A 256,930-nucleotide genomic window follows, 5' to 3' on the forward strand; every position below is an offset into this window, starting at 1 on the left:
ATCAAAAGTTCATCGAAGACTGGGGGAAATTTGTGGATTATCTGAAAAATATATGTGATGTGAACACAACGCTAGCGGGATTTAAAGAGGCACTGTAAAAAAAGAAAATAAGTATTGTTTATGAGAAATAATAGGAGTAAGGAGGAAAAATGGCAATACGAAAGAAGGGAATGTGTACTAAAGGTGTAACTACGGATGATTGTCAGAGACGTTGAAGGAAGTCAAAAAATAATTATGATTTGTTGTATGCGGGATTGAACGAAGAATTGGAGGGAACTTTATAAATGTATAATAATAAAAATTATTATATAAAAAAAAAAAAATTATATTGTCAAATCTGTGACATCTGTCACGAGAAGAGGCACAGGCCAAGATAAGACAAAGGCCAAGCTGTGTCCTTTGCCTGTAATCTCTACACCATTCCAGAGACTGGGTCTTGATCTGATAGGACCATTACCTAGAGCCACTAAACGAGGACACAAATATATCCTCACAATTGTGGATTTTGCAACCAGGTATTCCGAAGCCATCCCGTTGCGAAATATAGACACAGAAGACCAGTTAATTGTATGAGTCGGTTAGGTTTTGCTAGTGAGATCGTCACTGATTTGGGAACCTCTTTTACCTCACGACTAATGAAAATGTTGTGGGAGTTGTGTGGCATCAAGCACACAACTTCAACACCATACCATCCTGAAACAAATGGTTTGGTGGAAAGGTTTAATGGGACTTTGATCCGCATGATCAAAGCCTATGTAGCAGAGAACCCCAATGACTGGGATTGCAAATTACAACATCTTCTTTACGTGTATCGTGATATACCCCAAGAAAGTACAGAGTTTAGTCCTTTTGAGTTGTTACTAGGACGTAAAGTAAAAGGACCGTTAGACTTCCTCCACATGAATTGGGAGGAGTATCAAGACAGAGATCCCGAGTCAGTAATAGACTACGTATACAACCTGCAAAATACACTGAAAAGATCCTTAGAGATAGCAGGGGAAAATTCAAAAGCAGCCCAAACAAAGCAGAAAACCGGGTACGACAAAAAGGCCAGAGTAAGAACTTTTGAACCCGATAGTGAAGCAACCAAAGGAAATAAAATGCATCTAGCATAGGAGGGACCGTACAAAATCGTGTCCAAAATGAGTGATGTAAATTACGTAATCCAACAAGGGGAAGAAGGGCATAAGGTGGTTCATGTGAACATGTTAAAGCCTTATCTTAGACCAGAAGGCTGTATGCAATACGTGAAGATCCAGACGAAGCTGATATAACATGCTGGGAAGGGAGAGGGGAGCAACTGTGCAATCTACAAGAAATATAGCTCCTACAGGGATCAACAGACCGTTAAACGTCCGGAGACCCTGTGTTATCGCCACAGTGTGAGAATTTGTTAAGAGTCAAACAGTTGACAGTCAGAAGGTATTAGGAAGGTATAGGCCAGTAAAGATACTGACACGAATATTATCTGAGAAACCATAAACTTGTTAATGTTTGTAAAATAAACTTGGTTTTTTGGTTCACTTTTCTCTGGACTCAGTGTTTTACCAGAGAGTAAGTGGTTGGTGGCAGCGGGGAAGCGAGCACAGTGGTGACACAGGGATCAATAGACCGTTAATCGTCTGGGGACCCTGTGTGATCGCCACATCCTGATTTCACAGAACTTTTGACCTGTCCTGTGCCAAATTCTACTCCACTACGGTGGGGACTTATTATGTGCTCATTCACCTGGAGGACAGAAGAGGCATACATTGTTTCAGCTCTGAAGAGTAAGCGTTTTGCCGGGATGCCAGAAGTCACTGCAGCCATCTTCCTGGAGGTGAGGGGTGTGGGATTCCTTTTTCTTAAAACTGTTAATACCCAGGGTGCATTGCTTGAAGAGGTGCAGTTGCGACTTCTTCGAGGAGCAACTCATAGCACGCGGTGTGGTAGCCTTCTTTGAGGTTTTTGAAGACTTTGGTGATTTTTGAAGCTTTTCCAAAACTTCTTTTGCAGCCATTTGGTAAGTTAAACTTTTAAAACTTTTTTGGCGGGGTTTTGGATTTTGGGTTGGGGTGTTTGGAATTCAAGGACTTGGTGTTGGGGAGGGGTTTGCAAGAATCTGGAAGCTTGTGTGTTTTTTCCTGCATTTTTATGATTTTTTGTGACCATTGGGGCACTCTGCTGTTGTTAAAAAAAAAATTTCTGGGTTTGGATTTCTGTATGGTGGGTGGCTGGGGGAATAATTGAGAAGGGGTTTGCAAGAATCTGGAAGCTTGTGTGTTTTCTAGGAGGTTTGGTGCTTTTGAATTTTTTGGATGTGAAGCACTGATTTTTTTTGTTTGGGTTTGCGAAGGTAGGAGCTGTGCTGCCATGGGGCCCAAGAAGACTGCTGCTGCAGAGGCCTGCGAGAGGAAGGAGGTTACGCTGGAAATGAAGAAGGAGATCATCCGGAAGCACAACGGTGGAATGCGTGAGACAGACCTTGCCAGGGAGTACGGGAGGAATCCATCGACCATCGGGACCATCCTGAAGATGAGGGAGAAGATCCTTGCGACTGATGTAGCCAAGGGAGTCACCAGGATCGTGAAGAACCGCCCAGCTGTTCTGGAGGAGGTCGAGAAGTTGCTGCTCATCTTGTTAGAAGAGAAGCAGTGTGCAGGGGACACAGTGACTGAGGCCGTCATTTGTGAGAAGGCCAAGGCCTTGCACGCAGACCTCGTCCGGCAACAGCCAGGAACCTCAGGCGAGCAAGAAGTCTTCAAGGCAAGCAGAGGCTGGTTTGACCGGTTCAAGACGAGATCTGGAATCCACAGCGTGGTCAGGCATGGAGAGGCTGCCAGTTCTGATGTTCCTGCGGCTGAAGACTTTGCAGCAGAGTTCCTGGAGGTTGTGACGATGGAGGGCTACGTTCCACAGCAGGTCTTCAACTGCGACGAGACCGGGCTGTTTTGGAAGAGGATGCCCAAAAGGACTTTCATCACTCAGGAGGAGGCCAAGTTGCCTGGCCACAAGCCCATGAAGGACCGTCTGACCCTGCTCTTCTGTGCCAACACAAGCGGCGACCTGAAGATCAAGCCCCTGCTGGTGTACCACTTGGAGAACCCACAGGCCTTCAAGATACACAAGGTCGACAAGGAGCAGCTGAGTGTCATGTGGCGATCCACATGTGGCTTGGGTCACACGTGTGCTGTTTGTGGACTGGGTCAATCTTGCTTTTCGCCCTGCTGTCAAACAGTACCTGCTGGACAACGACCTGCCGCTGAAGGCTTTGCTTCTGATGGACAATGCTCCTGCTCATCCTAAAGGCCTTGAGGACTTGTTGGAGGAGTTCAACTTCATCAACATCATGTTCCTGCCACCTAACACCACGCCACTGCTCCAGCCGATGGATCAGCAGCTCATCGCCAATTTCAAAAAACTCTACACCAAGGAGCTTTTCAGACGATGCTTCGAGGTGACTGATTGCACCAACATCACCCTGCGGGAATTCTGGAAGGACCACTTCGACATCTGCTCACTCATCCAACCCCAAACTACCTCCATATGTATTATGTAGTGGCCATCACAACGGGCTACTGCTCAGCTCCGTATGGCAGCAGGTGGCAGAGTCAACTGATTTCGGTCACTGACCAGAGTGTGTAGGTGGCTGCCAGGATGCAGTGCCCAGCATAGACCCTAGGGTCCTCAGCAGCTGCTATGAGCGGCTGAACTTGCCGAGCCAAGACATAGCCCCCACATTCCTTGATTTCATTCAGAAAATGGGCAGAAAAAGAATCTCCTGGGTGTTTCAGGGCATCGTCTTTACAAATCAATTGAAATGGCAAGGTTTCTTCCAAGGAACTGCAGGAATTTAACATTTTTCACCTTTGGAAGTGAGAAGGGACAATTTGTGGTCATGGTTCCTCTTTCCCCCCTTTCAGGACAAAGCCCTGGTTCAGGCAGCAGCAATTTGACACCACGCAGGGCTGGGCAGCATTGGCACCCCAGTGTGCCGGAGGAAGGCATTGCAGAAGTGGTGAATGTGGTCATTCACCTGGAGAACACAGAAGAGGTGGCAGAGGTGAGAGCCTGCAAGGGCGCCTGATGCAACTGGAGGGATTGTTCTCCAGAGCCTCATGGACATGCCTGCTTTTGAGGCCGACTAACCCCACCCTCCGGCTTCCTCTCCTGTAGACCTTTTCTTGACCCACTCCCTCTCCCTGATTCCTCAGGCCTTCCTTCTTTATATTTTTATCCATGTACACAGTCTGTTCATTCGAGCTTGTATGTTAGGGTTGGCTTCCCCTCTTTCTTTCCAGTTCCTGTAAAATGCCCATTTATTTGTGATTCTTTGGCATTTATTTTCCCATCTATCCTCTGCCACTATCTGTGTGAATATTTCTGATTGTACGTATTCAAAAACATAATCATTCCATTTTTCCATATTCCATTTGGCCTTTTCTTTCCATCCAAAAGCAATAACTGCCATTCCAGCTAGAATCATAATCTTGTACAACTCTTGCTTATTACTCTTTACTTTGTTATTTCCCAGTATTCCCAAAAATAACAAATCCCTATTAACTTCTATGTTTATTTGAAATAATCCAGAAATTACCTTTATAATCTTTTGCCAGTATTCCTTAACCAGATTAGATTCCCACCACATGTGTGAATATAGTCCTTTTTTCCTGACCACAATGCCAGCATTTGGGACTAAACCCTTTCACTATATACACCATTTGTGCCGGAGTTCTATACCATTTTAACGTTGAAACATATGGTTTATTCACCTATTTACACCTTCAGTCCGCATGGGGAGAGTCCAGATCTTAAAGCATGGCCCAAAGCATTGCTGACAACCTTTCCTTCTTCCCTTTCTTTCTTCCTTCTGTCCAGAAGCCCCTGTCTCAGAGCTCCCCTTTCCTGTCCCCCAAAACACAGTTACCCCAGCAACCTTTGTGACATCTGACTCCCCAGGTCAAAGGATCCTTCTATGGCCCTTCAAACACCTTGTCTGCTCTTCCCCCAGCCAGCCAGGCTGGTTTGCATAAGCCAGCACAGAAATTCCTTTGCAGCTTGTATTCTCCCTTCATACCACAAATAACCAAAATCCTAGCATTTATTAATTTCTAAGTTTATCCTGCCTATAACAATTCTTTATTAAGCTGCTTTGAGGTTGTTGTTTGGTATGAAGCAATTAACAAATGCAATAAAATCAGCATATGAAAAGAAATTTACACCCTTGTACCACAACTTCCAGCTATCAAACTCCAATAGCCCAAATTGTAAAAGAGCAACAACTCCTCCCACCCCTTGATTGTACTTGCCAATCCCAGAGGGATAAATGTTTTCTCAGGAATCCTGCCATTTTGATAGGTTTCTGGAGATGTAAGTGCCACCTGAACAGGTTTAATTTGAGGGAGGGGTGCAAATGCTAAGAATTGTCCTGTGAAACGTTTTCTTTCCTTCTTTGACCGCAATGGGGACAGACATATTTTCTCTCATGTATGTATGTCTGGGAACAATGCAGCATATTATTACATTCTGTCTGACACAGGCCTTCTACCTCAGGAACTTGCCCAGGCTGTTCAGAGACCAGAGACAGTTTTAGGGTAGTGTGACGGCACTGGGTCCCATGCCACAGGGCACACAATGACAATGCTATAGAACACAGCACGAGAAATGCTCGCTTGCTTTTTTTCCCCAGAGAGGGTGCTTTTGCCCTCTCTCAAAACCTACCTACAGCAAGCTTTATCACACAAACTTACTTAGCAATCTAAATTGGCCACAGGGGAAACAAAGGGCAGGTTCTGTCAGGTATAATGGAGTTTCTGAGGTACAGAAGCCATAGAGCTTACAGAAGCCAACGGAAGTATTCTAGCGTATTCTAGTGTGTTTGGAGGGTTCTCAAGGGAACAGAAATGCATCTGGGATAAGTTTAGTGAGTTATCTCTCAAGGCCAAACTGCCCCAGGACTGTCTACAACTGCAGTTCAATGGGGGTTCATTCTTTTCCTCTCCCAATTCTTTTCCTCTCTCATTATGGACTGATTTTTACTTGCTCAGTGTAAGTTTTATTCTACTGTTATATATTTTTGCTGCAAGTGAATTATTAAGAGATTGCTATTCCAGGGATCTGGTATTGAACTGTTAAGCTTATTTTTATCTTAGTAAACTTTTACTAATGAAATTAATGTGTCCCGAGTCCTTTTTGGAGCAACATGTCCCTTTGGAGCTGATACTCTGCCATCAATTGAGTAGGCATGCCCCCAGTCTTTGGGTATGAATCTTGACAGGTTCTGTGAAAATGTTCCTTTTTCTTTCTAAACCCACTTCTAAACCGGCATTCCTTTTGTGGATATTCACATTACGGACAGGCTTCTTTGTTTAGTTTTATGCCTGCTTTGTTTATATAGAATATGTCAGTTTCTGTGTTCCTTTGGTTTTATTGTACTGTTTCTGAACTTAAGTATTTATTGGGGAGGAACAACCACCCACGGAAATCTTTGGGCTGGGTGCTTTGGCTCAGCATTAGGGTTATCAAAGATAGTTCCCCCCCCCCACTATGAATTCTTCAGCCACAGCCATGTTTCCAGTTTTGTCTTTCCCAAAAAACTACATTATTTGCCCCACAGTCCACTGTGGTAAAATTACATAACGTACATAACTAAATACCAAATTATGTAAACATAATTGGCATGTTATTCTACCTCAAACATTTCAGTATAAAGGAAACTAAATGCAAACATAATTATTTACATGTTGCTTTCAGTCTGCAAACAGTAACAGTGGTGAATACCGATAGTATTCACTGAATTGATTTTTGTTCTGGGCAAGGGACAAATAAATGAAAATTAGCACTTGCCGTTCTTTTATTTCCACCAGTATTTTCTGACATCTCTACTCAGCACTTAATGCAGTGTTCCCCAAACCCTGGGCCGCGGACCGATGCCAGTCCGTGGATCAATCGGCACCAGGCCGCCCGAGGAACTTCAAATCATTTCACTGTGGTGGGCGGCCGAGGCGCAGAGCATTGCGCCCTCCCATTGTGTGACAATAGCGAATGAAAATTTGCTATTGTTACACTGATACTCCTCCTGGCCAATCAGGGTGCGGGTCCTCCCGTTTCCTGATTGGCCGAAAGGCAAACCTCATGCCATTGGCCGAGGAGGAGGCGCCACGGGAGGACTGACTCGAGGTCAGAGACGCGGGGACCGAAGAGAAGCTGCCGTGAGGTAAGTGCACGGAGGGGGGGACTCAGCACTATCAAACGGAAAGAGGAGCAGCAGTGGTTTTATTAGAATGCCCTCTTGAGGCATCTAATCATAGCCTGCATTTTTATCAAGGCTTATATTTTGATCAGGGCCTGTATTTTAAAATGAGCTTAAAGATTTTCAAATGTTTCATGCCAGGCAGAAGACCAGCTGCCTAAGTACTTTGGCAAGATGTTTATCCTCCTGGACAAGGGGGCTCCCTGATTTATAGCAGAAAACAATTCTCAAAGTCGTAAAAAGGGAATTACAGGCTGAGAGCCAAGGTTACACTGACCCTACATATTACAGAATATAAAAAAGCTGAGAAAAACATAATTAAGACTTGGTAAATAGTAAAATAAAACCATGTACCTCCCATTAAATTTGAGCCATATTTTCCTAAGGTTAAAAGGTCAAGAGCAAATTGAAAAAGCAGCTGGCTTGGCTGGAGAAGGGAGGTGTAAACAGAAGAAGAGGTTTTCTTCCTATTTTATTTTGAGGCTGTAAAATGTTCCTTCCTTTTTTACTTTGAGAAGGTTTATTCTTCTAAAAAGCTATCTATGATAATGTATGAAATATATTGGCTTAAATGTAATTATGCAAAGGATTTAGAAACTAAGAAATGTTAAATCCTTATGCTAGATTCTTATTTCATATAGTTGGAAGAGACCACAGGGGCCATCAGCCCAGCCCCCCTGCCAAGCAGGAAACATCATTAGAGCACACATATGGTTGTCAGGCCTTTGTTTAAAGACCTCCAAAAGAAGGAGATCTTTCAATGTTGATGTGAACTCAAGATCCTTGACATCTGTTTAAGATAAAAATTTTAAACTATTAACCATCTGTTTCGGAGGGCAATAGGGCAAGGAGGGCAAGAGGTGAGCTGGTAATTAAGGTTCCTTGTTGAGGCAAATGTAAGATATATGACTACTTATTTGTCATTTATAGATAGAAGAATATATAGCTTTTTGTTTCCCATAAAAGGCAAAAAGGAAATGGGTGTATCTTTTGTGATTGGTTCTAGCAAACAGCCAATAGGAATTTCAACCAGGCTGATTGGACAGAGGCAGCCACAGGAGGAGCAAGGGGGCTGGATTAAGGAAATATAAGTGCTGGCCATAATGGCAGGAGGGCAGGCCAGAGCTTGGTAACCATATACCACTGTGCCTCTCATTTATTTGTCTGACAAATAAATTATTATTTTAATTTCTCTATTGCTGCGTTGAATATTTCATTCCAGCTAAGCGTTAACCACAAGCAGGGTGCTACACTCTCATTCACCCAGGCCTATTGCACTTATTTAGGTCAACAACTCCTGGGTCGAATGTGTTTGTGCGGGTTCAGGCATAAGTGCACAGAGCGGGGGACGGGGGTTCTCTGCTATTGAGGAGACTCAGCACTATGGCGCGATGATCTCTGTATTCAAAGGGGGAATGCTGAGGCATCTCTGTATTGAAAGGGGCATGCTGGCATCTGTGTTGAAAGGGGCACACTGGCATCTCTGTATTAAAAGGGGCACGCTAGCATCTCTGTATTGAAAGGGGGCACAGTCATCTTTTGTGATTTATATATATATTTCACAATTTTGATACACTGGTCATATACTTAAAACACTGATCACATTTTTGTGTTGTGTATTGAGTCAAAGGATTTTATATCTATTATTATTGTCTGTATTTGCATTAGGGTAAAGTAACTGCCTTTTGGTTCCAGAGGGTACAGCTACTATTGGTTCATTTAAGCTGCTGCATTTGGATCCTCTGTCTTATTGGTTTCCTCCAAAAGGCAGGACTGTGATTGCCTGATATTGTTCCCTCCAAAATGTATCCTTTCTAGCTAGTTCTCTGTCCCTATAAATGTAGCTCTCCCCTCCTCAGGTCTTAGTCTTAGTTGCTTTAATAAAGAAGTGTTACTAGAGAACTGTCTCCAGCATATTATGTCAAGAGAGCTGAAATCACAAACCCCATGTCACAACATTTTGCGTTGATAGTTTTTTGATTTACATTCGGATTTAGGTGACATCTGGAGCTGAGCGGTTGCAAGCAGCAGTGGAGTGAAGAGAAAGAGAAGGTATCGCTCTTCTAGCTCTTCTATCTGTTCACCGGTACTCGTGTGTACTGACGTGTTACTGTGTCTGCTTTAACCCACAAATTAGCAAAAATGAGTATGAAACAGACATCGTTAGAAAGTTTCCTTGGGAAGAAAAAAAGGCCCAGTGAACAGACAGAAGAGCCTTCAACATCAAAGAAACATGCAACTTTTAACAGACAATACCATAAGTCCTATTTGAAATATGGATTTATCGGGACAGGTGATTCCCACGCACCAAAACCGTTCTGCATAGTTTGCGGCAAGAAGCTCTCTAATAAGGCAATGAAACCTTCAAAACTGCTTCGCCACTTGACCGCCAAGCACCCTGGCATAAAAGACAAGCCCCTGGAGTATTTTGAAAGAAAAAAACGGGAGCACGAAGCACAGAAGATATTTATGAGGGCCACCACATCAATAAAGGAGAATGCACTGAAAGCATCATATTTGGTGGCTAACCACATTGCTAAGGCTAAAAAGCCATTTACTATTGGTGAAGAATTGATCTTGCCCTCCACTAAAGACATTTGCTGTGAACTTCTAGGAGAGGCTACTGTGGAGAAGATAGCACATGTGCCTTTGTCAGCTAGCACTGTGACTAGGCGCATTGAGGAAATAGCCGAAGACATTGAAGCACAATTGTTGGAGAGGATTAATACATCACCGTGGTATGCACTCCAGGTTGACGAATCTACAGATATCGACAAGGCACTACTACTTGTTTATGTGCGATATCTATATCAGGAGGATGTGCATGAGGATTTGTTATGTGCACTGTCTTTGCCAACCAACACCACAGGAGCAGAACTGTTCAAGTCACTGGATGGTTATATATCAGAAAAACTGAAATGGTCCTTTTGTGTCAGCATATGCACAGACGGAGCTGCTGCCATGACCGGACGACTGTCTGGTTTAACTGCTCGGATTAAGGAGGTTGCACCTGAGAGAATCTACGCATTGTCTCATTCACAGGGAAATGCTGGCAAGCCGAAAAATGTCACCGAAATTTAACAGCGTATTGATGGATGTCGTTAAAGTTATTAACCACATCAAAGCACATGCACTTAACTCGCGCCTGTTTGAGCAGCTTTGTGAGGAGATGGACGCAGAGTACAGATGCCTTCTCTTATACACAGAAATAAGATGGTTATCAGAGGAAAATCGCTAACCAGAGTATTTGAATTACGAGAGCCATTGCAAAGATTTCTCTCAGAAAAGAAGTCACCGCTGGCAGCACATTTTAGTGACAAGGTATGGGTCGCAAAACTGGCTTACCTGTGTGACATATTCAGCCCGCTCAATGAACTCAATCTGGGCCTTCAGGGGAAAATGACAACTGTTTTCAAGTTGTCAGACAAAGTAGCTGCATTTAAAGCCAAACTGGAGTTGTGGGGACGGCGCGTGAACAGAGGCATTTTGGACATGTTTCAGACATTAGCAGGGATTGTAGGCGAGACTGAGCTTGAACATTCATTCTGCCAGATGGTGCACAATCACCTGTCTTTGCTTTTAAAGGAGTTTGAGCGCTACTTCCCAACCACAAAAGACCCACGAACTGGTAAGGAATGGATCCGCGACCCATTTGCCAACAAATCAGGTGAATCTAGCATATCTATGCAAGAAGAAGAACAACTGCTGGAGATTGCAAATGACGGTGGCCTTAAAACTACATTCAAGACGACAACTCTGCCGGTGTTCTGGATTAAAGTCTACCCCGAGATTGCCACCACAGCACTTAAATCCCTATTGCCATTTCTGACAACCTATCTGTGTGAAGCGGCGTTTTCTGCAGTGACAGCAACCAAAACAAAACAACGGAATAAACTGGACATAAGCAACACACTTCGGGTGTCATTGTCTCCTATTACCCCCAGATGGAACCGTCTCGTTGCAAAGAAACAAGCTCAGGGTTCTCATTGATTTGGCATTCTAGTGAGTTAAATAAAATAAATCACTTTATATTCATTTTTTGGTGTAGCTGTATTTTATTTTGAAAGCATGTTTAAATACAATTAAATCAAAATTATTAAATCAAAACAAGCGGGCCACGGAAAAATTATCATTTACCGGTCCACGGCGATAAAAAGGTTGGGGAGCACTGACTTAATGAACCCATTATCCAGCACTGAAGGGGCCTGATTTTACTAAAAAGTTTGTTGTGCAAACAGATGCATTTGATGCAGGGCTAAGGAACCCTTTTCCTTTCCCAGATGGTAGTTTTCAATACCCAGTTCTTATTCATGATGTAATTTTTGAAGGGAACAAAGAACAGTGGGCTGTTTTAATTTTATGTTGTTTTCAGCTGAAGTAGCCCCTATTGCCTCATTACGGGTAATCTATAGTAGCACCAGAACACTCAAAGTTAACACATCAAGTTCCATTATTGATGGGGTTTTTCCTTTGGACTGGTCATCATAAAAGGAACAAACAAGCTGCCAGATTAGAACAAGAGACAAGTGGCAAAACTGCTGACTGCACTGGAGTGCAAGTTCCCCCAGGAAGCTGTTGAATAGTTTGTTTAAATGTTTCACAGGATGTGTACCACTTTAAAATCCAGGGTGCATATCCTGACCTAGTTTTTACAGCTGTGTAGCAGGTGCCGATAAGTCACTGTAATTAGCTGTGTCAGCAATTGTGAACGATATATAATGCACAGTATGTACCTTACTCTGCCCTGGTGGATGGATGGGCGATGATTATAGACACTATGTAAGATGTAATGTTAAGAGTTTTGTTATTAAACCATGCAATGTTATTTTTGTGTCTTTTCAGCGTTTCCATCTGTGTGGTCTACTCTGCATACACACTGTGGCATATTTTAAATGCCTAATACCAAACTCAATCTAATGGAAAGAGGGGAAGAAAATCATGATTTATCAGCTGGAATCTGGGATGCCTACCAAAAACTGAAGCTTGGTCAGGATCAGGGGCTGACCAACATGACGATAGAACAGGTTCATTTGTATGCTACCCCTGAATCTAATATATTCCTTTACTGTTGTAACAGAACATGTCAGCTTTAACAGGTAAGACACGGACCCTCTCCGTCTATATGTTTTTGACCAACCCACTGTCATATGCACTAAAGCCTGCACAAAAAGAAGTCCCTAAATAGCAAGAAGTGCTGTTAGCAATCAGCTTTTGACTGAATCACTAATTAACTCATCCTTAAATCTCCCAGTTAGGGCTGCTTAAACTACTACTTCTGAAAGGTAAAATGAGAGATGAGGATATATTTCAGGCTTTTTTCTTTTTTAAAAAATATATTTTTATTAAATATTTCTTAGTTTACAAAAATATGCGAATTGTCTTTTTTTCAAGTTGTGTTTTCTATAGATCAATTTCATTTGTTATGAGACATGAGTGTTGCATACAGTGTTGAGAACTATGCTACAAAAAGCATGCCTGCCTCTGGTGAATCATTGAGATAGAAACCTGTGTGGGGTTTCCCAAGGCATTCGAGCAGGGGTTAAGCATTGCTGCTGGAACCATTCAGCACAAAATGGCTTCTGAAATAACCGAGGGATTTATTTATTTATACATTTCTATCGCACCCTACATGTGTAAAACCATTTGGAGCACCACAGTTCCAAAAAATATAAATTTATTCTATGTTGTCAGACATGAGCGTTGCATTCAGTGTTGAGAACTATGCTGCAAGCATGCCTGCCTGCCTCTTCACCAATTCTCATCTGTTACCATTGATGGGGGACCAGCAATGATTGGCTGTCAGTGGGTTCATTGCTCACTGCCTAAAAGATTATTGCCCTTAGTTTGTGTTATTACCCATCAAGAAGCTTATTTTTAATAAAAGAGTTTTCATGGTGACTGTGGTCTCCCCCCTTACTTCCTTTATTTTTTCTTACGCAGAGGAGTCCTGACCATCAGTACGATCACTGTTCCTAATTCCTAAGGTGAATGAAACGTTCAAGCCAAGTCTTTATGATTACAGTCACAGAACAGCCATGGGAGGATTAGTGTATGCAGCTTTTGTGTTCACTGCACTATGTCAGAGGACCAGCGAGAAAACCTCACTTTTGGTGAGATAGAAAAGTTGAGAAGCATTACTTTGGGGTTACCAGTTAACACAGCATTGTTGCCATAGTTGCTCATTAAGATATCTGTTAACAGCTTCTGCTCAGTAGAGTATAGCTGAGAACTAGTGCATTAGTGGATAGATTGATGAGCTACAGATGGAGACTATTAAAATCCCTGCTCGGCCTTAAAAAAGTTTTCATTTATTTCTCCAGTTGTGTTAAGAACAATGAATCTGCTCAGCCTTTAGGGTTATTTTTGACCGTCACTAGCTCTCAGCCTAACCTAGGAACTATAGGAAGGTGAGCTCAATATAGGAAGCTCAATAGTGACAGGCAATGGGTCTCCAGTTTTGGAAAGGGAAGGCCCCACTTGGGAGATGCCAGGCATTGAACTTGGGACCTTCTGCATGCAAAGTGGATGATCTACCAAGGAGCCACAGCCCTTTTCCACAATGTGCCTCACAGGGCTGCTGCGAGGATAAACTGGGTGGTAGAGAACAATCTGTGATGCCTTATGCTCCCTGGAGAAAGAGTTGAACATAAAAGAAACAGGTAACTTTAATCTGCATGATTCCTAAACAAAACAAAATGAATGGTGATCTAACTGAAGCCCCTGGTTTCTCCATTATGTGGGAGTATGCTGTGGAATTACCATATATGGAAGAAAAGGAGGGAATCTCTCTTGAGGGATTGCTGAAGCCTAACCATTTTAAGTTTTTAATTTTCACTTGTTTTGTTTAGTTTCACTTCAGAGTCCTGTTTAATTTTAAGCAATATATAAATTGTTCAAATAAAATAAACAAATACAAAAACATCCAATGGGAAGTTTGTACACATTTGGAAGTATTGTCATGGCTCCCCCTCCTCAGGGTTGAGAACATGAACTTTTAAGCAGCAGCAACAAGTTTTATTTATTTTAATCATGGCACAGATGGGACAAAGCACACTTCTGTGTGGATGAGCAATGTGCCACAGCCAATTGCTGAGGAAAAACAATTTCAAATTAATACTCCCATTCTAATTATTATCTTCTCTGAAGAAAAGCCCTGTTGTTTTAATGAATATAATGAAGCAAATTACAACTTTTGGGGTGGTGAGTATTGAAAAAAGTGTCAAGAATGCTGCATTTCCTACAAATATTTCCTTGATGGCATAAATTAGGCTGAAATTACACTGGTGCAACCCTTTTGAAATATAATTGCTTTTAAAGAGTGCAGACAAAACAAGGAAGAACACAGGCTTCCAGTGGAAGGAAAATGAAAGGAAAGCAACCTTAAGCTCCTCTCCCCAAGCCATAATGGCTATCTAAGCTAAGAGAAGTCTGGTTGATGTGACTGAAATAAAAGAAATGGCACTAGCTCTTGGCCTACGGCAACACGTACACGCCAGCCAGTTTGCAAACCTCCAGGACTTACCCCCCCCCCCTTGCAAAGCCCTTTTCAATCTGAGTCCGCAAAGAGAAGGGCTGGAGATCGTGAAGCAGTGGGCCAAACCAACTCATGGCAAACATTGGGGGGGGGTGAGAGTGTTCAGTTTCTTTTTTTCCTTTGAAACCCAAGCATTACTATTTTTGTTTGCCCCTACTCTACCTTGGCACCATAAAAGCGGCATGCACTTCACATATTCTTCAAGATGGCATACTGGATGTAGTGCTTTCCATAGCTGGAGGCTCAAAGTTTTGTCCCCCTTCATGTAGCAGAGTTGGTTTCTCCCCCTGTGAGTTATCATCAAGAAGGGGAGTGAAACCTATGTGGGGTTTCCCAAGGCATTTCAGCAGGGGTTAAGGAACCATTCATTTGACACAAAATGGCTTCTGAAATACCCACTGAGGGTTTTATTTATTTATTTAGACATTTCTATCGCACTCTGCATGTGTAAAGCCATTTGGGTCACTACAATTCCATAACATATAAATATAAAATTAAGGCCTATATATTTAAATCAATACAGTATTATACAACTTTAAACAATCCCCAAATAATTCTGGGAACTGTAGTTTGCTAAGGGCACTAAGAGTTGTTGGAAGACCCCTGTTCCCCTTACAGAGCTACAATTCTCAGAGGAGCTTGGCAATCCCTATTGCCAGGAAATTCTGGGAATTGTAGCTCTGTGAGGGGAACAGGGGTCTACTAACAACTGTCAGCACCCTTAACTAAGTGCAATTCCCAGTATTATTTGGAGGAAGTTGTGACTGTTCAAAGTTGTATAATACTGCTTTAAATTTCTAGTGCAGATGGGACCAGTAAGAATCCGGTTAACTGCATTTGTGCATATGTTCTCAACCAACACAGATGGCTGTGGCTCTTGGCTCAAGAACAGAGTAAATTAGCAATGAAATCAGCAAGCCAAGCTTAGACTGAAAGAATATGCCATTTATTACAAAATATGATTGGTATCATGATACAGAACAGAAAAGTTAGTTTTCATAGGCAGGTTGGAGTGACAGCTCTTTGGTTAAATCCAAGAAGGAGCAGAGATGGAAGAATCCTGAGGACAATAAGGAGAACAGCGTAACACCAGAGAAATAGGTGCAAATCCTACTTGGGTTATTTAACAAGACACAAGGCAGGGGAATCTGCAACTTCCATATGTGGTTGGTGTGGGATAACCAGCTTCGTATAACCAACATGTATTTTAATGAATGAATGAAGATAATACCATAGAGTAAGCTATCCTGCCACGTTTAGCTACATGTCCACTTCCCCTCACCTTGGTAGGAACCAATATTTCCCTTTGTTCTCCCCTAGTCTTCAGTGTGTGAAGAGGTTTGAGCTGGTTGCTCCATCTCAATCGCATGGCTCTCACAAGCCACTTTTGAATTCCTATACCAGTAAGTAAGTAACATTAAACACTTTGCATCTAAGCCGAGTTTTACTGCCTGTGCAACCTTTTCTGAAGCACATGAATCTGACATTTGGAGAATTTATAAGTAAACCTTTAAAAAAAAAAGTTTTACCAACCTTGTGGTCTTTTCCCTATGCTGGGGGGGGGGGAAGGGAAACTTTGGAAAGAAACTTTGAGGGAACATTCTGGAACTCACTCAACTCCTCACAGGTAGTTGTGATGAACCTGGGGACAGAACCGCATTCTTCAGGGAATGAGGCTGGGGACCAGTGTGCACATAAAGTCTCCATTTTAGTAAGGAGTAGTGTAGCACCCTGCTTGTGGTTAACGCTTAGCTGGAATGAAATATTCAACGCAGCAATAGAGAAATTAAAATAGTAATTTATTTGTTAGACAAATAAATATGAGGCACAGTGGTATATGGTTACCAAGCTCTGGCCTGGCCTCTTGCCATTCTGGCCAGCACTTATATTTCCTTAATCCAGCCCCCTTGCTCCTCCTGTGGCTGCCTCTGTCCAATCAGCCTGGTTGAAATTCCTATTGGCTGTTTGCTAGAGCCAATCACAAAAGATACACCCATTTCCTTCTTGCCCTTTTATGGAAATCAAAAAGCTATATATTCTTCTATCTATAAATGACAAATAAGTAGTAATATATCTTACATGTGTCTCAACAAGGAATCTTAATTACCAGCTCACCTCTTGCCCTCCTTGCCCTATTGCCTTCCAAAACAGATAATTAATCTTGAATTTTTATCTTATGCATATGTCAAGGATTGAGTTCACATCAACATTGAGAGATCTCCTTCATTTGAAGGTTTCTAAACAAAAGGCCTGACAACCATATATCAGGAGTGCTCGATGGCGTCTCCTGTCTGGCAAGGGGGGGCTGGTGCCTGATGGCCCCTGTGATCTCTTCCAACTATATGAAATAAGAATCTAGCATTTCTTAAATCCTTTGCATAATTATATTTAAACTAATATATTTAATACATAAATAACCTTTTAAAAGGAAAAGAAATCTTAAAAGGATCTTAGTTTAAGAAAGAAACAGCTTTAGAAAAGGCTTCCCAGAAAATGTTCTCTTTCTGCCAGCTAGATGCTTTTTCACTGCTCTTGACCTTCTTAACCTTAGGAAGAAGATATGGCTCATTTTACTATTTATCCACCCTTAATTTGTAGGGTCAGTGTAACCTTGGCTGTCAGCCTGTAATTCCCTTTTTACGACTTTGAGAATTGTTTTCTGCTATAAATCAGGGGGGCCCCTTGTCTAGGAGTAAAAATATCTTGCCAAGGTTTTTAGGCAACTGGTCTTCTGCCTGGCATAAAATATTTGAAAATCATTAAGTTTTTCTTAAAATACAAGCCCTGATTAAACATATAAGCTTTAATAAAAATGCAGGCTTATGATTAGATGCCTCAGTAGGGCACATGCATACCATTGCACAAAGGTGGGTTGGAAGATGCAGTTCAAAAACACGTCAAAGTGCAAGTAGATAAATAGGTACCGCTCCGGCAGGAAGGTAAACAGCGTTTCCATGCGCTGCTCTGGTTTCGCCAGAAGTGGCTTAGTCATGCTGGCCACATGTCCCGGAAAAACTGTCTGCGGACAAACGTCGGCTCCTTCAGCCAGTAAAGCATGCTGAGCGCTGCAAACCCAGAGTCATTCACAACTGGACCTAACTGTCAGGGGTCCTTTACCATTTTTGTGTGTATATTGTTATACAACTGAACTACATTTTTAAAAAACTGTCAACTCACATCAAAATGTAATTTTCTTTGCTGAAACCTTTTATTAAGAAATAATAAATTAAATACTGGATTTCTGTGAAAGAATTCATTACAAGGTGAAGTGTGTGAGGAATTGAATGGATGGATGTCCGTGGCTAGGGGACGTAATCTGGACTGGGCGCAAGATCACCTAGCTATAGCTCTGTGTTCAAATGCCCTCTTGAAATTCCCCTTAGTCTCACACTTCTTATTTTATTATTATAAAGATTTTTATTGGTTTTACATATAATAACATTACGTACCATCGTACCCTCTTATTTTATCTCTTTGGCTCAACTGAACCTATTGACTTCCCTCCCTCCTATCTGATGTTTTACAAAATTAAACTTTACATCTTTACAATTTGCTTCGTTTCCTATCCTTGTTATATATCATTGCCTAAAATATTATATTACTCAACCTGAATAGGTAGCAATTTCATCTTACAAATCTTCAGATGTTAATTGCTTACAGTTGTCTTTCAGATATAATATAAATTTATTCCAGTCTTTTTGGAATGCTTGGTCTTGCTGGTTCCAGATTCTTCCCATCAGTTTCGCCAGTTCTACAAAGTCCATCAGCCATGCACCCCACTTCTCTGCTAATATATAGGTGCTTTTATCAGGGTCATCTTTGACTAAACCATTCCCTGCATAGTAGCAGTAAACAATAGTATTAAGCAGTAAAGGGTGGCTATCATTATATCTATTTAGACAGTTTATTGTTAATAAGAACATTGGTTGAGTTGTGTTTAGCCTTCATCCTATGTTGGGCAAGAGATTCCTGTATTGCAGGGGGTGACATCTTATACCACTGAAGTCGCTGCACTGTAGAATTTTTCTTCGTGCCTAACTGTGTGTTGTCGCTCTGAACAATATGATGCAAAAAGGGAATGTTGGACTTACCATGAAAATTCATTCTCTCCAGTGGAGTGGGTTGCAATTCCCACTTGCTTTCTAAGTAGGGATATTATAATGAGCTTCTGCTAAAGACCCCTGCCCTCTCCCCGTCCAAAAAACACCCATACCCAACCCTATAATTTTCTGTTTCCACTGAGAAGTTTCAGTCTGTAAGTGATTTCCCTATACAGTGGTACCTCAGGTTAAGTACTTAATTCATTCCGGAGGTCCGTACTTAACCTGAAACTGTTCTTAACCTGAAGCACCACTTTAGCTAATGGGGCCTCCTGCTGGTGCTGTGCCACCGGAGCCTGATTTCTGTTCTCATCCTGCAGCAAAGTTCTTAACCTGAAGCACTATTTCTGGGTTAGCAGAGTCTGTAACCTGAAGCGTATGTAACCTGAGGTACCACTGTATTCTGTTGGGAGCCGCCCAGAGTGGCTGGGGAGACCCGGCCAGATGGGTGGGGTATAAGTAATAAATGATGATGATTTTCAGAGCAATGTGCCTGCTGTACAGGTACCACTGTACGATATAGCTGCATTAAGAAGTAACGAACAGCTCCACCATGAGGTCAGCCAAGGCAAGCACACCCCATTGTGAATTCTGGTATCATTAATACTGGCAGGCAGATAGTTCTGATCCTGTAGAGTTCTCTGTTCAAGCCACATTAAAATGCAGCGCCCTAAGCAGGGATATGGGACGCAGGTGGCGCTGTGGGTTAAAGCCTCAGCGCCTAGGGCTTGCCGATCGAAAGGTCGGCGGTTCGAATCCCTGCGGCGGGGTGCGCTCCCGCTGCTCGGTCCCAGCGCCTGCCAACCTAGCAGTTCGAAAGCACCTCCGGGTGCAAGTAGATAAATAGGGACCGCTTACCAGCGGGAAGGTAAATGGCGTTTCCGTGTGCGGCTCTGGCTCGCCAGAGCAGCGATGTCACGCTGGCCACGTGACCCGGAAGTGTCTCCGGACAGCGCTGGCCCCTGGCCTCTTAAGTGAGATGGGCGCACAACCCCAGTCTGTCAAGACTGGCCCGTACGGGCAGGGGTACCTTTACCTTTACCTTTAAGCAGGGATGGCCTAAGACATTTTGGTACTTGAGGCAAACCACAAAATGGCACGTCCTCCTGCCAAGGAAGAAGAGGTGAATGAAGATCTTCACCAGGAACAAGAGGTGGAAGGAAGAGACAAATCAACCTTACCCAATGGCTGAAGTGGAAATCAAAGGCTATGGGGGGAGGGGGATTTCACCAGGCGGGTGCAGAACCTAGGAGACCCCAGAGGACAGAGCCCCGCCATTTCCACAAAGGGAAGCCAGTATAAGTTGCAATTTCAGCTGAATTTGGGGGAACCACTTGAAGCATCTGTTGCATTGAGCTGTGTGAATACCGTATTTTTCGTCCCATAGGACGCTCCGTCCCATAGGATGCACCTAGTTTTTTTGGGGGGGGGGGAATAAAGGAAAAAAATTTTCCCTTTATTTCCCCCCCAAAACCAGGTCGGGGAAACCGAACCAGGTCAAGGAACAACGGGATGGCGGCACTGCGCCTCCTTGCTGTCCCCCGAGCTTGTGGGGCTGGCCGATGTCTGTCCGGCGCGCTGGGCGGCAGGCTGCTATCCGTAGCGTGGGGAGCCCTGCGGGGAACTCCCGCAGGGCTCCAACACGCTGCGGATGTCTGTCCGACGTGTGGGGCGCTCTGCTTTCAGTGCGCCCGGCGCTCCGGGAAGCAGGCTGCTATGCGCAGCCGAGACAGCCCTGCGGGAACTCCCGCAGGGCTGCCTAGGCTGCGGATGTGTTCCTGAAGCCTGGAGGGCGAGAGGGGTCAGTGCGCACCGACCCCTCTCACTCGCCAAGCTTCAGGGAAAGCCTGCATTCGCCCCATAGGACGCACCCAGATTTCCCCTTCATTTTTGGAGGGGAAAAAGTGCGTCCTATAGGGCGAAAAATACGGTAGCTTTGATTTGACTTGCTCATTGCAAACAGCTAAAGGACTGTAAGTTTTGACAATAAACCTGATTTGCAATGGTGGTTGAATAATTTTGATTGCAACTGTAAGCCATCAAGCCTAGGTAGAATCCGGAGGGAGGTGGGTTAACCTCCTATTTCGGCCACAAACATCTCTGTAGGGGTGGCCCAAGCCTGTGGCAGAAAACTCCCAGATGGCAATACATCAAAACTGAATTTGCTACCCATAATAGCACCCAAAATATATTCTTAGGGTCATCCCCAACTGCATATGTGAATTTAAAGGTAAAGGGACCCCTGACCGGTAGGTCCAGTTGCGGATGATTCTGGGGTTGTGGTGCTCATCCCGCTTTACTGGCCGAGGGAGCTGGCGTACAGCTTCCAGGTCATGTGGCCAGCATGACCAAGCCACTTCTGGCGAACCAGAGCAGTGCACAAAAATACTGTTTACCTTCCCGCTGGAGCAGTACCTATTTATCTACTTGCACGTTGACATGTTTTCGAACTGCTAGGTTGGCAGGAGCAGGAACCGAGCAACAGGAGCTCACCCCGTTGCGGGGATTCGAACCGCCAACCTTCCGATCGACAATTCCTAGGCTCAGTGGTTTAGACCACAGTGCCACCCACATCCCATATGTGAATTTAGGCATCTTCAAATTGAAAGGGCCCCTGTAGGAAGCCAAGACTGTCTCTGCTTTACAGTTAACTGAGACAAGTCCCTACTGAATTGCCATATAAACATTCAAAGAGGCAAGGTGTACAGGAAGGCATTTAGACATTATGCATTCATGACCAGCTCACCAGTTCCTCATTTAATAATGAAAACCATGCAATTATGCAGGAGTGAAGACAGATATGTAATGTGATTGCACCTGGCTCCATTCATTTTTACCCCACTGATGTAGCAGAGGTTAAAAAGATAGCAAATATTTCACAAATCTTAATAGCTTACTGGTTTTGATTAGTAAATGCAGCCTGAAGGGAAGGGAGGTCTACAAACTTGTGCGCCAAATGTCAGAGCGCCAGGCATAAAAAAATAGGATCTTCCCCAAAATAGAGCGCTCTCTTGAGAACAGTTTGTACCTAGCGAAGCAACCGTTTCAGGATCAGTATGCACGATTTCTTACAGATATCCCTAAGAGAGGGATCTTTCTACTGAAAGCAAGCCAGCATATCAGCCAGCCTTGTCTTCATCCTTGGGTGCACACGTGTAGCCAACTGGTCTAGGTACAAACTGTCCTCTTAGCAGATGTCTTCATTTTGCAAACTCTTTGGAATCAGGCTATTCTGAGCTTTCTATTTCTACAAGAAAACCAGGAGCACTGCAGGGATACGCTGTCAAACACAGGATGATGCATCATTCCCTTGCTGATCCTGCCAGTACTATTGCTTGCCCAGTTACCCACACTATAGAAACGTAATTGTGAAGGGCCTAGATAAGGATTTGTAATTTTTCTAGGATACTGGAAACAGAAGGCATGAGTTTTTCTACTAGGACTGCAACAAACATTCCCTGAGAAAATATCCATGCATCCATGCACACACAGAGATTTATGGGACTATAGGGTGGGACCCTTTACCAGGTCAGATTATTTGTTCCTAAACCAGCAATTTACTCTGACTGGTAGCAGTGTTCCAAGATTTCAGACAGGTGTGCTTTCAATTACCGTATTTTTTGCTCTATAAGACTCACTTTTTCCCTCCTAAAAAGTAAGGGGAAATGTGTGCGTGTCTTATGGAGCGAATGCAGGCTGCGCAGCTATCCCAGAAGCCAGAACAGCAAGAGGGATTTCTGCTTTCACTGCGCAGCGATTGCTCTTACTGTTCTGGCTTCTGAGATTCAGAGTATTTTTTTTTTCTTGTTTTCCTCCTCCAAAAACTAGGTGCGTCTTGTGGTCTGGTGCGTCTTATAGAGCGAAAAATATGGTACCTGGTACCTCTTCCTTTAGGATCAGGGACAGGGCTGCATTTCCTTGTGGACAACCTTCTAGAGACTGCATGGGAGAACTCAGAGGAAAAAGTGGGCAGGGCTGCAGGTAAGACTCTGACTTTTATACGTCTACACCCTTCCCCCTCTAGGCAAGTAAGAGGAATGGTCAGAGTTCAAGGGCACATTCCAGCCAGGCAAATGCACTCAAGGACGGCACAGAGTAGAGATAGGGGCTTTGGCCTCTGGAGAATCTCATAAAGGCCTGGAGAGCTACATGTGGCCCCCAAAGGCTTGAAACTCCCCATCCCTGCTTTAAGTAGATGGGACTCAAGCCCTTGTGCCTGCAAAGAATTTGCTATAGTCTCCCCCAAGTATAGATATGGCAGCTACCACCCCTCTTGACAGGAGGCATAAAGCAGACCACCATATACTGGGCCAAACAGCTACCATTCGAGTTTCTCCTAAACTAGCAATTCCTAAACCTTTCCCCTCATGGACCCACTGGAAAAATGCAGAGATTCTTGGAGGATCATCTAATGGTTTTTCCACTGATTTTTTATTTAAGAAGTTGGCAAAGTCTCTCTCCCTGCATATGAAATGTAGCCACCATTGAATTCTGCGTTTTTATGCAAAACTGCTGCTTTGCAAGTTATGCAACTGGGGAGAGTAAAAATCTTGCCTCTGAGCAGGAAGATCAGGTGTTCGTTAGCATACATACCAACCATGCAAATCTTTGCAGCAAACTAGTGGCACAAGGTCAGAACTGTCTCAAGAACAGAATGAGGACACCAAAAGAAAACTAGAACAAAAATGCTTTTAATAGCTTAACCCCTTCCTTCCAGGGATCAGAGAAACAGAAACACCCCATTACCTCTCCACCTTCCAAAAAAACTAAGGCAGTTGTTCTGCAAGGACATATACTTTGGGGGGAAATCTCATTTCAGATTCCTGAAAAGTTATATGGCAACTGTTTTCCCAGCAGCCAAAATGAAGCTTTTTCTATGCATTCATCATATTTATACACCAGAAGAGATCCCTGTGCTTGATTACAAAAATAGTATTTCTTGGGGCATCTCTCTATTAGAAAGAGTTAACCAAGAGGAAAACAATATGAGTATATCCTGTCCTTGCACACAAGCTAAGGCAGGGGGACAAGATAAATTTAAAAGCGCCTCTTCCTCCATCACTGTTTTCTTCTCTCCATCCACACAGATGCCCCTCATTCACAAGTATAGTCTACAAGCCCAGAATCAAGTATGGGGCAACCATTAGCCCACTATTAAAACATGAATATTATTTTCAGTTAAGCAGCAATTAACTAAAAATCTATCCATGGCAGAGGAAAGGATACTTCAGTTGTCATGGCATGGAAAGCAGGGAAGGAAAACACAGTGCTCAACAGCAAAATAATATTAAATAAAATTAGCTGCCACAGTGAAAGCTCTGCAGAGAGGAATTCCGAATCTATTTCCTACAGTGTTTCTAATCTCAGCATTACTTTTTTTGTACAAGTTTTGGATGTGAAGGTTTGAAAAGGAAGTTGAACTGGCATGCCTTTTGACTGCTGCAAGGATGAAGAAACTGAACATGAGTGAGAAGTTACAGACTGTATTGGGGTTATTCCACCAAAGGCTTGTGCACCTCTCCCACCTGTGACCTGCCCTCCACACACTGAAGTGGCTTCATCTCCAGAACAGAGAAAGGCAAATTACTTTCGGGGTCTCCTCGCTGGACTCCTTATCCAATGGAACACCTAATACATCATCATCATTGATTTGTATGCTGCTTTTCCATAGTCAACCATGTGCAAGGCAGTTTTATTCCTTTTGCTCCATTTATAATAAACAAGAGGCTGCTGATGGTTCTAACGCTGTGGCCAATTGAATCCAATGAACAGGATGCTTGAAGTTCCAAGGAGAATCCAAAGGACTACAACGGGGTAAAACAATATGGTTCTCTTCAGATGTTCTGGACCACAATTTCAGCTGGCATGGTCAATGGTCAGGAACAATGGGAGTTGTAGTCTACAGCATCTGGAGGACAGACACTATGTTGCCTATCCCTAGACTGCAATGTTTTTGAAGCAGTGGTCACCCTGCTCTGTCTCTCTTGTCTGCCTGTCTCTCTCTATACACATATACATGTATATAGGTAAAGGTAAAGGTACCCCTGCCCCGTACGGGCCAGTCTTGACAGACTCTGGGGTTGTGCGCCCATCTCACTCAAGAGGCCGGGGGCCAGCGCTGTCCGGAGACACTTCCGGGTCACGTGGCCAGCGTGACAAAGCTGCATCTGGTGAGCCAGCGCAGCACACGGAAACGCCGTTTACCTTCCCACCAGTAAGTGGTCCCTATTTATCTACTTGCACCCAGGGGTGCTTTCGAACTGCTAGGTTGGCAGGCGCTGGGACCGAGCAGCGGGAGCGCACCCCGCCACAGGGATTCGAACCGCCGACCTTTCGATCGGCAAGCCCTAGGCGCTGAGGCTTTTACCCACAGCGCCACCCGCGTCCCTTACATGTATATATGTTCATATATATATATATATATATATATATATATATATATATATATATATACATGTATATGTATATGTATATATGTTCTTCTAGAGCAGAGTGGAGGCAGACCCAAGCTTGCACCTTATTTCCTACAGACTGGAGAAAGTGCATTGCCAATGAAATGAAAAAGGCGGCAGGGTGAGCCAGCAAAAACAAGTGGGTGGGACAGGAGAAAAAATATATTTCCTTCCCTCAGAGACCTAAATACTAGGCAATCAACTCAGGGTTTTTTTGGTTTTTTTTGGGGGGGGGTACTTTTAAGCAACTGGAAAGTTCCTGAAATAAGAAAACTGCAAGGGAAAACTCTTACCTACAACTCAGAGAAGATATTCTGTTTTTAAGATCCTTGAAAACACAGCAATGCTCTTGATTTTTAAAGAGAGTGTGGCGTGCAGTGAATATAAAAAAGTGATAGATTGGAAGTGGCTGTCCAGCCAAGACAACAGAATACGATTTGATTAAATGGGGAGGGGAGCAATCTACAGTTGGCATAGTCTGGCCCAAGTTTCCTAAGAGGTATGCTGACTGCAAGGGTGTACAATCACCATTTGCTTAGTGGCAAGAAATTATTTGAAACCAAGGTCTTTGCTTCTGTAAAATATGCATACATCTTGGCCTTGGCAGGGGTTGAGCCAAAAGACAACATAGTGTTTTTTTCTGGTTAACATATTGGGGACCATGAAAGGAACAGGATTTCTCAAACCTGGTGCCCCACCAGACATTGCTGGACTAAAACAACCACCATCTCTGGCCTCTGGCCATTCTTGCTGGGACAGCTATGTATTTGAGTTCAACATCACCTTGAGCAGCTTTTCTCAACCTTGGATCCCCAGATGTTGTTGGACTACAACTCCCATCATTCCAAGCTAGCATGACCAGTTGTCGGGGGGTTGGGAGTTGTAGTCCAACAACACCTGGTGCCCCAACTGATCTAGAGAGAACCAAGTTGGAGAATGCTACATGATGCAAGACTACAGTATGTCATTCTACTCAGAAAGACCATGGGATGCTATTGAAGGTCTTATTTCAGGGCACACATTTTCAAGGGGAGGCAAAGCAAAGATGTTTAATGGAGACAGCAATGTTACAGTCATATTTCTCCTCAACACCCACCCACAAATGGCTGCCTGCCTTGCTTCCAATTCCAAGCGTAAATCCCAGAGAAGAGTTACCTGGAAGAGAAGGTCTGAGTTGGTTCAAGACAATGGCGCATTATCAACACCATCACACCCGGAAGTTGTATTGACAGCAGATTTTATGCCATCATTATTTCTGCCACCACTTGCTCCAGAGATGTGACACAAAAGACGTGAAGGTGTGTGCCATGTCCAGAGATCACTTTCCCAAACATGTGATCCTTCACAAAACACAGGAATTCTGTGTTCCTAAAAGCCAACCTTAAAGTAGCATTTGTCCTGGTCATGCATACCTTTCTCTCTCCGCCCTCCATTCTTACCTCAAGGAACAATGCTAGCAATTTAACATAAATGAGGAGAGAACAAATGTTACGTGTATTGCCCAGGGACTCTTGGGCTTAGGTCACAATCATATTTTTAAAAAAGCCACGTTACATCAACTGTGTGGTATCCATTTGATGGCTGGAAGCAAACAGGTAAAATGGAGTCATTTAACAAAAAAGAGGAGTCAACATCCTGTGCCACTTTAAAGACTCCTGCCCACCAGAAACAAGGTTTGAGAAAGGATAGGCGGCTCCACTAAGAAGTTCACAAACCCCATGGAGATTCCTCTATGCATGGCAGAGGTGGGAGGTCACACAAATGTCAACGAAATGGGGAAGGACAACCTCGTGGAGAGCCAACGAATCAGTTCACTTTCAGCATTCAGTCCCAAGCAGTGATGAGGCATGTCCCACATACGCCACATGCCTAACCATAGACACACAAGAAAGAAAACATTCTGGGAGAAGTTGCCGGGGGTGGGGTGGGGGAATCAGGAGTTTTCCAAAGAGCAGCAACATCAGGTCTTTTTACTAGCTCAAGTCACATAAGTCACAGACCCCGTGTCATGGCCTCTCTCTATTACAGCCATTTCTCTCTCTGCACATGGAAGAAATAAAGTATTGAATACCAGGAAGTCCGTTTCTCTGCCTGGTGTCATGTATTTTGCACCTCCAGAGTCACATGAATTAAGCTCTCTCTAGCCACTTGGTTGTGACCATGGCTTTAGATGCAGAGGCTGGGCTCATCAGCTGTCCTGTGGGCTGAAAGAGACACCAGAGAGGCCACAACTATGGGCCAATAGCTAGCAGCAGAGCAGGCAAGCCAAGCTTCAGAGACACAGATCACCGCATTAAACTTAATTCCATAATCCCTGCCCTAGTTTTACATTTTATTGAGTTTTTAAACATTCTCTCTGTAAAATGCATTCATGTAGGCAATGCCTCCCGCCATCCAGGCCATGCAGCAGCGCTGGAGGAGGGGATGGCTACCAGTTTTACACTGCTCACAGACAACGTGGAAAAGGAACCCCTGTACAGACTAGATTCTGCTGGGAGGCAAAACTCAACAGGCCGTGTTACCATGCTGCTCAATAGTGGAACGGGGCAAAAGGGGGGAAGAAATAGTAGCAGCAGTTTAACAAAGCCACTCTTGCCCCTGCTGACATGTCCTACTCTGTGCATAGTGTGAAACAGTGCAGTCGTTCATCAGAGTTCAAACTGAGCAAACTAGATTTCCCTTCAAACAAAGAAACAAAAACAAAAAAACCCCAAAATCATGGGAAGGAGAGGCAGTTCAGCTTTAGCTGGTCCGGCAGTGGACTTGCCCCTCGGAGCTGTCTTCATCATCTGAGCCTCCAGTCCCACCACTAGTCAGTCCTGTGATCCGGTAGCCCATGTTAAACAGCATCACCTCCAGTGGGTCAGCGTTCATCCGCCTCTGGTTGGCTTGGGAAGCGCCTTCCATGTCTTCCACCACTCGCCCATTCAGTGCCTCGCTCTGCAAAACAAGAGGAAGGGCAACAGGCAACGTTAGCTGCTCGTGCTGGGCAAACCAAAGTGGGTGGGGAGGTGCTTTTGGTTTTCCAAGCTTAGCCCATGGGAGACACATTGCTCTGAACATCATCATCATCATCATCATCATCATTTATTACTTATACCCCACCCATCTGGCCAGGTCTCCCCAGCCACTCTGGGCGGCTCCCAACAGAATATTAAAAAAAAGATAAAACATCAAACATTAAAAACCTCCCTAAACAAGGCTGCCATCAGATGTCTTCTAAAAGTCATATAGTTGTTGATTTCCTTGACATCTGATGGGAGGGCGTTCCACAAGGCGGGCGCCACTACCGAGAAGGCCCTCTGCCTGGTTCCCTGTAACCTCGCTTCTCACAGTGAGGGAGCCACCAGAAGGCCCTTGGTGCTGGACCTCAGTGTCCGGGCTGAACAATGGGGGTGGAGACGCTCCTTCATGTATACTGGGCTGAGGCCTTTTAGGGCTTTAAAGGTCAGCACATGCAAGTAGCATTCAGCAACCAGGGCTAGAGGTTGCCTGTAGAAAGCAGATCCATGCATTTGTCTAATCCTTTGTCTGATCATACCTCTGGTCTGGGATTCCACAGCCGTACGACTGGATCGATGCCACTGGTGGCCAGGAAGCAGTAACTCGGGTGGGGCTGGAGACAGTTGACAATGGACTCGTCGCCTTGCAACACCCGCACCAGGTTTGTTGTTTCTTTTTCCCAGATGAAGAAGGAGCCGTCGTCAGAGCCGCTGACAATGTACTGTGCATTGCTGGGAGGGGGGCAGGGATTGTTGGAGAGAGTGAGTAGAAGAATTGAAGCAAGAGTTAGGTTTGATCATTGTAAAATGTGGACCAAACAAAATTTCCCTCAATCCCTAATTCAGCAGGCAGTACAGATGGAAGGGCAACACATAAACAGCAGAAACTCCACTCCTGACCTTGAGAGAAGTTGACATACCTGCCAAAAAAGTTGGCCTCTTTGATGTCTGTGGTGGTGTTGCAGTGGCCGCAGTATCTGAACTTGTAGTCATAGCTGCGCTCCCTCAGCACCATCTCATCGTCCGAAATGGAATCTTTTCGGCCCGTTGCTCGCAGCCAGATAGGGCCGCTCCCTTTCTTGTCTTCCGCTAAAGAAAGTCAAACACCATGTTACTTGTTTCTAGCACTTGGGAGAGCACAAGAAAGCCTTGCTGCTTCTCAGTCTACCCTACTTCACAGCGATAAATAACATCCTCTACCTAGGAAGAGTTGGACACGACTAAATGACTAAACAACAACAACCACCTAGGAATTTTAAAGCTGGAAGGGACCTCAGAAATTATTGGGTCCTGGGGGTGGGGAACCTCAGGCCCGAGGTTTGATAATTTAAGAAAAGGAATCTAAGCCTTCACCAATGCTCAGGGCAGGATGGCAATACGCTGGCACAACAGTTCTCACCATTATCACTTTTTGAGAAAAGGGCTGCATTGATGTCCCGGTCCAGTGCATCACAAGCACTGCTATGTGCTTGCTCAGGGAACTTTCCTTTGAAATCATCCAGACACTCCAGTGCTTCTGCCACATACTTCAGCTCAAAGAGACAGCGAGCTAGGCGGAAGTGAGCCTTCAAGTGGCATGGATTTAGGGAGATGGCCTTTAAGCAGTCTCTCAATGCATCGTAGTGATCCCCATCCCTGTAAAGGTGACAAAAATCCTAATTATTCAGTGGGAAAGTATTTCCCCTCTTGCTTCCAAAACTCTTTTACCCCCATCTAGTTCAGTATTCGGGATGCGGGTGGCGCTGTGGGTTAAACCACAGAGCCTAGGACTTGCTGATCGAAAGTTCGGCGGTTCGAATCCCCGCGGTGGGGTGAGCTCCCATCGTTCGGTCCCAGCTCCTGCCCACCTAGCAGTTCGAAAGCACCCCTAAGTGCAAGTAGATAAATAGGGACCGCTTTCTAGCGGGAAGGTAAACGGCGTTTCCGTGTACGGCGCTGGTGCTGGCTCACTAGATGCAGCTTCGTCATGCTGGCCACGTGACCCGGAAGTGTCTTCGGACAGCACCGGCTCCCAGCCTCTTGAGCGAGATGAGCGCACAACCCCAGAGTCGGTCACGACTGGCCCTGATGGGCAGGGGTACCTTTACCTTTACCTAGTTCAGTATTCTCTGAAATGTCTGATAGCATCTCTCCAGGGTTTCAGACCTGGTCTTTCCTAGTCCTACCTGGAATGCCTGGGATTGGACCTGGAACTTTTTACATCCAAACCATGCACTCTACCACGGAGCTATGAATGAGCCCACATTTCCCTCAAAACAGAAGCACCTCTGCTTTCCTTCCACAACAGCAAAAGCCAGACTATACTTGGTCCTGATTTACGGGCATTATTGCTTGCAGAATTTTCCCAGGAGGGAAAGACAAGATAGATTCTTTCTGTTAGGAGAGAAGAAGCAGAGGAAGGCATAAACTATCTGAGAGGGGGCTCATGTGTCTCCTCTGGCAAGAGCATTCTCCCCTCACCTTGTGCCCTCAAAATGATGTTGGACTACAGTTCCCTGGGTCATGCTGGCTGGTGCTGATGGGAGCTTGAGTCCAACAATGTCTGGGCATCACCAGGTTGAGGAAGGCTAGTCTAAAAAAGAGACAGCCCATGAGAGAGTCTGCAGGCCAGTGGCTTTAGCAGTTGGACTGTCAGCCACCTATGGAGGAAGTAATATCCACATACTCTTAAGATCAATGAAAGGGCAGAGGAACTCCCACAATGCTATCCTAAGATGGCAAGACAGACTTGCCATCATTAAGGAAAGTGGCCTCATTTGCTTACCATTTGCGCTTCATGTAGGCAGCAGCTCTGTTTCCGTACAGCATGGCATTGCTGGAGGCTTTCTGGACAGCTTTGCTATAAAGCTGGATGGCTTGAGTCCATTGCTGACAAGCAAAAGCCTCGTTGGCTTGCAGCTTTATTTTCTCTAGATAGGGAGGCAGCTCCACCTGTGGACTTCAGAAGGGAGGGGAGGAGAGGAGAGCTGGAATATGTCAAAATAGATCCTGGCCATGGAACCCCTCCTCTCCCTCAACCTCCCTTTGATTTATTAAATTTATATTCTGCTTTTATAAAACTAAATACACTTTTATTTCAATCAGTTCTCCCAGCTGGATAAACAAGTTTCTGCCACGGAAGTCTATTCTGTATTTTTTTAAAAAAAATTACATTCTGCTGATTCTCGTGCAGTTGTTAAGTGGTTTTTGTTGGCTTTATTATGCTTTGTGCATCACCTTGAGATATACGTGGAAGATAATAGCATTAATGGCAACAACAGCAACAACTCCCAGCAGCCCCAACCAGTACAGCTGTGTTGGATAAGGCTGTAGTCTAAAACATCTGGAGGGCACCAGGTTGGTGAAGACTTGGCACAGTTTCCAGTCAAGTTGACTCTCACTCTCAGTCTCTTCAAGTAAATTCCCAGAACTTTTTGGACACAGTTTAGATCAAAAATACAAAACCATTTAAGACAAGGATGTCACCTTACCTTATGTGTGCTCGCCCCTCAGACAGCCTGAAGCCGTTGCTGTGGAGATGGATGCCATTTGACACGCCATTGGTTGATGTTTTCCCATTCTGCACCTCTTGGGTGTTGGAAAGACAAGCAAGGTGTAAGTTGCAGATAATGTACAGGCATCTTGCCATTCAGTTTCATGGACTCATCGATCCTCAAGGAGGCCAAGGGTAAAACAAAGCACATATGTTGAAAGCACCACCACCCCCTGCATCCCAGAAATAAACAATCGTAACTCGCATAGAACTTGTAGCCATTCATCAAGGAGCAAGATTTCAATCTGCTCTTCCCTGGCTCACTGCTCATTGTCTAAGCCTGGCGCCCCCACCTCCAAAGACTGCCCATACCAATTACACAAGGCACGTAGCTTGGGTCAAATAAGGCCACAACTTTTATTGATTACAGATGAAGGGTTTGGCAAGGCATTAGGAAGCCATTTTGACCTGCTTGCTGAGGTATACCGTTTGGGGTCAACTCAAGGCAAGGGGGCCTAATGACACACATCAAGTAGGCACTCCCTCCTGGCGTGGGGTTGCCAGCTTGAGAAGTGCTATGGTGTTTGCCCCTGCCTGGACTTCTGGACAGAAGCAGCTCCTCCTGGATCTCTGAAAACTCTTGGTCACTAGCCTGTGCCAGGCGTCTCAAAAGTCAACATCAACCAGGAATGCAGATATGGGCAGACAGCGCCCTCCAGAGGCACATTTACTTAAACTTAACAAAAAAACAACTAAATGACAAAGTTTTGTTCATATTTAACTATCACGGCTTTTCCCAAGCAACCCTGGGAATCGTAAGTCAGAGAGAGCACAACAATTTTGTTAAGATCCCTATCCCTCACCCCCTGGTGTGCACACACACAAAACTACAGTTCCTGGGAAAGGGAGATTGGCCATTGAACCTGCTTATGTTTGTAGTGTCCTGACATGCTAGCATTGCACTACCAACTCCATGCTGTACTATTCCAAATGGGAGAGAAACCCTGAACACACAGAGAACTGCACTATGAGTGGTAAGTGAAGTCAGCGATGTTGCTTCCATTTGCAGTGGTACAAGGAAAGAGGAAGCCTGGTGGTGCTGTTTCTTTAGTTTTGTTGATTGTTCAAAGCCACTAAGTCCTGCCTCATACACTTCCCTCAGCCCTATTCCCTTTAAGCAAATAAGTGTCTATCCATTATAAACATCTGGTTTTATTGCTCTGCAAAGAGGGATGCACTGGGGAGTTACAACTCAATATAAAAAGTCCCATTTTCTGCTTTGCAACATGCTCTGACATTCCAGTATGTTTATTTCTTAAACAAAGCCACAGCATGTCATAAGTTACCTACCTTGGCAACTTGTTTGGTAAAGATCACCACTTCCAATGTGACAGCTATAAAGCAGCAGCGAGTTTTGCATATTTTACTTGCATGTTATTAGCAAAACCCACATACCAATGGCATGAATGTGACCAAAGTCAAAATGGGAATCTAATACTTATTCACCAAAAAACAATGGGACAGAATAGCAAGGAGAGGGTCACCGCATTATCTATGGAATACTGCAAAGCCCATTAAGTAATTAAAGACTGGAATCTCCCCGGTTTGTTCAAAGACACTTAAATTACACTAATTGGGAATAAAAAGCTGTAAAATTTGCTGTAACTGGGTTGCAAGTCCTCCACACAACCACCATTCCAAGGACAACACCGGTTTTGAAATCTATGTCAACCTCCAAGAGTGCTAGAAACAGGCAAAAAGCTGGAGTGGCCACAAAGAAATGCCTTAGGAGCTGAATACAAATACAGGCGCTTTCTTCAATTCAAGATAAGTGTAGTTCGCTCACCTCCTGAAGAGTGGCATTTCTTTGGCAGGAGAAAAGTGTATGGCCGCTGCTTGTAAGTCAGATCAAATAAGTAAACCTAGAAATCAAGTGGAGGACAGTAAGTTTGCAGGCTATACAAGCCAAGTTATGTTGAAGAAATGAAAGTATTTGTTTTCTGCCAGTTAACATGAACATGCACGTGTCTAGTAGAGAGCAACTATGTCCTCTACTGGGTAATGTAAAACATGACTTCAGAACCCAAAAGGCGCCTCCCCACCCTCAAAAGATGGTCACTGGGAACTGAATGCCTAGTGATGTCTTAAGAAAGAATCGTGGATTTCAGAGTTATATAAAGGTAAAGGTACCCCTGCCCGTACGGGCCAGTCTTGACAGACTCTGGGGTTGTGCGCCCATCTCACTTAAGAGGCCAGGGGCCAGCGCTGTCCGGAGACACTTCCGGGTCATTTGGCCAGCGTGACATCGCTGCTCTGGCGAGCCAGAGCCGCACACGGAAACGCCGTTTACCTTCCCGCTGGTAAGCGGTCCCTATTTATCTACTTGCACCCGGAGGTGCTTTCGAACTGCTAGGTTGGCAGGCGCTGGGACCGAGCAGCGGGAGCGCACCCCGCCGCAGGGATTCGAACCGCCGACCTTTCGATCGGCAAGTCCTAGGCGCTGAGGCTTTAACCCACAGCACCACCTGCGTCCCCAGAGTTATATACATACACATAAAACAACAAAACTATATCAGTTTATGGAAATTTTAAATCAAGCCACCTCTTTGACTTAGGAAACTGATTTGTCAGGTGAGAACAAAAGCAACCACGGAAAAACTTCCTGCATTTGGAAAAGGATTTCTTCATATGTTCCTAGGACTACATGCAGAAGCCTAGGAATGGTCCCAGAATTATCAGAATTACCAAAATGTGTCCCATGTCTTGGAGTGTGCACACAAACAGCATGAAGGAGTTTATTAATTTAGAGTAGGGAAGGATATCATGGAGAATTTTATGTGGTTTCATACACAACAGCAAAATTCCTATTTTGAAAACCATGAGTATGATTTTTTTAAATATAATAATACACACTGAAAAGTCAGCTTAAGTCTACAGGGTGCAGTGAAACTACCAAAAGGAAGCACCTATGGACAGAGACCATGTCACTTTCATGTTCTGTACACCAAGTCACACTTTCCTAGTACCAAAGAAAGTGTTCCTTTGCTTCCCAAACCAGATAGTGCTGGGAAGGATAAGGTGTTTGTTCATTGCCAGCGTTTCCAGGGCACCTATGATTTTCAGAGACAATTAAGGCAGGGATAGGGAACTCTGTGCCCTTCAGATGTTGCTGGACTCCAACCCCAGCTAACATAGCCAATAGTCAGGATTGGTGAGACTTCTAGCCCAGCAACATCTGGAGGGCAACCCAAGGGATTCATGACCTTCATGGAAAGTCCCCACAGCCGTTATCTTCAGGAAACTCAGCCCAAAGAGATTGGAGGGATGAGAAACTACTATCAAACATATGCAGTACTAGCTGCCCATAACGAGCACTGTGCAAATCATTTAATGACTGCCAAGCGATCGTCCACATGTATGAAACCACTACCATTGAAGAGCTACCTGGCCCCGCAGTGAATGCAATGCTTTTCAGTGAAAGCAATTCATATATTTAGCTTCAAGTCTATAATTAAATAGGCCCTTCCAGAGATTTATGTGGCAGCAAACCTAGATTTGGAGAAAGGAGAAGGGATGACACTTCCAGGTGCAGGGAAGTATGGTTTGATCCCAACATGTTTCACGTCTTCTTCATGGGAGCTCTTAGGCATAACCAGCACCAGTAATTCCACATAAGAGAACTATGTTTCACATTTGGTTTGATTAGACTCTTTGCTTTCTCTATTTTGCAATATTTTCTGCACTATGGATGGGCCAAAGGCCACTCACTCCTTGTGGTGCTGTCCTTGACCCCTTTGAGTTTTATCTAGGAAATCTTTTGAATGACTTTCCAGCCCTGTGAGGGTTGCTCAAAGAAATAAAATTGGGAAATGGTAACAACAACCCCCCAAACAACCCAGTACCAAAACACCTGCCCATCAATTTCTAATGGGTAAGTCATCTGTGATCCTTCTTACCTGCTCCCCTCCCATGTTGACCAAGAGTTCTGTACCATCAGGACTGAAGGTGACATATGTAGCTACCAAAACTCTCAGCCGGTTATTGTAGTCTGGCAATTTCACTGGAAGATGCCCTGAAGAACGAGAAGAAACTCAAGCATAGCTCACCTCTACAACTTCACAGAATGGAAATGACCTCAGCCCACTATTACAAACTTTCAAAAGATGCTTTACCGTAAAAGCATCTCATATTTGTGCTGGCCTTTGTAGCACCCGTCAGTTGTGATATGAAGGAGTTCTCAACTCATACTAAGCTATCTAACAGTCAAGGAAATCCATGTTTGAGCCATCCACTCCCAGTCCAAGTAACTTAAAAGCACCTGCACCTCCTTAATGAGACAGTAAAACCACCATCTTTTGGAACACAAGCAGACCCCAGATTAGTCACAATACACAAAACTGTCTTACCTGCTACATAGTACTGTGCTGCACCATCTGGAAGGGGTTTCTGCCGGTCACAAAATGTATGGACTCCAGCTGTGGGATTCTGTTTCATTGTTTTTCTAGCCAGAAGGGAGGAAGAGTTTAATTTTGATGGTGCTGGTTTTGAGGGCAAGAAAAGTACCAAAGCTGTTAAATTAAAAAGGCGAAACACAAAGAAACTACCAGGGAGTAGAGTGGGGGAGGATACTGGGACAGTTTTTGAGTTCTATATGCTTAAAGGGATGGCAGAAGAGGACTGATGGAACAGGAGGCTGCTGAATTTGGGAGGCATTATCACTTGGTGTAAATTAGGAAGTCAGATTGCATCTTACCACAAGGAATAATCCTTCATGTGTAGTGCAACAGACAATGTTAAAGTTTGACTATTTTAAAAAAGTTTTATTTACAGATTCCTGCTGTTATAAACATGGCAATTTACCAAGTTAACATCAGCAAAACAAAGAAAAATCATTGTCCCAAAGAGTTCACAATTTAGATTTCAACTATGGGAACAATTCAAAAGAGTGGAGGGAAGAAGAAGAAGGAAAAAAAGGCAAGCAAATGTAGCTAACACAAAATAAAATGCCATAGATTTACTTCAATCAGGAACGGGACTTAATAGCTTCCACTACATACAAGCCAGTGCTCTCCTGCAATTTTTTGGTATGATGTCATACTACTGATAGCTTTGGCATTCAGGCGTAGAATTTTCAATTACAGCAAAAGTAAAGATCAAGATGTACCCCTTTATCTCACTCTATAAAGCTGGTCTCCGCCCCCTCCCCCCAGTTTTTCTATTCATGTACATACGTGAATATATTCATCACTTTTACTGTCCACATCATACTGTACAAGAATCAAGCTCTCTGAAACGAAACTGTGTGCTACGTCATTCCACCTTTTAAAAGCTGCTACGGGTCCCTCTCTTTTGTTGCAATAAACTAACCTGAAAACTTTTTGAGAGTCTACTTCTCTGCAACAGCCACATATATCCGCTCGCAGCTGAACAATTTCCAAGGTTTGGCCAACAGAAATGGCTCATGTGACCCCGGATGCACCATCATGTTCAAAGTGCATCATGTCCACCTTTATGGTGAGGCAGTCAAGCACTCCATCTCATGGCAGAGTACACTCTATGGCTAAGCTTAAAATAAATGTTGGCCTGTAGTCCACAGCAATATGACTGATGGTCTGGTGCTACAAAATCAGCACAGCTAACGCTAAGGAACCTGTAGTGTATTCTGAGTTTGCAGCCCCCTCTACAGTTCATGTGAATTGGTGCAAGTCTCTCTTCTTGTTTTTACATTACTTTCCCTTCTGCCTGAAGACTTAAACCCCACCAAGCTCCAAGAATTAGTTACCGTTACCTGTGATTGTGGATCATGCGTATATCATAGATCCGTACGAAAGGCCCGCTGGCTCCCACTGCCAGGTAGTTATTGTCCTGGGGGTTGACAGTGAGACACTTTGCCTCCACAAGCTGTCCACAGTATTCCGTCAGGTCAATCAGGACCTCTGAGTGTTTGCTGTTCTCTCTCAGGTCATACTGTCTAAAAAATGAACAAATTAAAGAGTGTTAACAGGTACATGCAGAACAGAAGAAGCTACTGATAGGCATCACACACTGAGCCACCAAGGAAAGTGGGGAATTAAGGCGCCAATGCTTTGTTGGTCTACTTCTTCCTACTTAGGTTTTGCTTAGGTGGGTTCTCTTTGATGAAGACTAATTGGCAGAACACACATTTTGCATGCAAAAAGTTCACAGGTGCAATTTCTGGCATTTCCAGTAAAGGTTTAGAGTAGCAGGGCAATGTGAAGTCTCTGCCAAAAACTATGTAGAGCTGCTGCCAGACGTAGCAGAGAGTACAGGGCTGAATGGGCCAATGATCAATACAGTATAAGGCAGAATTGCACCTAATACTGAATTTGGCTTCAAACAGTTCTGGCTTTCACACCACACCACACCACACCAGCCTGGGAACTGCAGTACTGTAATATCCAACAGAGTTCTTAGCATCCTCACAAAATTCACTGCCCTTAGTAGAAAGAGCTGTTGCTCTTCGGATAAGAAAGCACTTGTACCTAATCAGCCCATCCTCAGCTGCACTCCAGAAGGTGTTGGGCCACATGGGAGCTGTGGCAATACGCTTGACTCTGTTTTTGTGATCCCCAAACATATGGATGGTTTCTTTAACCGTCAAGTCGTGGACATGCACCTTGGAATCGGCAGCCCCAGTGATAAGTATCCGATCCTCTGCATGTGGTAAGAACTGTGGAGAAACAAAGCAAGATTTTCAAAGCATGGATCTTCCAACACAACCAAAACACTTTCCCCTCACAACAAACAGGCATCCTATTGCCTGCTTAGGATAGTGCTGCTGAGCAGCCCCATTTGATTGGCTTTGGGTTGTATCCAATGTAGCACTAAACGAAAATCACTTAGTGGTCTGCTTGTTCCGCTGGCAAAGTGTTTTGCACCAGGGGAATGTTGTTGCACAAGATAATGCACAAGCAGGTTGCTGGTAACCTTGTGCAGTTTATTGTACAACAATCTGTTGTGCAATGAATTTCTGCTGCCAGCGCAAAAGAACTTACACTTATAGACAAAGAACACTGGATACATCCCATAACTGATAAGTGCCCATCTCCAGTGAAATTTCTAGTATTTCCTAAGAGTGCTTTTAGGACAAATACAAGAGGAAAAAACCCAAGCCCTGCATGCAAATGTTTACAGGGCACATAAAGTACATACCGTACATGTACACTCATGTGTGTAGCTGGGAGGGGGTGCAGGGAGAAATAAGCACATTAGGCTGTGTGTGTGTGTGTGTGTGTGTGTGTGTTGGTGCATATGCTCACGTCAAGTTCAATGTGCAAATGGCCAGGAAGGCAGGTACACCATGGTGATAGGACTGGTATAATCTCAAATCTCAACCCCTCACAATTCAGGGCCAATTGGGGAGGCAGGGAAAGCAGGAGGGCCATTTGGCCCCAGGCCTCAAGCTAAAGGTGGATAAGTCTGTCAATGGTTGCTAGAAGAGATGGAGGCTACACTCTGCCTCCACAGTCTGAGGCAGCAATGCTTCTGAATAGCAGCTGCTGGAATTTGGGGGGGGGGGTGCTCTTGTGCTCAGATCCCACAGGCATCTGGGTGAAAGCTCTGAGAATCAGATGCTGGATAAGATGAGCCATTGGCCTGATCCAGCAAGCTTTTCTTATGTTCTTAACATCCAGAGGACCACAGCTTCCCCAGTCCAGCCTTAGAGATACACCCTGATCCAGCAAGGAAGAACCACATATCTGTATGTATTGAGCTGCTACAATGCTAATTTGGCACCCACTATATATTTGAGAAATGCGTATGAGTAAGTACATCACTATGCAGGACCCACTAGTTGCATACAATAAGGAGTGCCTTGATGTGGACTGGAACCACCACATATATTTTCCTCTTTTTGCAAATTGTTTTCAGGGGTCTTGTGGTGGTGTTTGTTTTTTTTCAAAAAACAATCAAGCAGTATATAAATTTTATGAAATAAATAAATGATTGTTACTTTTGGTCAAACTGTGGGTTATTTTGTCTGCCCTACTGAGTGATAATTTTATAATAATTTTATAAGTGGCCTTATGCTCAAATATAAAAGAACAGAAATGGAAGACTGAGAGATAAAAATGGTGACAAAGGAAATCCACCTATTCAGACAGCACAGTGCATGACATCCTGCTTTATGCTGAACTGGAGCATCCCAGAGATGTGTGATAAGTATGCACAATACATTACCCAATTCACTCATTCACCCAGAGATTTGTAGCTACCACACATCATTCAGCATAAACAGGAACACATCACAACTTGGGGCTTGTGCTTGCCTCTACCATTATCTGTGTGGAGCTGGTGTCTGTACATTCATTCTGATGTCAGCAAGGGAGTCACACAACTGCAAGCTTCACTTTTCAATCTGTGCAGCCGCCTTTTCCCTCTTTAGCCTCAGCTGAATGTGGACTGGATGAACCAGTCACATGAGTCTGTCACCATAAACACAGCAGCTAGTGCGCATGCAATGAGCTACGAGAGAAAACCCATGCAGGCCATAATAGGCATGCCAGAGGTTTGTGCTGATGACAGCTATTTCACACCACTGGTATATTGACTGGGGAATGAGAAAATAACAACACTGACCATTCAAAAACAGTCCCAAGTCCGGGCCATGTAAAAATAGTTGAAGCAGAGACAGCCCTACCATGAGGATTTGGGGTGCCATTAATGGCAGGAGAGTGGAATACAGATTATTTGACCCACAGGGCACAACCAACTGGGAGGTTCTCTTGGACAAGTGCTATTGAAATGGGCAACAGTTGTGGAACAGCACCATCAGTCAGGCATCATTTGAATTATTCGCCTCAAAATGCCTGGGGCTGTCCCTGGGTCTGAGACACTGCACAATAGATTTGTCACAGCAGTGTCCAGTCTGCTTCCTAATGCTGAAGATTTAAAAGTTCTCCTCTGTTTCAAATATTCAGACTGGGAGTGCTGTTGCTTGTGTAGCTAGACAAGTACATGAGGTTTTGAGCCTTGCTTGCTGGGGCTGATGGGAGCTGCAGTTTAGCAACATCTGGATGGCTGAAGACTCCCCATTGAAGGCTTAGAGGAGTCACAAGGTTTGCAGAAGAGCAAAAACTAAAAACAACAACAACAAAACCCTTAAAGGGAGGCAGGGCAACCCTAAAATTGGCCTACTGAGGAATAAATGTAGGCAGGAAACGTTGCATAAATGTTGAGTGCAGGGGACAATAGAATGGAATGGCTGGAATCCTGAACAGCAACACTCCTCACTGTGACATGTTGTTGCATGACCCATTCATAAATGCATACTGCTTAAAGAGACCATTTCCCCTCTGCTCACCCTTTCACCGCTTTGCCCAAAACCCACTCACCTTGACTGAGAATATGTTTGCTGTATGCCCTGTATGCATGGAGAGGAGCTTCTTATGGTGCAGCGGGTCCCACACTATCGTGTGCTGGTCATCAGAGCCAGAGGCCAGCAAACTGAGAAGTCAAAGGAGACAAAGCGTTATGAGCTTTGCTGCCCATGAAAACAACTCTGATCTTCCATATTGTTCCACATTCATTTGCAGGAAGACCTCAGGTGCAAGTGCAACCTGGGACACTCTAGAATCTATGTAGGTTTGTGGAGTACAGCAAGGAATTAGAAGGAGAAGCAAATGACTCCACTATCAGCATGATAATTGACAGAAACAGGAGAAGATAATGGCAAATCATCAGCTGACAATTTGTGGAAAGTGCCCCATACCTCCAACTAATGCCTTTTGATTTAAACTGTTCCCTTGGCCTGATAAGCTTTCCATAGACATTTAATGGAGTTGTCTATTCTTCCCTACTGTACTTTCCCCACAATACAAGGACTTGACTTACAGGTAAGAAAGTACTTCCAGCATCTTATGTCAAACATGGTCCACAGGTTCTATTCCAGCAAGTCTCCAGGTTGTACTGTGCAGCCTGCCTTTATATGGCTTACAGTATGTTATGGTTAACATAACTCCCATCTCCCAGAATTTAATCCAGGCATGAAGATGTTGTTGGACTGCCATTCCCACCCTCCTCAACCTTTGGCCATCCTGACTGGGGCTGATAGGAGTTGGGAATGTATGTTGCTTATTTCATCTTATTTTTTTATATCATAAATTTTATACACAGCTTGATTGTAAAAAAAAATTCTGAAAGTAGTTCTGGAGATCTACAGATTCCCCACTCCCAATTTAATCCTTTCTGAAAGTCACGACATTGTATTGCATGAAATAAAATAGTAAAATTTGTCTTGCTGGATTAAGCCAAGGTCTCATCCAGTTCAGCATTTAATTTCAAATAGCAGCCAACCAGATGTCTTCAGAAGCTCACAAGCAGGGCACAAAGGAAATGGCTTCTCAATTTGACAGCTGCTAGCCACAGCATGAATGTGCTTGATCTGCACTTTAAAAACGAATGAAAAATTGCTGCTGGAAGTGGGAAGACAATAGCAAAGGCACCATTTGGCTAAGCAAGAGAGCAAAATGGAAAGCAGCCCCATTGTAAACTCAGTTGCTCGTCACATTTTACAGAGTTCCCTTCACTGGATACATGCTACAGTCATCCTTTAAATGTTAAGACATACTTACTTTCCCTTTTCATTCCATTCAAGGCAGTTGACACAGCCAGTATGACCCTGGAAGAGTTATACAAGGTGATCCAAAGAGTTATAAAAAATTGAGATTTTACAGGATTCCAAGACGGGGATAAAATAAAATATCACATTATTCAGACATGTCCAATTCCACTTGTAGTTTTAAGTTCTCAGACCCTCTTTTGGATGTATAGTGTGAGTTGTCCCTTGTCACTCCCTTTACTACTCATAATGTGCTTGCTTGAACATACTTCATGAAAACAATCTTCCCACACCACGACTAACAAGAGTAAGTTTCAGGAAATGCAAAGCAGCCCCCACTAACTCCAGAAGATCTTTCTCAGAACCTCTGGCACCCTCCAGATCTTGTTGGACTATAACTCCCAAGAGAGGAGAGAGAAAGGAATCCTCAAGCCCCATTTCACTAACCCTTTATCGTTGGCCATGCTAGCTGGGGCTGGTGGTGAGTTAGAGTCCAACAATAACTGGAGGTTGGAGAAGACTGCTCTAGTCTAGAGCAACTGAGACTCAATGCTAGAGGTGACAACAGACAGCCCATGTGTCAGCACAACCACTGCTGAATCCTTATAAAATGAAGGAGAATGTAAAGAACATTTGGCCAGCTGTCATGGATGCTTTAGCTGAGATTCCTGCATTGCAGGGGGTTGGACTAAATGACCCTTGGAGTCCCTTCCAACTCTACAGTTCTATGATTCTATGATTTCCGATAGAAATGAAATGGTGCCAAACTCCCCTTGTCCTATGAAAGGCCTTCTTCCCAACGGAGCCCCACCAGAAGAAAGGCAGCTAGGAAGGAGGTTTCAGACAGGGAAGTGTACTGGGCAGAGGGTAGGCTCAACAACACCCTCTGACTTGTCTCAATGCCCTTTAAAAATCATATCTGTCAGGGGCTCAGGAGCAGAGGCACAGGGAAGAGAGGAGATGGAGAGCGAAGGGGAAGAATCCGAGGGGAGCGTAGGAGAAGAGGACAGTGGACCGAGGGATTCCATGAGCCTCTCCAGCGAATCGGAAGATTCACAGAAGGGGGCGCCAGTGGCCAGGGGTAGGGGGTTCCCAAGGGGAACGCCCCAGGAGCAAGGGGGCAGCAGGGATTCCCAGAGCAGTAGTTGGAAATCAGGACCAGTTTCCCCACCAGAGCAGAGCAGAGTGGGGGGGGAAGAGTCCCAAGTATCGGGGCCAGTGCATTCCCCACCAGGGAGAGAAGATGAGGCAGGGCTGACCACGCCTCCATCAGAAAGTCGGACAACGGAGAGGAGGTCAGATCCGGCCAGTATCCCGGAAGAGGGAAGCAGTGACCGAAGTAGTGTAACGGTTAGGAGAAAGGTCACTGGGTTGGCGCGAGAGGCAAGTTCAAATGTACAGGAGCGCGGGACAGCAGAGAATGAGGATTGGGAACCGGGTCCTAAAGCCCGCAGGAGGCAGGGGGAGGAGCTAAGCGACTCAGCGTCGGAAGAGTCCAGAAAGGGCAATGCCCCAGCGGGCAGGAGGACCCAGAAGAGGAGAGAGCAGCGGAAAAGGTGGAGCAGGGCTAGGATCTTAAACTGGTGTCAGAGGGGAGGAGACTCAGACAGGACTTCGCCGATCTAGGGTTTAAGATGTAGGGCTGCGCGCTGCGGCTTTGAAATGGAAATTGAACTTCAATAAAGACTTTTGTACATTACGACAGCCTAGCGTTGGTCCTCTGTGAGCTGGGATCTAGAGGCAGCTCTGACAATATCCACCTCTGATATTTTAGGGATTCAACATGACTGAAATTGGGTTGTGATGCAGATACATCAAGTTCCGACAAGTTATCTGGCACCAACCAATGTGGGGCAGCTACTGAATTGCCACCTCCTGCCAAGGAACTTGCTGTCTGCAAAGGCCCGTGCTCCTGTTTAAAAAGCCTTAGTTCAGTAAAATAAGGAGGATAAGAGACAAGGTGGCCATGTGGTCTTTTTACCTTAAAAAAATAGCCATGAATCATGGACATTTGAGGTAAGTAGGTTCATGTTGTCACTTTCTAATGAACTGAGCCTTACAGCTAGGTAACCTCACATAGGATTAGACTGCTTGGCTGATACTCACAGGATACTGACGCTTTAGATCTAGCTGAGATTTGCATATCACAAACACATAAGTAGGTGCTCAATTCTTTTAGGCAAAGACCTAGCTCTTGGAAGGGGGAAATCCAAGTAGACCAAGGATGGAGGAGGACCAAGGTTAGGAGAAAGGTCACTGGGTTGGCGCGAGAGGCAAGTTCAAATGTACAGGAGCGCGGGACAGCAGAGAAGAGTGCTCTCCAAGCACTCTTGGGCTCCAGCTCCCATCATCCCAACCAGCAAGAGCAACGGTCAGGGATGGCAGCAGCTGGAGTCCAACAAAACCTGGAGGACAACAGATTCCCCATCCCTGAAAGAGATTAAAAACGGTGGCACTTGAAGGTGGTTCTTTGCCAACACAAATCCATGTGGTTCTTTGCCAACACAAAATGTTAAATAAATGCAAAACGTGTCAGAAGAGGCACACCAATCCTTGAGGGTGAAACTGGATTTTCGTTAGCATTCAGCAGCTGTCATTGTAAGGGGAGGAGCTGTACTTCAGTTCCTCCAGCACGTGCAACTTACCTGCAGCTCTGCCTCCAAGCCCAGGCGCTGGATGAAGGGGTCAGTGACATGATAGTGTCGTTCAAAGCTGAGGGCACCCTTCTCCTATAAAGAGCAAATGGATATCATGCCTTACTATGTCAGGAATCAATATGTGAGCTCTTAAATCTAACTCTATACCGTTCCAAGACAAGGCACAGCATTACAATAATCCATGGAGGCCCTTTTCCAAGTGCCCCCACAATCCAGGGTATGGAGGGTAGCTGTGAAGGAGAGGAGTTTTTCAAATGCAGCAGCTAAGCTGCGGAATGATGGAAAGCCCCTTGCTTCTTCTACTTGCTGTTGCTTTGAGATCTTCTGAGGAGGTTCTTCTCCTTGTTTCACAACTGGGGGAAGCTCCATATTTAACAATGTGAGATGCATGGGTGGCCATGACACTGATGGGATTCTGGCACATAGTGAAGACTTCTTTGTTCTCCGCAAGCTTTCAGAGTCCATGTTTAGTTTAATTTCAAGTGTCTTCCCCACCCAGCAGCTTCTAGTCTGTTTGCATTTAATATTGCTTGTTATCATTTTTAATTGCACTTTGACTGCTTTCGTAAGTCCTACAGATATAAGAGGTTTGAGTTTGTCTGTCTTGCAACCAATCAGTATATAAATTTTAATAAATAAATATTTGTTTTGATGTAAGCCACCTTGCGCATATTTGACAAAAAGCAACATACAATAATGCAAAATAAATTAGATAAATGAGCCTTCTGTGGTGGTGCCCTAATTGCAGAATGCCCTCTTCTCACAAGTACAGCTGTCATCATTCTGATGTCAAGTTATTTTCCCAAGACATTTTAAGTGAATGGTTGTTTTTGGTTGCCTTTGTCTGTTTCAAATTGTGTTTTATTGTTGTGCATCTGGTTGTTTTATTTATGTTTTGTATTCCACCTGCTTATCTGTGCAGATGACAGTTGGGCTATGAAGTAGAATACATATATACCTGTTCATTGCCTTCTCCAAGTGGGCTAGCAGAAATGAGAGTGATAAGACAGAGCACAAAGACACACTCTCTCTGGGCAGTTGTGCCAACTGTGTCCAGAGGGTGAGGGCAAGTGACTGGGCAGTGGCAGCGCAGAGGTGCTACAGCCACTCAGCAAGGAAAGCCTTCAGAGGGAATTTTGCCCATCTTCTACCCTCCTCAAAAGAACCTAGAGCCAGCATCACTGACAGCCAAACCATGGTTTGGCCATGACATCTGATCTGAGCTTAAAACATTAAAAGTATGTTTTCTGAGACCACACCAAACTACCCCAACTGCCTTTCAAGTTCATTATCTTCCTCCCTCCCTTTAGCACAAGAGGTACCTTGAGCTGCCTGTGGATGAGGTCTCTAGTAATGTTTGCTTTTGCCATCTTCTCACAATAGGGCTGACGAAAGCAAGCTAGTGGAGGTGTTGCTGTGCATCCGAGCATTCCAGTAGAGTTCGTGTCCATACAGAAGGCATTGAAATTACCTGTGGTCAAATAAGGGGGGTGGGGAAGAGAAGATTTTTTATTATTTATACAGAAAGTCATGATATGATGGCTACGGTCCTCTCCTGCTTTGACTCACCACCCTCAGCAGATGGCATTTGGAAGACGACCCTGAACCTGAAAATTCCATTTAGCTATTAGGGCTAGTAGTCATTGATAACATGACCTCCATATTGCTGCCTTTCCTAACCCCATTTTAAAGCCATCTAAACACACGGCTATCACAACACCTTGTGGCTCAGGTCCTACACCACCTTCTCCCATTCAAGCAAGGTCATTAGTTCCCACCATCTCTCCCCTTAGCCTTACCACTATGATCTCCCCTCTCCCCCATCAGCCGCCTGAATCCATCACTCACATTTGGAGATAAGAAGAGCCCTGCTGGATCCAACCAAAGGCCATCTAGTTCAAGCAACCTGCTCCCCCACAGTGACCAACCAGGTGCCTCAGGAAGCTAGTGAAGCAGGGCAGGAAGGCAACATCCCCTTTCTGCTCTTGCTCCCCAGCAACCTGCATCCACTGGCATGCCACCTATGAACCTTGAGGTTTACGATAGTTGTGACAGCTGAGGTAGTCCAGGCAATTGAAACTTCAAGACTGGATTACTGCAATGAACTCTATGTGAGGCTTCCCTTGTGGTTGGTCCACCAAGTGGGATCCTGTTAGCATTTTACACCTCTGCTCAAAGATCTGCACCGGCTACCAATTTGCTACTGCACCCAGTTCAAGGTTTTACTATTAGTATATAAGGCCCATAACAGCTTGAGACCAGTTGACTTGAGGGATTGCCCTGCCCCATATGTGTCACTTCTATCTGTATAAATTTCACAAGTGCTATATAACATTTGCTCCACATCCATGAGTCGATCTTTCAGCATGACAGCACCTACGCTTTGGAACACCCTGACTATTAATAATATACAGGCACCTTAATCATGCTGTTCTAGATACCGACCAATTTTTTTTTTGTGTGTGTGTTTTTAAGTACAGAAAACCTATCTGGACATAGGTCAGGTGCATAAAATGGTTTTTGAAATCCTGCTGGTTTTATCTGTATATTACTGATAATTACTTTAGTATTTTGTGTGGAAGGCTTGGAGATTTTTGAATTAACCATCTCAGGCCCTATGATTGGCAGGGGAGGCCCTGTTGGTGGTGTCACTACTGCATGCTACCTGCGTGGCATAAAACCATTTATGGGAGGTCTGGTGAGGTCTGCCTCCCTCACTGCTTAGTTTCAGGAGGAAATTTAAAAGCATTCCTGTTTATTCAGGCATTTGATAGTTCAAAGAAACCCTTCCTGGCAACCTTGAAATTATTAGCCTAGAGGATAAGGATTGTTTTAAACTGTTTCTAGATGTTTACATTGGTACCTCGGGTTAAGAACTTAATTAGTTCTGGAGGTCTGTTCTTAACCTGAAACTGTTCTTAACCTGAAGCACCACTTTAGCTAATGGGGCCTCCCGCTGCCGCCACGATTTCTGTTCTCATCCCGAAGCAAAGATCTTAACCCGAGGTACTATTTCTGGGTTAGCAGAGTCTGTAACCTGAAGCATCTGTAACCTGAAGTGTCTGTAACCTGAGGTACCACTATAATTGTTTATAAATGTTTGATTGATTTTAGATCTTTTTACATGTTTAAATGTTCATTTTTAATTGTATTGCTTTATCACTGATGTGTTTGCTGTCCTGGGTTCCTTTGGGAAGAGCTGGATATAAATTTAATAAAGATAAAATTTCTAATTTCTAAATAAATTTTGTTCCCCCTCCCCACTAACTTTATATATATCCCTGCATATTAGTCATCACTTATCTTGACCAGCTAGCTACATACTTGCTGTGAATTGTGATCCTCACTCAATTCCACTACCTAATCTGTTAGCGTGAGGCAAAACTGTAGGAAGGAATGTGAGCAATGCAACCGACCACTGAAGCAAGGAAAAACAGCCTATATCAAGATAGACTTTTCCTCATTTTTAAAAAAGTGCACTTGAGCTTTGGCTGTGCCATGCATCATGCATGCAAACAAACAAACAAGCTGCAGTGCTCACAGTGGCGTAGCGTGGGGGGTGCAGGGGGGGCCCGGCCGCACCGGGCACAACATCTGGGGGTTAGGGAAATCCACGGGTTAGGGGGCGCAAATCCATGGGTTAGGGGGCGCAAATTACTTGCCTTGCCCCGGGTGCTGATAACCCACGCTACGCCACTGAGTGCTCACTCAAGATAACTGATCATGCACAGAAACCCCAAGGGGCTTGTTTAATGGTAGAAAGGGATGAAGAAGCTAGGACACCATCTCTCCACAGAGGAACAGTTGAAGACTTGGATGCCTCTTCAGGATGGGATTCAGCCAGCATTGCAATCCGTGCTCAATGGAGTCCAGCCTCAGAGAAACACATGGCAGGCTTGGTGACAGGGGACAGAACTTGACAGCCATTCTGTCCCATACTGATATAATTATGTCTGGCTGTCAGCCTCTGCAGCAAGAAACTATGCTAACCACTCAAAAGAAGCCTAATAGCCCAAAGGAGCTCTCACTTTTGAAAGGGAGAAGAAAGATAGTTGGCCAAGACACAGTGCTCCAATTACATGAGAAGGGGAAGTAAAGGGTCAACTCACCCACCCACTTTTGGAGGCTTTCTTCTCAATCCATGCAGATGTGTTTCCTGAAACAGACTGAGCATGTGGCATGGGAAACTGGGAAACTGGGAAACTGGATGCCTGACTAGGACTGCTACACTGCCACATTAAAATGCTGCCTGTCCCTTTAAAAGGCTACAATCCTACACATACTGACTTGGGAGCACATCTCACTGAACAGAGCAGAATTTACCGGTACGCCTGAATAGCCTGCATGGAATCAAGCTGCAAGTAGGACAGAATGCAATTGCTGTGTCTACAGTCCTGTTCCTCCACTTATACTGTCACTAATCCTCCTCAATTGTCTGCAGTGTGGTGATAACTGCTTATAGGCCCACTCTTCACATCAATTTGGTTGGTTGTCACAAGATACAGAGACTTTTCAGTAGTGGCCCTGTAACTGGGGAATTCCTTCCAATGGATGTATGATTGGCTTCTTCTCTGGCTGTTTTTAAATTACTCTTAAGGCCTTGTGAATTGGCAGCCTTGTTTAGTTAAAAATAGATAGAAATTATCAATTTAACTGGCACTATTTTCTTTATGTAACATGTTAGATGGCTACCCTTTATGTTTTAAATCACTGTTATGCTTCTAGACATGAACTACCTTTGAAGAGTTTTTGACCCCAAAAGATGGAATAAACATACTCCAAATAGTAAAATAAATCTGTCAATCATACCACCAAGCCACCTACGATTGGCAACTATACTTGTGCTGTAGTGAGCTCTATGGATCTTCTAATGTAACTTATCACAGCCATGCTGAAGATCTGCATTCACAGCAAAATGATGCCTATAAGCACTTTTCCATCTTCATATTCAGTCATGCGATTCATCCACCAGTAGTTGAACACATTCCCATATAGGCTGTCAGCCAGTATTAAGCCAAATGATGTTTCAAAACTTCCTTTAGCACAGGTTGGCCATTAAGCCTCACACTTGCTAGATATACTCATTTAACACATAAAACATTTAATCTAGATTGGCTTTACAGGTTAATGTTTGCGCTTGTTCTACCTCTTTTCTGATGCTGTCAGAGGCACATGTGTGACATGATTTCATACCTTTTGCCATTACAATAAAAAGCAAGCACAGGTTTAATTCCCCCCATGAGGTCTACATGGAAGCATGTCAATAAAAAGAAATACTGCACTCTGCTTTGTACAAATGCCCACACTCACAGCAGAAAGCAGGGCACAGAGATTTTCAAAAGCCCAGAATTACATGAGCGAAATAAACCTACTTTGGATACCAATTGACAACAAAAACCAACCTAGTTTAAAATTGTGCACTAAAATGGTAGTTAAGGAGCATGCTTTAGGAAGGGGATGTAGGGTGCAAGATATCATTGGCTAGGCAGCAGGGAAATGGGCATCAAGGAAAGGTATTTGGGAAGTCAGAAGTTAGCAGTTAGCACACATTTCCTCCACGGCTAAGAAAATGCAAGGAGGCCCTCAGTACAACAGTCACTTCTACCTCACTTCCCCATGCATAAAAAACTGGGATGGGAACAACCAAGGGTTCACAACTGTTGGGGTTACAACTATGAATAATATTAAAACTACTGTAGAATTTAAGAAATTACTTATCAAATTTAGGAAGGACAATTTTCTGACAGAAGAGGCAAGACAGGAAAGAAACAGTAGCAAGGCAGTAAACATAAGATACAAAGACAGGCAATACTAGCAATGAGAGGACGGCTGGTGTTTGTGTGTCTGTGTCCACATAGAGCACACCGATTGCTCTTTTTCCAAACCTCCTTCCTGCTCACAATCACAATGCTGAACACATACAAATATTGCCAGACCTTTATCACTTTTACAGCTGGCACAGTATTAAAATAATGTGTTCCAAGGACAGCAAGAGAAATAACTATTCTATGGTCAAGGTAGGGACAGTTGTTCTATGCTAACCGATCTGAGATGTTTGCCTCAACACATTACCTATTAAAGTCTTGCAATACCTCATAGTGTGGCAGAAGCTTTAATGGACTTATTAATTCTGCTAACAAACTGGGCCTTACTCTATTAAAATTTGGGTGATAGCTCCCTGGCAGAGCGCACCCTTTCCTGCAGAACCCCCAGCATCTCCAGGTAGGCTTGGAAGAAAGCCCTAACTGAAATCCTGGCAAGCTTCTGCTGATAAGGGGTAGACACTGAGACAGATAGATCATTAGACTGATTCAGTATAATGCAGCTTCCTATGTTCCTTGAAGGTCCTCAGCTCACAATATGCAGCATCTCCACAGAGGGCCAGGAAAGACCCATTCGAAACCCTGGAGAGCCACTGCCAGTCAGCATAGATAATACTGAGCTAGACGGACTCTGCATGAAGGCAACTTCCTACCTTCCTTAAAAGCTTCCGCCACAGTGAATCTGCTGGGGCCACAAAGCACACCATCTCTTTACGAAGGGGAAGAGGGAGTTCGTTGCTGTGTGAAAGACTAACCCTGGAATTTGCTAGGAAGAGAGAGACAGAGAGAAACCTCAAGGAGGTGGGGGGAAAGAAACCTGGAATGAGCTGTGCACCAACTTCTCTTGAACACAGTGGGAGGTTGCAAAAGCAGCCAGAGGAGCTACATGCTTATTCGAAACCCAAAATGCTGCGGTCCATTTTGTGCCCCTGTAAATTCACGTGGGGAGGGGGGAGGAAACGTGGGGGGGGGGTTGTTGAAACAGACTATGGGGCAATAGGTTATTACGGAATCAAGGAAGTGCAGGGGGGCGGATCGTGTGTCACTTGGAGGGGGAAATCTACCTTTGGAGGGAAAAAAGTGGGGAGGGGGGAGCCGATATCTCTCACGGGGAGGGAAGGAAGGAGGGTCACGGGAGTTACCTGTCAGGCCTCCTCAGGGCAGGCTCAGCAGCCGCAGCAGCCAGTGGACGAAGCCCCTGAACTTCCATGCAGGGGGGCGGCCCGAAGCCCGAGCCAGGGCAGGGGCCCCTCCGGGAGGTGAGTGGCTGGGTGGCAGCCTGAGCCGCTCGCCAGACTTCGCAGCCCCGGCCTGGCTGGGACCCGAGCCCTCCGCGGCCCCCTCCTCTGTTTATCCCCTCCAGCTGTCTGGGGCTCCAGCTAACGCCACCTCCTTCTCCCACCGCCCCCCTCCCCTTTCTCCGACTCGGACCGCACAGCGCCTGCGCGACGCTAACTGCGCCACCAACCCCTATCCCCGCGCCGGCCCCTCCGCGGCGCGAGCGGCGTAAGGGCGCTTCGGGAATAGCGCGTCCTCCCTTGACGTTAAACGTCCAATTGGCCGTGCTGAGAGTGACGGCCGGAATGGCCAAAGGGGAGGCCGCTGACTGGTTGGAGGCTCGGGCCAATCTGCGCACTTAGAGTAACGTAAAGGGGAGGGGGAGGGGCCGGCGTACCAGGGGCAGAGGGGATGCTGGGAGTTGAAGTTTGCGAAAGAGGGAAATGAGCTCTCCTTCCCTCCGCGGCGCGAGCGGCGTAAGAGCACTTCGGGAATAGCGCGTTCTCCCTTGACGTTAAACGTCCAATTGGCCGTGCTGGGAGTGACGGCCGGAATGGCCAAAGGGGAGGCCGCTGACTGGTTGGAGGCTCGGGCCAATCTGCGCACTTAGAGTAACGTAAAGGGGAGGGGGAGGGGCCGGCGTACCAGGGGCAGAGGGGATGCTGGGAGTTGAAGTTTGCGAAAGAGGGAAATGAGCTCTCCTTCCTAGGCCAGCGGAAAGCGGGAGGAGGAGGAATTTTTCAGGGCAGAAACCCGCCTTCTCTATGAAAGCCGCCTGGGGGAGCTTCGCGACTAATCTTTTCTCTTTTGCTTGTAGTGCTATGCATGGTTACCTAGGAGTAAGTTCTGTTGAACTCTGTTGTGTTTACTTTTTAATTTTTTAAAATTTCCTTTTATAAGAGAGAGAACAATAGTAGCAAGAGATGAAAATTTAAAAGGTTAAAAGCAAAATGATAAAATAGGCACATAGAATAAGTACAGTTACATAAAGTCCATGTCATGCAAGAAAAAAGTGACAATAAAAGTTGAAAGAATATTAGTGTTATTTTATTGCCAAGTTTAGTTCCAGATTTGCCTGGCTCGTGGCAAGGCTTGTCTTGAAAATGATGCTTCTGCTGTATATGTAATGAAGGAATGCCAAATCATAAAAAAGTATCTGGAGATTCTAATCCCTGTCAAAATAGCAAATAATGCATAAATTTCTCCACTGTAGCTATATTGTAGAATGAGTGTTACTAATTATCCAATATAACATTTGAAGCTTGAATTACTATTCAAGCTGCCAAAATAATATCCAGAACTAGTTATTTTGACAATCTATCTATCTACATTTGCCTCATAAAAAATCAGTAACATTAATCTTGGACAGCAAACAATAGTTTCTTCAGTAATATGTATCATTTCTATCAAAATTTAATCCCAAAAATCTTGTATCATCATACATTCCCAACATAAATTATGTGTACCTTTTAAAGATGGATAATTTTTAAAAGAGTTGATGCAATTGCATTACAGCTCTTCCAGAGGGGGTTCTGTGTTAAGCTGCAGTCCTTTTGCAACAAACTCTGAGGAATTCCCACATATTCAACTTATTTCTAAGTATACGTAGGCTTCATATGATACCATCAGACTTGAAGAGAGTCCAAAGGATGACTATAGAAAACAGTAACAGAGTTGGGTTACCAGTGTGGCACCTGGCACCCTTGAAGACTTCGCCTGATCATATATTTGTAGAGTTGAAAAGTATCCCAAGGGTCATCTAGTCCAACCCTGCGATGCAGGAATGCAGAGCTCACTCAGATAACTCTCTTTTTTTAAAAAAAAAAAAAAAAATGTGGATCTTGAATTAAAGTTGTGCCCTGCAAAGTAACACTTACATCTTGCATTGCTAGGCTTTCCAGCCTGAGTTTGTAATAGCATCCCTTACTTTGCTTTTTCTCATATCTGCCTCTCATCTCATAACAGCTTGCCATGCAACTGATGAAATGGTTCATGAAAGCCATAGTCACGACTCTATTTGGCCCCCAATATCTAAGATGGGGTGGGAACCTTTGGATCTCCAGATGTTGCTAAACAATTCCCATCAGCCTCAGCAAGCATGGACGATGGTCAGGGATGATGGAAGGGCCAAAGGTTTCCCATTCCAGATCTAAGACCGTGATTTCACACCTATCAACTTGCATGTACCCTAAGGTCAGTGAATGAGGCCTGACTGGTGGTCACTGTGCAGGATGAGATGCAAACCACTGGGACCCATGAAAGGGTCTTCTCAGTGGTGGCTCCACATCTGCGGAAAGCTTTCTCTCCCAGAGATATGTCTAGCCACACCATTGCTTTCCTCCTGAGAAACAGGTGGAAAAGCGCCTCTTCCAGCCAGCTTTTCAATGATGGTATCAGTGACTTAAAACAATTATGAACAATTTGATGGTATTTGTACTAATTCAGCTCTTTTTATCTTTTCCATTTTATGCATATTATGTTCCGTATGTATGTCATGTTGTTGTTTGCTATGCTGCATGCAGAGAAAAAAACCTTGTGGCCTTTGCGCAAAGTATGGTATAGAAATGTATCAAAAAATAAATCAAATACTAACTTTTATGGTGCTAATAGGACACTTTGTTGTTTTTGCATAGAATTGGACTGCACAGCTGTAATCCTGTTACAGATAGGTAGCCGTGTTGGTCTGCCATAGTCAAAACAAAATAAAAAAATTCCTTCCAGTAGCACCTTAAAGACCAACTAAGTTAGTTCTTGGTATGAGCTTTCGTGTGCATGCACACTTCTTCAGATACCAGCTGTAATCCTGTGTATTTTGAAGTAAGGCCCATTGAACCTGATGGTATTTACTTCTGAATGCACTTGCATAGGACTGCTCTGCATGCATCTTATAACAAACACTAAACAGTTATGTAGTACTTCAATGGCAACCAGTGCATGTATAGATTTGCTTCTCTAAATTTGTTTCTGTCTTTTATGTTTTGCTGCTATCATGATTTTTGTTTTAATTTCTTTTTGTATAAGTAGTTCTTAACTTTTTTGTTTCTCACATTGAGGAGCTTGTTTTGAAGCTGAAAAGCAGGTTATAAAACATTTCAAAAGAAGAAAAACATCAGGTGTGAAACTACCCAAGGTTGACACTGACAGTATCTGGCTTTTAAATTGATCTAGCAGAGAAGATGAAAGATTTGCCTCTCCCTCCAGCTCAAGAACTAGAAGAAAGCAAACAAGAGAGCTCGAGATGTTTACTTTGAGCCTCACAAGACATTTTTAGCCTTTGAACCCTTACTGCTTTCTGCTGTAGATTTAGGCCTCATTCTCATGACATGGTAAACCAAACTATGGCTTACCAGGACCTTATAAAACTATGGTCTCCCAGAAAGAAGTGTGCAGCCACTTGGCTTCTACCCAGTGCTTTTCGAAGTATCATGCTTGCACTAGGGCAAAGGTTTGACTTATCTTACTGTCCTCGCAGCAAAGCCCCTTGACTTCAATAGAGCTTACTTCTGAGTAAACATGCTTAGGATTGATGTGTAAGACTGCAGCACACCAAATGAGTCAGAAATAGAATCAAAGCATCTGAAAGATTAAGAAATGTATTGCAGCATAAGTTTATGCGGGCAATCCACTGCATCACATGCATCTAAATACAGTAAGTGGACTCTCTAGTCCGTGATTGCTTATGCCATATATTTGTTAGCATTTAAGTTTTCTCGAGAATCCCTATTTAAGCTGCAACAGGCCATCACAATTACCCCTCTGATGTTTTGTACGTCAGAAAGGGCAGGTCCACACCATACATTGAGAGCAGAGCCGTAGCTAGGTGATATTGCGCCCCTGGCAGAACCGTCCAGATTGCGCTCCCAGCCACTGACAAATTAGCTCTTCTTTCTGCCTCTCCTCCAACCTGCCCCCCATTCAATTCACTCTCTAATAATAACCTTTTCTTACGAGGCAATAATCAATATTTTTATTTATAGACATATTTATGGACATATTATTAGCCGATTTTGTTCCCCCCTCACCTGCGCCCCTGGTGGGGCCCCACCTCACCACCCCCTAGCTATAGCCCTGATTCAAAACACATTCAACAAACATTTAAAATAAGTGACTTTGACAAAGAAGCCTGGGAACTGTAATTTCTTTTTTTTTTTAAATAATATTTATTACTTTTAAACCTTACAAACAAGAAGAAAAAGAAAAGGAGAAAAAAGAAGAAAAAAAACAAAAGAAAGAAAAAACAATACAATACAATACATAAACAATACACCACACAACATTAACGCATTAACCTAAACAAAACAAAACAAAAACAATTTAAAAACATACATCATACCATTTCAATGCCTTATCTTTCATTCCCTTGTTTCATCGACTTCCTCTCACCTCCCTTTTTGTATTCCACTTCTATTAATTGTTACAGCAAATCCTTTCCATCTTTCACTATTTTCTGTCATATAAATATCTTAACTTATTTTAACCTTATTTCCATTAATACTATAATACTTATTTATGCTTAACTCCTTATAACACTTCTACTAAGGCCATATAATTTCATTCCAACATTTTTCTAACACTCATTAATTTTACCCTATTTCTATAAATAAACTTTAAACTTTTTCCAATCTTCTTCTACCGTCTCTTCTCCCTGGTCTCGGATTCTGCCAGTCATTTCTGTCAATTCCATATAGTCCATCAACCTGGTGATCTTCTGTCCGAGGCTCTTAATTCTTTTCCAGGTCCCTTCTGCAAATCTTCTTCATATTTATACATACACTTTACTTTATCTTCTGCTGATCTTGTTCTTAATTTCCTTTCTTTGATGCTGAAGAGTAGGTTTCGGGGGAGCTCCAACCTAACAATGTTTTTATTCCTTCTCGACATGTCATCCACATCTCCGTGATTAAAACTAAAATCCAAAAGATATTTCAGGACGTGTTTCAAAGTCCCTCCAAATCTGCAGGTCCCCACAACTCCAATTTCCTCCTGACCCAGGTCCAGATCCCAAAGGTCAGTAAATCCCTGCATGAGGTGATCTATCCAACTTTCCTTCTCCACTCCAAGCAGGGTTCCAATCTGACTTTCTCTGAATTCAATCATAGAGGGCAACAACTTGTAATCATCAAATTGCCTCTGTAAGGCTGGGGCTCTCTCCCTCTCCACTTGTATTACTTTAGGTTCAACAACCACAACTTTCTCCCTCGCTTTCTCCACCATTTGGCATGTCAAAGTAGATTCCTGTATCGGTTCCTGAATAGTTTCTGTGTAGATGTTCACTTTTTGTCCCAAATTAGTCACTTTTTGTCCCAAAATATCAATTTTAATATTCATCACATCCGTCTTCTTGTGGAGCTGTTGCAATGACTCACTTATATTGCATAGTGCAATCACTAAGGCTTCTTCTGTCGACATTCTCAAGCAATCAAAGGTCAATCTCACGGTTTTCTCTTGCAGCTGGAGATTCCACCAGCCCAACTCTTGTAACAGTTTCAAAGGCTCCCTCTAGAGGGAAACAATTTCTGTTTGTATCAATCCTTTTAAACACAGTTCAAGCAGTAAAATTAGTTTCAATTTTCAGCTACTTTTACTCCTTTTTAAATGCAGAAGGGGACAATGAAAGCAATGTATTTCTCTTATTTAACTAACTGTCACAGTCAATGAACTTTCCCAAAAACGTCAGTCTTATTAGCAGTCCATTTCCAGGTTCAGAGCGGTGGTGATCCAACTTTTTTCACTCTCTCCTGCAGGTTTACGCGATCCAAAATTTCCCCCCTCTTCTCCTGCCTCCAAGGGGGGTTTAATGATTTTAGCCGATGGAAGTTTAATCTTTTACATAGGACTTTCCAAGACTTTAGCTTGCAAATTCTTTGCTTCAATCTATTTGCAAAAGGGGAAGGCGGACTTCCTGTTTGAAACCTCCCCGTTTCGGTGCCAAATTAAGACGTTTAAAAATCCAATTTTCCGTTCTACTCACGGGTAGTTGTTTAGAATCAAATTGTCCACAGGAAAAAGTCAGCGCTCTCCGGCAACAGCAATGCGGCTCACTCCGTGAAAGAAGCAGTCAATTCGAAGCACCGCGCCGCTCACCCCACATTGCTCCGGATCCCCGAAACCGGGTCTCCCCGTGAGTAGGGGAGGCGCAAAAGGTGCCAGCCGAATCCCACGTTCACAGGCTTCTCCCGCCTGTGATTTTTAGTGGGTCTCCGCCTTCGCCGTGGCAGCCAGACCCTGAATTCCACGGAGCAAATTCCTCCCAATCAGAAGAATTCCTCCATTGCCGGAGGCGCTAACCCGGAAGTCTGGGAACTGTAATTTCATCCTTACAGAGCTCCAGTTGCCAGCACCCTTAAATTACACCTCCTAGAATTCTTTGGGGGGAAAGCCATGTGCTTTAAATGTATGATGTGGATCTACCCGTAATCTGACCATATAGACACTAGTCAGGTCTAGAATGAGGTGGACTCAAGTCCATAAAACTAGGATATGTTTGGTTTAATAATAGTGTTTTATCCTCCATTAACATACATATTCGAGTGAGACCCCACTCCCACAAAACACTCTTCTAGCCTGGGTCTGAATGAATTTATTTAAATTCCAGCCCCACTAGATTTAGTGGAATATACTTCTGTGCAAAGAGGGATGTGGGTGGCGCTGTAGTCTAAACCACTGAGCCTAGGGCTTGCTGATCGGAAGGTTGGCGGTTCGAATCTTAGTCTGGCGGGAAGGTAAACGGCGTTTCTGTGTCCTGCTGTGGTTTTGCCAGAAGCAGCTTAGTCATGCTGGCCACATGACCCAGAAAAATTCTGCAGAGTCGTTTGCGACTGGACTTAACTGTCAGGGGTCCTTTACCTTTACCTTTTTTACTTCTGTGCAAGTGGGTTCAAGAGGCTTGTAACCTTACTGTATGGTTGCTTTTTCAGAAGGTAGCCCAATCAAATTCAGTGCCATTTATGTACATGGAAATGCTTCTAGGATTGCAATCTTAACATTGCTGGTGAAAACCCCTTTTCTTCCTGTACATCCAATTCTGTGACACTTCTAGATTGAATGACAGTTTCTGTGTTGGGAAATTATTTTTTTCTCCAGAGGGTGGCAGCATTTGAAAATGGTTCCTTCGCAGCCTCCTAGCTCTGTTAGTTCTTACCTTGCAAACCAGGAATGAAAATTTTCACAATGTTGTCAAAAACAAAAAGCCATTCTGCGAGTACCATGGGCATCACCTGGCTAGCCGCTGTGACATCACAATGTGCTTTATGTTTGCCTTCCATTGCACTTGATTTGCAGGCCTCAGTGCAGAATGTTGCAGCACAATTACTGACAGGAGTGAGACGCCTTAAGGCTGTAACAAGTTTGCTCAGAGATTTGCACACGTTGCTCAGTTGCTACTGGGTCATGTTCAAGTTGTTACTATTTGTATATGCACCCTCAACTGTTTTGATCTGCGGAACTGGCACCGTTACAAATGCCACATACCGCAATACTTGCAATTGTAACAAATCAATCTTTTAGTGTGGCAGCAGCTAGACATTGGAACTCCCTGCCTATTGACATTCAGATAGGCACCTTCACCACATTATTTACAGTGCCTGCATAAGACATATTTGTTTAGGCAAGCCTATCCAGACATACAGAAGTGTGTGTGTGTGTGTGTGTGTGTGTGTGTGTGTGTTAGCAATGATTTTATTCATCTTTTGAATGTTTTAAAACACCTGCTTTTAATTTGTTTTTTTTAAAAAAAAAATCAATAATGTTAATGTTTTATTTTATATTTTTGTAACCCACCTGGAGGTTTTCTTACAATCAAGCAGTGTGTAAATTTTGTTAAATGAAATAAATAAGATCTGTTTTCGGGTCAAACTAGATGTGACATCAAATTCATCACTGCAAACCACTGCAGTGCCTTTTGAAAAATTAAAACCAGAGGTAAGAGGAGAGAGGACTGTAGTGTGCAGGGTGTTCCTGTGACCTCCTTTACAGGAGACCTCCTCTGCAAAGGGCTGTCTAGTTCGCCTGGTATATATATATATATATTCATAAGCAGGGCTCTGGGATAGCTCATTCAGTAGAGCATGAGACTCTTAATCTCAGGGCCAATGGGTCTGAGCCCCACATTGGGCAAATGACTCCTGTATTATAGGAATTTGGTCTAGATTATCCTGGTGGTCTCTTCGAACTCTACAGTTCTATGATAAGGAGGGCGAGCAAGTGCCTTGGAATTGCCCATGATCAGCTCCTGGACAACAAAACTCAGCAGGCACACAGATGACCTGCCTTCTCCATTACGATGAGATACATTTCTATTGAAATAATTTATAATTTTGCATCTGTCCATATAAATTAGAGTATGCAAATGTTATGCAAAGTTGTGTCCTCCTTTGGTGATACAGTACCTCTTCTGGGAGTGGGGAGCCACTGTAGAAGAAGAAGAAGAAGGGTTTGGATTTGATATCCTGCTTTATCACTACCCGAAGGAGTCTCAAAGCGGCTAACAATTTCCTTTCCCTTCCTCCCTCACAACAAACACTCTGTGAGGTGAGTGGGGCTGAGAGACTTCAGAGAAGTGTGACTGGCCCAAGCAGCTGCATGTGGAGGAGCGGAGACACAAACCCGGTTCACCAGATTACGAGTCTACTGCTCTTAATCACTACACCACACTGGCTCTAGCAGTGTACGGGAGTGGTTTAACACACACACACACACACACACACACACACACACACACCTGTGGTCTCAACAACCCCATCTCACAGGCCCCAGTGGGATGGGGTGGGGCAGGGGGTGGGGCGCTCCTGCTGCCTGGGGGTGTTGCAATTTTTATCCGGACTACAGCAATGGAGAATAGTGTTAAAAAACCTCATTTGCTATGTTCTCTGTGAAAATCCATCACCTTCCCCACAAATCCGATATTAATTTAAGTAGTTTGTATAAAAATAAAATAAAAAGCTAGACATGAGGTTAGAAATGTCCATTACATACCTGGTCAATGCCAATGCTCTAAGGCATATGCACAATCAGCCTCACACACCAAGCTAGAATGGATAGTGCACTTAGATTTTTTGATTCTGGATTTAATGGTTTTATGACACACCCCACCCCTTAGATAATAATGTGTAGTACTTCCCTTACTTCCAAGTGCCTTGCCATGTTGGGGGCCCCTCCTGCTCATTCTGCTGAGTGTGGCCCTGGATTTAGGAACATCATAATCTGCCTGCATAGAAAGTCAAACCCTTAGTCCATCTAGCTCAGCGCTGTTGTCACTAACTGGAAGCAGCTCTCCAGGTTTTTGGGAGAGGAATTCATTTCCCAGCCCTATCTGGAGATGCCAGGGACTGAACCTGGGACCTTCTGCATGCAAAGCATGCTCTCTGCCACTGAGCTACAGCCCAACCCCCTTGAAGTCCTTCCTCCTGACAGCACCACTGTATTGGATTTCCAGTTTAAAAATCTTTGTTCACACGGAAATAGGTAAAGGGTAAAGGGACCCTGACCATTAGGTCCAGTCGTGACCAACTCTGGGGTTGCGGCGCTCATCTCGCTTTATTGGCTAAGGGAGCCGGCGTACAGCTTCCAGGTCATGTGGCCAGCATGACTAAGCCGCTTCAGGTGAACCAGAGCAGCACACGGAAACGCTGTTTACCTTTCCGCCGGAGCGGTACCTATTTATTTACTTGCACTTTGACGTGCTTTCGAACTGCTAGGTTGGCAGAAGCAGGGACTGAGCAACGGGAGCTCACCCCGTTGCGGGGATTCAAACTGCCAACCTTCTGATCGACAAGTCCTAGGCTCTGTGGTTTAACCCACAGCGCCACCCGCGTCCCTTTCACCCGGAAATACTATGCCCTAAATGCCACACAGAATTCCTTTTTCATGCAAAGTGGATCAAAGCAGTAATTTCTTGTGGTAAGTTCCATGACAATGCCAGCATTTAATAGAGACTTAGCCTAACACCCTGGGGAAAGTTCTGACTGACCGCAGGCAACCAACCACACGCTGAGATGTGTGTGTGTGCATACATCTGTATGTGTGCAAATTAATGCACTGCAGATTTATCGAGAGCCTGAAGCACAGAACTATTGCAAAGTACTTTGCCCAGTGCTATAAAGCGTTATTATTATTAATGCCCGTTTAAAGAGGGACAAAGCTGTTGAAAACTCCAAAGGTTGCATGCTATTGTACAATTCGTTGGGCTCGGTGAATGATTCAAGGTGGTTGTAATCCTACACATGCTTAGAGTAAAGGCAGGCATAAGCAACAAATTATTCAGTGCTATATGAGCCCAGCTTCACAACAAAATTTACCCTGATATGCTAGTCTCTCCTGGCTATGTCTAGGGTTTTGGAGGCCCTCAGTGGGCCCCCTTAACTAAGAAGACATGGGGTGTGCAAGCTGAGAATCTTCTTAGGCCCTGTTCAATTTCCTTGGAACAGAGTATGGAGTGGGAATGCTAAGCATGGATGAATGCCCATCCTTGTGACCTTACCAGAGCTGACTTCACATGGAGTGAATGCTGCCTTATTCCTATTGGTTAGGCTGTTTGTCCATCTAGCTCAGTGCTGTTTACTTTGACTGGCAGCAGCTTTCCAGGATCTTTCTCACCACTTGTTATTAGATATATTTAACTGGAGGTAGTGTGGCTTGAAGTGGGACGCGGGTGGCGCTGTGGGTAAAAGCCTCAGCGCCTAGGGTTTGCCGATCGAAAGGTCGGCGGTTTGAATCCCCGCGGCGGGGTGCGCTCCCGTTGCTTGGTCCCAGCGCCTGCCAACCTAGCAGTTCGAAAGCACCCTGGGTGCAAGTAGATAAATAGGGACCGCTTACCAGCGGGAAGGTAAATGGCGTTTCCGTGTGCGGCTCTGGCTCGCCAGAGCAGCAATGTCACGCTGGCCACGTGACCCGGAAGTGTCTCCGGACAGCGCTGGCCCTCGGCCTCTTGAGTGAGATGGGCGCACAACCCTAGAGTCTGTCAAGACTGGCCCGTACGGGCAGGGGTACCTTTACCTTTACCTAGTGGGGCTTGAACTTCCTTCTGCATGGAAAAAACATGGTGCCATGACTTGCTGCATGTCCTCTCAAGCCAGAGACAAAAGTGTGCATTCATCACTACCAGTCAGGCTGGTTTAGTTGATCAGCAGCAAAGCATTGCCATGGAGGAACATTGATAAATAAGTGGGGGGCACGGCCTCCTGCTTGTTCCACCTCTCAAAATGGCCTGCTTCCAGGTTTCATCGCTTGAAGATGCTGCTCATCCACATTCCTCTCTAGCTTCAGTGATGGGCCAAATTCCATATCTGAGATGGGCAAATCTGACCCGGGGCTACTAGTTGCTGACCTCAGTTTGAACCAAACTAGCTGTTATGCTACCGAAGTCCACTTAAATCAGGATATTTGAATCCAAGATGCTACTTGGGCTGAAGTGAGTCCACAAACACAATCTTTTTTAGTAAGTCAGTGGGCTGGTAGGGAAACTGGCATCCACATAACTAAACTAACTTAATGTGGTTTCATATACTGTTTTACACTGGTGTAAGTTGAAGCTACAGATAACAGTGCTCACCCATAGAGGTTTGGTGATGTACTTACAATGTACAAATTACCTCCCAAATATTTACATTTCACATCTCCTCCTCCTGCATTCCTATGAGGTTGTTAGATGGGGAATCAAAGACACAAGGATGGTTCTGCCATTGTATTAATTGAAAGGAAGGGGACAGCAATTTGCCCTCTGCTGTCTGAGAAGGCAGGACTAAGTTCTAGGGGACTTACATTACCAGGATTGAGCATTAAAAGAAAGCTCTTAAACTGCATGAACAGTTTTGACAATTACAGGCTGTGTTCATGCTACGCTGCTAAAGCACATGTTGAACATCTTCTTTCCCTCAAAGAATTCTGGGCATTGTAGTTTACCCCTCTCAGAAACACAGTGCATAGAAACCCTTAACAAATCACAGCACCTAGAATTCTATGAGGGAAAGAATGTGCTTTAAAGGACAGCTAATTCTCAAACAGGAATGGGGAAATCTGTCAATTTTGGTTTATCTCAGTTTTAATTTTTCCCAATCTTAAATTCAGTTCTCCACATTGGTTTTACCACTTTTTTTTAAAGTCCTCAAAATTAATTGGCATTTTAGTGTGAATTTTTCCAAATACACACATGTGTTTAAACAGTTCTATCTAATATGCAATTTGTTGCAAATCCATTTCCCCTAATACAATGCATTTTTGTACGTTATTTCCATTAATATGCATTTGTACAGGGTGGGTGCCCCGGGCATGGACTTGTGCATGACATCAGCCTAAGATTATTTAGGAGGAAAGGTGGTATAGAGATTTTGTGAATGTAGACAAAATAAAGCAAAGCTTTTATTTTTAAGATATTAAAAAATGGGGTAAGGATCTGGAACCCAGGACAACAGACCCAGATCTTGGAGTTCCTGGGCCATTCCCTAACAATGGCCCTGGGAGTAGTACAGTGGTACCTTGGTTTGCAAACGTAATACATTCTGGAAGTCCATTCTTAAACCAAAGCATTCTTAAACCAAGGCGTGCTTTCCCATAGCAGTGGGGGGACTCAATTTACAAATAGAATACACTCAACAGGAAGCAAAACACGTTCCTATTTCAAGGCAAAGTTCACAAACCAAAACACCTACTTCTGGGTTTGCAGTGTTCTTAATTCAAGTTGTTCATAAACTAAGCTGTTCTTAAACCAAGGTACCACTGTACAAATGAAATGTAGCTGCCAAGATGCTGGGAGGAACAAGATGGTCAAGCACATATTGAACCAATCCCACGTCAATTTCATTGATTGCCAATTTGTTTCGTGGCTCAAACTAAGGTCCCATTGTACTATACATTTAAAGCAATATCCTACCACATGCTTCATGAGGGCTGCAGAGATTAACTACTAAACCACTCTGTTAATTGTTTAATGTCCTATGTGGCTTTAAAAGCATAGTGCAGATGGGATCTTAAAGCTCTAAATAGCCTGAAGCCAGGTAATCTGAGGCATGCCCTCACAAACCTATCAGCCCTAAGATAAGCATCAGAAAACCTTTATTCTGACTTTCCACGAGTTAAGATCAGAACCAATGAGTACCAGGAACAGGACCCTCTTGGTGTCACATTGCTAATGTGGAACTATTTCCTGGTAGATATCTATCAATCCTCTCCCCTGCCATTTTTGGGCTGGCTTTGAAAAACCAGCTTATACTACCTGGCTTTTTATGATTGGTTTTACTCTGGCTGCCTTGCAGTTTTTCATATATCCGTTTGCTGCTGATGGTATTTTAAAAACGCAGTGTGCACCTATGCTATTTTAACGATATCGTAGCAAGGTCTCCTCCTTGGGATATTCTGTATATCCTTATCCCTGAACCATTTTTGCCATCTAACGGGTTTTATTTACTATGCTCTTGATGCAACTGTAGCCACTCTTAAGAAAAATGCCCTCAGCCACTTTCTGTTGGATCTCTTTTCCTGGAGAGACGCCGGGAGCGGAACGCCACCACGCGTTGTTATTCGTACGACGCCCTTGCGCATGAGGAGACCGGGAGACGGGTCTCTGCCCGCGAGGAGCTTCCTATCGACCGGCCAGCTCTTCCTCTTCGAGGGAAGGCGGGAAGGGAGGCAGGAGAGGAGGAGGAGGAGCTCGCCCGAGGCCGCGCGAAGCCTCTCCTGGGCTGAGGCGCCCTGCCCTGGCCCGCCTCTCCTTCCGCCCCTGGAGGTGGGCTCCTCGCCGTGTAGTGCTGCTCCCGCCCGGAGGAGGCTGCCGTGGGTGCCGAGGCCCCGCCTCCTCGCCCTCTTCCTCCTCCTTCCCCGTGTCCTTGTCTCGGCGCTGGCTTGGCTGGAAGAGACGGCGGGAGAGCAGCAGAGCGCGAGCTCAGCGCGCGCCGGGGAAGGAGGAGCCGGGCCGGGCGGAGCTGCCGCGCTGCAGTACACGAGGAGCCGGAACACGCACCGCTTCCTCCTCCTTCCCAGCTTCCACCGGCGGGTCCTCTGCCCCGCCGCAGCCGCCCGGCCTGCCTGCCCGCCCGCCGGCCGGCTTCCCCACGCCAGAGGTTCCTCCTCGCCCTCCGCCGGCGGCTGCACTCCCTCTCACGCTCCCGGCTGCCTCCTTGTCCAGGTCCCTGCTTGCAGCTGCCGCCGCCGCCGCCGCCGCCCTCTTCCTTCTCCTGCCTCTCGCCTGGGCATCTGGTCCCGTTTTCCCCTCGGGCGGGGGGCTCTTGCTGTCGGCCGCTGCCTGCTCCCTCCTCGCTCTCAGACCTTGCCTCTCTTTCCTAGAGGGCACCCCAGGCGCAGGAGCAAGATTTTTGGGACTCTTCCCCTCCGCCCCGAAAAGCCGCAGGCTCTTTCTCTACCCCACCCTCGTCCATCCGAAGGCAGCCGAAAGAAAGCGCCCCCTGACCTTATTATGAGAGCTTTACTACATCAGTCTCCGTTTAGGTTTTCCACCTGGACACGGGATCCTTCGGGGGCCTCGTTTTATTTCTCGGGCTCCCGCTTCCTCCTCTTCCTCCTCCAATGAAGCATCTCCCTGGAAGCTGTGTCCTCTGACATTTCCCCCCTTCCTTCAAAGAAGCCACGGCGGCCGCCTGCTAAGGCCCGCAGCTCCTCCTGGGTGCGTTTCGTTTTATCTTTTTCGTTTGGAGTGGGAGACATCCGGAGGCCCAATGGGGGCGAGGTTCCCGGGGGCTCCTTGCTCTTGCCGGGCTTTGCCCTTCCTGTTCTGCGCAGCGGCCCTCCTGGGGCTGCTGCCGGGCAGCACCAGCAGCGCGAACCCCGGGGTCACTCAGCAAGTTTACTCCCCGGAGCTGAAAGCTGCGGTCGAGAGCATCACCACTGCTCCGCCGGTGTCCCTAGACAGCCACCCTGAGTCCAAGCACCCCAAGAACACTTCAGCTCCCGGAAAACACACGCACCAGAAGGCCTTTCCTGTCCTGGGCATCGACTACAAGCATGTAAGGATCCCCTTCGAGATTGCGCTATGGATCCTGCTGGCCTGCCTCATGAAACTGGGTATGTAATGTGTCTGGCTGGTTGGTGTGTGTTTGTGTGTGATGATGGGTCTGCATTTTGTATTTTTTGCAGAACCGGTACTGCCAGGTGCAGTGGTGGACCTACATTTTGGAGGCCTTGAAGCTTCAACTGTTATGAGGCCCCCAGCGACAGGGTCTGTTTACTTTCTTCAGTGCGGTTGTTTACAACATCTGTTCTGCTGACTCTCAAACTTTGGGATTGTTGAAATATATACAACAACAACAAATTAATCAATTCGAGTCATGCTTTTAATGCAATGTGGGAATCAGGGGCCCTGAAGCTTAAGCTTCATTAGTTTCATAGTAGATCTGCCCTGGCCAGGTGATTTTAGATTTTCAATTTAAGATCTTACTGGGTGGGTGGGTGTGGACTTCTCTTCCTAGGTGGCAACGTGTCTTGCTTCATTCACTGCAGAAGGTGGTAGGTCAGTCTTGCTGGGCTTGGGGATCCTCCTGCTCATTCTTCTGAGTGGGACCCATGACTTCTTCCCCCAAGGCTTGCCCTGATGGATACCACTGATCTGAAGCATTGCAGGGCTGCATTTCCCTGAAATTGCTACTCCCTTGATACTGTTGAGGCCATCCTGAGACACTTATGTGACTTAACCAGAGGCCAGGCAGAATGCTTAGTTGTTTGTGGAGTGGTGTACTTCTCTTGTAATGCTCTTTATGTACATGACACATGATCACATGTGGTGCTTGCTTAGGAGCAAAGCGTCTGATACTCTGCAGGGTCACGTCTGCATACTAAAGAAGGGAAGTTCCCATGTTCTCCTTCAGGATAGAACTCCCTTGTGGTATGTGCTATGTATTATCTGGCCCATTGTAGTCACATGCAATATAAGCAGTGTTAGAAACTCATATATATAAGCTGGGCGCCAAATGGCTCCTTAAACCGGGGTTATAATCACCAAAACGGAATGGCTTGTTGCCATTTTGGGGCCAGACAGCTCAAATGTCACATTTTTCCATTTGACTTTTTGGTTCCTGAAATTTGTTCTGACTGTGCAGATAAAATATCACAGAATTCTACAGAATGTGTTTTTAAATGTGTAAAAGCAGGGAAGATCCAAGGATCCCCCAGGCATGCACCTCCAGATGGTGGAGATGTCAGGTGTCTGGGCTTATTCACTTAGTCTCTAGTGCAAAATGTACCTGGTACCTGGCAAATTTCAAATGCCAGGTACTGGGGTTTCAGGGAACAGCCATTCCAAAGGGTTTGAATGGTTAACTTTACTGTGGAAGGTCCGTAGCTCAGTGTTGGAACCTTCTGCATTCAAAGCTCTAAGAGATCCCTTGGCATCTCCAGGTAGGGCTGGGAGGAATTCCCTGTCTGAAACTCTGTGGAGCTGCTGCCGGTCAGTGTAGATGTTTTTCGGCTAGATGGACCAATGATCTTATTTTGCATACGGTAGCTTTCTTGTATTCCTATGTTGCATTGAAGCCAGTAACAATGATTGTGTTCGTGGTAGATCCAAGTCCCTGAAGACAATCTGTGGACAAAGGTGAAGTTGCTCAAATATTGGAAGTGGATTTGTAGGCCATCTGGTCCATCCCCTCTGCTTGATGCTCGACAGTGCTCTTGGAAACTCCAGGCGAAAGAGATCATACGCAAAGACAGCTTTCCGTTACGCCTTCCTTCTTTTTTCTTCTGAAGCCAAGGCTGACCTTCCTAGAGTCAGGGACTAACTTAGCATCCTAAATGGATGCAGCAAAGGATTTTTTCCACAATTGTGCAGCCCTGCCCCCATTTATAGAAGCAGTAGGGAGTATTTTTCTGCCTGAGGGCTACATTCTCTTCTGGGCAACTTTCTGGGGGCCTCATGCCAGTGACCATAAGGGCCAAACAGAGAGGTGTGGATCTTTGCATTTTGCCCCCTGTCCCAAGCCTCCCCATCCCACACGTGTGGCCCAATTTACATGTAACACTTTGCTGCAGTTAATAGCTTTTCAGGGTCAAGAGGTTTGCTAGTGCACGATGCCTGATCGCTCCTGCTTAGCTTGTTCCCTGGCATAAGCAGCAAGCCTCAAAGCCTCGTCTCATTATATGCAAACCAGGATCACGGTTTGTGTCTCCTGGCTGAACTGATCAGCAGGCCAAGGACAAATTATTGTGGTTTGTTCCCAGGTTCAGACCTAATGAGAAGCTAACACTCCATGGCTTGTTGCTCATGCTCACACCTTGGGAGGAGTGAAGTGGGAGTGATCATGCTGCTTGATCCCAATAAGCCATTAACTATGACTTATCTCTGCATGTGAAAGAGGCGTGTATCACAGGCTCTAAAGCTGCCTTCTGAATAGAGGTCACACCTCTATGCTTCATCCCAGACTGTAGCAGAGATTACCTCTGTTTCACTGAGGAAGTGAAAGGAAAAGGGATGGAGAGATGTGCTTGCTTTCATGATCTGTTCCTTTGTGCTATTATCTGCCCCCTTGTTAATGTTAAAAACTTGCATGAAGAACTAGGGTCATGGAGTTGCATGTTTGCCTCTTGGGAAATTGGGTACCAGTGACAGGACTGGCTCTCTTAACATAGCCTGGGATCTCATACAGCCGAATGCCTTGATTTAGGTTAGGTTGTTCGATGATAAAATGTAAGTACTGAAAAGGAGACAGGTGCTTTTGGCTGAGAGGTATGCAGTGCACAAAGTACCTGCAGGTGAAAAGTTGAGTAGTGATGATTGTGTTGCTTCCCCTGACCTAGCACATGAGAAGAGCCCTGCTGGATCAGGCCAGAGGCTCATCTGGTCCAGCATTCTGTTCTCATCCTGACCAGCTAGATGCATATAGGAAGCCTGCAAAGCAGTGCCCTTTCCTTTATGTAAAGAAGCCAAGCTTTATGCCAGCAGACAAGACAGTGCAAACCCTGCAACAAGATAAGAGGAGGACTTGGTCCAGACACTCTTAGGCCCCAGAGATGTGGCAAGGATCAAACCAACTTAGGAGAAGGGCTGCAAGGCTCCTTAAATGCAGCTCAGGGACAAGGCCAGGGATCTGAGTTCCAGGATCAGGACCTGCAAATGGAGACTGCATAGGGAAGCTGTCTACAGTTGGCCCTGCCTACCCATCAGTTTTAAACAGAAGCAGGGAAAGTCCAGCTAACGTGTGCACATTGCCTGCCCCACTGTGAACTCCTGGCCTGATGTGGGGAACTCCTGTCTCTTGGAAGGACCTGGGTCTGCTCCTGTCCCTTCCTCTTTCCTCCTCCCCTGAGAGCTCCATCTGTGATGTGCAGCTCTCTCCCCACTCATCTGGTGGAGAAGTGGCCTCTCCGGCATTGGATGGCCCTGTCTTCTCATCTTGAGCCAAGGAAGGAGGAGCCCTGTGTGGCTTTCAGAGGGAGAGTCTCAAAGTCGGGGGCTTGAGCAGGAGGGCTCTGATCCATGGCCTCTTCTTCCTTCCTCCTCCTCCTCTTCAGAGTCCTCTGGATGGGCCAGGACATCTCCCTACTTGTGCTCCCCAACAAGTAGGTGGCTTCCTTTGGGTATGCTGTTTCCTGCACATGACTTATAGAACATTTCCCCTGCAGTTTTTTCATTAATGCATATTGTCAGGCAGGTAATGCACAAGGAAATGGAAGCACAATGCAGAAGCTTGTGGAGGACGGAAGGACGAGGTGGGAATGCTGGTCAAGCAAGTACCCATGTGCAAGCCTATGTGGATGTGGCTGGCCACTTCCTGTGTTTTGTGGATGGTGTAATACTCAAGTTCTAAATGACTGGACTTTATGCTTACAGGAAGCAAAGACAGTGCAAGGAGAAAGCTGCCAGGAAGTCTGAATCTGCATGAAGATACATATGCTAGATGAGGAATGAGGAACCTGCTGACCTCCAGATGTTGCTGGACTTCAATTCCCATCATCCTCAGACAGCATGCTCCATGCTCCAGGATGACGGGAGTTTTCATCTCGCAACATCTGGAAACCATCAGGTTTCCCATCTTTGCTCTTTAAGAATTGTTTGTTACTTTTGAACTATTTGCTACACTTTCATACACTATTTTAATGGAAATAGGTTCTACTTAAGAATCTGTCTTCACTCTTCAGCCATAAAATTATTATTATTATTATTATTATTATTATTAAATTTCTATACCACTCTTCATCTGAGGATCACAGGACGGTTTAGAATATATAAACAAAAAATACATAAACATAAATACATAACATAGTAACAAACAAAACAATTTCCCCCTACACAGTTTAAAAGGCCATATATTGTTTAATTAGTCAAAGGTCTGGGAGAAGAAGGATGTTTCTTCCTGGTGCTTAAATGCAAGTATTCCATGGAAATTCATATTAAATTGGAATGCCACAAATGTGAAAAATGTGTCAGCAGAAGTTACATCATTGGGTGGAAATCCCAGCCTCATTTCCTACAAGTATTGAACACTCCCTTCTCACTGCGATATGGTATGTTGTTAGCAGCTTAGAGTCCTGTAATATAATGAATGCACAAATCTCAAGGCATTAGAGAGGGCAGTACAACCCGTAGCCCTATAGATGTTGTTGAACTCCAACTCCCAACAGCTTTAGCCAGGGTGGCCAAGGGTTGGGGGTGATAGGAGTTGTAGTTCAGAAGCATCTGGAGGGCCACAGGCTCCTTTAAATGCTTCAGGATCACAATACCTCAAGGACTACCTCTTCTTTTTTTGAACTGACCCGGATCTTGCAATTGTTACCTGAGGCCCTTCTTCGTGTGCCTCCTCTGCAAGAGGTCCGGAGGGTGGCAACATGAGAATGGGCCTTTTCTGTGGTGGCTCCCAGTTTGTGAAAAGCTGTCCCAAGGGAAGCTCACCTGGCACCTTCCTTACATATCTTTAGGTGTCAGGCAAAACCTTTTCTTTTTCACCAGACTTTGGGCTGATTAACATTCTATGTTCTTTTAAATGTGTTTGTGGGAGGGCAGTTATTGGTTTGTTTTGTTTTGTATTTTGTGTTCTCATTTTGTATTGTTATGTTGTGAACTGCCCTGTGACTTGGATGAAGGGCAGCATACAAATTTAATTAATGATAATGTTAATACTACAAATAACTGACAGTTTTCATCTTTATTTGCAAGCAGTTAAAAGCTAAAAGCGCCCTTCTCTACTAAACAGCTAGCTTTGCAGAAAACCATCCTGCGTACATGTTTCTACAGAGGGATTACAGATCAGTATGACAAATGAGGATCCTTACTAAGGGAGACAGCCAAGTATGCCTTCAGCAGGCCAGTGGTCAGGGCCGATGGGAATTTATTTATTTATTACATTGATATCTATGTCAACCCACAACTTAACATTGCCCTTCCTGCCAAAGGAGACCAGGAGCACCCAATACTTGTAGTGTAGAACATGTGCAGAGCACTAGGTAGGGCAGGGCTGGCAGAGTAGATCTAGCCAGTGGACCAGTTCCTGCCCCACCCAGTCCCCACAGGACATCATCTTTCTTTTGCAATAGTATATTGTCCCCGGAATGTGTGGTTTTTTTCATCCAGAGGCTTTTCCATGACTTTGGAAGCATCACTTCTGACTTCATGCAACCTTCTCTAATTCATGGAGTTGTTTTGATTCACGGTATCTCATCCATTGCCTTCCCTACCCCCTTTTCCTTACATGCATGTTTCAGAGAGTGAACCTTCAGGCAAGTCTCTGTTCCTTTCTGTTACTCTATGTTTCATATCAGCCTTCCCCAAGCTGGTGCCCTCCAGGTGCTGTTGGACTCTCTCAACTCACATCGGGCCCCAGCCAGCTCGGTCAGTAGTCAGGGCTGATGAGAATTGTACTCCTTAACATTTTCTAGAGGGCACCAGGTTGGGGAAGGCTGTTTTATACTGTAGGTGCTGAAAAAGAATAAAACAGCTGCCTTAAATTTTACAAAAAGTGCTTAAAGGGCCATACTTATTCATTTCATTTATATCTGGCTGTTCCTCTAAGGAGATCAAGGCTATGTACGTGGCTCTTTCTCCCCTTTCCATTTCATCCTCACAGCAACCCTGAGAGGTAGGCCAGTCTCCCTCAACCAAACTTAACATCATTCAGTGAGAGCTCCATGACTGACCAGGGGCCTGAACTTGGTTCTCTCCAGTTAGCCTGACATGCTTTCCACTGTACCATAGTGGCTCTACGTGGCAGGTGCAGAACGTGGTCAGAAATATCTTGTAATACGTTGCCTTTGTTCATACTGACGCAACTTAAGATACTTTAGGAGGGCACATCTGTACCTGACACCAGGCCTCTTTCCTTGGGGGAGTCCCTGCGCTGTTGAAGCCTGCCCTAGAGCAAGGATGGGGAATTTGTGGCCTTCCTAATTTTGGTTGAAAAAGCGCAAAGTTTGAATTCTCCCATCAGTCTGGGTGGTTGGTTCATTTTAAAATATGGACTGGACCAAGTTCTTCTCCTTCCCTAATGCAGACACCTCTCTAATAGCTGCTTCTGTTCCAGCCAGTTTCCAGACATCTAATGTAAGGTCAGACCAACATGGGCAGGATAATTACCCAGGAGTGTTTTGCAACCTTAGCCCATAACACTCGATTGCAGTGTTGAGCCTAACAATTTAGTTCTGAAATCTGTGTGTCTCCCAGATAAGTGTGGCTTGCTTAAATTGGTTGCTGGACTGATGCACCTCCACTTTTAATGATGTGGGAGAAGAAAGGGGGCTTGAGCTACATTTTCCAGCACATCCACCTCTTTGTCTAATGATCTGGGTGTTTAATTGGCACCACTCCTGCATCTCATTGTAGTACCGAGACAGACAATTGCAGATGAGATGGAAATAACAGGATACTTGTCTGCCTCTGTGGTTCTGTCTTGTGCTGCTTGCCATGCACTTTTATCTGATTGTCTGCCCCACCTGTTGCTCTTGTAGGGGGCTCGTGTGTTAATGTACCAAGCAAACTTGTTTGCTTACATGATGGGGCATTGGTAAGGCAAGAATTATGCTCACTAAGCTTTCTTCTTTTTAAAAGCATGCTGCTGTTCCAAATCCTGAGGGTGTGTAATGATTCTTAAAATGAAAACCTGACGGTATGTGGGCATGCTTTAGAAAGCATGGCAGGGTAGCCAACACACTGTCCCTGGATGTTATTGGGCTACAACCCCCATCAGCCTCAGCCAGCCTAAACAAAATGCTCAGTGCTGTTGGGAGTTGTAGGCTGCCCCTGAAGTATGACAGCACTCTGTGTCCAAACTAGATGTGTTGTTCCAAAATGCATTCATTCCAATTGCTTTGCTCTGTAGCGACCTAAACGGTCTTCTAGGCTGCAGCTTTTCCTGCAGCCTCCTGCCAAAAGTGTTATAATAAAGGGGTACAGTCTGTTCTGTACAATGACTTTTTTTTGTTACCCTTCGTTCCTATTTAGCACTCTGATTATGTATTATCCCCAGGTGAAAAATGGATGTATCGTTAAATCATGGAAAAATTTGTACCTCTTTATTGGGGGAAAGTAATACACCGTCCCTGTTTCCAGCCATCGCTTGGCCCCTCATTAATTTATTTGGCTGACTGTCCTCTCTTTAAGACTAAAATTGCACCTGTGTTGCCATTAATGTAGAGAACTATTAACTATATGTTCTAAAACCAGTTACCTAGTGATCCTGGAACCTGGCTATATCCTGATCCAGACTAAAACTCCTCCCCCCCCCCTCTTTTCAGTCTGCTCTCTGGCAACATTTGTGCAAATTCTGCATTACCTAGTCTTTTTTATTTTAAACATAAAAAAATGAATGGAAAACCCCATTAGAAATACATGCTAAATACATGCCAGTTTGGTGCTTGCGGATGTTGGTGCAACAGGGTCAAAGGGGCACAGCCCCACCTTCCTGCCATCTTACTTAAAACCAGTTAGCTTCCTCTTCCTTAGCCTCAGTGTAGAACTCTGCAGGGAAGAGGATCAGAACAAAATTATAATTGGTTCTGATTCTGTCTGTCATTGGCTTTGACCCCACCTGCTGTTAGTCTCCCTGCCTTCCATCCCACCAGCCTCAGTGGGCACCAGCAGCCACTGCCTGGTGCCCTCCCATATGTTTTGGACTACAAATCCCATCACCCCTAGCACAACCTGTGACATCTGGCACAGTACAAGTTCTTCATCCCTGGTTGTGGGTTCCAGCTAAAATTGTGGTTGATCTTTTGTGAGCTAGGCCAAGCATCCTTCTTCTGGAGACAGATTTAATTATCACCGGGTTCTGGATCTGTGATGACAGTCGCAAGGCACAAGCCATCTGTTCCTTGACATTTTGTCAAAAGTCCAAGTATCAGGCACAAAGGATCTTGGGTGATGAATGTTCATGACTGGTGTTGGATCTTCTGTCAAGCGTCTTTATATACTTCTGGCTGAGTGGGATACCCTCACCATCACCTTGTCAAAATATTTTGTTCCCTTTTAGTTGTGCTTTGCCTGCTCCCTATGTAAACCCTGGATCGTGCCCCAGAGATCTTTAGCAGTGCAGAAGGATTCCTGAGGAAAAAAATCCAATGTGGAAATAATTCTTTGGAGATGGCAAGCTGGAGAAGTGTGACTTTTTAAGGCTGGGGTGGCAACCCATTTCCAACCTGAGGGCCGCTTTTTCTTCTAGGGGCCACATGCCAGTGCTGTGGGTGCAGCAATAAGTCAAAGGGGGCAGAGCAATGAATGTAAATGTATGGAGAATGTAGTTTGTTGATGGTGCTGAGTGCTTTCCCCCTCACAGACCTACAGTTCCAGAGCAGTTTAGCAGTCAATCCTCCTTTGCAGGGAACACTGGAAATTGTAGATCTGTGAAACAAACAGCCATCTCCTAACAACTCTCAGCACCCTTAACGGACTACAGTTCCCATAATTCTTTGCAGGGGAAAGCCATGGCTGTTAAAAGTGGTGTGACACTGCTTTAAATATATACTGGAGGTGGAGGCCTTGGCCTCGCACTCCCATCCCCAACCTTTGAAGTGAAGCTAGACTTTGGCTTGGCCAGGTTAGGGCTGCCAGGACCCTTCAAACCCAAATTCCTAGTCAATAGACTTTTTAAAAGGAAAGAAAGGCCCTGTCTACTAACAAGGATACTTTATACTTTTAGGTACTTAAGACCTGACTTGTCTCAAAGGCCTTTGTCTGAGTGCATTTTCTTTTTCACCGTGCATGTGTGTGTTATGTTAATGTGCAATCTATTAAATGGCTGCTTTTGGTATTTACCTGAGTTTCATGGCTTGCTCTGCCATGACTGCACCTTAGGGGCATAGCCATGCTGGCTGGGGCTGATGGGAGTTGTAGTCCAAAACTTCTGGAAGGCCCCTGGCCGGTGAAGGCTGGCGTAGATGCCCTTAACATTTTATTACTGTAAACTGTGAGGTGTCTTTAACATAATGCAGCCTCTGGGTACACTTTCTTCCACTCCTGACTTTCTCTTCCTCCGCCCCCCTCTGCTAAGCTGTGTGTGATGTAAGATCAGCAGCTGATGCAGCTCTTCTTCTTAGCTGGGACTGCTGTAATAACTGAGTCATTGCAGAGGGTGCCCCCCCCCGCCGGTTTTCTGTTTGCAACCCTTGGGTTTTGCAATCTGTCTAGGTCAGGACTGGCTGATTGGGTTGGTGTGCAGCCACCGGCTTCATTGACCTGGCTCTTAATTGCCACCTAACTCCAACCAGTGCTTTGGGGACAGGGCGGGGGAGAAAGTACCTCTATAATTTAGGCAAGCAAGGTTGGCTGCCAAACGATCTTGGCTTTAAGCCTTTTCATATTAATTATGATGATTGAAAAAGCGAACTGCTTGCAGATTGTGTGCACTTGGACAGTCTAACCGCTGTGTGATGGGTTGAGCCATGTGCTATCAAGGAGCTTATTAGATATACCTCATCCACGACAAGCCTCACATGGGTCCGTTTACACAATGTGCTATTTTTGTAACGTGGGATGGTTGCGTTGCAGAAATGTCATCTGCTCTGTTGGGCGGCTTCCTGCAATGACATCCTGGCTTTTCTACTGCAACGTTTGCTCTCTTGAGATATACTCTCAACAGAATTGAACCCCTGAGTAACGTTCACCCTGGAAGTAAACCTTCATCTTTTACCTCCCCAAATACTCTTGGTCATCTTATGATTCTTAACCAATGAACACCATTGATTTTTGTTTCCAGCCCTCTTAGTGTTCTCTGCTGCTGCTTCTCCTGAATTTTCTTAACAACCGTAGCTCAGTATAACATATATTTCCACTAGGCATGTAAATTACCCCTCGCCTCTGGGGAGCTAGAATTTCCTTCCAAGTGACCAGGGAGGGGGAGTTCCTATAATCTGGAAGAGTAGTTCAGCTTTTCATTGCTTCCTCCCTCCCACTTTCAGACCTCTGGTGTATAAAAAATGGCTAACGTAGGTGTGTGTTGGGAGGCAGGATAGTGTAAATGCATGTGGGCTAGTAACACATTTGTGTGTGGGAACTACTGTAATATGCAAAGGTAACCAGATAATGTCTTTCGTGGACTGGATCCAGTGGGTGCTCTGCTGCACATGGAATGTCTGTTTTACACCTCACAGCAGAGCATTGTGCAAGAAAATGGAAGTAAATTCAAAGATGAGAATCTGCCTTTACAACCTCTGGCACAGTTAAAAGCTGGAGAACTGCTGGACTAGAACACCCCTGCCTTTTACAGCCCTTTGTTGAACTCCTAAGCATTTGCAGAATAGCACTAGTGGTTATTTCCCTTCCCATCATAATTCTTTGCATCCAGTCCTGTACTGCAATTTAATGTTGTTAACTGCTATTTTATGATGATGAAAATAATAATACTATAAAAATAACTCATATGCACAACTTCAGGTCCTTCAGTTTTCCAGTTTTATACAAAGGAGAGTAAGCCTGCAACTTGCACACATTTAACTTGTGCACATTCAGCTTTGCTGAAATAAAAAAGGGGCCAGAGTTCTTGTGAAAATGACTTGGGCAAGGTCCACCTGCCATTGAACCCAACGTGTTTTGACTGTACGTGTTTTTAGCTTTAGGTGTGATCCCTGGAACAAAACCGCTGCTTAAGTCATGGGTTTACTGTATAGCAAAGGCATAGACGAGTGGGACAGAGTCCATTACGTCACCTCATATAATGGAAGGATCCCTCCATTTTTGTTGATGCTTAAAAATTGTTGTCAGTGGTTTCTCCCCCTAGAGTCGCAAGACTTTGAATCCAAAGCACTGAGAGCTAATTTTTTTAAGAGTTAACCGCAGCATACAACTGATACACTCCTTTCCCAGCAATTTCTAAACTAAAATTTTCTTAAATACCCTCTAAAATCTCTGAAATGAGGTTTGTTTGTTTGTTTTTAATCTTGTGAACTGCCCTGAGATCTTTGAATGAAGGACGGTAAACAAATTTAATATAAATAAATAAATAATAAAGATATTTGGCCCAAAATATGTTAGTTGCTCAGGCAGAACTATGTATTAAATGGCGTTCTGTGCAAGTTCCCCCTGACTTAAATAAATAAAAAACCAAAAACAACAACTTGAGACTGCATTGGAAACAGAGGAAAAGTGACTGGGGAAGGGAGTTTTAGTTGTGCCCTTGTGGAATTTTCCTTTCAAAATTGCCCCGACCTTAAGGTGGCTCCAAGTATGTCCCTACTCTCAGGAGTAGAGGAAAGGAAAAGCTTTCTGGAGGTGATTTTGAGAGGAAAAATGACCAGGTGCTAAGTGCCCCCCCCTTCAACTCTCCTCCCCCTGCTTCTGATTTTACACCCACAAGTAACTGCTTTCTGCTTTAAAAACAAAACACTGAACTTTCCATGGTATTCTTTTTTTAAAAACAACAACAACAATATTTACCTGCCCATAACATGTAGTTTGGCTCTTAATGCCCAGATTAAGCATTTCTGCATTCCATATGAGCATGAGATGAAGGCTAACTTTCGGTTTAAGGACGTACAGCACTGACAAAATAGTAGGTGTCATACTAAGTCATTTGTTCTGACAGTGCAATGCTTCAGGCTTTTCCAACAGGACTCCTCCCTCTTTCCCCTGTGCCCTCCCTAAAACTGTTCTGGGGTTCCCCCGCCAGCCCTCCAGAGCAGATGTGGAGAGGCCATGTTCAAGGGAAGGAGCAGGGAGTTGCCTTGCGCAATATAAATCCTTGCGCTGATGGAACATGTTAGTTGGGTGATGCCCCAGTACTATCAAAGTAACCAGAGGCACTCTTTCCTTGGCATACACATGCAAAATAAACGATAGCATCAGAGTCTTGGGGGCATGCAGTGATTCCCACACTGCTCTGGGTGTTGGCATTGTGTGTATGAATAGCACGGCTGCTGGAATGACTGATCATGGCGCTCTTTCCCACCAAATCACTGTGCTTCTTTCTGGACGGTGCTGATTGGGTTGGCAAACTGCTGGATCCATGTGCACCTCTCCCATGTGGTGAACTACTCAAGCCTGTATGGTGACCATATCGGTGACAGCCTTCTCAGTGAAGTACCTTCAGCCCCTGGGCTGACTCCGGCTACCCAGACTGGTACCCAGACTGGCCATCGGCTCCTTCTCTGCAGGATGGAGAATAAAGGGGCTTGTGCCTTGCTTGAGCAACAAGGCCTTCCTTGGTTAATCTGTGGTCCAGCTCTCTCTGGGGTGCCACCAGACAAAAAGCTCCATCTGCTCCAGCACCTGCTTTCAAACAGGCCAGTCACATACCCTTGGGGGAACCCACAAGCTTGGTGTGAAGACGATAACTGTTTCTAGCCAGGACAAGTGCTGTAGAGTTGCATGCTAGATATATAGCCATGACTGGCTGTCAAAGATAAATTTGTTTAATTCCCCTTTCAAGCCATCTGAGTAAGGAGCCATCTTGTGGCAGCGAGTTCTGTAAGTTAATTATGCTTGAGGTGGGTAGGGCTGGAGCACTGAATTAAATTTATATTTATAATAAAACGTCCTTTCTTAGTGTGAAATCACATGTATTGATAGCATTTCAGTGTCTTAAAATGCAGGCATGTTTCCTTTTCTCTCTGGAATAGAGAGAAGCTCACCCTAATAAAATACTGAGTGAGGGAGCCGGAACCCATTTTTAGATCATAATTACCGTCTCAAGTGTGGTAATATCTCATGGAGTGGCTTAATAATAATACTTTGTATATGAGACTTAAGCAGCCTAACTGCACATGATTACACCCTTATGAGATTTTGAAGGCTCTCAATATGCTGTGCTTCATGAATACCACAGACTGATTCAAAGTTGGGTATGCTTTAATAATTAGTATAACGGCTTGCTCAGATGTTCCTCTTGAGGTTAGACAGTGCCGGAGTGAGAGAGAGTTTTGCCACACTGGAGGTTTATGTCAGTGATGTCACTTGTTCAAAGGCATTAATTTTTTTGAAGCCAAATTTAAGTCAGAAAACCAAGAGGAGATAATTAAGCTGCTTCATCCCTGTTTACACTAACCGTGGTTAGCTTTGCCTCAGAATCTTAACAGTTAATGTGAGGGTCAAAAGGTGGTTTGCAAACCTTGCTCTTTTTGGGGGGCAGGCAAATTTTTAATTATTATTGAACTTTTACAGATGCACAAAATACTGCTGTGGAATAGATGCTTCATAATACGAATGCACCCTCCTTACTGAACTATGAAAAAGACATACTCGATCAGCCAGATTCCCCCTAAATCAGTATGAGAGCCAGGCAGATGTCCCTGTGGGCAATGCAGACCCTGGCTAGAGTTAACCATGGTTAAAGTGACCAGTTGTAGAGATGTAAAGCCATAACCATGGCTGGCTATGAAGAGGGAATGGAGTGTGTAAGCCACCCTCTGGTGAAACTGCCGCTCTAACCATGGTTGGGAGGTCAGGAATGCTACATCCACAATCATAATTTAAAAAGCAATATGTTGTTGTTTAGTCATTTAGTTGTGTCCAACTCTTCGTGACCCCATGGACCAGAGCACGCCAGGCACTCCTGTTTTCCACTGCCTCCCGCAGTTTGGACAAACTCATGCTGGTAGCTTCGAGAACACTGTCCAACCATCTCGTCCTTTGTCGTCCACTTCTCCTTGTGCCCTCCATCTTTCCCAACATCAGGGACTTTTCCAGGGAGTCTTCTCTTCTCATGAGGTGGCCAAAGTATTGGAGCCTCAGCTTCAGGATCTGTCCTTCCAGTGAGCACTCAGGGCTGATTTCCTTAAGAATGGATAGGTTTGATCTTCTTGCAGTCCATGGGACTGCAATATATTCCCCAACAAATCAAACTGTGCCTACTTTGAGTCTCCGCCTCAACCCACCCACCCCAAACGTCTCTGTTCCTCCAGCCATCAGCAATGCTTGTCTCCTTACCTGGCTGTATTCCAAACGAAACATTATCATTCCAGCCCCACCTAGTTATGTGGGATGGTTTGAAGGTAGTAGCTACCAACGGTGATGCTGAGTTTAACAAAAATAACAACAAGAAAACTTCTCCTTCCAGCTATTGCACAAGCATCCTTGATAGCTTCAGGTGTTCATTGGCAGTAAGCAGGTTATATAACAGACACTCATGTCTTCACTTGATTCAGGAGTGTCCCCATTGCAATATAATATGAGAATCCAGCATCGTCATATATTTTAGAGGCATCAACAGTTATTAAAAGAAAGCAAATTGAATGTCTCAATGGGAAACCTTAAATTTATGGGCTGTGTCAAGACCTTGACACTAATGAATGAAGAATTGGAAAGAACAGAGAACATTATGTTGTTCAGTAAAAAACAACAGGTATTTGAAGGATTTGAACTGGAGAGATCAAGATGGATTGGTTTGCCCTGGATCCTGATTAATTTTTAGGAATATTATGTGAGAAGGTTTAGAAAATTATCTAGATAACCTCTGTTGACTTTTCCCAATGTATTTAGAGATATGAAAGCGAGAGCAGGAAGGGCCTTGAAACCACCCATCAACAGTTAGCGCAGGGGATCAGTTCCTGGGTATCATTCACTTGATCATAGTCTTTCCTACTATGATGAGATGGATTATATTTCTATTTAAATGACAGCAATTGTTTCTATATTTTGCATCTACAAATTGACATATACAATTTTAATGCAAGGGAAGCTCCCCCCCCCCCCTTTTGAGGGTGTGTAAGGGGGACGGGGGCATTCATAGCTATCCTACTGTTATGAAAAGAAAATGATGCCAGGGCAAGGCCAAAGAGATAAAACCAAAGAGAATGTATGCCTCAATTCTTTCACTTTCTGGAACCTGATTTATTGGCAACCAGCTGGTTAAAGTTTACCACCGCGGAAAAAGTTTTGTGCATGTTTTCCTCATCTGACTTCTTCATGAATGGCTTGAATGCGCCAAGGGAAGAAACTTCTTTAAAAAAGAAATGTAAATAGGAATGAATTGCAGGAGCCAGCCTTGTAAACACTTTTTATTCTTTTGATCCCCAAGGCTTAATTTGCCCAAATCAAAACTGACAATTCCCATCAGAACCAAGCAGTGAGCAGATACATACTTAGCAAGGTGCCAGACCTTTGCATTGTAAATACTGTAGCTGGGAAAGAGATTTCTTCCCTCTCTTGTTTATTGTAGACAGAAGGCCGTTATAACATTGGCTCTAAATCCAAAAACAAAATGCAAAAGTGCAGCAAGATAATCTCATATGTTTGCTATTGAACAAATAATAACGTTGAATAAGGTAATGGGAATGGTTCCCTATAGTTAAAAAGGTAAAGGGACCCCTGACCATTAGGTCCAGTCGTGGCTGACTCTGGGGTTGCGGCGCTCATCTCGCTTTATTGGCTGAGGGAGCTGGCATACAGCTTCTGGGTCATGTGGCCAGCATGACTAAGCCGCTTCTGGCAAACCAGGGCAGCACACGGAAATGCTGTTTACCTTCCCGTCGGAGCAGTACCTATTTATCTACTTGCACTTTGACGTGCTTTTGAACTGCTAGGTTGGTAGGAGCAGGGACCGAGCAACGGGAGCACATCCCGTTGCGGGGATTCGAACCGCCGACCTTCTAATTGGCAAGCCCTAGGCTCTGTGGTTTAACCCACAGCGCCACCCGCATCCCTTCCCTATAGTTGGTGGCTTTAAAAAATCAAATTCTATGCAACAAGTTAAATTTTCCAGGGTAAATTTGCAAAATAATGTATTTTGCATAAGTATCCTGCAAAGGGGAAGGACTAAAAAGGTAAAGGACTCTGGGGTTGTGGCGCTCATCTCGCTTTACTGTCTTAGGGAGCCTACGTTTGTCTGCAGATAGTTTTTCTGAGTCACGTGGCCAGCATGACTAAGCCCCTTCTGGCGAAATCAGAGCAGTGCACAGAAACACCGTTTACCTTCCCACCAGAGCGGTACCTGTCTATCAATTTGCACTTTTTTTGGCGTACTTTCGAACTGCTAGGTTGGCAGAAGCTGGGACTGAGCAACAGGAGGTCACCCCGTCACGTTGATTTGAACCACTGACCTTCCGATCAGCAAGTCCTAGGCTCAGTGGTTCAGACCACAGCGCCACCCGTGTCCCATGGGAAGGACTAGACCATGTGAAAAATGAACATAATATTTTCAGCTTTGTATTCTGGTTATAAAAAAGCGCACCTAGGCATTCTGTCGTTGCACCCATAACCTAGGTTTAAGGTGCTATTTAGCTCCTAGGTTTCATATCTCAGTTTCTAACACTGCATACACATGTGTCCAAGCAGTGAGCATCTGAATTGTGTGGAAACTGCCTGGCAGAAGGGCTGTTTGTGAAACCTGAACTCGCTATCTAAACCTTACTATGGATAAAAGAGAGGTTGCAGGTTTAGTATATCAGTTATATTTATCAGATTTTATACCACCTTTCAATATATGATTATGGGTAGCCTAAAAAAAGTTTAAAAAATAGAGTAAAAATGCAATAAGCGAGAAGCAAAATGATAAAAACATGATAAAAATGATTATAACAAAAGATGCCACACTGAATAATTCTACATCCTTTCTTGGGGGCTAAGCTAAGTGCTCTTTTATATCAGAGTCATCATTCAATTTATCAGCAATATTTAAATAATGTCAAGATGATTGATTTGCCCTTCAGTGAAATAGGAAGGCTTTATCTACTCAGTGGCTTGGATGTACAGTAATAGATAGCGAAGCCTTCCCCCCACCCGACTGCTCTGCTATAAGCTGTTTATCTTGTGCTACCTTGTCAAATCTCTGCTTCTTCATAATATAACACACGTGTACCAGCATCTTTGCAGAGATGTTTAGCCGAAGAGAGACACCAAATGAAGTTCTCCAACAAGCATTTTGTGAGCCTTTTTGTCTAAGCAACTGAATGACTGCTGGGTTGGCCCACAGACGCTTGGTACCAAACCATATCATTGCGCCAAGCCAATAAGGACTACAAACTTCTTAATAGTTTCCATGTGCAAACAGGGAACCAGCTTCAGTAGCATCAGTCTCCCTTTCGGAGTGAATTTCTCCATTTTACTTCCTGGTATTTAGATAAAGGTTTTGGATTTGATGCTCTGGTAACACGCAAACATGCTTCTCAGACTCTGGCTTCAAGCCCTGTATTTATTTATTTAGTGACATTTAATATTTGGGTCAACTCCCAGGTTGGCTCAGAAATTAAGAATAAAACAAGATGCAACCATGGACAACACAGTAACTGAAAGCAGCAAGCCTCAGCCAGCATGGCCAGTGGTGGAAATGAAATGGCCATTTATCCTTAGCTGAAACCCCTAGGTCAGGGTTGGCTAACCTATGGTCCTCCAGATGTTGGACCAATTCCCATCACCCTTGGCCATTGGCCATGCTTGCTGGGGCTGATGGGAGTTGCAGTTCAACAACAGCTCAAGGGTCAGAGGCTCCCTGCCCCTGCCTTACTCCTTTAGCTGTTATGTGTTGCCAATAAGAAAATATTGGATTGGAGCCTATGACCCGTATGTTGCTGGCTGTAATTTCAGAGCTACCTTAAATCTTGAGTGAATCAGCCTTTACATGTTAAAACGATACACCATAGTTCAGGGTGGTTTACAAAAACGAATTAGAATAAAAATCAGGTTTCCAACTGTGTTGGAAGTCATGAGAAGTAATAATGTAATCTTGGTTTCCAGGTTAGTTATGGTCCTGTTTTTCAAGATGCAATTTTTCCTCTCCTTGTGGCTTTAATGGCTATTCATATTTAATGGTTTATAAAGCTTTAGTAATCCCCAGTGGGAAGAGCCGTTCCATGCCATTATAGCTGGTGTTACGTGGCGGGTGGTGACAGGTTGGCCGATGTGAGAAGAGCATCTGCTGCTACGGTTTCCTCTCCGATGCAGATATCAAAGTAAATGCAATGCATGTGAGCTACGTAAGTTGTGAATACATGTGTGCATGTGCACAGACATGAACATGCTTTGCCTGCAGAACATCCAGGAAGAGCACAGGGACCTCTGGCAGCAACTTCGTACAGGGCAGATTCTTTTGTCACATTCTTTAAAGCATCTTTTAACTCATGAGCCAGCTGCAAAAGGCTCCCAGGATGGCTTACAACAAGACAGCCCTGCCTTCAGGCTTACAGGCTAAATGGCATGTTACAGAAGGAAAAGTGAGTGGGAGGGAGGAGGGAAAAAGCAAACTCAGCTGCTAATTTATATAAAGTTCTTCAAAGTTGTCTTCTAGCAGGGAAGAGCAAAGCAAGTCCCCTGCATCTGCCAGTGGATGGGGCCAGATTATTCTCCACCCATACCATACCCTGGGGTGCAGATAGAGCTTCCTCCCCATGGCCCTTGATCCCAGAGCTGATGGCGGAGGCCCTTCAGGTATGCAGTCCTAGGGCAACTCTAGCCCAGAATTCTCTGCTTCAACTGGCAGCATCTCTCCACGGTTTCTCTTTTCTCTCACAACACTAGAAGTCTACCTTCCCTGCGTTCTGAGCAGCAGAAGAAAAGGTGCTAACAGCTTCTTTCTGTGTGTAAGCATGATGGTGGCCAATGCAGGTTCCTTTTCCCCAGTTGATTGGGGTGGAGGGTGTGTGAGGGATGCCCATACCCTTTTGTGGTCTTGCCCTCTATTCTGGTCTTCTTGATGTGGCTGCCATGGTGTGCCGTGCCACACACTGCGCACAACAGTGTGCATTTTGTGACTGGTGCCCCACATCAGAATCCCAAATGCACCCACTGGCCCAGAAAGGTTGGCAAGAAGGTGCTGTACTGGAGCATGCTGGGACAAGATGGAGTTGGTTGCGTTCCATACAAGTTCGTTCTTCCATAAATCCTTTCTACAGAAAAGGTGAAGGAGGAGGGAGAAACGACCCTCATTGTGCCAGTAATTTATATGCTATTCTCTGGCAACCCACAAGGAGCAGCTCAGGAAATGACTTTGCCAGTTCTTCCCATGTCACCCAGTAGGCTGAGCTGGTGGAATAACCTCTGGCTTGAAGCTTGATGGGGCTGGCTGAAGCCTTCCTTTGGAAGCAGCAGTCCTCTGGTCTCGATGCTTACCGGCCTCTCCGAAGCATGATTTATTGATTATCAGAGCAACTTATCATCCTGCGGTTGAGAACACTTCTAGTACAGTATTTGGCCAGGCTGACAGGAACATGGCTTGTAAAGACATAACCTTTTATTGTTTATTATTACCTTTTTTTCCTGCCCAGGCTTTCCCTAGCCCATGAGGTCAGACTGTTTTCATCTGTATAAATCCCCCAAATTCCTATTTTTAAAATAAAATTATATGCTTTTATACTACTGCTTTCCTGGCTTTTACAGACACGTTTTTGTTTTAGTGGTATTATTTGTTGCATTTATGTTGTACAGTGCTTGAGGTATTCCACCCCACCCCACCCCCAAATTAAAATGGTGCATAAAAGTGGTAAATAAATAATTGAAATAAATAAATGTGGTCAGGAAAGGCGAGAGCCTATCTAAGTGAGCATTTGCTTCCTTGTCTGGTAGAAATGGAGCCCTGATCCAGGGGCATGGTGTGGCCATATTGCCTTGTCATTGGTGGGGCAAACAGCTAGGGTGGGTATAATGGGAGTTTGCCCTTCCTTGCACCAGTGCTCCATCTTCTTTCTGGTACTGCTGATTATTCTAGCAACAGGAAACTATTGTTGGAAACAGAGCATCTTAACTCTGGGCTCTGGAGATTCTTTGGCTGCCCTGCTTGTCTTTCAGAAAGGCCTAGTTCTTCTCCAGTATGAGGAGCCTAGGCGACATAAGTGCTGGTTGTCTCCCTGGAATACATATTTCTCTCATCAAGTCATGTGGCCAGTGCCGCATGTTCATCTTTGTGTGTGTGTTTGTGTGTGTGTGTGTGTGTGTTGGCTATCCTTATCTTTCCCCTCCATCCGCCTTTATCGGTCTGCTCCAGAGTGGTGTGTATAAAAATAAGGTCCCCAGGAGAGCAAAAGGAGGAGATAGTTGGGGAATGTTTTCACGTGGTGGTTTCATTTTCTCCAAGGTACATGAAAGTTTTAACTGTTGGCTGTTTTTCTCTGTATCTGAATACGTATCTTTCATATCTGAATTTGGAAGCAGTGGACTCTTGAAAACAATGGTGTTTCGTATCAATCTGCCTGTATTGTTACGATGACAGAACAGCCATTTAAGTTACAGTCAAATCAAATTTGAAATTTGCTGGTCAGCAGAAGACCATTAAGAATTCACAGCACCATCGGAACTTGCAGTCTAATTAAGCTGTGGTCCAGAGATGGGGATGGGTCTCGAGGGCACCAGTCTATTCACCTGTGGCTCTCCAAATGTTTTTGGACTCCAAATCCCAACATCTCTGACCTCTCGCCATGCCACCTGGGGCTGGTGGGAGCAGGAGTGCAGCAACATCTGGGGGTCCAAATGCTTTCCCAGGCATTCTGTAGTAGGCTTTCTTTAACCGGAGTGAATTTTCCCGCTTTACGCTTTTGGTTCATTTTCCCCAATGAATAGAGAGAGAGGAGCATTTTATAATTTTCTGCTGCTCCAGAGAAGCGGACATGGAGCAATGGATCCAAACTACAAGAAAGAAGAACTTCCTGACAGTAAGAGCTGTTCGTCAGTGGAATTTGCTGCCAAGGAGTGTGGTGGAGTCTCCTTCTTTGGAGGTCTTTAAGCAGAGGCTTGACAACCATATGTCAGGAGTGCTCTGATGGTGTTTCCTGCTTGGCAGGGGGTTGGACTCGATGGCCCTTGTGGTCTCTTCCAACTCTATGATTCTATGATAAACTGCAGAAACTGTGTGGGAGGAAAATAGATTGGTGACAATACATGCCTTTAGAATACAGTGCTCTAGAAGAAGTGGGCCTCTTTGGCTTTTATGAGAGAGATCCAGTTTTAATGCAGGCAGTTTTATCTTCAGTTTTCCTGCAAGGCTTGGACGTCTTCCTCTGCAGCACACCTTTGCACCTGCAGTACTCTGTCGCCAGTTTCTTTTCTCTGCCGCCGTCCCCACTGAGTTGCATCTCTTGCTGCTGACTAAATGGAAACCGCATGTCTCTGTGATGAGCCCAGATGATGACCGGCTGAGCTGTTTTCAAACCAGTAGATGGCCTATGTGGCTGCAGAACATCCTCTCTGCAATTTTGTAACCTGTGGGGAATATGCACTTTTTAAATACATATGGAAGCCCTGTTTAATTTGCTCTATACTTTCCTTTTGGGGAGGGTACAGTGGTACCTTGGGTTAAGAACTTAATTCGTTCTGGAGGACCGTTCTTAACCTGAAACTGTTCTTAACCTGAGGTACCACTTTAGCTAATGGGGCCTCCCGCTGCTACCGTGCAATTTCTGTTCTCATCCTGAAGCAAAGTTCTTAACCCGAGGTACTATTTCTGGGTTAGCAGAGTCTGTAACCTGAAATGTCTGTATCCCGAGGTACCACTGTACTTGTATCTAGCAGGCTAAGAATACCTGGTTCTCTTAGACTAGTGTTTTAAGCTCATCCTTTGAAAACTACCTTCAAAGTGAATCAGTCTCTTTGTTGGTTCTGGTAAGGTGGAGATCGGCTGTTTTAGTGCACCCACCAAGGCTCATGATAGTCTCTTCCATAGGTGTAAACCCTGTCCTGAAGGGGGCCTCTTTTCTTCTCCCCCTCCTCCTCAAAGCAAAATGTTAAGTTGTGGGTAGACATAGCAGATGATGCAGTGATTTCTCCAAAGCACCTCTTTATTTGTAAGCTGGAACACAACTGAACAGCAAACAGCTCAGCCGGCCTGCTTTTCCAGCAGGATGAAAATGTCTCTCCCTTAGGTGCTCATTTTACAGTGGTGCCTCGCAAGACGAAATTAATCCGTTCCGTGAGGCTCTTCGTCTAGCGGTTTTTTCGTCTTGCGAAGCAAGCCCATTGACAGCTTAGCGGATTAGCGCTATTAGCGGTCTAGCGGCTTTTAGCGATCAGCTGAGAAGCGGCTTATCAGCGGATCAGCTGATAAGCAGCTTAGCGGCTTAGGAAAAGGGCGAAAAAAGCGAAAAAAACCCGCGGGAACTCGCAAGATTTTTTCGTCTTGCGAAGCAACCCCATAGGGAAATTCGTTTAGCGAAGCGCCTCCAAAACGGAAAACCCTTTCGTCTAGCGGGTTTTCCGTCTTGCGAGGCGTTCGTCTTGCGGGGCACCACTGTATCTTGTTTAAAATGTTAGCTTCAGCTGGGGTTTTTTTTTGTATTATTTCAAAAACTATTTTTACCTCTTTTATGGTATGTTTGTAAATGGCCTTCAGGTGCATGTAAAAGGCAATTCACAAACAAACACTTTTTGAAGGGGAAAACCTACACCCACTGCAGTCTGAAGTTCAACCTGTTTGCCCCCTTTGTAAGGTCCCTAGGAGCACTCTTAAATCATTAGATTTCCATCATCTCTTTCCCCCTCAACCCTAATTATGTTGGGGATTTGCTAACCTTTATTTCTACCTTCTTAAGCTACGAGGGTGCTTCATTCTCCTCCTCATAACTCCTCAAAAAGCTGTTTCTTTGCTAGCTATTAATCACTGGGAAGTCCATGTTATCGTGTTAATTGCACACATCTTGAGCAGAATTTGGTCCTGTACAAAGGGAAGGTGCTCTTTCATTTCCTCTCTTCTATCCTATGTTATTTGTCCTCCTATCGAGATTACTTCTTGTCTTTCGCTTGCAGGGGGAAACAGTTGTTTAAAGACTCAAATCTACTCTCGCGCGGTTATTGTCAATTCCACGGCCATTTCTCATCTTCATTGTGGTAGCTCCAGCTCATTATAGGCTGCGAGCAGAATTTTAAGGAGCAGATAAGATAATGGAGAAACAGTGTGGAGTTTCATTTGTGCACAAAAGTACAAGCAGTTCCATCCTAACTGCTCCAAAGCATTTGCCTGTATGGGAAAGTTTCACTGTTGGTCCTAATTCGTACCTACTAACACCAAAGCAATACGATTAGATTAGGAGCATAGGAAACTGCCTTATATGAGTCAAACCACTGGTCCATCGAGCTCAGCATTGTATACTCAGGCTGGCAGTCAAGGGACATTCCTAGCCCCACCTGGAGATGCTGGTAAATGAACCTGGGCCAGTTGCCAAACCTGCTTTACTAGAGGTAAAGCTAGTAATTCTTGAACCCACATTCCAAATAAATCACAAAAAGCCAGAAAGTCTGGCTTACAGTTAACTGTGAATGTGGCCAGGATGTAAAGAGCAATCAATGCTGCAAAGAAGGCATTATGTAAATGCTAAGCATTACTTTAACTAGGAGGCTGTAGTGATAATCAAGTAATGGCACTGGTTGCCAGGCTGCTGCTTTTTTGTAAAATATTTGCTTTGCCCTGTAGGCAGGGAAGTGGTGGTCACAAAGTTGGTTATACTTGCAAGTTGCACCAGGTACCTGAAGAACACACAATAGCAGGCCTTTGCCTTCTTGATCTCTTATCTACAGGTGTGGCTTGAAATTCAAAAGGGAACCTTCTGTTGACACAGGGCATGGACCTCTGTGGGGAATGTATATTTGCTTTTCTTAAAACTGTAGGTGCTTAGGGAAATAGCCAAAGAGGGCAGTTTTAGACTGTGTAAACAGGTGTAAAAGCAGGAGCTGACCTGTTTTCTCACTCCTGGCTTTGCCCCAACTTCACACTGCGCGACAGACATTCTTGTTTCCAAACCGAATGCTCAGTTTTGCCTTCCGCAGTTTTTAAAGTGGGGCTGCCCATTAACTTGAATGGCTCTGAAAGAGGTTAAGACAAATTCATGGAGGATAAGGCTCCCAGAGGTTGCTAGCATTGATGACTGTGTTCTCTCTCCACCATCAAATGAAGTGCACCTCTGTCTTTTTATCTTCCCAAAGGGAAGGAAGGCACCTACAAATGCCATTGAAAAGCAGCTCTCTTCCGCTCTGCTTTTTAAGGAACACAGTGTCTTTCTTTTTGGTTGGTTTTAGAAACGCCTCTTCTTGCATGCATGGTTGGGAATGGAGAAACACATGCAAAAAATGACCATCTGGATATGTTAACAGAAATTTGCAAATCACTGTCAGGGGTGTCCTTCATCCAAACAGGACAGTGCTTATTGCATATTCATTTTTTTAAAAAATGCCTTTTTTTTTTTTAGAGTCTCGGACCAGGGTGCTTGGTGTGTGATCTCTTGGTTAATCTCCCCACTTCTTTATCTGCCTACTGAAGCATCAGAACGACTACCTCCCCCCCCCTGCTTTTAGCTCTTAGAATTGTAGAGTTGGAAGGGACCCCAAGGGTCATCTAGTCAAACCCCTGGGGCAATGCAGGAATCTCAATTAAAACATCCATGACAGATGATCATCCAGGATTCTTTGGGGGAAGACATGTTCTTTAAATGAGTGGTGTGAATGTGACCTAAGTCTTAGAGAAGAGTCATGTTGTTGGCATTTGCAAAGCAGGGTGGATTTGGAGCGAGCTTATCCTGAAATAAAGAATTTGTGACTGGCAGGTCGTGATGAAATTGGTTGAACTTGTTTGCCATTAATTTAATTCTAAGTCTCTAAGAAGGACAATTTGTCTTCCATTTTAGATATGAATTATTAAGGGTGTGTGTGTGTGTTTGGGCTCTGATGGGATTTCAGAAGCTTTGAGCACTCAGAGGCGGAAAATCTCATTTTCAGTTCTCTTCCAACTTCATTAACTTAAACCCTTCTGCCATATTTGTGCTTTTGGCTTCTCAATTTTAAATTGTTTTAATATGTATTTTACTTTTGTAAAGATTAATTTCAATGTAAGTGGTATATAGAGATAGTATCAAATCAAATCATATGATGCCCAGTTGTTACTGGCCTTCTGGGATGTGCAAAAATGATGTCTGTCCTATTTCTTTTGAGCTTCCCATAAAACCTTCCCCCTTAAATATTAGGTACAGGAGAAAATGCCCTGTGCCATCCCTTCTAGAGATGCAGGTTTGACATCACTGTTAACCACTGGGTTGTATCCAATGCTAGTTCTATTCAAAACAGACACGTTTAAATTACTGAACATGAATAAGTTTGGTCCATTAATTTCGATAGGTGAACTCTGAGTGAAACCTAGTTGGATACAACCTACTATTATTTTTAGATTTGAAACTAGCAGGTTGTCTATACACAGATGAGTCTGTAGGAGTCTCCCCTTCTGTGTTTTTGATCCCTTCAGAGCAGACTGTGTATTTACCTGTGTATGCCTGCTATTCACCTGTACTGTTAAGGGATCATGGAAAAGCAATTCCAGTGAAGGACATCTGCATGGTCTTTTTAATACCGCATCCCATTGTTAATCCAGCACAGAACTGGGTGCCTTAGAAGCCCCTGAGCCCCAAAATGGGAGCTGCCCTGAAAGAGCCATGGTAGCACAATACAGTGGTACCTCGGGTTAAGAACTTAATTTGTTCTGGAGGTCCGTTCTTAACCTGAAACTGTTCTTAACCTGAGGTACCACTTTAGCTAATGGGGCCTCCTGCTGCCACTGCGCCGCCAGAGCACAATTTCTGTTCTCATCCTGAAGCAAAGTTCTTAACCGGAGGCACTATTTCTGGGTTAATGGAGTCTGTAACCTGAAATGTCTGTAACCCAAGGTACCACTGTACTTACAAGTAGTTAAGAATGAGCCAGAGAGCCTCCCAATTCAAATCTGACCTCAGCTATTGAACTCATTATGTAGTGTTAAGCAAGCCACTCCATCTCTGCTTCATCCCCTGCATCTGCAGTATGAGGATAATAAAACTGAGCCACCTTACAGGGTTGTGGGAGAACAAAGAGGATTTATTGTGATTTACTTCCACCTGTAGGGACGCAGGTGGCGCTGTGGGTTAAAGCCTCAGCGCCTAGGGCTTGCCGATCGAAAGGTCGGCGGTTCGAATCCCTGCGGCGGGGTGCGCTCCCGCTGCTCGGTCCCAGCGCCTGCCAACCTAGCAGTTCGAAAGCACCTCCGGGTGCAAGTAGATAAATAGGGACCGCTTACCAGCGGGAAGGTAAACGGCGTTTCCGTGTGCGGCTCTGGCTCGCCAGAGCAGCGATGTCACGCTGGCCACGTGACCCGGAAGTGTCTCCGGACAGCGCTGGCCCCTGGCCTCTTAAGTGAGATGGGCGCACAGAGTCTGTCAAGACTGGCCCGTACGGGCAGGGGTACCTTTACCTTTACCTTTTTTACTTCCACCTGTTGGAAGCAGGTCGTAATCAGTGTGACACCTGAGGAGATGCTAGTTCCTTCTGTTGTCACTCTTGGCTCCAAAATGAATGAGAGAGGCAGATGGTTACAAGTACAATCTCCATGGACCAGGGAGGCATAAGTTAGTTCCTAGTTCCTTATGACTGTGTGGGATAGTTGTTAAGAGTTTCAAAGTAGGAGTAGGGAGACACGATTTCAAACCCTAACTTTGCCATGAATCTCACTGGGTAACCTTGTGGTATGTAAATGGCTCTTGGAGCCATTTTGGCTGAAAAGCAGGATGCAAAAACTCTACTTAGAGCCATACCATACATTTAAAGTGTATTCAATGCACACTTCCCCCAAAGAATTCTGGGGACTGTAGTTTGTTAAGGGTTCTGGGCAGTGCTCCCCCCGCCTTAGAAAAGTAGGTGCTGTTAACTCGCCATAAAGTTGTTATGGTAAGTGTCACACTTTTAAACAAAAATAACTAAAAGATGTGTTGGTACTGTGTACCCTTGTGTACCCCTGGGGAAGCACTGGCGCTGGGAATTGTAGGTCTTTGAGGGGGAAATTACAACTCTTGGATTCTTTGGGAAAAGTCATGTCCTTTAAATTGTGCTTTGAATGCACTTAAAAAATATGGTGAGGATCTGCCCTCAAAAGGATGGCAATTGATGCATAAAAAGTAAGGAAGATGCATGTTTAGTGGGAGTTAAATGCCATGCCCTATATGACAGGATGCTTTTGCTGGGGTGGCAAAGACTAGACTTGGAATATCCTCTTGGCCTTAAGTGCATGACCTTACCATTTTGATTCTTGAGAAGTTATGCTTGCCTTAAGTTGGGGACGTTTTCCTGCTGTCTGAAGAGGTGTGTGCCTGTGGACACAGAGACACACACACTCTGGTTGGAGCAATCTAGCTGCAGTGTCCTTCAGAAGGGCAGGCCCCACTGTGTTCTCTTTTCTTCCCTTTATATATAAAATCCAATTTCCTACATATTAGCAACTCATCCTCACTCTGCACTCAGTATCTGGGGCAAGGGCATGAACCTATTTCTTCGTCACACAGCCTAGCGAAGAAGGAGCCACAGGCGTGCGTGGCTGACTTAGCTGTGCTTGCATTTTCGGAAAGCCACTCTGGAGCCTGCAAATATGCTGCTGATTTCTAAAGGTTTTTCACTTCTTTTTTTGGTTCTCTGCATCAGTTTCTTCTCACCAAAGGACACAGAAGGCTCCCCCCTTCCCAGACTGTTTCTCCTTGTCTAGTCCCCTTTTATAGGTATTTTAAAAACAAAAAACTCATTAACATCCCATCGGAAGGATGATCGCCCAAGGCCTGGAGAAGTGTATAATTAAAGTGTCTATGAGGGGAATATATGAGCGACGTTATAGCAGGCTGTTCCTCTCTGGAGCCTCGTATACTAGAATAGGCAGTTCATGCGTGCAGCGGAAAAAGCAGCTTGAGAGCATCATTAGATCTGTTACATCCTGCAAAAGTAATAAACCAAAAGAGGGTGGTTTTAATTTTTGATAGATGCCAGCCTCTTTCAAAAGGAGATTTACGCCTAAAGCAAGTTTAGGCCATGTTGATGGGACTCCCATCTTCCCTTGCCCCAGCCAGCATGGCTGATAGTCAGGGATGATGGGGAACGTAGTGCAGCAACATCTGGAGGGGGTAACAGGTCCTCCAGCCCTGCTGTAATAAGGGAGGCACTGCCCTGTGCCCCTTTTTTGAAGATGGGAGGGCTGTGCAGGCACAGAGCCATGCACCCTTTGTGGAACCCTGAGCCATTTGTACTATGGCGGGCTGTTGCATCTGGCTTTCCTTCATCTACTCCAGCCTTTGCCAACCTGGTGCCTTCCAGATGTTTGGGACATGCTGGCTGGAGCTGATGGGAGTTGGAGTCCTAAGCACCCTAATGAGAACTACGGTAGGTAGGCAAAGACTGATGTAGTTAAAACATTGCTCTTCCAGGATGCTTTCTGGGGCTACTCTTAACATTGTTTGAATCCTGTTTCTTTTGCTGTCTTGGTGCTGGAATCCTCCTGATCACTGGCCATGGCAAAAGCTGTGAGCCAGACTATAAGGTACCAAGCTTCTGGTGGGCCGATGAGGTGCAACAAACCACCCCGGCCTGCTCTTAAAGCAAAGCTCACATATTCCACTGGGCCATAGTCTACTCATTCTCAGGAGCTGCCTATTTGGTTTTCTCAAGTCGGATGGGTTGCAGTAGCTTCACCCTTCTGTAAGCAAGTTTTGGCTGACATATGTCCTGACACAAAGGAGAGGAATTGCGCCTCCTCCCCTTCATCCCCAAGTTTAGATTTGAATGGACAATTCAGACCTACTGGAGCAGTGAATATGCTAGGCTTTCTGATGCTCCAGGCTATTCCAATGCTTCCTGCCTTGGTTTTATTCAAGGATTCAAAATAACAATCAAATAGGAAATGCATACTTGAAATATTTTTCCTTACATCTGCCTCATCGACAAGAGAAAAGGAAAGTTAATCCTGGCCCTAGTTCTCATAAATGCCTTCTTCCTGTCCCTGCAAATTCCAGAATGGCGTTGATGGGACCCATCATTCTTGGCCTCCGAAATGTAAACAGGCATCTCATCAGCCGTTCAAACCAAGTGGAGCATCGTGTTTCATTTGGCAGCCAGTGCTGGATGCTTTGCAGGGAATGGCACTAAAAATGGAACACCGAGGCAATGTCTTTTCTGGGAACAGTACTTAGTTCAGATATTAAAGCCACTGGATGTCCCTGCATTGAGCAAGTTTAGGAGCCACTGACCTGAGCAGGTCTCTGGTCCTGGCTCATTAATACATGGGTACAGCTTCTGGGCTCATAGCTCAGGAAAGGAGCTGGCCAGAATGAGGTAACTGGAGAAGAAGATGGGTTGCAAAGTGCTCCTCAGAGCCAGCTTCTCCACCAGACAGGGAGAAGCCAGCATGCCTTTTACACCAGGAAGGTTTAGAATATGAAGCTCTAAGGGAGCTGGAAGTCTTGCTACTTCCTGGATCTCACTCAGGCATGCTCATATGTGTTTTCCCTGCACTTCTGAGTTACCTCATTTGCATCTATTTGAATTCTTCTGCTTGGTTTGCCATCTCCTCTTCCCCTGCGGTCCTTTGTGTGATAAGAGGAAGATGTCCGAGAGTTGGCCAGGGACCTGGGCAACTGAGATTAAGACCTCTGGTTCTGGAGTAGCAATATCTGGATCCAATGCCTCCTCAGCATTACTGGCAGTGCACTGGTCTTCCAGGGAGTGCTTCTCCTTCTCCATGGAGACCACCAGGTTCCAGGTCTAGACAGGCTGACCCTTGACATCACAGTAGGAGCCATATACATTTATCAATACAACTATAACCCACCTTTCATCGGAGGAGCTCAAAGTGGTGTACATGTCACACACCCACTGTACATGTTATCCACTTGACCACCTTGTGAGTTAGGTTAGGCTGAGAGATGGCGACTGGGCCAAGGCCACCAATTGAGCGTCAAGGTCTCCCAAGTCTTAGTTCAGCCCCTTAGCTCACCAAACCTCAACTGCAGCTTCTGCCTCATGCTAGCCAGGCTGGACGTGGGCAATGTGGCACTCGCTAAAAAAATCAAGAAGGTTCATCCAGAATGCTCTGGGGCATTGCAAAGGCTCCTGGGTCGTATACCGAGTGCTCCCTCGGGGCACACTGGGTCTGGTTCAGTACCAGGCCAGGAGAATACTACTCTCAGCTTTGTTTTGACCTTGCACATGCACCCACATTCCACTCCACAATAGGAGTAATGTTGGTGTGGAAACTAACATCTTGGGGGATGTGTTCTGTGGCCGTGTGGCGTAGTAGTTGGCAGCAGTGGCCATTGTTAAAACAGCTGTGGCACACGCAGGAAGGTTTTTGCTGTCACCACAAAGTGAAAGAGTAGCATTCGTTCTTTGGCTCCCGGCTCCTTGACTACTGGTGTGTAGTCCTGGCATACAGCTCAGAGGAAGAAAAACTCCAAGGGGCTTTAGAATTCTTCCCAACAATGCTCTTACTTTTCTTTCAAAACTCTTTTTTCTTAGAAAAAGGGAACAAACAACTCATATAAATCACAATAGAGACAAGACAGAATGAAACAAAATGCATCGTGCTCCTATATGGCAGGTGCCTAATACCTTGGGATCTAGGACACGTGGTGAAATTGACAAATAGAATCAGTGTCAGACAGCAGACAACCATGTAATATAAATTTATTGAGAAGTGGAGTTGGTTTATTTTATATTGGAATGATAAAATGCAGGATACAGTAAATCTTTGTGCAGTATTAGGTGAGATAAAGGCTGAAGTATAGGATGTCAGATGAGAGGGAGGACAATAAATGTTCTCTCTCGTGTGTGTGTGTGTGTGTGTGTGTGTGTGTGTATGTTTGGGGGTTAGAAACAGTGCTTATGGTGGGAAATTTGAAAGTGATTTGATTGGCATGATGACTAACAATTACTTGTGGAAAAGGGAAAAAAGATGTAGGAATTGACTTAATACCGATCTCAAACCTTTAAAATTGTATTATTATTTTTTTTGTAATTTAAGAAGAATCAGTTTGAAGCTAGAACAGTATTGAAATGTACAGGATCAAATTTGTGTGTGTGTTCCTTTTTTAGTAATAACAGGTGCAGATGCAGAGATTCCTTTAGTGAAAATAACATACAAAAATCCAACTTATTAGCACTCCCTCTTATTATTTTTCTGGCACTTAACTGAAGACATTCCTTTTTTCAACAAGCCTTTTAATTGGAACCTCCCCCCCCCAACTGTATCTGTGTTGGATTTGAAATTGTTTTTATATATGGCAATGGTTTGCATATGTTTTGATTGTTGGTGTTTTTATTATTAAATCCCTTCAAGATGTTTTGTAGGCAGCTATTCATAAATAAAACAAGTGCTTACTAATTCTCGTGTGGACTTTTTTTTAAAAAAAATGCAAACAGATTGGAAATGGGCTTAAGACTAGTTAAGATAAGAAACAGCAATTGACCAATTAGTCCATTGCTACCCAAAATTACTTACTGGATCCTTCCTGGTTTTAAACTGCCTCTCCAGGGAGAGCCAAGCATTGCACAGGGAGGTGGGTGTTGATACTGCTATGTATGCCTAGGGCTGGGCGAGGGGACCTGAACAGAGTTTGAAGGGCTTCTTGCTGAGGCTAATTGGCAACTTGACTTAAGATTTCCCACAAGAAATGTGTGGGTTCCAATACACTTGCAGAGAGGAGTTCCTTCCCAGTTCAGCATAATTGAAATCCAAGGCTATTACATTATGCAAAAATGGGGGGTGTGTGTGTTAATTGCCACTTCTGTGTTTTATTATTCCTCAGTTCTAAAGAGCTTTTTGGCATGCAAAGAACTCTGGAACTTGGACGTCTTCACTTGGAGCTCAGTGAGACTTACTCTGAAGGAAAGTGCACATGAAATTTCTGCTTTAGTTGTGTTTGCTTTAATAAGCCTGTCATGTCTTGCTCTATCTATCTATGACACAGAACTGAGACGTGATGGCTTGCCCAACACATGACCACTCACCTATTTTGAGGAAACTCAACTCAGTTTTACCATGCTTTTAGCTGGGTGCAAAAGTCAAACCAGGAAAAGGTCAGGATTTAAGGTGGCCTTAAAGCAGGGAAAGGGACGCAGGTGGCGCTGTGGGTTAAAGCCTCAGCGCCTAGGGCTTGCCGATCGAAAGGTCGGCGGTTCGAATCCCTGCGGCGGGGTGCGCTCCCGCTGCTCGGTCCCAGCGCCTGCCAACCTAGCAGTTCGAAAGCACCTCCGGGTGCAAGTAGATAAATAGGGACCGCTTACCAGCGGGAAGGTAAACGGCGTTTCCGTGTGCGGCTCTGGCTCGCCAGAGCAGCGATGTCACGCTGGCCACGTGACCCGGAAGTGTCTCCGGACAGCGCTGGCCCCTGGCCTCTTAAGTGAGATGGGCGCACAACCCCAGAGTCTGTCAAGACTGGCCCGTACGGGCAGGGGTACCTTTACCTTTACCTAAAGCAGGGAAAGGGAACAGGCACCAGAGATGGGTTCTGCATACAGGGAACCAAGCTTTGAGGGTAGGACTTCATAGGACCTAGTATACAGGGAGTTGCTCCTGGGGTCAGCTGCCAAAATGCTCTGTTGGGTTGGGCTTACAGTGAAAGGTGGTGTCCTCGAAGAACAGAGCACATTCTGTCAGAACAGTAGGATTTTGATTACCATTTGCGGGAAACTGCCTGGGTTCTACCACACAACACTCTCTCTCTCTCTCTCTCTCTCTCACACACACACACACACACACACACTCATATGCCCTTACTCCTAACAACTTTCAAATTGTGGCTGAGTTTGGCAGAATTCTACTGCTTAAATTCCTCTTTATTTGCATTGCAAAGTCACATCGTTCCCTCGAATGTTGTGGCGATTAATAATTTCAATGGAGTTCTGCATGCCAGGTCGTTAAGAGCAAGAGCAGCCAGCCGCAGGCTCCGTGCCTGGCATAGCATTTGGCTATGTTCTGACAGTTGTTATAAAGTACGGGTTCTGAGCATGCCGGGTTGGTGTCTGAATTCGTGTCTGTTAGTGCTGAAGGTTATTTATGGGTCTCATGCATCGAGAGTGAGTCATCCTGTAACTGTGCTTTTCCAGATGGAATTTCAGCTGGGATTTTTCCTCTCAAAAGTCAGGGGATCCTTCACTTTACATTCTTGAAAAATGCAGCCATTGAGCCAAATCCTAAACCCTAAAAAATGAAAGCCATTTAACCGAGCATATGTTTAAATATATTATATATTATTACACATTCCTCACTTGCTACAGTTCTGCTATATGTGAGTATAGTGCTATGCATTTTTTCTCAGATGTAAGTCCCTTTGTGCTCTTTAAATCCACAGTTTCCTGGTTCAGAAGTTACAGGAAACTGTGGCTTAACCACAGTCTCTCCCTTGAAGTCATGTAAATGAAGGGAAGAGAAGTGAGTGTGAAAGCACAAGGCTTGTACTGAATCCAAAAAGGCCAAGGTTTGTTGCATCTGAACCAGGCCCACTTTCCGAACACTCACTATGCACACCACAGATTGAGATACAGTGGTACCTCTTGTTAAGAACTTAATTCGTTCTGGAGGTCCGTTCTTAACCTGAAACTGTTCTTAACCCGAGGTACCACTTTAGTTGATGGGGCCTCCTGCTGCCGCTGCGCTGCCATCACACAATTTCTGTTCTCATCTTGAAGCAAAGTTCTTAACCTGAAGTACTATTTCTGGGTTAGTGGAGTCTGTAACCTGAAGCGTCTGTAACCTGAAGCGTCTGTAACCCGAGGTACCACTGTATCTGAATGGAGAGCATTTTTTTGCTTCCTTGTTTGCCTTTTGCTGGTTGGCTGAGGAGCTGTATTTAGTAAGATTTCAGAGGGTTTTCCTAGGGGCTTTTGACTTTTGGTGGGGGGTGTCAAAATTCTGTGGTTGGGAATGCATTAGAAATTTGCCCCACAGGAATCAGTGGAAATCATTGACTTGTTATGCAAATGCTTGCCTAATGAATGATTTCTAGGGAACGCATTGTGTTTGAAAAGCAAGATCTGTGTGCACTTGCTTTAACTGCAGATGTACAAGTGGGGCATATGTGGAGGCGAACAGCCAGTCCTACAAGGCTGAGAATCTCCCAGAGAGGGACTTGGGGCAACCATCCAAGGCTGCACTCTCAGTTTCAGAAAACTACAGCTAGAAATTCTAGCAAAGAGAGAAATAGGAGAGAGAATGTAGCAGTTTTTTTGGGAGGGGGGATGCATCATGGCCCTCTCACTTCCTTAAGAGCTGATGGTGATCATTTCCAGTGTTTAATTGCACCTTAAAAACTAGCTGATTTATTGTGGCATGAATTTGACTCTAGTCCATTAAAGAAAGGGGGCTACCTTGGCATCCTGGTACAAGAAGGTATGGCAAATAGACTTACTTGGAAAATGTAAACAAAAGCTACATATAGCACGAGAGAAAACACAAAGCCACATTATTGGCTACACTGTGGAGATTTATTACTTTTTTAAATCACTCTGACAAATAACAGAAAGATTCCTAAAGTGCTTTCTGATTTATGGTTTTCATAAACCTTTATTTGTCTGTTACATTAACTGTAACTCTTAACCTGATGACTGTATATGGAATCGCATGTGTGGGTGCCACTTCCACAACTTTGCGACGTGTCATATTTTTACTTTGCATTTCTTTGTATTATCTTCCTCCTTGTTCTACTTTGGGAGGGGGAAGGTGCAAGAAAAAATACAAGAAAACCTTTCTCAGCCATCCTGAAGATGCAGAGGAACACAAAATGACCCCTAGCTAGATTGATCAATTTTTTGCAACCCACCTTTCCAAATGCACAAGGGTAGCTAATAATAAAAGCATAAGACTGCAGATTGACCATCTTAGAAAGGAGAAACAATGTCCTTGCAAGGTCCTACTAGAGGACAAAAGAGGAGCTTACTTGGAGAGGCTTTCTCTGAGGTATGTTGCTCCTAGGTTATGAAAGGCTTTACAAGCCAAACACCATTGCACAAAATCAGCCCACCTTACAAATCTTTTATTCCACATGAAGCTGCTCCCTGCCTCTTTGATCTCCCTGGATGTGCTTTATTGGCCTATCCTTTTATAGAGTCTGCCACGAGATGTATTCCTAGGGAGGCTAAAGTGAAGTTGATGCCCAGTGTTGCTGAAGGATTTTAATAGCCAGGAAAGAAAGAAAGAAGGGAGCAAAGTAATGAAGCTCAGTAATGGCAGATTAACCTGGGAGCATTGGAGCAGGGAGAGGGAATTGAGTTGTAAGGACTTTTCAGGAGTGGCAGCAGTAAAACCCTCAGCAGGAAGAGAAACCCGAAGAACGGAATATGGTGCAAGGGAAAAGAAGTTGAGAAAAGGGGGTTGAGGCTTAAACAACAGGCCTGAGTCAGGGTGCAACCATTTTTTTCATAAATCTTACCAAGTTTCATTGCGGTAATTTTTCAGACATTCTTGTGCTAGGTCATTTTTGTTTCCTGTAAAACCTGAATCAAGCAAATGACCTGTTTGTGTTGGTGCTGACCTTTAAAGGCCTAAACGGCCTCGGTCCTGTATACCTGAAGGAGTGTCTCCACTACCATCATTCAGCCCGGACACTGAGGTCCAGCGCTGAGGGCCTTCTGGCGGTTCCCTCACTGCGAGAAGTGAGGTTACAAGGAACCAGGCAGAGGGCCTTCTCGGTAGTGGCACCCGCCCTGTGGAACGCCCTCCCAGGAGATGTCAAGGCAATAAACAACTATTTTACTTTTAAAAGACAACAGAAGACGGCCCTGTTTAGGGAAGTTTTTAATGTCTGACACTGTATTGTTTTTAATATTCGGTTGGAAGCCGCCCAGGGTGGCTGGGGAAGCCCGGCCAGATAGGCGGGGTATAAATAATAAATAATAAATAATAAATAATAAATAATAAATAATAAATAATAAATAATAAATAATAAATAATAAATAATAAATAATAAATAATTGTTGTTGTTGTTGTTGTTGTTGTTGTTGTAGCCGTTCCTTATACAGTAGGGTAGAGATGAGAAGCCTTTGTCCTGGGGGCTTAGTGTGGCCTTTAGGGCCTCTTTGCCTGGCCCACATCTCGCACTGGCCCTGCTTCATGTCTGAAGGTGTTCTTGAACTCTGATAGTGCCTCTGACTTTTCTGGATGAAGCACAGGAAGGGGGGAGTGAGAGTGTGTGCAGAAACTAGCCAGTGTACAGTAACTGGCCTTTACAAAGGTAAAGATTTACGCTCAGTTCTCTGTCCGTTTTTGCTTCTGGCCCCGCCCACCACAGGCAGCTTGGAAAGTTACCCAGAAGGAAATGCAGCGCTTGGGTGAAAAAGGTTCCCCACGCTTGTAAGTAGAGGAATGTTACAGGTGTGTTGCTCATATCCGGTAGTCCTGTTTTTAATCTCTGTTAGCAACCTTATAGATTCCCAATATCAGTTCCAGAGGTGGTTTATGGAGCTGCTGCAGAGCAATGAGACCTTGAAGGTTCTTAGACTACAGTTCCCATCAGCCCCAGCCAGCATGGCCCGCGGTCGGATATGGACGATGGGATATGTAGTCCCAACAATGTCTGAAGGGGGGGTATCAGGTTAGGGAAGGTTGGCGTAAGCCAGAGGTCAGCAAACTTATTCAACAGGGGGCCGATCCACTGTCCCTCAGACCTTGTGGGGAGCCGGACTATATTTTGAAAAAAAAAATATGAACGAATTCCTATGCCCCACAAATAACCCAGAGATGCATTTTAAATAAAAGCACACATTCTACTCATGTAAAAACACTAGGCAGGCCCCACAAATATCCCAGAGATGCATTATAAATAAAAGGACACATTCTACTCATGTAAAAACACTGATTCCTGGACTGTCTGCGAGCCGGATTTAGAAGGCGATTGGGCCAGATCCGGCCCCTGGCCCTTAGTTTGCCTACCCATGGCGTAAGCTATTTTGGATTTGGAGGTAGAAGAGATTTTTCTGTCTTCTGGGTGCCTTTTTGGAGCTATGATGTCACACATTGCCCAGGAAACAAAGAAGGGTGTTTTCAGCTGCATGAGACCCTCTCTGATAGATCTGGGAGATGCTTGGTGTTATCACCTCCTTTGCCAGTGTGCAGCACTAAGAGAAAGTTTTGGAAGAGCAAGGGAGATTCAGCCTGTAGGAGAGGGTTTCCTTGGTTACAGAGATGAGCAAATGACGTGAAGTAGTCCTGGGGAGTGCTGGCTTCAGTATTTAATCTCTGTTTTCCCAGTTGGGGAAGAGATGCAAATAAAGTCCCCTGACTGCACCAGGAACTCATTATTATAATACTAAACGCTGGAAGGGACTTTTGAACAGCCTCATTTTGACAGGGGCATTCTATGGAAGTTGCTTCTCAAGCAGGGATTCACATTTTGAACCTGCCCCATGCCCCAACTTCAAGTACTCACTCCTCCTTTGATTCTTACCAGCTCTCTTCTTGGATTGGTGTGGGAGCGAGATACTCCTGGGAAGGATTTTCCATTTGCTCCTCTACCACCACTGCTGAAATGGCAATGCCAAAAGATTTACGCCTTTTGTCATGGCACTTCAGGAGGGAGGGCGTGAAGTTGCTTTGTTTCTTAGATTGGAATAACTTTCCTGCTTGCTCACCTGGAGTTGATTTTTGCTCTCTGCAGGCGACCAGCAATTCATGTGCTTGATTCTAGTTACGTGTCTTGATTTCTGTTTAAGACTGTGATAATTTTCCTGCCTGCTCACCTGGGGTTGATTTCTGCTCTCCGCAGGCGACCAAGCGAGTGACAGAGTTAACATGCTTGGTTTTAGTCACAGTGCCCAGCTTGCAAGCTTCTGCTGTTCTTCTGTCTCGTCGGTATCTGGCTTTTGTATTGTTCGGGAACACTCACAGCAGCAATCTGCTAGAACCAAAAACAAAAAAACCCCCGGCTCTTTAGTTATAAAAAGAGGGGAGGTGCAGAGTGACTGGGTGTTCTGAATTTCAACCAAGATCAGAGATTTAATGAAAGCACACTCAGTGTGGGTGTTATTTTTAGAGCATTGCAAAAAAGATTCTGAATCCTTCATTCTCATTAACTCAGGAGTGCTCCATCCTAATGGAATCCTGACAGCCCAGGGGGACAAAGTGAGAGACAGTTATAATTTCTAGATTTGAGTCTTTAATTTGTACTTAACTCTGCTGTTTTTGTAAAGTGGGGGGTTGGGGGAGTGACTTTGCTGCAGCCTTCAGCGACTCGAGCAGCTCACGAGTCTGCAGGTGGGTGATGAGTTCAATGGATATTGGCTTCCAACTTTAATTTGGCTTTTTTTGGATTAATTAGGCAAGGACAGAGAAAGCTAATGGGCATCATGGTCAAAGCATTGTTACTTTGGACAGGGGTGGAACTGAGGAAGGGGCTGGGCTGGGGTGGAGACGGGGTTGGCTTACCTAGTTATTACTATCTTGGAGTCTCAGTACTTAACATTTTGCTTGTGGGTTTTTAAAATTATAATATTTATTGAGTTTTCATATGCTCAGCAACACAAACTACATTGCCACAGTCAAAACTTCCAAGTGGTCATTCCCCCTACATGTCACACCTGCTGCAGAGAGCCATAAAACACAAACATGTCCAAAGCATGCATTTACATATCATTACGACGAGAAAACCCACCAAGGAAAGCTAGAAAGTCCGTTATTACAGATTGCAAAATCCAAAGAGGTAAGCAAGAAGTACCCTGCTGAACACTTAAGAGAGAGCAACTAATATCTAAAATAACCAACCTGACACATTGGGTTGGAATAGTTCTATTATTGTTCCTGTAACCAAGTGAATTCGATAAATGAGTACCTAAGCCCAACAAATAGCTTGCATTTTCTTTGACCTCCTGATCATCTTGCACACAAGCTTCTCAAATAGAGCTACTCTCCAAACCCACTAGTACCAATAATCAAGATGCGAGAATTTGAAGTCCTTCCAAGATTCCCTAGTCATAGTTTAAGCAGCTAGAAGAAGACGGGAGATCGATTCTCAGTTCTTCGGGTCTTTATCTAGCTCTTCAAATAAACTCAGTAGCGTAAGTCTAAGAGATGCTATTCGGTTTTGCTTCTCTATTTTAGAAATCTCTCATTCAACACTAACATTTTACTAGTGGCAGGTGATTATTTTTTTAAAAAATATATTTTATCTAAAGATTTGCACGCACATCCCTCCAATGTTTGTATGCACACCATTAAACAGGCTGCTTTCTAAAAGGGAGGACTGATGGGAGCTAGGGGATAATGGCATCTAGCGGGATACCTTTGCTTTAGAACAGAGCAGCCATCAAAAAGCTCTGTACAGCTTTGTTGTCTCTGCCATCACTAATGATGCCTGCCTTCAGACTGGTTTGAATGCCAGGCAGCACCAGGGGGCACGGTGTCTGCTTGGCATTCGGTTTGTGGATTTTAACTGATACTCTGCAGGCAGCACCATGAAAGCCTCTCTACTTCGTGCACCGAGGAGAGAAAGAGGGAAATAGTGGCGTTGGTGTCCATATTTTGGTGGTCCATTCTCTCTTCATGCCACCATTGGTGCGTTTTTTCATCTGGCACTGGCGGCAAACTGCTGACTCATTGTTCTGTCCTTGGATGACTGCTAAATTCTGGTCTGTTGCATATGAGAGAGGGGTGGTGTGAGGGGGAAACCAGGGTGCGATCCCGGAGGAGCCAGGTGCAGAGCTGTTGGTTCTGAGCAGTGTGTTCTGAGCTGGGGCTAGGCACTTGCCATTCCAGGAAGGCTGCCTGGTGTTTCTCTGCAGTGTGCAAAAGGATTGCCTTTCACCAGCTGGGCTCAGCAAGCTGTACTCCCTTGCTAAAAACAATTGCAGTTCCGCACCCAGACAATCCAAATTCTGGAAGCTGTTTTAAGTTATGCCAATCAAACAATCTTCATTCTGGGTTTTCTAGTGATACATGAGTGAATGGAATTCCACACCCCACCCCAGAAATTTAATATGGAGCCTGAGGAGGAGGATAATGTCCACCCCACAAATCATCCACCCCCAGGTCTTAAGGCAGCACTCCACACAATACCTATCCCCTATCAGCCCAACTTTCATTTAAAAAGAAAGGCAGATAGTGAAATGGAGAGGGTGGGTCTGTGTTCTCGGTGCCAAGATGTCTGCATTATCTTAAGTGCTAAAGCCAGACAGCTAGAGAGCAAACTCAGATAATTACAGAGTTGGAAGGATTTTGGAGGCCATGTAGACCAGGAATGGGGAACCTTTGGCCCTCCAGATGTGGCTGTACTCCATCTCCCATCCTTCTTGGCCATTGAGCATGCTTGCTTGGCCTGATGGGAGTTGGAGTTCAGCAGCATCCAGAGGGCCATAGGTTCCCCACTCCTGATCCAGATCAACGCTCTGATTAATGCAGGAAATCCATGGCCAGAGTGCCCCACCAACAGGTGCCAGTTCTGCTGTCCTGCTTTGTGGTGCTGCAAGGCTCAACCAGGTTCAGGCTGGACGCAAGGCAAGGTGGCTCAGGCAGGGCACAGACTGGTTCCAAGCCTGTGCTTGGGGGACTATAAAGCTCTGAAGTTGCTCAAACTGAACAGCAGCACCAGATGTAGCCTAATAGTTACCAGTACCTTTGCTGCAGGATGCTCCTCTACTTGAAGAGGCCCAGCCTTCTCTCGCGATCTTCTGCAATGGAGCCTTGGGAGGCTTAGGGCTTCCAGGATCTTCTACAGTGGAGTCACGAGGACGGCGGTGCCACATCTTCAGACGTGGGGGTGAAAGCCACTGGCCTCACAGGTTCAATGGGTTGCAGCACTTTTGGGGCTCCCCCTGCATGCCGTTCAGATTCAGAGTCCTCACCTCCGGAACAGGAACTTTACTCCTTCCCTCTTCCCTGTGCACACATCTCATGCCTTCAGGCCACAAACCTGCTCTTGGCCCTTTATGCTCGTGGGGGGGCATATTTGAATGAAGGCACGGAGTATCTTAGGTTGAAGAAGAAGAGAAGAAGAGTTTGGATTTGATATCCCGCCTTTCACTCCCCTTCAGGAGTCTCAAAGCGGCTAACAATCTCCTTTCCCTTCCTCCCCCACAACAAACACTCTGTGAGGTGAGTGGGGCTGAGAGACTTCAAAGAAGTGTGACTGGCCCAAGGTCATCCAGCAGCTGCATGTGGAGGAGCGGAGACGCGAACCCGGTTCGACAGATTACGTGACTACCGCTCTTAACCACTACACCACACTGGCTGGCCTCTGTTATACCCTCTTGCGTGCTCCTCACCCCTAGTGTCAGAGGGATGCATTTTACAGCTCAACAGGTTGCGCCCTGAGCCAGATGGTTGGACTTGCCCAGCAATTCAGCATGGAAGAACAAAGCAACGGAGGTGTTGATCAAGAATGGCTGCCTCTCATGAAAATACTGTAGGTCCCTTTGCCAGGGAGTCAGAGGACAGAACACGCCGTGCTTACCAGTTGTCTTCCCACCCCTAAACAGCAGGGCTGAATTTAGAGGAATTAACAAAACCCATAACAGCTCTGGGAGGAAGGCAGCACGATCTGAAGGTCTCTATCTATAATGGCGATTTGCAACATATCGTTGCAGCGCGGAGCACTTCCTGTTCAGGATTCAAGGCATTTCATTCTTGCTTTTGCCCCCTCTCCAGTGGAGGCAATAGTAGATGGGGTACTGGTGCAGGAAAGGGCCCTCTCCATTATTTCTGCTTTAAGGTGCATTGAGCACTGATTAAAGACATACCTCTTTGCTCAGGCTTTTGGAGAGCACTAGGTTTTATAGCCAGTTGCTGTCAAGGTACAGAATACAGTGTTGCTTGTGTAATTAAAAAATACAGGTATTTTATTTATATATATATATATATATATATATATATATATATATATATATATATATAAAGGTAAAGGTACCCCTGCCCATACGGGCCAGTCTTGACAGACTCTGGGGTTGTGCGCCCATCTCACTTAAGAGGCCAGGGGCCAGCGCTGTCCGGAGACACTTCCGGGTCACGTGGCCAGCGTGACATCGCTGCTCTGGCGAGCCAGAGCCGCACACGGAAATGCCGTTTACCTTCCCGCTGGTAAGCGGTCCCTATTTATCTACTTGCACCCGGAGGTGCTTTCGAACTGCTAGGTTGGCAGGCGCTGGGACCTAGCAGCGGGAGCGCACCCCGCCGCAGGGATTCGAACCGCCGACCTTTCGATCGGCAAGTCCTAGGCGCTGAGGCTTTAACCCACAGCGCCACCTGCGTCCATATATATATATATATATATATATATATAAAATAAATGTTCATAAATGTACCAACCAAGCACCTACATAGATATGTGGACCACATGTCTGGAGCAGCAAGGAAGACCGTCCTGAAACCATTTTGACTCCCAAACTGACCAAATGTTTTCTCTGCAAGGACGGAGGGGGTGATGGAACCTTCCCATTGTCTCAGGAATTGGGAAATCACCATTTCAAAGGAATGGCCAGACTACCAGGAAAGGCAATCAAATAAGGCATTATCAGATAACCTGACAGACAGGAAAAACAACAACATTCAAATTTCTGTTGTAGACCACGTCTTCTGTGATGTAGGTATGATGTTTGTGGGGGGTGGTCTTGGGTTACACCCCTTCTGTGATGTATGTATGATGTATGGAGGGGTGGTCTTGAGCTCCAGGGCAGGGAATTTAAAATGGCAGGCACACCTTTGTTCTGGGTCCTCCTCCATCCTCCTGCGTGTGAGGGGAGCACCCTGTTGCAACAGCTTTAATAAAGATCAGGCTTACTAGCTGCTTTGCTTCTCAATATTCTCTGGTTGGCCTCTGTTATTTTCTCCTACCAATAGGAAACCCACGTAAGGACTCTATACAGGCTCTTGCATACCCCATAAGGGAAAAAGGGCAGATTTTGTTTACAACACTTGTTGTATAACTTAATTACTTGAAGAGATGCTGTGTATGTTTTCCAGTGTTTTATTGCACTGTATGTTATCTGGTGCTCACCTGTTTGGTTCCTATCTGTCTGTGAGGAAATAAATACATGAATATTAATGTTTCAATTTGATGTCTGTATTGTAATTATTTTTAAGTGTGCTAAATTTAAGTTTGCATACTTCTGACATGGTTTACAAAACGTAAAAATGGGTTGCACAGCATTGTTACAATATAGAATAATTAAAACAGTTAAAAGAAACAGCTAAAAACTCAACTGAAATGCTAAAATAAAGGCCAGCAAATTAATTGTGGCATGGACCGTTAGCATTAAAGGGCAGGGGATCATTCTGTGACTGAGTTAAGTGACTCTTTTGCTCAAATAAACTCCTGTCTTGGTTTTTGGACTCTGGGAAGCTGATGTAAGAGGGTGTGTGTGTGTGTGTGTGTGTGTGTGAGAGAGAGAGAGAGAGAGAGAGAGAGAGAAATATTACATATTAATTTATTCCCGCAGTGAAATCCTATACCTGTCTACTCAGTAGTAATTCCCACTCATTTTAATGCGGCTTACTCCTGGGCACATATAGGATTACAGCCTAAGGCTGAAAGAAGGATTTATGCAAATATATCCGGTTTGTGTAATATACTGTATATGGGTAATAGAATTCAACTTCTCGCACAGCAAATTCAGGTTTACTTGAAATTTTGTCTTTCAGTTGGGGTCCTTCTGCCCTCCCACAACTCTGTGCCATTCTCTTTGTTCGGCCTTTGCCAACATGATGCCCTCCAAGTGTTTTGGGCTACAACTCCCATCAGGATGGCTGTACTCGTTGTGGCTGAAGGAATAGTCCAAATTATATAGAGGGCACTAGATGGACAAAGGCTTTTTGTGTAACTGTGGGTGGAAGAAGTTCTGGAGTCAACACAATGCAGCTGAAGAGGAACTGACCTATACCGTCTTGCTTCTCTCTCCCCTTCCAGGGTTCCACGTGATTCCAACCATTTCCAGTATAGTTCCAGAGAGCTGCTTACTGATTGTTGTAGGGCTGCTGGTCGGGGGGCTCATCAAAGCTGTGGGAGAGACCCCTCCAATCCTAGAGTCGGACGTCTTTTTCCTCTTCCTGCTCCCGCCCATCATCTTGGATGCCGGCTACTTCCTTCCCTTACGCCAGTTCACAGAGAACCTGGGCACCATCTTGATCTTTGCCGTGCTGGGGACGTTGTGGAACGCCTTCTTTGTGGGCTCGCTGATTTACGCCGTGTGCCAGATCAACGGCACTGGTTTGCAGGACACCGAACTCCTGGCCTGCCTGCTTTTTGGCAGCATCATCTCGGCAGTGGACCCTGTTGCTGTGCTGGCTGTGTTTGAGGAAATCCACATCAACGAGCTGCTGCACATTTTGGTGTTCGGCGAGTCTTTGTTGAATGATGCGGTCACTGTGGTAAGTGAAAAGGACCGTAAGTTGGAACATGTGCCAGCTGCCTCAGGTTTTGGATTTGGGGCTCTGTTTAAGGTGGAAGGATAGGAAGCAGATCTGATCCCTAGGGCACTATCTGTCAAGCGCCACACAAACGGGTTGGCACAAGAATGGAAATGTAGGGTTGTATCCAGAGTAGTGCTACATGACTTGTTCCATCGGCTCAAGGACTTTTGCAGTGGAACTTTTCTCCCCTTCTTTTCTCCCCTTGTGCACCCCCTAAATCTGTTCTAGGGGTTCTCCCAACCCTCCGGAACAGATTTGGGGATGTGTGTGTAGGATATTCCATTGCACAAACATAAATACTTGTGCAAAAGGAACGAGTACTTTGCATATCACCCTTGGCATGTTGGTCAAGGTACACAGTCCGCCTTTGTCTCCAAAACTGATCACGTATATACTGTGGAATTTTGCAGGAAGGGTGTGATGTAGTTGGAGCAACAAATGTACATGCTATCTTTGAATATTAGGTTGGTTTTTACATACACACACACACCCATCCTTTTCTGTCCCCCATCAGGCAAGTGAAAGGAAGTGCACGGTCCAGTTTGCTGAAAATCACTCAGGGAGGTTGCAAAGCAGGGGTGGTGAGGGGCCTGGTCTGGAGAAGCGGGATATCTGGGGAGGGGTTGTAGCATGGGGGACAGTCCTGAGGGCCAGATAGTGTGGCTTGGAGGGTACTTCCGACCCTTGGGCTCTACCTGTGCTGTATACTGTAAGGCAAAGTCTCTTAAGAATGACCTGGATGTAAACTGGATGATCAGCCAGGGCATGATTTCCACTTTGCCAATGAGGAATTGCTGTCAGCAAATGGCTGAGAATAGAGAGGCAGTTGTGCCTTTGCTGTAGCTCTTGTGTTGGTCTGGTTGCAAGATACCCTTCTGCCTGTAGAGAAGGGGAAGGGCTGCAGCTCAGTGGAGGAGCATCGGCCTTGCAGGGAGAAGGTCCCAGGTTCAATTCCTAGATTCTCCAGGCAAGATTCCCCCCCCCCCAACTCTGAAACCCTGGAGAGCTGCTACCAGTCAATGTAGACATTAATAAACTAGCTGGAGCAACAGTCTGGCTCTGTATAAGGCAGCTGCCTGTGTTCCAGTGCTAGGGCAGTTATCTTGCATGCAAAAGTTCCAGGCTCAATCCCTGGCATCTCCAGGTAGGGCAGAAGAGGCTCTCTGGCTGAAGCCCTTGGGTGCCATTGCCAGTCAGTGTAGATGTTACTAAGCTTGAAGGCCCAATGTCTGACTTGCTGTAAGACAAGGTTCCTGTGGGACATTTGATGCTCCCTGCTCTTTGCAGGGTGGGGGGAGAGCCTTTGGGGGACATGCAGCTCCCCACATCTCACCTTCTCGCCTTCCAAATGTGTGATCTGGCAGGGACAGAGGAGAGCCAAGCTGGGACTGAAGCCTATTTGTCTCTCTCCATCTACAAACATTCAGGCTCGCACACCTGGTGGGATTTGTGCTTCCTTAAATTGTCAGTGGGCATCGCCTTGCCATGCCTTCCGTTGCTAAGGCAGATGAGGATTTTCACCTCACCCATCAGAAAGCACTTGAAAGTGCAGTGGGAAGGAGGGCGTTGGAAAGCTGATTTGTGACTACCAATGTGGCAAAAGGGCATGGATGGGTGACTCATCTGCGTTGAGGCCTCTGCTGCCCAAGATGTGTACTGTTACTTCGTAGTGACTCAAAGGGTGGTGCTCCTTGCCTTTTCCAGAAGGGGTTTCTCGGGCGTGGTTGTGATTTATTGCAGCTAGTGAACTCCTTTGCCCTTTGACAGTTTGAACCTGTGGCTGTTCTGTTTTGGCAGCAGCATTTCCAGTTCCAAAAGGCTGCGAAGCTACCTAGGGGGTGCTTCCACTCCCCTTCCTAATGTGTGGGACACAGAGCCCTTATTGCCGGAGAGGAAGGCATTTCTGCCAGCTCCCCCCCCCCCTCACACCCTGTGCTATTTAGTAGAGACCTTGAGAGCGGCCTTCCAGAAGAGTGCCGTAGAAGGCAGTAGGACGGTGGAGGCAGGAAAGTCTTGTGTTGCTATGCATTGTTATAAATCAAGTTGAAGGTGCAGTGCTTAAGCATACTGTAATTCACAGTCTCATACCAAGCTTTATCTAGGAATTCAAAGGAATCAGAAAATCTGTACAGTTTTTAAATCAGTGATTAAAACCAGTGCAGTTTTGTTCAGCTCACCATCTTGATTCAAAATGGCCTCCTTGAATTCTGGAACTGTCATGAAAAGTTTGGTTATGATATCTTAAGAGCAGGGCTTTTTTTTTCAGCTGGAGCTCAACTCTGGCACCCCTCAGGTGGGGCACCATTGCCATTCTAAGAGAACAAGGGAGAAGTTCACAGTGAGCTCCAGGACCTCTTTTTCCTAGAAAAATAGCATTGCTTTAGAGGTGAACAGTGATCAGACAAACCACTTTCCAAAATATATAGTAGACTAGCAGAAAGTACCTGGTGTTGCTCAGGAATTATAAGAAACAACAGAGTTCTGGGATCTCTAAATGGAAAAACGTAATTTGTTAGTTTCTAAGGCTGTGCACGTCACGCGCACACAAACCAGAAACACTCAATCCAAATTCAACCTCAAATCAATTCTAGGGTGGAGCTAATGTTCAAGTGGGGGGGGGGGATTGGGGGAAGGAGATGCTGTATCTCCTCCCCTGCTCTCATTGCACCAAAGGGAACAGGAGGGTTCAATCCTACTGCTTCATTTCTCATGTGTTCCCTGCTACTTAATATATTTATCTGTTTCACAAGATTTATGGACCGCTTGATTGCAATTAAACCTCAAAACAGTTTGCAAAAAGAATCAGGGTGGATAAAAATCAATGTTTTTTTTATTTTAAAAAATTGATTATTTTTTTAAAAATCAGATTTTTTTTAATTTAAATCAGATTTTTTAAAAATTTAAATTTTAAAATAAAATGCTTTGGGAGGAAAAATCTTTCTAGAGAGTTTTCTATTTAAGTTACATTATAGTCCAAAGGCTATTCGTCAAGAAATAAGGATTTGTTTTAAGTTTTTCATGTGTGTGTGTTTTTTTAAATCGTTTAACCACATCAGTTAACAAACATGGATACATATGCTATAATGTTATTGTTTTAGTTAAATAAATTGTTTAAATTGTTATTAAGGAAATGATTATTTTTCTCCTTCCAATAAAGTACAGAAAAGTTGTCCAAATATAAACAATAATTTCATAATTACCTATCTTTGTATTCCTAATAGTATAACCAAATCAGTAATTTTTTATATAACTGTAAAAACTACTCTGAAAATTTATTATTCCAAAAATGAAACTGTCATCTGGTTGTAAATATTAAGATTATACCAGCAAGAATGAGCCTTTCTGACTAGTGATTTAAATTGTGATTTAAATCTTGATTTAAATTGATTTGATTCAAATCAAAGCCACCCTGAAAAGAATCAAATCATAAGATTATCAGGTGTGTTTTTTTTAAAGTTAAAAGCAACTTTTCCAAAGCTTTCAAAAAATAATTAGCATCAACAATAAGCAAAAAACCCAGTTTAAAACACACGCCAGCATTCTACATCTCTGTACAGGCTTGCCTAAACAAAAATGTTTTAGCCGGCGCCAAAAAGGGTATAGTGAAGGCGTCTGGCTGCCTGATGTCAGTATGTGCCCAGTAGTGTAAACAGATCTCCGCTTGCAGTGTTCTCAGTCCTGTTCACTATTATTGTCCTCTGGGGTTTTTAATTTTTTGCTACTAGTAGTACACACAGTAATTCATAAGGCTTAGATCATTGAATCCTCACTTGGCCTGAGGCAGACTGAATGCTGACAGACTGTGGTTTGCAAACAGAGCCAACCTTGTGCATGTGAGCTGTGTCCTTTCTCTGGAGCGCTGCCCTGGTAGCCTCTCGCTTTGCCTCACATGGTGAGGCATCCCTAAGATGGTCCTCTGCTGAAGGTCTTACTACCCATAGAGACAGATGAATCCCGATCCTAAGCCAGAAAGGGATTTAAAGGTCAACACCAGCTCTTTGAATTTCTCACTTCATGGGATACGGTGCGCCGTTCTGGTCATCTCACCTCAAAGAAAGGATGTTGTAGACTTGGGAAAGGTTCAGGAAAGGGTAACCAAAATGATAAAGGGGAAAGGTTGCAGTGTTTGGAACTTTTTAGTTTGGAGAAAAGGCAAGTAAGAAGTGAAATGATAGAAGCTCATGAATTTGTGCATGGCATGGAGAAAGTGGATAGAGGAAGGTTTATTTCTCCATTGTCTGTAACACTAGAGTTTGTGATCTTGTTTTCCCCTTTGCGCATGCCTTTCCAGAACACAGGGCATGGTGAGAAAGAGGATGCATATGTTCCAAACCGGAGAGATCTCTCCAAGAAAGACGTTGAACACTAAGCGACCTTTGGGCCATTGCTTTAATGGGCCAAGGCAGGGAGTGCCATGCTACGAGGCCTTGCCCTTTTTGTTTGCTTCTCCCAGGAACATAGGATTATACATTGAACATAGAACATTATACATTGACTGGCACCAGCTCTCCAGGGACCCACACGCCCCTCCACCCCATCTCCTTTGGTTGAGTTCACGGGTGAACTTGGTTCTGAATCTGACCTAAGAAGGGTGGGATTTTCCCTTCCATCCTAGTAGGGCAAAGCTCATTTGCCCAGGGGAGCTGAATTTATAAATTGGCTTTAATAAGCCTCCCCTCCAGACTGATTTTTTTTTAAATGCCATCCCTGAATAAGCAGTAGAATCTTGGGAAGGGAGAAGCTATAAAAAACACCATATGTAATGGAAATTGAGAGCAAGAGGAGCAATGTTAAAGCAGTAGGAGAGTTTTCGCCAAGTTTATACAGCAGGAATGTGGAACCTGCGGCCTTCCAGATGTTGTAGGACTGACTCCAACTTCCATCAGCCCCAGCTGCCATGGCCAGTGGTTAGGGATGCTGGGGGATGGAGTCCACAAATGCCTGAAGTGCCACAGATATCCCATCTGTTTTACACAAGCCAATCCGCACATCACAGTAAACCATAGTTTACTGTGTGTTTACTATTGTGAACTCAATGAACTTGGCTTTTTTGTTCCTCCTTGCTGACACTGGGGAGAAACAAACCACAGTTCCTAGCTTTGCCCTGTATCCAAGCCAGGGAACCTGGATTGTTTTGCTCTCAACAACCCCTGATCAGTGAGCCAAAAACAAAGCTTGTCTATAGATTGTGTCTTTTGGGGAACAAATCAAACCATGACCCCTAGTTCAGATGTAATGCTAAAGTAGGACTCAAGGTTTTGTTTCCTCCTAATGTATGTTGGGGGGAATGGAGGGGAAGAAGATGGGAGCAGTTTGCTTGTGCACAGTAAACCATGGTTTATAGTTCGCCACAATGTTCAAATGAGGTCTTTTAGACCTATGTTGTGGCTCATTCTCATCTTGGACGTCTCAACAAAGGAAAGTGGTGTTGTTTTTCTAATGATGGTCTTTTGTAACTCTTCTAGAGCTCTGTAACAGTAAGGGAGGCTGAAGAAGGACAGAGTTAATAGGCAGTCTTTGAAAAAGGCTCTGTGCTGGTCAAGGTTGAAATTCCAAGAAAATTGTACAGTGGAGTTTTGGTATTTTGACACTGATGGAACAGGCTTTGGATTTCACTTTCCCCCTCGAAAAAGCATTTGACAATGGAGACTGTACTGAATGTGCTTCGGCAAGGAATAAGTAGCTACCGTATTTTTCGCCCTATAGGACGCACCTTTTCCCCTCAAAAAATGAAGGGGAAATGTGTGTGCGTCCTATGGGGCGAATGCGGGCTTTCGCTGAAGCCTGGAGAGTGAGAGGGGTCGGTGCGCACAGACCCCTCTCGCTCTCCAGGCTTCGCGGACCTCTCCGCAAGCAGCGGGAGCGCTCCCGCTGCTTGCGGAGAGGTGCCTGCATGCCAAAGCCTGGGCACGCTGAATTCAGCGCGTCCAGGCTTCGCGGACCTCTCCGCAAGTGGCGGGAGCGCTCCCGCCGCTTGCGGAGAGGTGCCTGCATGCTGAAGCCTGGGCGCACTGAGCTCAGCGCGTCCAGGCTTCGTGGACCTCTCCTCAAGCAGCGGGAGCCAGCCCTGGGCTCCCACGGCTTGCAGAGAGCTGCCTGTTTGGGGACTGGGGTTGGGGGAAGCTCGGGCCTCCCCCGCCCCAGCCCCGCGCCTGGGGGGGAAAATAATTTTTTTCCCTTTATTTCCCCCCCAAAAAACTAGGTGCGCCTTATGGGACGGTGCGTCCTATAGAGCGAAAAATACGGTAAATATTAAAACAGGAGCTAAAAATTAAAATGTCAAAAAGTTAGGATAGCACTCTTGCTCCTGGCCAATTGTTTTTAGAGAGAGAGAGAGAACACTAGATTGGCGCAGAGTAGTGTGTGTTTAGATATATTTACTGTTTTCATCAGCATCCATCAGTATTATTGCTACTGCTGACTCTTAAGTTAGAAAGAAATATTCAGGTTTTTTGAATGAATCATTTACAAGTCAAAACAGCCCCTCTTAGAAATTAAGTATCATCATTCCCTTCAATGGGTTGGTCATTAAGCCAAGAACGAGCCTGCACACTTCCAAACTTTTCATTTCTGTTGTAGGCTGGCTTTGACACTTGAATCCTATTCTCATTAAGCCACAGTTCCCTGTTACGTCTGAAACAAGGAACTGTGCTTTAATGTCAGTTTACCCATGATCTGAGTCTAGCTGAAGATCCTGAATAGTAAACGGACATAACAAAGGATAAGGATCAGAGCCCTGAAACCAACACATGGGAGACATGGGAGCCCAATATTCATCACTCAGTTCCTGAACAATGGTTTAGGAAACCAGGCTCATTGCATGCAAAAAATTGTTTTAAAAAGCCCTAGGGGTGACACTGAAAGTGTAGGGCAGTGGTGAGGAATTTTGGGCCCTCCAGATGTTCTCAACTCATAATTCTCATTACACCTGGCTGTTGAGTGTGTTTGCTGGATCCTGTGGGAATTCTTCATCATCTGGGGAGCCAAAGGTTCCCCATTCCTGGTATAGAGGTCCGAGAGAGAGAGAAAGGAACACAGATTCCTACTAACTGCATATTAACCAACTCACTGGTGAAAGCAGAGCAAGATGGCAGCTCTTTTCCAACTACTGATCTCAGGGTTCTTTTGTTCAAGCAGAGCAGAGCTGCATTAGCCTTGATAACTCTTAAGGCAGCAATTAGGAACGAGATTTGTATCCAGCAGGATGAGCTCTTGTCTATTTTTAATGCTCCCTTTTGATCCATTTCTCGAAACCTCCCCACTTGCCTTGTGGGATACTAATTTCTCGTCTCTCTCATGTTGGCACACCCGTGGCCAACCTCTGATCAGTGCTCCCGTGAGCTTACATTGCTTATCCCTCCCTCCCTCCCACTTTTGTCATTCCAGGTTCTCTACCACCTTTTTGAAGAGTTTGCTACGTTCGACAAAGTCACCTTTACCAATATCATCCTGGGTTTCCTCAGCTTCTTTGTGGTGTCTCTGGGGGGCGTCTTTGTCGGGGTTGTCTATGGCATCATCGGAGCCTTCACCTCCCGCTTCACTTCCCATATCCGTGTCATCGAGCCCCTCTTCGTCTTTCTTTACAGCTACATGGCGTACCTGTCCGCAGAACTGTTCCATCTCTCGGGCATCATGGCGTAAGTATGGCGGTGGGTGGGGGCTTGGAGGCCACATTTGAGTTGGAATGTAGGAAGCGGCCTTAGATGGAGGCAGACCTTTGGGGTGGGAGTGGTTGGGTTTGAACCTGGGACCTTTGGTGTATGGAGGCTCAGGACTTTCAAAAGGGGTGTATCCCTTGTGACCTTACTTGATTGTGTTTATTAATTTCAGGCTAACAATCTATACAATCCTAATATGCAGGCCTTTGGTGCATAATAACGATGTGGTGGGCAGAAACAAAAATTCAACCAAGTTGTAAAACCCAGAACGAAACAGCAGCTGCTAGCTCAAAAACAAACCTTGTGCTAAATGTTACATGTGAATGCAGCCACTAGGATAGCATGCATCTGTTTGTGAAGTCCTACATATAAGTCACTGTGGATCGGGAATTCTAAAACAAAATTCTCAAGTTAGTTAGCAGAGCTGGACAAAGACCTGCAACCATAGGCGCCAGCTCTAAGGGGCCTAGACCTCTTCGGGCCTCCCAAAATGGAACATGCTGAGCCTCCCCAGCCTCATTTCTGCTGTGTGAGAGCACAGATAAGCTGCCCAATCTTTCATCTCTCCCAGGGCACCCTCCCTCTTCCCCTCCCCTCCCTTCCAGCACCCTTGTCCTGGACCCAGTGCCCCGCAAGCCCCCCGCCACCTGTTGGCATCTGGGTGGGGATAGGAGGGGGAAGTGTTCAGGCTGGGCCTACCATTATGCCCCAGTGAGCCCCCCCAGTGTACAAGTTCTCCTGGCAACATTTCAGCAGTGGGTGGGGGCCCCTATATTTTATTCAATTTGGTGCAAGTTTACTTGCTATTGTTTTATTGTTGGGGGTGAGAAACCCTTGCAGGTCTGCTTCAAATTACCCAGCTTTCCACCTGATCTCCCTTTTGCATGCGCGCACACGCGCATACACACCAGTATACAAGTCTTTTTCTACAAAGGCATTGTCTCCATGTATGAAGCCTGCACTGTACGAAACCTCTCCCAATTGGTCCAGCAAAATACATGGTCTCTTCCTGTTTTGTAACCCTGTTTTCTTAGAGGCTGACATAGCAACAGCTCCCCACCAAGCTCAACAAGTGAGTCATCGTCGGGCTGGATTGCATCAGCCAGAAAAGGAACAGTGGCCCCCACTTGCATAGTTTGAAACCAGCAGGCAAAGGAGAAGCAATAGAGATAGCTCAGTTGGTAGAGCACGAGGCTCTTAATTTCAGGATTGTGGGTTTGAGCCCCATGTTGGGCAAAAGATTCCTGCATGTCTGAAGTTGGAGTATTGTCTCTTCCAACTCTATGATTATGTGAATCCAATCTGGGCAGAAGACCATGGGAGCACCGCAGAGGGAGTTAGGGCCCCCACCCCCATCTTCAGCTGTCAAGACTTGAATACATGGCCCTGTTGCTTTACTGCAGCCTTCCCCAACCTTCTGCCCTCCCTCTTAACACCCTTATAACAAACCACTTCCCTTCATTCTTTGGGGGAAGCCATACCTTTTTACAACTGGCATGATGCTGCTTGAAATGCCACTGGAGCACAAGGGGTGTATTGGTGTGCATGAACCTGCCCACAGACATTCCTGTTTCTTTGGGCAGGGAATGAAGTCTGACTGTTGCTCCACTCAGCTCACACTGACTGGCATCAGCTTTCAGGCTTTTTGAATTGGAGATGCCAGGGATTGAACCTTTGCATACAAAGCAGATGCTGTACCCACTGAGATGCACTCCTTCCACTATAAGCTGCAAGGAGCTGTCTTTACGCTGGGATCTAGCCCCCCAAGTGTCTTTTCTGACACTTATGTAAAGGTCTCTCCTGCCCCTAAGCTTTTTAACTGGGTATGTCACAGATGGAATCTGGGACTTCCGTGCAGACAAAACATGTGATCTACTACAGGGTTTTGGCCCATTCCTTAATCTCTTAGGCCCAGTCAGAATTGGCTGTTGTGGACTGTATAGAGTCTGCAAAGGCAACAAGGCCTCCCTGATTCTTGAGAAGAAATGAATCCTGCCTGCTCTGTGGCTTTCCATAGCATACTTCTTCCTCCCTTGCAGGCTCATTGCTGCCGGAGTGGTTATGCGCCCTTACGTGGAAGCCAACATCTCCCATAAGTCCCACACCACCATCAAGTACTTCCTGAAGATGTGGAGCAGCGTCAGCGAAACCCTCATCTTCATTTTCCTTGGTGTGTCCACGGTGGCTGGGAAGCATCACTGGAACTGGACCTTCGTCATCTGCACCCTGCTTTTCTGCTTGATCGCTAGGGTTTTAGGTGAGGCTGTGGGAGGAAAAGTTGCAAGAGTGGTGGGAGACGTGGGGGTGGCCTCTGCCCACAGCTTGTGCTGCCGAAGGCAGGCCTCAAATCTCAGGTGTGTAAGGCCTGAAAAGGGCCAGAACAGCAGGCTTAACAGGAAAAGGATCCCCCCAAACAAGCCCAAGGCATCTGAATGCTTTTCTTGTGTCGAGAGCTTCATGTATTCCACGTTTGCACATTATGGCCGCATTTTGGACATCATGAGAAACCATCATTTATCAAGATGGGAACGAGCCTAATCTTCCTCACATTCTCCACTTTTTTATTTCAGTCGGCTGCAGCTTAGCATTAGCACTTGAAACCTGAAGTTGTGCCTTTTTGAAGTTGGCTTGTTTCAAATTAGTTAAGAACAGTTAAGATTAACAACGGTTTGTAAGGTTCAGAAGACATCACAGAAGGTGGCTAACAACAACAACAACAACAACAACAACAACAACAACAACAACAAGCGAAATTTTCAAACTCTTTTTTGCAGGAGGTGAAAGGGGGGGGGTGTTGCGTGAGCCCAGGAGGAGGCTAGGTTCATCCCTGTCTCAAAAAACATGGTTCATAGTGATTTCCAGATGTATTAGCTGAGCCTCTCTCTTTCTCTCTGCTTTTAAAGACTGTGTTTCAAACCTCATTGGAGCCACATCTGTGTGTGTTTGGTGACTTCCTCATTCAAATTTGGTAGCATGCACCGCGTAGGGCTAGTGTCAAATACCACCCAAATTATACAAATTTGACATAATTTTTAGCTATGTGGCAGAATTCTTTGCCTTTCCATCTGTAGCGACAATATACGGACCCTGAACTTTACTTTTCCCTTAACTGTTACCATTCCTTTTTATCATTTCCTCAGGTGTCCTGGGGCTGACATGGTTCATTAACAAATTCCGCATTGTGAAGTTGACTCCAAAGGATCAGTTCATCATTGCCTACGGTGGCCTACGAGGTGCCATTGCCTTCTCCTTGGGTTACCTCCTCAAATACGATCACTTCCCAATGAGAGACATGTTCCTCACTGCCATCATTACGGTCATCTTCTTCACAGTGTTTGTGCAGGTAGGCCTGTAGAAGCCCCTCTGTTTCCCAGGCCTGGGGGCATCATGGCAGCAATGAGGTCATGCAACAAAAGGAGGTGGTAGACCAGCCTGTACTTAAGGAGACCATTTTTAATGGTCCCCCAAGAAAGGGGGCGGGAACTAGTGGGATATGGGGGAGTAAAGTGGAGTAAAGGCTAAATTAATCCAACCAAACACAGTCTAGAGTCCGTATTTAAGGCGTGCTGAATTCAACCAGGCTTATGTCTCCACAGGGAATGACCATCCGCCCTTTGGTAGATCTCTTGGCTGTGAAAAAAAAGCAAGAGACTAAGAGGTCCATCAATGAGGAAATTCACACTCAGGTAATAGTTCTGTTTTACTTTGTGCTGAGTGATATCTCTCTCTCTCTCTGTGTGTGTGTGTGTGTGTGAGAGAGAGAGAGAGAGAGAGAGAGAGAGAGAGAGAGGAAGAACCTCTGTTTAGCTGCCTTAATACTAGAGTTTGCATTGAAAAGCAAACTGGCCTAATTCACCTGTCACAGACTTTGACATGGAAATCAGAACAGAGCTATCAACCACATTATACACTTCTCTACATTTTGTCATGCTGTTAACACACACAAAAAGCATATTTTATGGGAGGAAAGGAACCCCCCCCCCCAATGCTTATTTTAGAGGAAGAATGTGTACAAAACGTATACAATTTAAATGTGATGGTATGTGTGGGTTTTTTGTGTTTTGTTTGCAAAAAGTGATTGTTGAGCCATACTTACTACTCTTCTAGTTCATATCAGGTTCCAAGTTACACTTTACAAAGTACAAAAGAACATGTAACTTAAAAAAACACACACAAAAAGATTTATTGGAAGCTGAAATATGTCACCTAAACTCACCCAGTATTTCTTGTCTCAAAGATTTTCCATAGCTTAATTCAACAAAGCACTGGTTGGTATAGCTTGCTGGTGCCACCTAGCAGCTGATCAAGGCACTTCATGTAACCCGTGTCCTCAAATTCAGTTATTTCCTGCTAGTGGGTCAGGACCACGTGGGTCACACCTAAGATGGATCTCACCAGTGGCAGGGGGAAAGGTGGCAGTACCAATTCCAAACCACTCACACCCCAAAAGAACAAAATTTGCAAGATGCTGAGGAAATGCTATAGTTTATTTGCAAAAGCATTCCAGTGGTCTAGTTGTGATGGTTTGCCCCTTGTTTCTGGAATAATAAGTTCCTTTGACTGGGGAAAAGGATCTCCACATACCAAAGCTAAGAAATAGCAATTCAGGGGCAGATTTTTTGCTACCTGAGGTGAAACAGCAACTGGTGCCCCACGCCAAGCACCAAGGCCTGTCAAGTTATTCAGCACCTGAATATGAAAATCCAGCAAGCACCTCTCCTCTCCCTGGTAGCAAAAGTGCAAAATAACAAACCTTTGCTGCCCTTTGAAAATCAGCTTCCCAATGAGACTGCCTCACTCTGTCTAATCGTAGGATCAGCCCATCTGATAAAGTTGTCATACTCAAAATCCATTAGATATACCAACAGAAAGTGGGAAGGCTTTTGCAGATAAATGTAACTTTTCCACACTAGTAGCTTTTAAAAAAAGTTGTAGAAGAAGAATGTGGTGGCGGCAACTGGGGGACGGGTGGCAACTGGGGGACGGGCAGGGTGAGAATATGTCTGCATAACAATTTTTAAAATACTAGATCTTTACAGTCATAGCTCCCTTCTCTCCCACACCCGTAATTCTGGAAACTAACTGTAACTTGCGTTCAAGAATTTTGACAGGCCTCTAACTACCATCCTGCACATGTAACCCCTATTGCTGTCAGGCAAGCACTTTCACTGTTCTCTTTTTGGACCCTGCTAAGAGCATTTTTGTTTAGACGAGTCTAATCAGATACGTGGAATGTCAATGTCTGCTTTAATGTGTTTTTAGTTTATTGCTGGTTTTATTTTGTTAATTCTTTAAATTGTTGCTTTTAACTGTTTTTACTGACAGTGTTATTGTTTTGTACTCTTGGTAAAAAAAATTAAAGAAGCTCAAAGCAGTTTCCAATGAAGCAGCACATACATTTTATGAAACAAAATGAAATAAATAAATAACAGTATTTTTCGCACCATAACACTCACTTTTTTCCTCCTAGAAAGTAAGGGGAAATGTCTGTGTGTGTTATGGAGTGAATGCCTACGGGTGGCGGGGGGATCTGCTGCAGTCGTGAGCAGAGGATCCATGGTTCCCCTTCCTTCCCTCCTCCGTGGCTCGCTTTGAAACAGCAAAGCGGGAGAACAACCGCTGAGTGAGGAGGAGAGAGGGACAGAGAGCCTGCTTGCTTTAAAGGAGCAAAGTGGAGAGGAGAGGAGCCGCTTACACGAGTCCGGAGCTGTTTTTTTCAGCAAGCCGGGGAGGAGGGAGAGAACAACTCGCTAAATAGCAGCAAAGTTTTTCGCAATCAGGCTCCCTGTCCCTTCTCCTCCCCACTCAGCTGGCTAAATAGTAGCAAAGTTTTTCAGCTAGCGGGAGGAGGGAGAGAAGCAGAGCCTTTAAAGGAGCAAAGCGGGAGAGGAGAGGAGCCTTCTCCTCTTATACCCCTCTTCTGCATTATTAACAGCATCCTTCTCCACCCACCCCACGCGTGTTCCTTGTCCCTTGAGTGCTTTTCCTTCCCTCCCCACTTAAAACGTGGTTACAAAGCACGGATCCACATGGATCCTCTGGATTTTTGCACTGGGTCACCCCAAATTTACCATCAGATCACATAGCATTTCCATGGCTACAGCTTGCACCAAAAAATTCACGCACCCACTGTTGCCTGGGGCCGCAGTGGTGCAAAAACATGGTTACAAAGCATGGATCCACATGGATCCTCAGGATTTTTGCATTGGGCTACCCCAACCTCTCTGTCAGATCACATGTCTGTGGCCACAGCATGAACCACAAAAATCATACATCCACTGTTTCGTTTAGAATATTTTTTTTCTTGTTTTCCTCCTCTAAAAACTATGTGCATGTTATGGTCGGGTGTGTGTTATCGTGCGAAAAATACGGTACAACTCCCAGATCCTTTGGGGGAAGGGCCAACAGTTAAACCAGTATGTCCGAAGCGTAAATACTAGAAAAACCCCAAGAGAAGAAAGAGAGGAACATGTATGTTAAATATGGAACCTAGTTTTGATTTGTTTTAGGTTGGGATTAATGAGTCCCAGCCTGAAAAGGCTGAGGGATGATACTCTAATGCAGGCATAGGCAAACTTAGCCCTCCAGATGTTTTGGGACTACAACTCCCATTATCCCTAGCTGACAGGCCCAGGGATGATGGGAGTTGTAGTCCCAAAACATCTGGAGGGCCGAGTTTGCCTATGCCTGCTCTAATGGCATGCTGTGTAGCATTGGTTCTCTCTCTCTCTCTCTCTCTCTCTCTCTCTCTCTCTCTCTGTGTGTGTGTCTCTCTCTCACACACACCCCAGTTCAATTGCTAAATAACATTCCTGCACAGTCAGTAAGCTGTATTTTAGCCTTGCTGCAATTCCGTTTTCGATAGTTATAGTGCAATATCTGGCCTTTATTATACAGATGGGAAGTTTGCATCCACCCCACCTTTTTAACTAGTTAAATGTGTGCTGCAGCACAGGAAAGGAAGCACATACATCTTTCCAGGGTTTGTTTAACTTCAGACCATGATATCCTCTCCTCCAAAACATTTAATGAGCTGCATCCCTCATCGCTGCCCGTGTCATGCTAAAACAATACCCATGAGCTCTGTGTGTGCTGCCACTACAGTCACATTTGTCCTAGGTGCAAAATACTGCAGATGAAAGGGATGGAGCGTGGAGGGAGGTTGGCAAGGAGAGATCACTTCATCACCAGGTTGTGCTTCTGTTGCAGAGATCAGGTGTGCCCTGTAGATGAGGCAAAATCCATACTTTTTGTTTTCCTCTCTCCTTCAAATAGTTCTTGGATCATCTTTTGACTGGGATTGAGGACATTTGTGGCCACTATGGCCATCACCACTGGAAAGACAAGTAAGTGCTACTGAGCTAGGGGAGAAAAAAGTTGCTTACAATTATTATTGTCTACTATTGTAACTGGATTTTTGTAATAATCATGTTTGGGAATTCTTTTGTTTCGGTTTTCTAAGATGCCACATTAACATTGCGGGGGGGGGCTTAATCTCAGGGACTCTGGGCAAGTTACATGGTGCTATTTTTTATGAGCTAAACCCCAGGCTGGCTAACCTGTGCCGCTACACCACACACCTCATGTCGTTTGGCTCGAACACCCATCGCCCCCAATCAACATGGCCAGTTGCCAGGAAATGATAGGAGCTGCTGTCCAAAATCTTCAGGGTGGGCGATGCTTATTGTTGCTTTACATTGTTGTTGTCTTTCTCATCCCCTTGCAAAGGCTGAATCGCTTCAACAAGAAATATGTGAAGAAGTGCCTAATTGCTGGGGAGAGGTCGAAGGAGCCCCAGCTGATTGCCTTCTATCACAAGATGGAGATGAAGCAAGCCATTGAGCTGGTGGAGAGCGGGGGAATGGGCAAGATCCCCTCTGCCGTCTCCACTGTCTCCATGCAGTAAGTATCATGGAGAGCAAGGGAGGTGGGGCTGTTTTATTCATTAAAGGGGGAAAGGCTTACTCTGATTGGAGGAAACACAGTGCTTTTGAGTGTTCAAACCACTTCACATATACAGTCGTACCTCGGAAGTCAAATGGAATCTGTTCTGGAAGTCTGTTTGACATCCAAAATGAGGCTTCTGATTGGCTGCAGGCAGCTCCTGCAGCCAATCGGAAGCCACAGAAGCTGCATCAGATGTTTGGGTTCCAAAGAATGTTTGCAAACCGGAACACTCACTTCCGTTTTTGCGGCGTTCAGGAGCCAAAACATTAAACTCGCAAGGTGTTCAACTTCCGAGGTACGACTATGCTACTTTGCTAACCCTTTAAAAAATCCCGCTGTAAAAAAACCCTGGTATTACTGGCCTATACACTAATTCTGTTAGCATAAGGATTTCTGCTTGCACAACAAAACCTTCCTCACCTTCTCATAGGAAGCTGCCTTATACTGAGTCAGACCATTGGCCCATCCTGCTCAATATTGTCTACACTGACTGGCAGCAGCTCTTCAGGGTTTCAGGCAGGGTTCTCTCCCAGTCCTATCTTCTGCATGGACCCCCTGCATGCAGAGCATGTGCTCTAATTCTATAAGCTTTATAACAGGCACCCCCAACCTTCGGCCCTCCAGATGTTTTGGACTACAGTTCCCATCATCCCTGACCACTGTTCCTGTTAGCCAGGGATCATGGGAGTTGTGGGCCAAAACATCTGGAGGGCCGCAGGTTGGGGATGCCTGCTTTATAGTGATGAATAAATTGTGATTAGTAATAGAGCATTTTGATTTTCTCTTGTAGGTCAAACCTTTGAAGCTTTTTAACCTTCTCTTAATCTTTCAGAAATATCAATCCGAAAACTTTGCCTGTGGAACGCATCCTGCCAGCTCTGTCGAAGGACAAAGAGGAGGAAATCCGAAAGATCTTGCGCACCAACTTGCAAAAAACCAGACAGAGGGTAAGAAAGAGGACCCCGTTAGCATCTTTGGTCTGGAAAACTGTGGTAGGTCAGAGCTATTTCCAGTGCACCTTCTTCCAGGGGCCCCCACTCACCATCCCTCCGATTCTCGCAGTCCATCAAAAATATTTACAGGCCGGACCCGCATTTACAGCCAGCTGGCAACCCAAGCAAACTGGCAAAGCAAACAAAAAATTGCTTTGTTACTTGGCCAGATACATTGATGAATGTGATAAATCTGCAGCTTGGTTCAACAATTTGACGTAATAAACAAGGCAATAAATGAACATCACTCTGAGGGTAGAAAGGCCTTTGTCTGGCTTAAAGGTAGGGGCAGCAAATTGACCAGTCTGCTAAAAGATGGGCAGTGATGGGACTGCAAGCTGAGGATGGAACCTGTAGTCATCAGGCAGATGAGCATGTGTGCCTGGAGCAATGATACACTCGACTGGGGGGAGCGGTAAGGCTTGCACAGCAGAAACAGATGCCATATGGGGCTCCTGATCTGTGCACCTCCAGGGGCCTAGCAGAAATGAGCTGTGAGGAGGGGCCTCTTTGGGGACACACCTGTTGCATCTTCCTGTGCCCACCTATGCCCAACCTTATGATGGTAGACAAGGCATTTGAGAAAGGGGGAAGTCTGAAGGAACAGCTGCTGCCACCTGTCTGCTAAGAGGGGCATTGCAAAGCCTTCAGCATGTTGGGGCTGCAAGAGAAGATAAATGTTCACTCTTGCAAGTGAGATGACAGCACCCCCAGATTTTGTGGGCAAAGAGGATCCCAGATCATCGACATCTGAAACCTAGGGGATGATCCTATTCAAACAAAACAATAGTGATTCAAACAGTGGGGAATTGTCAAAATCAAAGTTGGTGAACCCCTATGCATTAGCAACAATGGCTAAACAAAAGATTATTTTCTCTGTATAATAAAAACAATTAGTAGTTTGAATGAATGAAAGCAAAACAAAAATTTGTTCAGCTGTTTTATTCGTTTTTAGTTGCTTTGCATTGGTGGCATTGTCTTGCATTGAAGAGATGGGCTAGAGCTCTATCTACAGTTTGCGAAAAAGTCACAAATTGGGGAAAGAGAGTGGGGAAACTCTCTTTAGTTAAGATAATCATTAGGTTATTATGTTTGTCCACTTTTTCCCAGTTGCCTATAACGCTGGGACCCTTTTGTCTGACCCCCTGCCTGAAATTCTTCAGGCATGTTGGCTGAATATCTGCAGATTTTATACTGTTTGGATGGAAAAGACTAATGTTACAGCAACAGAAATCTAGCTGGGTTTTCCATTGCAATCGATTGGGAGACAGACACATTTTTACTGAGCAAATCATGGTCAAAGAGTTCGTTTCTCATAATCCCAGAGGAAGAGTGGCTTAGCTCAAAACTTGCTGGAATTTGGGCACCTCTGGTTAAAGTCGATAGCCTCTGTTTGAATAACTGTTGTCATTTTACAGGTACTATTTGTATTTCCCACCCCACACATCTGCCCTAGAAACCACACTGTCTTCACACAAATGGCAACCGGGAGGGTGGGGGGGGGCTCTCTGTGTGTGTATATGTAACCTCTTTTGAGTTCTGTTCTAGCTGCGGTCATATAATCGACACACCTTGGTGGCCGACCCTTACGAAGAAGCCTGGAACCAGATGTTGCTGAGGAGGCAGAAGGCTCGACAGCTGGAACAGAAGGTACCATGGATGGAAGGAAGGCTGTAATGGTGGAGAGTTTGGGGTGGAGGTTCAAAGTGCGAGCTTCTCTTCAGTGGCTTCCAGATACCAGTTGCTGGAAACCAAAGGAGGGGGGAAATCCTGTTCTCAAGGGTTTCCCAGGGGCATCTGTTTGGCCACTGTGAGAACAGAATGCTGGACTAGATTGGCCACTGATCTGATCCAGCAGGTTCTTCTTAAGTTCATCTTGAAGAGAGGAAGATAAGAGGGGAGACGTCATTGGAGTCTCTGAGGTGAAGAGCCCTTTAATTAATGGCTGCTGTGTTTCTGATTCCAGATAAACAACTACCTGACAGTGCCGACACACAAAATCGATTCGCCCACCATGTCAAGGGCGCGCATTGGCTCAGGTGAGGGGAGGAGGCTGTGGCAATTTCTGGAAATTAGAAATCTGCAACCGGGGCATGGTGGACCATTTGGGAAGGAAGTTTCAAGGCACTGCTACTGTGTTGGCATTCAGTTACCCCACTAACTTCATGCCCCACAAGTTTCGCTTTAATGGCCCTGCTTGCAGGCTGTCCATAGCACACGGTGAGAACAAGATGCTGGACTAGATGGGCGTGTGGCCTGATCCAGTATGACTGTTCTTATGGTGCAACTCCAATAGTCCTGGCCCATCTGCAGGAGGTACCAAAGGAACTCTGGTGTGTGTGTGTATGTGTGTGTGTTTAATGCAGGGTTGGAGAACCTGTGGAACTTCACAGGTTGCCAGAGTACACATCCCATTATCCCAGACCATTGGCCATGCTGGCTTAGGCTGGTGGAAGTTGGAGCCTGACACCAACGGGAGGCCACAGGTTCCCCATCCCAGGCTAAGTGCATTTTGGAGCAAAGGGAGGCTGCTACCTTTGGGAACAAAGCAATTTGTATTTTGCAGAGAGAGGGAGAGAAACCTGAGGATCTTGGAATGCGGAATTCTGCACTGAGCGTTGGGATTCTTTCCTTGTGAGAGGCTTGCAGGGCAGACACGGTCCCAGCAGCTGCTCGCCCACTTAGGGTGGAGCTGCAGCAATAGCCTTTCGCAAGTGCCTTCGCTACTGCTTTGGGTTCCAGAAATTCCCAGGTTCAATCCCTGGCATCTCCAGGTGGAGCTAGGAAAGACTCCTCCTGAAGAGCTGCTGCCTTTCAGAGCAGGCAGTATTGAGCGAAATAGACCAATATTCCGACATGGTATAAGTCAGCCTCCAAGGTTCCTGTGCCATAGGGCTCCAAGGTGGCTGAAGATCTTCCAAAAGATGCAGAGTGGCACATGCTGCCAGTAGGCAGGAGGAGCAGGGGAAGGGATGCGCCGAGCGATGGAGAGCAGAGAGAGCCAGCAGACTCTTTGAGGGTGAAGCAAAAAATCTTCAGGGTTCCTAACGCCAGTTGGATCTGGGTGAATGTTTTCTCCTGATCCCCAGCTTCCTTCTGCTAGACCCTCAGATCAAAGGAGAACCTGCCCAGCAGGTCTCCGCAAGAGGTACCTAACGGATCTCTGCGAAGGATTGATCTCCTCTCTTGTGCCTTTCTTCTTTCTTTATCAGACCCCTGCCTATAAATAAGACTGGTGCTTCTCCTCCTCAGCAGGTAACGGAACCAAACCCAGCCATCCCTGCTGTGATCTATACAAGCCTGTCTCCCCCTGCCCCCTGAAACCAAGAATGAAACCCAGCAGTTTCCTCTACTTGGTTGGACCCCCATTGTTACCTCTCTGCCCCTGTCACCCATCACTTCGTGGACACTGTGAAGTTGTTTGTCCTCCTGTATTAGTCATGTTCTGCAACTCCCTGGCGGTGTCCTGAGAGACTCAAGAGTCTGCATTTCAGACAACTGCCAGGTTTGCACAAAAAATGAATGTAAATGCTCCAGGGGGCTACTGTGCTCATGCCCTACTTCTTGGCTTCCCACAGACATCTGGTTGGCTACTGTAAGTACCAAATGCTGGACTAGATGGGCCTTGGGGCTCATCCAGCAGGACTCTACTTGTGTTCCAGCTTTACCCATCCACAAAGTGGCTTTTGCAGCTCTTGATTGACTTGCTCGCTGCTCCAGTCTTGGCTCTTAACTGGCTTCATTTAGGAATAGAGTGTAAAATATAGGGATATTTTGTAGTCTTGTGGGGGCATATTTTTGACGGTGAAGAAATACCTGAAAACTTTTTTTGGAGGGGGGATTTAAATACATGCAATACTTTCTTATCAAACCTCAATTATTTTCCTACTTTAACAGGCTGAGATGTGGCATTTATAACTTAGCATGTAATATTTGGCATATTTATTAAATTTACAGAGCAATCTTTTATGTGTTAACCCAAAAGTAAGATGCACTCTTTAGAGGTGCTTTCATCCCAAGAAACCACATACAGGGTTGCAGCCCCCAAAGCGTGCATACTTTGAATATACATGTCACAGTCATTTGAAGGGAGATATGAAAATGTGCTGGTCAAGGGAGGTGCCAGTCAAAAGGACAGCAGATTTGGGATACTTGCTTCTAGTATATCTAAGCTTAAAACAGGTCGCCGGAAGAAACCAAGCAGCAATTCACAAGCAACGAAGGTGCTCCTAGATGCAGAAATTTATCTAGGATTTGAGTGTTGTATATGTTTATAGTGTACATATGAATTATTGTTCTCTAATGCTGTTGATTGAGGGGACATGAACATATTCATACTACTCATTTTAAGTGAGTAAAACCTTGTATTAAAAAGTCTTTTTTTCCAAAGGACAAAATATTGAATAGGAGTTTTTTCAGTGTTCCTCCAAATTTTCCTGGTACATAGAAGGGTTAGATATTCAATCAAATATACAGGGGAGAAAACTCCCTCAGAATTACATAGCCAATCACAATAAGTGCTACCTCAGCAAAGACCATCCCACTCTGATTGGATGCTAAGCAACAGCTCCAGCCCCTCTTGGTTAGCTGGCTTCTTGGCAATAGAATTAACCCTTAAGTTACAACAGAATGATCCCTGCTGTTGACCTCCAACATGATTTTTCCTTTCCCTCTCCAGACCCTCTAGCTTATGACCCCAAGCCGGACTCCGAGAACCTCCCTATCATCACCATCGACCCTGCGTCCCCGCAGTCTCCAGAATCTGTTGACTTGGTGAACGAGGCGCTGAAGGGAATGAGCCGCCTCCCACCATCCCCAGAGGAAGACGAGGATGAGCAGGGGCTGGTAATGCGGGCCAAAGAACCTTCCTCTCCAGGCACAGATGACGTCTTCACCCCTGGAACTGGCGACAGCCCCAGTAACCAGCGGATAATGCGATGCTTGAGTGACCCTGGGCCTAGGCCCGATCCTGACGAGGGGGAACCCTTCATCCCCAAAGGCCAGTGAGCTCCTCCCCATGCACTTCTAGACCTGACCAGTAGGGGGAGCTTCCTGCAAACACACACATACCTTGGGCTTTTCTCAGTTGCTTTTTCCTCTTCCTCTCTCTCTCTCCCTCTTCCCCTCTCTCTCCCCCCACCCTCTCTCTCTCTTTGTGCTCTTCATTTTGGAAGCTTTACTAGGAGGTGAGAAATAATAACCCAGATGGAATGCACATCTTATGCCAGCTTGGCTGTTTTGCTAAGGAAAGCGGCAGGCATAGTGGGTGACCAAAATCCCTTGTCCTGAAAAATGCCAGAGCCCTGCTCATCCCCTTTTCCGCATTAAGGGGAGCATCCCTTCCTCTGGGATGGGTAGGGTGGCATGCTTTGCCCCACTGCTACCTTTCCCCTTAGCGCCAAGAGACTGCTTTCGTTTAGGCACCTGAAGCCTCTTGTTCATTTGCACTTTAGAGAGCCCTCTCTTTTCTCCTTCTTGCTTTGTTGCTGCTCTGATTTTCCTTTCCAAACACACTGGAGAAGACGAGGAAGTGCATCTTGTATCAGGTATAGCACAGCCTGGGGCGGGGTGGCGTGTTGTGTCACCCCAAGCCGGTCCCTGGCATTCCTGGGGGCCAGTGGTGAAGCTGGAACTCTGGGATTCGAGTATGGCTTTAAATCACCAGCTGCACTTCTCTTCATTTTTTTCTGTATATTTTGCTTGTCATCTTCTAGAGATGGCGTTGGCAGTAGCTTCTCTGCTAAAGAGGGCTCGTGAAAGAAAACACTGAGCCAGGCATGCTTTAAACCAGGCGTGATTTTTAAAATTTTATTTTAGAGCACTGCTGGCTTGGAAGGAGTGTGCCATTTTTCTGACACCAGTTTTCTGCACCAGGTGGTTGGTTGGGTTAACAAAGCATTCCAATCATATAGAGTTTGTGGATTTCTTTTAAAATCCCATGAAGCCATAAGAAAATTATTCTAGCCTTTTGGACGTTCCAAATTTCAGAGTCACCTGGTTTCTTTTTGTTTCACAAGTCTGTTAAGTGTAACTAAGCTGTTTGCTCCTAGAACCTGAGCGGTAAGTGAGCTCCGACACCAGGGACCGATCACATGCCGTCACCTGTCTAAAATTCTCCAGCATACCTTCCCCTCTTTTCCTGGAGTTACCCACTTTCTCATCTTATAATCCAAATTACCTTTTAAAAACACACACACAAAGAGCATTTTGTTGACCAAAGATGAATACATGGCTGTACATATATAATTGCTGGTTTATTTTAACCTTAAAAAAACAACGGCACAGGGTATTTGTTTCTTTAAAAGGCGTCAAATTATTCCACAAAGGGCACTTAGGGTGCCTGCGCAGAGGGCTGTTCCACTTGTCCTTTGCCAACCTGGTGCCTTGCAGATGCTTTGGGTATGCAGTTTCCCATCAGCCACAACCAATGCAGGCTGGAGCTGATGGGAATTGTAGTCCAAAATGTCTGGAAGATATCAGATTGGCTGCTTCTGTGAAAAGCTTTAATAGCCTTTTTTTTCTGCCTATAAACTTGAGAGCATGAACTCTAATAGGTAGCTGGGTTTGGGCGTTCCCTTTTAGCAATATCAGCTGCAGAGGAGCCAGCTGCTTCTCCTTCCAGAGAGAACTATCTCGACAGGGGCATCCTTTAACTGGTTTATGACCCATCGCCCTCTGACGAGCTCCTCTCAGTTCTGTTTTCCCTCACCTGCCTGCTAGACTCTGCTCTCCCTCCGGCCTTCACTCTGCAGTGGGCATCCTCCTCTGATAGATGGTGCTAGGCCAGTTGTTCCCAACTTGGTGCCCTCCATATGTTTTGGACTACAGCTTTTATCACTCCTGACCATTGGCCATGCTGGCTGGGGCCGATGGGAGTTGGAGTCCGCCATTTTGGAGGGCACCCACATTGGCTACCCCAGAGCTGCTCCCAGTGCCTCTTTCAGTTACCTTACTTCTGGTTTCCAAAAATCTAGCCCCTCATTATCCTAGCCTATAAAACTCATGTCTCCATCCCTGACCACCAAATTATGTATTATGGTGGAGCGCCACAACTATTCTACAACCGGGAATAAATCCAACCTTGCAAATAATAGCAAGGCTTTCGTGTCTGGAAGTTCCAGGAAATCCCCTCCATCCCCCTGATGGGGGTTCACAAAGACAAAGTGTTGCCTACAGAGCAAGCAAATCACATGGCTGAGACGGTGCCTCTTCAAAGCGGCAGGTGGAGGAAGGGGCATGATTGAATGTTCTCACATGTGAAGGGGAGAGGGGGGGAAATCTGAATGCGGGTTATAATTTTTGCTCTGAGATGGTTGTTTCCAATATGCTGGGTATTTATAGATAGGTGGGTATATGGGAGTCTTTCAGCTGCACCCCTGCCCTGCATTCTCAAATGACGAGCTTCATCAAAGAGTGGTCTGCTCACTTCGTAGAGTTGGCCTTTAGCCAAAGATGGCTTTCCTGTGAAGGCATTGCAGGGATTCCCCATTGCTTACCCCCAAAGAAAAAGAAAGGAATTCAGTGAGGTTGCTTTCCACTCTATACCAGGGGGTTTGGGACCCTATGGCCCTCCACAGGTTGCTTGACTACAGCTCCCATCAACATCTGCCAACATGCCCAACAGCCTGGGATGATGGGAATTGTAGTCTAATATCTGGAGGACAAGAGGGCAGCATTTCTGGCTCCCTCCAGATATCTGTCTTCGTCTCCCACAGGGCTTGTGGGATGTCTGGAGGGCACCAGGTTTGGGAGGTGGGGGCAATCCTGTGTGTTAGGTTCCTCCCTCACTGAAGTGATCTATATCTACCCAGTCTGAGCTAATTGTGTTTGTCCCCCCCCCCCTTTTCTGAGGATGGGTGTGTTGGTGGTGGTGATAAGACTAAGGTAGAGAGTAGAATGAGTTTCTGCACTTTAGACACCAGTTCTGGATATTGCAATTCTGTTATCAAAGCTTCTTTCAAGAAGTGTGCCCTTTACAGAGCCATGCTGGTGCCTGCTGTCCCCCCCCCCCCCTTCTAGTAGTTCTTAGTTCCTCACCCCCATCCCACCCCATCCTGAAGGGGGCATTTTAATTTTCTGCCCCCTGTGCTGTGCCTTTTTAGCCATACAGTGTCTGCCTGCGCAAAAATAAAATAAAAATGGTGTTGTGATTTGCCGCTCGCTCTGTCTGGTCCCTCCCGGCTCCAGCCAGGATGGCTAGACTAGGCCTGTTAATAGCTCACTGTGCAAACCTGTCCATCTTTTCTCCCACCCAAATAGCAACACCCTCTCCTTTCTCCAGCATGCTCCCCCCACAACAAACACACAAGAGGGGAAGAGCTGCAAGCGGCACAGGTAAGAGGGGGGAAGAGCGGCAGAAGGGGGCTCATCCGTCTCGCCCCCACTCCCACCACACGGCTCTGTGTACTCTTGACCTAACCTGGGCCTTGCCATAGCGCTCTGCTTCAGGCTGAGCAGAGATCAGTAGACCGCAGTAGCCTGTATGTGCTTTCATGTACAAATGTTCTCTCTCCAGCGGGAGCTGATAAAGCAATGAAAAAACAACTATTGTATAAAAAAAAAGAAGTGTAAAGAGAGTCTTTTTACATAAATATTCTAATAAATGAATGTTTTAATTTTTAGTGGCCTGTACTGATTTCTCCCTACCACTATCTTATGTGCTCTGTTTTGTTTTTTAAACAACACACACACACACACGAACGATACTAGGAAAGGTTAGCTATTTTTTGATGATTTTTTGGAGACTTGGAGCACATCATCACCATACATTTAAAGCACTCATAGGCCACTTTTAACAGTCATTAACTTTTAACCCCCAAATAATCCTGAGAACTGCAGTTTGTTGGGCTGCTCGGAGTTGTTGTCAGACCCCTGTTCCCCACACAGAACTATAATTCCCATAGCCCCCTAGAAAGAGGGATCGATTGTTAAACCTCGTTGGGAATTGTCATTCTGTGAGAGGAACCGAGGTCTCCTAACAACTCTCAGCATGCTTAACAACTGACATCTCCCATGATTCTTTGGGGGAAAGCCATGGCTGTTTAAAGTAGCGTAATAGTGCTTTAAATGGAGGCAGAAACTCTCTCTTTACTCTGAGAAGGTCGATCCATGAAGGAGAGGGTCACTTGTGCTGTTTGGCCACTGGACACCGACCTTTGCATGTTGCGCCAAAGTGAGAATGGCCCCCTGGGAGCAGGGCTTGGCAGGAGCAGGGAGGCAATGAAGGGAGAGGCAAATTAGCAAGAGCGGTAGGGCTTGGTTGCTTCAAACAGCCACGTCGCTGTCCAAAGAAAAGGAAGGAAGGAATGGGAGAGGGGGGAGGAAGAGATGATGATGATGATGATGATAATTTTTTATTTATACCCCACCCTTCCTGGTTCAGAAAACTGGGCTCAGGACAGCTAACAACAAATTTAAAACACTTAATTGTGATACAACAACAAAAACCAGCATAAAATACAGTATAAAAGCGTGAATAACAAATTCAGAGTTCTCCCCCCCCCCCATGTCTCAACAAATGAAACTGATTTGTAAAAATGTTACATGGAAAAAAATATGAGAGACATTACACATACTTCTGTAAAACAAGAAAATCTTTAATTAAAAATAATAATAAAAAGAAGTAAAAAAACAAATTCAAAGTTCAAAAATCAATTTAGGGGAAAATCCATCCAATAAACATTAGATGATCACCAGGGCCAGCTGGCTAAATTAGTCTTATTTGGGCCAGCGAGGAGGCCAGGGGAGAATTAGCTGTGGGATCCCAGAGCGGGTAACCTTAATAAAAAGGGGAGGGGGAGGGAAGGAAGGGGAATAAAAGATCAGGCTAAATTCAAGTTGAAAGCCAGGCGGAATAGATGATGATGGTGATGCAAGTGAAAGAGAAGTCCCACCTGCATTGTCATGCCACCTCGATCAGCGATGGCTTCTCCTCAAAAATCCTGGGAACCGTAGATTGCTTAACCATGTAGCTGCAACACGCTTAGGAAAAGTGCCACAAATCACTGGACCACTAGGGGGCAACCTTCCTCCTCCAAATGTTACCCCAGCAAGTGATATTTAAGAAGAGTGTTGTTTAATCAGACAAAAGGCCCAGCATCCTGTTTTCCACAGTGGCCAGCCAGATACCTATGGGAAGCCCACAAGCAACAGCACCTTTCTCACTGCTGTTCCCCAGTAACTGGTAATTCTGAGGCATTTGACCCTGCAAGGTACATGTACTCGCCTTGCCTAGTCATTATTGGTAGCCTTGTGCTCCATGATTTTGTCTAGTGGTAGTGTAGACAATCCATCTTTAGCTCTTTGTTTCTGGTATATGAGATGACTGCAATTTCCATACATTTAGAATATAAGAAGTGATCAGCAAAGCTCCATTTCTTACTCAAGACATTAAGCTTTCCCAGGAAAATAAGCTGAACAGGTTGAGGCACTTCTGGATGAAATTAATGATCTGGATCCATTTCAGACTGGTTCCAGGCCAAGTTTCGGGACCAAGAATGCTTTGGTTGGCCCTGGCAAAGGAACTATGCCAGGGGAGGGGGCAAGCTGTGTTGGCACGCCCAACTCAACTGTGGAGCATGACTCGGGGGATTAAAGAAAACAGGCTGTAGTGCCCCGGACTGCTTCTAACTTTGCCAGGTTATTCCATAAAATGTTTCTGCAATATTAATCTTCTGTTTGGAAGTGTGTGTTTTGACGGGGTAGCTCAGGAAGCAGAAGGTGGATGGGAAGCAGTGGCTGAGACTGGAATTGCATAAGGCAATTCTCAAAATTGTTGGGAAATTCTGGGTTCTTTTTAAAATAGGAATTTATGCAGTGTATAGATATCTGAACAATGCATTGATGTTCGATCTAAAGTGGTGAAATGCCAGATTGTGTTGGCTCTGCCTTTGCTCTTTCTTCAGAGACAACAGCAAATTACTACAGAAAAACGATGGCTCCTGAACAACATTTCCCCCCACCTAATGCTCTAGATGTAGCATTTGCGGGTGCTGGTCACAATTTCCACAAACACACTCAACACAATGTCCCCGTCCAGCCTTCACTAACATGGTTGTGCAGCCCAGATATGGTTGGACTACAACTTCCATCATCCTTAACCATTGGCTGTGCTGACTGGGGCTGATGGGATCAATAGTCCAAAACATCTGGAGGACACCATGTTGGGAAAGGCATTGTGGGAGAAAAAAGAGCTCTGCTGATTTTTCTGTTGTCAGTATTACTGCTATTTTTATTATTACTTCAGCCTAAGATCACAGGGAGGGTCTGATGCTGAATTTTATATACCCCACTAAATCTCATGTTTATTTGTGTTTTTTTTTAAAACAACAACAATAATGGAAGATCCTCTGTAACACAATGTTACGTGTTCTAAGGGTAAAACAAAAATATGAGGTCCAGACAATCCATATTTGTGGCTGAGACAGTGGAAATCTCCATCTCTCAGGCAGAAAACCATAGAAATGACAAAATATTACAGAACAAAAATCACACTTCAGTTCAATGAAAAGAAGCTGTTTTGAAAAAAATGTAGCTAGAAACAAAAAGAAAATTAATATTTAATGAAATGGGGAAGGAGGGAAAGTGAAATGAAAAGAAGTGGTCTGTGGGCTCTTTCTGATCCTGTGTGAAAGAGCTCACAGGTACTGTTCATGATTCCCATGTGCTCCCCATTCTGACATCTGTTGTGACAAACTCTGAATCTGCCTTGTCCTCAAACCTGTGTTTAGGGCTGACTTTGCTGCTGTCAGCAGATGACTCACCAGTGCAGAGTGCTGTTCAAGCCTTTCCAGGTTGCCGTTCAAGGGCTAAAGAACAGCTACAGACAGCAGCACATGAAAGCCAATTCAAATACGTATTAAGGAAAAACACACACCACAGTTGCCCTGGGACAGCACCACTTAGCAACGCCGGCTGGCAATTGTTTTGAATGCTTCTCTTATCTCGGAAGTGCCTTGCATGTGGAAAGCTAGCATGTCAAGGAGAAAGATTGTGGGGAATCGAGATGTGCTAAGTTTCTACACGCAGGGAGTTTTTGGTGTAAGGGGCTATTAAAATTTGACATCCCTTGCTGCCAGGCCCAGCATTAGCATTATCCTAGGCTACAATGATGAGGCATTGATTATTTCTCAGCACAGTGCCCTCTGGTTAGACCCCTCAATAAACCTACCTAGTGGGAGCAGGAAACAGTATCTGTGTCTGGGGGCTGCCATCATTTATCGGGGAGTTGTGGGACTGGTGCAGGGCTGGTGCTACCGTTAAACAGAAAGAGGCAGCTGCCTCAGGTGGTGGATGCTGAAGGGTGTGGTACAGAGAGCTGTGTGTAGGGAGAGCTGTGTGAGAGATTCAATCCAGTTCACAATCCCTTTATGAAACAATGTGAAAACTAAAAGAGAGCTATCCTTTGATATTCACACTTCTCCAAATTTAGCAATGCAGTTCTGCAGCAAAGAAACATATACAAGAATGCACACACCTGTTTAGAATGTGCATATATTGGTGAAAAGAACATGCAAAAATGCACTATACACATACAGTGGTACCTTGGTTCTTGAACTTAATCCATTCCAGGAGTCCGTTCAACTCCTGAAACCGTTCGAAAACCAAAGGGAGGCTTCTGATTGGATGTTTGGCTTCCGGAAAACGTTCACAAACCAGAACACTTCCAGGTTTGCGGTGTTCAGGAGCCGATTTGTTCAGAAGCCAAGCCATTCGTGTACCAAAGTACCACTGTACTGTGGAAGATGGCACACAAAAATGTGTACATGAGAAGAAATTTGCACTAAGATACTGATGAATTTTCCTTGAGGGCTTTATAGAAAATATGCACAAACTAACATGGAGAACTTAACTTATAACTGAAATGAGTGAAATTGACAGATTAGCTCATCCTTAATGGTGGCTGTAAGCTTTCATATACTACAATCTATGTTGTTATATGCATGATGTGTTATATAGATGCTGCCAGGGAGGGGAGGATTGTAAACAGTGAGGACAGAGGAAAATGAAATGCAGAGACCACAGACAGTGATAATCGCCTTATTAACAGCAGCCATTCATAAAACAGTTGCTGGAGACGATAGCATAGACATCCTGGCTTCGCTCATTAACATCTATAGTGTGATAAACTCTTTACAGAAGTTAGAACTGCAGTGTGGTCTTCTTTGAGAGAAATTTGATTACCAGTTTCTCAAAGACTTGACTCTCCCCTCACCCCATTCAGGAGCTTTGTTAAGTATAAACCCCAAAATTTGGGATTTCCTCAACTGGTGCCAAATAATTTTACTCATTTTGTGCTGTTTTGTACTGAGAACCCTGTGTATTGTACCACCCCCCAACTGAGAAATTGTTTCTCAAACTGGGGTTCATAGTTAACACCCCCAAATGCAGCATTGTCTGATTTACTCCAAACTGGTACCAAACTTTTGCAATAGTTTTGTACTACAAACCCCATGTTTTGTACCACTCCCCAAACTGAGTAACTGATGCTCAGGCTAGGGGCCACAGGTATCCCTGCCAAACCCAGTATTGTCCAATTCACTCCAAACCGGTCGCAAACTTTTGCAAGAATTTCAAACCCTTCTGCACCACAAACCCCACTCCAAAAATGAGGAATTGATACTAAAACCTGGGATCCTACTTAATGGCACTGTAGTTGGCAGCATCGATTGACTCCATTTGACCATTTAGGAGCACAAACCCAATGTTTTGCCTTGCCCCGTAAAAATCACAATAAGTAACACGTCAAACCTGGTAAATACCCCTGTCCTTTCGAGAAACAGAACTTGCTAGTCTTTTTTTTTTTTTAAATAAATTTTTATTAAGATTTTAAATATTACAGGAAAAAAAGAAAAAAATAACAATCAAAGAAAGAAAAAATACATATAAAAAAAACATCATCAAAAACCAGAAAACAGAAAAAAAATAAGAAACAAGTCAAACCTATACATCACTTGCTTACATTCACTTATTTCCTTGACCTCCTCACACCTCCCATTTTTGTATTCTAATTCAATTTGTTATTTCAGCAAATCCTTCCAACCTTATTTTTATCTTAATGATTTGTCTTAATATACTATAATTTTACATTCACCAATTCATTTTTACTTAATCCTTTATGTCATTTCTACTAAAACCACATAATTTTCTTTTCCCAACATCTTTCTAGAAATCCTTAATTTTGCAATATTTTTGAAGATAAACTTTAATTTTTTTCCAATCTTCTTCCACCGACTCTTCTCCTTGGTCCCGGATTCTGCCAGTCATCTCAGCCAGTTCCATGTACTCCATCACCTTCATCTGCCATTCTTCCCGGGTGGGTAGATCTTGTGTTTTCCAATACTTTGCAATACTTTGCTGCTGTTGTGGCGTACATAAAAAAAGTTCTATCCTCCTTTCGCACCAATTGGCCGACCATGCCCAAGAGAAAGGCCTCTGGTTTCTTCTGGAAGGTATATTTAAATACCTTTCAGAACTTGCTAGTCTATAGTTTCAAATATGGAGTGTTTTTTTCTTTAAAGTACTTTTCATTGAGTTTTTTTTTATAACAGATAAAAGTCTTCTAACTAACACAGGCGTTTAGGAGGGGCTTTGTAAATTTGCCTGAATGGCACAGTCTCCCAAATTTTGGGGTTTGTACTTAATAAAGCTCCATTGGCATGCAGTGCTAGCAAGGTTTTTTCGTTTTTAAGCAACCAGAGAGAGGGGCACTGGCAAGAAGGAAATGACATTCAGTTCACTATTCAACCTAAAAAGGTGGGCCATAAAGAGCTTTGGGGCTGCCAAGTTGGGGGCAGTTCCCATTTCACCTTGGGAGCAGAGATAGACCATGCCACTCCTGCCTCTATGATATAGAGGAGGTGGGGGTACAATCCACTGGGCAATTTCTGATGGGCTCCCAGTTACTGCTGCTGGTGGAGTTTTTTGCCACAATTTCTGGACCTAGGGATAGAACCTGAGACATTTAACACTCAAAGCTGATGCTGTACCACTGAGCCCACGGACCCACAATCGCCCCCATTGAGAGGGCAGACTTTGCTTCAAGTTTGCTGCATCACAGATGTGACAGAGGCCACATCTCACAGAAGCAATGACTCTCTACATCACTCCACAGCCCCCTCCAAAATTTGCATGTCACCACTGCTGGTTACTCTAAGGGTAAAATCTAAACGACTTGCCTTGTTTTGTAATGAACACTGCCTTCCTTTTTCAGCATTTTATGTCTTTCATAAGCCCGCTTAAATCGTTTCCATGCTGTTCCCAGTGCCATTTGTCTTTTTTTACTCTCAAAGTCCCCAACCTCGTTGGCCTTTGTTGGTGTTTAATCTTATTGGCTGTGGCAACCTCCGAGTTTCGCCAGCAGCATCCCATCTACAAAGCTACATCCAATACAGTGACGACGTGAGCACTTGCAAATATAATAGAACGGATCATCGCTAGCCAACCAGGCTGAAGAGCAGGGCAGGCAAGTAAGTCCAAGAGCATTAAGGGCAAAGAAGAGAAATCAAAATGGTGCTCAGAAGAAACCGTTGCCAGGGGGTCAAAGCAGTGCTGTGCATCACTGAAACAATGTGGATGATTGCCGAGGCGTCATTTCTAGACATTTGTTCAGCTGTGTGGAATGTGCTGATTTTGAGATTAATATCAAAATTGGAGGGCATTTCACACAACCCTTATTACTTCTGCACTGGATAGTAAATAATTTTCACAGACTTCAGCAGTGGGTATAATTGCAGTGCAATAAAGTAAATCACTGTGGAATTTAGTCGGGTGTTTGACAGAAAGTACCCTTCCAGTTCTTCTTCTTCTTCTTCTATTATTATTATTATTATTATTATTATTATTATTATTATTATATTTTATTGAAGGATAAAAAGTACATAATTACCAGTGCACAGTAAGATAATATGCAAAGAAGAAAGAAGCAACACACATGTAAAAACAAAACAGAATGGGGGAGGCACCAAAAACTTGTATACCTTTCCAAAAATTGTCATTATAGTTAACCAGACCTTAGCTTATTACTGTATTTATAAAAATGAATTCCAACTATCACTAAATTTGTCCATGGCAAGTCTACATTTGTATGCAACTTGTTCATGTGTAATGAGTTTGTACATATCTTCCAACCAATCATGGAAGGGAGCTGCATTTAATTTTTCCAGTTCATGCACATTGTCCCTTTGTCAGATTCCAAGTGCCCTTCCAGTTCTTAATTCCTCTCCTTGCAATGTGTCCAGTTCCTCCAGTTCATTTATATCCCCTTTGCAGGGGGTGTTCCCTGTTTTGTTTTGTTTTTGTAGTCCCCGTGCCTGCTGCTTCCCTTATCTCCCTTGCCCCGCCTTCCTTTTGAAGGTGCCCTGACTCACTTGTTTTTCAGGTGGGGCCGAGGGAGAGGGAAGCCCTGGAATCTGCGCAGAGTTGGGTCGCATTCAATGGTTGGCCTCCTAGATGGGTTGATGAATGGCAACTGGCTGGACCACATCTTGCTAGCAAAGCAGGAAGTCTGTTGGTGGTGTCAATATATATATATATATTGCGTAAGCCGGGTCCAGCAATTAGCTTCACAGTCAGCCAGTCCTGCTGCTGTGCCCTGCCCTGCACAAAGCAAGGCTTTCTGATTGATGCTGCAATTTTCTTGCTTTAGAAGCATTTAGTAATTAAGCTCACCACCACCTCTTTGCGATGGCTTCCCTTTGCATCGCAACGAGGAAGCGTGATAAGAGTCATTTGCAGACTTTGGCTCAGATCAAGGCCAAGGGACTTCCAAAGATATAGTGGTACCTCAGGTTACATACGCTTCTGGTTACATACGCTTCAGGTTACAGACTCTGCTAACCCAGAAATAGTGCTTCAGGTTAAGAACTTTGCTTCAGGATGAGAACAGAAATCATGCTTCGGCGGCATGGCAGCAGCAGGAGGTCCCATTAGCTAAAGTGGTGCTTCAGGTTAAGAACAGTTTCAGGATAAGAACGGACCTCCAGAACAAATTAAGTACTTAACCCGAGGTACCACTGTACGGGGAAATTCTATTGCATAAATGCACACAGTCCAGCACTCCCTGATTGGAAGCTCCATATTTCCGTGGAGGTTAGGACGACACACGGGGACTGCTCTGCCTCCCTTTCACCTTGGTGTTTCTGAAGAGTTCTGGCCCATTTGCTTGGCACTCATTGCCCTGAACTAGGCCACACAAAACCGATAAGCACCCAGCCAGTTGTGTAGCGATCCGTAACATAGGGGCGATTAGTTCTGGTGCTTTTTTTTCACACCAGCAAGGATGCCTGTCATTGGAGCGAAGCTTACTAGACTTAGAAAACAGTGGGGTTGGAAAGCAGGTTTGGCATGGCACATATAATCCCTTTGCTAGACAACGTAGAAAGCTCATTTGTATGAACTCTACTGCTCCCAGATGTGTCCAAGCTCACTCCCTCTCGCCATGGTTTTCCCCAAAATGGCTGCCGCCAATACAAAGCACAAACAAACAAGGAAGTAAGGAAATGGGCTGTTTGGATGAGTGAATCCGTGGTGCATATGGCAAGGTTGGGCATAAATCTTTGGGTGTGGTTAAGTGAATTTTCTGATGGCAAGCAGATGGATAGCAGGACCTGCAGGCACACTTTTTAAAATCCTGTACTCTGCCATTGAAAATTTCACCATATTTCCCTCTCAACTTTGATTATTATGAGTGCAATTCCCCCCCCCCCCCAATTGATGGAGAACAGGTTGGTGAGGAAACGAACAAGAAGTTTTCAGCACAGCGCTAATACCCTTACACCGCCCTTTGACAGCTCACTGTTTTATTACCATTGGATGATCCTTATATATAAAGGATCAACAGAGCTGCCTGCCTTTCTGGATGCTTCTTTAGGGCGTGATTATGGGCTGCCCTTATTATCCATAGTGAGTGCAGCTTAAGAAATTAACGCAGAAAGCTGCATTGGAAGATCATCAGCTCAATTATCTGGGTTAACTGATATATGATACCTTGGGCCTGCTTTGCAGAAGTGGGAGAAAATAAGTGCATACCCTCTAACATGCCACAGAGGAAAACTGGGATGCACATCTTTCAGGGACGAGCTACCACAGGAGTCATGTGACTTGTGAGAGAGCATGGCCCTCCGAAACGGGTGTCTTTTGGGGCTGCGCTCTTGCAGGAGCCAAAGCAATACATCCCGGGATCCACTCAGAAGCCAAGATGGCGTCTATAATTCTAGGATGTCCTGCTTAAAGTGGGACAGTTGAGAGGTATGTGAGTGGGATATACGATTCTTGCCCCTCAGGTAATTTGTGTAAGGTCTGTATAGTGGACTTCACAAGAGGCAATGGATCTAACAATTTTCTTTGTTTATTGTTCCAATGTAATTCTATCCCATGTTTCCACACACAGCTCCTAAGGCAGGTAATAAATGTAAATAAATACAGTGGCACCTTGGTTTTAGAATGTCCTGGAAGTTGAATGTTTTGGTTTCCGAACGCCGAAAACCCAGAAGTAACTGCTTTAGTTTTCGAAAGCTTTTCAGAAGTTGAACGTGCCACACGGCTTCCATATTGAGTTTTCCATAAGTAAATGCTTCGGTTTTCGAACGTTTTGGAAGTCGAATGGTCTTCTGGAATGGATTACATTTGAAAACCAAGGCACCACTGTACAGTCCTATAAAAAAAAGATAAAAACTATTATTGTTGTTGTTTAGTCATTTAGTTGTGTCCAACTCTTCATGACCCCATGGATCAGAGCACGCCAGGCACTCCTGTCTTCCACTGCCTCCCGCATTTTGGTCAGACTCATGCTGGTAGCTTCGAGAACACTGTCCAACCATCTCGTCCTCTGTCGTCCCCTTCTCCGTGTGCCCTCCATCTTTCCCAACATCAGGGTCTTTTCCAGGGAGAAGATAAAATCGATATACTACAGTCAGTTAAAACCTTTCAAGAATGGGAAGCGAAAGCATGGAATTAGATCACAAGCCCAAGGTCTGTCTGAATAAAAGCTCTTCATCTTTGGGTGGAAGGGCATCACAGAGAGAGAGAATGCTTTTCTTCTTTCTTAATCTTCTTAAGTATATTTTATATTTTTCCACAGAAGCTTGTAGCTCTCTGAAAGCTTGATTCCACCCCCACCCCCCGGGAATCATTTGGATGAAGCATGAATTGGACATAAACCAAACTAGCCTTTTTTCTTTTTTGTGTCTAAAGGAATGAATTTGAATGGGAATCAATTCCGTATGGGTCGACTTGAAAGAGAACTCTTTCACTTTAAAATGAACTTTTCAAGCTGTGGATTAGGCTGTGCTGAAAAATTGACTCCTTGCAATCAGCAGTCTGAACTGGTAGAATCCAGACTCTATTCTGTACAACTGGTGGTTTGGTAAGTGGTTGGTGGGGTTGGGTGGGAGAGAGCCAAAATGAAGAGGAGAAAGATAAAGGCCTCCACCCAGACTCTGGGAAAATGGTCCTGAAAGAACTCTGCAACCTCAAATTCCAGCCCCTTAACAAGCTGCCCCAGGCAGCTCTCAGCTTCTTTGCTAAATTCACAGCACTGATGTGACTCCCTAATAGGACTCTGTAGTAATATTAGGGCTCAAAACAGCACTGGTTACTGAAAGAGCCAGGCAGGAGGTGCACAGGGAGTGGTATTAAGACACTGAACGAGGAGAGGACGTTACTTACATCATGTCCATGTCCCTTAATTAAAATAATTGTCTTTAATAGCCAAAGCAAGGAGCCTTGCTGCAGAATCTCCCTTTGTAGGGCATTTTTTGCCCCGGGGAGGTGGAGTGTCAGAGTTGGTTCTCTGGCTGCATGGCTTTAATGGGATCCTATCCCTTGGCCCAGTTCCCAGGGCGATAGAGATCAGCAATCTGTGGTGGTGTTGAACTGGGGAAAACTGGCCTGGGATGGGGTGGGGGCAACCTAACTACTTGGATGTGCTTCTTCACTCAGTTGGCCTCCTCAAATATGACTCCACCTTCTCCAAAAACGAGCAACACAAACACATTCACTAAGGATGGGTGGAACTGTTCTTTTAAGTTTCTCTGTTTCTCGTTTTCCCCAATCCTAAATTCAATTCTCCAAAATTCCACATCAATTCACAGATTCTTTCTAAATCTTCACCAGCATTTTGGTGAGAATTTCTACTCATTTACACCTTTTTTTTTTTTTTTTACAACTTGGCCTAATATACATGATTTTGCAAAACAATTTCCCCAGTATACTCATTTTTAATGTTATTTTCAATAAAATACATTTTTAATGCATTATTTACCATAGCACATGCATTTTTGCACACATTCCTTGGCTGGAGAGCTGCATTGCAAAATTCAGAGAAGTGCAAATTTCCAAGAAGAAGAAGAAGAAGAAGACGATGACTGTGTTTTGGAATGTGTATTGTTTCAGAAAGTGAAAATTAGGTAGGTTCACCCTGTGGGGTGGGGCCAGTTAAGCCTATGTCCAGAAAACCAAAAAGATTCTCCACCCCTGAACCACACTGACTGGCAGCAGCTCTCCAGGGGTCTCCTAGCTAGAGCTGCCAAGAGTTGAACCCGGAACCTCCTGCATGCAGAACACATGCTCTAGTTCTGGCCTTTCTCAAAAAAAGGTGTGTGCATGTGTATTAAGACACACAGGTCTTTCAGGGGAATCTGCATATGACCAGAGGGCAATCTGATCATGGCTATCATAGTAAATCAACCCTTTCTCTTTTGGGGCACATGTGTTGATCAGGGGTTCTGAATTTATTCTGTGTCTGCATCTAGGTGCCTGGCAAAAACATTCCTTTTAAACCAGGCCTTTGGTTGATCTGATTGACTTCCTACACCCTCTTAAAATGTGGCTCTTTTTTGGGGGGGGGGGAGGATGTTATTGGGTTGTTGTTTTTATTTTGATTATATATATTTATTTTGTTGATCTTTTCTGTGAACCACCCTGAGACCTCCGGGTATAGGGTGGTATGTAAATTCAATAAATCATCATCATCATCATCATCACCATCATCACCATCATCATCATCATCATCATCATCTTACTTTCCTGTAGCTGCTCTTCAGTTGCCTTTTAGCCAGCTGAGAGACCACCATGCCCAGTTTGGGACCTTAGCTGAGAAGGAAAGCATTTGGATAGAGACGCTATGGGGAGGTAGGGCAGGGCAGAGCAAGTCCCCTCACCCTTTGCTGTGAAAATCAGAGCCACTCTTTCCTCTGCTACTGCCATGTCACCTTTGGCCCTGTGCCACCTGCAATGGATGCACGGGTTGCGCCACCTGAAGTGGCAACCCCATCTCCATTCCTGTTAATGCTGCCTTTGAATTGCAGGCACCTTTTCTCTGCCGTGATGATCAGCAACCTTGTTAGCAAGCAGGGCTGTTCCTGTGCCAACTGCAGTAGGCGGAGTAATTTATGGAGTGCTGCGTGGGTGAATGAACTTGTGTAGCCTGGAAGAAACTTGCAGAGGAAAATGGGACAAGGACAACCTGCCATCTATAGTAAGGTTACCGGATTTCTTTTTCAATGACTCCGGGGACACTTTTCAACTTCAGTAGGAACGATAGGATTTTGTATGGGGACTGATTTGTAAATCCGGGGACTGTCCCCGGGAAACGGGGACATCTGGTAACCTTAATCTATAGGCCAGTCTTTCCCCCTTCTCAGTTCTTATCCTAAGGACTTCTCAGTCTTTATCCTAGAAGGAAACTTGGACAGCACCCATCAAAAGTGCGCCTGGGATGTAAAACACACCGGTGTTTGATTTGCAAAGGCATTCAGTTCTTCTTAGGGAAGGCTGCCAGACGGAATATTTGAAAGAGTTGGGTATGTCTAGCCTGGAGAAGAAGAGATTAAGATGAGACGTGATAGAGGACTGACATGCAGAAAGAAGATGGAGCGGACTTGTTCTCTGTGGCTCCAGAAGGCAAGACTAGAACCAGTGGGTGAAAATGTTGTGTAAGCAGATTTTGGCTAAACATGAGGAGAATGCAGTTAAGACATGGGGAACCTTTGGCCCTCCAGATGTTGCTGAATTACAACTCCTGCCAGCCCAATCACGCTGGACAATGGCCAGAGATGGTGGGAGTTGTAGTTCAACAATATTTGGAAAGCCAAAATTTTCCTGTTGTCGTTGCAGCCTTCATGGTGCATCTTGCAATAAGGACAGAGGCAGTTGAACTAGAGGACTGTCAAGGACTCTGCCACTTTATGTGGTTCAAAGAAGAGATGGAGCTAATGAAACGATGTGGCCCCAGCAAGCGCTCCTGTCCCCAACATGCATATCCTTTGGTGTGATGAAGGTGGCACCTGCTTTGTTGTGATCACCTGCCACAACTCCATCCACATTTATCAACCATCATGCTAAAAGCTTATTTTGGTACCAGAGGTACCTAACACCACTTTTCCTAACACCATGTAAAGTGCTCAGATTATTTAAGTGCTTGGAATGTGTGTGGTCCCCTTTATCTGAGCATCAGCCTACTATTGTCTTTATATGTGAAGAAAGGGCAGTCCTTTGTTTAATTTGGCTCCAGGTAGGAGACAAAGGTGGATCTTGATCTGCCATGGGCACAATCCACAGAAAGCTCCTATTTATTATGTTTATTTATAAAAAAGTATTTATATCCTGCCCTCTCATAAAATATCAGCTATATAAAGATGTAAATACCATTAAAAGCAGTACAGAAGTTCTCCTGGACAAACCTCATTGATGTGACATGCACACACGTAGGAACACAGGAAGCTGCCTTATGCTGAGTCAAATCCATTGGTCCACCCAGCTCAGCCCTGTCTACAACCGACTGGCAGCAGCTCTTCAGGGTTCCAGACAGGGAGTGTTTCAGCTGGGGAATGAATGAGTGACCGTCTGCATGCATGCAAAGCAGGGGATGAGGTAGTGTGGAAGACCATCATTTCCTGGAGTGCAAGAGAAGGCCTCTAGTGAGGGTCCTGCCTCTAGTCCTGCAGGGCAGGATGCTGTGGCATCAGATTCAGTGGGCTGCTGCCTGCCAGCTTCGGTTCAGTGGTTCCTTGGTTACCAGTATAAAGCTCAGAACTGGGAACTCATGACATGGCATGGCATCAATCCCATAGTGCCCATTCTGTTCCTAATTGCAAAGCAAACGCCATTGAGCCACAGGCAGTAGCCAAGCAGATGTTTGACGTGGCAGCAGAACTTTCCTGTCATTAAAGCAAACAAACACACACACACACACACACACACACACACACGCGCACACACACACACACACACACACACACCATCAGCCACTTTACTGTATGTTTAAAAGCAAGCCGACTCCATGAAAGTTCTTGGATTTCATCCATGACTCCCCAGAATTGCAGCTATCACCTGCCCCGCTTCACTTTCATGGGAGAAAAATGGTCGCATGAAAGAGGGAATGGGCACAGAGAGAGGTTCATCATCGCCTGAGTCTCTCCATAAAATATGAGAAAGAAAATGTGCATTTCATTTCTCTCTCTGATTTGTAAGAAGTGTAAGGGGACTTAAACCCTTTTTGGCACTTTGGCACTGAAGTAGGAAAAGTAGGCTTGCCATATTTCAAAAAGTAAAATTTCTGACACCCCCAAATTTATGAGTTTTTTTTTTTTTTTTTTTTTTTAGGAAACCCACTAAAACAAAGAAAGAGGACACATATTAAACTTCAACTTTATTTAGTTATTTTTCCTTCTCTCCCCTCTCCCCCCGCACAGGGCAAATGGGGCGTTGGCACAGCCTCCCCTCAAACAAACCTCAGCATCTCCAAGAGTTGGTTCTTCTTCTAGCAGGGAAGGGAAGGGAGATTCCTTTGGGAGGGTAGGACTGAGGAGGTAAGTTCCTTTTGATCTGTTCCCGAGTAGCCACAGGTGCCCTGTTCCCTTTTAGCTGGGCTCCTTGCCTCCTGCTCTGCATCCTGGAAAGAGGAAAGATTGTCTTCCTCGAAGCAGCCGCTGCAGCAGCTTCGAAAAACAAAGAGGGAGAAAAGCAGGGGCAGGATAACTGAGTCGTCTTTATTTTCCTCTCCAGACGGCTGGCAGGTGGCTAGGGATGCTCTCACAAACTTTCCACTGCCCTCCGCTCTCCCCTCCTCATTTGGGGCTGCTGCGCTTGGGGAGGCAGGGGGCATGAGCGCACTTGGGGTCTCCCACATAAGGGGGGGGGGCATTCCTTCCACGGCTCAGAGGGAGGAAAAAAACCAGAAAACTGAACAAAAAAAATGGATTGCCATACGTACAGGAAATTCCGTACATCTCTTAAAATTCAATATTTTTTCCCCAGGACGCCATTTTAGGTGTCCAATTTCCTGGCATATCCGGAATTTTCCGGGCATATGGCAAGCCTAAGGAGAAGCAACAGCAGCTGAATGGCTTATCTGTGGGGATCTAATGTGCTACGTACCTTGTTGTTTCACCACACAAAAGAGGCAGGTACCACTTCACCACTAAGAGAGCTCTCTGTCCTTTGCAATTCAGCTCTTTTATTTCCATCAAGCCCTGGTGTCCGAGCTCAAGGTGAGTTTGCTCTGTTTGTGGAACAAGCACCCCTTAAGGTTCCCAGCTGCAAAAAGCTGCTGAGGCCACTGGAAAGCAATGCCCTCTTGCAGGCGTGCCACACTGTGGAAAGAAATGCCCCTGCTAGCCTTTGCCCTCGTTGTTTGCTCTCAGCCTGCCAAGGGGTTGTGCGTTTGCTTGCCTTTCAAATCACCCTGGCCGAAAAAGATCCATTCCCTCCATCCCACATTGTTAAATAACCAGCAGCATCCTAGCTCTGGCTCTGGTTACAGACACAGCAGTCAACAGTGAATTCAGCTGGACTTCCTCAGATCCAAAACACATATCCTCCGCCATCGGCTGTCAATGCTTGTCAGATGAAACCAGGTGTGGTTGTTTTATATTATTTGGAGAAAATAATTCACGAGGCAGGCAGCAAAGACAAAGGTTCTAGAGCCAAGGTTCTCAAACGATGTGCTTCTAGAGGTTTAAACAGATGCCTTGTAAAAGCCATTATCTCAGACACATCCATCATTCTGCAGGGCCTTCAGAGTGTGGAATCCCTTGCAGGTCTGAGTGACCTCTCGCTCCTAAATTATAGGCATTAACAATATGCTGAGGCGATGGGGGAAGCTGCCAATGCCCACCATTAATGCCTGCCCCCCCCAGGTCCCTCCCCTACTTAAACATTTGTTTTGTTGGGGAGCTGGGTCTTGGAACCACCATTTTAATTTCCCACAAACTGCTGATCTAATTTTTATTTCAGGGCACTTTCAGTAATTTAATAATGGCTCCCATAGCGTGGGCCTGGGAGCCACCATTTCAGGAACAGTCCAAGACATTTTGCTGCCTGAGGTAAAGGACAGGAAGGTGCCATTTCAACCTCATCCCTCATACATACACCAAAAGTGAATCTTCGGCATTTGTGACAGGATTAGAGGATTACAGCTTCCATCATACCTAAGGACAGGAGGCCAGTTTAGGGTGTGAGCCAAGTCACACACACAGCTAGCATTGGGCGAATGTTTCCATTTTAGGTTCTCATAGGCCCCATCTGCACTATATATTTAAAGCAGTATCATACCACTTTGAACAACCATGGCTTGCCCAAAGAATCATGGGAACTGTGGTTTGCTAAGGGTGTTGTGAGTTGTCAGGAGACCCTGATTCCCCTCACAGAGCTGCAATTCCCAGCATTTCCTGTGAAGAGGGATTGACTGTTAAACCACACTGGGAATTGTAGGTCAGTGAGGGGAATAGGGGGCCTCCTAGCAACTCTCACCTTTTACAGAATACAGTACCCAAGAGTTTTTGAGAAAAACCATGACTGTTTAAAGAGGTACGATACTGCTTTAAATGTATAGTGCAGATGGGACCTCTAGTTTTCATTTTCCTACTCTTAAGGTTAGTTCTCCACATCAATGAATGTGACTCTTATCTTTGTGTACTAGACTACATTCTAGGCTACACACCCTCCACCCAGACAAGCAAGGGGCATTATATTCAAGGGTATATTTCAGCAAAGCAACTCCCCAACTCCAGGATGTGGAACAAGGCTAATAAATCATAGATCCTGGAGAGGGGCTGTCGCCTAGGGAGGGATTGTGGCCAGTACAGAGTCCCAAAACTAAGCTTACCAGATTTTTTTCAATGAATCCGGGGACACTTTTCAACTTCAGTGGATTTTGTATGGGGACTGATTTGTAAATCTGGGGATATCTGGTAACCTTATCCAAAACAGCCCTGGAGAAGTGCATTTGGCCCCTGGCCCTACTGAACACAAAAAGGATCAAGCTACATAAAATACTGGGGGGGGGGGGGGAGGAGAGAGATTCATAGAAGTATGGGCTTTATTGGGCTGTGGAATCCACCATGAGGATATTGAAATGTGGGTGGGGTATATTGAAAACTCTTGCATCAAACAGGCCCAGACTTACCAAAGTATTCCCAGCCCACACATTCTGTGTAGGTTTGCCTTTCCTTCTGCTTTACCCGTCAACAGATTTGTGTACACAGAGAAAGTAATTTCCAATTCATGAAGGCTCCTTCCAGACAGTGTTGTGCCTTGTGGCTTATTGGAGCTGACTTGGTTCATCTGGAAGTGATTGCCATCTTGATGAGCAAGCAAAAAGCACTGAGCTCATGTGAGCACTCCATGCGCATAAGCAATTCCCAAGTTGGTGCAAGGCAGTAGGTGTGGGATGGAACTACAAAATCGGGAAGTCCCTGCTTCCAATATCTCCTCTGACATAAGAGCAGTTTTAGGTAAGCCACATTCTCTCAGCCTCAGTCCCCCATCTACAAAAAGGGGTCAATAATACTGACCTACCTTAGAGGGGGGCTGTAAGAATTGCTTGGAATTTAGAAATACATGAAGCTCCTGGACACTGGCGGAGGAAGAGGAGTGCGGGGGGAGCGCACTGCCCCCGGCAGCGCGATCCCCAGGGTGCCATTGCGGCTGCCCCTGTTAAGTTGTGGGTGAACATATCAGACGACACAGCAATTCTTCAAACAGGTCTTGTTTATTCATAGGCCAGAACAGAACTAAACTGAAGGGTTCAGCCAGCCTGCCTATATAGAGCTCCACTACAATGCAACAGTAACCACTTTCTGTAACTATCCAATCACTGAACGTCACTTTCAATCCCTTATTTGTATATGTGGACCTGAGTGAAAACTATCTACAGTATCCCCCTACTGGTAGGGTGAGAACTTCAGTACATAACAGCCCCCCCTGCCTGCCCCCAGAACGTGCGCCAGCCCTGCCCCCGCCTGCTCTCCGCCCCCAGTGCTGGAGCATGAAGCTCTGCCACTGCTCCTGGAACACTGATCTATGATTGTTGTGCTTCCATGAAGCTAAAATATTTCAAAACAAGTCCTTTGTTTGTTTGAATTCAGTTGCAGACTTTGAGCTTTAAAATTTCAGGGGCAGCCTGTGCAATGCCAAAATTTGCCCCCTGTTGCCTCTCGCCTCCCAATGTTTGTCATTATTGCAGTGCCCCCTGTGGCACCCTCTCGGCTTGGCGCCCAGTGCGGGCAAACAGGTTGCACTCCCCTAAATCTGCCTCTTTTTAGTGGCTTTCCAGATGATGTGATTTGAGTGAGAGTGATGTGTATGGGTAAATCTGGGTGTCTTTCAAGTCACATTTCCACAGCAAGCTCACCCTCTGCGTGAGTGAGCATGGCATTGAAACTCTGGGCATGACTGTTGCCAGCAACAATTGGCTAGTACTAGTGATGTCATGAATAATGAGCAGAAATACAAGATGTTGGCCTGTTAACACTTGATATTATCTAAACACTCTTTTTACAGTCAAACAATTACTGTAGATCACTCACAATGCAGTGAATGAAATTGCCAGTCTATAGTTGTCATATCCTGCATATTAATGAGGCTAAGAGCTGGAATTTTAAATCAAGTTTGGCACTTTTAGTAATGTTAGGCTGATTTACTGCGTTGGGAGGTTTTTGGAACATTACTTTGGAGTTGTTTGATGTACCGTATGTTACAGCTGAAGGCCTGCTTACTAGGCAGTGAGCTCCATTGAACACAAAGAGGTTTATTCCTGAGTTAACATGAACATGATAGTTCTGACCATTTATTAAGTTCCTTGATGTACAGTGAATGATGTATATTAATACAATGTTTTGATTGTAGTAAAGGCATTTAGATAACATTAATTGTTATGAGCAAGTTCTTGATTTTCTGCTTATATTTTGGCCTGTATTTAAGACTGCCTTTCCTGTGGCTTGCTGGGGGAGGGGGAGTTGATTTTTAATAATGAATAAATGTCCCTCCAGACATCCTTTCTTAACTGAGCATTCATCCTGATTTGTACTCATGATGGTACCCTGGCAGCTATACGTGATGGCACTTTCAGTACCAGTTGTTCCTGCAAATGTTTTGTGGTTCTAATGCCACTTTGTTTATGATAGGTGCATGTCCCATAGTTTCCTGCTGAAATCCCATAACTTTTCATATTACAAATGTTCCAGGGTGGGGTTTTATTTGTCCCATTTTTACTATGTGATAGTGCAATAGTGCTCCTTGGGGAAACAGTCTTAGTTGAGTTGGTTTTCTAAAAATGTTTGCTTGTAATTAGTTTAAAAGAATAAAACAATAATTCCCTGGATGTCTAGATTCAGACTTGAGGCAGATACTCTATTGGTGGGAGAGCTCCAGCCACTGGCGGAGGAAGAGGAGCACGGGGAGAGTGCCCCACCCCTGGCAGCGCGATCCCGGTGGGGTGGCATCGCGGTTGCCCCCTGCCCACGCTGGGCACCCCACCCCCAGGACGCGCACCAGCCCCGTCCCTGCCTGCTCTCCGTCCCCCGGTGCCAGAGCATGAAGCTCCACCACTGGCTCCAGCAGAGATTTAAAATAAAAAAACATGCAGCAAAGTAAGGAAATGTAGGCTGTTGGGCCCTTACAATATCGCCTTCTAAGTTTCTTTTCAAAGTTCTCTTTTCTTCCCCTTTAGCATAGAAACAGACCGTACATTTGGTAAGTTAAAATGATTTCCTTACAAACCCCTCAAAGGTCAGATTCATGTACTTTTCCATACAGCAGCAAAAAAACACAGGCAGCAAAACTTAGTATCAAAGTCAATAAATGTTCTTAAATTAGTTGTACAGAAAAACAAAGATGACTTGCTAAAGCCACATGGTCTGGGTGTCCTTTCTGTTTGGATTCACATGGTGGAAGAAAGTGAACAAAGGCTTTGATAACCCTTCATCCCAAGGTGAAGGGGCGTGACATAGTTGAGTATGACAGTACAGCTAACTCTATGGTCTTAACCCCTTCATGCATTAACTGGAGCTAAGCATGTTGGTTATGTGTGGCTGGATTTATCCCACAAGTCCACCATGCTTTTCACTGCACCACTTGTTAAACGAAATGAGCCCTGTGCTACAAATTTATATCTCATTTCAGCTATGGGTCATTGCTTGTAATAGAACATCATTCACATCTATGCTATGCTGTTTATGACCACTATCGTCCGGATTTTCCTTGTCCATTGTAATGAGAAGATGTTTAGGCAGGGGCAGACCAGCCTGCAGCATTAGCCTCATAGTACAAATAGGAAAACTGAGGCATAGAGAGGTAAACTGAGGCATAGAGAGGTAAGCTGAGGTGTCCAAAGTCAGTCAGTTGCAAGACTGGAATTAGCAGCTTTACCAGGGGAGGAGTGCAGCACGGCCAGCATCTTTCACTCAGTGTGCCTCCACAAGTGGTGTTATTGCAGCATGTGACTGGCTTATAAAATCATAGAGTTGGAAGGGGTCCCAAGGGTCATCAAGTCCAACCCACTGCAGTGCAGGACTATCAACTAAAGGATCCATGACAGTTGGCCATCCAACCTCTGCTTAAAACCTGCAGGGAAGGAGAGGCCACCACCTCCTGAGGGAGTCTGTCCCACTGTCAAATGGCGCTTAGCATCAGAAAGTTCTTCCTGCTCTTCAGTCTGAATCACCCCTTGCTCACCTCCCTCCCTCCATGCCCACTCGCCATCCGAATGAGGAGCAAGTGTGCACTAGCTGGGCAGCCATTCAGCAAGGGGGTAGAGGATGTGGTGGCAAGGCCAGGCTGGGCTCCAGGGCCCAGAGATCCCCAGTGGCAGACAGAGTGGGATGGGGATTTCTGTGTGGAGGTGCCTGGTTCATTGTGTGCCTGGGGCCACAGCCCCCACAGCCTTCCCCCCCCCCCACTAAAAGGTAAAGGTAAAGGACCCTTGACAATTAAGTCCAGTTGCGAACGACTCTGGGGTTGCGGCGCTCATCTCGCTTTACAGAGGGAGCTGGTGTTTGTCTGCAGACTGTTTTTTCAGATCATGTGGCCAGCATGACTAAGCCACTTGTGGCGAAACCAGAGCAGCGCACGGAAAATGCCATTTACCTTCCCGCCGGAGCGGTACCTCTTTATCTACTTGCACTTTTTGGCATGCTTTCAAACTGCTAGGTTGGCAGAAGCTGGGACAGAGCCCAGAGGCCCCCAGTGGCAGACAGGGTGGAAAGGGGATTCCTGCGTGGAGGTGCCTGGTTCATTGTGTGCCTGGGGCCACGGCTCCCATAGCCCCCGCCACTACGCCCCTGCATTCATTATTCCTATGATAAAAAAGGTAAAGGTACCCCTGCCCGTACGGGCCAGTCGTGTCCGACTCTGGGGTTGTGCGCCCATCTCGCTTAAGAGGCTGGGGGCCAGCGCTGTCCGAAGACACTTCCGGGTCACGTGGCCAGCGTGACAAGCTGCATCTGGCGAGCCAGCGCAGCACACGGAAACACCGTTTACCTTCCCGCTAGTAAGCGGGCTCTATTTATCTACTTGCACCCGGGGGTGCTTTCAAACTGCTAGGTTGGCAGGCGCTGGGACCGAGCAACGGGAGCGCACCCCGCTGCGGGGATTCGAACCGCCGACCTGACGATCGGCAAGTCCTAGGCGCTGAGGTTTTACCCACAGCGCCACCCGCGTCCATTCCTATGATCCCTGTTTATAGAACCCAATAAAAAGTTATTAATGAACAGTGCACTCTTTTTTTTACTCTATGCTGTGAAGCATAAAAATAATTGTTTTTGAGGGTAATCCTAGATTCATTTACCTGAGATTAGGGAAGGTGGAGAAAAGGTGGTTTCGTTTTGCACTACAAAGGTGAACCTACTTAATCTGCTCTTTCTGAAACAATACAGGAACCAAAACACAGCCCGCCTTCTTAGTTTTCAATTCTGTAACAAAAGTTATTCAGCACACATATATTAGGGTAAAGTATGTATTGAAAGGCATATTGTGAGATACATATACAATCTGAGCCAACAGGGTCTTGCTTCCTCTATAGCCGCAGCCTTGCATTCAAACAGAAATCAATCATTTATCTGTCTCTCTGTCTTCTCCCTGCTTGGTGCTTTTCCTCTGGTCCACATCACTGACAACTCTGCTCTCAACTCTGGCTTTTTCTGTTAAGGGAGGGGTCCCTGCCCACCCATTTGCTGTCTCACACCAAGCCCCTTAAACCCCCATCATCAGGAAGCTGATTTGGCTATTCCAGGAATTAGAGGGCTTGATTGTCTTTTAACATTTGCTGGATCCAGGGATTAGAAGGCTTGATTAGAGTTCAACACTTACTGGATCCAGGGATTAATGGGGTCTGGCATACAGTTTAACACCACCACCCGACCACCACCCAACTCATAGCATTATACCGTATTGGCCCAAATATAAGCTACACCCGAATATAAGCCACACCTAAAAAACTGGAGAGGGGAAAAGAAAAAACGAAAAAATACCCGAATATAAGCCGCTCCCTTCCTTGCTGCTCCTGGCTGCATACTGGGGGGGGGGGGAGCCCACGCTGCGTTGCTGGTGGCCTTTCCCCTTCCTTGCTCTCTCCCTTCCTGGCCTTGGGGGAGAGGACGGGGGACTACGCATGGGGCGGGTGACGCTTTGCCACGCTCCTGGTGCTGTTTGCCCTGCACTCCTGGCTGCATACCATAAGGTCGGGAATATAAGCCGCACTTTAACTTTTCAGGGTCGGAATTTGGGGGGAAAGTGAGGCTTATATTCAGGCCAATACGGTATTACTGCAAAAGGGCACCTCAAAATGCATTACAGAGTTGGCGGAAATTAGCACGAAAAAGCCGATGGATTTTCATGAGATCTTTACTAATAAGAAAAAGTATCACAACTGATGTGGAGAAGAACCGAATTTAAGAGTAGAAAAAGGAGAAACCGAAACTGGTAGATATACCCAGCCCTACCTGGGAGTAAGTCACATTTAATTCAATGGGGCTCACTTCTGAGAGCAGTCATGTATAGGAGTGCACTGTCAAGCGACCAAGGACTGAGCAACATACCATTTTCTCATTTTCATTCTTAATGTCAGTCACTTCCTCTTCCATAGCATTGCCTTTGCTCCAGGCAGCTGGTGCAGATTAAGGAGGCTCTTGATCATGCCCCCTGGAATGCTGACAAGCTGCTAAGCTGCTTCTGTGCACCTCCTCCGAGTGCAAGCGTGCCTTCCAAGCCATTAGCATAGCTGAAGCGTGGAGTTTTGGCCACTGCTTGCACTACCTTTCTGAGACAGTCTGGATCGGGATGGATCGGCATGCTACTGTTGCCCGTTTCCCCATTTATCTGTGATTTTCACTTTAAAAAACCACAACCATATAAAATTTGTATTTAAATATTCAGATACTTATTTTGTTGCAAAGTATGTATCTAGATGGGACGCGGGTGGCGCTGTGGGTAAAACCTCAGTGCCTGGGACTTGCCGATCGTATGGTCGGCGGTTCGAATCCCTGCGGCGGGGTGAGCTCCCGTTGCTCGGTCCCAGCTCCTGCCCACCTAGCAGTTCGAAAGCACCCCTAAGTGCAAGTAGATAAATAGGTAACGCTTTATAGCGGGAAGGTAAACGGCGTTTCCGTGTGCTGCGCTGGTGCAGGCTCACCAGAGCAGCTTCGTCACGCTGGCCACGTGACCCGGAAGTGTCTTCGGACAGTGCTGGCCCCCAGCCTCTTAAGTGAGATGGGCGCACAACCCTAGAGTCGGACACGACTGGCCCGTACGGGCAGGGGTACCTTTACCTTTATGTATCTAGATACCTACAGTGGTACCTCGGGTTAAGAACTTAATTCATTCTGGAGGTCTGTTCTTAACCTGAAACTGTTTTTAACCTGAAGTACCACTTTAGCTAATGGGGCCTCCCGCTGCCACTGCACAATTTCTGTTCTCATCCTGAAGCAAAGTTCTTCACTCGAGGAACTATTTCTGGGTTAGTGGTATCTGTATCCTGAAGCGTCTGTAACCGAGGTACCACTGTATTTTAGAAACATTTTTGAATGTATCGAGCGAAAGCCAACTAAGTTCTACTTAGTATGGACCCATTCCAATTAATGTTAATTAATTTCAGTGGGTCTGCTCTGAGCAGGACTAGCATTGGATACAAACTTATTTCATCCAAACTTATTTTATTATTTCTTTTAAGAAATGAATATGTTTTATCCTAACTTATATATTTGTGTGTGTGAGAGAGGGAGATTGCAAAATTTAGAGAAATGTGGAATCCAAATAATACTTACATTCTGACCTATGCATTCGTATGGGGAGGTGCAAATTTGGTTGGTTCACTTAAAATGTTGTCTGAACAAAATTCCCCTCAGTCCATAGTGTCAACCATATTCAGGCATACCATGAAAAGATGGGTGTTAGAAAGAGAAAGAGTTCTTCCTTTTGGGTGGAAATGGAATGTGTTTGCCTGTAATCTCCAGCCTTCACAAAAGGCTGTGTTCCCTTTCTGTGCTGCAAAGCTTTTTGGTGGAAAGTACGAAGATGGACAAAGAGCAAGTGTTGAGCAAGCTTCACCACTCCATTCTGTTCCTAAGGTTGAATAGCTCAGCCAAGAACCTTTCTAAACAAGTTGGTCCACCTGACCTCTTGCCTAAATGCCTCTAATTTTACCAAAGCTTTTGCCAGCTGGGTGGCGGTGGAGCTCTGACTTCCAGTTTTGCCTGGCTTTGCTAAGGATGGATGGGTGTTCCAAAAAAAACATGTCCAAGTGCCAGACGCTCATATCTCTTGACCTCATTTCCACTCTCAACCTAAAAAGCCAGTTGTTGGCTATTTTGTTGACAAGCTCATCCTTTGCACTGGAGGAACGCCAGAACTCACCCATGCTTACAAATAAATAATAGACAGTCATGGAATGGAAGCTGTCTCCGTAGCTAGTTATAACTACAGTTGTCAAAGGAAGGCTTCACAAGTCCATTTCTTCTGGCAGAGCCTCAAACCTGAAACCCTACCAAGGCAGCCATTGTTGACTGTTTTTTGTCCATCCTGACTCTCTACACTGGATACTGTCCTGTCTCAATAGTCACTCATTCATGGCTTGCCCACTCAGGAGTCATGACAGAGGCTGTTTTGAAACTGATGTTGAGAAGAGAGCTCCCTCAGACCAGAATACCCAAAGGAGAGCCTTATCCTTTCTCTCTGTGCGTGTATGTGTGTGTGTCCACTCCTGCTTCAGCCTGGACAGACTTTGGAGTTTTACTCCAGGTTCCTTTGTTAAGTGTGAGACAATGAGGAGCAGACAGGGCTGGTTCAATACATTTTGCAGCCTGAGGCAAAGCATGGCTCCCCCTCTCATTCCAACTACAGTAACCAACGGGACTGGCAGCTGAACTTTACTCCAGCGCTGGCAATGGGACAACATCTTTCACCATAACTAATGGCAGGAGGCCCTGGAAAAGACCCTGATGTTGGGAAGGATTAAGGGCACAAGGAGAAGGGGACGGCAGAGGACGAGACGGTTGGACAGTGTTCTCGAAGCTACCAGCATGAGTAGAAGTGGAAGACAGAAGTGCCTGGCGTGCGGACACGACTAAACGACTAAACAAATGGCAGGAGGCTGGATAAGGGGAGGACAGGGCAGGCGGCACAGCACACATAATTTTGTCTACTAACACCTTGTTCCTGTTCCCCACCCCAGCTTCTGTTGCCCAAAGCAGCTGCCTCAGTCTGCCTCATGGTAGAGCTGGAACCAAAGAGCCAAGTCTTCTCCATTATGCCTTCCTCTCCCACTGAAACATTTTGATAGTTCTTTCAGGACTTTTTTTTTAAGGCTGGCAAATGTTTCTTTATTTAGAAGTCTAAGCTGCCTTCCAGCATATACTGTTCTTACAGACAAGGCAGCACACAACATACTATAACAAAAACATATTACTATATAAAACCATCCAATTAAAGCCTACATGATTAAAGCCGTCCAATAAAAAGCAATGATTGTTGTCTTTAGGGTTGCCACCTACACATTGTCAAAACAGAGAAAATGCATCACCAAGGCCTCGTCGGCATTATACATTTCAAGCATTATGGCTTCCCCCAAAGAATCCTGGCAGCTGTAGTTTGTTAAAGGAGCTGAGAGCTGTTAGGAGACCCCTATTCTTCTCATAGAGCTACAACTCTTAGAGTGGTTTAACAATCAGTCCTGCTTCCCAGGGACTTCTGAGAACTGTATTTCTCTGAGTAGAATCAGGATCTCCTGACAACCCTCAGCACCCTTAACAAACTAGAGCTCCCAGGATTCTCTGAGGTGAAGCTATGACTACTTAGAGTGGTATGCTGCTGCTTTAGACATATAGTGCAGATGGGGACCAACAAAATAAAATAAAAATTGCCTTAAAATGTGCATATGCAGATTTTTATGGCTAGATGTAGATTTAGACATGATTACTGCAACATCAGTAGAAATGCAGTGCATCTCTACATAACGAAGAAGATGACCAGGTGATTTCTGTGCATATTCAGTCTGTTATCCAGGTGCTAACTATTGCTGGGACAACCTCAGCTTTCCTCACTCTCCCGCCTTATTTATCGTTAACCCAGACAGCCCTTTAAAGAGAGAACTCCTTCCGAGGCTGGGCTCTAGCAGCTCTTCAAATAGAGGATCAGAGGCACCATGTTCTCTAGTTGATTGAGGGGGTATGGTACGACATCATGAGGAGCCAGGGGGTGGAGCTAAACACCCTGTGAACATTGAGGGAGCCCAGCCCCCACAAAAAATAAGCTGGGGATCTGAAACTGCCGTAGCCCCTAGGAGCAGGCGCCTATGTAGAGGACTGACCTTTGTAAAATAGGAAACATGGCCAATGTAATTGCATTGTTCTTAGGCCGCTTGGAATATGATCTCTTTGGATAGGCTTTTGATACCACTAGTGTATATTGTTGGCTGGTCTAGCATGAAACTCATATTAAATCGATAAAATAAGTAATAAACACATAAATCTATTTCTCTGGGCAGACACAAAAGGGCTGCTGGTCAATCACTTCAGCTGAGAATGAGAGACTCCAGCTGAGGCCAACAGCTCAAAACATCAAGCGCAAAAAAAGGAAAAAAGCTTCCATTATTCATGACTGGTTCCACAGAAGTTTATTCCAAGTGAAAGGGTGCCTACTCCACAATGTTTGCGTTGAGAGCCCTAAAGAACTCCAAGCAAAGCTCAATTACTCATAAAGAGCAAGTAGGAAATAAATGGTCTGCACAACAACTAGGTAACCCGAAAAGACACAAGCACAGCAGGAAATGACTGGGAAAACCAGAAGGCCAGCTTCACCGGAGGCAAACATCATATACTTAAACTTTTGGGAGTCTAGGAAGTGCTCGGAAGAAGCTTGATCCTCCTCCCATCAGAATCAATTAGGACCACATCCCATAAACAAGTGCACACCCATTCCAAAGCTTGTTTAGAAGTCTAACCATTTCAGTCAGATGAAGAGTGAGGTTAATCAACCACGGGCATTGGGTTATCAGGAAAGCAAGCCCTGGGCAGTCCCTCCAAGCCGGGCTCAGCCTGGTGCTGACAATCTTGTTTTCCTCATCTACGTTGAGGATGAGAGCAATAGGGGGAGCACTAGAGGCCACTTCTGAGCAGGCAGAGTCACAAATTGTAGGCGCAAGAGCCCATTTGTCAAAGGGGTTGGAATCCTGGGGTCACTGGGATATTATATATTGACTTTCCAAACACAAATTGACTCATAAATGTGTAACTGGACGTGTCCTGGGACCACTCAAGGCTAGTGACTTTGATTGGCTGAGTGCCTCCTTCCAAAAGTGTGATTGGCTCCCCAGACTTCACATATCACCGTGAGTGCCACTGCTGTGTGGTTGTAGTCATTCTGCCCTATTCTCTAGACCCTCATCAAAAAAATCTGACTAGCTACTCCAACCTTGTCCTCTGGGCTCTCCGCAGTCCATGACCTTGTCTGATCTCTAGACAGAAATCTATTAGACCCTTTTTCTGACTCCAGAACATCCCTTTCATATTGGAACATGAACCAATGGTCCAATATGCCTAGGCTATAGCTTCTGGACACAGGAAACCATGGTCCTCTGCACTTCTGCCCAGGATACTGAATCAATAGTGAGAGGGCTGTGAAATTTCCCAGGTTCTGGTTTCATTCTGCCTACCCAAGCGAACCATTGGCATTCCCTGAGCGAGAAGTTTCCAGGTGAGACCAGGTGCATTCTTCCATTGTCACCTGAGACAGACAGATGCCAACTCACCAATTTGTGAAGAAGTACTTCATTTTTTCTGTCTTGAATCTCCCATCATTCAGGTTCGTTCAAGTGTTATAAGAGAGGAAGAAGAAAAAACCCTTTCTCTGTCCACGTTTCTCTACACCATGCATCTCATGCCTTACTTGACTTTTCTCTAGACCAAAAAAGTTATCTTGGGTTGTGAAGGGGAAAGTGCACGAGGTCCATCAGAAAGGAAGTCAGATGTGAAGCCTCTGCAGACAGGCTAGGAATCCATCCTTTGTCCTCACCTGTCAAATTCTTACCTCTGCTGAATGCCAGGAAGCACCTCTTGAAGGTCTAGCCTTGGCACCATTCAGGGCAATTATAGACAAATTCTGAAGGAAGCACCTGTGCTAATTCCAGAAGACATGGATGGAGCAGTGTCTGGTGGGTCTGTTTACCTTTGGCTGAAATGAACATTGGATGTGTTGGTGGATGAAACAACACACACAAAAACACAAACAAAACCAAGGACTGCCTGGAAAATATGGGTCAATATTTGACCTGATGTTTAATTTAGACTCAGTTACAACATGTGCCTCTATATTTGAAAGGCAGCGTCAAATGAGCTAGCCAAGCACACTGGTTAACTCCGGGTGCATCTCCTCTTGTTGGGTTTGCCTTCTCAAACAGGCACCCAGCACCTCTTCTAAGCTGTGCTCCTCAAACAGTGAGCTCTGTGGTGCTGCTGAGCACTTTCCCCAGACACTGAGGCCCAAGACCCCACCATATTGGCTTGATGTGCTCAGCACATGTGCTTAATGCTCCTAAAACACAACATGTGAAGACATAAATCTCAACACCCACTCTGTCAGCACAAGTTGCAAACACGAGGCCTTGCTTCTAGGGGGGTTCCTCCCCCATCCAGAGAGCCACACGCAACCATATACTTATCTCTTCCCCTCAGGGAAGGCACAGAAAACATGAGTGGCTAAGCCACCCCCTCCCCGGTTGTTCAGACACACCCAGGGGTTGGGGCGACACTATCTGCCTCCTCATCTCTAGGCGGCTGGATCTGAAGAGATTTCTATCTCTGCCACTATACGTCTAAGCAGAAGCAATACACCCTGTGTGATTTGGCAACCATGATGTGGCTGCTACAGACAAAGGTAATGTGAAGCAAATGGCTGATCATTTTCGGGGTGGGGTGGGGGCATTCCTCCATTTCGCAGCCTTTGAAACGCTTGGCCATCTAATAATAACACCATGGAATGGAACGGATCGATTAGTATAATTATCCTTCAGGAATCTGCTTGCTCGGCATTTTCTTAAGGTTGCTTTGCTAGGCTGCATTAGATGCGGCCATTAATTTAAGCACGAGCCAAGTAGCCATAGGGGACAAGGAATCCTATGCAGGCTTGTGGGGGGAGAGACAGAGGCTTCATCCCACCTTGCATTGATCATGTTCCAGGAAGTGAAAGGTGGGTTAAGCCTTTTATCACTTAACACTTAACACTTACTCAAGGGTTGAAAGTGTGCTGTATTCTCAACAAACCAAGGTCAGACACAGGGAGGAGGAGTCAGGGCAACAGAGAGATTCCCCTTGCTCTGACAAGAGAATGGAGTAATAATGGGCCTTTCATGTCTATTTGTGACATATTAGCGGGGGGGGGGGGGAGTGTCACAGAATGAGGAAAAGAATCAAGCAGAGACTAGGTACTTCTTTCTTTTTTCGTTTGTGGGATCCCTACTTCATGCTTCCAGTTTAAATGGCAACACTTCCTGTTTAAATTGTTTACATTTCTAATTAAATGCTAAAAGTTGCATTGCAGCTGGATGAAGATCTGTTGTTGTTGTTATAAGAAGAAAAACACCTCAATGAGTTTTACACGTTGAACCATTGCAGTCAGAAAAGAAACACCATTCAGTTCAATGGCACTTACTTGAATACTTAGGACTACAGTCATGCCATATGGTTGGTCAGGGATGTGAACCCAGGTATGTCCAGCCAAATTCCAACATGCTGATTGTCACACCACATTCAGCCAGCTCACTTTTCTATTACTATTAGCTGTTCCTAATAAGCTGGCTATTATGGTATATATTGCTGCTGTTTGTGGATATGTATCTTTGTATATAGCTATTTGTCTATCATGGCAACATAGCTGCCTGCATTTTGAATTATCCTTGGAGGTGTGGCTATGGAGGCTGTCATAATAAGGTCCTGAACTTCTAAATTTACCACTACAGTGCTGCTGAAGCGTGTGTTTGCCTCATTTCTGTGTAATCACAACCAGCACCTACACATCTGAGATTACATAATAGTTTTCACCTTGGAGGCCTGATACCTCCTCTTTTTAATAATAATAATAATAATAATAATAATAATAATAATAATAATAATAGAACTGGGGCTTTGGGAATAAGTCACCACTTGCTGTCTTCCGCATTTTGAGCCTTTAGCGGAAACTGACTGCATATTCCCCACATTTTCCTCCTTGCCTCAGTGAGGGCTAGAAACTTTGCTTTCTTGTCATTTCCAAAAATGTGTCGACCCCAAGCAATCCAGACTGAGTGTTGTGATATACACTACATTGGTACCTCTAGATGCGAACAGGAGCCGTTCCAGAGCCCTGTTCACATCTAGAAGCAAATGTAACCAGTGATGGCACGTCTGCGCACGCGCACGTCACTTTTCACCGCTTCTGAACATGCGCGTGACGTCATTTTGAGCGTCTGCGCATGTGCAAGCGGCGAAACCCAGAAGTAACGTGCTTCGTTACTTCTGGGTTGCCGCGGAGCGCAACTCAAATGCGCTCATCCCGAAGCACATTCAGCCCGAGGTATGACTGTACAAGGAAGCAAGACTGCATACACATATGTACACACAGAAGCCCTGAACTTTTGTATTCTTCATTGGATTTGTTCTAGGGTGGAGGCACATTGACAGTCCGGATTTCCAGCAGATGTCACTACCGTCATCCTTGCCTGTGGGATTGTGTTAATTCCTAAATAGCTCACACAGAGGCATCAGCTGTTTGTTCACACAGTCCTGCATCACTTGCCTCTCCTTCTGTAATGACAACCTGCCCAACTCCAGCTCCTTTCATCTTTGAATTTTAAAGTGTGTTTTAAGCCCTCATTAAATCTCACTACACCCAATGTGAAGGAGGTGTTAAGTGTTATTAACTGCATTGTACACAGAGGGAAACTGAGGCACAGAGCGGTCAGACGACTTGCCTGCAGTCACAGAGGAAGTATGTGACAAAGCCATTAATAGAACCTACGGCTGCTGGATCACCACCTCCCTTTTTAGCTTTGACCATTCCAATAAATACCAGCATGATGCACATCAAAGCAATAAACTGTGATGTCTCATGGTTTGCCCTAGCCTCGCCTCCTCATCCTTCTAATGCCATATAGGTGAATGGTACATTTGATGAACTTATCTTTCAGCGAGTGATGCTATCATTGTCTTGCTTGGGCAAAAATGTTTAGTTCGCGCATGGGGGACCTGCAGCCTTCTGGAGGTTGCTAGACCACAGTTCCCTTTATCCCTGACTATTGGGCATGTTGTTGTTGTTTAGTCGTTTAGTCGTGTCCGACTCTTCGTGACCCCATGGACCAGAGCACGCCAGGCACTTTTGTCTTCCACTGCCTCCCGCAGTTTAGTCAAACTCATGCTGGTAGCTTCAAGAACACGGTCCAATCATCTCGTCCACTGTCTCCTTGTGCTCTCCATCTTTCCCAACATCAGGGTCTTTTCCAGGGAGTCTTCTCTTCTCATGAGGTGGCCAAAGTACTGGAGCCTCAGCTTCACAATCTGTCCTTCCAGTGAGCACTCAGGGCTGATTTCCTTAAGAATGGATACGTTTGATCTTCTTGCAGTACATGGGACTCTCAAGAGTCTCCTCCAGCACCATAATTCAAAAGCATCAATTCTTCAGCGATCAGCCTTCTTGATGGTCCAGCTCTCACTTCCATACATCACTACTGGGAAAACCATAGCTTTTACTATACGGACCTTTGTTGGCAAGGTGATGTCTCTACTTTTTAAGATGCTGTCTAGGTTTGTCATTGCTTTTCTCCCAAGAAGCAGGCGTCTTTTAATTTCATGGCTGCTGTCACCATCTGCAGTGATCATGGAGCCCAAGAAAGTAAAATCTCTCACTGCCTCCATTTCTTCCCCTTCTATTGGGCATGTTAGTTGGAATCCAATAACATCTGGGGCTTCACAGATTCCCCACACCTGCTTTATATTGCAGGACATTTTGAACAAGAACGTCTGGAAATCATAGAATCATATAACTGCAGAGCTGGAAGAGACCATGAGGGTCATTAGCCTAACTCCTTGCAATGCAGGAATCCTTTGCCCAACATGGGGCTTGAACCCACAACCCTGAGATTAAGTCACATGCTCTACTGACTGAGCTATTATATTGCAAATTTACAACCCACTCTATTTCAAGGGCTCAGGTCTGTGGCAGGCATTTTAGCGAAGAAAGATTCAAGCAATATTATGTGTTTGTATTACATTGATGGTAAATTATTATTATTAATTGAATTCATACCTTCCCTTCCTCTTCAAGGAGCCCAGGGTGCTCCTTGTTTATCATTACATGAATGAGCCTCGGGGACATTTTTTCCTCTCTCTCCTTCTCCAGCACAGCTGTAAAAAGATTAGAAGCTTTGATGTCTGTTAGTTAACCGCAGTTTAGGGTTACATCTGAACCTGAAAAGGTGATTTATCTTAACTGTGGTTGACTGAAAGAAGCCAACTTTATAAACCACGCAGTGGTTTATGTATTCTCACACCCAGACAGAATGCTAACAGTGGTTAGTTAAAAAATGGAGTGAAATCTTCTAATATGCTAATGGCCACACCAGAGAAGCAGAAAAGAGGGAGGAAGTGGTAAGCCTAGGGCTTGTTCATGCAATGATAAATCATAGGAAACCAAATGCAGCCATTATCTTGAGGCAGACTCAGAATGCATAAAGCAGAGCATCTTGTTAGTTAGTCTGAGGTAACTATATTAGCCTAGCTGAATGGCTTAAAAGACACTTGAGAATCCTTTTCCAAAGGATTTTTGGAATCGATTTTCCAAAAAGATATAATAAACAATGAGCATAAAACTCTGTCAAAAATGTATAGGATATTGCTGGAATGGCATACTAAGGACGAAGAGGTTAAATCGGTAATGATACAATGGGCAAAGGACTTTGGGTATAATATTCAGTTCGATGAATGGGAAAAACTGTGGAAAGAGAATATGAAATTTACGGCATGTACGTTATTGAAAGAGAATGTAATGAAAATGTTTTATAGATGGTACATGACTCCTGTAAAATTAGCGAAGATGTATAAGGTTGATAACAAATGTTGGAAATGCAAAGATAAAGAAGGGACGTTCTTTCATCAGTGGTGGGAGTGTAAGAAAGTTAAAAGTTTTTGGGAAATGATTTATAATGAGATGAAAAAAATATTAAGATATACTTTTGTGAAAAAACCAGAAGCTTTTCTTTTAGGTATTGTAGGAAAGGACATAAGAAGAAAGGACTATAAGCTTTTCCAATACGCAGCAACGACAGCCAGAATCCTGTTGGCCCAAAAGTGGAAACAAGAGGAGATACCGATGATAGAAGAATGGAGATTAAAATTGATAGACTATGCCGAACTGGACAAATTAACTGGGAAAATTAGATTTACAAAAGACCAAAAGTTCATCGAGGACTGGGGAAAATTGGTGGATTATCTGAAAAACATTTGTGGTATAAACACAACGTTAGTGGGATTTCAAGAGGCACTGTAAAAATACAAATAAGTATTGTTTATATATAAAAAAAATGGGAATAAGGAGGAATAATGGCAATATGGAAAAAGGGAGGCGCTGAAGGAAGTTCAAAACAGGTATAATATGTTGTATTCGATATAAAATGTATAACTGGATGAAAACTAATAAATTTATTTACCAAAAAAAAAAGACACTTGAGAATACACTCGGTTCAGTGGGAGATTCTCTGATATCCACCCCTCTGCTGACATCATTTGGCATTATAAAACAGGTCACCAGTGCCAAATTGTAAATGCATGAGCCACATTCGATTTATTTATAGAATTTGCATCCCACCTTTTGCTGCAAGCAGCTTTGAGGCAGTTTTCATCTATCGTAGAATAATGAAATTAATTTTAAAAAACAAATACTAAACAGCAAATACTAAACAAATACTAAACAGCAGTAAAACTACAAAATAAAACCAACAGAGGCAGCAGCTAAAAACCATTAAAAGGATCTCAAATACCATAAAGTCCATATGAGAGAACGGAACCGGGATTTCAGCTGCTGCCTAAAAGATCACAAATATGGCACCAGGTGAACCCATCTAGGAAAAGGGATGAAGAATTGGGGTGCCACCACAGAAAAGACACTTCCCTTTCCTTCTCAAAAACGAACAAATTAAATAAATAGTTATTTCCCCATACAATTTTTGCATGTGTTTTTGGTAGGTAAATTTGTTTTACTGGTTTCATTTAATGGTTTAAAATGCTTTTGTGACTTGTTTGCTTTTATTGGTATTCTGCAATGAATATTTTAGTTTGCCTTTTGTAAACCACTTCCAGGTTTTTTGTTTTAGTAAGTGGTATATAAAATTTTGTTAAACTAGCACTTCTACCTTTTACTGCGGTGGTTTTTTTGGGGGGTGAGGGGGTAAATTTTCCTAGAAGCATTTGCTAAGGAGCAATATAGACACTATACGCACCCACCCACCCACACCTTAGCAAGTTATTAAAATCCAGTGCATTCCAACAACTGTGGATATACACAAAGCAGAATATTCATCATGGTTCGCAAAGGATACAGGTTTCCTATGCACCATTTTAAAGCTCATGGAATCCTGTGAAGAGTAGTAAGTTCAGGATGCTGAGAACTAGAATTCTGTGAGGGACAAACTACAGTTCCCAGGATTTGGAGGGGGGGAAGCATGTGCTTTAAATGTATGGTGTGTACACAGCCTCATAAACCCCATTCATCTTAAGCACTAATGAAGAGCAAGTACCCTTCTCTTATCCCAGCTCAGCACGACATTTTAGGCATGAGCTTTGGCCTGCTTTGCAGAGGAGCTTGAAGCGAGATTCCTCAAGAGTTCAACACCCAAAAATAGAAGCAGAATTTCAAAAAGGGTTCTTAGAGGACAGCACAATCTGGGGCTGGGGCTGCAAGTCAGGCTTTTCCTGGCTTCCTGTCCCACCCACCCCCCTGATCCAACACTGGTTTTTTCGTGGCTTTTGCACTATGACTTCTCCCAGGTCTCTTGTCTGCATGGGTGTAGCCATGGGGGGTGGGGCAGCTGCCCCCCAAGATCAAGTAAAACAAGAGAAATACTTAACTGACCAATCACGTCAGTTCTGCCCTCCCCCAAATCCTGCCCTGCCCCTAACCAAGTCCTGCCCCCCCCCCAAATCCTACCTACGCCCATACCAGTCTGTACTGTGACATAAATGCTGATCTTTCTCACTGTGCTTGAAGTGGGTGTACAAACGCAGCCAAAAGACATTGGGAAGTGCTAAAACTGGTACCACTCTTGTAGTGTTGTTCTTTAAATTTGACGTAAGAAACTAGCTGATTGGGCAACACGGCTTCTAGTCCTTTTTGTTCCCTGCTGTACCAGTGTTGCCTGGGCTTATTTGGTTGTATTATTTTACCTGAAGTAGCTTTCTAAATTAAATATTTTGGGGAGGGACTGTGGGTCAGGGGCAGAGCTTTGCATTGTCAGAAGAACAGAAGAGCCTGCTGGATCAGATTTGCATTGTAAATCTGAAACCTGTCATCCAAGTCCTTTGAAGGAAGGTTGAAGGAGTTTGGTATGCTGGAGAAGAGATAATTAAGAGACAATAGAAGATAAGGACATAGGGAGAGCCATGTTGGATCAAGCCAAAGCCCCATCTTGTCCAGCATCTTGTGGTCACAGGAGCCAACAAAGGTGTTATGGGAAGCCCAAAAAGAGGACCTGTGCACACAATTGCTCTCCCCACTTGTGATTCCCCAGCAAATGGAATTCAGAGACATACTGCCTCCGACAGTGGCCTAGAGCAGTGGTTCCCAACCTTTTTTTGGCCATGCCCCACTTAAGCATCTCTAAAATCCTGATGCACTCCCCCGCCTTGACATATAATTCTTATTATTCAAAAAGTGAAGTACTCACATGGAGGAAGCCTAAAAGGCCATTCACTGTCAATAATTCATTCTCAAAGTGCCCCCCTTAAAAATCAAATTGCTCCCCTGTGGGGCATGTGTCCCATGTTGGGAACCATGGGTCTAGAGTAGCCATTAATAGCTTTATCTGATAGCCTTGTCCTCCATGTTTTTGTCTCATCCTCTTTTAAAGTCATCCCAATTGGGGGCTTTGGATTGGGAGCAAATTCCATATTTTTAACTCTGCACTGTGTGAAGAAGTACTTCAAATCTTCCCATGCTCAGCTCCATTGGGTGCTCCCAACTTCTAGTGTCATAAGGAAGGGAGAGCAACAAAAGTCCTGTATAACTTGAGGAGAAATAAACAGAGGGGTTTTGTCCTTCTTGCATCATGTTTATAACAGGGAGATATACAACTAAGCATATAAACTCCCTTCAGGCCTACATAGGCATCTCAGTGTGGATCATGGAACTCCAGCTGGTTGCTAGGCAACACCTCTACACACACACACACACACACCCCTTGCCTGGCTGACTGTCAACAGGGTTAACCCTTAAATTACTGATGGAATGATCCCTGCTGTTGTACATCCAACATCCGCCAGCCACCGGCTTTTGAGAGTTCGTTTCTCTGCCCCTTCCCCAGCACCACCCAACAAATGGTTAAAAAAAAAGAAACGTTGAAATATATTCGGCATAGCTCTACTTCATTTGGCTGGATGTACACATAGATTTGCATTCCACTGACAACTTATTTCAAGATTTTATTTCCACTGAGAGAGATATCAAACATCAAAGGGAACGAATCAACAGCAACTTGCCTCCGAGGCATTGCTGTTCCCAAGGGTAGAAAACATCTGCAGCAAAAGAGCCGCCACTTGTGGAAACATGCATGGCGGAAAGAGAGGAAGCTCTGAGCTCATAACACTTGCAAAGGTGGGAAGGTTGTTGTAGTGCAATTAAACCGATCACACATGTAAGGCTTCTAGAAGAAACTGGTCCGCTAGTGACCAGAATGTTGGGAAAGGACCTGGGAAGACCAGAGTTCAAATCTCCATTCAGCCCTGAAGCTTGGTGTGTGACCTTCAGCCAGTCACAGTACCTCACAGGAGTGTTCTGAGGATAAAATGGAGAGGTGGTTGGAGAGACATGTATGCCACCTTGAGCTCCATGGAGGAAAGTGAAATATAAAGGTAATGATGATTAATAATAATAATAATAATAATAATAATAATAATAATTTGTCATGACTTCTGAATCCAGCATTAATCTAGAAGTAGAGGCTGAAGAAGCACCAGATTTGGAACTAGATTGAGTCCTGGTCATTCAGGTGAGCTTCACAGGCTCTGCTCTGCATCCCCACCCCTGACCTCCACCTGAAGTTCAGTTAGTCTCACATGAAAGGGACTTTTCTGTGGTTGATCCTATGCTTGGCTATGGCCTCCCATGTGAGGCCCACCTGGCTCCATCCCATTCCCTGCTTGCTTTATGTCACCCTACTGAAAAGCCTGGCTATGCCAGCGAGCTCTGGGAGGAAGTTGAACTGAAATAATGTTTAAAGCTGCTGCTAATTATTGATCGGACTGCTCTCTGTTGTCATTTTATGTCTTTAAAATAAAATACTTTGATACCGCTTTCCCAATGCAATAAAAGAAAAACTATCAGTAGAACATCCCAATATCAAGCAGGAGCAGGTTGTGGGGAGGGGAGAACGCCATGCATCTTGCATCCTGGCTGTGGCATTGCTGCCACTTAGGGGGATAAGCAAGGCAGTGGCAGGTAAATATTGTTCCAAACACACTGGCACAGCCAACATGGTGCTTCTCCCGGTGTGCCCGGATAGTGCCAACCTTCCCAGTGCCTTGTTCCTCTCCTTCCCAGTGAGCCTACCTAATTTCAGTGAGCAGAACATTCCACGTAGTGGGTGCCACGACAAAATATTTTTAATATTGCCTTACATTGTTTGATAGGGACGCAGGTGGCGCTGTGGGTTAAACCACAGAGCCTAGGACTTGCCGATCAGAAGGTTGGCGGTTCGAATTCCCACTGCGGGGTGAGATCCTGTTGTTTGGTCCCTGCTCCTGCCAACCTAGCAGTTTGAAAACACGTCAAAGTGCAAGTAGATAAATAGGTACCACTCCGGCGGGAAGGTAAATGGCGTTTCTGTGCACTGCTCTGATTCGCCAGAAGCAGCTTAGTCATGCTGGCCACATGACCCAGAAGCTGTACGCCAGTTCCCTTAGCCAATAAAGCGAGATGAGCACTGCAACCCCAGAGTCGGACACAACTGTACCTAATGATCAGGGGTCCCGTTACCTTTACATTGTTTCATATAACTGTCTTTAGGTCGCTTGCAGGGGAAAGGCTCTTATTTGATTGAAAGTTGAGATACAAAGATTTTGTATGTTGCTTTGAGGGTTTTTCTTTTTTAAATCTCTCTCTCTCTCTCTCTCTCTCTCTCATACAACAAGCAGTTCTGGACATATAAATTCAAGCACATCCATGTTCACGAAACAGTAAACTGGGGAAGGGTTATTTGTAGCACCAGATGAGCGTTGAGTACCTATGCTTACTGGCCTATAGACACAATATCCATTCTAGTGGGATGCCTTGGAAGCATCTGCAGTGCATCTGTGAAAACATTTGAGCCAGCGTCCCAGAGAGTCGCAGCCCATGTTTGGAATGAGGCTGGTGCAATGGAAATACATGATGTGGTTATCAGGAATCTGCAAATGCAGTCTCAGTGAGATCAGTTTGTGAAGGGTGGCTTTCGGATGCAAGAGCGCCCCACCTCCTTGATCCACATTTGCTGGCCCGGAGGCAGCTGTATTTATGCTGCCTTGGCTGAGCACTCCTAGCTGAGCACATGGGGAACACCTGTGGGTGCTGAAAAGGAGTGGCGAGCCATTATTTTCTTGACGTTCACAGAACTGGAGGATGCACAAAGCCAGAAGGAGCAGGAAAGTCGATGGAGCCATTCTTGCAATTGAGAGAGTTTTCTTTTAGTGCAAGGGTGAGAAACATATGGCCCATGGGCCAAAACTGGCTCACCAGGTGGTCAAATTTGGTCGGCAAAGCCATTTCCTCCAAGCCACACCCATCTCTGTGTGTGCCCCCTAACGTGCAAATTGTTTTTATTTTTTTTTGAAATGGCACAAAACCTACATGTATGCCGTGATTAAAATAATGTCTTTCTAGATTTTCTGATTGCAAAATTCTGGATAAGTTCATCAAAGCTGACTCAATGAAGCTTGTTAGCAGGATGCCCCTCAGTTTAAGATGGGGATGAATAATAAAAAGAGAACAGAGAAATGGAGGAAGAGTGTGGAGTGCAGGGTAAGGAAGTCTCACAAAGCTCTGAATTTTCCCATGAAAAGTAGTCACTTGGATGCCTTTTTAAAACATCAAATTCTCTTTTTATACTGCTTGTGTGTGTGTGTTTTGAAAACACACAAAACAATACTGAATGCAATGTACAAAAATAGTCAAAGCCGTTATTTAAAAACAGCTTAGATAATAAATACTGTGGGCTGGCCCAAGAGCTGTTCCTTCAAAATGACACAAATATCTAGGGATAGAGGCAAACATGTCAATTTCTGTTTCTCATTTTTCCAATCTCAAATTTGGTGACCCACTTTTCTACATCAGTTTATATTTTAGTTTTTTTTAAAAAAAATTAAAATATCATTGTGAAAATTCACCAGCATTTTAATGCAAATTTATTCTCATTTGCACATTTTGTATGCAATTTTGCTTCATATTCATATTTTTTTTGCAAAGGGATTTCCTCTAAGACAATGTTCTAGTGTATTTTCACAGATATATGCACACCTTACCCCAGTTTATGCATTTTTGCACACATTTACAAAACTGCATTGAAAAAGTGGGAGAAGTGAGCATATCAAAGGATGGTTGAGTTTGAGTTTGCATGTAGTTTCAGCTAAATGGTTATGCTTTTGGTACCAGGTCATCATCAATTATTTGTTTTTTGTTTGTTTGCTTGTTTGTTTGTTGCCGTTCTGCTCCGTGCCTTTTCTGTCCTTCTCCTTTGCCTTCACTGTCAGTGGCCTCATTTGCCCATGCTACAATTTAAGTGGCTTGTGCAATTTTGACAAGGATGTTGCAGATGCCTGTAAAGAAAATCATATGGGTGCCCACAGTCAATCTTGTTAAGTGGTGCAGTGGCCAAATGATGCAAAGGCAGGGAGGGTGAGGGAAATGATGTCAAGAAGATGCAGCGTTGAAACAATGGGAATGCTTGGTGTGGTGAGTATTTGGGACATAAAATTTGTTTGGCCACATTAAGTGTGCTAATTTTGAGCTGAACGTCGACATTAGAGAATATTCAGCATTTCTCTCATTAAAGTCAGTTTAGCCTCCCCCCCTCCCCCCGCATTGGGCTACTCAGTTCTAACATTTACAGCAGGGCATAAGTAAAAAAAGAAAAAAACAACAACAACCACAGCCCCATCCACATTATACATTTAAAGCATTATTATGTGACTTAAAACAGCCATGGCTTTCCCCAAAGAGTCCTGGGAACTATAGTTTGTTAAGGGTGCTGGGAATTGTTAAGAAACCCCTATTCCCCTCCGCGGGTGGTGCTGTGGGTAAAACCTCAGCGCCTAGGACTTGCCGATCACATGGTCGGCGGTTCGAATCCCTGCGGCGGGGTGAGCTCCCGTCTTTCGGTCCCAGCTCCTGCCCACCTAGCAGTTCGAAAGCACCCTTAAGTGCAAGTAGATAAATAGGTACCGCTTTATAGCGGGAAGGTATACGGCGTTCCGTGTGCTGCTCTGGTGCCGGTTCGCCAGAGCAGCTTCGTCACGCTGGCCACGTGACCCGGAAGTGTCTGCGGACAGCGCTGGCTCCCAGCCCCTAGAGTGAGATGAGCACACAACCCTAGAGTCTGTCAAGACTGGCCCGTACGGGCAGGGGTACCTTTACCTTTACCTTTATTCCCCTCACAGAGCTACAGTTTCCAGAATGGTTTGACAACCAACCCCTCTTCCTTGGGAACCCTGGGAACTGTAGCTCTGTGCAGGGAACAGCGGTTCCCTAACATCTCTCAGCACCCTTAACAAGGTATGACAGTGCTTTTAATGTATGGTGAAGATGATGCCTGTGACAAGTTTTGAAACATTTTACTAGTGTAGCTCTCGGCTTGATTTATCCTGAGAGGGAATTCAGAGTGTATACTCATTCCTGTCAATGCATGTTTACTCAGAAGTAAGTACCAGGCTCAATTGGATTTACTTCCAAGTAAGTGTACATTAGAGGATGATTTCAGCCTTAGAATCAGGGTGTTAACTGAATCACAGTGCAATTCCTATATGTGATCACTCAGAAGTAAATTCTGCTTCTTTCAGTGGGACCAGCAGTGCAAGCCTAGACTTGTCTACTCAGAAGTAGGTCCCACTGAGTTCAAGGGGGCTTACGCCCAGATAAGTTGAGTATAGGATGGCAACCTTGAATAGATGTGCCTGTTGAAGGGGACCATTGGTCTTTGAAAGTGAAGGCCATAATAAAATTGTTAGTCTTTCAAAGTGTCATAGGAATCCATTTCGGCTTAAAAACTTGTGGATGGCTGTCAGTATGCTCGCTTTTCACAGTGGATACAACAGATCACAGGGCTTCAACAGAGGCTGTGTACATAGTATGCATTTAAAGCACATTCAAAGTGCATTTCTTCCCTCAAAGAATTCTGGGAACGGTAGTTTCCTTAACAAACTACAGTGCCCAGAAATCTTTGAGGAGCAAGTGTGCTTTAAAGGTACAACGCGTATGCAGCCTAATTTGTTTGAGCCACGTAGCTATTGCCTCCTCAAGACTGCAATTAACTTGAGAGGGGAACTGAAAACTGATCTATTTCCTTGTCTCTTGATCTTCTTATCACTGGGTCTTAAATAATGACTTTTGATAAATATTAACCACAGAGTGGTTTTCCATAAGACAAGCCTGTTTACCTTGGCATACAGAGTGCCTTGCCCTTCTCTAAAGCAGATTGCGACCTATATATCTTATGTAAGAAGCAGACAGGCACTGCCTTCCCCTCTGGGAATTTGCACCTCCCTGCTTTCCTCTCTGATCTGTTTTTCCCCCTCCCCTCCTTCTTGCTACCAGATGTCTGCATCATTTTCCAAGAAACTGCCAGGGGAAAAAAATATCCAAAGTAAACTTCCAATGCCGACCTGTTCTTTCCTAGAGAGATGGAGAGTAATGGCCAATGGCTAGACCCGTGTCCAGTGAAGTGGCTCTGGCTCATAGCATCTGTTTGGGCAACGGCGGAGCAAGCCAATCAGGCACCTGGGGCGGTGTGCGTGCCCTGAACCCAGGGGCGGGGGCAGGGCGAGCTGGGGCAGGACGCTCTGCGGGGCCTCCAAGGAGTCTGCCTGCCTCCTCCCACTCAGTCGCCCTACAGCTGAGGGGAAGGTGGAGGGCGGACCGTTTGGGGACAGCATGGAGCCTGCAGGTGCCCAAGCCACTGCGTCACTCCCAGGAGAGATGCATGGCTCAGGCGCACTGCAGGCCTCACAGTGAGTACCGCTCGGCATTTTGTCACCCCCCTCAGTGGTGACACCCGGGGTGGCCCACCCCCACCGCACCCCCCTTCCTCCGCCCCTGCTGATGGGCTCTGAGCTGAGATGGATGAGGTTAACGTTCAGGCTATGGTTGTGTCACTGCTTACCACAAACACTATCCATAGTTGCTTAGGGGTAGAAACTAAAAATGTTGGAATCAGTTTTGAAGTCTTGTTTCTTCCATTTTAAATTCAATTCTCCAAGTCTCCTTCAAGCAGTTGCTTGAAAATTCAGCAGCATGTTACTGAAACCCTGTCCTAATATACATATCTTTGTATGCAATCTGGCGTATTGTGCACATTTCTGTGAAACAAATTCCCCTGATGTCATGCCATTTTCACCAGCATATGCATTTTTGTAAATATTACTTGGCTGAAGAACTGCGTTGTAAAATTCAGAGAAGTGCAAAATTTGAACCATGACTGTATTTTGGTTCACATATTGTATTGGAAAGCATTGTTTAGGTTGTATTGTCCTTAAATGCAAACTGAATCAAATTTCTCCCACAACTCAAATAGCAGCTGCTCCTCCCACCCATTCCTACCACGGTCTTGACATTGGTTCTGCTCTCTTGCTTGTCATCTGGCACATACCACTCACTATCTCTCAATCCAACCAACCTCACAGGGTTGTCGTAAGAAATCATGCCATCAGTATACAGGCAACACTACCCCCCCAAATTTACCTGGGGGTTATGTTCTGAGACATCATGTGTGTCAGTGAAATTGTATATATTTGAAACACCATTGAAAAAGTTTGCAAACACCCCGTTCTATCCCCGCCTTGCCCCTGCCCCATCCTATTCTACCCCTTTTTGTGATATTTTTGTGACATTTTCAGGTCACTTCTGGGTTTTTCGTGATGCATGTACGTGCGGTCGCACACATATTGAATGCGTGCAAATGGGGAGTTGTCTGTAAGTGCCACACTTAACTTCTGAGAATGGGCCTTTATTTTTTCATTTCAAATGCAGCAGTACAATTTAGAATTTATGAATTCCTTCACATTTCCAAGATTCCCTGTGTGACTTCTATGTATCTGTTTTTATTTGCAATGCAAAATGTCCATTTGCTGAAATTGATTCTATTTCCTATACCCAAAAGAAATCTTTATTTTTATGGCCAATGACCCAAAAGAAATCTTTATTTTTATGTCCAATGACCAGCACAAAACATAAGGAAACAAAATAGAAAACACATAAAGCAGAGTATCCAAATGCATAGAATAGAATAGAATAGAATAGAATAGAATAAATTCAGTGGGTTAAAAAACACACAAAGTAAAATGAAAATGGGTATCAACAAGTTAAAAAAGATGTCATCCTGTCACAAAATCACAGAGCGTCTAGGATCAGTCCCCAGCAGGTTTTGCTTGCCTCAGGACTATGCTTGACCACACTGTGAGTGACAGGTGCATATTAGAATGAAAGGAGTAGAAGGAAATAAAATGCATCTGGTCATCCTGGCAGATTTGACCAGAAGGGACCCAAAGCTTAGTAGCAGAGCTTACAGCACAAGCCCAACCATGTCTATACAGAAGCACAGGCGTCGCCAGGGAGAGCAGCTGCCCACCTAAATCAATCAAAATCAATACAAATCAATGCAAATCTGAGGTTCTGGGCCCCCAACAAAGCCTGTCCCCTCCTAACAAAAATCTTGGCTATGCCCATGCTCAGAAGTAAGCCCTACTGAATTCAGTGGGCCTTACTCCCAGGTAGGTGGATTTAGGATTGCAGCTTTAGGTACTGCATCTGGAAGATCCCTGGTTTAATCCCCTAGCAACACCAGCCATGGCCTGGCTTCCCATGGATCTACCTCAAAGGCAATTCCTGAAAAAGTTATGTGTGACCAAAAACAAAGGGGTGTGCAACGTTTTTCTGTTTGAGCACACGCCCGGTATAGTCAAAGCCTTGCACAGTTGCAGGCGATCAATTTGGAGAGTTTTATCTTTCAAATGAGTTAGCTTCGGCACACGCCACCCCCAACCAGTGATAGCTGGTGACCATTGAGAGTGGAGGGACAAGAGGTAGGGAAGTCAACAGGAGGTGGAGCCACAGCCCATTTGCCTTCCTGCATCCCCATCAAATGCCCTGGAAAAATTGGGATATCCCGCTTCCCCCTGTGAGAGTATGGCAGCTGTTTTGGGTGCCTTGCTCTCACGCAATTTCGGGCTCAGATCCCGCCCTGAAAAAAGCACTTTTTCGGGTCTGTGATCTCGTGCGGTGCCCCCAAACATGTGCTTTTTGGGTGCCGTGCCCAAAAATAGAGCTTTTTCCAGGTCAGCGATCTTGCACAGGTCATGTGATTTCAGACCTGGAAGATGGTGCTTTGGATTTGGGCCACACCATGTTGGAGTGTAAGTGCTACAAGGGCAATACTGAGAGATGGAGAAGGAGAAGGAGAAGGAGAAGGGAGAGGTTGACAGGCTGGGTTGCCTCTTGGGATGGTTGTCAGTAAGAAGGCAGCCTGGAGCTAGCGGTGGGCAGTAATGGACTAGCCTTCACTGCTCCCTGCACTTGCTTACTTAGGTAGCACCTCAGAAGGAGAGTTGTGCCATGCAAGCAAGTTCCCTAACGTGGCTGAAATTGCAGCGTATGCACAATGTGGGCTTTTGGGCTGTGTGTTCAGCAAGGCCTTGAACGTGCCTCCCTTTGTGTTGCCACACGCACCGGCTTTATTGCAGTAGGCAACGAGTAGCCGGGTATTGTTGTAGTCTGTCGTTAATGCATGGTGATTATATAAATGGCTTGCATTCCTTAATGCAGCTAATTAAGGGCCCCATCCAGCAGCAAGATCTATGATGCAAGTGCCACGTTGAAATAAAGGGAACCTGAATATCTTGTGCTCCTCCTCCTGTTCATGGTGCTTATGCAGGAGGGCTCTTTGCTGAGTCGTGTCCTATAAAACTCTAAATCCAGACAAGGGCTGCATTGGCACTGTGCATTTAAAGCACTATGATATCTTTTTAAATAAACCTGGTGGCTCTCCCCCCAAATGATCCTGGGAGCTGTAGTTTGTTTAGGGTACTGAGAGTTGTTAGGAGACCTCTTCTTCCCCATGTAGAGCAACTGTTCTCAGTGTGGTAGAACAATCAATCCGTTTCCTCAGCAAATTTGGTTATTGTAGCTCTGTGAGTGGGATAGGCGTCTCCTAACAACTCTCAGCACCCTTGACAAATTACAGCTCCCAGGATTGTTTAAGGCAAACCTTGGCTGTTAGAGTGATATCATAGTGTTTTAAATGTGGATGCTGAAAAAGTTGGCGAGAAGGGATAAAAGAAAAATGATATCCTATTGCCATGAATTGGAGCCGAGAGCCAGTGTGATGTAATGGTTGGCATGTCAGACTAGGGGTGTCTTCAGACTGTCAATGTTGTCTGGGAGGAATTAAGGTCTTATCCATACTTCCTCTTGTCCCGCTGCTTTCCTCCAGGGAAAGCTACTCTTTAGCATTCAGTCAGAGCAAATGGCAATCTGGGTTTTCTCTGGATTGACGTTTTCTCTGACTTAGCACTAAACAGGAGGCTTTCTCTGGGAAAATATCAGAGCAAGAGGTAAACCTCTCAGAACCCTGCTTTCTATGCATGAGACAAGCGTGGACGAGTCCTAAGTCTATACAATTATTGTTAAATCATTTTTATTAATTTTCCAATAAAAAGCATCCAATTAACATTTCAAATCATAATCCCATTAAAATAAAAAACTAAAATAAAAAAGACCAAATTATCATCCTAATTATAATTATTAATTTTTGGGGGCTTCCCATAGTCTGGACCTTGAAGTATATGCAAATCTCAGTCCTGTCTCTCCTCGTTGTTTCATATTTTCCACATCTTGATTACACAATTAAAGTGGATTAAAACACACTGTCACCTCATTGCAACAAATCCACTTAAACAAACTCACTGACGTTTTGGAAAATGATAAGGAAATGCATTGAAAAGTGTGGGATGAATGCATGATTAATGGGAAGAAATGCAAACATCCTACAAACAAATCTGGATGAATGCAGAATGAAAGCTCATTGTCATATCACCTCCTTGTAAATAAATTGGAAGCAATGCTCAGTAAAGACTGTCCAAGCAGTATCAGCATGAATCCTGAATAAACAGGCTCTCTGGAGGAACTCAGGGACTGAGGAGACATGGGATCAAATCCTTCACTCAACCATAAGAACATCAGAATAGTCTGATCAGAGCACTTTCCCTTCCTGTGGTTTCCAGCAACTGGACTATGGAGGCAGAGCATAACCACAGAGAGCTGTATCATCCATAAATTTGTCTTCATGAATTTGTCTTCATTGGCAAGAAGCTCACCAGGTGAGCTGTCTGGGGGGAAGGCAGGATATCATTGCACCAAATGAGTAAAATAATCTACAATAAATAAACAATCATTTGGAGCTTTTGGACAATTCTTGTATTGAATTCTTCTCTGTGCCTTTTATGGTTAGTTTGTTTTGAACTATGGTTTTCAAACTAGGCAAATAATTGATATATTGGACAATTCAAGAGCCCTGATACAAATTATCCACCAGAGGATCATTGTTTAGAAAAGTAGGAATGTGAGGTTTCTCCAAAAATTGCATCACTTCTTAACCCCAATCCACATCTTCAAAATGAGGCTGCAGTTGACAATCCAGGAACATTTAAAATGCTACATTTGAAATTGCCATGTGAGGTGCTATCCCTCCTTATGGGGGGAGAGCCGATCTCAGTCTCCATCTACTCAGCAGAGAGACTTAGGACCCATCTGCCCCCTCACAGAGATGCAATTCCCATAGCAGTTCAACAGTTAATATCTCTTCCCAGGGAACTCTGGGAATTGTACCTCCGTGTAAGGAATGGGGTTTCCAAACTATCCCCAGCACCCTTAACAAACTACAGTTTGCAGGATTCTCTGGAGAAGACATTACTATTTAAAACAGTATGATACTGCTTTAAATGCACAGTGCAGATGGTGCCATAGAGTCATAAGGGTAGGAGGTGGTCTTGTAGGCCAACCCTCTGCTTGATGCAGGAAACTCAAAGAAGATCCCCTCCAACAAGTGGTTGTCCAGTCTCTGCTAGAAGACCTCCAGAGAGGAAGAGGCCATCACATTCAACCAGGATCTACCCTCCAGAGACTTAAACTCATTAGACCTAGTTCTGCTCTCTGGGGCAGCAAAGAAAAAAACAACAACATTTGCCCTCTTCTCTGTGACAGCCTCTCTGGTATTTGAAGAGAGTTGTCATGTCTTCTCCAACAAGCATGATGTGCAATATATTAAGACATTCTGTTGTGCAAGAAGCATCAATGTGGTGTAGTGCAGTGTGCTTCAACCAATACATTGTTGGACTGCAATTCCTATAATCCCCAGCCATCTTAGTCAAGGGTCAGGAAAGATGGGAGTTGTGGTCCAACAACATTTAGAGACCAGAGGTTGAAGAACAGTAGGGCAGTGGATCCCCTTCATGGATCACTGCCTTGCCGTGGCGAAGGGGCTTGAAGAACTCAGAGAAGCTATGAACTATGCCGAGCAGGGCACCCAAGATGAACAGGTCATAGTGGAGAGTTTTGACCAAACGTGATCCACCTGGAGGAGGAACCGGCAAGCCACTCCAGTATCCCTGCCAAGAAAACTCCATGGACAAAGACAACAGGCATATAAAAGTTATGACGCTGGAAGATGAGCCCCTCAGGTCGGAAGGCGTCCAACATGCTACTGGGGAAGAGCGGAGGGCAAGTACAAGTAGATCCAGAGCTGATGAAGCGGCTGGGCCAAAGCCGAAAGGACGCTCAGTTGCGGATATGCCTGGAAGCGAAAGGAAAGTCCAGTGCTGTAAAGAAAAATATTGCATAGGAACCTGGAATGTAAGAACCATGAACATGGGTAAGTTGGAGGTGGTCAAAAATGAGATGGCAAGAATAAATATTGACATCCTGGGCATCAGTGAACTAAAATGGACGGGAATGGGTGAATTCAGTTCGGATGACCATCATATCTACTACTGTGGGCAAGAAACCCGTAAAAGAAATGGAGTGGCCCTCATAGTCAACAAAAGAGTGGCAAAAGCTGTACTGGGATGCAATCTCAAAAATGATAGAATGATCTCGATACGAATCCAAGGCAGACCTTTTAACATCACAGTAATCCAAGTTTATGCACCAACTACTGGTGCTGAAGAAACTGAAATTGACCAATTCTATGAAGACTTACAACACCTTATAGAAGTGACACCAAAGAAGGATGTTCTTCTCATTATAGGGGATTGGAATGCTAAAGTAGGAGTCAAGAGATAAAAGGAACAACTGGCAAGTTTGGCCTTGGAGATCAAAACGAAGCAGGGCAAAGGCTAATAGAGTTCTGTCAAGAGAACAAGCTGGTCATCACAAACACGCTTTTCCAACAACACAAGAGACGACTCTACACATGGACATCACCAGATGGGCAGCATCGAAATCAGATTGATTATATTCTCTGCAGCCAAAGATGGAGAAGCTCTATACAGTCAGCAAAAACAAGACCTGGAGCTGACTGTGGCTCAGATCATCAGCTTCTTATAGCAAAATTCAAGCTTAAACTGAAGAAAGTAGGAAAAACCACTGGGCCGGTAAGATACAATCTAAGTCAAATCCCTTATGAATACACAGTGGAAGTGAGGAACAGGTTTAAGGATTTAGATTTGGTGGACAGAGTGCCTGAAGAACTATGGTTGGAGGCTCGTAACATTATACAGGAGGCAGCAACGAAAACCATCCCAATGAAAAGGAAATGCAAGAAAGCAAAGTGGCTGTCCAGTGAGGCCTTACAAATAGCGGGGGAGAGAAGGCAAGCAAAATGCAAGGGAGATCGTGAAACATACAGGAAACTGAATGCAGATTTCCAAAGAATAGCAAGGAGAGACAAGAAGACCTTCTTAAACAAGCAATGCAAAGAAATAGAGGAAAGCAATAGAATGGGAAGAACCAGAGATCTGTTCAAGAAAATTGGAGATATGAAAGGAACATTTCGTACAAAGATTTCCATAATAAAGGACAAAAGTGGAAAGGACCTAACAGAAGCAGAAGACATCAAGAAGAGATGGCAAGAATACACAGAGGAATTATACCAGAAAGAAACGGATGTCTCATATACCCCAGGTAGTGTGGTTGCTGACCTTGAGCCAGACATCCTGGAGAGTGAAGTCAAATGGGCCTTAGAAAGCACTGCAAATAACAAGGCCAGTGGAAGTGATGGTATTCCAGCTGAACTATTTAAAATTTTAAAAGATGATGCTGTTAAGGTGCTACACTCAATATGCCAGCAAGTTTGGAAAACTCAGCAGTGGCCAGAAGATTGGAGAAGATCAGTCTACATCCCAATCCCAAAGAAGGGCAGTGCCAAAGAATGCTCCAACTATCGCACAATTGCACTAATTTCTCACGCTAGCAAGGTTATGCTTAAAATTCTACAAGGAAGGCTCAAGCAGTATGTGGACCGAGAACTCCCAGAAGTGCAAGCTGGATTTAGAAGAGGCAGAGGAACCAGAGACCAAATTGCAAACATGCGCTGGATTATGGAGAAAGCTAGAGAGTTCCAGAAAGACATTTACTTCTGCTTCATTGACTATGCAAAAGCCTTTGACTGTGTCGACCATGGCAAACTATGGCAAGTTCTTAAAGAAATGGGAGTGCCTGATCACCTCATCTGTCTCCTGAGAAATCTCTATGTGGGACAAGAAGCTACAGTTAGAACTGGATATGGAACAACTGACTGGTTCAAAATTGGGAAAGGAGTACGACAAGGCTGCATTTTGTCTCCCTGCTTATTTAACTTATATGCAGAATTCATCATGCGAAAGGCTGGGCTGGATGAATCCCTAGCCGGAATTAAGATTGCCGGAAGAAATATCAACAACCTCAGATATGCAGATGACACAACCTTGATGGCAGAAAGGGAGGAGGAATTAAAGAACCTTTTATTGAGGGTGAAAGAGGAGAGTGCAAAATATGGTCTGAAGCTCAACATCAAAAAAACGAAGATCATGGCTACTGGTCCCATCACCTCCTGGCAAATAGAAGGGGAAGAAATGGAGGCAGTGAGAGAGTTTACTTTCTTGGGCTCCATGATCACTGCAGATGGTGACAGCAGCCACGAAATTAAAAGACGCCTGCTTCTTGGGAGAAGGGCAATGACAGGCCTAGACAGCATCTTGAGAAGTAGAGACATCACCTTGCCAACAAAGGTCCGTATAGTTAAAGCTATGGTTTTCCCAGTAATGATGTATGGAAGTGAGAGCTGGACCATAAAGAAGGCTGATCGCCGAAGAATCGATGCTTTTGAATTATGGTGCTGGAGGAGACTCTTGAGAGTCCCATGGACTGCAAGAAGATCAAACCTCTCCATTCTGAAGGAAATCAGCCCTGAGTGCTCACTGGAAGGACAGATTGTGAAGCTGAGGCTCCAGTACTTTGGCCACCTCATGAGAAGAGAAGACTCCCTGGAGAAGACCCTGATGTTGGGAAAGATGGAGGGCACAAGGAGAAGGGGGCGACAGAGGACGAGATGGTTGGATAGTGTTTTCGAGGTTACCAGCATGAGTCTGACCAAGCTGCGGGGGGCAGTGGAGGACAGGAGTGCCTGGCGTTCTCTGGTCCATGGGGTCACGAAGAGTCGGACACGACTAAACGACTAAACAACAACAACAACAGGGCAGTGGATAGTCCTGAAGTTCAGCCAAGAAGTGCTGGATTCCAATCCTCTCTCAACCTTGCGGCACAGTGGGCTGTCACTTTCTTTCAGGCCAACTTGAAAGGCTGAAATGGGGACAACTCATTCCTGAGCGGTGGTGGGTAACTAATCCATATGGCCGATCATCTCTGTAGCCCTTTCTGGAACCTGCTGCAATTTGTCTACATCCCTCTTGCTATAAATCTGTGATTCCCAAAGGCCATCTATCTAGTCCAGCATCTGGTTCTCACAGTGGTCCACCAGATGAGAAGACTGCAAGGAGGGTCTCAGTGCAGTGAGCAGCAACAACTCTTTCCCACTTGTGAATCCCAGCAACTGGTATTCAGAGGCATAACGCCTCTGACAGTGGAAGGAGAAAGACAGAGGAAGTTGAGAAAGGCTGCCCTAGAGACTTGATCAAGGAAAAGTGGAGTAATGGCTTGATAGACCTGGATCCGGAATTTGCTGGCGACACAGAAATGGCCTACCTAGGCTTAATTTACATCCTTTTCCTCTGTGCTTCTCCACCTTTCTGCTCCCTATCTTCCCTTTGTAGGAAAATTATAGAGTGTGGTCAGGGTATCTCTTAATTGGCTGCTGTCTGATAAGCCACATAGCTGGAATACTCTGTGCGGTCAGGTGTCACATGCAACCAACAGCTGGCGTGTTCAAGCCAGGCCTCCTTTGATGTCTTCAGAGCTCCAGCATCTATGATTTAAACAACCACATACTTGTAAGCTGATAATGCATGTGTCATTCTCCCTCTCTTCCCTCCTCCTCCCTCCCCATGCTGCTGAGTTTCTGCTCACAGCTGCGCTTTCAAATTCCTTGATGCAGTGGCCAACTTGGGGACTGTCATATTCCAAGGGTAATGGTTGGGGATTATGGGTCCTGGCATGATTTGCACATTCTCAAAGAGGCTGGCACTGCGCCCTACTTTGTAGAGGACAGTCCTCATATTTGAAGACTGCCTCCCCTCTTAAGAGCCCTCTTTCTGAAGTGCTGTCCAGTCCAAGCCTGCTTTAAAGATTATGAACCATATGAAGAGAGATCAACTTTCCAACTATCTGAAGATAACAATCTGAAGATAAACAACTACCCGACTATTAAAAGACATCTGAAGGCAGTCCTGTTTAGGGAAGTTTTTAATGTTTGAAGTTTTATTCTGTTTTTAATGTTCTGTTGAAAGCCGCCCAGAGTGGCTGGGGAAACCCAGCCAGATGGGTGGGGTAGAGATAATAAATGTATTATTATTATTATTATTAGGGACCCATCAACAGCACCCAAGGAGCAGGCTGAGAATGGACTCAGATCACCTGATTGTATTCATATTTAAATCATAGCAATTATTTCTAGCCAATGTGGTGTAGTGGTTAGCGTTCTGGACAAGAGCCTGGGAGACCAGAGTTGTTCAAATCCCCACTTGGCTATTAACTGTAACTTGCCTGGTCATCCAAACCAGATAAGCTGTGGTTAATCTTAACTATGGTTTGTTGAAACAAATCATCTTCTAACCACAGTTGTGCAAGGTGACTTGTTTCAACAAACTATGTTTAGGTCAAAAACATTTTACAGTTCAGATGTAACACTAAATGTTGGTTAATTAATCTAGATTAGCCTCCTTGCAGCCAAAGGAGAAAAGCGGATGATGAAAGGTGTGAATCCATCTTCATATAGCTAACCCATGGTGTAGCTGTTGACACACAGCTTGTTGTGATTGTGTGAATTAGGACGCACGAAGACAGAACATTCTGGCTACAACAGTACTCAAAAAACAAGCTTAATTTAAAGAACAGAGTTGCACTTAACAGTATCGGATGATGGGGTTTTCCCTTCAGCAGAGCAGTATAGTCCTACATCCTAACATAGCAGCTTTTGTGATCATCCCACATTAAGTCAGAACATGGAAATAGAGCTTAGTGACAGCACAATTCCACATATGTCTACTCAGAAGGAAGTCCAGTGAGAACTTATTCCCAGATAAGTCGTATTCTTCTTCTTCTTTGGCGATCACTTGTGGCCGAGTAAGATTGTCTTCCATAAACACGGTTTTACAGTGAGTCTGTAAGTGACTGTGGAGGCCAATTCTGGATCCACATGTCCTTCCACAGTGGGGACATTGGTTTCCGGGCAGGAGTTGATCATGGTGAGGGTTTGCCAAGCGTGCCTTCCTCTCAGCACATTTCTCCCTTTCGTCCTGAGTTCAAGTGTCTTCAAAGCCCATGACACCTATGGTAAAGGCTGTTCTCCAACTGGAGCACTCGCAGGCCAGTGCTTCCCAGTTGTCAGTGTTTATACTACATTTTTAAAGATTTGCCTTGAGACAGTCTTTAAACCTCTTTTGTTGACCACTAGCATTACACTTTCCATTTTTAAGTTTGGAATAGAGTAGTTGCTTTGGAAGACAAACATCAGGCATCCGCACAACATGACCAGATAAGTATTGTTATGCACACCCAAATCTCGGAGGGGTGAGAGATTTCAGAGGTTCCCAGCATGTACCTTAGAAGCAAGATCACTGGAGACTAAAGATGGTTCCTGTGATATAAAAATTTATTTACAAACACCAACACCCACACTTATTGAGCATAAGAAGGAAGCTATACAGCATCAACACTCCAACAGAACCTGCTCCATTAGTCTTCTAGAGGGCTCCCAATGCTATAGCTCTTGCAGAGGGTGAGTCATGCCTCTGTGTCTCTTTCGGCTCCAGCTTCAAGACTGCTGGTATTTTGTTCTCTTTCAGAAATAGACACCTTGATGATATAACCTCCAGCCAAGAAAGAAAGGCATGCCCCCTGCCATAAGTTTGTTTCTGTAGCAACCCATCACTTGCACTTGGCCTCTCTGCAGTTTTGCAAAAGCCCACCATTCTCCCAACAAAAGGGAACCTGCCAGGCTACACTTGTCCATCTGGCTTGACCTCATTAGCAGTCTCTTTTTACAACCAGAGTCACAGGGTTGGGTGGGGTTCCAAAACACATTTAGTCAAACTCAAATCTCATTACCGTAAGCATAGTATCATTGTGGACTTTATTCCCACCCCAACAATAGTGGCAAACTTACTTACCGGTATATGGGAAAGAGTAGAGAGGTGCACTGAGGATATCATGGGAGTGGAGGGCCATGCATGCTTTACATAACCAGCTATTATTGCCATGAAGAATCAAGCCTGCTTCTATGGGCATCACTGCATTGTGGATTCTGTTCCTTGGTCACATCAAAGGCTAGCGGAATGTCAAAAATGGGTTTGATGGTATGACGGTTGCTGGGGACGGGGACCATCCTATCTTAAGATGATCACTTGCTAATACTCAGAGTGATCAATTGAAGTTCCCTAAATGGGAGCGATTTCATTTATTTAATACAGACCAATTGGTTTGCATGGTGCTTTCTGAAGAACAGGTAGGACTGGTCCTTATTCCAAAAGAGAGGGAAGCAGAAGGGAGGAAGGAAATGGAGGCACAGGTAGCTAAGGAAAGAGAATTTCATTTACACATACTTTAACTTGATTACACTACAGGCTGGGTGGATAATCCAAAGGCTTTCTGGGAAAGGTAATTTTGATGAGCAATTAAAAGGAAATAAGGGAAATGGTTGCACTGAGGCAATACAGCAAACAGTTCCAGGCTCAAGGGAGCAGTGGGGGGAAATGAAGAGTTGTTTCAGGGAGCAGGAGACGTTTAGCAACTTCCTCTACCTAGGGAAGTTTTTAATGTTTGGTGTTTCTTATGATGCTTTTATATTTGTTGGAAGCCACCCAGAATGGCTGGTGTAACTCAGTCAGATGGGTGAGATACTATTATTATTATTATTATTATTATTATTATTATTATTATTATTATCACTACTACTACTACTACTACTACTATTATTACATCCTCAGTGAATTGTCCAGCAGGGCTGTTTAGAGTGGCATGGTAAAATCTAGTGGAAGGGGTTGTCTGGGTAGGTCCAGGGGGTGGTCAATGCCTCACTATGAAGGGAGCTATAGCAGCCACCTTGGAAGAGACAGAGGTGCAAAACCTCCTGAAGAGGTCCTTCCTGGATCCAGAGGTTTTAGAAAACTATCTTCCAATCTCTAACATCTCCTTTTGGGGCAAAGTGATCAAGGGGGTGGTGGCTACCCAGCTGCAGATATGCCTGGAGGAAGCACATTATCTAGATCCATTCCTGTCTGATTTCAGGCCTGCTTTGGGCACTGGAAAAGCCTTGGTTGCCTTGATTGATGACCGCTATCTTTTTTTTAATTATACTTTTCAGGTTTATACATTTCACTAATTTTACAATCATTTTTACACTTCAAAACTTGACTTCCTTCTCCCTCTTTCTGTGGTTCCTTAAATTTATTTTTAATATCTTCTGCATATCCAAATTAACTTAATTTGCTCATTTATTCATCTACTTTAAATATATACTGCATACATGTATAAATATAAATGTAAAACTGCAGGTTATTACAATAATCCTGCCAATGTTCTTATCTGTTTACAATTTATCTGTAAATATTCAATAAACCATTTCCATTCTTTTAGAAAAAGTTTGTTATATTGATTTCTTATTCTTCCGGTAAGTTTTGCTATTTCTGCATATTCCATAAATTTTTGTATCCATTCTTCCTTTGTTGGGACTTCTGCTTCTTTCCATTTTGGGGCGAGTAACATTCTTGCCGCTGTAGTAGCATACATGAATAAGTTTCTATACAGTTTAGGTAGTTCTGTCCCTATAATTCCCAAAAGAAAAGCTTCTGAGGTTGTTGTTTTTACAAACGTTATTTTAAACATCCTTTTCAATTCATTATATATCATTTCTCAGTAAGCTTTAACCTTACTACAAGCAACCCTACATGTTCTCCTCGACCCCTCAGTGGCTTTTGACACCATTGTCAGCGTTCTTCTGGAGTGACTCGAAAAAGGTGGGAGTTGAGAATTGGAAGTACTGTACTACTGTGTTGCTGTTCCTACCTGCAGGATCACTACCAGAAAGTAGTACTAGGAGATTATTGCTCAGGGCCAAGGCTTTGGGATTGTGTGGCCCCACAAGCATCCTTTCTGTTTCCTATGATGGTGACCCATGACAGGGCTTTTCCAGCGGCGATTCCTCATTTATAGAACGCCCTCCCTAATGAGTTAGGTCTGTCTCCCTCATTATTGAATTTCAGAAGAAATTTTAGAAGATTCCTGTTTGCCCAGGCATTTGGTGGTTGAAAGACACTATTGATGACAACCTTCGGAATGGCTGGGGCAACCCAGTCAGATGGGTGGGGTATAATTATTTTTAAAAATATTATTATTATTATTACTTTTATTACTGGTTGTGAATGTTTCAAGTCTTTCCAGGATGTATTTAACAACTATTTTTAGAATTTTCTTTTTTAAAAAAAAACAACTGCTGGTGGTGGTTGTTTTTAAAAATGTTTTACCATTGCCCCTGAGCTCCTTCAGGAGAAAGGATGGGATAGAAAAGAAATACATACATACATACATACCCAAGGATGGTAGAGCTGAATGAGTAAAGGTTACAGGAATGGGTCCTTCCTAATGGCTGGGAATCTCTCCTCCCTGCCTTTGGAAGGTGACCCCCTTCAGCAGTGTTGAGCAGCTTTTGACCAAAGAAGCTGAAAGAGATGTGAGCTGCCTAAAGGTGAATTGCCTTGAGCTGCTCCACTTGCTTCCCTTTGGAAACGTGATGCAGGAATAGCAGGTATGCTATCGACTGTTGGAGTCTTCTCCCCCAAAGCGGTCTGTTTGTATCCCTTCCCCAACCTTGTGCCTTCCTAGAAGTTATTGGGCTCCAGCCCCCATAAATCCCAGCCATTTGGAGGGCACCAGGTTGGGGAAGGCTGACTGAGCTGTAAAAGATGTACAGCAAAAACCTGTCCTACTGCCCCTTCCTCTTCCGCTCCGGGAAATGGAAGTGCATAGCACTCAGGCAGACAGGTAAGCAGACAGGTGAGAGACACAATAACATGAAGGTTTTCTAAGTTATGCAAAGAGCAGTTGTGGTAAACAGTATGCCACAATGTATTTAGAACATTCCGCTCAAGCGCAAGCTATCATTATGACAATAATGGAAGCCATGGGTTAAAAAAAGACACTTCCTGGACTGTTGGATGTTTACAGCCAAGGAGCAAACCAGCAAGGTTTCACCATGTTCCCTTGCAAATAAATCACCCTACTACAAAGACTTGCCTACGCAAGCTTTTCCGCAGAATTAGCAAGCCTCTGTGTACAGTACTCACACCCCTTAAATGCTAGTTAATTAACTACACGGCCACCTCTCTGTCCTTCTTCAACCTCATTTCTTTTCTCCATTCGAGGACTTCTCATATCCTGCCTATCTTCCAGCGAAGAGATTCAGAAACAGCTAACAGGAAAAAAATTAACGGAAACCAAGGTCGTCTCAGTATTTTGCAGGAGGGAGTCAATTGCTTATTGGAAATGTAAGTCCCCCCCAAAAATCCATTTTTTAAAAAGCAAGCATTTTGCGGTTTGGAAAGTGATGGCGAAAACAATGGCTTAACAGGGAAATGAGGGGTAGATGGGGCTCGACGCTCATCAACCTGGGAAGGTAGCCCATCTAGAAGAAGGAAAACTCTAATCCTAAACTTCTCCACTCATTCATGAGAAAGGCTTTGGGAGTAAACCCTGAGGAAAAGCCCACACCTACTGCCTTGTGGGACATCTTTGGGAGAAGAAAAGGCTAAGGAGCAAACCCTACACATATCTGGAGTGGAGTCCTTAAGATGGTTAGATGGCACCTTGTCCACCTCCTTGAGAGCCACTGCCAGTCAATGTCAACAGCACTAGGCTAGAAAAACTAATGGCATGATTGTGGATAGGTCAGTCGGTAGAGCATGAGACTCTTAATCTCAGGAATGTGGGTTCAAGCTCCACATTGGGCAAAAGATTCCTGCATTGCAGGGCATTGGACTAGATGACCCTGGTGGTCTCTTTCAACTCTAAGGCAGCCTCCTGTGTTTGGTGAGCACCTGTGGTATGAGGTTGCTTCACGATGCTGATGGTGATGCTGGAGCTCACTTCTCAGGTGGTTGCTTCGTTGCCACAAACGTTTTGCTGAATCAAATTACTGGCACAAGGGACTCATGACACCAGCCCAGCCCTGCCCAACAGAATCTCTGAAGTTTACCTGGAGTTTGTGGGTCTTAAGACAAGTGGACTCTATTTCAAACATTCCTCTTACTATGAAGAATTAGAAGCATACGGTGCTGGCAAAATTAAACCAATGTGTGAATCAGGTCTGTTGGAATCAGCAGTGTTAACTTGTGTACAGTTTGTTAGAATCAAGGAGCAGGTATCCATTTGGAAACCGGTCCTGTAAGAATCAGTATATAAAAAAAGTGATATAAATAGCCTGTCAAAGCACTGCATCAGCAGAAGCCCCTCAAGGAAAGGAAAGGCATAAATAAACACACACACACACACACACACACACACACACGTAGACAGTGGCTGATTGGAGCTCTGGGCACATTACATGTCACAACACAATAGAGTACGATGACACTACATCAAAGTCAATTAAGTCACAATTTTGAAAGATAGGGAGGAGAAGGTACATTACAAGAGAACCAGCAATGGCTCTTTTCAAAGCTGCTGGTAATGTAAATGAGCAAGTGCTTTCTGATTAGGCACTTTTTAAAGCAGGGGTAGGCAACTTATGGCTTCATGCAGCCCTTAGCCTAATTTCCCACCTCCTTCCCAAAACCTAGTTAGCACTTTCCCAGCATTAGGAAGGAGGTGGGGAGGCTCTAGGAGCCTGCCAGAGTCCTTGTACTTCCATCCCAAAGCCCAGTTTTGGGAAGGTGGTGCAAGGGCAGGGAGGGGTATCCGATTTTGGCCTCGCACAGGGCGCCATATTACCCTGGTGGGTAGTGAGGGAAGAGGCAATGGACTAAAGTGGGTGGCAGAGACAAAGAGAGAAAGAAAAGGGAGTGACAGAAAGAGAGAAACAAGTCATGGAGAAAGAGGGAAGCGGGGTAGCCCTGTCCATCTTTGGTTCCGAGTCCTGACAAATTACCCACACGTGAATGTGGCTTCAGCAGACCAAAGTTTGCTCTTCCTTCCTTTAAGGGGAGGATGGCTGGAGCAAAATACTTGAAACACAAATACGTTTTTTGTGCCTGGTGTGTTATGGGCAGAAGTACAATTGGTCTGATGTGTTAGAAGCCACTGTGATGTATTAGTTTGTGTGCTGAAGAAATATTGGGGAGACCAATGTTCGACTCCCCACTCAGCCACGACATTCCTGGGTGACTTTGGATCAGTCATTCCCTCTCAGCTTAAGCTTCCTCACAGAAAATAAAACGGGGCCATGAGTGTGTGTGAGAGAGAACCATGTATGTTCACATCCACACCATACATTTAGAGCCCATAGCATCTCCCAAAGAATCATAGGAACTGCACTTGGTCAATGGTGCTGGGAATTGTAGCTCTGTGGTGGCTAAACTACATTTCCCATGATTCGGGGGGGGGGGCTATGTGCTTTAAATGTATGGTGTGGATGTGACCTATGCTGCCTTGGCTTCCATGGAGGAATATCAGGATATAAATGCAATAAATCAGGATATAAATGCGATAAATCAGGATATTCCATGGAGGAATATATGGATATAAATGGAAAGTGCATGCTCCTTTCCATATGAAGACAGGAAAGACTGCTGCACAAATTTTATTTATGCTGCATTTTAATCCATCAAGTTGTCCCACCATCTCAGCCATCTCCCAAAATGATTTCCCAAAGCAATGCCCTTCACTTGTCCAAGCTTCTAGCTTTTCCATCACTTCAATGTCATCATAGCCAAGGAGGAGGGGGGCAGGGATGAGTGAGTCTGGTCACCTCCAAGATGCCCAAGGCCCCTAAGCTAAATTTACAGAGGGTTTTGTTTTGTTTTTTTGAAAATGTCACATTCCTACTCTTTCAACATTTCAAGATACAGAGACAAAAGAAAAAACGTGCGAACAAGATTCCATCACTTGCGCACTACATCTGCCTACAGTGTTCTGGTCAACTGCTGTAACCCAACACAGTTTTAGGAAATCCTAAACCCATTGATGGGACGCAGGTGGCGCTGTGGGTTAAAGCCTCAGCACCTAGGGCTTGCCGATCGAAAGGTCGGCGGTTCGAATCCCTGCGGCGGGGTGCGCTCCCGCTGCTCGGTCCCAGCGCCTGCCAACCTAGCAGTTCGAAAGCACCTCCGGGTGCAAGTAGATAAATAGGGACCGCTTACCAGCGGGAAGGTAAACGGCGTTTCCGTGTGCGGCTCTGGCTCGCCAGAGCAGCGATGTCACGCTGGCCACGTGACCCGGAAGTGTCTCCGGACAGCGCTGGCCCCTGGCCTCTTAAGTGAGATGGGCGCACAACCCCAGAGTCTGTCAAGACTGGCCCGTACGGGCAGGGGTACCTTTACCTTTACCTTTACCTTAAACCCATTGAAATCAGGGGCTTTAACTCTGTGCTGGATTTTGTTCAGTCAGTTCAGACCCCAAAGGTAGGAAAAATGATTGATTAGCAGCTACCACTTATTTTATTAAGCACATTTAACAAATTACTTAACTGCAGACATAGTAAAGGGCTTAAATTTAGGCTTTTTTATTTGTTGTTTTCTTAAACTAACCCACCTTGCATGCATGTACCCGGTTGGAAGGCTCCATCAGCACAAAATTCCTGCAGCACCCAATCACTTCCCTTCTTCTACTGCATCCCAAATCCTCCTCCCTTCCATCTGAAAACAAAACAAAACTCTTTTAAATGCATCTCTAGAAACTCCCCATACCTCACCATTCCATATATCTTCCCTCACACTTCTCACATCCAATCTTCATAAAGGCCAGTCAGTTTCAATATCCTGTCTTCTATTCCACACTATCTCCCCTTTCCAAGGTTAGACTTGGGTCAGGGCTGGATCGTGAGAAACATGAAGGCGAGAGTACTTCTAAGTATGTGCAAAGTACCGTCCCCCCTCTTCTCTCCACGACCTCTCTGAATAACCACCATCAACCAGGCTTATCTGCGCTTTTAAGACGATGGCCGTGAATTCCAGACCGGCTCCGAGCCCCGGCTCCGCAGACTGCTCTAATTTCTATTTTACCTTTTAAGTCAGTTTGCTTTGAACAGCACTTCTGTCTCTTTAAACACAGCCTTCCGCGCGCTGACCAATCAGAGACAGGATTCCCTTCGACGTCCGAGCCGAGACTCAGCTGCCCTCTTCCAATACTTCATCACCGCCCCCTCCCCGCATATTTTCATTCGGATTGCTTAAAGGGGCAGGGCGCTATCGAAAGTGGGGTGGGGCTTGTTTCCAATTAGAACGTCGGGAGCTGCCAAAGTACGTCGAGGATTGGTTGGTCGAGCCGAGCCAATCGCAACGCGCCGCCGCAGGGATATATAAGACGGCTGCACACTTATAGGTATCCGCAGTGCTCGTGTTGCAGGCGCGGCTGGAAGGAGGGGACGGGTCGAAATAGGGACTTGGCAGTTGCACTCGGCGCGGTTACGCCTCCCTTTTCCCCGCCCCCTCCAGTCCCTTCAGATATAGACTTGCTTCTCTCAGCTCCGCAGTGTCGTAGTTGCTGTTGCTGCTGTTTTTCTGCCCGGTCTGGAATTTTCTTTCGGCTTTTTTTTTTATAAAAAAATTAAAAATCAATCCGGTTTGGTTTTCTCGGCGAGTCCGGCCCGTTTTAATTTTCTCCTCCCGCCTCAGCGTTTCTTCTCTTCTTCTCACCATGCGCGCGGCGGGGTCGGCGGCTGCGGTGACGGGCGCCGGGCCCTCGGGCGCTGCTGCGAGCTCGGAGAAGCAGCCGCCCAGCAGCGGCAGGGACGGGCGCTTCAGCGTCCTCGGCTGGGAGCAGGTGAAGCGGCTGGACCACATCCTCGAGGAGGCCGTCCCCATCCACGGCCGCGGCAACTTCCCCACCTTATCGGTGCGGCCGCGCAGGATCGTGCAGGTGAGTGGCAGGACCTGGTGGACCGGGGTGGCCGCGTACTTAATTACCCCCCCCCCAAAAAAGAGGCATTATTAAGAATCGGCACGTTTACACGGGAGTAATCCCCGTTGCCTTCAGCGGACCTGCCTTCTAAGGTTCTGACTCTTTCAGGAGTGAAAACTCTGGAAACAGTCTTAAAGGCACATCTTTGGGCTCTTCTTATTAGGCTATTTAACCTTGCCCGTCTGCCAACAACAGCCGTAAGTTCCTAACAGCAAAGAGAATGCACTGTAATTTAACAATAAAACATGTCATTTAAAAGAGCAGCGGTAAAGCATCGATTACTTTGCAGCAGGACATGCCCAAGATTGCACCCATTCGCCAGGCTTCTTATTGCATGTGATAAAAGTCCACGAGTTTCCCTCCTGACAAAGAACTCAAAGACAAATCTTGTCGCCTGATCTTAGTCATGTTTACTTGAATATAAAACTTGTTGAGTTCAGCGGGTCATACTCCCCAGGAAGTCTCCCTAGGGATGCAGCCTTAATAAGCAACATAGCTGTCAACTGTCATTAGGTCAGTGCAGCCTTCTCTAGCTATTATACAGTGTTAAGTGAACACATTTGACTCATTCTGAACTAGAATATCTGGTATAAAGCCTGTATGTGAGAGGCTGCATACATACCATACATTTAAAGCACATTCTCTCCCCACCCTGAATCCTGGGAACTGTAGTTTATCTCTAACAAAGCTACAATTCCAAGTACCCTTAACAAACTACAGTTCCTTGGATTCTTTGGGAGGGTGTTTAAAATGTACAGTGTGTACTCAGCCTGTCAATTAGAAGAGGAACTAGAAGAGCCTATCTTGGATAACATTATTTATATACTAAAGGGCTCTTCTATGTAGCCATCATTCTTGATTGGAATGGATAGGTGTTTGTATAGCATAATTTTGTAGCCAGTTTAGCTATTGTGGCTCCTGCTGGAAAAGCCAAAGAAGCATATTGGCTGTGAGTACTTAGCCTTATATAGTATATTCTGAGAATGTAAAGCTTTTTGAGTAATTGTGCTAATCCTTCTCATAATCCCCCGTTAAACTAAATGAGCATTAAGTCCATACTGTGGAGAGTAGGCCAGGCTTATATCGAAGCCAAAATTTGGGTGTCTTAATTGACAGCTCAGGCCTTGGCTAGCTGTAGGTTTGACAAAAACTTATTTGGCAGAGAATAGTTCAGAGTATTGTATATGTGCAGTTAGTAATTGCAACAACCTTGATATTGATGCCCCCAATTACAGGTGGGAGCCAAGAATGGTAGATTGCTGCAGTGTTGCACCAGATCTGTAGTTCCTTTAATGAAATACAATTTCTAAGTTCTTAACTGAGTTGAGACTAATAGTCTAAGTGAAATCTTAGAAATGAGGAATGTTAGCTGTGATTGGTAGGATACTAAAAAGTGCCCTGATGCAGTGGGTGGTGGTATTAAGAAATTTATACACTACCCTCTATCAAAAGGCCACAGGATTGTTTACTACATGATAACATAAACGTAATACAAAGACAAGTGTAGGCAGTCTGTGTTTTAGGGTACCCTTCCCTTTGATCCTGTGGATTAGGAATAGGCTCTGTCCCTGAAGCAGAAGGGAATGGAAGACTTTAAAAAAACAAAACAACTCCCATGGGGTAACCATATCCGTCTGTTGCACCAAAAACAAGAGTGACACCTTAAGATTTGTTAGTCCACAGAAGTTTATAGAATATCCAAACTAGCTCTAATCCATGAAATTTTTTGTCATAGTGATCCAAGTCTTTAGGGTGCCATCGCTATGGAGTAGGTGTTGCTGCCTGGGGATGACATTTGAGTTATCAGCTGTGAGGCAACACTCACTTTAACACAGGATTGTATGCTGACAACTGTTCATTGGCCTGTACTAGAGAAGATGGGTTAGTTCGCAGGTGGGAATTCTTGGATCACAGGGTCGGTAGGGCTGCAGCCCATTAACAAAAGTGGCTAGAGAGACAAGAAGGGCAAATACATCTTCTGGCTGTGAATCGGTTGTAAGGAGGGGAAAGAATGAACCGAGGGGGGGGGGGCTGCCTGAAATGAAGGTACTTTCTATGCACAATTTATGTTGAGCTATTTGTGGGACCTAGAGGAAGAGAGGTGGGGAGTGCCACACAGTGCCACCCTCAGATCCCAATAGAAAGAAGTTGGCAAAGTCCTTCCATATTGGAGCAGCTCTTGAGACCTTCCATAGTCTTGCTATGGAAGACTATAGAAGTCTACTATGGAAGACTATACCTTCCATAGTATAAACCCACAATTGTATACTAGGTTAGGTTCAGGTGCCCTATTTTGAAGGCAACCCTGTCCCAAGAAGAGCAGTAATTACTTTAAATAGGGTTGGGAGTATAGGAAGGCGTCGGTCATGGGTGTGCGACTGCAGTGGGTTGTTGGAGAGGCAACCTCAGGCTGGTGAGCAAGAGAGTCGATAGGCTGAGCACAGAGAGCTGGGAGTTGGGCAGAAATAACCCCCTGCTCCTTATTTCCCAATCCCTTCCATGTGTTTCCCTAGCGCCATATTTCTGGCAATGGTGGGTCCCTAGACTTGATTGTCGGGGGTGAGGAAAACTTGCTCTAGGTCCATCCAGATAATTTTGCAGAAAAAGAAACGATTCCTTGAGCAGAACAAAATCCCATTCCATTAGAACATTCTGCTATGGTCCAGGACCACCTTCACACCATACATTTAAAGCACTGTGACGCCGCTTTGAACAGTCATGGCTTCCTCTGAATAATTCTGGGACCTGTAGTTAAGGGTGCTGAGTTGTTAGGCAGCCTTTATTCCCCTCACAGAGCAGTTCTCAGAGTGGTTGAACAAACAATCCCCCTTCGCAGGGACCCCAGGGACCTCTTCAAAGATATGTTAAAGATGTGGAAGGAATGGACAGTTCTTCCCCTTCCCATAGGAACATATAGGAAGTTGCCTTATACTGAGTTAGGCCACTGGTCCATCTGGCTCCATACTGTTTGCACTGACTGGCAGCAGCTCTCCAGGATTCCAGACAGGCTTCTCTCCCAGCCCTACCTGAAGATGCTAGTGATCAAACCTGGAACTTTCTGTAGGTAAAGGTGTTCTGTCACTCAGCTGTGGCCCTTCCCAAAGGATCTGAGGTTGTTTTGTTAAGGGAGTATTCTTTCCGCTGGTAAACAGCTGGCAATACTGCAAAGGCTGAGGGTTAGTGAAAGAACAGTACATTTGTCTAGGAAAGGGGGATGTCACTGCTTCAGAGGTGAAGTTGGTGTCTACAACGCCTGATCTTTCCATTATTTGCAAATTGATGTCAACTGCTGTTGCCAACTGGCAATTGAAACAGAACTAGTGTGTCTGAGGTCAATTCTAAATTGTATTAAATTCGGTATTGTGTTAAACGGAGGTGTTGTATATGACTCCCCGGGGTTCCTTTGGGAGAAAGGGTGTGTTTAGAATCCTCAAAACAGCATTGCCTTGACAGACTGTTTGGTAACGATGCTTGGCAGAAGGGGGTTAAAAAGCAGGCATCCATATACAAAGTGTAAAACCACAAGATTTATAAGGAAACAGAACCGAAAGGCCACAATTGGCAGAGATGCCTCTTATGCCCAGCTGTGTTTGAACAGCTCTTACTCAATATCCTTTGGGGAGGGAAGAAACCAAGGTGTGCAAGGCACTTAGTATCTGCCAAGGGTGGCTCCCTTTACTGGAGGAAGCGTTCATTTAGCTTTCTCATAAAGCATGGGAGGCTTATAGAAGCAATAGGAATTGTTGCCCCTGTGTATGGTTCGCATCTGTAGCGCGGCATCAGCCTCTTTCAAAGGTTAGTGGCTGCCTTCCTCAGTGAAACGAGGGCCCCTTTCACACTAGGTCTTTAGCACACCTGATGCATTACTTCCTCACAATTGGCTGGAAATGAGTCTTCCAATATGGTTCCATGCGGCATTGAATGGTGTGCGAGATTCCCCATTACAATTCTCCAAAACTGTCCCTCCCCACCACAGCAAAAGCACACAGTGCATTGTTGGAACGTAGCCTGAGAGCGGCTAAGAAATAGAAGAAATAAAATTGCTATGCAAGTCTGCTTATATTTTAGTGTGTTAGTGCAGAAATGGAGGTAAGTGCCATCTTTTGAAGCTAATGGAGAATGGACTTGTACTCCTGCTATGATGAGTACAAACAGCCAGTGCAGGCTGAAATCCTACCAAGCAACTGCTTCCCAGCAAAGAGACTTGTAGCATCTTTGAAAACAGACTCACGGGAGCACAGTGGGGAAAGGCCAGCCATGTAGGAGGGTGGGTATTCCCCAGGTGACTCAGTAGTACAAGTCCACATGTGTTGGCTGGTGGTGCAGTTGTGGTGCAGATCAGAAATCTCAAGCCCTGTATAAGACAGAAGAGGAGGAAAAACTTCAGAATGTGATAGTTTGGCAGAGTGATTATCTGGGTTCTTTAGGAAACGAGAGTACATGTCATTTTATCAGAACAGTTGGGTGTGTGTGAGTGAGCAAGCAATCAATCGCCCAAGGTCACTCAGCATTAGATGTCACCATTGACTAGTCTGACTAAAGCAGTTCATGTCAAATGTTGGACCCTGCTCTGATGAGCTTGCATGCTGGCTGGCCCTTCATTTGGCACCCCTCTGTCAGCTTATATGGAGCTTGGAATCTGCTAGCAGAAAATAAATCTGCTGAGGTAGTGATATCTGGTCTCTTGGGCTTGGCTCTGTGCCATCAGGGCTTGGGAGTCTCTAGCTGTAGCGGGAATGGAAAAATCTGTGCAGGTTTCCTAGTCCCTATGGTTGAGAGATGTAGTGGGGCATCTGACTGCAGGAGTTGGGGCCGTTAAAATATTTTCAACTTCTTCCAATGGGTGTGAAGAACATTTTACTTTTTATGGTAAATATTGCAGGTGACCATTATCCAACAGGTCTGCATTTTAAGTAAACTGCACAGAAATGGGTTCTTGGGGTTAATAAAATAGTAAATAAGTTTAAGTAATGGCAGGCAGCACAGATGTGTGTACAAAGACAGGCTCTATAGAGCAGCTTTTCTCAACCTTGGATCCTTAGATGATGTTGGACTGCAGCTCCCATCATTCTTAGCTAGCATGGTCAGTGGTCATGGATGATGGGAGTTGTAGTTCAAGAACATATGGGGAACCCAAGGTTGAGAAAGGTTACTGCAGAGCAGTGATGGCCAAACTTGGCTCTCCAGCTGTTTTGGGACTACAACTCCCATCATCCCTAGCTAACGGGACCCAGTGGTCAGGGGTGATGGGAACTGTAGTCCTAAAACAGCTGGAGGGCCAAGTTTGGCCATCACAGCTGTAGAGCATTTCCATGTGCTTCATCCAAGAAGTGTAGGTTTACACACAAGTGTATTGCACAGCCCTTGTGAGGTAGACTGAGATGAGATAATGGTGACTTGCCCAGTGCCACTTTGCTGAGCACCATGGGTTCAAATCTCTATTTGTTCATATCTGTTTCTACCTGACCAGCTCAACCGAGAATTGCTGTAAAACTGACCTACAAGACAAAACCTGATGATAGGCTATCACATATGGGGGAGGTAGTAATGACAACAATGCTCGTGCCAGATGGACAGATTTTTAATTTTTTTTGCTTTTTTATTGACAATAGATGGTTATTACTGGTCTTTAGTCTTGGATATTATCTTGGTGGCAAAGGTTTAATAACATGGTAGACCAACATGTTCTAGATTCGTAGATACAAACCTGACTTATAGCAGTTTAGCATCAGCTGATATTGCTGGGTTTTTTTTATCTCCAGCACACTTTGACTTGCTTCTGTGCCTTCTGGGTTAATGACAGATTAACCCTACAGGTTTAACAGGCACAAAACAACTTGTTGTCCCCAGCTTTACCTACTAGCTTGGACTTCCTGGAAAGGTAAAACTGTACAACTCCATGTCTAAATATCAAGGTGGATTTTTAGCATTCTAACTGGAACACAGTGCCCTTAAAGTAGGCATCTAAGTACAACACAGTAGCCTGACCTATGGCTGAAATGGGGACAACCGGAGCTAGGTAACTATGCAGTCGCCATTCAGCTGAACCTTACACTCATTTCCAAAGCATGACTGTTTACAATTTTGGCACTTGGCTGCCAAACACTTCCAATCCGCAGAAAGTGAATCTTAGCACATTGTAACACTTCTGGGTGGAAATTGGACTTCGTTTGTACTTGGCAGTTTAACAGGCAGATCTGATAATGGAAGTACATTTCCTTTCTCTCCCTTATGGAGGGCAGTTTCTGCATGTCAAAGCAGAAGTCAGTTGCATGCACAGGGCTGGAGCTGCCGGAGGACTCTGCGCCCTGGTTTGTATGTACCGAAAGTGAATCAAACTGATATGTGCAATTTAACTACAGGCGGTTGTAGTTTGCTTTGATATTTTATAAATTATTATCCTCTTTATCCCAGCCATCCTTCAAGTAGCCAAAGGTTCTCCCTCCACCCCAATTTCATCCAAACTGTTTTGTGATGTAAGTTAGGCTGAGAGAAACTGACCAGCCCCAAGTCACCCCGAAAACTTTTCCTAACCTGGGCTTTGAACCCGGATCTGCCTGAACCACACTGGTTCTTTACATATTCATTTGGCGGGGAGGGGCATGTGTTGGTGCTAACATGTACATGGAAGCAAGGTGGTCTTGGTATACTTGACTTAAGTGAGCATCTGTGTAGAAAGTCGGTACACTGAAATCTCCAACAGTCACAAAACTGTCCGATGCTTGTTGACTCTTCCAATGAAGCTAGATAGCATTGAAGGTTGTTTCCAGTACAGTCCATTTGCCCTGAAATAGCCTGCTCTGCTGTGTGTCATAATTGCCGCAAATTACTAGGGATTTGTTTGTCCGTGAAGTAGCAACAGTGTGCTTAGTAGGCATTAACGTTGCACCAATAAGCTGCTGCATATTCATTTTGTATGGGAGGTGGCTTCATTCCTTTGCAATGACTCACTAATGTAAAATAACTCACATTGGTTTCTGATTTTTTTAAAAAAGCATTGTTATAAAGCTGGCTGCCTTTCACAACATCAGTTATCAGGAGTTGAAGGTCTTCAAGAGGTGCATGCATGCACTCATTAAATGAATTATGTGCATGTTCAAAATGCTGTTAAATTTTTTCAGCAGTCATGATTTTCCTTAAAAATAGCTCAGAAATGCCTTTTCTTTTACTAAAAAAAAGCTAAGCAACTTTTCTGTCTGGATTTTCACTGTTTGAAATAAATAGCAACCCTAAGCAGAATACTGCATTTCATTGAGCTTTTGAATTGTGTACTTCTCATACCCTAAAACTTAAGGTAAAACTGCACTTGCCTAGGTGGACAATAAAGTGTATACGTAGGAAGAGAACATATTGTGAATAGCTTTTATGTGGACTAGACCTGTGTTCCCATGGTGTGGTGCCCATGGACATGTACATGTCTGTGCTGTTTCTAAATTAGCAACGCCAGTCAACAAGGAATGGTTGCACAGAGGCAAAGCAGCTGCAGTGTGACACCTGCAAGGTTTTTCTTTGCGGGACGGCACAAATGATGTGGCAGCTAGTGGAGAAGATTCTGCTGGCAAGGGATAAAGAAGTGCTAATCCAGCATGCTAAAGATTTGGAAGGCAAGCACTGGCATGTAGGAAATGGGCTTGTTTGAGGAGTTCATCTTTATTGGGTATGGGATAGCAGTTGGGAGATAGCAGTAATGCTGATGATGGGATTTTAGCAGACTAGATGTAGAAGGCTGGCATGCTAGAACTGGATGGAGACATCTGGGTTTAGATCAGTAGTTCTAACTGGCCCCACTCCCTCACTGGAAACGAAAACAGCTTTTTTGAATAAAGGGATGGTATGGCCTCTGGGTAGGCAGTTTGCCTTTCTAATCCATTTTGGGTTTGATGCCTTGAGGGAGCATCAGGATTGGTATGTGAAATTGTAGCACAGGCAGTAAATGGTCCTGGCAGCAACTACCCATGCTCTGTATCTGCCTGGTTTCCTTATACAAGCACAAGAAGCAAGAACACAGCACACACTCTCCAGTTCTGTGGAATGATGAAACCGACACACAAGTAAATCCACTTTCTTTGCAGAATTCCAAGACGATACAGAGTAATAGAGATTTGCCTCTTCGAAGTAACTTCCTCCTTTGCAGTAGTAACTTCCTAAACTTACTACTACTTTGTAGTAGTCAAAAGGGAGCCATTTGCCCTGCCTATGAAATGCTCAGAAATCCTGGGGCATGGAACTGGTTGCAATTGGATGACATGCTAAACACACCATGTAACTGGTGGACGTATACCTATGAAATCTAAATAGAATGCTTTTTAGCAGAAATATGCCAGGCTGCAATGTGATTCAAAGTAGCTATCATTTGAGAGTGGGGAAGAAGACAAGTAGAAGTAGAGCACTGAACCAAATGCAACAGTGCAGTTTCTATTGAATGCAAATAGAGGCCTGTGAAGGTGGTATCTGATTATGTATAATGCGCTGCAATTTAAGTTAATCTATTGATTGGCTAGAAAGAAACTGCAAGCCTGAGTTGTTCAAGCTCTTATTTAGGCAGATGGGTTGGGGCAAAGCACCCTGTTTTAGGCAGGTCACAGCCAATTTTGTAAAAGCTTTTGCACATGTTTCCAATAAGTATATAACCTACTTAACCACTCAATAGAACTTGCATGGCATTTACATATTTTACAAAAGATGTTGCCCAGGTCATTTGGAAGACACGTCACTAAACAACTGCATCCGTCCAGCAATTCCATCATCTAGCAGAAAGGGTAGCATAGCACTTTTCTGTGGCTGCATTTGCACACTGTGCTAAACCATCGGTCTACTCTGAATGGGCAGGTGGTTCTTGCTCCACTCCTTGAAAAGGCAACAAGCCACAATTCTGGCATTCAAACCCAGGAGTCATGATTTGTTTTGCTCTAAAGAAGCCACATTCTGAAGCCAAAGTTTGTTGGCTTTATCAATCATGGATGGCCTGAGCAACGCAAGAAACTTAGCCCCTGGACCTTGGTTTGATGCTCCGGCTAAGGGAAGACTGAAGCTAGAGCCATCTTTATGGTTTACTACAATGTACAAACAGGGCCAATTTGATCCAACTAGTTTCATTCAATTCTAGAAAGTGAATTTGTCAAAAGTGGCAGCACTGGGGGTACCCTTCGGAGTAGACATACCTCTGTTTGGCTTCAAACAGAGGTTTTAAGAAGGGCCTTTTGTTGCCCATCTATTTAAACCAGAGTGGTTGGGGCAACTCAGTCAGATGGGTGGAGTATAAGCAATAAAAATATTATTATTATTATTATTATTATTATTATTATTATTATATTTTATTATAGATGGCATGTGTCTGCCCACACATCTTTTTCTGTTTTAAGAAACATCACACCCATGTAGCTTTCAGCAATGCTACTTTGGCATTAAAGGGCTGATGTTTTTAAAGGGAAGCCAGTGCTTTTTAAAAACAAAACAAAAAGATCCCTAGCAGCACACTCAAACAGCTCCCGGCAGTTTTCTGTAAACAGAAAGGCGAATGACTCTGACCAGATAAACATTAGTCAGTCTCAGATGCAGAGCTTGCCAGTCTTGAGCAAGTAACCTAAAAAGGCAGTCAGTTCTGTGAATGCTTGATGTGTGTAGCCTTTAAACCAAAAGAGGTAAGGAACACTGGATGAAAAGGCAGCTGAATAAGCTGCTGTGTCTGGCCTACCAAGTGGGTAGGTGGCAACACAGTAGCTCTATATACAGACCCGTGTTCCCAAAAAGAAGGCAAGCAGCCCTCTTCTGTTAGCTTCTGCCAACAAGCAGCCCAAATTGTTGCTAGATAAATGAGAGCTTGCCTACCGCACAGCTTTCTTCTTTTCATAATCCAAACTGAAGTGTGCCTGTTCATTTTTAAATTATTTTTTTGCTATTTTACAACCGCCAGGGGCGCATCACATTTGTTGGGGATAAAAGTAATAAAGTTACCAACTTCCTTAACATGAAAATTCCCCAAATTCCTTCATATTAAACCCCCCCCCCCATACACAATTAAGATAGCTTTTTTCCTAATATACCTGAAAGCAAAGTCTTCTCTTCCCTGCTGCATATTTGAAGGTTTGACTAAGCTGTACTCGTAGGCTAAATTCTGCTGCTAGGTTTATGAATCCTGTGTTTATTTTTTAAAAAATAAATAAATGCATAATTTCAACATATAAATGCCTCCAAGATAAATTATATTTGCCTCCAGCCTTTGTCTGGATGATGAAGGGTACACTTTGTATGGTTCAGCTACCCTTTCAATACTTGCAAATACCTGGTTGTACTTGGCCTACATGTTTGGTGCAGGCATACTGAAGTTACGGTGACTTACTCTGGAAGATCCACTAACAGACTGGGGGCGTGGTTTATTTCCCCTTTGGTATATTTCAGGCAGGTCCAACAGGTAGATTGTGATCTACCGGTAGATCACTGGATGTCTGCCCTGCACCCCAAAAATATGGGGCTTTCCCCTTAGATTGGCTTCATGTTGGCACGTTAAATCTCTAAAATGGGAGTGGAGAACCTTTGGCTCTCCAGATGTTACTGAGCTACAACTCCCATCATCCCTGACCACTCTTGCTGGCGCTGATGGGAGTTGTAGTTCAGCAGCCTCTGGAGAGGCCAAAGGTGCTCAAAAATTACACAGCCTGGAAACCCAAGACTCTGGTTAGGTTCATATGGCAGTTCTTTTGCTATAGAGCCCTGGTAAGAGCAGCTCCAGAAATGAACAAAAGCACCACCAATATTTTTAGGCACCTTGTGCCAGTTAGACGTGTTTGGTGCTGTAGGCTCCTCCCTTGGCTCTTAATCTTGCCATTTTGCACGCCAGATGAAAGTTCTAGGATACTCTTGGCTTAAGAATAAAGGCTGTAGGAGGAGGCATGGTTTCCTGCATTGAACTTGTCCAGGCAGCTGCTGCTTTAGGGTGGGGATCAGCAACAGATCTCCAGCTCCCAACATGGAATGCCTGAACAGCAGTGCTCATGTAAGCCCATTTGTGCTCCGAAGCCTATTTGAGGTCAAACAAGATGCAATGTCAGCAGATAGGTGATCTTCCAGGTTTTTTGGTTTTTTGTTCAATGGAATAGTCGCTTGGGTAGGTGTAAACCCTTCCCATGTCACTCCCTAGTTTGAAATTGCTCTGCCAAAGCAACTCGCCCCTGGAAACATATAGGTACCTATGGCCTGGGTTCCCCTCTGAGTCACAGAGCCACTTTGTGGTGGTGTTGGCACATTGGAAAAGGCTGAATGGCTAGTAGAAGCAGCATGGTTACCATCAGACCTGTGGCCCCTGCTGCTGCTGAACTACTTTTAAAACCAAAAGATATGATCGCTGATCTCCTGATCTAGTTGCATCCATGGAAACTAAAGGTTGTATCCTAAGTAGCATTAAGCAACTCATTTAATCAGTACATGGATTTCTCCTTGCACGATGGATGCCTCCCCCCAGCGCCCCTTGAATGTGTTTTAGGAGTTCCCCACCATGACCACCCTTTGGAGCAGATTTGGGGAGTGTGTTGGGCCATGTGCAGAGGACTGAGAGGAGGGAAGTTGCATTGCATGAGCGGAAATTCTGGTATTGATGGGATGTGTTGGATATGCCCCACGTCTTGCATTTAGCCCTTATGTTAACGTACTCACACAGGTCACCGATTTAAACACACCAGCTGATGTTTGCTTAGGCCATTTAAAGTTTCCTCCCATACTTACAGCAATGTGCTTTTCCCCGTGTTGTAGGTGGTCCGTAGCCGTCTGGAGAAGCAGGGAATTGCAGTCCACAACGTGAGGTTGAATGGCTCGGCCGCAAGCCACGTGCTCCATCAGGACAGCGGTCTGGGGTATAAAGATCTGGACCTCATTTTTGGTGTAGACTTGAAGAGTGAGGACGTCTTCCAGCTAGTGAAAGATGTAGTGATGGACTGTCTGTTGGACTTCCTCCCGGAAGGGGTAAATAAAGATAAGATCACTCCTATGACGCTAAAGGAGGCCTATGTGCAGAAGCTAGTGAAAGTGTGCAATGAAACAGACCGCTGGAGCCTTATTTCACTTTCAAACAACAGCGGGAAGAACGTGGAGCTCAAATTTGTAGACACTCTCCGGCGGCAGTTTGAGTTCAGCGTAGATTCCTTCCAGATAATATTGGACTCACTGTTGCTTTTTGGAGAGTGCTCAGAGAACCCGATGTCTGCAAACTTCCACCCGACAGTCACCGGGGAGAGCATGTACGGGGACTTTGAGGAGGCAATGGACCACCTGAGGAACCGTATCATTGCCACCAGGAATCCGGAGGAGATCAGAGGTGGTGGGCTTCTGAAGTACTGCAACCTCCTGGTGAGGGGATTTAAGCCCAAATCGGAAGTAGACATGAAGGCACTACAGAGATACATGTGCTCCAGGTTTTTTATAGACTTTCCTGACATTGGGGAGCAGCAGCGGAAGCTGGAGTCTTACCTTCAGAGCCACTTTGTTGGGATGGAGAGCAAGCGGTACGATTGCCTGATGACCCTTCACAGGGTGGTGAATGAGAGTACGGTGTGCCTGATGGGACACGAGAGGAGGCAGACGCTGAACCTCATTGCCATGTTGGCTGTGAGGGTCCTGGCTGAGCAGAACATAATCCCGACTGTCACGAACGTGACCTGCTATTATCAGCCAGCCCCTTACGCCAGCGAAGTAAACGTAAACTACTATGTAACCCACATGCAACCTCTGCTGCCTTGCAGTCACTCCTACCCAACTTGGCTTCCCTGCAACTAACCACTGACATTGCTCCAATCCTTGTTCTCTGGGAAGCAGAGGCTGTACAATTCAGAAGAAAAATGGGTCTCTTGCTCAAAGTGTCTTCCTCCTACATAGGAACAAAGTCTGCTGTATATTGTGGGCAATTGTGCAGTGTTATGAGTAGTTACCAGAGATGTTTACAGTAAGAAAATGATTGAGTTTATGTATGAGGTGGATGGATAGGATTAGGTTAAGAAAGCAGAGCTGCACTACCTGAGATGCAAGCTGATTTTCTTTCTTTAGTACACGAAGCATTAAGGGCTGTGCAGACTCTGTTTCTGAAGATATGCCAGAGTGGCCGATTCCTTTTAGGGGACCAAAGAAATCCTATTCAAGTGCCTGCAACCAAAAAAAAAAAAAAAAGAAAGAAAAGAAAAAAGAAAAAAAAGCACTGTACTTTAATTTTTTTTGTAGGGGGTAGAACTCCCTGTTAGTAGTTCAGTTTGGGATGCCTGCGATGAATATTGGGGGAGTTTGGGGGTCGCTTGATCATTTCTGTTGAGGGAACCGAAGTGGGCCGGGGGCTTGTAAAAGGAGCCAGTGTACCATGGCTTGCTGCCCCGATGGACCAGCTGTATTTATTATCAGTCAGAGGAGAGCTGTGGGGTAGGGTGGGGGCGGGGCAAGAGAATGGGGTTGGATTCACAGCAGCAGATGTTTTGACAGATGATCATGAACACTAAAAGAATGGGAACCTGCCCCCAAAGTATTACTCTTACTCAATGTGCCGTGCCAAAAACCCCCTAAGATGTGACTTTCTGAAGGAAAGGATCTAGATTAGTGTTTGCTGTATCAGTAACATCAGGGGAACGAGCAGGTATGGGAGTTCAGCATGATATTAAAATGGCTGGCTAACTTTTATTAGGAGTTTAAATGAGCTGCACACAGTGCACCAACATGGGCAGAGAAGTCTGTTCATTTTAGTAGTTGCAGAGCTGAGGTTCAATCTTGATCCAGATGCCCTGGTCCTCTTAGTGAAGGGCAACAGCTGCCAACATCATCCATAGGTTCTGAAAGCTGCTCTTCTTCTTTCTGGAGGCCTGTGTGCAGCTGCTTGGCTCCATGTGGAAAAAGATTCCCAAGTTCTGGTAATTTGGTGTTAACAGTGGAAAGGCGGTGGGAGAGAGCTGTTGGTAGCCAAATTTCTGAACCCAAGAGCCTCTTGGTGTCTTGTTCAAATGCAATAGGAAGAGTCAATACAGAGGCCGCCAGCTGTTGGACCACAACTCCCATTAACTTCAGCTAGCATGGCTTATTGACTGAGTAGTGATGGGAGTTGGTCCAGAAACATCTAGAAAGCACCGTGTTGCCTACACCTGAAATACACAAGCTTTTGAAGTAGTTACTTGCACAGCACAGTAGTTCTTTTTACTGATGTTTTTGGATTGCCTGCCAGTTCCTTGTGCAATGTGTCAGTTCAGGTTGTTGTTTTTATGCTTTTTTAGGAAGCTGAGGCAAAGATTGCTAGCTTTTTGGGTAGACCTGCTTTTTTTGAAAGGGCTACAAGAAGATGCTTCATGGTGCATCCTTGAAGGGCGACTGACTTACTAATCTGTTTCTTTGCAGTAAAGCTGTACCACATTTGGGCAGGCTGAAAAAAAATTGAAATAAAATATCATACTTGGATTGTGTCTAGGTAAAATTCTGCCTCTTCCTGGGAAACATGAGCTAGTCTGGCAAGACCAAGCTGGGCTGTTTGTTTGTTTTAAAAGTCTGCTGCCATGTTGTTTGCTTCTGTCTTGTCACGACTCTGACTGGCTGAGAAGGCACAATTGCTCATCTTTTAAGAGGTCCAATACTATGTAAGTGAAGAGTTCCCCTGAAAAATAAACGGCTCTCAAAGACATTTCCTTTATGTACAGTAAATCCTTCCATGCTCCAAGATGTGTGTGGCTGCAGGGTCTAATGTAAGGGGCTTCACCAGGTTATTCCTCTTTCACTTGAGGAAAGGGCTTCTTCTCGATTATCTCCTTTTTGACAGCTTTCAGTACTTCACGTTTAAAAGGGGAGAAGTGGTTTCGCACTAAAGGAGCACAGCTGATTAGCAGCACTTTTTGGCAGAATTGTGAATGAGAAGCCTAAGTGGTAGACCTGCCTCGTTTAAGCAAACGAACTTTCCCCTCCAATCCAAGGGCTTGCTGGAGAAATTTAAAGAAAATTTGCACTTTTTGTGGTGTGCGAATGCGTGGTGAAATTCTCACAAATGGCTGCATCAAACAAATGCTGTGATCCTGCTGTTTCTTTGTATGCGTGGGGGTATCTGAAAGATTCGAAGAGTGTAACACTTTGGCACTTCCAGTCTTGCGTTTGAATGTGTTCTGCAGCTATTGAACCTGTCATGCGGTAGGCCTGACGTAACTTGCTAGATTCTTTAGAATCTGTCACCATAAATAAATACAATGTATTGAACTCTTTTGGGTTATTCTTCTTACTTGATTGCACGACGGTGCCATGACCACTTGCCACCCTTCTGCCCTTTGAGATGACTCGTCTGAAAGAAGGCAGAATTGGGCAAAAAGAGATCGTGAGCATTCCTGTCCCCTGAGTTGGCTTTCAAATTGCTACCCCATCTTCTGCCAAATATCTTCCCAGGCATTTCAAAAACAATGGCTGGCACCTCACCAGTTGTATTACACCGGGACTGATGGCAGCCACCTTAACGAAGAAGGCAGAGAGTAATTACAAGCACTCAGTGCACATATAGGCCCCCCTTTTAACTTAAGTTGGTAGAATGAATGTTTCTACCTGTGCTCCATTAACTGCCAGGCATACTGCTTATAATGAAGGCTTGTTTAAGTCTGTTCCTGGAGTGAGTGACTGGTCAGGGGTGGAAGCAGAGTTTAAAGGAGCTTTTCCTCCAGCCTGGGTCCCCATGAAGACTATCAGACTCCAACTCCCATCAGCCTCTGAGAATAGAAGTTCTGCATCATATGGAGGGCAACAAGCTGGAGAAAGCGGACTTAATTGTGGCGAGAGCAATTCATTGAGAAACCTTGATCCACGAGATGAAGGCCAAATTAGCTTGAGGCTAAGTGTTGCATAAGCAAGCCATTAAACTCAGCTGGATTTGGGAACCTTGGGAACACCAAGTGGTGTTGAACTACAGCTCCCATCAGCCACAGCAAGCATGGCTGATTGCCTGGGATTATGAGCGTTGTAGCTGAGCAATATCTGGTTCCCCACACCTGAGCTAGAAAACCCCCAACCTGGTGCCTGCTAGGTATTGTTTTATCTCCTGACTTCTATCAGCCCTAGATAGCATGGTCAGGAGTAGATGAGCATTGTCAAATACTGTAAGGAACCAGGTTAGGGAAAGCTGAGCTGGATTACAAGAGAGATAATGTTTCTTACTTTGGCTGGAAATTGCAGTCTAATATCAGAATTAGAGTGGGGTGGATACATGGGCTCAGGCAACGTAAAATTTAGCAGCCTTCATGTACTGCCCTAGTTCTGTGTCAGCAATCAATGTGCAGCTCACTGGGAGAATTCAAGGCAGAACTAAGACCTCCTTGTGTTAGGACACATTACCCTTATGCATAGTATGCCTTTGGTTTCTCCCTACCAAGTTTTTCTCTTTTGCTATTCCAGTTGCATTATCTTTCCTGTCCATTATTTTCCGCAGTTGGCAGTTGTCTCTTTTAATCTGACTAGAGCAGCACAAAACACCTGACCTGGTTGGCTTTTTCCATTGTTTAGCCTGATCTGTTTGAACAAAAGGATGCTGGTAGAAAACACTAGGTTTGATCTGAAAAGAGGCTTTCAATTTTTTTTTAGTGTCTGATCTTTAAAAAAAAATGAAATAAAAAATATATATTTTCTCAGAAGGTGGTCTGTCATTTCTTGGATAAGCAGAATACAAAAATGCTAAAAGGCAATGGTTTATCAATGCCTATAAGCTCATTACTGGCCTGTCAGTTTGTCTTAACAATCAAAGCTGAGACACTTCACTAGATCCCCAGAAAATATAATGGTAACTTATTTCAGAGAAGCAATGCTGTATTGTTTTTAACACTTGCTTGGAAGCAGCCCAGAGTGGCTGGGGAAACTCAGCCAGATGGGCGGGGTATGAATAATAAATTATTATTATTGAGTTGATAGCACTGTTTTTAATACTTACTTACTTGGGGAATGGGGAGTCAGATGAGATTTTTTTTTAGACATTCTGCTTTCAGTAGAGAGCCAGTGTAAGGTAGCACTTAGCTTTGGAGTAAGACCTGGAAGACCAGGGTTCGAATCCCCACTCGGCCATGGAGCTCTCTGGGAGACCTTTGGTCACTGTCTCAGCCTAACCTGCCTCATAGAGTTATTGTGGGGATTAAATGAGGAGGGGGTGAACCATGTGTGCCACCTTAAGCTCCTTTGAGGGGAAAAGGTGGGATATAAATGCAATGAATACATAATTCTGTTGGGGTAAAGTGCATCTTAAATAGGACTTTTGGACAAACACAGCTTTGGATTTATCCCCACTTACCTTTTGTCCTCTTTCCAGACTCAGGTCCACGTTTCAAACTGTCAGAACACCCTTTTTTCCCCTCATGAAAACCTGTTCTTTAGCTCTCAATCAGAGCAAACAGCAATTTGGGTTTTCTGTGGGTTGCCATTTGCTCCATCGCAACATTAAAGAGTGGGTTTTGTGGGGGAAGCTCTGGATAGGGAAAACCGTGCTCATACACAGAGCTTTAAAGCATGAACTCTGCATGGAAAGAGCAGAGGAAAAGTATGAATAAGCCCCATATTTTGCCCTTTGATATCTAGCAGCTCATTGCCTGCTGCTTTCCACTTGGAATTTCAGGACAGGGTTGGTATCACAATTGGCAATTCAGGGTTTTCCAGTATCTGCTTTCAGAAGTGGTTCATAAAGAAATTTGTTGGGCCTGCCTGCTGTGAAGCTATCTTCATGTGAGCCAGGATGTGGACTTGGAGCAGGAATAGCTGTGTTTGAGCTGGTTTACTTCATTGAAGCTTACCTTTGGACTTCTCAGCTCAGCCTGCCACACAGGGGTGTTGTGGGAGTAAGATGCAAGGGCAAACCTTCCTTGGAGATTGGATGGCCAGCTGTCATGGATGCTTTAGCTGGGATTCCTGCATTGCAGGCGGTTGGGCTAGATGACCCTTCGGTCCCTTCCAGCTGTAAGATTCTATGATGTGTGTCACTCTGAGCTCCCTGGAAGAAAGGAGCATTGTCATGCATTAACATGCCATTGAATAATGTCTGTCTGTTTCTCTCTCTCTCTCTGCATTTTGCACAAACATACCTATTTCCCCCTCTCAAAAGTCTCTGGGCTTGGCTGTTTGTTTTTCTAGGAATGTGGAATCTCTGCATCTTCAGATGTAGTTAGACTACAGCTCCCTTGGCTTGGCCATGCTGCCTGGAGCTACCAGGGGTTGGGAAACCACAAATATCTGGAGGACAAATGGACTGTCAGGAGAGAGATTAAACTACATTTATACTTTGTCTTTCTCATGAGGACTTCTGCTGATCTTACATGACACAGAGATGGGATCTGTCCCTGCCAAAATATAAAGCCCTGGGGACCTAAGCTCCCTGGCTCTACCCTTTCTTGATGGGCAGAGTAACAGCATAGCAGAAAATCCCTCCAGGGTGATATATTAGGCAGGGACACTGAGGACATGTTCATAGGGAGGTTGGTCTGGAGCACTATGACATAGACAGCGTGACTTGGCCTGTGGCAGCAAAAAAGGCTAGTTCTGCCCATACCTCTTGGCATTTTCAGATCATGAGTTCTGGCCTGGGAATGGCAGGTAGATTCCCAGTCTACCCCCACTATTCTGTAAGAACACTTAGCTCTTAATTGGAGGCTTGCTTTGACTCAGTATAAATCTAGCTCAGTTTTATTTACACTGAGAATGGGGAACTTGTAGCCCATCAAATGCTCCTGGACTACAACTCACGCCATCTTTTACCAGTGGCCATGTTGGCCGAGGCTGACGGGAAATGGAGTCTAGCAACATCTAGAAGACCACAAGCTCCCCATCCCTGGTTTACATTGTCTGGTTATGGTCTCCAGTGTTTCAGGCAGGGGTGTCTGTCTCTTTCTCTGCCCTACCCCAGGCTGAACGCAGAACATTTCACAAGGAAAGCAGGTGTTCGGCCACTGAGCCACAGTCCTTCCTTCTGGGTCCCATGGGGACTGCATTTAGACTGAACAAGCTGGACCCATCCTGTAGTCACCCCATCCATCACTTTATGTGCTAGTAGGGTGAGAGAAGCAGTGTGGACTGGGCTGCAAGGACCAGATATACTCCAAACTCCAAACAAAGGCTCTCATAACATGCTCTCAAGTGCTAGACTAGGCCACTGTAATGCACTCCCTTAAAGAGCTGAGGCGCTTCAGCTGACACAGCATGTAGCTGGCAGGTTGCTTGAGGAGGCCTGGCATTCAAATCATGTTGCACCAGTTCTGTCCAGTGGTGTCGGTTGCCCAATCATTTTCAGGCTCGATGCAAAGTGCAACTTAATAAAGTGAGCAAACGTTTCGTACTACAGTAGTTAACAACACAGTTTTGTAGGGACCTAGTGTCCACAGAAGAAAAATAAATCATAATGCTCGGCTTAGAATCATAGAATTTTTGAGTTGGAAGGGACCCTGAGGATCATAGTCAAATAATTAGGGTTGCCATATGTCCTCCTTTTCTGGGACACGTTCTCTTTTTCATGCGTCCTAGCGATCCAAAGTTAAAAGTAGAAGTCGGCAAATGCGTCCTCTTTTTTTGCTGTTCAAAATATGTCAACCCACAGGTGACACATTTTCAGTTTTATTTTCCTCATCCATTTAAAAACAGCTATCCGTGATTAATCAATACATGTCAAGACAGCTTGTGCTATAGCAATTTAAACAACATTGCCAAGGAATCCAACCCACAAAGCTGCAGCAAATATAGCAGGCCATTCTGTGCTCATTGCATTGCCAACTTTGCACTCTCGGTTCCAATAGGGACCCCACAGGTCTGTGCCAGGGCTGGCCAGCTTGTGGCTCTCCTGTTGATGCTGGACTCCCAACTCCCATCCACCCCAGCTAGCACAGCCAATGGCCAGGGATGATGTGGGGGCTGTAGTTCAATGCTACTCCGAGGGAAAGACCTCTGTTGACACCGTTCCTTCTCACAATGCAATCACGGCTGCTGCTGTCATGACAGGCGGAGAGGGCAGGGCACACGGGTGATCAGACAAGTCACATGTGATGCTCACTCGAAAGTCGTAGCTTGGGCCAGGTTTCCACTATCGATTCCGATGGGCCCCATGTGGGCGGAACGGCTGCGAGACAGATTGCAGCACCTCAAGCCGAGACCGGTGCAGTATAGGTAGAGCTGGTGCTGACGCCGTTCCTTTGAACAATGCAACCCCGCCACTGCTGCCATCATGCCAGTCTGCTATGCAGACAGGAGTGGAGAGGGTGGGACGCAACAAATGGCGATGAGACAAGTCACTGCCTCGTGGACCCACACCCAGTGAGCAACAGCTCCATTGTGCTTGCCTGGTGTGTCATCCAGCTGCAATGCTTTAAAAGGAATTGCTCTTAAAACATTCACAAGGTGATTTTCAAATGTCAGGGCACCAGTGAAACCTGAGAGATGCACTTTCCTTGTTAAATAGATAGGCATGTCCCAGCCAAATAGCTCCAGTCAGCAGTTAGATAAAATCTCATTATGTGTTTTCCTGCTTTGCTGAAATGTCTTTGTTATCTTATTAACGCTCATCATTTCTCTGCTTCCTTTGCAGAGTCTGGAATTTCTGAGGGCAAAACAATCCCATCTAAAATACGTTTTTGTGGGGGTGGGGTAGGGTGGATATTGAACCAATATTTTAATATCGCAATGACAAAAGCACGCAAACCCGTGGGGAGGGGAGATCCATTTTTTAATTTAAAAAAACCTCTCTAATTATTTCCCTACAGATGGGAAATTACCTCCACCCACCCACAATTTTTGGAAAATCCAATGCTTGGCAAGGGACACTAGGGTGGCTATTTAAACATCAACCCAAAAAGGACAAAGTTACAGATTTGCCTTAAGAATGCATGTGCAAATTTATACAGACAGGTACAAATTTTGGGAAATAATTTTTATAATTTAAATTGAAATACAATCCATGTCACAGTAGCGAGGAAGACTGTCCCCAGGTGAGCTGCATGTGCCTGCTCTGTCTGCTGCCCAGGTGCTGTTAACTGTTGATTGGCAATTTTAAGATCCCTCCCGCTCTCCTCCTTGTTAATACTCTTTGCCTTCAAATCAGACTTGGACCAGACAGCCTTTCAAATAGTTAACTCTTTCAAACAGAGCATGGGTGGGAAAGCTTTTTGGCCTAGCAGGCCAGATCTTTACCTATCCCTTTGGTTCAACTTAGATGGGTGAGTGGGACAACCCACCTATCAACCATCTGGTATCATAGGGAGCTTAAGTGATTGGCAGGTCAATGGTACTGCCCACTTGTTGCAGCTGGCCAGTGAGGGTGAGGATAATGACTCCCCACCCAACAGCTGATGAGTGGGGAGTTCAGTCCTGCTTGGGGACTCCCCAGCAGCCAATCCAACTGCTTCTCTACCTGCCCCATACCTGACATCACATATGATGTAAGGTATGGAGCAGGTGGGTGTGGTTTGGAGGAAATGGCATAGCAAGCTAAATGAGGAGGCCTCACAGGCCAAATTTGGCCTGGGGCCCAGAGGTTCCCTACCCTTGAAACAGAGAACTGTCCTTTGACAACCCTTCAAATAAAGGACTGCCCTCTTTTTAGTAGGATATACAGCCATCTCAGGCTATGCAGATCTCTGGAGCAGTGCCAGATTTACGTATAAGCTAAACAAGCTTAGGGCCCCACTCTCTTGGGGCCCCCAAAAAAAATTAAAGGAAAAAAACTGGATGTATATTTTCAGAATATAAGATAAAAAACAAAATAAAACCTACATACAGCAACAGTGTTTTGTGTTGTGTAGGCTCCTATGATGTAAGTAATGGGCCCCGCCTGCTAGCCTGCTCCCTAAAATATCACTGGTTTGCTCATTTCTATATATAGGGTGCCTATATTCTGCATGGACTGGTTGCATGGCAATATGGAGAATGCAGCTGCAGACTGCAGTGCAGCACAGTTGAATGTAGGTCAAGCTGTTGTACCTGTTATCTAATATTAAAGAGTGCTTGTAGACTGATCAGGCAGCATAGACTAAGGGGAAGAGTCTTATACCTACTGATTGATTTCATGTAATACATAATTTATTTATTTTGATCCGATTATGGCTTTAGATACCTATTAGGTCTATAAATTATCATATAGCTTATATTCAGCACAAAAAAGTGACAATTTGTTGTTGACAAAGGACTGCTGGACATATAAAGGGCCCCATTACCTTCAGTAGCTTAGGGCCTCATCAAACCTAAATCCAGCACTGCGCTGAAGGGCTGAAAGCCAATATCCCCAAACTCTCTTTGTGCTGCAAACACATACCCAGACAGTTACACTGTTATTTGCCAGCTATATCCTATGTTAGGAGAATTTCACTTCAATTTGCCGGGGATGTTCAGTGGGTGCCCTTTATGGGGGCTGATTTTTTTTAAAAAATATGGTTTCTAGATGCAGAGATCATTCCTGGAATGAGAGAACCATTTGGGACAGACCCCCATCCCCCAAACTAAGGTTGGGCCTTTAAAGTCTGTGCATAAAAAAAGAAAATCAGAGGGGCATGTGAGGAGGTGTGAAGAGAGCTTGCTATGAACCCTGGAAGCTTTTTCCTTATCTTTGAGGTTCTGATGTGGGTTAGTGAACTCCTGTCTGTAATGAGGGTGCTTGTTGCTCTCCTCTGCTATAATATTCTACTTAGATTTTTATTTTATTTATTTTTTTAAAAAAGAAGTTCCACTGTGTTCCAAAGGCTGAGGACAGTTTACACTTTGACAACAATTCTCCCCCTTCCATCCTGCCGACACGAAGCATCTACCATGCTTCACAGTTTCACAAAGTGCAAAATAATAAGACCCCCCCCCAAAAAAAACCCTGTAGAAACTACCCAAGATTAATCTTCCCTTCCAGTTATTAGAACAGAAGAAGAGCTCTGCCGGGTTAGGTCAAAGGCCCATCTAGTCCAGCACTCTGTTCTCAATCAGATACCCATGGGAAGCCAGCAAGCAGTCTTGCCACCTGCAATTCCCAGAAAATGCATGCTGACTCCAGCAGTGGAAGTAGACCGTAGCTATCTGTTCTGTTGGTTCTGTTCTACTTACTGCATTTTTATCCCACCTTCCTGCAAGGAGCTACACATAGTTCTATTCCTCTCCGTTTTATCCTCACAACAACCCTGCGAGGTAGGTAGGCTGAGAGGTGGTGATTGGCCCAAAGTCACCCAGTAAGCTTAAAGATGGGGTATGGATTTGAACTTGGGTCTCCTAGGTCCTAGTCCAACAATCCACACCACACTGGCTATCACGGCTCGTCCCCTCACTTCACTCCCAAGGACATTACCTCCACATCCCTTTGTCTCTACACTGGGGCAGACCCTATCCAAAGCCCTAGATTCCTCTCTTTCACAGAGCTCACCTGTTTATTGAGCATCTATCCTACTGGTTTGAGCAGAGGTTGGGCAACTTCCTTTGAATGGACCCCACACTTCCTAGTGGTTTTCCCTGTTACTATCCTTCCTGCATTTGCCAGTGTGCAGTGGAAGACCTACCACAAAATATTGACACCCTGGAAACAACCGGGATCTCCCTTTCTTCCATCTCTCCGGCGTCCCCAAAAAGAGCCACAGTCATAATGAAACAATAGGACTTTTCTGACGTGCCACAGAGATTGATGGCTCGGCTTTGACCTACCAAACTGGTGAAGGCTTTCTGTGCAGAGGTGAGGCGAGAGATGTGGCAGGTGAAAGTGGTGGTGGTGTGTTTTCTGGGGAGAAAGGGAATGTCTTCTTCTACTTGCACAACATCTGCATGTCAGAGGATTGCATAACGTTTTGTTCCTAGACATTCCGCTTATGGAACATGAAATTACGGCTATATCCAGACCACAATGTTTAAAGCCCATTTAAAATGTGTGGCTTCCACCAAAGAGTCCTGGGAACTGTAGCTTGATAAGGGTACTGGGAACTGAAGCTTTGTGAGGGATAAACTACAGTTCCCAGGATTCTTTTGGGGAATCCGTGTGACTTAAAAGTATGCGGTGTTGTGACCAAAGTCCTGGATTCTTTACAAAAGAGTATGTTGTGTCCAGTCCAGCCTTTCCTTCTAACTCAAACGACAGCTGTTTAATCAATCCCTTTTCAAGCCACTGATAGGGAATTCACCTCTGTGATGTTCCTGGCAGGGTCCCTCTGACCCCAAATCAGACATTGATCCTTGCATCCATGCTGCCACCATTGCATATTTACCCTCCTTATCTCTGCCCACTATCAAAAGGCAGTTTCAGTGAGAACAGTGTCACCATGCCTTCAAAGCAAAGGCAAGCAACTTCAGTTCGTTCGGAGGGATGTTTATAGCTTGTCCTACATTTGGCTCCCAAATGCGAGGAGGAGTCAGCCGCCATAAGGACACACCCATCTCTCCTTCCTTTACACACAAATAAGGGAGTGGAAATTTGGAACATCTGATTACTTTAAAGCATCTCTCCCTGCTCAGCACACAATTAGAGGTCGTTTGAACTAGGTGCGCACTCTGCAAGGCTGTAGGGTGATTCATGTAACTCCTGCTCTGCTAATGAATGTGAAGTAAATTCATTCGCAGCTGGACAGAATGCTAACATGCATTCAGCTCTCTACTCTCCCATCCTCCTCTTCAAATCTCTAGAGTACAAGCTGAGCCAGTTTTTCCATATCAACAGCAATCGATGGTTCATACAGCAAAAATTCCCATATACTACTAACCCAGAAATCGTAAACTGCGTTGCAAAGGGTATAATTAAGACTCAGCAAAGGAGTTTCCTCCTTACCAACTGCCAAGTGTCTTGTTCATCCTGCGGCGAATCAGAGTTTCCCCTGAGGTTCCTACAATGCCATGGGTTTATCATGGTTATTAATACTAGTAGTATTGGTTGGAAGTATTTTTACGCCACTCTTTAGCCCAAAACGCTTCCACAGTGACTTGCAAAAGACAAAGAAAAACAAGACGTTTCCCAGTCAGCCATGATTTTCACTGGGTGATGTCATAAGAGAATCAGGATCAGAGAGGGGAATAAAGGAAAAATGATCCTAATGATATCATCCTACCCAAAAGTCCCACAACAATAATAAACTGTGCCTTAAAGAACGCATTGTTGGGAATATGCCATCCTGTTGCCATTCCTGTGTACCTCTTTCTCCATGAAGCTATCCTTTTAAAATGTATTCATGGATGTATCTTTAATGAAATGCCGTACTATGCTGTACTTTTCTGAATGTATCCAAAAGGCTGCCAAAACTGAATCCACCACACTGCCTCCTACTGGGTCTGCAAACCATACCATGAATACACAGAGATATGAGCTCAAAATAAAGCAGTCTTATTTTCCAAAAAGTATGCAAACATCAGGCTGTCACACCCGAGTTGATAGCAATGCAGAATAGGATTTCACATTAACATTTAAGTCATTTCCTGAACATCTTCTCAAACATCCAGCCTCACATCTGCATGCTGATTATCAGCAGTTGCGGAGGTTTTCCTGTAGATAAAGGGAAAGCCATTTTAAGAAGATCCAAAATTAAATAACACGAAGGACACATACCACCCTTCAGCAAATTGACAGCTCCAGAAAGTCTTTCAACATCCTGCTTACCTTATGTTAATCCACTCTTCACACCCCTCATATCGCTTTCCCCCACCTCCTTGCTATTGATCTAAATGAAAATCAAAAGGTATAAGAATCAAGGCAGTCCTTTTGTTCAGGGTCTCAGCGGGGACCCTGTTGCAACAGTTTTTTGTGTTGTTTTTTTCTGTTCTTTCAATAAAGATCAGGCTTTGCTTTTTCCAAATCCTGGTGTGGTCTCTGTCTTTTCCCGACCGGTACTGAGCCTTCATTTGTGCTCCTTCCAAGGTCCTGGTCCCCCTTCTGAGGCAGGGGCCCCTTGGGGAGGCAATTAAATATTTATTTCAGTGACTAGTAATGGACTCGTTAGCTAGGCCTACCTCACAGAGATGCTGTAAGCACAAAATGCAAGGGCAGGAGGAGAGAGAAAACCATGTAATTTACTGTTACGTACTTGTAAGCTTTGTAAGGATTCATATCCCGAAATGCAGTATGCAAATCACTGTAATCAACCGATCAATAATAACAATGTTTGCTTTCTTGAATTCCTAGGAAGAAAAGTAAAAGAAAACAAAGGTAGTGAATAAATCAATTCTGAGTGTTGTATCCAACTAAGTCAAACTCAGAGGAAACCTCTTAAAATCAATGGGCCTGGTTAGCAAGTCCATTTGTTTCAATCGGTCAACAACCCAGTATTCATGACACCTGCTCCTGTGTGTACATTCCTTCTCAGTCTCATGATAATGTCATAGCAGTTTGTCACACACTGAGACATTTATAGATCCCAGATCTATAAATTTGTGTGTCCCGGACAAAAGAGCAGCAATTAGACATCTCTCTCTCTCTTTCTTTCTTTCTTTCTTTCTTTCAAAAAAGCCAACTATGGTGTAGTACATGTCACTATAGATTACCGCAAAAAGGAAATGTAGAACAGAATAATGAACAGTTTTTCAAGGAAAGCAAATGAAGGGCACCATGTACTACAAGAATCTACCCAAAATTCTATACCAGAATGTCAATGACATTCTGTACTGAGGAAAGCTGGCATCTACCACCTGTGCACATTATAGGCTCCATTCACACCATGCATCTAAAGCACTATGGTACTAGTTTAAATAATCATGGGTTCCCCCAGAAAATCATGGGAGCTGTTGTTTGTTAAGGGTGCTGGGAGTTGTAGGAAACCCCTATTCCCCTCCCAGAGCTACAATTCCGAGTGTTTTAATAATTAGTCCCTCTTCTCAGAGAAGAAGGAGAAATTTGAAGGTGCAGTTCACATTTAACGGAGAACCAACATAAGTCACACTTTCAAAAAATATATAAATCTATGAAGCAAAACACACCCATCCTTTGAAATTTGCGGTTCTTTAAATTTTGCCTGGGTGTCTTCTCTCAAAGTAGCATGTTCAAAAATGAACATTTGGAGAAAGTGTGCATTAAAACATGCACATTAGTAGAGATAACAGCCCCGAATGCATTAAATATGGGGAAATTACTTTGCAAAAATATGTTTATTTGGCATTTTAAGAGAAATCTGCGCTACAATGCTGCTGAATTTTCACAAGAACTTGAAAAATATAGTGCAGACTGATGTAAAATTGTGGAGAACTAAACTTAAGAGTGGGAAAGTGAGGAACTGAAATGGACAGAGTTGCCCATTCCAGTTATGTGTGTGTCTTCAACACTTGAACCTGCCATCTTTGGCCCTCCAGTATCAATATTTCTGTGAGAACTGGGAGTTGTTTGCTTCTGCACAGGCTTTCAGCTTCAGTATTGCTGCTAAAGACACGAGGCATTTGATTGCTCTTCTCAGAAGAGTTCAGTCTCCAGATGAGAAATGTGCTTCCATTGCCACAGTGAAGGTATCTTTACTCATCCATACCTAAGGCAATGAGTAACTTTTTGGTTCACCCTGACTAAGGTTGTGAAAATCTGACTCCAAATCCTGTTCTAAACCCAAATCGCAAAGAAGCTTAGCCCCTCCAAGTGTCTCAGGAAAGTGAGTCAATCCATCAAAATATGGGCCTAGAGTGGTAGTAGAAGGTAAGCCCCAAACTTGTTAGTGTTTTGAGACAGAAGTGTGGACAGGTTGACCTTCTAGGCTCTATAGTTGTATGTTATCCATTTCTGCCTGCATTAGTTTTTTGCTGGCACCTGTGGAAATGGCTCCATGACTGTTCTTCTAGGCCACCTGAAACAGTCATGGCTTCCCCCAAGGAATCCTGGGAAGTGTAATTTGTTTGGGGTGTTGAGAGTCCTTAGGAGACACCTATTCCCCTCACAGAGCTACAGTCCTCACTGGAATGGTTTAACAATCAATCTTTCCCAGGGAACTCTGGGAACTGCAGTTCTGTGAGGGGGATAGGGGCTCCCTAACAACTCTCAGCTGTAGTATCCTATGGATTTGGGAAGAGTACTTACTATGTGAGGAAACCTTTCATAATACCAGGAAGCAGAGTAGCTTTAATTGTTGTATTTATTAATGAACACAGGTCAACAACTTGGCATAGCAGCTAAGACTTGCTACACAGGCAAGACAAAGGTTCCAACTAGTTTCCAACCACCTGTAGAGGGAACCTCACCTAGGGAAGGGAGTTTCACTTACAGATCTCACACACTGCGTGGGTACCCTTAACAAACTACAGTTCCCTGGATTCTATAGGGGAATAATATGGCTTTAACTGTCTAGTGTAGATGGGGGGCCCAGTCTCCCTGAAAATCCCAGAACATGGTCTCAGGACACATGAAGTCACCACCTTGCTGAAGCTAAGCAGGTCTTGGTCTGGTCAGAGCCTGGATAGGAACCCACCTGAAAATACCATGTATGTCACTTTGAGGTCTATGTGGAAGAAGCCAGGATATAAATATAGTAAATAAAAATAACTCAAAACCTGGGGTTCCATTGTTGTTACTCATGTGCAACAGGATCCTCTAAGGGAGAGTTCATCCCCAAAGACTGGCTTAGACTTTTAACTAGGGTTGCCAAGCAATTAAAAATGTCCAGGTTTTCACTAATAAATTTGTTAAACATATAGGTGCTTTTTGTTTGCAGGATGATGAAAAAATGAGAAAAGTTCAAGTGTCTTCTCAGTGAACTAATATGCACATAAAGCTACAATTAAATTTGAATACATTAAAGGAAGAAAATGAAAGCTTGCAGCCTCCCCCCTGCCTCCCGAAATCTACTCCATCCCCAAAGGCTTGGGGCCTTGACAGTCACAGGTAACAATAGTAATTAGCATTTATACAGCATTGCAACTCTTTGGAAGAACATTTCATACATCATTTCAGAAGTTTGTGCAACAATCCTATCAATTTGGTCAGTGTAAGTAATCCCATTTTGCAGACTTTGAACCAGGGCTGAGAAAATAGTGCCTTACCTAAGAGAATCCAGCTCATACACTTAGAACATTTTCATACATGTGGCTTAGGCATTCTTGCTTCAGTGGGGTTTTTAATGTGATCAGAAAACTTACCTAGTAAAACTTAAACTTACAGAGTAAATGTGGCCGGACAGACCTCCCCATTTGGCCTGTAAAGCCATTTCCCAAAGCTACATCTACATGTCCCACACATTATGTAGTATGTGAAGTCAGGTGTTGGTCAAAGTAGAGCTGCAGCTACCAAATGCAGGACTGAGCTCCCTGCAGATCTGCTAATAATTCACAAGACATGTCAGAGTGTTCTTGTTGGGAGCTGACTGGCATGCTCAGAAAACAAGACTGAAACACGCACACATAGATCGGCTAGTGTGTGGAGAGTTCAATTCTGCTTGAGCAGTATCTCCCTACCCAAAATGGCTGGGTTTGGTAGGTGGGTGAGACAATCCACCCACCCATCAGTCAATCACATGACATCATTGTGACATCAAGTTTGGTCTGCTGGTGTGGGGAAAATATGGTTCTGGCCCGCCAGGCAAAAAATGTTCCCTGTCCCTACAGTAAATAGTGCTCACTCACATTACAAATGCTTCGCTTCTGCACAAACAAAACCAGAAGTTAACATAAACAGTGCAAGAGAGGCTCAAAGGCATTTTAAACCTCAGTTTAAAACACATAATTTGTTGGGTTCATTGCTACACAATCTGAAATGATGGCCACCGGCATAGTTGGCTAAAATGGGCTTAGGCCAGAGGTAGGCAATGTGGTTCTCTACAAATGTTTTTGGACTACAACTCCCATCATTTCTGGCCATCACAGTCCTGTTAGATAAGGATTAGACTAGGCATGTCCAAAGTCCTGCCCGGGGGACCAAATCCGGCTCCCTGGTTGATTTAATCCGCCCCCCCAAGCAATTCTGAGAAATTAATCTGTTGCAGCCCCCGAGTGTCTGCTGCTCAGCTTGTTCTGCCCAGGAGCCAACGCATCGGCAGAGAGCTGCAGCTCTCCAGCATTGACCCTTGGAACTGCCCACCTGCCAGCTCGCACATGCACCCTATCGTGACTATTGTGTACTCGGTGTGCAGCTCACTCTCTCATTTGTCTTGCTCTCCTGGCCATCTGCCTTTAATTCTAAAAGAAGCTCAACAACTTCAATCCTAATAAAAGCTCAAGAACTTTGGCCAGCCCTCAAGCTACAAATCTGGCCCTCTTTGAAAAAAGTTTGGACACTACTGAATTAGACAAAAGTATGGAGGACAGGTACATCAACAGGCATTAACACCCATGATAGCTAAATATAAACTCCTGGAAGCAACAATAGGAGAGGGCGGTTGCCTTTGTGCCCTGCCTGTGGCCTTCCTAAAGGCATCTGGTGGAATACTCTAGGGAAAAGGATGCTGGACCACTGATGAGCCACTGATCTGCTCCAGCTGATCTTCTGTCTGCCTATGTTCAGATTTGTGTTGCCAAAATCATCCAGCTTTTAAAGGTGTGCCTGCTTTCAAGGTGCTATAATAGATGGTGTAGTAGAGTACATTTAAAAGATATGGTTTTGGGGTTTTTTAGAGGTTAGTAAAAGGACATAAAAACCTACATTGGTTAGAATGATTATTCCCATCACAAATGCCTGGCTCCCATAAAAGTAAATCATTCATTCCTTATCATACTGTCTTGCACATGATGGTTTCTTTTTTCAAAACTAGGAAATGCTCTGCGACTGCTTCTCTGCTCGGTTGAGTCCAGGTCAAAAAAGATTCCCCACCATTCATTCAAGCTTAGTGTCCACCATGACCTTTAAGCCAGCTGTCTGACAAACCCTCCTGTCATCTATACAGCCTTTCAGCCTTTCTGTGACCACTGTGAGCAGATGACCAGCTACAGATGAGGGGGAAATTGGATCCAGTTCTCATTTAAAGGCAAATTGATCCAATCCACACTTTCTGAAACAATATGCCAACCAAAACTCAGCTATCCTTTGAAATTCACACTTATCCTAATTTTGCGATGCCGTTCTCCAACCAATGTTTACAAAAATGCATATATTGGGGGAAAGCGTGCATAAAAATCAATGTATCAGTGAAATTAACATACAAAAACGCATCCTGTTAGGAGAAATTGCTTGCAAAAAATGTGTACATTAATCAAAAGTGCATGAAAAAATGTGTTCTGTTAGGGGAAATTTGCACTAAACTGCTGATGAATTCCCATGAGGATTAAAAAAAAAAAAATAGTCACAAATTGCTGAAGAAATGTGAGGAACTGAATTTAAGGCTGGACTGGAGAGACCCTTCCATCCCTATGCTCAGTTAACCAGTCTCAGCAGGGCCTGAAGCCCCAGCAGCAGGAAACTGGATCCCTCCAGCCCTACAAAGTGCTGCTAAGCCCTTTGACAAATGATCCATGACAAGAGACGTCATCGTCCCACACAGCTGGGATTTGGAGCTGGGGTTCTGCCCATCGCCAGCAGCCAGCATAGCGGCTGCACCGGAACGAGCCATGAAGGGTCAGCAAAGAAAGCAGGAGCTGTGTTTGCAGGCGCTGCTGGTTTTGCCTAGGACTACCGCCTCCTCTGACTCCCCTGGGCAGCTCCTTCCTCATGTATTGCCGGTAATGAGAAATGGAGAGAGGCCAACTCTCAAGTTTGCACGGCCAAGAATGAGACAAAAGCAGAGGCCATCAGGTGACAGTTCCAGCACCCTCATTTGCAGAATTAGAAAGTAAAGGGGCATTTCATAATCTTTTGGTGTGGGTTTCTTCACCACCTCCATCAAATTAATCCCACTCCTATGCACACAATTAGATAAAACAAGAGACAGGCCACAATTAACTGGGACGAAGCAGAGGACTCTATTAAAAAGCCCCACTGTTTCCTCCTCCCTCTTTGCTTCCTTCCACAATGGATTGATTATCATATTAGTCCTTGCAGGGGGGTGCATTCCCTTCTGGGGGCCACATGCCAATGCTGAGTGGAGCGAGAGAATATCTCTTTGTACGGTAGGCTAGATTTTCACACCCCTCTCTATTCTCCATCCGAGTAAGCAAGTCATTACAGGAGTTTAGGAAACCCTCCAGCCAGGCAAAAGTTCTGGAGGAGAGTATGCAGCAGGGCCAGTGTGGGGTGCAGCCTGGGGAGAGGAATGGCCTTGGGAGAATCTCAAGGGCCAATGTGAGATGGTTGGAGAGCTGCACTGGCCCTGGACCTTATGTTCCCCACCCATTAGTACATGGTTCTGTTGTTAGGTTGTGTATTTTTAAGCTTTTTACTTTCTTTTAAACTTTGGTCAAACTTTGCAAACTCGGGGGGGGGGGGGTCCATGGGTAGAGAAGGGGTCTAGAACTGGGATGTCCAACCAGTAGATTTGTAATCTACCAGTAGATCCCCAGCTGATCCTGGTAGATCATGGGATCCTTACTGTGTACAAAAAGTTATGGGGGGAAAGCTAAAAAAACTCTGTGCAATCCTCCCCACTGCCAGTTTTTATTTTTATACTGGGAGTAGATCAGTCTCTTGGGAGTTGGATATGCCTGGTCTAGAAGTATTAATATAAAGAAAATAGTTTTTAATACTTTTAATAATTGAGATGAACAACTGAATCCCAAGCCATGCTGATCCCAAGATTCAAAAATCTAAATATCTGCAGCAGACACACTCCCAAAAGGTGCCACATTTTGACTGGGCAAGGAGCCCTGCACTCTCCCTGTATGATCAGCCAATGATAGCCCCAGTCAGAGTAGATCCATTGAAATCCATGGACCTAAGTTAGTCGTGCCCATTATTTCAGTGGATAAACTCTAAATAGGACTTACTTTGGAGACAACCCTCTGAAATGAATGACTCCCTTGGGTCCATTCATTTCAGTGGGTCTGAGTAGAACTTAGGGCTGGAAAGCCTTTATTACTGTGCATTCAATATTATTTATGCTCATGATGTTATCTGGGCAGTTACATATCCTGTTTGGCTCTCGTTGGCTACTAGTCGTGATGGCTATGCTCTGCCTCCACAGATGGAGGCAGTAAGGTTGCTAAATACCAGTTGATGGAAAGCACAAGAGGGGGAAAGGGCTCTCATGCTTGGCTTCTGCTTATGGGCTTCCCACGGGCATCTGGTTGGCCACTGTGAGAACAGGAAGCTGGGCTCTACGTGGGCCATTGGCCTGACCCAGCAGGCTCTTGCTTTCAATGTTGTTTGCCCCTGTGAAAATTTCAGGCCAGACACCCTGTTTCATCTCTGATCTGTGCACCTCCTATAACTTCCTGCCTTAACCCAGGACTTCTAGTGAATCTCAGGAAGTTCTGAATGCAGAGACCAAAACAATCACGGTTTGGTTTGACTCGGCGAACACAAACCAGAAGAGGTGACCTGGTAATTTCTCCTTGTTCTTCTTTTGACAGGAACACTGGGGCACTGGTCGCTGCAGGCCTTGGGGGGAGAGCATCTGGGGTCATCCACAGTAGGCAAAGGGAGCAGGCAGCTAGGGAACATGGCACTAGGCAGCTGCTCTCGGCTCTGTGTGATCCCCTTGTTTACTTTTGGAGAGAAGTGCCAACTTGTCAGGTTTAATGTTTGACTATTGAAGCTGTCATTAACCAGCCAGCTACTCTTCCCTCATATAATAAATTCCTAGGGCTTGAAGGAAGATCTCATTGTCCCTAGTTAGGGATGGGGGATAAATTTGATTCAGGTTCACATTTAAAGGTGAACCTATCTAATTCAGACTTTGTGAACCAAGATGCAGCCAGCCTTCAAAATCTGTGGATTTCACAGTGCAGTTCTCCCATCAAGTAATGCATTCAAAAATGTATACACTCACTGGGTCTCACTGGGTGAACCATGATGACAAGATCTTTGCAATGGCTCTTTGAGGCACATGACTGGTGGCAGTGACCCACCTTGGATCAAGACGCAACCCAGGAGCTTAAAAACAATAGACCACATTGTCTCAGGTTCCAAATTAGAAGATATGCTTCTTTCTTTGATCATCCTTTCTTTATAAACTTTCATTTTTTAATTATTGGATCCCACCATCCTTTGGCCCCTAGAAGGGCTCCCCCAAAGCCAGAGGATCAAGCACAGGGCTATTTTTCTAGAAAAAGAAGTACCGGAACTCACCAGGAGCACCTCCCTAGTTCTCTTAGAATGGCAATGGTGCCCACCTGGGGGTGAAAGCCCTGATCAAGTGAATCTTCTTATTTGAAGGAAGGGAAAGAGAGACCTGACCTTGCCATAGGCCCCTGTATTGCCACTGCAGAAATCTCTGCAGCCTTGGCCTCACCAATGTCTGAGCTTCAACACTGACAGACAGCAAAGGAGGCGGATCAGTAAAGACATCTGTGCAAAAGAGCCTGCTCACTGTGGTAGTTCACTCACCATTAGTTCTTCCTCCACACCCTGCTTTTAGGATTGCAGCCTAAACTATTTTATTGTTAGAAGACAAGATAATTGTAGTTAATTTAAAGCAAGACTTGTAAATGGATATATATGATTCAGACATTTGGATTGTAATTGAGTAATTTTGCCATTGATGATTATATATGCAAATATATATGTGTGTGAAAACACACACACACACACACACCCTTCTATACACTATTTGAAAAAAAAGGATGGATGAATGTATAAATATCTGGTGAAGAATGAAAAGTATGTTCCTTAGGCCATCTCTTTGGGGCTGTGGTTGTCCAGGTAGAGCTGGCCCAATCATACACAGATGGTGTAAGGCCTCTGCCTAGAGCAGCAAAACATAAAACTGGGGTACACACTTTGTCATAAGCAGCATCAAAATCTAATCCTTCATGCTGCTGTCGGTATGGCCGGCTACTTCCATGAATGAAGAACAATCAACAGTTCCTCTGCCTACAATTTCACAGGAGAGTCGGGGTGGCACGTTCCATCTGTGTAGGAACTAGCCACACAGGAAGTCCCAAGGGAGACCCGGCCCACATCAGGTGTGGGGCTGGTGGGTGTGATTTGGGGGAAAATCCACACCCCAGATGTATACGACGCTCTGCAAATAATATCCTTCACAGGCGTACAACCTAAAATTTGACACGTGAAAATGACAAAGGAAAAGGAAATAGAGAAGGGGTAGATAATGTGGGGAGTTGAATTACAATGATTAATTTGGTTACAATATGGCTATCTGGAGTTAGGGGGTGTCCTGAAGCCTTACAAGAAAGGGTGGATTTAGAAGGGGGTACTGAAGGAAAGAAAGGAGGTGGTGGCGGCAGTGGCACAGAGGCATTCTGGGAGGCAGCTCCAGTCATAGGGGGCAACAAGGGAGAAAGGGGCAGAGTAAGGAAGAGGGCTTTGGGTGACTGGATCTCTTTTACTTCTTATTCTTCTCAGCTGAGGCTTTTCATGGCCGGTGCAGATGTTTGGGGTGGAAAACAAGCAAATGTGTGACAGGAAGCGTTTCCAGAAGGTGGGAAGAAGAGCTCTGGTATTTTCATCATAGGTGTTGTTGTTGGGGTTTTTTTTTGCCCCGCTATATTCATCCAGGCTGGTCATAATTGGGTAATTTGTTCTGACCCAAGGGCCACAGGGAAGCAAAGCAACCCCTCTTACGAGCCGCTTGTCGTTTCCACAGTCTCCCGTGATCACCACTCTTTGCATAAAACGTGCCCAAATGTAGCAGAGACTGACTCCTAGCTGGGAAATGCGTCACAGACCTTTAGTAATTCTGCTCGTGCTGCTCACAATGGAAGACCAATAACAGACATCCAAGGCAATGGGATGCTTCAGCAGATGATCACCATTTAATTGAGATCTTCGTTTAGAGTTAATTGCATTTGGCTTTGCAAGTGTTGACTCATAAACGCACATGCTCTGATACAGAGAAATATGCTGAGGGCTGATCACTCCCATCTTCCTCGGGCCCCAGCACATCTCTCAAGGAACGTGCTCAAGATGCCACCATCTGAATGAACATTAAATGAAGAAGTGATCAATGGGGCCTGCAAAGTCCACAGTCTCCGGGTGTTTTCTAGGGACGGTCCTGGATTTACAGAAGCTGTCCCAGTTTTTGATTTGAGCCCAGAATATCCCGTTTTTTCTTAGGATGCCCCTGTTTTCATCGGAGAAATGTTAGAGGGTATGGAGTTATCTGATATCCCCTGAGCCATCTGAAGTCAGTTTTTTTAATGTTTAATGTTTCATAATGTTTTTATACTTGTTGGAAGCTGCCCAGTGTGGCTGGGGCAACCCAGTCAGATGGGCAGGGTATTATTATTATTATTATTATTATTATTATTATTATTATTAATGTCCCTATTTTCATCAGAGAAATGTTGGAAGATATGGAAACCTGGGAGAAGGCATCAGCCCCAGGGTTCTAAATTTGGAGCCTGGGGTTTTCTGAGATTCCAATGCAGTTTCTAATTCCTGCTTCTGGGCCTGGGTGCTTCACCTACCTTGGTGCTATAACATTCCTTTTGTGATGAGACAGTGCACAGGCAGGTATGCTGGTGAAGTCAGAGAGTGTGTAATTGTCCAAAGGGTGTGTGTCGCGTCTGCACAAACGATAATAACAGCAATAGCCTCAGAGGGAATCCTCAGAGTGACATTCCAGTGCAGGCAACAAGCAAACGGAGAGTTGTGTACACGTGGGTGTCTTCTTCCTCTACCAAGAGACTTCTCTTGCAGGCCCTGTGGGGTTGCTGGCAGCATAGTTTGGTCAGCTGCAAGTCATCAAGTGCAACACTTTATTTGGGGCTAAACTATAACCCTCCAAGCAGTGGCGTAGCGTGGGTTGTCAGCACCCAGGGCAAGGCAAGTAATTTGCGCCCCCTAACCCTGGATTTGCGCCCCCTAACCCTATCCCTAACCCTAACCCCCAGATGTTGCGCCCGGTGCGGCCGGCCCCCCCTGCACCCCCCACGCTACGCCACTGCCTCCAAGTGCTGTTGGTTGATGGCAACTGGGGTCCACATCTCTGTTTTATTCAACGATTAAAGGCAGTCAACCACACGCTTGCTTTTGGGGGGGTAAGAATTCTGTATTAGAGGTCCCTATTCTGCTCACCTCCTTGCAGAACTATATTTGCCAGGATAACAGGGTGGAGAGGGACTGATCCTTTAAGAAACCATTTAAATCCAATGACATAGCTCTTTCCATACTGCTCAGAAGTTCAATGGAGTTCAGTTGAAAGTATCCATCCATATCAGAGGTGGGGAAACTTGTGACCCTCCAAACGGCTTTGAACTACCACTTTTACAGGTGCCCCATGATGCCCACACCACGTCTGTAAGAACCCAATCATTTGGGTTCATGTTGGAACAGACACGTTGGAACTCCCTGCCTGTTTATATCAGGCAGGCAGATACCTCCACTGCATTTTTTCTGTCCCTGCTGCAGACATTATTATTTAGACAAACCTACCCAGATGTTTGGAAAGTTTATATGAGTTTTATTTTCTTTTAGCCAGGGTTGCCATACATACATCCAGGAAACCCTGGACATGTCCTCTTGAGGGGCGGGGCTACATGCCCATCCGGAGGGATTTTTTATGCAGATTTTAAGCTCAATTTTTTTGTCTGTATTTTTACCTCTGAAAATATGGCAGTCTTAGTCTACTGTATTATGTTTTTGATTCTCCATATGTTTTAAATTGTGGTTGTAAATATTTATTGAGCTTATTTTTTTACCTTTTTGTAAACCACTTTAAGTTGTTCCCCCCCTCCCCCCCCCCACAATCAAGTGGTATATAAATTTTATGAATTAAAAATAAACAAATTCCCATGGTCCCTGACAATTTGCCCATGCTGGCTGGGGCTTATGGGAATTGGAGTTTAACGACACCTGGAGGGCCACAGTCTCCCCACTCCTGTTCTATGTGAAATACAACGGAAGAGCATGCCCCCACCAGCTGATTGGCAATGCCCCTTTGCTGTCCATTTGACCCCAACGGTGGAGCCCAATTGCTTCATACCAGCCAAAGGCAAAGGCATGTAAAGTGCAAGCCCAAAGTATTTCTCCTATTGCTCATATGTCTTGGGCTGGATCAATCAAGGAATGGAATGCGCTGGGAAAGAATGTTCTCCCAAGGCAACCTTAGCAGGAACTTCGCTGGGGAGGCGCCAGGCAATTGCCTTCCTGAGGAGGAACAGCATTAGATAGAAGCAGGGATGCGTGAGTGACCTCAATTTCCTGCAGGTCTGGCAAGAGGAAATACAGTGGTACCTTGGGTTACATACGCTTCAGGTTACATATGCTTCAGGTTCCGCTAACCCAGAAATAGTGCTTCAGGTTAAGAACTTTGCTTCAGGATAAGAACAGAAATCGTGCTCCGGAGGCACAGCGGCAGCAGGAGGCCCCATTAGCTAAAGTGGTGCTTCAGGTTAAGAACAGTTTCAGGTTAAGAACGGACCTCCGGAACGAATTAAGTACTTAACCCGAGGTACCATTGTAGAAGCAAAACCATGGAGCCCAGGATGAAAACCCCTCTGCAGCAACTTCGTGGATAGTTCCAAAATCCACATTTAGAACAATATTAGGCCAACCAAAATGTCACAAATACTGTGCAAGCTTTCAAGTTCTCTGAAATACCTTAGCTGCATTCAGATGGTGCCCCTTCTCTCTCTTCTTGCTCAAGCACATTGTTAAAACTACTCATGGCCCAATACAAATTCCAATGAACTAGCAAAGACTGAATTGAACTGGGACTGGGGTCAAGGTGAGGCATTTACTGTGTCTGTGGTGTCCTTGTTTAAGAGAGCAGTGGTTTGCAAATGACGCTAATTCATGAATACCATTAACTATAATTGAAGCTGACCATAGTTAATAAACCATAGCTAAAGATGAGGCATCTAGCAGGTGATCACTTAAACCTTGGTTTATGGTGTCACAGAATAGTCACAAGCACCACCGAGAGCAGTCTTGAGAGCAGTTTGAATTTTTTGCCGCTCTTTACTCACAGCTCATTTAACAGGCAACTTTTAACCACGGTAATAAACCATAGTTAAGCTGCTAGGTTGGGTTCACACATAAAGCTAAGCCACGTTATCTGTGAACCAGCCCAATAACATTCCAGCCTTACTTCCTGAGCAGTGTTTAAGTCTCCCATAAGATGGAATAGATCAGTGGCAGAGTCCTGTTAATGGCGAGGCAGCCCTTTTCAGAGATGATAGAAAGAAGGTCTGTGTAGCAGTTCTCCAATCTGTGTAGCAAAAGGGGCTCAATGTGCTCTCCAACAAGCACTAAACATTTAGCCCAAAGATGCCCATCCCCAGGACCAAATATGTCCTCAAGAGATGAAATACTCTTAGTCCCTAAAATAGCTCTGAATGTTCTGAATATCTCAATGGAATAGCTATCTATCTATTTCAGCAGTCATCAGAATGCAAGCATATGGCAGTTGGATTTTATGAACAATTTTTTTTTAATTACTCTACTATTAAGCTATTTAACACACTTTGTGACTCTGAGGTCCACGTGCTGCTCCATTGCCTTTTTAGCATCACTCAGAGCCACCGTGGAAGAACCCTGTTATTCCCGTATTTCAAGATTGTGGTCCTCCTTTGTGCAAGCTCCATGCATAGGCTTGAGAAAGGGCTGTGTGTAGGCTTCGTTTATGTACATAGCTGGGAAGGTTATCAGCATTAGGTGATAGCCATTTTAAAAGCCCTGAGTTGATTCAGGGCAATTATGACGCCAGATGAATGGGCCCGACAGCCCAAAGTTGTCAGGTGTGCAAACAACCGGTCCCATTCCAAAGCCTCAACCAACGCAAACAACTTGGTATAAATGGCAAATCAGTGGTTATCGCGACCAAATGGCCGTGCAATTCCTGGCTTTTGATTGGCTGGGGAGAAGGGAGGCATCTTTTCCCCTTCTGAGTGAGCTTTGTTTGGTTTTGTTTCCCTGGTCCAGGGTCTTCGATTTCTGCATGTTTGTAAACCGACATGTAGACCTTGGATGAAGGGTGGGGCAGAAATTTAATTAATAAACAAAAATAAACAGTTGGATTTCCTACTGAAGAGACACAGATATCTTCAGCAATGAAATCAATGTTGGGGTCATAAATGCTGAACCATATTTTTTTTTAAGGATCCCATGGTAATTAAGTAATTGTTGATCCATTCTGTCTCTTCATCACATAGCTTCCAGCTCTGTGTTGCAATGAGTAGTTACCGAAGATAAATGCTCTTGCGTCTTGTTGTAATTAAGAGCTAGATATATAATGATTTCTTGCAGCGTAGAGGTCTTTCAACAGTGACTAGCCATAATGAATAATGGAATTTCCATGTGCAGAGGGCGTAGGCTGCTGGGCCTTAGAGTTAGAGCAGTTTCTTTGCCTGTAGAAAGTCCCAGGTTCTATCTCCAGGTAGGGCTGAGGAAGACTCCTGGCTGAAATGCTGGCAAGCAGCTGTAGGTCAGTATATGTAGATTAGGGGTGGGGGAACCTTTCAGGGCCTGCATCCCCACAGGGGACAGAACCAGACACAAGAGTAGGTAGATCTGGGCCCAAATGTGGGTGGAACTGGGGACAAAATGGGGAGAGCCAGCTTCAAGGTGGGTGGAGTTTGTGAAGTGGGCAGACGTTTGAAACTAGGCCAAGGGCTGCATGAAATGAGGCCGAGGGCCACAGGCAGCCCTTGCTTAGCTATAGGAACCAACGTCAAGTGTCTTCCTGCCATCTCCTTCTCTCAAGCATCTAGGGCAGGAGTAACCAGCATGCTGCCCTCCAGATGTTGTGAACCACAACTTTCATCAGCCCCAGCACCATAGTCAATGGTCATGGCCAACCGGCAGCACAGCCTGTTGGCACCAGTGGTCTGATTCAACAGGGCTCTGAAATTCTTAAACAATCATGTCCAAAGTCTCCGAGCATCCTTCTTAGGGTCAAACAAGATGGAATACTGAATGTATTGTGAGTTTGGGGGCAGGGTTAGGCTGTGTGCCTGAGTCCCTTCTAATTCCTGGATCCGGCAAGGGCTAAAATCTAATAGGGGATTCAATTGTTGAAGCAGCTATGCCAGCTTCATGGTCATGGCCCCCTAACTATGGGTTGTTAAGGAAGTGGCTCTGCACCAGGGGGCAAATGGGTGTGAGCTCCTTCCTCAACTGTCTGGTAGTTAGAAAGACTAAGGCAGAGTGGAGGTGTGGGGGGAACCACAAAAAGTGCTCCATGAGAAGATCTCAGTGATCAAGGTGGAACATAAAGAATCAGGTGGTCTTTAAGGTACTTTGCACTCTAGTTGTTAGCCTTCATTTGCCCCCTTCCATTCTAGCATTCAAGGAGGCGTTAAGGCCTTATATTTTTACTATTGCATTTCCTAAGGAAAATGCTGGTGATCCAGTTCAGTATCTCTCATGTGTCAATTTATCTATGATCACGCTAGCTGAGTTTCTGTTGTTTTATTTCTCTCTGCCCATCATTTTGAAAGGAACTGTTCCCCCAAAAGCAGCTCCTAAATGAATAACCTGTCTGTTTAACGAAAAGGAAATAAATATTTTCCTTCCAGATCTGTTTTCTCCCTATAAACCAAAAGGATTGTTCCAATCAAGACCTGTTAAATATTGACATTTTGGAGTTTGTGCTATTATTTTCTCAAGGCTGTGCACACTTAAGGGAAATGCTTGCTCCCTAGCACACTGGTGTGCGAGGTTATAGGTTAATGCATTGCTACACATACTTATGAGTGTGCGGAATGCCGTCAGATTAGGCTGCAAACTTATTCCAAACATTGCAGGGAGGAGGGGAGAATTAAAGCCTTTGTCCAGGTAGACAGTGTTGTCAGTTATATAAGGCAATGCAAATATCATTAAATCAACATGAATTTTCTTTGGCTTTCTTGCTTCTTGGCATGGAATTTTAGGTTGCAATCTAAGCATGCTTGCTAAGGAATAAATGGTACTGAACACAATTGGACAAGCATAGGATTGGACGACATGAAATCCAGATGAACTGGGCATAAGAAGAGTCCCACTGGATCAGATCAAAGGTCTACCGAGTCCAATATTGTGTTTCCAATGGTAGGGAGCCAGACCAAACTCTGGACAGTTTGCAAGCAGGATATGAGCTCGAATAGCCCTCTCTTGCAGTTCTTCCCCAGGAACTGGCATCCAGAGGGACATACTGTAGGGATGAGAACCTGTGTCGCTCCAGGTGTTGTTGGACTACGACTCCCATCATCCCTGAACATTGGCTATACTAGCTGGCCCTGTCATAATGACTAGTAGTCATTTATCCCAAGAACAAAAGAAGAGTTTGCTTGCTCAAGCCAGTGGCCCATCTGGTCAGCATCCTGTTCTCACAGTGGCCAACCAGATGCTCTTGGTAAGCCCGCAAGCAGCACCTGAGCACAATACCCCTCTCTCCACCTGTGACTCCCAGCAGCTGGTGTTCAGGGGCATATTGCCTCTGACAGTGAAGGTAGAACATAGCCATCCTAGGTAGTAGCCATCAATAATAGCCTTGTCTTTCCTGAACTTGTCCAGTGCTTTTAAAGCCATCTAAGTTGGTGGCCATCACTGCCATTTGCGGGAGCAAGTTCCTGTGTGCTGTGTGAAGAGGTTCTTTTTAAAAAATCTGCACTGAATCTCCAAACATTCAGCATCAGCTGATGTCCATGAGGTCAAGTGTTGGGGGGGTGGGGACTTTTCTCTGTCCACTATCTCCATGCCATGTATCATTTTACAAACTCTTACTCGCCTTTTCTGTAAACTGAAGAGCCCCATATGCTGCAACCTTTCCTCAAAGGGAAGTCAACTCCATCCCCTTGATCATTTTGGTTGCTCTTTTCCAACTCTACAATATCCTTTGTGAGGCGACCAGAACTGTACAGCACATTCCCAAGGTGCTTGTGCCATAAATTTGGATAATAGCATTGTGACATCAGCACGTTTGTTTTCAATTTCTTTCCTAATGACCCCTAGCATTGAATGTGCCCTTTTTCACAGCTGCCAGGCACTGGGGCAACATCTTCACTGAGCTATCCGTTACAACCTTAAGGTCATATCCTCCCGGAATATAATGTAACTAAAAAACAAGCAAAACAGGTACATGACCTTCCTTAACAGCAAAGTCTATCGAAATGTTGGTGCAAATGCCGTAGCACCAGGCATGTGCAAGAAAGGGAGAGCAGGCCAGGGACCTTGTGCTATCAGCTCCTGAGGCCGACCTGAGAATATTTTTCTGACATTTATTGTTGCTATGATTTTAAATTGTGAAATAATTTGGAGCTCTTAACACAGACAGTCTCATTTGAAGGATGGAAAGGAAGGAAGGGTAAACTATTTTAATAATAAATAAGCAAGCAACAGCAGCTTTGGGAAGTAGTTTTTTTTTTATCAGGGAAGCAGTGCTGGGAGAATTATTTATTATTATTATTTCTTAAATTTGCTAGTCACTTGTTACACAAAAGGGTATCCATGCCACTTACAACTTATTTAAAACAAAGACTTTGGGGGGGGGGATACATTACAATATAAGCATGTTCACACAAAAAGACAGGCAGGTCATTAAAAAAATACCCAAATTAACCTCACCCACCGCCGGCATCAGCAGGAAGCTATGATGGTACCCTAACAGCAGACAAGGACACCATAGCCCATCAAATGTATTGGGGCAGTGTCAGGAGGGGGAATGTTTTTACCTGATGCTGAGAAAGTGCCAGGCAGATCTCACCAGGGAGGGCATTCCACAAACGGGGAGACAAAAAATGCCTTCTCCCTTGTCACCCTCCTTCAAGCCTCCCTCAAAGAAGGGGAAACAGTCTCAGAAAGTGTGGATTTTTATGGGGTACTTTGTAACATTCCATGTTTGTGTGTGTGGTATTATTATTTTTTTGGACATCATCTGAAGACGTTCTGCTAAATCCTGCCATGCTCCTCTGCCTGATTTCTCCCCTCTGGCTCTGGCCTGTGCATGATCCATTGTACTTACCTGTCACAATGTGGAAGAATCAGTTTTTGTTGCTGCTTTTTTATTTTTTGCTTGCTGGGTGGGTGTGAAGTAAGAAGAGCCCCTCCTGCTGGGAACAAAAGCTCCCCCTGACCCACTTCCATGGCATGTGCTTTAAGGTTGGGGTGGGAGAAGAGGGGAAATCACATCCAGCCTACATCTCCATTTGTTTGGGCCCTCCGCTCAGACGCGAAGCTGACCAAGCAGACTTTGATCCATGCCGCTCACTCTCAGCCACAAGTGACCACACAGAGTGCTTGGGAAGATATGTTATTGAAGGAGGTATCAAAGCTTGCCCTGCACCATTCAGAGATAATTCTAAATACAATGTCGGCTCCTCCTGGGTCAAGCTGCATGTTGGACTGGAGTCAAGTGTAATGTAGCTTTTTAGTCACAAAATGACTTATTGACTAATATCCATTTATCACAAGAGTGTAAGAACAGCCTTGCTGGATCAGGCCAATGGCCTATCAAGCCCAGCATCCTCTTTCTCACAGTGGCCAACTAGATGCCTGTGGGAAGCCCATGGTATTTCTTTTCTTATGTAGGATTTAACAATCCTTGCAATCATCAGATGAAGTGGGGGGATCCATAAACAAAAATGGCAACAGTCATGATAATACCCCAGCTGCCCTTTTTCTTTGCTTAGTGTGGTGCAGGAGGGAAGTTCTTTGTAGCTGAGAAGTAGCAGAGGAGAGGGGAACTTAGGGTGCTTCTACACAAGATATTTACTGTAGAATTGAACCTGACGCCTCCATGCAAACCAGATGCCCGACCACTGAGATATGGCACTACCCCATCACTAGTGCTTAAGTAAGATTCAGTAGCCACACCAGGCATCTTCTGTATGTGGAATGGTGGTGGGAGAAGGCATCATATCTTTTACCTCAGGCAGCAAAATATCTTGGCCCAGACCTGGAAAAGCAACAAGGTGAGAGCTCTTGTTTAACACAACTGCACACCTGAGTTTATCAGCAAAGTGGGAAGGAACTTCCATCCCGGATATTAATAGGCCGGATTGGTCAGATTTCCTTGCTCTGGCTGGCCACTTGTGGGGTTTTTTTTTTCCATTTGGTACCAAAGAACTCACTGTGCCGGTATCAAGAGGGACAACAGATCGCTTGGGAGAATTTCCATTTGTTTTTCTTATCAAGAGATAAAGGCCAAATCCAGATGGTGGAAGAATGAGAGCAAAAGTGCAGGGTTGTTATATAAAGATCTGGCAGCTGGCTTCCTACGAGGTCAACATACCCTACAGCCTTGCAGTGGCCACTGAGAGAAAGAACCAGCAGTTCCAAAAGAAAGAAAGAAAAGAAGGCCTACTGTGAGGACATGTGCCCTCATACAAGAAGATACAAAAAGCCCCACTGAATATGTCCAAAGGCTCATCCACTCTGGCATCCTGTTCTCAGATGCCTCTGGAAAATCCACCAGAAGAACTTCAGTTTCAGTATGGCCTGAAGGCACATGTGGCTACCACTGCGCTGAAGCTAAGCAGGTCTGGGCCTGGTTCATACCTGGATGGGCAACCACCTGAGAGCCACTTGGATGCCACCTTGGAGCCCATGTAAGGTGGGATATACATGTGTAAGGAAATAAAATGGCAATTTGTATAGAGAGGATTCAACTAAGTTGTTGCATATGCAGTAGAGACTCCCCCGCCCTTTCTACCCTTGCACCCCCTAAATTTGCTCTGGAGGGTTGAGGAACTCACAAAACGGGTTTAGGAGGTGCACAGGAGGAGAAGAGGAGGGAAGTCTTGTAGCATGAGTAGATAGGCCTCATTCCCCCCTCCCCATTTAGTTCTGTGTTGGATTCCAATTGTGCAAGCCATGTCCATTTCCCTTTGTTGACCAACCTTTCCATTACGCTGTCTGATGCTACCCCAGAGCCACTGCCACAACCCCCGCCAATTTGTACAACAACGTCGTGCAAAGCACCCAGTCTAATGGTCTTACCCTAATCATCATTCTAATGGCAGGGAGGGGGAGAGATTTCAAATGATGGGACTTTTCAAATGGCTGCTGCACTGTGTCATGGCAAAGTAACACCCCCCTCCTGCCAGAGGTGAGAAAAACAAAATCCTCCCTCGTTTGCCTAGAGTTATTAAAAGTACAGGAAGCTGATCCACCTTTGCATTTGGGCTGCATATGCACCATACATTTAAAGTGCATCAAAAGCAAATTATTATCTCCCAAAGAAATCTGGGAACTGTAGTTTACCCACCACAGTGCTACAAATCCCAGCGTCCTTAACAAACTACAGTTCCCAGGATTCTTGGGTGGGGGAAAAATAATCTGCTTTTAATGTGGTTTACAAGTATGGTGTGTATCCAGTCATGGTCACCTTCTCCCTTATTCAGTTGATTGAATCTCTAGTTTAAAGATCTGAAGTTGTAGGCCTAGGAAAGAAACTCTGCCTGATACATTTTGGAGAGTCGCTCTCAGTTAGCTCAAATAGCAGTGAGCTAGAGGGACTGCGGATCTGACGAAGGCATTTATTTTTATCCTAATACTGTTAGGCACCAGACATATTTTGCATAGGAAACTCAACTGGCTGGAGCCCAGGCAAAGAGTTTCTCTATCCCCTCTCCAGATCCTGTTGGTGATTCTAGCTTGCCCCAAGGACGCTGTGTTAGCATTGTTTAAATGTTTGGAGCATTCCCACTCAGGCAAATGAGTTGCATGCATTCAGTATTATTACAAAAACAGCAGCTACACTCTGTAATTCACAACAGGAAGCCAATAGTGCATTTGCCAGTCAAATTGGCAAGATAATACATAGAAAAGAGTGTGGGAAGGGATATGGATGCTGCAAGCGGTGGAATTTAACCAAGGACTGGTCTACTTGGGGTAGGAATGGGGAGAAATTTGGTTCAATTCACAACTGAAAGCAAGTCTATCTGATTTGCATTTTTTGAAACCAGTCACGTTTCACATTCTGCACTTCTCTGAATTTTGCAATGCAGTTCTCTGACCAAGTAATGTGTACAAAAATGCATATATTCAGGCAAAGAGTGCATTAAAACGCATATAACATGCAAAAACTCAGTATATTAGGGGAAATTGCTTTGCCAAAAAAAGTGTGTATTAGGAGAACTTTTCACCAAAAACGAATGAATTTTCATGATGACTTTTTAAAAACAAATCACAAGCCGATATGGAAATGTGCAGAACTGAATTTAAGATTGGGAAAATGTGAAATGGAGAGAAACAGAAATTGACAGATTCACCCATCCCTAACCGGGAGTTAGTGTTTCTATCTTTTAAATGAACACTGCTCCTGTGCTTGGAGCAGCAGCCCAGCACACAGGAAGTTAGCAGGTGAGGAATTGAGCGGCTCTTATCTCCATGACACAGCCCAGTTGCGGAGAATGTGGTTCGTTCTCCAGCTGAAAAGGATCTCAGGAGCAGGACTTGGAAAAAGCTGGCCTTGGAGATCTGGTGCCGATTAGAGTAAGCAACGCTGGCTAGATGGACGGAACTCTGTAGTTAAGATATTTCATTTTGTGGACCCACCTTTTTTGCTGAATTTAGATACTTCAGTTCCATTTGTAAGAGTTTTATAGATAGATAATAGGGTGACCTTTTATGGATCACCAAAGAAAAGCAAATGTATTACGTACACACACAAAGGATGAAAGAGGACATGGGTTTGCATTCAATTGGCATATGCTAATTTACATGTAGAAATAATGAATATGATTTAAACGGAAATCAAATCCATCTCACCATAGCAGAGAGGTTTGTGACCAGGTGAGCTCAGTCCATTATCCAGATGCTCTCTGTTGATGGGGAAACCTCAAGGCCCCTGCTGCTCCCCCATCTTACGATCCCTTAGCAGACTTGGAGAACTGTCTCCCATGAAGTAGGGTCCCTGAATCAGCAAGAGCACACAGTGCACTGAAAGAACACATCGTTAAAACACACAATAAACCAATCCCATCAAAAACAATATAGACATATACAATTCTCCCTTTTAGCACAACATAGCAGGCAAGAGCCCTTCTTCCACTCTGCACTTTTGGTGGTCCAGGGACAAATGGGTTAATTGTTTCCAGAATTCCCATGGTGGTGGAATTTAGGAGGGTGGTTTTGTCCTAATACGATTTTTTCAGAAGGAAATCTTCACTAGCTTCTCTGATCACGCCAGCGTCCTCCCCTACCTCTGGCCCCCAGACAGGCTGCCAGCTGGGACTTGGAACAGGCAACCAACGTCTGGACTTTGTTTCTATGAAGAAAGTTAGAACCGTTAACTCAGTACGTTGCTATTCCAAGAATTCCAGCCTCCGCTTTCATTCCATGTCGGGGATGCATTCCCGACCTTCTGTCCTTGTCTGTGTCAAGGAAAAATGCTGGAAGTCATCAGAGAAAGTGCTAAAGAGTATTTGGAGGTAATTTTTTTTTTTTTAAAAAAAAGAAGCAATTGCAAATTTAAAAGAAAACTGTTAAAGGGGGGGGGGGCTAAAATAATGGATGGCTCTGATGTCTATACTAATAGCAACCTCAGTTGTCCGACTGCCTGTCCTTATATAGCCAAAATGGCACCATCCAGTTCCACATGCAAGAGGCAGATACCAGAAGCCTGTGGGGGTGGAGGGGAATCCCAAGCTTTGCAGAACTAAGAACAAAACAAAAAACTTTAGGGGGAAAAGACATCGGGAATAGTATACTAAGGAATGAGTGTGCTGACTTTGGAGGAGTGGAACAGAAAACCAGGTGGGAGAGGCAAGGGAATGGAGTTTCCTGGAAGAGGTTATGGCCGGCTGCCTGCCTGAGACCAGGAGCAGGAAAGCTCCACACTGCAACATTTATTTATTTATTTTGCAGTTCTTACCTCTCATGACTAATGGCTATTGACAGACTCTTAAAAGCCATTTAAATGATGAAATCTACACATCAGTGTGTGTGTGTGTGTGTGTGTGTGTGTGTGTGTGAGAGAGAGAGAGAGAGAGAGAGAGAGAGAGAGAGAGATATTTTTGTTCTGAACCCACTGCCAACAGGCTGCCTTATACTGTCTGACCCATTGGCCTGTCTAGCCACATTAAGCAGTCATGGCTTCCCCCAAAGAATCCTGGGAATTGTAGTTTGTTAAGGGCACTGAGTGTTGTTAGGAGGTCCCCTATTCCCCACAGAGTTACAGTTCTCAAAGTGGTCTTATCCCTCTTTTCAGGGAACCCTGGGAACTGTAGCTCTGTAAAGGGAACAGAGGTCCCCTAACAATGCTCAGCACCCTGGACAAGTGACAATTCCCAGGATTCCTTGGGGGAAGCAATGACTATTTAAAGTTGTATGATGGGGCTTCACTCAGAACAGAACAGCATAGCTAAGGGTTGGGGAGCTTTCTTCAAGGGCCACATTCTCTCCTGGCCAACCATTTGAGGGCCACATGCCACTGGTGGATGAGATGAGATACAAAAGGTGGGTATGGCCAGAGGATGAAGTGGGCGGGGTAACATATGTGATAGAAGTCACTAATGCAAAAGTCAGAGGTACACACACACACACACACACACCCTCCATCTTTCAACCAGGCAAGCAACATGCATTATTACTGCTCAAGAATGCATTACAACCAGTGAAATCACCCAAGGAGGGGTATGACCTGAGAAGAGGCCCAACGACTTCTACCTCCACTTCTGGAGGCGATATGCCTCCAAATGCCAGTTGTTGGGCATCACAAGAGGGGAGAGAGCCGCTGTGTTTGGGTCCTGCTTGCAGACTTCCTGTCAGGTGTGCGTGCAGCAGCCAGGCCCTGTGACCAATAGGACTTTGCAGGACTGGGGCCTTCCTAAGTTTGTTCTGAAGAGGCAAGGCGCGGCCTCACAGGTGAGGCCAATTGGTAAGTCACAGCACCTGGTGGCAAGAGCTGGGAAGGGATATAAGGTCAGCATTTTCCCTTTGGCTCTTTGCCACAGCAACACACTCCCTGCCTTGCTGCGTTTGGCTTCTTGCTTCCTGATCCTTGAACCTCGGCTTCTTGACTCCCTGCTTCTTGATCCTCGGACCCCTGACTTTGTGCCTCCTTGCTTCCTGACCCTCGGACCCTTGGCTTCTTGACTCCTGGCTTCTGGACCCCCGTTCCTGCTCCCACCCCGCCATCTTGCCCCCAGTCCTGACATCCCCTGCTAGGACTTCGATTGCCTGTGAACCGGACTGTGACACTGCCCTTTGAGACCTTTGGTTGGCCACTGTGAGTACAGGATGCCGGACTAGTTGGGACCTTGGCCTGATCCAGCAGGCTTTTCTGATGTTACTTTACCTGCTGATTCCTGCAGTACAAGCCTCTGTCAAAGAAAGAGGAGCTGGCCTGGCGGTGTTGCTTTTCTGGCCACTTAGCAACCTGTATTATCATCTTGGCTGCTATCTAGTTATGGGCAGCTACCTAGGACTCTGTTCTCAGGGATAAATTGCTACACTGAGCCTTATCGTTCACTGAATTGGGCGTTCTGCTGGCTCATACAAAGCCAGGACACAAATAAATAATGAACTTTGTGTGGCAGGGAAGGTGAATAGAATAAAACACATTCTTCATAACTACTGGTACTTTAAAATCAGGAGGAAAAGCTGAGGTTTAAACACTTGGACTGAGATTCAACTCTAGTTGAAGAGACAGAATTAGCCATGCACACTAGTGTCCCTGGTTAGATATCATCCACCCAGTTGGGTAAAGCCCAGTTGACCATCACAAGGTGGATGGTGATACAACAATTTCACACTCCAAGGCTGTGTATACATTATCACTTACTCCATTGCGCTCCCAACACTGGTGTTACACATGAGTATACATGTCGTTAACCACAATCCATCAGTACCCTGTAGTTTCTCGAGAAATACTCCTGTTTGATGTGCTTTCTCTTGAGCCGCATCCATCCGATTAGAAAACAAAATCCGCAGTTAAGCTGAGGTGTGTACATTTCAGGCAGCTGATGACAGCTTCAGTGAATTTGCAGTTCAGCACAGGGAAACAAATCAGATAATGGGCACCAGATGAAGACATGCCCATCTCCTCTCTGGTGCGTACAGTGACGTAAGAAAGCGACTTGAAAAGCAGTGGTGGGAGGAAAGATCTCACTGTGTTTCAATTTGTGAAAGCCCAAATTCTACTTCCACAAGCAGAGATATCTCAGTGAGTTGGAGTGCCATGCCTTCAGGGAAGTAGATCATGTAGTTTGTTAGAACTTGCCATAGATTTTTCTGATAAGCAAGACAGCAGCTGCTACTAAAATGAAATGTTCCAAACTGGGGGGCCAAAAGCTGTTACCATCACAGAAAACAGAGGAACAGGCTTTGAAAAAAGAAACAGATTTAAGTAGATTGCAAATGTGTCCTGCTCTACAGTGGACAGTCCTCAGTTTGAATGTATTCAAAGCAGATTCAGCATAAACACAGACATTGATGGATGTAGGTCCCTGTGCCATTCACTCATAGATTCATAGGCTATAGGTGAACTGGGTATTTATGTGTGTGCATATATCACTGAGCTCTTCAGGGGGACTCATTGTGAGCAGTCCCCCACGGTTTGGATGTGCCGCTCATATTATTTATTTAATTACATTTGCATGCCACTTTTTTCCTACAAGGAGCTTAAGGTGGTGTACATGGTTTCCCCCTCCCCATTTTATCTTCACAACAACCCTGTGAGGTGGGCTTAGGCTGAGAGGCGGTGATTCCATCAGGAGCTGTGCTTTCAGTATTGTAGGCAGACAAGTGTTCCCTCTGTTATACATCTAGTACCTACTGATTATTTTTCTTTCAGTGGGCATTTAAATTCACTTCTTATTTTATAGTTAGCTTTTAATGGATTTCATCTCTACTGCATTTGTTGAGCACACTTGTGCTTACAATTGTAATCGAAGCAATGTATAAATTGGCAAAATAAATACTGTTACATGCCACCCCAATCTCTGAGCAGTGTGAGCTTCTGGGGTGCTAGGTGCTTACTCAAAGTTGGTGTTTTCTTTTGGAAATGAGACACAGTGGAGACTGTGGTGTCTTTATGTTATATGGTTTATTTACCCATATATACAACATGTGACTGAGGGGCTAACAGCATTAGCACTCCCAAGAGTGTTTCTGTCATAGCCACAGCCTTGCCGGCCAGCAGAAATTAGCCATGGCTCTCTGACTCTTTTCTCCAGCTTGCTGACTTTTAACACCCTCCCACTTTTTCCTCTCTGAGCTCCCATCCCAGCCAACTGCAATCCTAAACCCCTGCTCTCCTCCCAACTCTGGCCTTTGTCCTGCTAATTAACTCAGAGCTGGAGGAGGGGCCCCTCCCAAGGGCCGCCTGGCTCAGACTTTGCCTTCTTAATGGCTTTCTTAATGGGTCATTACCTTCCCTTTGTTCTTTGGTTCATGGGTGATCTCCCAGGCGATTTCCTGAACATGGCAAGCTGGTTTGACCTGTATTTTAACATGCAAAATCCAGTGTCTGGCACCAAGAACCAAAAGAAAGGGTCCAGGAATCAGAAGAGGGGTCCAGGCACCCCACAAATCCATAACAATACATTCACATCTATACCTGCAATTCTTTCAATCTTTCAGCCAAAAAAAACCCCAAAAGTGGGTGGGGATGGTAGGATCAAGGGAGGCTCATTCAGCTCCCTGTTGGCCTGCTTTTAAATGGAGTGGCCATGTGTCCTACTTTACAGAGCAGTCCTTCACTCTTTGAAGTGTTATCTGGTCTAAACCCGGCCCAAGTCCACTTTAAACATAAAGAGCCCTGAAAAGGGAGAGTAGGAGGGGCCTGGAAGTTGCCCATCAACAATTAGCACCAGGACAGCAGACTGAGCTGGTACATAGATCACCCACTCAGATCATTATCCACTATAGTGAGATGTATTAAATTAAATGTTCATACACGCAGACACACCAGAGTAAACAAACTTTATGCAAATCTGTATCTTTTGCTCCTTTAGGGTGAAGGATGTCTTCAGGTTTGGCAATGTGTATTTGGCACCCAAAATTTAAATAGGCAGGTACCTGTTGTAAAGTAGCACGTATATGGAGAAACCGAAACAAGGATTCTTTCCCTTCATCTCTCTCTGCGCAATCAGGTGCTGATATATAGGAAGAACAAGGAGGCAGGGAAGGGAGGCTCAAAGGTCCTGGATGAACCAGGTTCCACCCACAGGCCACATATGACTGCTTGGGGTGGCGAAGAAATTTGATTCAACTTGCTTTCAAGGCAAATCTCCAAATTCACATTCTCCGAAAAAATATGCAAACTGAAACACAAACCGTCCTTCAAAATGTGCACTTCTCTAAATTTTGCAGTGCAGTTCTCCAGCTAAGTAACATGTAAAAAGATGTATATATGAGGGTAAAGCATGCCAAAAAAGAGAGAGCATATATTAGTGAAAACAGCATACAAAAAAATGTGTTATATTAGGGAGAATAGCTTTGCAAAAATGTGTGTCTTGGGCAAACTGTCAAAGAGAAATGTGTTTATTTGGAGAAAACCATACAAAAATGGCGGTGAATTTTCTTGAGGGTTTTAAAAAAATAAAATAAATCCAAAATTGCTGCAAAAATGTGGAGAATTAAATTTAAGACTGGGAAAATGAGAAACTGTCATTAGGCAGAGTGAAGCAGCTGATTTGGTGTGTCATGGAAAGGCAGCAAAGGGTTACTTATTTAAACATATTCTTGTACTTTGTTCTAACATTCAGCCTTTGCATTTTTACTGCCAGGGAGGAAAAGAACCACCTGTAGGATTTTCTGCCTCAGGTGCCAAAATAACTTGGCTGGCCTTAGATACTCTGCACCTCGACTGAGGGTGGGAAGGGGGCTATTTGCCACTCCAGTTCAAGGAACAAAATTATCTTGGGCTGCCCTGGAAATAGCTGTGCTCTCCATTCCCTACTATCCCATTTCAGAGTCCAAACTGCACACTAAAGCACAAATGTTTGGCCATATCCATGCCAGACATTTGAAGCACTGCTTTACCACTTTAAGGGTAGATCTACACCATACACCTAAAACACATCAAACACACATTTAAAGCACATGACTTCCTCCATGGGGAATGGAATGGAGGTGCCCAGAGGAGGGCATGACTGGCTGGCTGGCTGGCTGGCTGGCTGGCAGATTGGAACCCTGGAGAGGAGCAAGGCTGCTCCAGGATGTTTTACCGCTTGAGACAAAACAGAAAGTGCTGGCCCACTACCTCCTCCTCTTCTGCTGCCTCTTCTTCCTTCTCCGCAGCTCCATGCTGAAGGCAACAGAGGAGTAAAAGGAGGCCAGAGAGAAGCAGGAGGCAGGCTGTGGTGGGTGGCCCCGGGCAGCCCCAGAGGAGAAGGTGGCAGGCAGGCAGGCAGGCAGTGTGTTCCTCAGAGGCCAGATCTGCCACCTGAGGCAACTGTCTCACCTTGCCCCACAGGTGGGCTGGTCCCAAAGAGGAGCACACAGCACTGCAACATTTCATTTTAGGCTTCTCAATGCAATGCAAACACAAATCTCTTCTCTTCCCCGCAGCCCCATCTCTGGTGCTATCTCAGCTCTGTCCTCGGAAAGAACTGTCTTGAGTAACTTTTTCCACTCCAGAAAGACCCAGGGATCCAGCAGCGAGGTTTGTCCTGTGCAGTCTGCCCAGGGACACCGCTGCCGGGCTGGGCGGAGGGATTCCTCTTAGTATCTGCTGGCTGTCTTTCTCTCTCTTTGATGGGGAAGCCTGGCCACAGGAATGGGTAAGAGATTAGTCAGAGAACACACACAGGGGACGGGAGACCTCAGGCAGGCCTGGAGAGAAGATCTGGTAACCAACACATACATGCTCACAGCATGGCGGAATTCACTGAATTATTTTGCTTCCTTCAGACTGATGAATTTATCCTGAGCTAAATACACACCTTTCTGCCCTGGCATGAATGAGATGTCTAGAAAAACACGGGTGCGGCTGTGCAAACAGCAGGCAGGCTTTTTCTTTTAGCCTGGATTTTTAACTCCAAGGTTCAGCCCTGGAACATTGGAAAGCCATCATAGCAATGCTGGTGTCTCTGAACATGTGCAGAATCCCTTTTCCTTGGAACTGAATAGATACAGTCAACACCCTTGCACATTGATGGGTGTGGCTTGCAGAGGCCAGCTTAGCAACCAATCACTCCCTTTTCTGGGGGGAAAGGGCACAGGCAGAGAAAAATCTAGCTTTCTGCTGCAGAACTGCCAGCATTTGAAAGTCCTGCAGCAGGACTGGGTAAAGTTGGAAGATGTGTCAGCATACTAGCTAGAAATTCAATACACATCAGCAATGGCTGGTGTCCATTGGGACTGGTGGGGCGAGAGGCAGGGAGGCTAACAGTAGGTGGGGCTAGAGGCAATGATGGGCAGAGACACAGCCAACAACAGGCAGAGACAATTTTGCTCCATTCTTAGGCCTGATGAGTTTTACAAGGGTAATGCTGGGAAGGTTGGGCTACCTCTGGAGAATTCGTAGGTAAGGTAGGTAGGCAGCTGGGGAGCTAGCCTGGGGCAGATTGAGCTTGGTAGGGAATTGACCCATTCGCCCAAATGGACCAGGCTCCACTGGTCAAACAGAGCCCAGACTGTATGTAAATGTGCTGTGATTCTGCAAAAACACAGAAAAAGTATAGGATAGTGTTGGCCAGTGTCATATTTGGCCAATGTCATATTTCAAGAAGTAAAAATCTGGACACCCTCAAAGTTGTTGAGCTTTTTTTGTTGACTTGCTGAAGATCCAGGACAAACCAGAAATTCCCCAGGTGCATGGCAGCCCTAGCAAAGAATTCTGCTTCCTGACAATCTCAGCTTTCATTTAATAAAAAGAAATGAGAAAATGTAATGTCCTAGTCCTTATGGTTACAATGGCTTGTCCTTGTGGTTTGTTGCAACTCACTTTCCATGCTTTGGGAGGTGTAGAGGTTTTGCATCGTGCTACATTCTGTCCACACTAGGCATGAGATTGGGGGAGTAGCAACGCACATAAGCACACCATTTTAGCAGCATATTTATTTTAAATTTAAAATCCACTTTTTAAATTGTGATAGAACTTTTGTCATTGTTTAAGCGGTACTGTGCAAATGCATGAATCTTTTTTGAATGACCGTGGGCAAGTGAGTTTTAAAGCACAATTTTAAAAAATAAAATAAAAAACCAAACAGCTAAAAACATTGCTGCTGAAATGGCCACTGCCAGAAAGGAAAGAGTAAAATGGGTCTAAAGTGAAGAGGCATCATGGAGGAGAGATGATCTACCCTTGTGGAGATTAAACTTATCTGTTCCTTCCTTAAAAGGTCAGATGTCCTGAGCTCCTAGAAGAAATGGGAGAAAGCACAGGAGAATCATGATGTATTGATGTGGCTGTATAAAAGCCCTATAAATACACCTAAATGTATTTATTTATCAATCACATTCATATCCTGAGTCTCTGTAATAAATTGTAGCCAGCTGCTGCCAGGCTGAAGTAAGGTGCACATATACGGTAGTCTTTTTTTGTTGTTGTTTTAAAACAGTGGTTGTATGAATTCTAAATGGAATCCCAGCTTAGAAAATCCAGAACATTTTAATATGGTGTGGTGGGATCTTTATCTTTTATACCAATACAACTAACCCCCAGGACTCCCTGGCGCTTCTGATGCGGGAAATATGTTTCTCCTAATAGGTATCTCCTCTCCTCTTCCAATTTTGTTGACAAATTGGATATCCTACCTGTACTGTTTGTGTTTAAATCTAATATAATAATAAAATAATTTATTATTTGTACCCTGCCCATCTGGCTGGGTTTCCCCAGCCACTCTGGGCGGCTTCCAACAAAGATTAAAAATACATTAAAATAATATATGATGGAATAACATTTAATTTAAAATCTATCTATCTATCTATGGAACCACAACCAGCAATCTGGCTGCTGCACTGAAGTATCTTCAAGGGCAGCCCCACACAGATCATGCTGCAGTCAACCAGCTTGGAAGTTACTAAAGCATGGAGCACAGTGGCCAGAGATGATACGTGTGCCACTGTGCCTAGCACCCACAGATGCACCACTGCAAGAATCCAAGATTCCCAGTTTGCCCCCTGCCTTTGT

The 256,930-nt window shown here is 44.8% G+C and overlaps 3 protein-coding genes and 4 long non-coding RNA genes across 9 annotated transcripts; 3 read left to right on the plus strand and 4 right to left on the minus strand.

Moving 5' to 3' along the window:
* Positions 1 to 26,338: 26,338 nt before the first annotated feature.
* Positions 26,339 to 52,255, minus strand: WDTC1 (WD and tetratricopeptide repeats 1). The gene is made up of 16 exons (XM_079986024.1): positions 51,995 to 52,255; positions 46,353 to 46,501; positions 45,019 to 45,102; positions 42,387 to 42,433; positions 41,148 to 41,259; positions 38,295 to 38,482; positions 37,580 to 37,762; positions 36,198 to 36,292; positions 35,748 to 35,863; positions 33,638 to 33,713; positions 31,790 to 31,886; positions 31,084 to 31,257; positions 29,719 to 29,954; positions 29,240 to 29,408; positions 28,859 to 29,051; positions 26,339 to 28,257 (listed from the first exon to the last, which is right to left on the minus strand). The coding sequence occupies exons 2-16, from the start codon at positions 46,479 to 46,481 to the stop codon at positions 28,060 to 28,062; spliced, it is 2,097 nt and encodes a 698-aa protein (XP_079842150.1). The 5' UTR covers positions 46,482 to 46,501; positions 51,995 to 52,255; the 3' UTR covers positions 26,339 to 28,059.
* A 14,538-nt stretch (positions 52,256 to 66,793) lies between these two features.
* On the plus strand, positions 66,794 to 136,768 carry SLC9A1 (solute carrier family 9 member A1; the record flags this gene model as incomplete). The annotated part of the gene is made up of 12 exons (XM_079985973.1): positions 66,794 to 67,139; positions 111,048 to 111,508; positions 118,937 to 119,187; positions 121,248 to 121,465; positions 122,349 to 122,551; positions 122,805 to 122,894; positions 126,484 to 126,554; positions 126,937 to 127,110; positions 127,988 to 128,102; positions 129,696 to 129,797; positions 130,114 to 130,186; positions 132,826 to 136,768. The coding sequence occupies 12 exons, from the start codon at positions 66,794 to 66,796 to the stop codon at positions 133,152 to 133,154; spliced, it is 2,433 nt and encodes an 810-aa protein (XP_079842099.1). The 3' UTR covers positions 133,155 to 136,768.
* Positions 136,769 to 151,857: 15,089 nt separating this feature from the next.
* Positions 151,858 to 167,203, minus strand: LOC307221784. The gene is made up of 3 exons (XR_013841512.1): positions 167,126 to 167,203; positions 165,942 to 166,079; positions 151,858 to 152,037 (listed from the first exon to the last, which is right to left on the minus strand). It is a non-coding gene; the product is annotated as an uncharacterized lncRNA (long non-coding RNA).
* Positions 166,637 to 168,983, plus strand: LOC307221764. Of its 2 annotated transcripts, XR_013841486.1 has the most exons (3): positions 166,637 to 166,787; positions 167,451 to 167,616; positions 168,550 to 168,983. It is a non-coding gene; the product is annotated as an uncharacterized lncRNA (long non-coding RNA). The 2 variants fall into 2 exon arrangements; XR_013841487.1 differs by lacking the exon at positions 166,637 to 166,787 and having other exon boundaries at positions 167,190 to 167,616.
* Positions 168,984 to 177,549: 8,566 nt separating this feature from the next.
* LOC307221773 lies at positions 177,550 to 199,374 on the minus strand. 2 transcript variants are annotated; one of them, XR_013841498.1, is made up of 3 exons: positions 199,170 to 199,374; positions 198,720 to 198,786; positions 177,550 to 177,940 (listed from the first exon to the last, which is right to left on the minus strand). It is a non-coding gene; the product is annotated as an uncharacterized lncRNA (long non-coding RNA). The 2 variants fall into 2 exon arrangements; XR_013841499.1 differs by lacking the exon at positions 177,550 to 177,940 and adding an exon at positions 189,055 to 189,786.
* A 150-nt stretch (positions 199,375 to 199,524) lies between these two features.
* TENT5B (terminal nucleotidyltransferase 5B) lies at positions 199,525 to 215,285 on the plus strand. The gene is made up of 2 exons (XM_079986191.1): positions 199,525 to 200,045; positions 211,833 to 215,285. Exons 1-2 carry the CDS (start codon positions 199,824 to 199,826, stop codon positions 212,850 to 212,852), a joined length of 1,242 nt encoding a protein of 413 aa, XP_079842317.1. The 5' UTR covers positions 199,525 to 199,823; the 3' UTR covers positions 212,853 to 215,285.
* Positions 214,684 to 222,415, minus strand: LOC307221767. The gene is made up of 2 exons (XR_013841490.1): positions 215,566 to 222,415; positions 214,684 to 215,531 (listed from the first exon to the last, which is right to left on the minus strand). It is a non-coding gene; the product is annotated as an uncharacterized lncRNA (long non-coding RNA).
* Positions 222,416 to 256,930: the final 34,515 nt, after the last annotated feature.

Source organism: Podarcis cretensis, assembly GCF_951804945.1.
Source record: "Podarcis cretensis genome assembly, chromosome: 8".
Taxonomy (NCBI): Eukaryota; Metazoa; Chordata; class Lepidosauria; order Squamata; family Lacertidae; genus Podarcis; species Podarcis cretensis.

Bases quoted from the DNA above. Each gene is read 5' to 3' on its own strand.
- TENT5B (XM_079986191.1), top strand. From the start codon at position 199,824: ATGCGCGCGGCGGGGTCGGCGGCTGCGGTGACGGGCGCCGGGCCCTCG. The intron at 200,046-211,832 runs GTGAGTGGCAGG...CCCGTGTTGTAG, and splicing joins GGCCGCGCAGGATCGTGCAG to GTGGTCCGTAGCCGTCTGGA.
- WDTC1 (XM_079986024.1), bottom strand. From the start codon at position 46,481: ATGGACACGAACTCTACTGGAATGCTCGGATGCACAGCAACACCTCCA. The intron at 33,714-35,747 runs GTAAGAAGGATC...CTTGATTTCTAG, and splicing joins TCAACATGGGAGGGGAGCAG to GTTTACTTATTTGATCTGAC. The intron at 29,052-29,239 runs GTATGTCAACTT...CCCCCCTCCCAG, and splicing joins GAGGCCAACTTTTTTGGCAG to CAATGCACAGTACATTGTCA.